The following is a 288,358-nucleotide window of genomic DNA, read 5'->3' as shown; positions in this document are numbered from 1 at the left end:
GAGATAAGTTTCTGTCTTCTGTAAATCAAACATTTCTGGGAAATCAGTCTCTCAGTTCCTAAGCTTCATTTTCCTGAAGGCGAATGTATAAAATTTTCTATCTCATACACTCTGGTTCCATTTTAGATTCAATTTCTTTCACAGGAGATACATACTGAAATACTGAAATCCACAGTTTCAGTTATCTGTAGTCAACCACAATCAGAAAATATTAAATGAAAAATAAACAATTCATAAGTTTTAAATTTCACACAGTTCTGAGTAGCATGATGAAATCTTGCTCCTTCCACTCCGTCCTGCCTAGGACATGAAACATGTCTTTGTCTATCATATCCAAGCTATATATGCTACTGGCCCATTTCTCCCTTAGTAGCTGTGTAGATTATCAGATCAACTGTCCAAGTGTTGCAGTGCCTATGTTCAAGTAACCTTTATTTTACTTAATAAGGCCCCAAAGCTCAAAAGTAGTGATGCTGGCAATTCGGATATGCCAAAGAGAAGCTATAAAGTGCTTGTTATGTATCATCATAAGGAACAGAGCAGATCTTACAAAAACTGTGACTAAATACTTTTGGATCTCATCTGGCTTAAAAAAAAGAGTCACATAAAAGCCTCCTGTGTGTGTGTGTGTGTGTGTGTGTGTGTGTGTGTGTAGTGTACACACACTTTATAGTTTACTAACACTTCATGGAAATATTGACTGTGAAGGGCTGTAATTGGACATTTTTCCATTAGATGGAGCTATGTCTTTGTTACAGGACAATTCTATGAATTTTATAAAAGGAATGTTTTATAAATGATGAATTTTAAGGTGGAACAGGAAAGAACTAAAAATTAAAATTGTTTTTAAAGTAGCCATGTTATTTCTAACTTTTGAAATATCTTGAATTGTTAATATGGGTGCCTTTTCACAACTCATACACACTCGATTGATACAAAACATATTTAATAAAACTTTGTGGGGGGTTGTGCGTGTGTGTGTGTGTGTGTGTGTGTGTGAGATTCTCTTTAAAAGGGCCCAAACCAAGCTCTATTCCTAAAAGAATAGCTGTTAATAGTATTTCAATTAGAATATTTCTAGATAGAAGTCCACAACTACTTGTTTGTAATTCTGAAATCCAAAAGGCCAGATTTTGAAAAAAAACAAGAAACTCAGTTAAATTTGAATTCTAGATAGACACTGAATAACTTTTCTAGTATATATGCGTTCCATATAACATTTGAGAGACATAATAAAAAATCATTTGTTGTTTATCTGAAATTCAAACTTAGGCATTCTATTTTATTTTGCAATGCATTCTGAAAACCAAAGTTTTTGTAATTTATTTGATGGGAAAATATAACTTAAATTAATGTGAGGTTATTTGTAGTCTTTACCCCACTTACTGTGAGTATTTGTATGTATCACCGCAGAAATATTAATGTATTTGATTGAGGATACTGCCCTGACTCCACTGGGGTGTTGCATAGTATGTGACATTTGTACCATATTATCTTATATAGTCAGAAAGGTATTACATTCCAAAGTACAGTTGTCTCTGAGGCTTTTAGAAAAGAGATTATGACCCTCTGATAAGTTTTTTTTAGTAAGCAAGAAAAATAAGTAAGCAAAGTTAAAGGTACTGTATGAAAATTTTTTAAATTCAAAATAGTTATTATAGGTAATATCACTGGAAATAAACCCTCTAATTTTCTTTTGAAAAGAGTGTTTGTGTTTACTTCTGTCCTTAAAAAAGTCAGAAAAATAATGTAGAGGACAGGGCACCAACTGTTCAAACTGAGAAAACAATGGAGAAATCATTTAGTCATTCCCAGCCCAAACCAAGTCACCTCAGACTCTGAAAGAGAGGCAGCATCTTCCCTTTGCCTCAAACAAAACAAACCCTGTGGGGGTACACTAACTCCCTCGGCATTATATTCCAGAGTGTTGTGACTTTGCTACATAGAAAGTGCTTTCTGATTCCTCTGAAATCTGTCTGCTTTCAGTGGATACTTCATAGAGTCGATGTTAATAACCATGAAAATAACTACTCATCAACATTTTCACAAATATGCCTTTACCCTATTAAATATCGATTGATTTTTCTTCTCAGATTTCTATTTCCAGCTTAAATAACGATTCCCTTTGGAAGTTTTCCATAGTATTATTCTTTTAAATCAGCTGGCCTTAATCTTGTATGCATTGGTGAATTAAAGGCATAATCTATAGGAGGATTACCTTTCTGCAGGCATATTTAAGTATATATGCACATGCAAGAATTATGCTCCAGAACAGTTTCAGTGTTTATAATGTGTCTGCTGGATCTTTTCCTACTAACTCTTTTTATGCCTAACCAATTTATTCTAATTACTTTGAAAATGGGTTTTTGCCAAAAGAATTACCTAGTGTTCCCTTTGTCACATGTGTGTGTGTATACATATGTATATATATATATACACACATATACATTTTACAGCTATCTTCTAACTTTCTAAAATCAACTTAAAATCTCATTGAGGGCTTGGGGTGGACTGTATTTATGGGCAAGGAATGCAAAGTGGGGCAAGTCCAGGCAGACAGAGTCCAAGCAGTACATTCATCAGCTTGAGAGTAGGGAGAGATTCTTGGTGGATATTCAATTAGTCAAGAGATACCCACATATTGCCAGCAAGTTAGTGGTGGTCTGTGTCATTAATTAAGAAACAACACTCATCCTTTGGTTGTGCATTTATAACATGAATCATATCCAAAAGGAAACAGGTCTTTAGGGGATTGTGTGAGTAGTCTGCTCACAATGGATGTCGAAATATGTATAAAAATTTATATTATGTGACATAGATACAGTCAACATAGTTTTGATTTGCTACATAAATAATTGTGTATCCTTAACTTTTTTTAGTTAATATTATGCTATCACTTTCCCAACAAACATAATTTTTTTTTGCATTCTATTTTTTTTATTAAGTTTATTGGGGTAACAATGGTTAATACAACTATATAATTTTCAGGTATACAATATAATTTGACATCTATATATTCCATTGTGTGATTACCACCCAAAGTCCAGTTTCCTTCAGTTACCATCTATTTGATCCTCTTTACCCACTTCACCCTCCCCCTACCCTGCCATATTTGACCCCATTTACCCCAAACAAATATAATTTTAATTTTATTTGGGACAAAAACTCAATCTTAATTTTATTTCATATAGATTTACAATCATTTGTTTAAATCATCTCTCTATTATTGGACATTTTGGTGATTTTAAATTATTTACTACTATAAACAATTGGCAATGAACATAACGTTTTGTTTCTAAACATTTCAGATCCTTTAGGATAGATTTCCAACGGTTGAATTGCTGAGTAAAAAAATGAGGGATAATTTAAGGCTCTTGAGACATATTGCCACATTTCCTTTCAAAAAGATTGTGTCAATTTATATTTTAACCAGCAATATATGAAAGTAGGTACTAAGGATCTTGAATGCAATCGTCAGGTACCCAAGTAGGATAATCTCTTTCTTAACACTTTTTGATATGACTTGTTACTCAAGATTTTTATTTAAAAATGATTAAAAATATTACCTGGAAATGACTAAATCCATGCTTGTAATGAATGATACGTAGTTTACTAAACTCAACATTGATATATGGGTTTTAAACACAGAGTTAGAAGTACAGAATTTCTGATGTTAATTCTCATCCTTCCTCATAAAAGAATAGTGAAACTAATCCAACATGGTTGATGCATTGCATGGGGGCACATGGACAGATTTAGTGCTCTTCTTTGGAGGCAGAGAAATTGAGGGAGGACAACCTGTCACCGATCCCTTACTAAGTTAGCATCACGATTCCTCGTGGTAGTAATCAGGCATGTTCCCAGACATCCCATTTCTCTTTCTGAGCACATGATGAGATCATGCGTTCCCAACTCCCTTTAAAGTTAACGTGGCATATGACTTGCGCAGGCCAATGAAATGTGAGAGGAAAGTGACACACGTCCCTTCTGGGCAGAAGCTTTAAGAGTCAGTGCATACTTTGCCCTTCTCCTTTTCCTGCCTTGGTGATTGTGGAAGCACATGTTGAGATGGCATCTTCGTCAGTCTGGATTGCTAGTGAGCCGGATATCCGGTGAGCCAATCTGTGATGGTTACATAAATGTGAGCGAGAAATAAATATAGTTATTTTAAGCTCCTGATATTTTCAAAGTTTGTTTCTGCAACAAAATCTAGCCTATTTGGACAGATACACCCCTTACAGTCCAGGGGTACACTAGAGAGTGGCCCCTTTCTCCACCTACAGTGCATCAGAGAATATGGGTAGTCTCATTCTTCTGTGGAGCTCCTTTCTCCTCCAAAGTGCATAAACCATGTTACCACATCACAAACAGCTTTTGCATTATCGATTTTATTTTTCCTCTGTTCAAAGGCTAGAAAATGGAAGCTCTTTTTGTTTGTGTGCAAGGACGTAGTACAAAGCTGGGAGTGTGGTGCCTGGGAAGACACTGAGAGTTTGCATCAGGACTCACTTTTACTAGCATTTCCCCATAGATGGGCCTAATCCTCTATTTTTTTCCTTCACTCAGGTTCATTCTTTGTTATCCTTCTATATCCCATGGTTGCTCACATCTTAGGCATTTCTACTTCTAGTGCCCCACCACACGATTTAGTTACCACAGCATGCATCTTTATAAATGCCAGATGTTAAGAACATGTAGCTTAATGTTACTCTGCATACGTGCTTGATGCCTGGCAATGATTTTTCCTCTTTTTATGTGACTGAGAGGTAGGGTATATAGGCTGTCCTAGCATTTTTTTTTTTTTTAAGAGAGACAGCTTCAAAGATGGACTTGACCTTGAGCTGTTTTCCTTCCTTGTTGAAACAGACAAACGAAGACATAATTCTGTGGCTATTTCCTGATTTGCATTATAAAAGCCATCCCTGTATCTGTAGCTGCCTGGATTTTGATGTTTGGGTATTTCACATTCATTTATGTGAGGGTTATACAGACATCTTATGATTATACAAGGAAACAGACATAGCATAGTAGTTTACAATGAAGCTCTGCGGAGAGAGAACCTCTGTTTGTACCCTGTACTTCCCTCAGTGTAAACTAGGAATGATGAAACCTGTTGTGAACGTTTGTTGTGAGCACTTAATGTGAATGTAGCAGGAGAAATATAAAATCGTTATCCATAATCTCCATTTTACAAAGAAGACTTAATTTGCTGACAACTGGGTATATAAATACGAGTGTTGGGGGTGAGAGAGAGCAGGGAAGACAGGGAGCCTGTGGGGCTGGGGGATCTCTGGGGGATGAAGGGTGACAAGGAAAACCCCCGTAGGCTGGGTCTGGTAGGCCGCAAAGCGGAAGAGGGGGAGGAGTCAGCTCTGATTTGGATGCTTGTGGCAGTTTGCTGGGGATGTGTAATGTAAGATCTCTCTTCTGTTTCCCCTTTGAAATCTGTAGTAAAGTCAGTTTTTTAAAATCTCAAAATGCTGGGAATGATAGTGTTTCTTGTGTAAAACACGGCAGGGTCTTAAGCTCTTACTGGTGTTGGGCAAAGAGAGTCTGCCTGTAAAGATGAGTGACATCCTATAATTTCATTGTAAAGGAAAACACTCCTTGGCTGGTCCAGAAGTCTAAAAACCCCTCTGCACCCATTGTCTGGGAGAGAGAAAGGTGTTTTGTAAGAGGGAACAACAATGGACATTTAGAGCATTTGAATAGAGTTGTATCTGCAAAGGTCTGAGATACAGCAATAAGAAACTGAAGTAGCTGGCAATTAGCAGTATAATTAAAGAAGACATTGTTTCTGAAAGTCTGAGACTGGAATAATTGGAGAAAGACTAAGAATTCAAGCAAATATGATGAAATGGAATGTTTGAGTGAGGATTCAGACTAGCATGTGATATGGTCCAGTGAGGAGCACAAGAAGTAGCAGTGGATGATAATTGATTTATGCTCAGGATACATGAATCTAGATAGAATCAAGGCTTCTCTAATAATTTCTCTCATCATTTCTGATTAATAGTTCCTTCTGTACTCTAGAGAGAATAGTTCGGGAATATACAGTTTTTTATTTGTATACTATTTATATGGTAATATTTCTGTTTTGCTTTTGGGCTTTGTTTAAATGTTTATTATCACAAATCATGTCTCAGTGTGGGATTAGATCTTCTGAATTAAACTTTTAACAAAATTCTTAGAAAAGACACTTAGGTACCTAACCTAGATGGATACAAGATAACAAGATACAAAAGTAAGTAGTCATCCTTATGAAAAACTGTCTCAACAAAACTAGTTCCTTCATCATTGTTCCATGCACTTGTGAAGTGCATGCTGTGTGGGTGTCTGGCAACCAAGGATTTTTTTCAATAGCATTCCCTGAAATTATGAAAGTACAAACACTATAAAAATAAACTCTATAAAAACAGTTAACAAATAGGAAAGTATAAAGAGGAAAATGAAAATAATACTTAAACCCACCACCCTGAAATAAACGTTTTGCGCCCTACGATGTTTAGCTTCGAGTTTCGGAAATTAAGTTGGTGAGCTCTATAAAAAACAACCCTGGAAATCAAAGATTTGCTCTTAGTCAAGAATGATGTGTATATGTCCTTTAAACATTCTTGAAGTTTATAGAAGAAATATTTAGTAGTTGTTTTTTTTTTTTTTCCAACTAGTTCCTTAAGCACCCTGGGATTCAAGAATTTGGAAATGCAGAAGAGAACATTTGATTTATTAATTACTTCCTTGCTTAATTTGTTTAACTACCAAATTAGAGATGTATTTATTGCTCTAGGCATTCTATCACTGCTGATAACTTGTGCGTGAAGAAGTGGGGGAAAATATCCATTCTCTCCTTTATTACCATGAGAACAGGGGACTTCTTTTCTTTTACTATTATATACCTTTTAATGTACCTGCACTGTTTATTATAGTGTTCCTTAACCTCTTTACATGTTTCCTGCATTCTGTGTGTTGCTTTTCTGATTTTACTCTGAGAAGTAAAGTGGATATGCACGAAAAATCTAATATTAAATAATTAGGACCTGACATATTGAGCCATTTCACCCTGTAGTCACTTACAAATTATTCCATGGGCAAGGTCACAAAACACTAAGCCTACTAAGAAATCTGTATATATGTCTAGGGTGTTTGCTATAATACTTTGGCAATATAGAGGCCTTGCCTAGAAAGATAAGGTTCAGTGAGAGCAATGATTTCTGGAGATGTGTTTGATCACCTCTAGTGGATAGGAAGAAGTATAAAGAAATTTCTCTAATATTTTGATTAGCCTACAAAATCTATTTAGTTAGATGATTTTCTCCAAGCACATTAGACTTGCTAATTGGTTTTCATTTATTTAAGTGAGAGAAAGCTGGTCACCATTAAAGAACTCTCATTTCCTACACACTTATAAACTAGAGCAACTTTATGGAGTTGTTTAGATTTAACTGAAATGTCTCTAGCATATTTCATTTCTTAGTCAAACCAACAAGACAGATCCCTGAAATAGAAAAGATGCCACTCAACCTTGAGCTAAACTCAAACAAACAAAAAAACAAACAAAACCTATCTTTGACCAGATTTCTCCTCAAATCACTTTTTTTTAGGACCAAGTCTTATCATTTCTAACAACAGTCATCCACCAAAGAGAGAAATATAACTGCAATTTTGAAAACATCCCTGTAACTGTTGTGTTTAAGAAGAAAAATGCGTCCTATTAAAGTATCTTCAGCTGACATTTTTCATGAATTGATGGACATCTGTTCCGCCTGGGTGATGTGCAGTTCAAAACACATTTATTCCCTCGGCATTCTTAAGGGGCTCTGTGTACTTGCTAGATGCCAGAGATAACATCCAGATCAGCAATTTCTCATAAATCGCTGGAACATGGAACATGAAACAAGAAGAAGAAATCAGGAATTCAATAATAAATATGGCAAGGTGCACAAACAAGAGAATTGAAACCAGATGAAAAGGAACCTTTCGGTACAGAAGGTCAGAAAACGCGTTTCCCCAGCTCCCTCAAAGCCGGAGCATAATCCCTCTGTGCTTTGGATACAGCCGTCAGCTAACTGCCCTGAGTTGGTTTTGGATTATTTATGTGGTGGATTTAAGGCTTTATCATACAACTGAAAAATTAGTGTAGTTTATTTTAGTTTGCTTAAGGCCCCAAGCCATTATGCAATGAAGAGGAAAATAGTGTTCATTGTACTTTAAGGAATACAGTGTCCACATGCCTTGAAATAAATTCTAGATGTGGGTATGTAACTATAACTCAATTTGTACAACATATTTTTAAATTCAAATTTACATATATGTTAATAGAGTAATGTGACTAATATTGTTTTTAATCGAAATGTCAGAATTTCTCAGGAGCCTTCTTAGGAAGATACATTTATCTCAACACTGTTGACATTACTTAATATGTCATGGGGATACCTCTTTGAGTCTTGAAAAGCTGCAATTCATTTTTAAAAGGAGCCTCTGGTGGCAGATTATCATAATTTGTCAGTGGGTTTGAACTTCTGGAAACACAGTCATTTTGTGACAAGTACGGTAAATGATAGAGATAAAACAATTTTTGTTGTTGTTAAAAACAATGTAGAATAATAAATTGAAAATAAAAATAGTTTTGAAAACATCTCCAAAGAAAAGTTAGAAAATATGACCAACCTCTCCACACAACAAATATTGAGATTTTTCTGGGCTTCGTTTTATATTATAACGAAGAGCTTTTAGTTTTCATTTTACTTTTGTTTTGAATGTTTTAATAAGTACAGGATGAGAGCTCATTTTTAAAAAGCACCCTAAACAGTCATTAAAGACTAAATAAATTATTTATTATGTAAATAAATACATGGTTGATCACTTCACAAAATCAGATTTATAAACAGTTGTATGTTTGTTTTTCTAATGGATGCTTTCATGGCACATTTTTTGATTAAATTAAATTATTTTAAAGATACTAAGTTGATCATTTTGCTCCCTTCCGAGTCTCCTTAGATTGATCTGTATCTCCTTGATTTCAGTTTTTCATAGCAGTCTTATCTGAGCCCTTGCAACCCAGGCAGACCAGCCTTGGACCCGCCTCCTTCAGCCCCCCACAGAGCTGCTTTCAAAGGATGACCTGTCCATGTAGAGGTGCATTTCCCCTGTCATGGCCAGCATTCAGAAACAGCCTAATTTTGTTTTATCTCCAAGGTTTCTTGATACATAAATTATACGTGGCTAAGTGTGTGAGTTTAGCCAGAATACCAGGTTCTGAGGCCTAATCTTCCACCTGCCAGTTGCAGTCTCATTCAAGTTGCTTATCTGCTCTGCATCTCGGTTTTCTTGTGGGCAAATTAGAAATAGTCATAGCTCCTAATTTATGGTGTTGTGGTGAAGTTTAAATGAGTTAAGACACTCAAAATGCAGCAAAGAGCATCTGGTACACAGTGAGTCACAATCAACATTTGCTATTATATTACATTATAATAAATATACACAGTGAGCCTTTTTTCTGTTATAAACTTTTTTTATAATTTAGAAATTTATGAAGAACATTTTCTCAAACCTGTAAACACATTTAATAGCTGATAGTATTTTGGTTTATGGATGTACCATAATTTACTACATTAATCTCTTATGTTTGATATTTAAATGGTTTCTAATTTTTCCTTTTTTAAATAATATGAGAACTTTGTTCATCCCATTTTTAAAAAAATAGCAGGAGTTTCTGAATAATTCCATAGGGTATGTGTATTTTTAACTCTTTTGATTTTTTTTTTCTAAATTGGCCATCAGAAGTATATCAACTTACACTCATATTTTAAAGATAATGTTGCTTTCTATAGCTTCCTGTGTGAGTTTTCAGCCTTCCGTCCAGCACAATCCTTTCTCTGCTACTTTAACACATTAGCCACCTCTTCACATTAACCAGACCCCTCATATAGAAAATCAGCTTTTCTAGTTTGGTCATCCAAATCATCATCAATGATCAATATATTTGGGATATATTATTTCAAATATTTGGTTACTTCACAATGTCTTTGTCTTTATTTTATCTTATTTTATAATTTAAGTATACTTGGCATATAATATTATGTTAGTTTTGGGTGAACAATATAGTGATTTGACATTTATATACCTCACAATGTTCACCACATTGGGTCTAGTAACTATCTGTCACCATGTAAAGCTTTCACACTATTATTGATTATATTTCCCATCACCTTTTTCACCCATCCCCCCAACCCCCTCCCCTCTGACAATCATTAATTTTAACTCATGAATGTTGTTTTGTTTTGTTTTATTTGTTCATTTGTTTTGTTTTAGATTTAACACGTAAGTAAAATCATTTGGTACTTGTCTTTCTCAGTCTGACTTATTTCACTTAGCATAATATCTTCTAGGTCTATCCATGTTGTCACAAATGGCAAGATTTTTTTCTTTTTTATGGCTGAGTAATATTCCATTGTATATAAGTGCCACATTATCTTTATCCAGTTATCTATCCATGGACACCTAGTTGCTTAGATCTTGCCTGTCATAAATAACACTTCGCTAAACACAAGGGTGCATAAACCTCTTTGAATTACTGTTGTCATTTTCTTTGGATAATACCCAGAAGTGCAATTGCTGAGTCATATGGGGGTTCTATTTTTAATTTTTTGAGGAATCTTCATTCTGTTTTCTGTAGCAGCTCCACTAATTTACAATCACACTGATGGTACACAAGGTCACTTTTCTCCATATCCTCGCCAACACTTACTTGTTGACTCGTTCATAACAGCCATTCTGATAGGTGTAAGGTAGTATCTTGATGCATTTCCTTGATGATTAATAATCTTGGTTCCATTTCCCATTGTTCCTACTCCTTGATCCTTACATCCTATTTCATATCTGTCTCTTCAGAAAGGTACAAGGAATTTTCTTCAGAGGTCTTAGATACTTAGAGCACAAAGATCTAATCATCTTACTTTCAGCCAAATGAAATGTAACAGGAATAGAAAAGAAGGCTTACAATGAAAGCAGAGAGAAAAAAACTGGAAAATAAAGGAAAAAAGCAAGCACAAACAAAGGCAATTAGAAGGAACCTCTATTATGGATCATAATTTTAAGGTAGGGATCATGGAGGAGTTCCTTATATACTGTTAAGTGTAAAAACAAGATATGAAACTGTGTGTCGAACAGTGTGTTCCAATTTGCATTAGAAAATAAGGTCTAAGAATATAAGTGTATTACCTGTTTATGCATAATATCCATCTGACAGAACACAAAAGTCTGGTGGTTCTAATTACCCCTGGAGAGGAAAACTAGGCAGTGGGGAACAGGGATGTGAAAAGACTCACTCTCTATTCTTTTATGCTGTCTGAATTTTGAATGCTATGAATGTATTTTCTATTCAAAAGTAGATAAGTCAAATATGTTAAAACTTTTCTCCCATAAGGGAATATCTCGTATCACTCCTTAACTTACATAATGGTGCTTTTCTTTTTAGAACCCACTTCCTGCCTTTATCCTAAATTGTCCTTTTAGCATACATAATAAAGGACCCCTGAGACCAAAAGGCATTCATCTGACAAAATTGTTAATTGTAAATTTTAATTATCCACAGGCTAAGTATGACAAATCTCTGTCATATAAAATCCTTGCAGGTTATCTTCATTTTCGTTTCGGAGTAGGTGAATACTAAGGTCTTGAGGGGTAGCCAGGAAGTGATTGCTCCCAGGTGTCATAGAATTAGTAGCAGGATTGGAGGAAAAAAACTAACCTTTCCCTTCTTTTTCTTTTCTTTGTATCTTTTCTTCAGGAATGACGGAAGGAAGGCCGGAGGAAGACGGGAGGAAGACGGAAGGAATGGCAGGAAGTCTGAGGGGGGGATGGGGTGTGAGGGGGTTTGCTTATGGAGGGCTTGCTTTAGTTTCTTTATTCTTTTCCTTTCTGTCTTCTATCTCTCTATCCTCTCTATCTCTCTCTCTCTTTCTTTCTTTCTTTCTTTCTTTCTTTCTTCTTTCTTTCCTTCTTTCTTCTTTCTTTCCTTCTTTCTTCTTTCTTTCTCTTTCTTTTCAAAAGAGGAAGCTCATTATGTTTGGGTTCCCACAACTATATAGTCTAAACACATTTTGGCTTTTTTTTTTTTTTTGAAGTATTTTAATAAAATGCATCTCAAAATGATTCACTTGGACAAGTGATCTTAACAGCAAGGAAAACAAATACTTTATGAAAACAACATCTATAAGCCTAAGCCTCCTGTCTTTTATCTTTACTATTTTCTCTGAGTCTGGCATGAAATAGACACACAGCAGCCTCCACAGGGGTTTAAACAGAGAACCATCCAAACATCACAAAGAGCTGTCCAGAATGTTGATGACTTCCATTCCCTGACTCTGGTGCACAATGCCTGGTTCATGGCGCAGAGACCATGATGTCCTGCCCGAGACAGAGACTTGCAGTGTGTGCCAGAAACAGCAGTCTCTTCGGTCCCCAGCACAAGTGCACGTGTCTCAGAACAAGCCTCCCTCCTTTTTCTAAGGAAGTGAGTATCAACAGCTTGTTCTAAATCTGACTCCAAGTTCATTTCAGCTCAATCTTAGAGTAGGGTCTTAGCTCCCATTTCATTTTTGGTCAGCTTTCCGCATTTACTTTAGCTCACTTGTTTAACTCACAAAGTTCTTACTTCTATATAGCATCGCTTGTAGGTATGGAGGGAGAATCAAAGGACCCAGACATTGGCTTTTAGAGGATGATCAGGACAAAACTGGGGACCATGGCTGTAGTTCCTGTGTCCTTAAATCTCAGAGAAAGGAATCCTCTCTGGAGCTGGAACTCTGATGGGGAGCACCAAGCAACCTTTGAACCCAGAGGGGGTTTTTACACATGGAAAAAAAAATACTCCATTGAGGTATATTAAATGTTAATAGTGATTATTTTGAATAGGGTCATGGGGAATTCCTATATTCTTTGTACTTTTCCAGTTTTGAACTGTGAACCCACTACTCAGTAGGTCTGTAGGCTCTAATAGCTAGCTACCTTATCTCTTAGAATCTCTCTCTTTAAAAAAAAAATCTTTAAAATGGAGACAAGAATAAACATTCTCGGGGCTCATGGAAGGGTGAGATGGGATCACAAGCATGCGGCACCCGACTTGGAGCTGTGGCTCAGTGAACACCAGCCTCCTCAGCACCGTGGTGTTCTTCACTATGCTCCCCCTTCATCAGGGTCAGCAGTCCAACTTAGGACCAGCTGGGAGGGCCAATCCTGCCAGAGAAGATCTGTCCATAATGTGTTTTGGTGTGTGCATCCGAATCACCTCGAGGGCTTACTATAAGCAGACTGCTGTGTCTCAGCTCTAAAGCTGATTCTGTTCAGCCTGAAGTGCGGGTCTGAGAATTTGCATCTTTTACACATTCCCAGTGGTGGTGCTGCTGCTAATCCAGAGACCACACTTTGAGAACTATGGATCTACAAGATGTACTAAGAGAGTTCATTTCAAATTATTCTAAGTAGAAATATCTGATCTCTTCTGTCTTTCCTTTCTCTCTTTCTCCTTCCCTTTCCACTCCCGAGAGAGAGAGAGAGAGAGAGAGAGAGAGAGAGAGAGAGAGAGAGAGAGAGAGAGAGAGATTATAGAAACCACTACCAAACTTTGTATTTCTCACCTCTGGATTTTTTTGTCAACAGCTCAAATCTCTTATGTCCAAAAACCAGGAGGGAACAATAAAGTCATTTTGCTTAAATATCTTGTTTCATTCAGACACTAAGAGAAAGAGAAACCAGCGTTCTCTGAAAGCTTCCTAATCTGAAGTGTGATACTGTCTACTAACAAAAATAAATACTCTCTTTGATGATTGATGCTTAAAAATATTGTAAACTCTATGGGCACCCTATTGCCAGGGGATATTTTTGGCATTTAGGGAGTGTTTAATCTTTTATCAATATATATATTTGAAAAATAAAAAAGTCAGGAAAATGGCTAAGGAAAACATTTGAGAACAGTACTTGGTCCTATTTAGTTGGAAACCTTCGAAAGCCTTATTTGTCTTCCTAAACTCTGTAGGATAGAAGTTCTTTGCTTGGGGCCCATGAACCTCCTAAAGTTGAATGCAAGATGGTATGTTTGCTTATGTGTGTTTTTCTGGGAAGAGGATCTATGTCCTTCAATGGATGATTAAAGGGACTTTGTCTCAGAAAAGAGTAATACTGTCATGGAGACTTGCTTGGTCAAAAGCCACATGTTAATTTCCTGAGAAAGAAAGCAAATTTCTGGCAAAGGAGAAGAAGCTGGGAGCATGGGCTAGTGAGCGGCCCCTTGAAAGATGTGTGAGGAGTGAACCATTGTCATCTTTAGTTCCCTCATCTGTAACATAAGAGATAATAAACATGCTTATCTAGCTGGGTTGTTGTATGTGGTAGATGCTTAATAAATGGTGGCCAGTAGCAGTGGAAGTCTTGATTGCCATGCGGTGTGCTTCATGGTGATCACTACATAACCACCGAAAACAAAGACCTTCTTATGTCTTCCTTTCCATCTGAAGGCTCAGTGGTCTCCATCTGTCAGGTAGGATTATTACTCTCATTTACCAATAACAAAACTGGGCTCAGTTCCAAAAGGATTTAAAGCAGGTTGTTATTTTTTGTTGCATCTGTTTATTAGAGCCATATTATCTGCCGGTAAAATTGTAACTTGTCATTACATAAACTATGTAAATATTCCATCCATTGTGCCTTGTAGGGAGAACCATGATTTCTAAGCATTTGACTTCTTAAATAAGTCTGAGAAAACCTAGCCAACGTGGTGTTTTGGAAAGCAGCCTGGCAGAGGCTAGGAAGCTCAATCACCTGCTTCTAAACTCTGTGCTCTCCCCACTGAACCACTGTCCCAGCTTGATATAGCACCTGTCCCCCTACATCACACTCCCTGAAATTAGTTTTATATTTAGACAAAAACTAAGCTAAGAAAATGGAAATATAATACATACTGACACATACAAAATAACAGCACATACATACTACTTAAAATATTTCTTTTCTGAAAAAAGATAAGATAAACAGACTCCAAGCAAGATAATATTTGAACTTAACTTATACTGTTGAAGTTGATGAGAACACTCAGCAGAAATGCTTACTCTTACTCCCAGCTAATGACTCTCTTGTGTTTTCATAGTTCCTTCTCTTGGCCAAGGACCTCATAAATGGAGGAGTTAGGTTCTTGGCTCTTCACAGTGTGGTCCATGCACCAAGAGGATCAGCATCGCCAAAGAGTTTGTTAGAGATGCAGAATCTCAGGCCTACCCCAGAGCTGCTGAATCAAAATGTATGTTTTTATAAGACCCTACGGTGATTTATATACACATTAACATTTGAGAAGCATTTGTTTAGATAGCAAAACATTTCTTCCAGAGAGTGTGAGCACATTTCCAGGCATGGAGATGACTTTCTATGTCCTGTCTGTCTTCCTTCTGGCATGTGTGCAAGTCAGTACCAGGTGCACCTCTTAGGACCCTGCAACAGCACACTTGTTCTCCTTTGTTGCTTCTGGATCATTGTGCATTTGAAGATGTGTCCCATTTTGATCCGAGTCAATTGCTATCTTCTCCTGAAAAGCCCAAAGCCCAGAGAATCAGAAGCCAAGCAAAGATAATGCTTCCATTCACCAACATCCTCCTGGTTGGGCACTGATCGGCAAAGTGTTAAAGCTGCACTCCCTCCCCAAGGACAGAATTTCTAGAGCAAGTTTTAAATGATTTAAAATGAAAGATATTGTTGCCAAAGACTCTAACCCATAATAATAATTGGGAGCTTGCTGGAGAAAAGGAGAGGTTAGAAAGTAATGAGTAGAGAGAGCTGTATTTGAAGTCAAACATTGTTTCAATTTCTTGTTTTAACCCCTTGCTGAGATCTTGTTCTTGTGATAGGTGAGCTGTTTACCTGAAAGGACTTCTGTGTTTGGGCAAAATGCTTTACCTCATTTCCAAGGGTGTTGGTGTTCAGGGAACATACATGCCTCAGGGAAGGCATGTATGCTCCCTGAACTGATCCCATTATTGGCCAAGAATAAGCTGACCATGTGGATTCTGGGGCTGTCATTTCAGTGTCACTATCGCAAAGGGGTTGGGAATTATTATTATTGCAATTATTATTGGGAAAGAGGCACCCCAAGGGGCAGAGGAGATGATGGCAGCTCCTCAAAGAAGGCACATTGAGGCCCTGTGGGTGGGAGCCAAGAAAGAGACTCCTTCCGGGACCTTGCTTTGACATAAGCAGGAGCCCTGAGATGCTATGGCAGAGAGTTTGACGTGGTCTTCCCCTAGGCTTGGGGAGGTTACATGATTTGGTGGAGGTCATAGAGCTAGAAAGAGGCAGAGCTGGAGCCAGAATCAAGTTGAACAAGTTTCTTGGCCTGGAGAAGTTCAGGCCAGGAAGAAAAGTTTGCTTCTCAAACCTTAGCTCCTCCAGAAACACCTACAGGGCTCATTGGAACACACAGAGTGCTGAGCTCCACCCCAGAGGGTCTGATTCAGGAGGTTTATGTTGTATTTTTAACAAGTTCTCAGGCAATTCTGATGCTACTGGTCTAGAGACCACACTTTGAGAACTACCGCTCTGTAGGCTCCCCTGCTACTAGATAGACAGACCCAACATTGCTCTCCTAACAACAAGTCATTACAACATCCCTAACTTTCAAAGGTGGCCTGTCTACTGAACTATAGCTAAGAAATATAGTAATGCATAACAAGGACGAGAACAATCACTGTACTCATCTTCAGACTTCTCCCTCTACCACCCCTGCTCCTCTTCCCCTTCCCGGCTTCTCAGTGAAGGGAGATTTGTGCTTGATGGTCAACTCCCAGCTTCTTCTCTATAGTGCTGAATCCTGGAACTGCGCAGAGAAACTAGAGGAAGCCTGAGAGGCTGAACTGATGTACACAATAAAGTGTTAGAAGAAAAGGAGACAGATTTAAATGTCCACTTTGGCTGGGCATTGGGAAGAGTCATGGACGGGGGATTGGGAGTAAGGAGTTTGACAGAGTGAGGGGTTCCAGAAAGACTATAGGAGGTGAGAGAGCAGGAGAGGAGAGGAGAGGAGAGGAGAGGAGAGGAGAGGAGAGGAGAGGAGAGGAGAGGAGAGGAGAAAGCTCCCGTGGACTATGGACCAAATAAATGTCTTTTATATCCTTCAGCTGATGCAATTAGAGATTGAAGCATCTTTTGGCTCCTGAACTATTTTTTTTTAATGTAATGTCATATGAGTCTGAGCTCTGTGGGTCAGGGAATTCATTTGGAATATGGAATTGGTCTTGTAGTAGTGATGATGGCTTTATTTTGATTCTTCCACAGCTTATGCTCCTGTCTTGTTACAACAGATGGTGAAAAAACAAGCTGAGAAAGCAATATCAGGATGCCCTAGGAAATTCATGAGCATTAATGTTAATGTATTAGCAACATTAATCTACACTGTGATTCTTCTTTGTTACCTCCAAATATCCATTACTAAGCACTGCTTGGAGGATGAGGAAAAGGGTAGAGTGTCCACACTGGAGACAAAGAAAAGCAGCTGATGAGAGCAATAATGAGGAAAGTAGAGGGCATGAAAATGAGACCAGAAGTGAAAGTCTGGAGTGGGAGGTGACAGGTGAGCCCCAACATGATGGGAGTCCTCCCAGAAAGTTTGTGGAGAGCACTGATTTCCCGGTTATTTCATTTGGCCATTAAAAGCTAAGGTGGTCCCAAAGGCTGGAGAATAAGGGTGCCTCTTTACATTGGAGAACAGAGTTGGATCCTTTGCGCAATTTTTGAAACTCTTATAACTAATTAAAATGTACATATGATCTTCCTTGAAACAAGAGGGCCATTATGCTATGAGAGAAACAAGTCATGGGGAGGGGAGGGGGGCGGGGGACGGGGCTCTGACTTAATAGGAACCAGGATGTGATGAAGAAAAAGAAACACCTCATAGGAAAGAAGCATTTTGATATATTCCCAGGTGGACTGACCCTGATCAAAAGGATTTGGACAAGGAGTTAAACATCTGGATTACAAGAAATCTTTAAAGCACATCGATATTCTCAAAGGGCCTCAAAACCTGACTTAATTTAACTAGTTAGTTTTTAGAATAAAAAAAAATCACCCACCTGGCTCTGAAATACTTGGAGAGCAATTTTACATGCAAACAAACAGTAACCTGACAGAAGATCGAATTTCTGCCTTTTTTGAGGTTGAGCTTTCCATAATTCCAGTTTTGCTGCCCTCATAGAATTCTACTTTTCCAGACTGTAGAACTAAAAGAACTATTCTATTTTAATGATATATTGTAATTGTATTCTTTATTATATAGTTATCATATATATCATTATTCTATGATATATTGTATAGATCATTAAAACAGTCTGGGTCAGCAGCCCAGGGCACCTGAAGTGACCAGGCCCTGAAGACAGATGCCCAAAACTGTGATGTGATTTCCAAAATAGTTCTGCTAAGGCATCCAAATTTCCCTTCAGTATAAAGACCATTTTACCCAGGAGGGTAATACATTTGACAATTCTAACAGGTTGCAAGGTAAACAGGCTCTGGAGTCACAAAATCCCAGTTCCACAATTTCTTCGGTTAACCTCTCTACCCTCAGTTTTTCCATCGGTAAAATGGAGACAATAAGAGTGACTCTTTCACACCACAGTGCCTGCAACTCAGCACAGGCTCAATACATATCAGTGTCCTTCTCTGGTGAAAAGGGCAGTAACCTGGGAGGGTTACTAATTAGCTTCCTAAGAGGGACTGGATGGGAGCACAAGGATTAAGCTCATCTTTAGGCCTTGAGAGAATAGGATATAGAGGCAAAGGTACTAGGCAGATGGAGTCCTGAACTGACTTCGAAATCTTTTAAGTGTCCAGCATTGTCTGCAGGCCACGTAAACAAAATGCCTCATTTTTCAAAAGGATGTGGATGCTATTATGGTTCTTAAAAATGCAACTTCCTTAAATATCAGTTTTGAATTTATGGTAGCTTTGGTCATTCTATGCATCCTCTATCAATGGACGATAAAGCACAACTCCTCTCATGGAGGCGGGACTTTCACTCTACTACTCACTTCCTTTTTAAAAAATAAAAATAAAAGAACAGTCTCAAGTTGAAAAAGGCTTGGATGTTCAATTTGAGAGTCTTGTCCTGAAATGGGGAGGCAGGAAGGGTGTGGGTAGCCCATGGGCTGCAGACGACTGGGTCTGGGGACTGAGGAGGCAAAAAGGAAGCTTGCAGCTGGAGAATGTGGCCTTGAAAAATGTGGTGGGGTCAGTTTTGCTCAAGCTGTCCCCAGAGCAGATGCACGACGTCAGAAAATGGCAACATTCTCAAAGCGAACCAAGACGTGGGAAGAAAGACCAGATTCTGCAGTGGTCTGGGAGATTTGAAAGTCCTTCCTAAGGCGAAATGTAACTCTGTTTGCTCCCCCCTCCCATTCTCCACTTCCTTTTGTTTTCTCCTCTCAAAATCGTCCCTTCTTTCTCAGTTCCTCTTTTTTTTTTTTTTTTTCACACCCACAGAGAACCTGATTCCAGCAGTGCAGAAAAACTTGTGAAACAAATATTTTGGTTGTATTACAAATCAGTTGTCATTTGTTTTCCATTTCCTCTGACAATTTACATCTGCCTCCCTGCCTGGCTTTATTTGGAGAGGGGACGCACACTCAAGCCTTTCTGCACAAACCAAAACAAGATGACTCAGCACACCATAACATACTCAATCAAAGTATTTGCTGTTAAAATATTTTCGTTTTGGCAATATACTTTTTAATTATTTGAAGCTTGCTCTCCGAAGGAGATATATGGGTACAAAGGGAGTCCTGCCAACAGCAACCAGCTTTGTAATGTAACAGGTTTTATAGTTATTCGCCATTCTTTGAACTTTGAATCACACTGTAGATACTGTTTTAAATCTTACTTTGTTTTAATTGATATTGTATAGTATAAAAATTTGACCTCATCAGAAAATTATTTATAGAGGAAAACATCTCTAATGGTTATATTACATTCCAGTACAGTTAGCAGCATTTATGTCATCAGCATTCGTTTGTTAGGTATTAGATTATTCTCACTTTCTTACGAGTATAAACTATGCTGCAATGATCATCTTTGTGAACAAAAGCACCGTTTGCATTTGTGACCCTTTCCATAGGACAGTCACCCTGAAATGGAATTCTTTGGACAAAGAATGTGAACGTTTGGAGCGCTCGCGGCACATATTGCCAAACTGTTTTCAAGAAAAGCTGCACTATCTTCCTACTCCACATCTTCCACCCCTAGCCCTGTCCCTAGCCTCCATACGAGTAAGAATAAAATGTGAAATGCTTGGCATATGGTACTTGGCACCTAGTGATTCAATGAAAGGTAATTAATGATGTTGAGGATGAACAAATTTATTATCACATTGCCTCTCCTCTCCTGGGTCTGGTGCTCTAGGCTTTTCTCTTTTGTACACCATCTGGACGTCCAGAATCACCTGTTCATGTCCTTTCCTGCACTGCACTGCCGAGGGACTTACTGGCTAATGTGATAAATTACTTGACGCTGGTATTATTGGAAGAAAAATGACTTACAGTTTCAGCTGCCCTGAATTTTCAGTAGTTGTCTTAAGACTGTAACTGTGAGCTCAGGCTGTATGATAGAATCGTTTGAGATCTCTGTTAACAATACCAGACCCTAGCCTTAGTTGGTCAAGGGTGGGGCCTGGACACTGGCATCTAAAAAATCCTTCCCAGGCAATTTTACCATGAGCAAGGGATGAGAATCCTAACCCAAAAGATGAATTATTTGTAAAGTTCAGGAACCGTGCGGCACCTACCAAGGGACTTATTTCTGGTGTTTCTCAAAGATTAGACCCAGCATACAAGAGGAAACCCTGTGAGGTCCCAATCTTCAACATGATGGCAAGTGTTTCTCACATTCTGCCTGGTTGTAATGCCAGATATGTCAACTAACTCCTTCTAGAAAAGTTGTATTTTTCTCTGTGTTTATAACAACTTCTATAGTACCTTTTGAGGAAGAAATTGGAGTTCAAAGTAACTCCAAGAGTCTCTGCTAGCAAGAGGCCAATCTGAGAATCAAAAGCCAGGATCCTGAATCCCATAATTTTTTTTTAACCACATCTCATTCTTTTTTTTTTTAAATTGCATTCATCTTTTTGTGCTCATATAATCGATTTTTATTTCATTTTTTCCTACGTGGGGCCAACTTGGTTTTTCATTTTCAGAGAAGCTTGCCTATAAACGTGTCCACCTCCCCCCAACAAACAACAACCGTGTTTCGATCAGGTATTATGGGTGTGTTATAGACATAGCCCAAAAGGAATGTAGCTATATCTAGTCATCACTTTATAAATATTGATGAAGAATGGTACAAATGTTTTAAAGGAAACTTTATCTGAAGGAGTGTCTTGGAATTCAGCTGTTTCTTTTCATGTTTTTCAGACCTCCTACCCTTGGCACTGAAATCCAAGCAGTCAAGGAAGGGCAGGCCAAACCCCAGTATTTGTTTATTATTGTGGCACCAGCGATTCTGTACCTGGTAGGCTTTGGGGTAGGGCGACCACAGGGATTGCAGTTGGCACACCCAGTCATTGTCCATGAGCTGTGACAAATATTTCATAATGCGACGGTTCCACAGAAGAAAGTACTGAGTTGCAGATCTCTTTATGAATTCCTTTTATTCTAAGAAAGTGAGGGAGAAAAATGTCCATTCTATAAAAGAGAAAATGAGGCAAAGAAAGCATTGCTCAGCCTGTCTGAGGACATCTAGTGCTCAGTGGCCACACTGGGAGGGAGCTGTGCGCCTGGGACGGGTGAGCCGCGCTGGGCCGGCTTCGCCACCTTCAGCACATTTCTCCACGAGCTACTCATTTAAAAGTTAGGAACAAAGACGCATGCGCAGAGAAGTTTCTCTCTGCAATGGGTATAATAACAAAATTGAGAACAATTTAAATGACCAACAATAGGGCAATGGCTGAAAATATATGGCCTAGTACTTCTATGAATATATAAATATTAAAAATAGTAGTTTAAAAGTTTTTAATAACTTAAAAAATGCTTAAAATATAAATTATTTTTCTGGTTCATCTTTCTGAACTCTAAGCTCGTGGTACTCAGTATGGCCCACCGACCAGTGGATCATCTGTTAGCTTGTGAGAAATGCAGAGTCTCAGGCCCTGGCCCGGCTCTGCTGAACCAGAATCTGAATTTTAACAACATCACAGGTGATTCACACCACATTCACGGTTGAAAAACGCTGATCAAAGTAAGGAGCTTTTGAACATTCAGTCCTCAGATATCTCAAGTTTCAATACAGTTGTGCCTTGAGTTGGTGATTCTGGGACCTGGTGACTTATATTTATGATTCCATTGCTCTGGGATATGGCCTTGGAGACTGACATTTGTGCAAGCACCTTAGTGGTCTCAAAAATGCAGACAAGGTTGAGATCCACTGTTTATATGATTTCCCCTGTGACACAATTTAGGCAGAAAATGCTTGATACCAAAGAGTATATTCCTTGTGATATTAATTATAGAAAACTATATAGAGAAATACTGGATGAAAACATGCCAAAATATTAACTGTGATACAAATAAAGGCACATTTTTATGAAGGAGTAGGTTTCTTTATGTTTTCTCTACATGGCAATCATGAACATCAGGCCATGGATTCAGATGTGTGAGAAATGTAGTTTTATTTTTATATGCTACAAATTAATTTTTACCGTGAGCCCTAATCTGCTTGTGGTGAAAACTTTTCAGTCAGTTCAGAGGGATCTCTGTCAAATTAAGTTTTGCTCAATCTGCCCCTAGCCCAAGGCATCATTGTGAAAATTGGAAAAAGTACCACTCAGACTGATGCAGCCAGGTGCCAGCTCACACGGTGTGATGGTAAAGCATGAACTGGATTTCGGTCTCTGCCTCCTCCTTGGGCTGGGAGTCTGTGCGCTGAACAATCTGCACCCTAATGTTGGGCGATCCTGGGCTCAGCTAATTTAGGACCCCACTTCTTTGTCCAATGTTTTGGATAAATCTCAGGAAGTTTTTTTGGTGGCACTAGATTAGGACAGGGGCATGAAAGGCATGAGGTCCCCACAGTTTCATCACTGACAATGGCCTCTCTAAGATACCCTGATTCCCATCTGGCCTCCAAGGAAGTCGTTTGACCAGACAGATGCTGGAGCCTCCTTCCTGGCTTAGTGGTCTCAGGCTGGGTTCTCTCTCAGGACTTCTGTGCCTTCCTGGGAAATATCCAGCTGCTCCGCGAGCTTCATAGGAAACAGGGAACTGAGCCCGAGCTGCCTGGCTACTCCTGCAGCCATCTCCCACCGCGTTTAAGGTTGCTGCATAACATTTGCTGCCTTCCTGAGCTCCAAGCACATGCTACCCCCCACACCCCCTGCGGGTTCTGTCATCTCCTGCTCCCTAGGACTGGCTGGGGGCTGGGGCAGGACTGGCAGAACACAGAACACCTCAGTGTTGTTCATTGCATTTCTACTCAATTTATTTTGCTCCCCTGGGACAGGCAAACTGCCTCTTATATCACCTTGCATTCTCCCAAATCTAATGTTTATTCATGGACTTCCTGTCCTGGTCTAGGATTTACAAATCAAAACTTTGACTTTAGTCCTCAAAGGCATTCTTCTTTTCTCCAGTTTCACCCTTACCTGACTCAGTGAGAGCCTCCAACTGCATGGGGCAAGGGAGGGGTTCTTTTAAGGAAACATGGAAAAAATGTTGACTAACATTTACAAATACTATCTTGGCACATGTACTTTCCACATTTTTTACAATGAACCAATAATAAAAAACTGCAGAAAAAAATCTCGTAAGATTTTTTTTTTTTTTTTGTGGAGAAGGTAACACTTTTTTAATAACCGCTTTCCCTCCTCTTATTTCCTGTTGGAAAGGCAGCTACTAATGCTTATTGAATACTTTTGTTCTTTGGCATATACCACTGAAAGTGTACTGCATTATTACTACCATTTTTAATCCTCATTATGATATTATCATCTCCAATTCTGAGACGAGAAAACTGAGACACGAGGCAGTTAAGTAAATTGCTCGAGGTCTCACATTTTGGAGACTGGTGAACCGCGCCCAGGATGCACAGCTGGGAGCTTTGAAGAGCCGGGTGTAGCGATTAGGCCGCACTGCTCTCCACTCTTACCTCACCGCCATGATCGACAACGAAAAGATTCTCGGTGGCCCACTTGAAGTTCAGGAGCAATAGCCTTTCTTCCCTCACAAACTTGTAGTGAATACTTGTTTTTTAAAAAGCCCTTGGTGATTGTGGCTATGTTTTTGCAGGTGGTCTGATGTCTGTTGTTGAAGAGAAAGACAAGGTTCACGATGAAAACCTGACACTGGTTTTGGCTCATTCCTCACAGGAAGTCGGGTTTTCTCACTCAATGTTGTTGATCAAAATGAAACGGAGGCCGTAAAACCCAGCACAGTGTGTGAGAGAGACACAGTGTTCACTCCTGGGTGCTTGCAGACATTCATGGGGACATTTAGGAGCAACATGCAGGGCGATAAGAGAGCTGTGTGCTGCCCGATTTCATTTCACGTAGTGAAAAGTTGATTTTACGTTCACATACCCATAAATCACTGATAGCCAGCAGCTAGGACAGTTCTAGTGGGGAAAAACAATGAGGGGAAAATGCTTCAGCCACGGGCATGGATACATACAAGTACTTATCAGATAAGAAACAATTGGCGAATGTCTTTGAGAACCATTTGGCACAACACTGTCACATTCATCAGCTCTCAATACGTACTAGTTTCTGTCTTATCTCCTTCATTGGCATTTAGAACCATGTTATGATCTGGTTGTGGAAATTTCATTAAAGAACTCTCTTTTCTGTATTAGTCCTCTCAGGCTGCCATAACAAAATACCACAGACTGAGAGGCTTAAACATCAGAACTTCGTTTTCTCACCGTTCTGGAAGTTGAAAGTCCAAGATGAACACACAAGCAAGCTTGGTTTCTGGCGAGGTTTCTCCTCCTGCCTTGTGGAAAGCCACCTTTACTCTGGGTTCATGCATGCCTCTTCTCTGTGTCCATAGGAGGGAGAGAGAGAGAGAGAGAGAGAGAGAGAGAGAGAGAGAGAGAGGTCTCTGGTGTCTCTTCCTCTTCCTGTAAGAAACCAGTTCTATTGGATCATGGTCTCACCTTTATAATCTCATTTAAACTTAATTACCTCCATAAAGGCCCTCTCTCCAATAGTCACAATGGGGCTTAGGGCTCCAACATATGGATTTGGGGAGGGACAAAAATTCAGCCTATAACATGCACTGGACCCTGTGCTAGTTTCTGGGAATAATTTATGAAGAAATTTCAGACTTTCCCTTAAGGAGCTCCTAGTCTATGGATTGCCTTCATAGCCATTAGAGTAGCAGGATATACAGCAAGCTGTGGGGGGCACTGGAAACGAAATGGTAACTCCTGTGCGGCCTTTGCTATGGTGTGTCTCAGGCATGCAAATTTCACAAACACTCTGGGTGAGTGGTGGGGGGCTATTTTCTGGGTGTGGCGAAGTGGTACATTAAGGCCCTGATGGGGTGATGAGGTGAATTTTGGGGAAATCCAAAGCCAGAGCTGAGGATGAACTTTGACAGTTGAACCAAAACTTAACTATGGGATTTTCCTGGGGTCTCAAGTTTTGACCATCTGGGGTAACATCTCTCACAAGCATGACACTATTTCCTTGATCGTAGCTCCAGGTTAAAGTAGAGAGGAAGCTTGGGAGAGAGGATGGGGTAAGGTCTTTGCAGTGGGAAAATTTAGGGTTGTCACAAGAGGAGGAGACTACCCCCCCTTCTCACATTACCAGCTGTGTGAGAAAGGGGACATTCCAAAGAAGATACACCAAACACAGAAAGCTATGTTTCATAGACCCATAGGTTTTTAACTCTTCACTAGGTGCAAACGCACTTCCACACCGCAGTCCAAAAATATCCTTGAATCTGACACTTGAGATCGGCCACATATCTGCTGGCGAAACTGTTAATAAAAAGACCAAAAAAACATGAGGGCTGCGAGTGCAATTACTTCACTGAAACACTAGGGGGCAAACGCGATTCCCTCTACTCCGAAGAGAATGCCTGAAAGGAGCGGCATCATGAGCATATGGCATTAGGGTGGAGAATTCAGTGTGGTAGTAGGGTTGGGGTTAGAAATTGTGGGATTTTACCAGGGGAGTATGTAAAAGACTTAGTTATTTAAGGAGTAGTATAGTGTGTATAGACCTTGACCTCTACAAACCTAGCAGGTCCAATAGACTAGCTGGTGGAGAGTTCTGGGTACGATATCTCAAATGAATAACTGTTCACTTTAAGATAGCTAGTTTACGTGTGTGAGCGTGTTGTGCATCATGCGACAGAGTACACATACACACACACACACACAAGCTTACTGACAAATACATTAACCTGTGCAACTATTGCTTCAGGTTGAAAATAAGTTGGGTCCAAATCGTTTCATCTTCTCAAAGTAAACCTGAAGGGAAAAAGCTGCCTATATTTCAGAGAAACTTTAAACTTCACTGAATGGTAGTATATCAGCCTAGCCTGCCAAAAGCTAGGAGGATATGAGTCACCAAGTTGATGACCCTGACCACAGGTAACACCTGGTCCCAGTATCCCATTTATCTCCTGTCCTCTCCTGGCCCCCTACTCAAATTTGCAGCTCATGGTCCAATGTGCTGGTATTCCTCATTCTCCCAGGTCTTGCCTTCCCCAAGTTTTTTCAACCACTGTAACCTGACTTCTTCTCTCATATACTTAGTAGAGAACCTTGAGGGCCTTCTTCCTCATATTTGAGATTATAGGATAAAAAGATCAGAATCATGAAGCCTGGTTACCCCGGACCATCTTTGATTGGGGTTTGCCACTCTCACTTCATCTGTAGGAGGTGATAGTTAGAAACGGGGGTAGGACCAAGGGCAAAGGTCCTAAGACAGCTGTAGGGTAAGGGGAGGAATGTTTGCTTCCTGCGGGCCAGGTATTGGACTTGATCTTTTTAGTGTCATTATCTTATTGAATCTTCACACCAATCTGCAAATTTGCTATTATTATTTACAACTAAGAGAAGGGAAAAAACTGAGGTCCAGATAAGCTAAGTACTTTCTAATGGTCACACAGATCTGGGATTTGAACTTAGACATCCTGAGTTAAAAACTAGTATATTTTTTAGTCCTGCTTTACCAGAACTACCTGAAAGCTTTCTCTCTATTCTCTAGCTTCTCCATGTAATTGAAGATCATATATTGGCAATGACTCTGTGAATGATGATAATGATGATGATGATGCTAATGGTGGTGGTGGTAATGATAATGATCATGGATAACTTTTATTGAAATCACTTACTACAGGCCAAGCAAAGTGCTAGGCACCCAGCCTTCATTATCTTTAATTCTCACAACTCTACTGAAATTAATATTTCTATTATCATTTCAGATGAGGCACCTAATGCATAGGAATGTTAAGAAACTTGCATAAGGTCACTAGCAAGTGGTAGAGCTGGGATTTGAACCTAAGTCTAATTGCCTCTAAACTCAAGTGTTTAAACCTCTATGCTATCCTGTGCATCTTTGAAGGCTGTGCAGAAATACTCAGGGCTATAGGATTATTCATAAGATCCTTTAAACATTCAAAATAATAGTTAGCAAAAAGGAAATAGCTATATCTTAATGTGGCATGGTTTAATGATGGAGCTGAAAAAAAATGCTTACATGCTAAAATTGGATAATTTCTAACTCTCTGCTTAGAAAAATAATCTACTATGATTATTTACATTCATTCTGTTCTTGAGTTGGAAATTTCCTGAGCCTAATTTTAATTGCATAGGAAATCAACCTGGACTGTTACTGGTTGTTAGGACCCTCTTTCATCATTTCTATAATTAGGCAATGGACTTACTAGGATCTAGGAAAGCAGTCCCCAACATTTTTGACACCAGGAACTTGTGCTCCTATGAGAATATAGTGCCTGATGATCTGAGGTGGAGCTGAGGCGGTGATGCTAGCGCTGGGGAGCGGCTGCAAATATAGATGAAGTTTTGCTGGCTCATCAGCTACTCACCTCCTGCTGTGTGGCTGGGTTCCTAACAGACCATGGACCTGTACTTGTCCATGGCCTGGGGGTTGGGGACCCCTTGGGGATCTAGTTCATGGGTATTTCTGTTTCAGTGAAGCCCTGTAAGTATTCAAGGTTGAAGGAATGAATTGCTATTTTGTTGTCAACTACTAGCGTCTGGCCAAAAAACGGTGAAATGGGGAGTGACCAGGGAAGAGTAGAAGTATAATAGTTAAAGATGAGCTTGAGTTAAGAGATCTCTACACATTGAACCTAAGTCAGTTGGTCTGCTATTCTCCTACCTGCAATGTTGAGAATAAAGTAGACAAATCCCTCTTACCAGCACCTTGAAAATAATTAGATATTAAACCACATCTCAGTAATTAGTCTATACTAGCTGGAGTAATATTTTTAAGCACCAGAATTTGAATATTTCCCTAATGATATTTCAAAGAACAGACAAAAGAATGTGTTCAGCACAAGAGTCAGATGAGTATTTTCCTAATATCTAGGATATGAATAGCTCTGCTAGTTGGTGAGCTGAGCTTTAAGGATGGTTTCTTAAGGAGCTGGGCATTGAACAGGATGGAGCTGCACGGCCATGTCCCAAGGAGGAGAATTCACTTTAATTCCCTAGGTGGCAGCAGCCAACAAGAATGTAGAAGTGACATATCTGGGGAAGGAGTACCTTCCAGAGATGCAGACAGAAAGAAGCTGGGTTTGCTACCTGAGTTTAAGATTCTGAGGTCGGAGGAGAAGGGTGTGGGAATGGGAGGTCGAACAGTACAGTGAGAAGTTAGAATCAGGAAGCCTGCATCTGAGTCCAGCTCTGCCACTAGCGGGTTGTAGATCTGGGGCAGCTCTCTGTTAGCAATACCACCTCCCCTCCTCATTTTCTTCATCCTCGCCCTTATCTAACAAGCGGGTTTGGTTGAGGTCATCTCTAAGTTCCTTTAGATATTATATGACTCACAGTTTGACAGTGATCCTGGCATTTTCATCACATTCTTTACAGTGGAAAAACTTGATTACATTGTAGGGAGTTGTGGAGGGGAGTGTTCAAGAGAGATGCATTATGCCATTGTCTTTTTAATAGTGTTCTATGTCCAGATAATATATAGACCTTTACAAACTAAGACACTGTTGTTGTTCAGCCTCAGTGAAGGTGTTTTTTATGTGGTTAGTGACATAATGTGTCCCACCTATTGCTCCCTCTCAACCGGACATCCTTGCAGTCCAGCATCTGTGCACATAGGGACACAGCTTTTTGTACTGTCTTCCAGCCAACTGAGCTTGTGGCTACCATGATTTTATAATTTCTTTGTTCTTTTACTATGTGCCATGCACTTTGCAAAGCCCTTAGTATAGATCACATACATGTATCTCTTTCATTTTACCTTCAAGTAGCTTTAAATTATCCTTGTTGAAACAAACTAACCTTTTAAACAAGGTTCACCTTAATCATAGTTCATATGCACAGTGCTTATGTCCCAGGCACTATTCTAAGTGCTTTACATATATTATTTTAACTTTTAAAATAATTCTATGGATTAACACTAGTACTTAACATTATTTATAGATGGAAATTGAGGCACAGAGAGCTTAAATAACTTGTCCTACATCACATAACGTGATGATGCACAGCAGAACCAAGATATGAACCCAGGCAATGTGGTTCTAGGATTCCCAAGGACACTACACTTAAAGAAAGCTAGTGATCTATGCATGTTACTTCTATTTTACTTCCATCAGATAAAAAGCAAGGTTTTTTCCAACTTGAAAATTTACTGCAAAGACATTTTGATTGAACTTTGTTCTCTTCCCAGGATTTATAATTTAGGAATGTAGTCGAATAATAAATCCCCCCTCCACAAGAAAATGTGACTTTCCCTTGGTGTCTGTGTGTGTGTGTGCGCGCATGTGTGTGTGTGTGTGCGCGCGCGCCTTTCAGTTGCAGGATTGTCTAAAGGTGTAAGTTATAAGGATTCATGACTTGGATGAATCCTTTACGATAGGGCATAGAGATGAGCAACAGCGAAGACACTGTATCTGAAGTGACAGAAATGCCAGCTGTGGAGTCAAAGGTTGCCCTTGAAAGAATATAGCTGGAGTCCAAGTTTGACTGGAAGAGACTTAGTGAATTTTCTATATCAAGTAGGCTGAGGGCACTGATTATGCTTCTAACACTTTTAATATTGACTACAAAAAGATCAGTCCACTCTACAGATGCCTCTTTTTATTCTTTGGAGGATTTCTCTGTTGAATTAGGCTGTTATCACAAACTAGATAGTTATTAAATGATCCAGTTTTTGAAATGAAGACATGAGTTTTGGAATGGTTAAGCTGTTTGTCTGCAGCTCACCACCATCCCAGAAATATAGTTCAGCATTCTGTTCAGATTGCCTCTCCTCCCCCATCCCGTTTCCTTACTTAAGAGCAGACATGGGTGTTTATGTGTCTGGGGCCACTGTGATCACGGAATATGGCTTCTGCATATTTTGTTCAGTATTTATGCATTTCAGAGGTGCTCCAAATCCAACCTCAGAGCCAAGTTGGCCACTGGCCATTGACTTCAGTTTCCCCAGAGGGAGGACTTGTTGAGCAGCCAAAGGCTTTTCTTCCTGAGGAATTTAAATCACAATATATCTCTTTTCCGCTGGGAAGAAATAAGCATAGGTTAATCTCACAACTGTGAGAGTTTATTACTTAGATGATACCATTTGGAGCACACTGTCCCAGTGAATCTTGGCAAGTCAAAGCATTCCTCCAGCATCAAATTTTTGGTGTTTCAACTGTATTAAGACTGAAGGTTCATGCTATATGCTTCCTACATAGAGCTTCTCCCAGAGTTGTTCTTTGGAGGATGCTGGTAAAAACAAAACAAAACAAAATGAAACAAAACAAAACAAAACAAACAAACATACTAATCACAGGAGCACTCCTAGAGACAGAAAGAAATAGAATTGAGAATAAGTGCCATTTGAGATCTATCCATGACTTCCCCTACGTCTTGTCAATACCCTGAGCGTTTTGTTAGGAGGGAGATATCGTAAGATTCTGTGGATTACTCTCTCCTTTGTTTCTCAACCAGTGAAAACTCTGGGGATAACAGATTCAATTACTTCACTCTAGAGGATATTGCCCGTCTTTCACCCTACATAGGACATCTTGACTTACATGAGTATTTTGGGATACTTAGCAAAGTATCCCATCAATTTATCATTCATTATTCTGAAGTTATTGCACTATTCCCTTTTAGAAATTCACATCTCACTGGCATTATTTTAATAGCTAATAATAAGGAACACTGTTGATGTTTCTCCAATATTTCAGAGTACTACAAGGCTCCTCCAAACATATTTTCTTGGAATTTCATAAGAGCTCTGTCAGGTAAGTTATTAGAATTTCTATTTTGTTATCTGCAAAATAAATATTGAGAAGTTAAATGACTTGCCTAAAGCCACACAGATGATAAGCACCAGACACCAGACTTGAATGTAGGTGGCTTGACTCCAAGGCTAAATGCTTTATATACTGCTGCCAATCACAAAACTAGATTAAAAACACAGATTAAAGTTTTCTTTATGACCCTTCCATCACTTTCTTCTATTCAGGCAACTTTCACTCTCATATTTGTCTTCAACTCCATCTTGGTCTATTTATCCTACACACCACATCTGGTTTGAAGCCAGCTGGTTAGGTGGGACTATAACATTTTCCTTCATGACATGTTTGAGACCTCAGACAAATCATTTCTCTTGTTTCACCGGGAAAATGGAGAGGATAGCTCAGATGATTTCTTCCAGCTCCAAGTGTCAAATTTGCTGCAAGTATGGAGCTACATCTGTCCTCTCTCCCTTGGGTGGCTACTGTCATTGTCTTCTCTCTGGGCTCCATCAGTGTTTCGGTCCAGCCCTAGGGCTCCAGTTAAAGTTACCTCACCTGCCCACCACTTTGATAGTGCCAAGGTGAGCTGCAAGGTCTTCATCTTGAAAATCGAATCCTTCCTTTCCAGCTCATCTCCTTTCTATTTCAAACCCACCTACAGTTTCTTTATCTCTAGTCCACTGATTCTCAATGAAAACAGTGCTACCCCCACAGGGAATATGGGAAATTTGGGGAGTGATTTTTGTCTTCTAGTATGGTTTTTGTTCAGCAATACGTATTATTTTTATTATAAATCACTTACCTTTTATTTCTCCCTCACATAATAATTGGATCATTACATTGATTTTAAAAATATGAATGCAAGTAAGTTATTTCATCTATTAATTCACTTTGGGATGGTCAAGATGCTATGTAAAATATTGATTATAAAAGGGGTTTGGCTCCGGTAAGGTTGAAATCCACTGTCCCATTTTTCATTTCTCCCTCTAGCCAACTGTCCTATGTGCATATCAAAATTTTTTCCAAGATGTACCATGAACTTCGCACTGTGGGTCAAATATTCTAGCTTTATGAAAGTTTTCTATAATAATTGGAAGAATTTTGATGGCTTTGTGCAACCTTATGGTGATCACACAAGCATTTTGCTCTCCCATAAGAGAAAAAATAACAACCATACCTGCCATGCAGTATTATTATGAAGATTAAATGAGATGACGTGGCAAAGTGTGAGCAGAGGGGCCAATACTTAGTAGACATCCAGTACATTCAGTACTTTTATCCAGGCCTTACATCTTTTCCTTTCCAAAAACCATTTCTCTAGGATAAATTCCTAGAATCGTGATTACAAGGGCCTACATTTGGATCATTTTTATGTTTCCTTCTTATATATAGCTCGGGAGTTTTAAAAATGAAATGGTCAGGATGCCAGCAGTGTATAAACTTTTAAAGAATTGCTTCTCTAAAAGATAAATTGCTTCTCATATGATTTCACTTACATGTAGAATCTAAGGAGCAAAAGAAACAAACAAAACAGAAACAAACTCATAGATAAAGAGGACATTTTGATGGTTGCCAGATGGGAGGTTGCCAGAGGGGTTGGGAGGTGTGAAAAAAAGAAGGGAATAAGAAATACAAATTGGTAGTTACAAAATAGCCATGGAGATATAAAGTACAGCACAAGGAATATAGGTAATAATATGGTAATAACTGTGTCTGATGTCAGATAAGTGCTAGATTTATTGGGATGATCAGTTTATAAATTATATAAATGTCTAATCGCTATATTGTACACCTGAAACTAATACAATGTTGTATGTCAACTATAATTTTAAAAATTTTTTCAATTATTAAAAAATAAATAAACCACCATCTGAATGGGAGAAGATATTTGCAAACAACACCTCCGATAAGGGCCTAACATCCAAAAATATGCAAAGGATTCATACAACTCAACAATAAAAATAATAATAAAAAATAGAGACTTATGAACATGGACAATACACTAGAGGTTACCAGAGAGTAGGGGAGAGGGGGGAAGGGAGGAGGATATAAGATAAAAAGAGTCAAATACGTGGTGACAGAAAGAAATCTAACTATGGGCAGTGAACATACAATGCACAATATGTATAACTTACTGTTGAAAAAATATGGCTATCTTGAGGCAATCTAAAATAAGAGACTTAGAAAAAAAATAAACTCTTATCTTATTTTAGCTAAAAAAAATCCCTAAACGCAGTACAATTTTATTAAATTGTTATATTGCTTATTAAATTACAATTATACAAATAAAAAAATTAAGTGGGTGATTGTCATAACAACAACACATGGTTTAAAAATAAAGGTGGAAAAAGATGATTACTTGTGTGGATGCTACAGTTAGATTTTTGATTAAGAGGCTATTTTAGGTGCTTTTTGAAGAAGTAGAAAAATTATTCTGTGCATTAAGACTCAAAGCAAAAAAAAATTTTTTTAATGCACCATTTTATTTATTACCTTCAAGGTGATCAGAGGAAGCAAATAGAAACTGAAACTTTAACCGATGGAAAAAAAAAATTGCTCTGAAATTGAAACTTAATTTAAATTGACATTTTTGGTTACCAGGCAGGCTCTTAAGGGAAGGAAAAAAGTGTTTCCCATCCCATATTCTTATAGAAATGTTAGCAAGCTTTGAATTATGCATTTGAGAAATTTTTATTAATGCCATTAAAAGGCAAATCATGGAAATACAAAGATAAAAAGAAGAAAAAAAAGGCAAGTCAGTGATTAGAGTTTCAATTCATGTACTTTAATGAGTGGGTGATGGGCATACAGCTGTTTCATCAAAAAAAAGGAAACACGCAATTTACTTGTGAACAAAAGATTCTCGTTTTCTCATATTGGAATGGGAGGCAGAGACTTAAAGGGCAGAGACATCTGACTCCCAAGAAACCCCCGTAAACATCTTATACACCTTCAAAAAAACGACAGGTTCCCCAGTATGAATGTGAGTGCATTTGTGTGTGTTATCTGGAAAAAAAAGATCTTATCCAGAGTTTTCCTCAAGGAAACAGAATTAAACTGTATATAGATCATACAAATTAAGGGCAGTGATTATTCCTCTGAGTCATATACCCTCCCTTACTTCCTTAAGTTACATTCAGACCAGCCAGCCAGGGTGTCAGCAGGCTAACTTCTAATGTACGCAGGACCAGGCAACAGTGCTATTAAAGGCCCATATACCAGGAGTCTCAATATATCCAAGCAATAAATTAAGCTAAACTGTGTTGAACAAAATGTGTTCTATCTTCTTACCAAATACATTGTGTCTACTGCCTGGGGCAAGGCTGTTTCTGAAAGGGAGTTCATTGACTTTCACAAAGAGTCCAGAACACAAGTACTGGGACTGGTCTATTGTTACATTAATGTGTGGTAATTCTGATTTCAAATATTCTGTTGACTGACCACAGATCGGGCTATTATGTTGTCTGACTATGGACTGGGTGACAAATAGAGTTTTTAGTTTGGTCACCACATGTACACACGTGTGTGAAGGTCTAGTGGTTCTTAAAAATGGCAGTATTTGCATTTTTTGTCAGAATAATTCTTCGTTGTATGGGACTCTCATGAACATTACAGGAATTTCAGCATTCCTGACCTTTCCCATTAAACATTAACAGAAGACCTCAGTCACTGACAAGTCAAAACATCCCAGATGCCTCTGTCAGGTGTGGGTACTGCCCTTGGTTAATAACTTCTGGTAGATAGTATCCCCAATATTTCCTATTAACTGCAATGGAAAACATTTACTGAACATTCCCTATATGTAGAACTCTCTCTTGTGCTCTGGGTTGAACAGAGGCTTGATCTGGTTATATTGTATTGCCAGTGGCATCACTAGTATAGCTGAGGCAAAGGTCTAAAAATTATTACCTCTTAAGTGTGTATTGTCTGAAATCTGTATCGTCACAATGCCATTAAATCCTGTAATCATAAACCAAACTTTTAAGAACATTCATGTTTTCCTCATCTTGTGTTTGGTCTATAAAGAATATACTTGTGTTCTTTCATTACAACCATTGTGTTTGTATTTTTTGGTAGCAAGAAACAGGCATGCACTCAATTCACTCTGAATACTAGATTTATTGTGAGAACACTCTTGGGAATAAGTCAGATTGCAGCATCAGTCCCATGGCCAGGCCTCATGGGAACCTGGGAATATTGCTCAGTCAGGCTTCATAAGGAGAGGAGGGAGTATGGTTTGTGAACTGGAGGGTCGTCTGAGGTCCAGTGAGGTTCTGGTGGGTGGGTCACCCGGATATCCCCTTAGCAGCTGCAGATGTTCTGCAATGATAGGGGCTCAGCTCTTTAACTCTGCAATTTATCCTCCAACCAAACCAACCAACCACCTTTCTCTCTAATAGATATGTCCGTTAGCTTCTGCTTACTCAAGGCCTTTTTTGTTCTTTCTTCTTGTTCCCATCCCCTCTTCTCCTCCTCTTGCTTCTTAATGGCTTCTGCTGTCTAATATATTCTGATTCCTCCACGGCTTTTACTTACTCACGTTTTTTATCAACTCATGATCTCTTCTGCTTTATGGCCTGTGCTACCAGCTTCTCCCTGCGTGTCTTTCTGCTGCTGCTCCCCTTCCCATGCCCCAAGTTTCTAAGAAAAATTATTAGATTGGTTCAGATAGTCACTATCATATGTCAGGGACAGATCTCTCAGGTCGAAGTTTGAGCTGTTCTTTGGCTTAAGCAGTGACACACAGAATGGCCATCAGGAACCTCCTGGGGGCTACTGTGCTCTTCTGTAAGTGTGGTGTGTACCTAAGGCTGGCAGACAACACTCCAGCACGACTCTGTGACGTGGAATAGAACCAGCAGGGTCTTTTGCTACTTGGATGGAAGAAATTCTTATAACCAAAGTGTGGAATGATAGGAAATTCTTATTTATAGGATACTGAAATCCAGGTTTCATTTATTGTTCTATTTCTTCAGTTAAAAATAACAAAATTGTCTCTTTCCTCCTTTAAAGTCACTATGTATAAGGTTTTTACTTATCGAATTGTATTTTATCTGCCCCTGCCTTTTTCTTTCTAATGTATATAATACTGAGTCTGATACTATGAAAACTTTTTTTGGTGTTTTATTTATTTATTTATTTATTTATTTATTTATTTATTTATTTTGCTATGCATAATTTGATTACAGGAGACCTTGAGCAGTTGATTTAAGTGGTCTGAACTTTATCACCTGCAGAGCGGGGTTGCACTTCAAAGAGCACCAAATGACATTCCCTTGAGATTACAGCTGTGACAGGGCTTTGTGTGTGCTCATGCTGCAGATGAGTCTTAGTATTTTTCCACTTTAAAAATGTGCACAGAAATAGTACACATTATTCAGTAATATGTTCTGAGTCCTTTAGAATCTTCTCCACCTTCCCCCAATTTACTCTCTCTCCTATGCTTCAATTGGGCAGATTTACAGATAGCACATGTGACTTCTGGAGTGGCAGATAATGTGGGTGCTGGAACCTCACCAAAACTATCTTCTCTAGAAAGTGCGACTCAGTAGGAGGGTCTCTTGGACACTGTCCACGGGGCTTTTCCAGGAAGATTCCTATATGGTGGTTTCAATCCCTTCCAACCTAAGGCACAAGGCCTAAGCATTGCCTCTTGGAATGGCTTCAAAAGGATAGCAGTCATCCACACCTGGGGTGCTGCGGCCTGGCCTGAAACGGGAGGTAAACAAACCGTAAGCACAGAAGGACACCTCGCTCTCCTGACAGATGCTCCTCTGGAAAAAAAAAAAAAAAAAACAAGGCGAGAAAGAGACACTGCCAAAGGGTTTTTAGCACCAGTTCTGTTGCAAAATCCAATCTCATGTTTGTGATTTATAACCCTCCCAGTGTGAGGGACTCAGACTTCATGCCTGTAGGGGAAAATGAATCTTCAGCCTGAGACATTACTGAGCACAGTGATATAGGGAAGAGGAGGGAAACGGAAGAGCAAAGCTTATGGATGCCCTAGCTGTGTGCCAATGCTGGTTTTGCTGCTATGATTTCCTGTGTCCACTTCTAACTGATGATTCTCAAATTGAGAATAACAAGGTGTGGTTTGGGGTGGTTTATTTAAGGAATCTTTTGGTTGTAACCTGAATATATGCAGCGGACACATGCAGAAACCTCCACAAATTTGGTCATAAATTCTTTGACACTCCTCCTGGTGTCAGGTAGGGAGTATTTTCCTTCTCCTTGAATGCAGCTTGCCTGCGATGGCATTGAGCAATAGAATATGGCAAGAGTGCTGCTGTGACAGTTCCAGTCTTGGCCTTTAAAAGGACCGGCAGCTTCTATTTTGGTATCTTGGAGCCCTTGGCTATCGTGCAAAAAATATGACTAACCTGCTGGAGAGACCACCTGGAGAAGCCCTGAGACTACATGAAGTGAGGAGAGACCCACTGTGCCAGCCTTCCAGTTGTCTTGGACCCTCCAACCCAGTCCAGCTGCTGATTGAATATCACTGAGTGGTGGCCCCAGTTGATACCACGTGGAGCTGAAAATTCGCCTTGCCAAACACTTCCCAAATTCCTCATCTCCAAAAGCATGAGGTATAATAAAATGGTCGCTGTTTTAAGCCACTAAATTTGAGGTAGCTTTTAAACATAACGATAGATAGCCAAAATATTCAAAATAGCAGGAAAGGAAGCTGGAACGGGCTTGGACCTAAGGGAAGGGGATAAAAAAGGCAGACACTAATAGATGAACCATAAAGAGATTATCCCAACTGGAGGGTGAGTATCATGAGGCAGGGTCAAAATACCTAAAATTTCAATTAACTGTGCATCTAATGGAACTTTGAAAACTCAGGATCCATTTAGGCAGTGATAGTGTCAAGGGTGGGAGGGCAGGGGATTCTACAAAGGGCCAAATTCAAAGTCGGGTAGGGGAGTGGGACATTGGGGTTCCTTGTCTTCTGGCTGGTTTGTACAGGGACCAGCCCTAGAAGAGATGTTAAGTGATGGGAAGTGTTTCATTTCTTATAAGAACAGACTGGAAGTCAGGAACAGAATCCATCTCCAGGAGGGACCTAGAGGACAAATGGAGAGAAAAACTCAATCATGTGAGTGTGAAAGTGGGAGAGTACTCGCAGGGAAAGCTGAGGCGCAGGGGCCTGAGGCTGCCTTGGATCCTCCCATTTCCTGGTCAGTCTCAGACCTAGGAAATTCTGAAGTAAACCTGAAAAGAAAGGAAATAAGTTTGCATAAGCGATTGTCCATCAATTTATAAGTGTGTATGAACAGACACGGGTAAATAGGTAGATATAGATATTGTTTTGTATTTCTTAGGATCTCAAGAGGAAAATAGATGGTCCGCTTAAAAGGGTTTGACTAAAAAGTCTCCAATGAAGAAATTCTTTTCAGAAATGTAGCAGGTGTGCAGAAAAAAAGTTGACATCGTAAACTGCTCTCCTTAGAAAGGCCTGCTTGCCAACTTGGCCTTTGACCAGCGTCCGGGAACTTGGGTTTTGGAAGGGCTCCCACCATTCCCTGACAAGAATGGCTCGTTGTGCCTGAGCTGTGCAAACAATGAGGCTTATGCTGAACACATGCTTTCTTTCTAGGGGTCTGGGGTTTTGGCATGTGCCAGTCAGAGGGTGCCTACATGACTAGCCCCCGATTAAAAACCTTGGGCACTGAGTTTCTAATGAGCTCCTCTGGAAGATAACACCTCACACGTGCCATCACAATTCATTGTGGGAAGAATTAAGCATGATTTACCGACTGCACTGGGAGAGCACTAAGAGCTTGTGCCTGGTTTCTTCTAGACTTCACCCCATGTGACTTTTACCTTTGTTGATTTTCCTTTGTATCCTTTTAATGGAATAGATCTTAGCCATGAGTATGACTGTATATTGAGCCATGTGAATTCTCTTAGTGAGTAAGCTAAACTGGGAGTAGTTTTAGAGACCCTCCACCCCATACAGCAGGGTAAAGGGAATCGTGAGGCATCCGGCGACTAGCAACAGTGGCAGGCCATCACTACCCTTAGACCCGAAGGGGCAGGAAGCTTAGCAGGAGCTGTAGCTGTAGAAAGGATACACATTATAAAGGAGGACTTTGGAAAAATCCAGCCCCTGACCAAACACATAGCTGCCTCTCTCTCCTCCCAACCTCTAATAACCTGCTGGTGCCTCCCATTAGCTACGCTCTACTATAAGGCAGAGAACAAGGGAACCGAGTGAAGTCATCGTCTTGGGGCAGAGTGCAGGAGAGAAGAGGAGAAGAATGGATCTGAGAAGGTACAAGGAGAATAACTAGGACAAGTTAAAAAGCGGATCATTTTTAAATCTTACTGAGCTAAGCTGATATGTCAGCCTATTACTGAAAAGTAATATTTCACAACATTGCATTACTCAACAACTCCAGATGGATCCTCATTGCACAAACAAAATAAAGTTCAAATTACTTAGCACGGCATTTCAGAGTCTTTCTCAATCTGGTCCAAGATCCCAGCTTTATCTCCCTCACCATTGTCTCTTCAGCAGCTAAATACATTTCACACTCCTGGTCTACCACTACAGCCATTGCCTTACCAGAGCAGCATCCTACATCCTCATAGTTTGTTTTCCTCTTCCTTGTACTTTGTATGCCCCCTTCTTCTGATTGACAAAGTCCTACCAATCCTTTAGGGCTCAGCTTATCTGTCATGCTGCTTGCAAAGCCTTCTTGAACTCCATCAGATAAATTTAGAACTATTCTTCATCCGATAGATTTATTCCACCCCATGGTATTAACCAACCTACACCAGGTCAGAGTTGGGTCATATCTTCCTTTACCAGTCCCCACTTCTCAGTGTCTGGGGAAGAGGTCATAGGCACCACCTAGGAATGCCAACTGAACCCTGACCTATGAATTCTTTCACACATCAGCTTCCCTTATGTGGTAACCCACTTCGAGCTGTTACCTGGTGCTACTCTGGTACCCTAACAACACTGCCTATTTTAACTGACCTTTGGTTCACACCCAACCAACACAGGCTCCAGACCTGTGCTTCTGTACACCCCAAAGCAGGTGTTGGGTCTCTACCTGCAGGGCTCTGAGCGACTCTGAAATTCCTCTGACACTGTATATCGTGCACATGTCCATCTCTTCATGAGGGTACGACCACCTGGAAGACAGTGACTGTTGCATAGTCATCTTTTCACTCTCCACATTGGTTAGTATGTGGACTTGTGCATGGAGGATGGTCAACACACATTACTGCATTAAATTAATTGTAATAAAAATAAATAATACCAATATTTAAACGTACTAACATTCTGTCACTTTTAGAAGCCGGGAAAATAGATTGTTTCTCCTAGTTTTGAACCTAGGAGCACTAAGATATAAGGAGAAAATGAATCCTGTCTGAAGGAGAACTTTCTCTGTACCCTGGAGGTTTCATCTATAAGGGACAAAATGAGTCAGCCATTTTAGAGGAGAGGAAAGGTTTCTGTGATATGACCTCCCTTCCACTTATGAACAAACTAATACGCAAAGCTAAAACTTGAAATTTTATCGAGAGTTGGGTTTTCAATTTTTAAATAGGAAATATATTTAGAATTATTACCAGAAATTTTAAGTCATTCTGGAAGCTGTTTCATGTGTGCACAGACCTTGTTTTCTTCTTTTCCTAAGGCCAAGTGGAATACAAACTTGATTAGTAATAAAATTTTCATATTCCAATAGGTTAATATAACCCAAAAGTAGTATCCTAGCAACGAGAAGTGAGACAATAGGGTGAGTAGATGCAAACTGCGGATAGACTTTCCACCTGGGATTTTTAAAGGTAGTTGATAAGGTGACCAGCTCATAGACATGGCCAATCAGGCATTAAATTATGTTCTAAAATAAAAGATCCAGTGGGGAGAAAATTTTCACTGAATTCGGCTATGTTTTACGGCTTTATACTCAGTGAAGATTAAAGGGTTTTTAGGAAATAAACCCAAATTTTATTCTTCTGCAATCTTAGATCTAAGATCTGCCTAAAGAATCACATTGATAAGAAAAATATGATAAGCTTTGCCAAACGACAAATAAAATAATAACCTCTGTGGAATAGGTAAGAAACTGGGCTATAGACTTTTGAGTTGTTTTAAAACAAATCAAGCATTTACCTGATTTATTTAACTCAACTACACATATTCTTAGAAATGGTAAAGTATGTTTATAATCCTCTGAAATCTCTGTGGCAGTTTAATAAACTATTACCACACTCTAGCTGTTGATTCTTGCCAACCCAGCTTTATTGATATATAATTTATATGCCATAAAATTCACTTCTTAAAGTGTACGATTTAGTGGCATTTAGTATATGCAGAGTTGTGCAACCTTTAAAACTATCTAATTTTAGAAATTTTCATCTCCATACCAAAAAACTCCACCTACATCTGTAGTCATTCCCCTTCCTCCCCTCCAGATAGCCCCTTACAACCTTAATCTTTTATTTCTATGGGTTTGCCTATTCTGGATATTTTTTAGGAATGAAATCATACAATATGTGGCCTTTCATTCAGGCTCTTTTCACTTAGTATAGTGTTCTCAAGTTTCGTCCATGTAGCATGTATTAATATTTCATTTTTTTATTGCTGAATAATTTTCCATTGTATAGATATACCGTATTCTGTTTTTCCATTCATCAGTTGTTGGACATTTGAGTTGTTTCCACCTTTAGCTATTCTGAACTTTGTGAAAAAGTTTTTGTTTGAACACCTGTTTTCAATTATACTGGGTACATACCCAGGTGTGGAATTTCTAGGTCATATGGTAATTCTATGTTTAACATTGGGAAAGCCGCCAAACTATTTTCCAAAACAGCTGTACCATTTTACATTCTCAGAGCAATATATGAGGGTTCCAATTACTCTACATTCTCATAAACACTTGTTATCATCTGTCTTTTTTTAGTATAGCTATCCTAGTGGATGTGAAGTGATATCTCCTTGCAGTTTTGATTTGCACTTATGTAATGACTAATGATAAGCATTGTTTCACAACTTATGGCATTTGTAGCTCTTTTGTGGAAAAATGTCTATTCAAATATTTTTCCCATTTCTTAATTGAGTTATTTTTCTTTATTATTAAGTTTAAAAGTTCTTTATATATTCTGGAAACAAATCTCTTATCATACACATGATTTGCAAATATTTTCTCTCATTCAATCGGTTGACTTAAAAAACAGACTAGTTTTTAGAGATTTTAAGTTCACAGCAAAACCGAGCGGCAAGTCCAGTGAGTTCTCACATATCACCTGCCCCCATATAGAAACAGACTCCTCTACTATCAATATCCCCTTGCAGTTATAAATGTACCATATATTTTTCTTTCTTTTAATGGAAATCACTTGAAATGGACTCTATTGGAACTCTTGGGTGTGTATCCTATACTTGTGTTATTTTTAGAATTTATAATCAAAAAAACGTTTCTCTTTTCTTCACATAATACTTCCCATGTGCCAAGTATTCCTCTGGTCACTGGGGATATACAAGTAAACACAGCAAATTCTCATGGACCTTTATATAGGAAACTGTTAGATCATCACCATTAAAACGAGAAGAACTCTAGCAGACATCTCTGTGAACTTTTGGGCAAAAACAGTAGCTGTTATTTCATGATACACTTTGACCGATTGAAAAAAAAAAAAAATTACAAGTAGCCCAGTAACCCAGCTTTGGAAGACAGACAAAAACAAAAGAGAAGCATGTAAACATCTATTAACAAAACAGAACAAAATAAAACAATAAAAGCAAGATTGAAATAAGAGCAGAGACTAACTTTCTTTGATTACTTGAGGTTGGATCTTGAAATGGTTGTTATATCTAGCTCTTGAAATTTTATTTTGCCTATTTAACGAAGTCTATATAATATTGGCCAAGAAATGCATAAACTGCGTAATGCTGCTTTTCTGCACATAGGAGAGTATTCAGTGGGGCGAACCGGGAGGTAGCATAAAATTCAGGCACTATTATGCTGGGGAAACATTTCAAAGGGGGAAATCAGCCTGGAATTTGTCTCTCAGTTCAAAAGGCACAGGTTTATAAAACTCTCCCTACCACCATGTATAGCAGCACAGAACATAACAGAGTACAAAGCTCAAAAAGAGGGCAGGGAGATGTTGTGCCATTTAAACAGAGAGAAGACATCTCCTAGGTAATAAGCAACTTCAGCTGGCATTTTTTCAGAATGTATTAAAAAAGAATAAATCTTCTTAAATTCTAGCATATAATGAAGACTTAAAGAATGAACTTTAAAAATTGTTGCTGCCAAGAAATTTGTGAATTCTTTAAAACAGTATTAAAATCTCTTCTATAAGGAAGTAGCCATTTCAGATGCAGATGGTGGAGGTGGTGAATGGTTTTAGAAGAGAGAGAATCTAGAGATTGACGATAAATGAAAAAGAAACATTTCCCTTGGCCATATCTAGTTTAGGGTTTCAGCAATTCCTAGTTAAGAAGGATTGAAGGGTTGGAAATTATTACCAGGGCTATGCTATTAATTATTTGTTTTACATACACATACGTACAGATAGATATGGATATGAATATAGACACAGATATAGATATAGGTATAGATGTAGATATAGACACATACATTCATGCTTAAGTTATCTATATAAAGTATATCTAATTTTCATTCCATTGAATGAATTTAGTTAATTTTACTTAACATCTTTGATATTGTTATGAAATCCCAGGTTCAAGATCCCTTCTGGTAAACTGAAAAGACCTTGCAATCAGATCTGGATTTATACCCTGATTCTTCCACTTGCCAGACATGACACCTCAAAAACATTGCTTAGTCTCCAAGCTGATAAAATGAGAAAAAAGCTGATGCCCAAGACCGCTGGCTGTGAGACCTAAATTACATACAATATGTAAAGCTTCTGTACCAGATATTCACCACACTCACAACTCAAAGGGAAAGTTTCTCTCCAAATTTCCTGCCGACAGGGATGAGTCTACCATGGCGAGAATAGCACAGCTTCCTGCTTTAGTAGTGAGCCTGGGTGGCGGACTGCACTCCTAAGCCACAGAGGAGACAGGCCAGGGCATGGCCATCGGCCAGCCTCAGCACTCATGAGTTTGCTTTCAGAGTCATTCTTTCTTTATTTCTTCTCATCTCTGTTCTTTTCAACCTGGGTTGGCACTGTTTCTGCTATTAAAAAATTCTCAGAAAACTTGTTGGTCTTTCATGCAGTTCATGGGGATCCAAGCCATTGGACAAGATGGTTTCTCTCAGGTCTTTCCTGGCTAACCGCATCTTTCGCCAAGATGGTCAATTGAATCCATGAGTCACACATCTAACGTCTTTTGCAAATGGGTATCCAGCTAGACCCTTGGCTCTGTTTCCAAAGTGGGCTACCTGGATGGGCTGAAAATCCTCCAAATCACCAAGTGCTGGTTTCTTTTTGCTTAGCAGTTCTTCCTTCAATTTATTTTTGTCTTTTCTGCATTTTACTATAAATGGCGAGGGCAAACCAGGCTACACTTTCAGTATTCTGCTTAGAAATCTCTTCAGGTAAAAATCCAAGTTCGTTGCTAACAAATTCTACTTTCCATTCAACAGAATACTATTCAGCCAAGTCCTCTGTCGCTTTGAAACAGGGATCACCTTTCCTCCAGTTTCCAGAAACATTTTTGTCTGAGACCTCTTTTATGTCCCGAAAGTGTCCATCCACCTCAAAATCTATCTGTTGAAGCCCAAATCCCCAAAGTGATGAGAGGTAAATAGGTTTCGATGAGGTCATAAGGGTGGGGCCTTCGTGATGAGATTAGTGTCCTTGTATGAAGAAGAGAAATTAGAGCCCTCTCTTCACCTGTGACAACACAGAGAGAGGGCAGCCATCTGTAAGCCAGGATAAGGGCTCTCGCGGGGAACCTCATCTGTTGGCACCTTGATCTTGGACTTCCAGCTTCCAGAACTTTGGGGAATAAAAGTCTGTTGTTTAGGTACCTAGTCTATGATTTTTTTTTTTTTTTTGTAACAGCCCAAGCTGACGAAGGCAACCTCACAAAAAACACCTTTAGCACTCATATTTTTAGCAACATTTTGTTCATGATAATATATGTATTCTCTGAGACAATAAAACCTTTCTCTCTAGCTGTTTTCTTTTTGAGTCCTCACCAGAATCTCCTTTAGTATCCATATTCTTCCAACAGGGAAATCTAGGTTTTTTCTATCATGCACACCAAAACTCCAGCCTCCAGCCATTACCCAATTCCAAAGCAACTTCTACATTTTTAAGTATTTGTTATGGTAGCACCCCACTTCCTGGTACCAATATTTGGATAGTTTCCTGGGAGCCTTAAACAACAGAAATTTGTTATCTCACAGTTCTGGAGACCAGAGTCTGAAATCAAGGTGTTGGCAGGGTTAGTTCTTCTGAGGGCTATGAGAAAGGGATCTTTTTCAGTCTTCTCTCCTTGATTTGTAGATGGCTGTCTTCCTGTGTCTTTTCACATAACTTTCTCCCTGTGTTCATGTCTGTGTCCAAATTTCCCCTTCTGATAAAGATATCAGTCGTATTGGATTAGGCACTCACCCCACCCCAGTATGACTTCGTCCTGACTTAACTAATCATATCTGCAATCACCCTGTTTCCAAATAAGGTAATATTCTGAAGAACTTAGGGTTAGGAACTTTGAGGGCACATAATTTAAGCCATAATAACTACTTCACCTGGTGCCAGCTGATTGGGCCAGAGTTGGGCACTTGACCTATAGGTTACTGTATTTACAGTTGGCCTTTGGCCTACAACATTACCTAGACTAGAAAAGTCACTCTTGGGTATTTGGCTTGAGAAGTCTAGAGACAATCAGAAAGTTAGTGGGAAGAGCTGAAGCTGAAAGACAGAGAGAGAGAGTCCCTGAGATAAATGAGGTCCTGAGCAAGCCAGTATGTGAGAGCAGCAACTCTGAGCTTTGAATAAGCTGAGATCTGTGGTTAGGATAAGGAAAAAGGACAGAGGGAGAGAGAGCATACACACAAAAGAAGACTTAATGAGCCACATGAGAAGAAGAGCAGACAGAGAGCACGGGTGTCCTTTGAAGATGAAGCAGTGAAGGAAAATCGAGTGATATCTTTCTACTGAGGTCCCCAAGGATAACTAGATTAGTGTTTCTAAGCTCCATAGGCTACGTCCTGCTGTGGCTCCTGCTCTGGAGTCTTGTCTTATCTCTGTCTCTGTCTGAACTTCTGCCTGCCTTCCTACATACACGCACATACACACCAAACAAACAAACAACTGAACAGAAAACCTCCTGAGCCAGTCAAAGTCAAACGCCACAAACCTAATTAAACCAGCACTTAGTTAAAGCATGGCACAAAGTTGGTCCTCAGCAATGTTAGTTTTCATACCCCTCCATCAGCTAATAATCGGGGCAAGACTCTAGGGCACAACAATACTATTGCTAATTAAGCAACAGCCCCTTCAGAATTATTGGTCCTTAAACCTTTTTCATGAGTTTTAATGAGTCGAGGCGCCATTAGAATATAGCTTCTTATAGTAACAGATCTTTCAGACTGTGAAACCTTGGTATAAGCATTAGATACCATCACATTTAAACAATCCTCATATTTCTGTGTATGAACTGAGAGAGGAGGTCATTACAGAGCAGCAGCTTTCCTTCCCTTTAGTCTGCAATTGCAAAGGTAAGAGAGAAAATTAATGATAGAAAAGAGATGGCCGACTGTTGCTAAGCAACCTTTGTTGGCAAAAAATGTAAAAACAAGACTCAAAAAGCTCCTAATTGGGCAAATATCTTAGAGAATATTTATAATTCCTGAGAGATTTGTTTTCAGACCCTTTCTTTTTTTATTGAAGCACTTCATCACTCATTTAGAGATGATTGTCAAATTACATAAAATTTTATCACTTAAGCTAATTTTGGAATGTAACTGATAGAGTTCCAAGTATTTACAGAGAGACCTTATTATTTTTTTTTTTAATTTAAATAAGCATCAGAGTGTCTATAACTTACACATGAGTACCATGGCTCTCCACTTCTATAGACAAATAAAGTATCTCCCTGGAACTATAATAGCACTGGAAATGAAAGGGTGGCACCTAACTTACTACTTACATAATTATGGTCTCTCATAGGTGACCAATTCATCCTGATTTGTCCAGAACTTTCCCAATTTTGGTACTGAAAGTCTTGCTTCCTAGGAAACCCTTAAGTCCTAAGCACACCTGGATGGTTGTTCAGCCTAACTTTGATGTTTATTATTATGCTTGAAATAGTTGGATTAGATTTCAGATGGACTCTGGAATGAGTGTGGTCTTGGAGGATCTTTTCTGGGCACAGCTAAACTTCATATCTAAGTGTTACCCTGGGCAGCTGGCCGGTTTGGACTTGATGGAGCTCTAATCAGCTTGATGTAGTCCTAAGAGAGACCAGTTTGGTTGAACCCACTGGAAGTCCTTGGCAGCAAGAGTGAAACCAACCCATTGCTCCTCTATTTCAGTTTCCTTAATATATAGCATTGGCCCACCTAGTAAGTCTAAGATTTCAACTCTTTTTAGGCCCCCAGTGATTTTTATATGTAATAGGTTCCCATCAGTAGCATCTGTCATTATACAAAGCAATTCCAGCTGGCGTGGATATAGTGAGGGTACAGCATGGAAGAAGGGTAATAGTGGAACATGTGCCATGTGGACGCAAAAGCCACTGGGAGGTTCTTATATGTTTCCTAGGGAAGGGGCACCATTCCCTCCATGGGAGCAGTTACATCTCACACGAATATGGAAGAGTCCTTCCAAACTACCTTGGCTGTCAGAGGTCAGGCACAGAGCAACTATATGTTCACCCTGTCCCTAAGGTTCTTAGTGCACAGTCAAGTTGGCTATATGATCAATTGACCTGCATCCCACTGTCTAGATCTCAGAATTTTTAGATAGTAGTCAGCTGTGGATCACAGCAAACTGAGTGTCATGTGGAGGCCCAGGGAAGAGGCATCCAGGGTAGATAAATGATTGGGACAGCAGAGAACCAGAACAAGGGTAATTTAACCTAGTGACAACAAGCAAGACTGAAAGGTTATAATCAGTGTTCACGGAGATAAGGATTTTATCAGGTAGGGATACCCCTTCCACTGAAAGAGAACAAATAAGAGAGATTGTGTGCAATCCAAATATGCCAGATTTAGGTGTGATATCCTGACAGCCAACATGTAACGATTCTCTCTCACATAATCAGGCAATACGAGGATCACTATGTCCAAGGTTAACAAAGGATTGCTCAAGGTTTGGCTCAATATTTCTCTGTGTCATCAGTTTCTACACTGCAAGCAAGACCTTATCTGAATGACCACAGAGGTGTCCCTCAAGCTAATTCATGGTAACTCTCATTCCTTGAATGAATTCAAGGAGGCTTTACAGCGACACATGAGTGTATGAGATGAAGGCTAAGAGATGGGCAGATGAAATAAGGATGCAGATTTAGCAGCTTGATTTATTATCACTATAGTTAAGTTGTAAAGATGTGGAAAAAACTCAGTCAAATGTATAGAATTATTTTTTAGGCTGGTACTAAGGAGGGACGATGGTGTCTTATTTTAACCTAACAAATGCTGAGGAAGTTATAAATGCTTTTAAAAGAGGATATAGGATTTTTGCAGGTGGAAGAATGTAGGTAAAAGCTGAGAGGAAGCAAAATAACAAAAAAACATCAGCACACTCTATTCTGGGAAAACAAAGGTACCAGCTTCTAAGTAGTCTTGTTTTAAGAGTTCATCCTTAATGCTGAAGGAAGAATTGGTACCGTCAGTACCAAAAATAGTTATGGTCAGTAAGTCAAGCAAATTCACAGAATTCTAAAATTCTAAATGAGGTTCTTTGAGTTCAGGGGATAATCCTGCCCATTCGGAGTCAGCAAGGGATGAGTGTGGGGGTTGGTGTCCAGAGGGAGAACTTTGCAGAGGTTCAGAAATACCTTTTCTGTGCCATCCATCTTATCCCCATATCCATCCTTAGGCACACAGACTTCACCTTAGATTTCTGGGGACTAACTTGTGGTTAAGTACTCATTCACCAGAGCTCATCCTTCCTGTGCCTTCTTACTTGCATCAACACACAACCATGCACTTAGGTGCACACACACACACATACAGTCCTTTGGCCCATTTAAGCCCTTTGGTTACATGATCCCCACTCCCCAGGTACTGCTTCTCCTCTTATCTGATTTTTGTTATAACATACCAGCCATTCTCTGCTCCATGGAGGAGACTGAGAGGTGGGGGCATGTGTCTTCAGATACTGACCTGGGAGAGTCCCTGCAACAAAGTTTCTATTAAGGATATCCTGCTAAGAGAAGCTATAAACCATGTCTTCTTCTCTTCCAACCTTGAGATACAAGACTATTCCTTAGTCTCAAGAGCCACCAGGTTCCAAAAAAGGGAAACCTGCCCTGCCACAAAACCATTTGAAATTTATTATCAGTAATGCATTTATCCCAAGGGTTGGAGAGGCTTATTCAGTAAACAACGGTTTGGACTAGGGAGGAAAGGAGGAAGCCGAGGGTGGAGAAGGGAAACCAAGGAAAAGAAAAGTCAGCACCCTTTTCTGCTAGGTCTGTGGCATGAGCCTATGTCACACAGGCTGCCTATAGGATGGCAGGAGTTACATGAACTCTTCTCAGGACCATTGGTTTGCTGCTTCTTGTCCTCAGAAAGCTCTTCTATTAGACTCTGTGGGGCTTGCTGCCCTGCTTCCTTTAGCCACTGCTCAAACGTTACATTGTTCAGAGAGGCAGTTCCTGGCTGTCTCTGACCTCTTTATCCTGCTTTATTCTTCACATGTAGATTTATCACTACCTGGTGCATTATGTGGTTATCTGCTTATGTTTATTTCTCCTACACTAAAATGCAAGCTCTCTGTGAGCAGGGACTTGCCAGTTTTGGTTTTGTTCAGTGCTATACAAAGAACTGTTCCTGGCAATGTAACAGAAGCACCATAAATATTTGTTTAATGAAAATTAGGAATATATGTTTCCGTGGAGCTTTACCAATAGTATTGATTTAAAGCAAATAAGTTGAGGACTGAAATATTACAGGTATAACATGTGGTCTTCAGCTGAAATAACGAACACCAGAGCCAAGCCAGGCACTCCTTGGTTTGTAGACCACCAGATGCTTCCAAGCAGACAAATTATTGTCCTATTATAATAAATGAGGGAGAGCCCCTAATACCTGGGGTGTGAACGAGTAAGGGTGATTGTCTTTCAGACACAGCAAGCCTTTAGCTGGGTAGGAGTCCTTGGAGAATACCAGTTACATATAGGGCAAGGCAACTGGTGACCCTGCTCTTGGGACCCCAACCCTTACTATTTACCTCCAGGTAAGCAAATATCTTGATTTAACTGGCTTGCAACACACTTGAAGTTTCTGCAATAATTTAACCGGAAAAACATCTGCTCAAAAAGAGCTATGAGAGCCTAGAATAAAGAACAGATGACCCAAGATTAGACAAAGGGGACTATGTACATGGGAGAGCCAATTAATTTTAGTTGACATCCCACTTGACATTTGGGTTCATCTATAAAACGCCTTGCTGTTGCACCTATTATAATTCTCTCTGACTGCCACAGAGCACTTGCATTTTATCCAAAGTAAATATTCCAGTAGATGAAATCTAAGCAGACCATGTTAGTATTATAAAGTTGAGTTCTAATGGTTTTCTCCCACGCTGGGATTTGACACTTTGTGGTGGAGGAGGAGAAGTAGGGTGGGGGAGCTGTAGTTTTGAAATGAGCAGTGCCTTCTCTCTCCAAATCAATTTTCAATGGATGTACACCTCCAGCCCAATCAGTTGTGTCAGGCTGAAGAATAAAAATTTTCCTTGGACATGGTCGCCCCACTCCACTACCTGATGTAGTCCGTAGAGCCTTTTTCTAACTGTTCGGATCAGTTTCCACTTTACTTGCACACTTGGCTGTTGCACCTTTCCCCTCTCATCAGCCTGCAGTATTTTCGTGCTTTTTCCTTAAACCTGATGGACAACTAAGGAGATTTGGCATCTCTGATGTGTTTCCTCGCTAGAAAGTCATGTCTAAGATAGAGAGGTCACCCAAATCAAAAGTGAGCTGAAGACCTGGCAGAGAAACTCAATGTCATCGAAATGGCTTCATTTTTGTTATTATTTTTTAAATTTTACCCTTCCCATAGGGTCGAGGAGAGAAGATCATACTTGTATGAGAATCCAAAGCAACCTCTTTGTTTAAAACCAGGAGACCACTGGACTGAAACATTTCTGTCATTGCTTCTGCCTAAGGTTTGAGTCAGAACCCTTCCCTGAGCAACTGCTCTGTGTCCGGGCCTTTGCTGTGCAATCAGCGCAAGGGACCAGAGAAAGAAAAATAGGACACATCCCTTAGCATTCCTGAGTAGCTTCTGTACAGGGGCACTGCTCATGAATGTCCTAAAATACCTGTTCCCAACTTAGTTTTGCTTTCTTCAACCTTTTCTCCACACAGCAGCCCAGTAGCCTTCCAAAAATAATCAAATGAGGGGGGAGGAAGGGGTCATTCTTCTTCAGTGTCTTTCTCTGTGTCACCTGGGGTAAAGTCTAATATTTTTAATATGATTTACCCCTGCCCATCTCTCCAGCTCCATCTCTCACCTCTTACTTAGAGCTCCGGCTGTGAGCAACATTCAAGCTTCCTCAAACAAACGTGTCCCCTCACTCTCAGACTCTCCAGCCTTCATCTTTGGGCCTTTGCAAGTACTGTTTCCTTTCCTTCATAGTCCTAACCTGTTCCCTTCCTTGCCCTTCATCACCTCGGAGACCCTATTCATCTTTCGTTCTCCAGACCAGGTTAAGTCCTCTTCCATGTGCTTCTACATCAGAGTCTTCAATTCAGATGTGTTTGGGTGCAGGACAGGTAATGCAAATGGGTGAAACTGGCACTGTCTGAGATAATTAGGAGTAGTGGTGAACTGGAGAGTGATGGATAGTAACTGGAGAGTAAATGGATAGCCACTTCTCAGCTCCACAAGTGCTGCCAATGGAGGATTCATACCTACTATTGCCATTTTTTTTCCTGAGTTGTAAGGAGAAATTCGAAATCCAGATTTTTATGGGACATGCTCTGGTGCTTAATATGCTGTGTAGTCCCCATTGTGGTCTGTGGACCATAAGATAAAGCTCCTTTTGAGTTATCTTAGTTGTCTTTCCTGCTAGGCTTTAAGTGCTCTGAAGACAGGGGCAAGAGCCTGTTTTGTTAATTGTTCTGTAGTGTTTACAGTGCCTAGCATGAGATCTAGGACATAGTAGGTACTCAAAAAATGCTAGTTGAATGAACTAATGGCTAAATTGAAATGTCAAACTTGCCTATTTTGCAAGCTGCTGTCCCCCAAATCACTAAGATCTTATTATCCAGATCTGTCCTGAATGAACTGAAATGAGCTGACCCCTTCTACTACTACCCCTTCCAGATTTACTCTTGTTTTTATTTTCTGAAATTGGTTTTCACCCAGATGTGGCATTGGCTTATGTAAAATCATGAATGTTTAGGGGATTGTATCTTCTTCCCTGACTCGTTTAGATTCTCTCAGAATCAACTGCCAAGGAAAGAGGTGGGTAGAAGAGTAAAACTCATAAGAGAGACCGTTGGTAGGCTGGAGAAGGAATTCTTGGCTCCTCCTGAGCTTTCTTCTCCTGGGTCTGGACTTCAAAGCATCTCCGTATGCATGAAGACATGCCTACCCAGGTGGTAAAAAAAAAAAAAAAACAAAAAAACAAAAAACGACCTCTCATGTGGACAGACTAGAGTCCAGCCCAGCTGGGAGATAGCCATATAGGGGACTCCACACTGAAGATGAAAAAACTATGTCCAGATTATTTAGTTGCACGCTACTCTCTTTTTATTTACTTTTTCCATTTTAAGGCTTTTAGCACCTCTGGTTGAAATGATCCGGGCTTGTTTGGAAGGGGAAATGAGGTGCTTGAAAAAGAACAATGAATAAAGAGCAATGCTTCTTGGAGGTCACCTAGAGGCAGAAGCAGTAGTGGGAAGTACGCCTGGTCTGCTGGTTAAGAGTTCAGATGCTCAGGCACCCTGCTCTCCTCCACACCTCCTTTTCTCTAGGACTGAGGCCCTAGATGTATCTGCATTTTGAAGAAGTGCTCGTCACAGTTTGAGAAACACTGCCTGAGGAGAAGGGGTAGAGGAAGTAGAGCTTTCCTTCTTTCGTGGCTACTTTGCAAGCTTGGGTTTGATGTTGTTAAGAAAGATGGTAGTTGTTGTTGTTGTTGTTGTTGTTTTTCCCCCTCAAGGCAGAGGTAATGCTTATTTCCTGGCAGCGTGTCCTACATGGCATGATCTAATAAGGGCACATCTGGCTCAGTGTCCTAATGACTTGGTCCTTTGCCACTCGAGCTTTGCTATCCACTTATGCTTCCACCTGAGACTTTGGTGGGTTTATTTTTTCACTGAGGGTGTGGAGCAAGCCCCTTTTAAAGGGGCTGTTTCACAGTCATCCCTTTCACTTGTCTTCCTAGTAGCCGACTGCAGGAACGAACTGTTCAAGTGCATTAAAAGAGACATGTAGTGACACTCAGCAGGGAAGCAGGTCTTTTCTAAATAAGCAGTCTCATTGTTTCCCTATTCTGTGGTGTGTTTACAGCGTGGGAGGCTGACTAGCTCAGCTGACTCAGAAACAGAAAGAAAAATCAGAGATCGGGGAGCTGAGGAGTTGGCTCAGGCCCTGACTCACTGCACAGTCTATGGTGAAGTCATCGGTCCCTCCATAACCCCCCTTCTCCATAAAGAGAAGGAAACAACATGACCTAATCCTGTAAAATGAAGATGATAGAATCGCAGATTCTGGTTATTGAAAAGCAGTTTGCAAGTTTCAAATGACAAGTGTCTGCCATTTGGGAGTAGCAGCGTGGAAGGAGTCTGTGGACGGCTGTCAAGCCACAATGATATTGTGGGGAAAATATTATCCCAGAGTTAGACCAGGTTTTCCATCCTGGCTTTGATTCTAGCTTGACTGTGTGAACCTAAGCAAGTCACCTGGTCTCAGGCAAGCCACCTGACCTTGGACAAATCACTTCTTTTTGGGCAAGTTACCTGATCTTACCAACATGCACTTTCCTTCATGTAAAATTGGGGGTGGGGATCTGATGACCTTTAAGGTCCTCTTGTCTGTTCGAGCCATGTCTCTGAGTTTTGAGAGGAAAATCACCTTTGCTCAGGGGCACCCTTTCTTGTTCTTCCTTCTTTCGAGGACCTGTCAGAAGTGGGTTGCTCTCTGAACCGGCTGGACTAACACCTCTGGTTGTGCCTTCATATAGCAATTAAAATTAAAATACTATGGAGCTATAAAACAAATCTTGGGAAGTGCAGTAAAGTTCTCATTTTTCCTACAATGACCATTTTGACATCTTTTCTTGAGAATATTAACTAAATTTTTCAAAAACAATTTTTTTGGTGCCTCTGATTTGCAAAAACCAGAATCCATGTTTATCCTGCTTTCTGGTTAACTCAGCACTGGAAACATAGTCTGTCTCTGCAGGGATCCTGTTAGTAATTAAGACTCTTCCACAAAGAGGCAGCTCTGCTCAGAGAAAAGGAGTTGGGGTGTGAGGCATGGTATAGAAAAGCATCCTGAGAAAAAGCCAATAGCTATAAACACTCAATGATAAACTGAATCCCATGGTCAAACTCAGTTCAGATCTCTAGTCCTTGTTTTGATCCCAGCTGAGGACATGGCACCTGCTCTCTTTGCCCTACCCCAAACCCAAGCTGGATGACTAAAAAGATGCTTCTGGTGATTATAAGATCACTGAGATCAGTAAAATTTTTGTCTTCATTTATGAGCCTTTTGACCAGGTCCTTCAGGACACAGGACAGAGCATAAAAGGTAAGGGTCAGATGGCCTCTCCCAAGTGGCTGACACCTAAGATATTGACTACCCGTGAAGATTGGGATGGTGAGCTGGGGCCACGGAATGTCACAGGGGCCTAGTCATGGAGGACTTTTCTTCTTTAGCTTGGGATGGAGCCACACTGGTTTTAAACAGGAAAGTGAATGATCAAATTTGTGTTTTAGAAAAATATAGTGAAAACATTACAGGGCAACAAGGTGATCACGAGGAGATGAAGTGGTGGCTAGAGCAGGGATTAGAGGAGTGGGAATGGGGAGATGTGTGGAGAATCTGAGCTCCGGGAGGTAGCATTGGCTAGTCTTGGTGGTTTATTGAACATGGGAGTTTGGGGGTATGAAAGGATAAATGGTTGACACTGAAACCATTTACTAAAATTGGGAACACAGTGGAGGAACAGGTTTTTTTGAAGGGAGGGTTTGAAATGATGAGTTTAATTGTAAATATATGATTCTGAGATATCAATGAAACATTCAAATTCAGATGTTTATTAGATAGTAGCATACATTTGTCTGGAATTCAGAAAAGAAATTAAAGCTAGTTGGGGATAGTTGAGATTGTCCAACGAGGGGATGCAAGTGGCCACAACAGAGGTCCTAGGGACTTGTAGTCCAGGGAACACTTATGTTAAAGGCATATCGAGGAGGGGGTGTTTATAAGGGAGGCTCAGAAGACTGAGTCAGAGAGAGAAGAAGAGAATCAGAAGAGTTTAAAGAAGGAGTGCTCAACAGTTTCAAAGGTGGCTAAAAAGAAAGATAAAGGTGAAATGTTCATAGATAATAGCAAAAAAGGGAGTTGTTGGTGACCTTGCTTCAGAGGTGTGGCGGGGCCGAAACCAGAATGCAGTGGGTTGAGGAGTGAATGGGAGGAAAGCAAGTGAAGGGCTGATAGTTTCAAAAAGTTTGACTACAAAGAGGACAGAGATAGGGAAGGCTGAAGGGAGACTGTGGAAGCAAAGGTTTATTTATATATCTATTTTGTTTCATTGTATTTTGCATTGCAGATGAGAGATTAGTATCGTGGTTAAAAAGAAAAGAGAAGAATAGCTGTTCTATATATGTAACAATGTAAATGAATTTCAAAAGCATTATGCTAAATGAAAAGCCAGACACAATGGACTTGAAACTGATTCCATTTATATGAAATTTCAGAAGAGTCAAAACTGCAGTGACAGAAAATAGATCAGTGTTTGCCATGACCCAGAGGTCGGAGGTAGGAACCGACTGCAAATGGGCATTGGGGAGCTACTTGGGGTGTTGGAAATGTTCAGTACAGGCAGTCCTTGGTGCTTTTGATATGCCCAAATTTCAGTTATCACAGTTCAGTTAAATAACACCAGTGCCCCAACAACACAGTTCACATTTCAGTTACTATTGTATCTTCACTGTGAATAATTGCTTAAGGTACAAACTTAGCAGCTAGCTCTTCAGTCCACAAGTCACTATGTAAAGGAATGATGTGCATCATTATCAGTGACTGATCACATCACTTTTTTCAGTGTGTTGGTTATTGGTCCCTGGCCAACTGTTCTCCAGTTCACTCACAGACAGCAAAGCAAATCATTGTGTTATCTTTGTTTCCCAGCGATAGACCTATAATACAGTTTACAAAAATAGACAGTCGAAAGAAGGAACTGGCCTACAAAGATGAAAGTGCAGCAAAGAAATGAAAAGTGATAATTTTGGAAGTCAAATTCAAATCAAATGTAAGTAGATATAAGAAACAGCCGGTGGTGGGAAAGCTACCTTTTGACTCTAGATAAGCTGGTGACTTTTATTGTATGAAAATTATACCTCAATAAAACTGCTAAAATAGCTATTGTGTATTGAAACTGCTATTTGCCTAACATTTTACATACATCTCTAATCTTGCCACAGCCCTGCAGGGAAGTTATTTTTCTCCCAGTTCACAGATAAAAGAGGTAACGTGACTTACCCAGGCGATACAGCTAGCAACTGCCAGAGCTATGCTCCAAGCCCTACCTACACCAGTGGTTCTCAGACTTGGCTGCTAATTATTAGAATCACCAAAGAAGACTTTTAAAGTCCCGATGTCCAGGCCACTCCCTCACCAGGTAGCAGAACCAGTGCCTGTACCATGCTGGCTTCCATCTGGCCAGTATAAAACCACATGCGGTGACGTGTTACATGAAATAATATTTTTAAATCTGGATGGAGGGATAGAATGTCTAAAGAAGAATTAGTGAAGATTCATTATAGTTGCTTTTTTTTTTAATATAGAGTCCCAAACTGCAAAATAAATTTTATTTCTACAATTTATAAATTTCTCTGGACAGAACAAAAAATATAAGTAGAATTGAGATTTTTTTTTTTGCTTTTTTTTTCAAGTAGGAGATTTGAGTTCTGAAAGACTTTTTGTTGTTGTTAAGACTTTAATTTTTTGTAGATCTGTTTTAAGTCCACAGCAAAATTAAGCAGAAAGTACAGAGATTTCCTGCATATCTCCTGTCTCCACACATGCACAGCCTCCCCCATTATCAATGCCCCCACTAGAGCAGTACATTCATTACAACTGGTGAACCTACATGGACACATCCTTATTACCCAGAGTCTGTAGTTTACATTCCAGTTCACTCTTGGTGTTGTACTGAAAGACTTTTAAATCCCAGGCTTAACTGACTTTTCAAACCTCAGTTTTCGACAGTTACCGAGCACCTGCTGTGGGCTGGGTACTTGCTAAAGGATTTTTATACACTATCTCGTTCAGTCGTCAAACAACACCATCACCCTCATTTTACAGATGAGTCAGATTACCTTGCTCAAGGTCTTAAAGTAGCAATGCCGATATTTAAACTTACATCTGAAGCCTGTACTCTTTCGTGCATTATCTCATCATTATTACTATTAAATTGTTATTAAACGATATTACCTAAGTAAAATGTCCAGTAAAGTTCCTGACGCATAAACAACACTCAAGAACTGTGAATTTCCTTCCCTGAGGATCTTGTCATCAAGGTTGGAAGGGACTTGTTGGGGCCTATAAGGTGGCGATGAGAAGGTGAAGGAAACCTCGGGAGACCCAAGTGCAGCAGGCTGTGAGTGGAACTCTGGGAAGTCAGACATTAAAGCAGGTGAGGCCTGTGCCTTTAATGACCAAGGGACAGGTCTATACCAGTGAGAAATGATCACTTGATGTGACTCTACATGGTGGACTTGAAACTGGCTTTCTGAGGCTGACACCTAGGTAGGCAAGGGGCAGTATGCCTGCTGAACTGTTGGGATGCACAAGACATCTGCTTAGGTAAGGTTCATCTTCTTTTGGGAAGGTCTAGTTGGAGCAAGTTGATGTTGTGTTTGCTAATCATGAGACAAGATTTCACTGGCCATAAAGCACAGAAGTTAAAAGCCTGGTGGTTAAGTGCATGGGATTAGGTGTCAGGCTGAATCCTGGCCTGACCACTTATTAACTGTGTGACCTTGAGGAAATTTTTAACATAATGATCTCATTCATAAAAAGGAGATAAAAATGCCCAGGACCTAAGCCTATTGTGATTATTAAGTAAGTTCATGTGTATAAAGCAGTTAGCATGATGGAAACATATAAGAATTTCTCAATAAATAGTAGCTATTATTTTTTCCCAGTTTTATTGAGATATAATTGACATAAAGTATTGTATTAGTTTTAGATATACAACATGATGATTTGATGTATGTATATATTGCAAAATGGTTACCACAAGTTTAGTTAACATTCATCGCCTCACATTATTACAATTTTTTTTCTTGTGATGGAATGTTTAAGATTTAATCTGGCAGCCACTTTCAAATATATGACACGGTATTAGTAGCTACTATTATTACTGCTGAAACACCAAGCAGTTGAGAAGAAAATGCTCTCTTATTTCTTATTTCCTTTATGTATGATTATTCTTTTTTAGAGATATAGTATTACAATGTAATGGAATGATTAATCTAAAGATAGGGTTGTACCTTTCTCTGTATGTTCCTTAAGGCACAGTTCAATTTGTCTGTGATGCAAATCGTCTTTTCTTTATGTTCTCTTAGAATGCATTTTAAATTTTATTTTAGCTTTATTATGACCCTTCATAAGCTGGATATTTCATCCAAATATAATAACATTAGGATCTGTGTTAAGCTTCAAGGAGCATGTGAGTGTCCTTGGAGAAAGTCTTAATTCTACTATCTTTTTTTTTTTTTTTAAACAACTTATATTTAAATAACTGAATAGAAAGTGTACATCCTAAGTTTGTTGATGTCAGTATAGAACAACTAGGTACCTCAAAATTTGAGATGAGCAACCATCAAATAATCAGAAAAAAAATATCGCTTAAAACTGGAGGAAATGTCTAATGGTAAACTTAAGTCAGCTCCCCAGACTTCAAGCTGTGAAGTGAGAGAATAATAGAAAATAGTTGTCATTTGAACAGGGACAACCATGTGAAATTTGTAAGACCTAGAGTAGGACCGAAAATGAATAAATTAATAAGTATTAATCTTTTTAGTACATATGTTGAGCAATATCAATTTATTAAGGAGAGATTGTTCTAAACTTGGAGGAGTACAAAGATGTTGGGTATAGTCAAGAAAAGAACAGCAAAATTAAAGAAAAAATATGAAAAATGAGAGAAGGGACAAGGAGAATAAGAAACAAGAGAGAAAAGGAGAGAGTTGGCATTTTAGATGCTACATAAAGAATAATTTCTCAACAGTTAAAAGAGTAAAGATTGTGAAATAGATAGAACCACTCCTTGGATGTTTTGAAGGCCACCTTTGGAGTTAAGGATGGATGCAAAAGGACCTTATACAATCCCTTTGAGTGCTATAATTCCATGAGACTTGGCTTTCTGAACATACCATATGTTTCTAAATATCAGAATCTTAAACCTTGCAGCTTGAGAGGCCAGTGCATTCTTCAGAGGACTCAAATCGGATTTCTGGCTTTCTCCCTCTGTGGTCATCATTCAATTACATTTATCAAGCAGACAACCAGACCTTGTAAGAGTGAAAACAACAGGTCGGCTGATAGCTGCAAGGGCCTATCCAATCAATTTGGACTTTATGTCAGTGTTCAGATGGTTTTGAGTGCAATCTATACACTACTGGAAATTTCTGTTTGTTATTTTGTTGTTCATTTATAGAAGTCCAGAATGTACATTCACCTGAAAGTTTTGTATTGTATTATCATTCATTTCTGTCTATGTCCAGTGAATCGTCTCGCTTGGATACCATGACAATCTCCGTTCCCTGTGACAGAGCACTGGAACAGGGGCAAATGACCATGTGTGAGGGATGAGACATGATTCAGTTCTGAAATGTTAAGAGATCAATAATTCTCGATAAGAATGGTTCCTACTTCCTTGGAATGGAAAATATGGGCTTCCTGGGATAACTTGGGAGGAAATCTTACAGAAGGGAAATTATAGGATTGGATTCCAAGCCAGCTGCTTGTTCAATTAAGATGGATGGAGCCACAATGCAGGCCCAGGTACCAATGAGTTCAGAAAGAGATCTAGCTTGTTATTTTCAGCAATACCCCCTAGAGTGCAATAACACAACCAAAAGATCTGTGCTTTTGAAAGAATGTGGTTCCAGCTGTGACTAAAAAGTTGTTGCCACATGAAACCCTCTCTGATACTAACTGGGAAATAATCTGTAACCTTATTTTGTAAAATTGTATTTAAAAAAAAAAAAATCTCTGTGTTTAAGCATCTAGTGTAGTAAGTTCAGGAGTCATCCCTCCCTCTTGTTCTCTTCATAGCTCTACAGATACCATTTTCCTTTACCAGCAGCTCTGTGCTTTCACTGTGCCTCTGTTAATGGTTCTCATTTCCTCTGGTGGTCTCATTACTTCCCAAATTAAGCTCCCCATTGCACTAATATGCAAGCTTAAAATGATTCAGAAGCCAAACTTGTTTTTCAACAGGGGCAGGGTGCTTGTTGAAATAACCATGTAAAATTGGGTCTGTAGAGAATGCCTTTTATTAAGTGAGTAATGAAACTTAATTTCACTTCCTTCCCAGGGTCAAGGTCATAGCATCTCTTTTATGTTGCCTTACCATCTCTGTTTTTCTACCTAATCTGAAAAAAATAGCCCATCCCTCAACTGTTTCTCTCTCTGGTGTCTATTTGCAGATGGTCATCAATTCCTCCTTGCTTCCCAGCTCCCTGGGGACTTATTCAGCTTTGTGTGGTAGTGGTAAAGCTGTTTTCCTAAGGAGAAATGCATCAGCACAAAGCACAGTGGCAGAGCAGCAGCCTTATTTAGACTTTGTTTATTGAATCCACGACTTTATTTCTAGGAAGATCCTATGATCAGCATTCAGATCGTTCTCTGAAATGTCTCATCACTAGGTCAATGGCTTTATATACCAGAGAAATAAGAAGGCAAATTAGTTTCTTCTCTCTGAACTTATCAGTGTGAGATTGAGGCAAGATGCTTAACCCCATTGAGTCTCATTTTTCTCAGCTGTAAAATGGAGGTATTAATATACCTTATATCATGTGAAGATTAGATGACATGTATAAAGTGATCAGCACAGTACTTAAGAGGTCTGTATAATGCAGTGAGTAAGAACACAAACTGAAGCTGGACTATCTCCTTCAAATTCTTCCTCAGGCTTTTATTGTATGTGTAATTTAGGGCAAGGCAAATAACTTTGTGCCTCAGTTTTGCCACTATGTAAAATGGGTCAATAATTGAATCCACCTTAAGGGATTCAATTATTGTGAGGGTTAAATGAATTAATATAAACTATTCAGAACAGTGCCTGGCACATGACGAGTACCATAAAATTGTTTGCTATAGAAAATACAAGTATTATTCCAGCTATTGAAATAAGTTGTGGCTTTGAGAACATTGCCCTGAAAAACTGATAAAATAAATCAAAGTGGAGCAGTAAAGATTTAATCTTTTGTTATATGTAGACTAAGGTGCTTCACTTTTTTCTTTACTAGAGGAAATAGAAAATTCAGAGATGATGTTGTCTCGGGGAGACCACCAGAGAGAGAAAGAAGTCCTGGGAAACCTGGTTATCTTTGCATTCCTCAGGAAGCCCACCGGTCCCGGCAGACCTGTACAAAGGAGAAATCTGTCCTCATAATTAAGCAAAGCTGCTTTTTAAACCTGGAAAGACAGGGCTAAAAGGATGATTATAAGGCATATTATTTATCTTCAAGGAGAGAACTTAATATAGCTTGAGATCACAGGGGATAATCCTCGATACTCGTTTTTCATTTTTAAAAGGGCAGGGGTCAGTTCGAAGCACAGTGGGGAACTCCATGTTGAGGCCAGTACAGGACTTGCTGATAAGATTTGAAAGATTCTGCATGATAACTTTATGCCTCTTTAAGGCCTTCGCTAAAGCTTATCCGTGCCAATTATTTTGTTTTTCCTTATTTTTAAAACTCTTAAAAGAACCTGTAACTATTGGTAAGTGAGAGATGCTTGAGCCATGTAATAAATGTAAATAATGAAAAGCTATTTTCCTAACCTTGTGTGTATTTTGTGTTCCTTTTGAAAACAGGTGTCTAAAAGAACCATCATATAGAGTGATCTTTTCTAGACACTGACTGAAGGGCTTTTATGGGTTAAGCGGACTTGGGCAAATTCCTTCTCCGCCTTTTAGTGTCTACATCCCCTCCCTGTTCATACCAGACGGTTATTGTGGACACCAAATACGATGGACAATGTGAGAAAACTCTTTTCACGTGCAAAAGTAGTATTAATGAAAAGATGTTATAGATGTAAATTTATAAAGCTGAGATTGAGAGACACAAGATGAGGAGAGAGGGCGAGAAAGACAGACATTGGGGAGAAGAAGAGTGAGATGTTAGGGGAAAAAAAAATCAATGTTCAAAATATTAACTTCGGGCATAAGAAGAAAGTGGTTTGGAAGTTAAAAGATACACTGTAAATAAACAATAGGAGGAGGCGAACCATAAATCGCATACACACATAAGATGGACCGTTATCTGGTATTAAAATGAAACGTCTGAATGGCATGGAAAATACTTAGGATATCATGCTAACTAAAAAACAGGGCGCTACATTGTATATGTGGAGAGAATAAAGCCAGTCGTGTAACAAAAGCATCAAAAATATTGAAAAGAAATATGACAATTGGTTGTCTCTAAGAAGTGAGCAGTTACAGGAGTTCGTTTTTATGTTTCTATTTTTTTCTGAAAATTGTAATTTTCTTTAGTGGACATAAATCAATTTTTAATTAAAAGCTAGAGTGAATTCACAACAAAAGTTGTGAGAAGAGCTAGATCAAGGAATCCTATCAACTGGAGAATATCGGCAAATATCCTGAAGTTTCTTTGGGCCAAAATGTGGGATTGGTATCTGAAAGATCCAAAGGAAATGCTTGTTATTCCACTTACCAGCAGTCCAGTGTGTCAATAACAACAACAACAAAAACAACAATAATAGCAATAACTGCTTTCAATATGCAATCAGCTCATTAATTTCTCATCGTAATAGTTTGCTAGGGTTGCCATACAGAATGCCACAAAGCGACTTAGACAACAATTTTTTGTCTTGCATCCCGGATGCTAAAAGTCCTAAATCAAGGTGCCGGCGGGGTTTATTCCTTCTGAGGTCCGTGAGGGAAGGATTTGTTCCAGGCTCCTCTCCTTGGCTCGCAGATGGCTGTCTTCTCCTTGTATCTTTTCACATCATCTTTCCTCTATGTGTGTAGCTTTCTTTTAACATGGTGTTCTTTTCATAAGGACATTAGTCATATTGAATTAGGAGCCTCCTCTACTCCAAAATGACCTTACCTTAACTTAAATCTGCAATGACCCTTTTTCCAAATAAGATCTTATTCTGAGGTCCTGGGTGTTAGGATTAAAACATGTGAATTTTAGGGGGCCACAATTCAACCTATAACACCCATTACAAAGAAAGCACTTTTATGCTCCATTTTACAGGTGTAGAAACTGAGGCCCAGAGAAGTTAAGGTCCTGGAGCTAGTAAGTGGTAGAGCTGGGGTTCTAAGACAGGTAGTCTAAAGCTAGAGCTCTCGTGATTATGTCCTCGCTGAAAATCTGGAGGAGAAATATTGTGGTGGCTGAAAAATGACTGCTAGAAATTTATTACTTGCAGGAAATTACTCCTCGGCTATTGCCCACGGGAACATGGCTATCGCCATGGGAACATAGGCTATCGCCCATAGGAACATAACATTCTAACAATAAGCTTTCTGCTTCTGTACCCTTGCTTGCACACCCAACCTGTGGGTCGACAGGTAATGAATAGAAGAAAAATAGACCTTTGTGTTTAGACAAAATGAAGAAGGGGATTTTCGGCTTAAAAACCCTGTACCTTTACACTTCAGGGCTGCTTAATTTGGGGTCTGCGTACCCCTGGCAGATCCAGCTGGCTGAATAAAGAGTGTGTTCCCTATAACTCACTGAGTTCTGGTGGTCCGTGTATCTTTCGGGGACTGGCGGCTACAACAATACCATTGAAATAGATCACAGTTTTCTTACATAGCCAGTCAGGGAAACAGGGTAGGCTCAGACAACTAAGCTTGAGACTTTACTCCTGCAGAGTGTCTTAAAAATTGCCTTTTAAACCAGATAATGCTGGATTCCGTAAGCAGGTTTTGTCTCGGTAGTCTACCTGCCTGTGTCTAGTTGATATTCCAAGATGCCTCTTAACAACCGGTTTCACCCCCTTTAAAACTCCAGTTTTGTGTTTTCTACCTTTGTACAGGGTCAGGGTACAAAGTAGATGGCGTTAGGGCTTCTGAAGCTTCTGCAAGGTTTATCTGCTGGTGAGTGAATGAGAGGAAGCATTCACAGCAGCAGATCCCAGAGGAATGGCCCAGCATTGCAGCAGAGCCTGTGGTGATGAATTCGAGGTGTATTTTTTACATTTGAGGACTGATTACCTGTCTAGCACTGTAGTTTGTCTGTGAGATTAAATGGGCATTACCAGGAGGTGTGGCCTTGACTGGCCAGAACTTCATCTGTCAGGAGTTAGTGGATCTACAGAGATGTTGTAGCACAGGTTAGAAATAAAAGAAGAGGTTGAACAGCCATTGTTTTTAAAAGAAGTCATCCCCCAACTAGGCTTTCTGTGCTTGCTGCCCCCCTGAGAAAAATCTCTGCCCCCTGAGGTCACCTAGCCTCCCCCCAAGCAAGGTGAGAGAGAAGCTGCTTACCTAGGGCCATGCAGTGAAGGAGAGTGGACAATCTACACTGGCCAGTAAAGAGTGGTCAGTATCACAGGTTCCTGTTAACCTCTCAGGCCTGGAGGCCAGAGGACCAGAGCCATATCTGGGCACTTGCCCTTGGACTTGAGCAGAAAATCAGACTCTTGTGTCTTGAGAATTTATACAGTGTTCAACCCCAACTTCAGGGAACCTCTTAGGCCTTAACAAGTTAAAACTATTTGATCACTGAATCACAAGTTTTCAGTGGAATCTTAGAGTTTCCAGGCTGGGAGGCACCTCTAATATCATCCAATCTCCTTGGTTTTGCAGATAAGGAAGTGAATAGCCAAGAGGAACTGAAGGGTAGTTTATAGCAAAATCAAGGCCAGAGGCAATGTCTCCTGACACCCTGCCCCACACCCTGTCCAAGAGGCTTGTGCTGGAAAGAAGCCTACCCTTGAAGGTTGCTTAGATGGTTTGTTTTATTTACATGAAAAATTTCTTCATTGCACATTTCCACCAGGCTTTCGTTTGCTTTCCATGCCCACTTCCTCCTTTATAAAATGAGGAGTAATGAATAGTAACTACTGTAAGACCAGTGAGTTAATACATGTTAAGCACTTGGAATTATTACTGGAACATAGATAAAATAATATATGGAATATGCTATTGCTATTAATATTATGATAATAACCATTGTATTCATTTCCAAGAATTGCTATAAAAAGTCCAAAAACTGGGTGGCTTAAAACAACAAAAATGTGTTTGTCACAGTTCTGGAAGCTAAAGTCTGAAATCAAGGTGTTAAGAGGGCTGTGTTCCTTTCTCCTTTTTAAAAAAAATATTATTAATTCCAAGTATACAGTACATTGGTAAGACATTTATATAGTTTATGAAACAATCACCCTGATGACTTTATCTCTCCTCAGAGCCTCTAGGGGAAAACCATTCCTTCCCTGGCTTGTGTCAACATAACTCTAATATCTGCCTCTGTCTTCACATGGCCATCTTCCCTTTGTCCAGGTTTCTTGTCATATAAGGACACCAGTCATATGAGATTAAGGACCCAGGCTACTCCAGTATGTTCTCATTTTAATCCGTTACAACTGCAAAAACCTGATTTCCATATAAGATCTGGTTCATGGGTACTAGGGGTTAAGCTTCAACATATGATGGGTGAGCAGGGTGGGGGCGGGGAGGAGTATAGTTCAACCCATAGCAATCATTATCATTGTCAAACCATCAAATTTTAGAACCTGTATTTTCATGTAGGGTAAACGGCAATCACTTCTGTCTTCTCATAGCCCTAGACAGAGCTGTCTTAGACCTTGCCTGTATTTATTTCAATCAGCAAACTGATTTAGATACCAGGCATGCAGAAGTTTCAGATCTGCTAGGGAGAAAAGAAAGGAGTGTTTTTTATTTGTGAAGAAATTGCAAAGCCAACACATTAATGCCAACTCTCTTATTTTCATTTAGGACATCAGAGTTCATCTGAAAAGTGGTTTTCTTGTGGCTATTTGTTTCTGATCAGCAATTTCTTAGTGTTCTGGGCGTGCATATCTAATTCCTCCAGAAATTTCCCAGAGGGAGAAAAGAAAACAAAATTTGAATAGAATGATGACTGTGGTACACCATGTATATCTTATCTTAGTACTGAGGTTTGCTGGGACAAACTGTTCTCATAGTGTATTGGGAGGAGAGGACAATAAGAAAATGCATACATATATAGAAGTGTATATAAATGTAATATGTGTGTATATATACATTTATGTGAATAATCTACAAATACATACATAGATGTATACATTGCTTGTATATGCAAAAGGTGAGTTGTTATCATTGCTCTCCGAATTAATTTAATATTTGCCATTGATAATGTAAGTGCTGGCATATAAATGTTAACAAATAAATTCTGAGGGAAATGAGTAAATAAAAAAAATAATTCAGTATCACTTGATGATGTTTTGAAATCCCCACTTTTACTTGGCAACGTGTTGCAAGCTCTTGCCCCTTGAATCAAGAAGTGTGGGCCATTTCTTTACTCGTTCTTTATGTCACAAACATCTTAAATTAGTCACTATTACTATGGTTACTAACATGTTGTTACATCATCACATTGGAAGAATTATGAAGATCATATTTTTGTCCTAATTTATGAGCTTTGGGTTGTTCATTATTTTCCTAAGAGTCATTTTGACACACAGGATATTGCTCAGGACCTCAAATTACAGTAATTTTATATGCTATTGTTCCATTTCTTCCACATGAAGAACAGATTTTAATGTGAATCTAATTGAGTTAATATAATAAGTGCACTTTTCATGTGAGCAAATCTCTTGTGGGCTGCTGCTTTCTCTTTGAACATGAATCACAGGTTATGAAATCTATTAATACCCAAGCAAATTTGCTTGTGCATCTAAAGGAGAAAAGATAACTTGCTATATCTTATTTTATATTCAAAATCTCTTTTCAGCAAAGATGAGATATTTACTTCCTAAATCTTAAAATAATAGTATATTTCTCGGTACTTTGTAGAATTAGAAAATAAGTAAGCCAAAATGGCCAAGTGTTCCAAACCAGTAATGATAATGTGAACCAGTTTTGAGTTTTATCCAAACTATGTTTCAAAACATCATACAAGAGTTCCTGTCAGAACATTTCACGTTGATTTTTTTTTTACATTAATGTTTGCTTATTCCTGAATCTTGCCTGTTCAAGTTGAACAAGCAGCAGTGACAGACATGAATGACTCTATTCTCTCACATCTTCTAAAAATGACCTCAGGCAAAATATCAGTTTTTCGTCTGCTTTCCTGATAATATCAGGAAGTAGATGGCACTCACCGAAGAAGGCAGTGGCATGAGATCTCTGGTGGTGTCCAGTCGTTCTGATTTGACTCTGTATTTGTCAGACACCCTGTGGGGCATCAGACGTTCCTGGCAGTAGCTACAATACTTTCCTCACTCTCCTCCCCATCATGCGACCACCACACTCTTTTCGCCAAGCTCTGGAAGGCTCTTCTTCACCTACATTCATTCATTGATGAACACTTATTAAGCACTTGCTATGCGCCAGGCACTGATCTAAGTGATGGCAACCCAAACCTTGAGGACCCTATCCTCAAGGACAAAGTCTGTTGATCTCTTAATCCCTCAGGAGCCATAGAACACTTAGGTATTAAGTCCTTAACTCCTCATTTTGGGTGCCATAGGACTGCAAAATATAAAGGGAATGAATATTTTCATTAGATTTCTATCTTTCAGTGTGGCTTTGTGAATGCAAGGGAAAGATTCAGAAGAGGGGTGGGGAACATCGATGTACCTCTGCCTATTTCCTTTACATAATCTATAACCTGCCTTGTCTGTGGGCATAGACCTTTTGAGAGTGACTGGTGCCATTTTGAATCTGAGTTGTCTGTGTTGCTCTGTAAGCTTGAATCTTCTTTATGTCTCCTCGGCTGTTATCATCAATACCTAAAAAGAGGAGAGGGAACCATGCCTTCTATTTATTTGGAATCTACCTGTGGTATTGCACACCAAGTAGGTTCTAAACAGAAATACATGCCTTACTAGACAGATAGATGCATGTTACTGATTCATCGTCAAACTTGTTCGCAGTAGGAGTGTACAGATCTGTTAGTGTTAGTGTTTTGGAAAAGTCCCAAAAGCTCCAAAAATCAGACCAGTGAAAAACCAAGCAGTTCACTCAGAGAGAAAGAGAATTCAAAATTTATCATGTGCAGTCCCAGTCCAGCCAGTGCTCTGAAGATCTGGGCAGATCCTCAGTGGAAACATATCTTTATATAGGAAAAACTTTACACAAGTTGATTGGTTATTTCGAACATAAACTGTTACATACAGCAGGAGTTGCTATGCAGATTTCAAGCAGTAATATACAGAAAGGCTAGAGTTGCTATGGGTAACCAATAAACACAAATTATTACAGGAAGCAGGAGCTGCTGGAGTATAAACAGTTACATTTTTAAGTTGAGCAAAGTGCAAGGGAGCTCTTGCAGGAGCTCTTGCATGCTGCAAACATAGTTACAGAAAGCAAGCATATTTATAAAAGCAGAAAGCTGATTAGTTTTTAATGAAATTCCCCAAATTTCCTCATCATTAGTACCAGCTACTTGGGAGAGAGTGTCCTCCCTGCTCCCTACATGGCTTCTGTAAACTCCAGCCTACCAAACCCCAGGCCTCTCTTTTGTAAAGTCAGCATATCCTAATCATTGTGATACCATGCTCACATCATTGGATTTATAATCATCTCTAGGGTAGTCCAAAAATTCTGAATCAAACCACCACTAAGCACAAGGCTAGGCATGCAATATAAGCTTAAAAGACATTTGGCGTTGAAATGAAATATTCCCAGATGGAAGTTTCAGAGCATCCTTCTGAGATTCAGACCCTGTGAGCTCGACTTACTCAGATCCCTCTAAAATACATCTTTCCAATTCATAAGCATTGGAAACCAAATTGAAACTATACATACACCTGGAATAAATGGTTTTATTGTTAATGTATGTAGACTTTAAAGTTTTTATTTTGTAAAACTTGATGTTTTTATATTTTTCTTTATTCGTGAGCTTTGTAAATTAGAATGGTAATAATGGGGCTCATCACTGTGAATGCTAAAATGTATTTGTGACTTTAGCCAAATATAAGTATGCCACAGTACTGTGAAATCTATCTAGTTACTTAATCTTGATAAATAAATCATTTTGGATGATTTAAAATAAAACGAAATAAAATTAATAAACTGACTTGCAAGACTGGGTCAGAATTTAGAGCTGTGGAACCTGATATATTGCTGGTGAGAATGTAAATTAAGACAAACACTTTGGAGAATAGTTTGGCATCGCTTACTGAAGTGGTAGATACTTGCAATCGATGACTAATTTCACTGTTAAGTACATCCTCAAAAGAGGTGTGTGCCTACGCATCAAAAGACATATGAGAATGTTCATAGCAACGCTATTCATACTCTTCCATATGAAAACAACCCAAATGGCCATCGACAGTAGAATGGATAAACAAATTGTGGTGAATAGTGTGGAACCCTATAAGAACAATAAAAATGCATAAGCCACTCCTGAATACAAGAAAACAGATAAATCTCACAAATATAATGTTGAGTGAAAGAAGCCAAGTCCATAAAAGTATATACTGTATGGTTCCTTTTATAGGAAGTTTTAAAACAGGCAAAGCTAAGTGTTTAGGGATGCATACCAGTGGTAAAAGAATAAGAAAAAGCAAATAAATGATGGATATAAAGTCAGGGTAGTGGTTGTTTTTGGGAGGGTGGAATGGGGATTAGAAGGGTCATAGCCAACTCCTGGGATGTTGATACAGTTTAATTTCTTTTACTCAGAAGTGATTACATGGGCAGCAATCTATCAAGCTGCATATTAATGTGGTATGCACATTTTTAATGCATATCTTAGAGTAAAAAATTGTTTTTTAAAAGAGGAAGATTATAAAATACAGATCTTTCAATATGAGGTTTAGGTGGATAATCGCAGAAAGAGACTCAGCTTTGTGAGTTGCTCACTGTTAAAGAAATGTTTCAGTTAAACTATGGGAGCAGCAGTCACATTTTAAGGGATTAGGAAAGAAATAGGTTTTAAGAAAAGGAGGTTACTAGTAAAGATTTATAAAAAGTTTTATGATGAAAGGAAGGAGGACAATGAAGTAGCTTCATTGGACAGGAAGTTTAAATTTTTATTTTTAAGACTGATAGACCTCAAAAAGAAGCAATGTGAAGAGACTGAAATATGCATACGGTAGAAAAGATAATTGATGGATATAGCCAAGGATTATAAACCAGATACATTTGAAGATGCTGGCAAAGAGATAGCAGAATTGGCTTTCACAGGGAAGGGGTACTTTCTTAGTGATGGGCATAAATGAAGAGCTCTAGGGGAACAAAAAGGAGGGGATCAAAGAGGACACCTGAGAATCAGAGGACACCCTTTTGCTCAGAAGGTGAGAGGTGCTAACGTTCTGACACAGAAGGCATGAGGTACTGAAGTAGCCTTGAGGATCTGAGGGAGGTAGACATTCCCTAGGCACATCCCAGGGCTTGTGGATAACCTTCAGGTCTGGCTGAAGTTCATAGCAAGAATATGGTCAGACTCAGTAAGCAAAGCTTTGGGGATTCTCTGGCAAGCGCAATAGCTTGAGAATAACAGTTAACGGGGCAGTGCCATTTATCATGGCCTGCGTATTGATGGTGAGGGCAGGCATTGTTATAGACATGTTTGTAGTGAAAGTTCAGAAAGCTGAAGTAGGCAGAAAGATGCTATTTCCTTGTTTTTCTCAACAAAGTAACAGACAAGATTATTTGCTGAGGGAAGAAGAGTTAAAAAAAAAAAAAAGAGTCTTAAATGAAATGGAGAAAATTTGAGAGTTACTGAGAGACATAGAGAAAGGAACTGATCAAAGCCAAGTACAAGAAGTAACTATCAGCACTGAAAACCAGGCCTAGGGTCAAAGACCATGAGTCTGCTGTTGTATAAATCTATGTGGTTTAGGCTTTTCTCCAACATCACCTTGCTTCTCAGAGGAAAAAAACTGCAGCAGTAGTCCAGTACCATATTTTTCTGGATAGGTATAGCAAGGGACAGGAGAAATGGATTACCACACATCCCACCAAGGAATTTGAAGATGCTGGCAGAGTTGTTTAGGCTTTCACCATGGGATCCAGGGTTGGAAAAAAAGCCAGGGGAAGAACTTCCGGATAAAGTGGAGGTGCTATGGTAAAAGAACAAGGGAAAAAAGAAGTGGAGTCATGAGAGCATTAGAAAGTTCGAAGATAGCATTCACCTAGAAAGATATTAGACAAGTTTTCCAACTGCTGACAGTGGGAGTGGTGGCAGAAGTGAAGAGGCCATTCACATAAGGTCTAGGAATTGCAAGGCTAGGTCACGTCCACTGAATGAGTCTCTTAAATAGACATTAAAGCCTTCATAGGATGCTAAAGAGGTGTCAGATTTTATGCCAACTACAACTGGATATTCTGGCAGTCTGGACTGTTGTGTTGAGAAGGATTCTGAGGACATTTCAAGGGTCAGAGAGAAAGATTAGTAATATTTTCCCATAGAAAGAGGGAAGAGTGATAAATGTGTCATATATTTGTGATACCTGTCCAAAGATTATAGGAATTAGGATAGAAGAAATTGAGTGAAGTATGACCCTAGAATTCAGAGAATGAAAGGTAGTGAGTGACTAGTTCAAGATTAATTGCATGCAGTAAATGTTAACCAAGGTGATTTTCTTTTTTTTCTAACTAAGTTTTATATATTTTTGTTTTCACCTCTCCTCAACCAGTTACCACCATGAATCTAAGTTTCCATCTATTTTAAAGATCTTCCTTCACTAGCATTTTTGAGGTTTGTCCAAAGGTCATTCCATGGAAATCTATACAGCAATGTCCATGCACATATAAGGATTTCCAAACTGTTCTTATAGAACCCCACTGAGCCCTTAAAATGCTCTTAGGGTTTTATGGAAGAAAAAGAAAGCAAATTGTTTCTTTTCTGGAAGACATACTTTTACTATCAGTGAAATCCAACTGGCTTTTTAGAATATGATTGCTCTGTACTTGGAACAGTGGAAAGATGGGCTAACTATAACTCCACTTTAATGAGCATGCATATTATTTCAATTAGTACTCATGATAGCCCTGTGGATCAGATATTATCACCACCATTTATTGTGCATTCTGTTATTTAACATTATTTTTAAAATTATAAGAAAATGCATTCTTCTTGTATCAGAGTACAGAGGTATGTTTAGTATAAATTTAAAGTCTCTTTCTTAGCACATTTGATCTCTCAGTTTTTTCTGTTTTGCTGATAGAGACAGTGGTACAGGTAATAATGAAAGCCTGATTTATCTAACTGAAGACACTTTAATCTCTGTTTTACTATTTAAACACTACTATCTAACTCTGATCTTTTCAGGAGGGGTATCACATGAAAAGGAATGATAACCATCAGAGATCCTGTGAACTGCTTTATGTTCATTATTAAGTAAACAGAAAGATAAGGTGATGTCAAGAAAATAAACTCTGGTGTGAAAAAGACTTTTATCAAGAGAGGATGGCCTAAACTGGTTCTATGTGTAGTTCTGGACTTACCCATAAAAACAAGTGAACATATAGCTGACTTCCACTCCAGCCAAAGTTGAATAAATAAAGATAGGACCTACTTTCACACACACACACACACACAAAACCCTGGACAAAATATAAGAGACATCCTCTCACCACCCCTGCTCATTGCTCCAATTTTCGCCTAGTCAATGCTATTCTTCAAATTCTGCCCCCCAGAAAAGACATTTGATTAGATAGTCTAGGTTGATATTTGGCCCCCAAATTCATGTTGAAGTCTTAACCCTCAGTACCTCAGAATGCAACCTTATTTAAAGATAAGTTCTTTACAAAGGTAATGAGGTTAAAATTAGGGTGGGCCCTAATCCAATATGATTGGTGTCTTTTTTAAAAGGGAAAATTTGGACAGAGAGACACGCAGAAAGAAAACAACATAAAGAGGCATGAGGGGAAGATAGCCATCTGCAAGCCAAGGAGAGAGATTCTTACAGCCCTCTGAAGAAACCAAGTCCGCCAACACCTTGATCGCAGACTTCTAGCCCCCAGAACTGTGAGGCGATACACTTCCCTTGTTTAAATCATCCAGTCTGTGGTACTTTGTTACGGAAACCCTAGCACGCTATCACATTTGACTTCTCAGAGCCTCAGCTTCCTCATCTGTTATCTAGGAGTGTTAATTCCAGCTTCATGGATGGATATGAGGATTGAATGAAATAACAAGTGAAAATCCATAGGCGGATAGTGGTGTCATTCAGTGTGGTGGACAGGCGAGGCACGTCTCGTGCAGCAGGGAGAATACATTCAAAATTGGGGAGGAACTGATCATCAGGGCCTGTGGGCCGTCCAGTAGGCATTCTAATAGGCAATGGCACACACAGTGCTGGATAAGCATTAAATCAACATTAATAAGTACTTTTATTCTTCCCACCTCTAATTTTTCCTCTCCCTCGTTTCCCCGTATTTTATAATCCAACAAGTCTCCCTTTCTCCACCCACCTCTCCACCATCACTCTTCTCTCTTCCATTCTTTTTAACCTGTCAGCTAGAATAAAGCATCTTCTGCCTGGCTCAGGTAGCTTGGGAATCATTTGCTTTATGGAAAAATATAAATAATAGAAATGCATGGAGTGTATGGGAGATAAATAGAAGGCTTCAGAGTAGAGCAGAGCTCCCTTTGTATGACAAAAGCGAGCCTGGGAGGTGTGGAATGATTTATGAGGTTTTCGATAACACTGAAGAGAGAGCTGGGGAAGTAAACCAATTCGTTTATTAATATGAACTACTTCTTTCAAAACTTTTATGTGAAAATATGTAAATAGAAATGCCCCAGGCATGGATTCTTTGCACTTTAGTTGCTCCAAGGTTTTAAAGAAATAAATTGGAGTGCATTAAATGATTACACCTCATCTGAGAAACTATATCATATGGTTTATGCTTTGAAATAAGGGAAGTTCTGTCCTGAGCTCAGTGTGTATATGTGTGTGCGGGCATGTGCACACACATATATACTGTGTGTTTGTGTAAGAAAGTAAACTGAGGGAGAGGAAGAGGCCAAAGGTTTGTTCGTGTTTACTAATTCTTATCTCAAACAGAAATCTTTTTCTTCTGACTACTTCTGATCACAGTGTTAGTTGGGACTAATAAAATGACCAGAACAAAGAAAATATAAAGTAAATCAGAAAAAAGTCCAGACTCGACTTTCAAGTCTGGCCCACTCCCTGACTTAGTACCACAGCCTGTTATAACCAGAAAGGGGCACCAATGTCACCTGGTCCAGCTCCCTCATTTCAATGACAGGAACAGGAGAAAGAAAAGCTAAGTGACCTGACCAAACAGCTCCTGGAAGAGCCAGTGGAAAAACCCTATAAAGTCTGGGCAGGTTTTCATGCTGCGAGACCACTGACTGTATGATCTGCATGAGAGTTGAGGTCAGGGCTGACAGGTGTTTGAAAGGGTATTGCTTGCGTGTGGCTCTTTATTTATGACACTGAAGTCTATTTTGCAGTAAGCAGCTCATCTGCTACTGGGACAGGGCCCTTGGTGGCACATAGGTGCCTTTATGACAAATTAGAAAAAGACACCCCCTCTGCACTCACGACATGAGGAAAGAGACATACTTTTGGGTAAAACAGGAAACTCTCCCTTCCTCACCCTGAGTGGGCACAATCCGTCCACAGTGCAAGGTTGGAAAGTGGAATGCAGGCTGGATTGTGGCTCTCACTTGCCCCTCTGCTGGGTGCTCTTCTGCAGAACAACCTGCCCAAGCGTCTGGGGAAGCCCTATGCAGAGAGAGCTACATCCTCACTGTGGCTGAGGGGAAGGCAGAGTGCTTGAGTAGCTAGATTAAACCTGGGCTTCTCTAAGCTGCTCCGCCATCTCTTCCTGCCTCCTACCTGCCCTCTTCCTTTATTTCTTCTTCCTTTTCTCACTGTTACCTAAAGTGGTTGGCATGGCCCCAAACTGAGCATGAAGATGCTATTTCAGAATAACATTCTGAGATTCATACACTTGTACCTAACCTTGCAGGCCATTGGCTCAAGGGAAACCTTGCCCAGATCCACCCTTGAAATGTCTGCAATCATTCCTTTCATAAACGAAAACCACATCCACACTGCACAGTGATTAATAGCTTTCTTAGGGCTTTGCCTCTTGCCTTAACATATTCAATATAGCTTTGGTGAAGCCTAGAAGTCATAATTTAGGGTTATAAATATATGCTTCAGTCTGTCTCTTTAGACTGTTTTTCATAGCTCTTCAACCTTTCTCTAGCTGTTTCTCTTTTTATTTGTGGTTGCCGAAATAAATGTGGATGGAAGATAAAAGGAATCCCTCCCCCGTTCCCTTAGGGCTGGAACTAGTCAGTGAGGAGTAGTGGGACAAGCAGGAGATAAACAGCAGAAAGGCCTAATATGAGCTCTTGCTCTGTCACTTCCTAGATAAGTGATATTGGGCAAGTCACTTAATTCCAACATGCCAAGGCTTTCTTCCCATTTGGAAAAATACAAGTAAAAATAAAGTCTAACCTTTTTTAATGAAACAACTTTTTATAAAAATTTTATAACTCCAGAGCACTAAGCAAATGTTTGTCATTTATTTTTGTTGCATTTGTGTCTGATTAAAGATGGCTACAAATTCTTTGCAACTGCTTCCATCAAATGATGGGATCCACTTCCCTTCCCAGGTGGTCTCTGGAGTGGCTTTGTGACTTGTTTTGACCAATAGGATAGAGGTCAGGAAACAAGTGAGACAAACAGTCATGTCACAGGCTGATGCTGGGACCTGGGTTGGGCAGGGGATGGGGAGACCTTCATGTTAGCAGTAGGGCTAAACTTTGCCTCACACGGTCAATAACAGCTTGGGGATTTTCAAATCTAAAAATACAATGGTGAAACAGTGGAAAGAGTACTGAGGAAGGATGAAAAGTGGGGCAGCTGGTAATGTGGGAAAGAAAGAAAATGTTCACACCAAAACTCAGACTTAATTTGGGTGAAGAATGAGGAACGGCTTATTCTCCTTACCAAAAACCCTTTCCACTCTGGAGAATATGGTAAGATTAAAAGGTGAGCAAGCAATGCGGAGGTGAAGTGGGGTGGAGAAAGCTACAATAGGAGGCTGAAGATGTAGTGGACACACGTGAATTTTGGAGGCCGACAAACCTGGGCTTGGAGTTGGCTCTCTGCTCACTAAAACATTTTTATTGTGTTAAGCCATTAAAACTCTGGGGTCTGTTTCCACAGGCTAATTCACTTAGGAGATTGCTGCCCACCTCCCAAAAGAGATGATGAGGCTCTGGGCTAGAGTTGTGGATGAGAGGATAGACTAGCAAAGGTGAACTGCGACTCAACCCCCGGAAGCTTTTTCCACTTCCCTCATTGGAGAGGACAGTGAGGCGTTAAGGAGTCAGGCAACCTCTGGAGTCAGATGAAAGCTCTATTGTCTGGAAGCAATGAGTAGCAGGACCTTCAAGCAAGTAGTCAAATGGATAATAAAGTTCATGGTTGAGGCATTGTTAGGAAAAGTCATAGCCATGGCAACAGACATCCAACAAGACCATCAAGAAACTGGGAGCACAGAGTGACCTGGCAGGGCCAACACAACAGGCAAACTTTAATAGCAGAAACACTGTGGAAACAGTTCGGATCCCCTGGGCAAGGCGGAGGTGGCAGGTGCCGGGTTTAGCTTGGGGAGTGCACCTTGCACTCTCTTTGTTCCAACAACCATGTAAAGCTTTGGGGAATCCAGACTACAGAGGGAGCAGAGGAGGATGAAGAGATTTTGGAATGGAGATTTGGTTGAGTGCTTTTTCTTCCACCTTTCTGTCCTCTTCCTGAGAACGTCTCACCCAGATTCTTCTTGGTTGTTTCTTAGGAGGTGTAGGGCCCAGGTTTCTGTGCCTACTAAAACATCCCCAAGATAAATAGAGCCCAAAATGTTTGCTAATAACCCATTTGCAGAGCTTATGTGGAGTGTGTGGGTGGAGTAAAACAGCTCATTAGAGGGAGATTTGGGCGGGTCTCAGATGTAATTTCTCTGAACCATTACTTATCCTATTTTCTTCTATCCACCTTCGCTCATATAGCTTCTCAGATCTTTTACTAAGTGGTTAGGAAATCCATGAATCTCTTGCCCAACTATTTTTCTTTGCTGTCAGTGTCTCTATTTCCACTTCTGTTTTTCCTCATATTTTTATGCAGCAACTCCTGTGAAAACCTAACTGATTTTTTTTTTTTTAATGTGAGGATTTATAGCAGAATGGAGCTGAATGGATGCTGTGAAGAGAGGATCGATTTTACTTCAACAGAGCAACCTTTTTATGTGATGGAAAAGAGACGACATTCATTAAAAGATAATTTTCAAAAAAGACAAAATCATGACTGTCATTGAGCTACAAAATGAACATTTGTTAAAGAGGTTATTTGACTTATTAATTGACACAATTACACAGATGTTGTAACTGGAATAAAGCAGAAGTCAAAGCAGCACAAATTTATAGTCCAAATTTATACTGAGTAAAGGAATATCGAAATGAATGGGTAAATGGGGACGAAAGTGCCTTTACTTGGAGTGGGGGAAGGGTTGTCCTTTCTCTGGTGAGAATTCATTTGTATGTTTATAAATAAGAATTGGTTTGCATTGCTATCTGTTATCTACAATTTTCAGAGTGAATAGCTCCAGTGGAATCAGAATTAGACAACCTGGAAGGGTATGCTTAAGACAAGGCACAGCTTCCCATTGAAGCATACATTTTTTCTTGTACATTTAGACCAAGCATTTCCGGCCTGGGAACTCATTCACTGGCTTCTTCCATGGATAGCTTAGGCTACCTCAGATAAAGCAGATTACAATTAACATCTTAAATTTATAATAATCGAGGTTGAATTAATACTAATTTAGTTTTCATTGTAGACAAAAATTCTTTCTAATGAGCTCCTTCCCCCTTACGTTGTTATTGTCACAAAATACATTTTTTCACATTATGTTAAGAGGGAAACTTGGGTCAAATTACAATTTGCTTTGCAGTTGCCACACAAATGGCCCATATCTAAACTTGACCCTGTCTAATTTTCATGGAAAGGCATTAAATTGTATCTCATGCTAAATTAAACAGCCAAGAAGTTTCACAGTCATAAGAAGAGTCAGAGACCTGTGATCTAGTTCTGGCTAAAGTGGTGTGTAATCTCTGAACCTTGGTTTTCTTATTTGCAAGATGGAGAGAGGGAAGACTAGAAGTTCTCAAAGGTTCCTTTTAGTTCTCAGTTCTTACGATTCTACTTCGCAGTCAGTAGGTTGTTTTCTGTTTTACATTACTGTGATGGTTAATTTTATGCATCAATTTAGTGAGGCCATGGTGCCCAGATATTTGTTCAAACGTTCTCCTGTACGTTTCGGTGACGGTATTTTTGGCTGAGATAAACATTTAAATGGGCAGACTGAGTATAACAGATTGCTCTCCATAATGTGACTGGGCCTAATCTAATCAGTTGAGGACCTCAACAGAACAAAGACTGACCCCCGCCTCCCCCAAGCAAGAAGAAATTCTGTCAGCATACTGCCTTTGCACTTGAACCGCAACTGTTCCTTGAGTCTCCAGCCTGCCTACCTACCTCATCAGACTTGGGACTTGCCAGGTCTCCACACTCATGTGAGCCAAATCCTTAAAATAAATCCCTCTCCTCCTCTGTCTCTTTGTCTGTCTGTCTCTGTCTGTCTGTCTGTCTCTGTCTCTGTTTCTCTCTATCTCTCTGTGTCTCTTTCTCTCTCTATCTCTCACTTTCTATTGATAATACATATGTGTATATATGTATATATATATGTATATACATGTATATATATGTGTGTATCTATGTATATATATGTATATATCTATGTATATACATGTATATATATGTATATATATGTACATATATGAGTATATGTGTACACACACACATTCTGTCGGTTATATGTTTCTCTGGAAAAACCAAATACAATTACTATGAAGAATAAAAAAGAGAGTTGTAGATATCTCTAAACTCCTCTGAAATCTGAGTAAACCTACGAGCTTCTGCTTATACTTGGACAGAACAAAGTTTTGCATACATTGTCTACATATTCAAAGGACCTTTTACACTTCTTTTATAAAGCCCAGCACATTTATTGAGTAGGAAGAAGAAAAGAGCATGTTTTGGAGTCTGATTCATGGACGTTTCATATTTTGACCATCAACTAGAGTGCGCAGCTGTCATGTAATTGACCTGGAAGCTCAGAAGCTTTTCGATCCCTTCTCAGCTTCCCAGTAATGTCTGGGTTTCTTCCCAGGAATGAGAAAGGTAGGATTATTACACTTGATTTTTTCACTATCATATCTACATGAGACAGGATGACGATCACTGAGTTTGAAAACACCCATATGACTCATGTATTTATTAAGGCCCAAGGGTAAACAGATGGGCTGCGGCTGAGGAAGCTGGAAACCAAGGACCCATTCCACACTGGAGACACTATACCATTTGAGTAAGGACACCAAGTATGCCAATGATCCATTACAGAAGTTCTTACAGCATTGCTTTTTAAAACACGCCATGATGATATTGAGCTCCTACAATGTACTAGGTTCTGTTTACATCTTAATGCTAATACAACATCCTTATATTTTTTCTATCTTTTTTTGCTCTATTTTTTTTTTAAACAAATAAGAAAATTGAAAGGACATAGAGTTAAGTGATTCACCCAAGGCCACAAAGCTAGTAAAAAGCAGAGATCTAACCCAGATTCCCTGGCTATAAGCTTCTTCTCCTTCCACTGCATCACAGCACCTCTCCTGCCGAGTGGCCATCATGGACTGGTGCATCACACAGAATGCCAAATGTGAGAAGATGATACTGTAGTGAAAAAGAAGGAAAAGAAACATCACTTCACAATGCTACAACCACTGGCAATGGAAGCAATGTTGCTGTGAAAACATAGTTCCCCCCGCCCCCCACACACACACAACTGGTAGAGACTAGATTGTGGAACCTACAGAGTAATCTTCATGACTGTTTCTGACTGAGAAAAATTCCCCAAAGTTTCCTCTATATGGGTTCCCATATGTGTTCCTTATAGGAAAGACATATTTTCACATCATGGATAAGTTTGATAGTGAACATGTAAGTTTTTAGTCACTAAAAGGAATTTATTAAGCATTTATTATGGTCAAAACTCTGACCCCAAAGAGGCTGTGGAGATTCTCCAATACAACATAATTCCTGGGTTCTGTCTTCCAGGAGTTTTTTATCCAGACTTACCAAGAAAGATTAAAATTAGAGTTAGATAGTTATACAATCAGTCTGCCCTATTAGCACCAAAGAAGAACTATTTTAATTTCAACTGAGGAATAGAGAAAAGCTTTATAAAGTAAATGAAACTTGAGCTGGAACTTGCAGGCTGAGAGCAACTTCAGTTGGCAGAAGTAGAGGAAATTGCATTTCCAGCTAAGGAAACAGAACATGCAAGTGTGAAAGCATGTGATGCTTAGAGGAAAAGAGACCAGCTGATGTGGCCAGAGCACAGACAAGGTAAGGGATGTGGTGGGAGATGAGGCTGTCTCTACTACGAGTTTTGAATGTTAGGTTAAGAAATGTATCGTAGGTTTTATTATTGTTCCTGACTCTTCAATTTTCCTTTCTGCAAGAGGATTACACAACTCCAGTCATTTCCGTCGGACTTCCAGTGCCTTCTGTAGGAGGAGTGTGCATCTCTGCCCCAGTGACATGGGGCTTGGTCACGTAACTTTCTTTGGCCATGACATGTGGACAGGATATATGCCATGTTTGAATAAAAGTACTAAGAGCCTTTCTTTGTTTCCAGCAACTCTCTTGCTTTTTTCCCTCTCTGTCACTTGAATGACTTGTCCTATAGTGGAACCGCTCCCTCAGCTGAGTTCTGAAATGAAGGTGACCTATGAGCAGACCCACATTTGACCACTGCAAGATAAGCTATGAGCAGACCCACAATGACCCAAAACTAATAAAGAAATAAACTTTTGTTGTTGTAACTAAAATTTGGGTGTTGATTGTTGCCATAGAAAAACTGACCAATAATTTTTAAATCTTTATTCTGAAGACAATGGATTTTTGGGAAAGATAAAAAAATTTTCCTTCTCCTTTCCCTGACAGTTCCATGAATTTCAGTGGTGAACCAAACCTCATTTCAAATCCTCACTCTATTCAGATTCAGTTTCTTTTTCTATATCAGAGACATTTGAAGATGAGGGAATTAAATAACAATAAGTTTAATACTCACTCTTTGTAACCACTGGATCAGATTCACTTGGAATCCACGTAAATCTAATAAATAACACTGTGGGCATCCAACACTTTGTAGCTGATGGCAACAGAAACATCACTTCCTTCCAAATTGTTAAGGATATTGCAATTTGCCAGATAGAAATAAAGATTTCAAATTTAAACTTGAAGTTTATTTTCCAAGGATGGAATATTCCATTCAGGCTCAGTGAAGAAATAAATGGATAGACGTTTCATGTTGAAATAACCACCAAGGAAATAGCCTGATAATGCTCACCACAAGACTTAAAGTTTGTGCTGCCACCAATGTAAGTAGGCTCAGAAGCATTTAACATTCATTAGGTTAGCAAGAAGAATTTGCGAATGCATTTGTTATTACCTCTATTTATAATGTACACTTAATTTAGTACCAAAAAGGGTTATAATTCATCATGATAGTAGAGAGCGCATGAGCTTAAATAACACTAGTAATAGTGATAATGATAAAGAAATGAAAAGAGAAAGAGAATGGGCTCTGATTCTGTTAAGCAAGAATGGCTTGCAACTTACTAGTTATAAGTTCTGGGCAAAGTTGCTTTTTAAAAATCTCTGAAACAAAGTTTCTTCATTTATAAAATGGGTGTAATCATACCTCTCTCCTATAGCGATCATGAGGATCATAGGAGATAATGAATGTAAAGTACTTGGCGTGTAGTATGTGCTCAATAAATGTTGTTGGTGTTTTTTTTCTTCAACATTTATTTTTTAACCTGCTCCCTTACAGGAAGGCTTTTTCCTAACCCTATCAAAATTTTATTCAGCCCACAGTGCCTGGATTTATAATCTCAGTTTGACTTCAGTCTGTGATACTCGACCTTCTCTGAAATAGCAGTAAAGGCCATAAATGTTCATTTTTTGGATGTATTAAGTCATTCATTTGTTCAGTCAACAAGTATTTTTGAAATACCTACTCTGTACCAGGCACTGTTCTGGGTGCTGGAAATATATCTGTAAACAAAATCTCTGCTCTCCCCTAGCTACATTATAGTATGAAGGGAGGAATAATTAATAAACAAATTAAAAAATATGTAGTAAACCAAATAGTAAGTACTATAAAGAAAAATAAAATAAAGCAAGAAGTAAAGGAAGTGCTAGAATGGGAAGGATGATATTTTACATCAGGTGGCCAGGAAAAGCCTCACTGAGGTGATACTGGAGTAGAGGGATAAATTTTAGGGCAAATGATCTAGCCAGTACGAAGGCCCTAAGGCAGAAGAACATTGATGTGGCTGAGCACAGTGGGCTGAGAAGAAAGTGATGGAAGATGATGTCAGAATATATTAAGATCTCCTAACTGATGAGAAGGATTTTGATTTTTCCTCTGAGCGAGTTGGGAATTCATAGAAGAGTTTCGAGTGGAGAAATTACATTATTTTACTTAGATTTTTTTAAAGGCTCACTCCATATGCCGTGTTAGAAATAGATTTCAGAGGAATGAGGACAGAAGGAGAGACAAAGTTGAGCTTCTGAGCTTCTGCAGTAGAGGTGAGAGACAATGGTAGCTTAGACAAGATGGCAGTGATAGAAGTGGTAAAAAGTGGTTATAGTCTGATATTTTGAAGAAGGAATAAGAAAGATTTCTGATAGACTGAGAATGTAAAAGAAAGTAAAGAGTCAAGGATGACTCAAGTTCTTTGTTTTGTATTTTAAAAAGACGACAGAGGGAGGGATTGGAAGTACTGGATCTAGAAGGCTCATTCAAGGAAATTTGTTGTAATGGCAGTAGCTACAGAAGAAAGTGGGATCCAAGGTGGTTTTATTCTATTTTTGTAAGATAGGTGGCAATTCAGCACTTCGCTTGTTATTGGGAATGACTCAATAGGAAAAGAAATATTGTTGATCAGATAAAAAAAAAAAAAGAGGTGATTGCCGGAAATATGTTTGTGATAGGTAAGAAGGGATGAGCTGTGTGCAGTGGAAAGGTTTGGCTTTGAATAGGAGCCCAACTAGATCGCTCAGAGCAACAAGAGAGGAAGCAGGGCATTCCCATGCAGATACAGTTAGTTGGGAGAGGTAGGAGTTAGAAGAATAGGGAAGTTCTCTTCTGGGAGCATCTATTTTTTTTTCTCTCCAGTGAAATAAAAAGAGGTAAAAGGATGGAAGAGGTGCTGGAGGTTTGAAGAAAGATGAGAATGTGTACAATGGTGATCGAAGAAAGTAGAAGACTGAATGAATGTTAACAGTATAGAAGGAGAACCAGTGGCTCAAAGAGCCCACTGAGGTTGAGAGTGAGTTTAAAATTAGACTAGTTGGTGTGGTTGTTGTCTCCAGCCACAATCAGCTGCCAGGGTGCGGGAAAAGAGGAGGACAGGAGTTGGATTTAAGTAGGGTTTTACCAGGCCAGTGTGATGAAGGAAAAAGACACTTAAGGGAATGTGAATAAGGACAGTGAATGCAAATGAATGAGTATTAATAATGGGCCACAAAGGGTAAACTGAGTTGGGGGAAGTAAAGACCTTGGGGGTGGAGACAGTGAAAGGGATGGATTATAGGTCCTGATGGGATTTGAAAAATTGTTGGGGTTGAAGTATTAGAGGAAGTAGCCTGGAAAGATGTGGTCAGTAGGTATGAGTGGGATGCTCCCAAATGGCCAGATCTAGGGTGTGACTGTGGAGTGTGTGACTGAGGTGAGACAGAAGACAATCATTCATCGGTATTACCTGGGTCTTCTGTCTCCAGTGAGCACGTAGAGAAGAGGAGCTATATCTCTCTCGTAAGTCTTTGCCTTTCTCCCCAACCACCTAGTACAGTGACAGTTTTATAGCAGGGCTTTATTAATGTTTATGAATAAGTGTTGAATAAAAAGTTCAATTGTTAAGGAATACAGAAAAATCAGAGCAATGAGACTCAGATTTTCTACTATAAACTACTACTTTCTGCATTGCTCCCCCACCCCCTAGTTATTACCAAGCCATTGAAATTAACTAAAGGGATCCCTGGCCTTAGAGGGATTAAGGTAATCGTTTCAATTATGCAAAGCCAACCATAGAATTCCATGGCAGGAGGTCATTTGTAATCAATGAAAGCATGAATTTGGACTTAATTTTGAGCCTTAGCTACTGAATGAGACTAGCCAGCTACTTAAGGTCTACATTTCAGACTTGTCATGTCATTTTGTAGCTATATCAAATCTGTAGACATTCTACAAAAGGAAGAAAAATTATTTGTAAAAAATGCCTAAAAATGAAAGCAGTACTTTCAATGGAGAATCCATAGAGGTGTCTGCATACAAAACTCAAAAACATAAAAAAAAAAAAAAATTACATTCACTTTATTTAAATATGCTCACTGCTTTTATCTTTATTTCATCTATTGCTAAATACTCAGGCCAAAAAGTTGAGAGAAATTATCTTCAGCCAAAACTAGGATTAATGACAAGCTCAGGGAAACAACAGAAAAAGAATTTTGGGGTCATGAGCCAGGAGAATGAAAACAAACCAAGATTAAAAACAAACAACAAAAAAACTCGTTAGATAAAATGCACTGTCTTAGCCAGCAGTGGAGGGATAATTAAGAGACAGACTTATAGTAATCGATCAAATCTGATCACTCAGCAACTTTGGCAAGGAAGAGACTGAAGACTTAAATTAACATGGTTTTAGCACGAGACTACTTCACCACCTCTTGCCCTGCCCCGGTGACGAGGTCTTTCTAGAGAATGGGCAGAACAATAACCACTACCCTCACCCTCCACCCACTATGTAATCTTCAGTCCCTTTGCAATCTCAAATCTCAGACTGAATTTCCATGGCCACCCTATGCGATAGATAGTATCTCACTTTAAGAATATGAATTGGAGGCTCAGAGGCTTCAGGAGATCCAGCTCATACATAGCAGAGCAGTGATTCCAACCAATTTTCTGGATCAAACCTTTTTCACATTTCAGTCATATTCATGAGAATCCAACATGGGGGCATCCTGTCAGCTCAATGGCGGCATTTGTCCTAGCTTACTGATGGTACATTTCAATCAGGGTTACCATATGAGAGAAAAAGGACGTCGTGGAAGCAGGTTTTTAGCCTTGTCTTGAAGAGGATTGTGTCTTCCTTCATTATGTCTCATATCTGTTCCTTTCCCTTTCAGTCCCACTGTCTTATATTACGTCACACCAGAAAATTCTGCCACTGTACCTCTCTTACAAACCAGTTTTTGCATTGATGTAGATTAATTTTCTTAAGATACCAGCTTCATTGCTGATTTAAAAACATTCACTGGCAGTGGTTCTCAGGATCAAATACAGCCAAAAGTAGCATTAACGACAAGTATAGGATCAAGGACAAAGTCCTTGGCTTAACATTCAAGACCCTCACGATTTGGCCCCAAATTATTTTGTGATTATATATCCCACTTCTCCACTCCTTGCCACCCAGAGTTTACATATTCCCAAAACTCAATGTCCCGTGTTCACTCTAAGCAGTGCCCTCATTCCTCTTCTCACACTTATATATTCTGCTTCTATCCTTTCAAAGCTGAAGTTCATTTTCACCTCCTCACATCCTTTCCCAAGACATTGCGGCACTTGGCAATTCTTTCTGAGTTAGTGTCTTCTGTTTGTCCCTCCAGATCCACTTACCACCCTCTGCACCCTGCTCTGTGCTCCAGAAAGTGAGTGCCATGGACTAGCTCCCTTACTCCCAAACACTGAATTCTCTCTATGGTTTTCTTCCACCTAACATCTGCCTTTGTAAATAGCCTTTAAAAAAAAAATCAAAACCTCTTCAAATTCCCATTTTGAATCTAACATTTGCTTTCTGCCAGGACCCTAACTGATATCTTTCCATTCTTCTATGTACTTGTAGGCTTTATTTATTGCTTTTAGCCTTCATATAGCATATCAAAGCCTGCCTTAAAATAATAGCTATTTTCCTATGTGATTATATAGTGCCAACTTGAGTAAAGTTTCCTGAAGACAAGAAATATGTATTATACTCCTCTGTAGGCTTGACTGTCCCCCTGACCACCTCCTATCCCAACAAAACAATGAATCTTTTATTATTATGTGGCCTTGTGTGAAGTACACCCACATTGGTTAGAAAAAAGAGATCTACTTAAAGCCTAAACAAACGCACACTTGAAAGTATCCAATTATAGTGGAAATAGGTGACTGAATGATTCCAGGGGTTGATAATAACATAGGGCCTATCATCTATCGCACTGGAAGGTACAGTCTGCCAGTTATGTTATTCACTTCTTACTATCCCAACCAGCCTGCTGTAGATCTGACCATGGCCTACTGCTGAGTCTAAAGCTCTTTTTTTTTTTTTCTGGTTGTTGTTGGTGGAGATGATGGTGGCAGTTTGTTTATTTGGTCCTAAAATGCTAAAAAGATTCCATTTTATAAGGAGACATGATTTAAGTGATATTTTTTTTCATTTCATTCAATAGCTAGACAATCATGATTGGAAATTATCGAGTATAAAAAGAACTTGAAATGGGAGCACAGTTGTTTCAGAGTGTTGTGCCTGAGACAAAGCTTTCCACTGTGGGCAAAGGGGGTGGCTGGACCTAAGGTTTCATCACTGCAGATTACATTGCTGCACTGAGCTCCTCGAATTTTTGGTGGGCAGCCACGTGGCTGCGTGTCTAAAATGAAAAGGCAAAGGGCAAAAAGGTAGACCAAAATGGGCCCAGAGCTCTCCACGAGATGGAAGTGTTTGAGGAGGTTCACTTTGCAATTTCTGTTCCCCAGACGTTTCTGAGACCTAGCAGTGGGACGCACGGCCGTCTGACTCTGACGAAGCCATGGCAAACAGCTTAATTCCCAGCTCTATTAAATGCCCTTGGACAGAAGTAAGCTGTGTGGACATCATATTGCTTGCCCTGTCTTGGGCTCCCTTCCATACCCGGAAGAAGCAACCCATGGAGAGAGCCCTGTGGGACTGTAGATTTCAACAATAGTAAATAACAACCACACATTGAGAATATTCTACTTTTTAGATGTTTCACACATTTCATCTCATTTAAACCTCACGACCATCCTATAAATACCTATTATTACTGCCATTTGAAAATGAGGATACTGAGATTTAGAGTGGGTGAAACGACTTGCCAATGTTCACACAGCCAGCAAGTGACTGAGTTAACCCTGGAATCGAGGTGTGAGTGAGTGCCCAGATTACCCTCTGTCTGTTAGGCTACACTGCCTCATGGTTTTAACATCCAGGGCCTGGATGAGCGCAGAACATGTAGACAGAGGTAGCATAGACAGAACTAATCACAAGATTTTTGTGGTTTCCACCACGTGATTCAACATCCCCAAAATAGCAAGGAATCCTAAAAGACTGAACAGAGAAGCAGTCAGCAGACGGGCTCTCGTCTAACACTATGGAGACAGAATTGAGAGTCAAATATGTGCTAAAATATAAGGCTTAAAGCATGTACATTCAAAGGACATATATAGCAACCACATATCAGAAGTGATTGGGTGTGGTTTCCATAGCAATATAATGTATCTACAGTAGAATTTTTCAACTTAAAATAGTAGGCTTCCCCCCATTAAAAAAAATTAAATTAAATTCAAAGTTCATTGGTATTTGTTTTTCCATTCTACAAAGATTATAAAGTTTGGTTATGGCAAAGAGACAATAATTCTCACCACAGAGCAAAAGAGAAATAAGATCACACTGTTTGTCTGGAACAAAACGGATTCTTGTTGGTCTTCAGATACTGCAGCAAACAAAGCACACCAAATGCCAGACGTATCATGCCAAGGCTGGATGTCTGGCTCTTGCAAATCTGCATGTTAATGCAATGCCAGCAAGTGTATTATAATGAACAGAAGTTAAAATTGGCCTTCCTTAAGTCAAAAAAAAAAAAAAAATGTAAAGAGAAATGACTGCTTTTCTCCAGGAAGAAGAACTTAGCCTCGAATGGGGCAGGGATGCCTAGAACTAGAAGAAAGCAACAGTAATGAAAGCTGACATTTATCGTGTTCTTTCTCTGTCAGACATCTTTCTAAGATCTTGCAAATGATCACTCTGCCCAATAGCTTCGTCAGGTAGGTACTGTCCCTGATTTACGTGAAACCTGATGCACACACAGTTCCACAGCTTGTTCAAGGGCACGCATTTGGGGAATGGCAAAGTTTAGATTCACGTTCTGGAAGTCTAGCTCCAGAACCTGCATTTTAAACCACTTTTCTAAACAGGCCAAGGACACTGAAAAAGAAAGTTTCTTGCCCTAGTTCCCACAGTGTCTTAAGTGACTGAACTTAAGATTTTAGGCTGGAGGTTCACTGGGACTTCCATCATGCCAGGCTGGTTCTTCATACTCAGGGCAGGGTATTGGGAGAACAAAGAGACTCATGAGAAGCAGAGTGAGAAAGCACTAAAGGCACCTGTTTTCCTGTGCTTTTTAATCAACATACTTGTTCCTCTAATTTCAAACAACTCTCTCCAAAACTCCCTCAATGGTCAAACCCTGCTAAAGCTACTTTAAGAGCGTGTCCAAGTTTGGCTGGAGCTACAATTTGATTAGCTGATATTTATGAGCCTCAGATTTGAACTTGAAATTCCTATGCTATACGGCAGTTGTTGTGTTTGGAGAAATGGGGTTTGAGCTGCATTCCTTTCGGCCAAGGAGTGATGATGTTGTAAAATGACTGCATTTCACACACCAGGTATCTTTGCTCACCCTGTGGATAAAAATATCTTGATTAAAAACATGGACTTTGGCAGCTACTCAAGAGACATAAACCAAAAACGTTTGTCTATGTACTGGAATATGAAGATAAGCATGGAGGAGGCAGTTTTGTATAGTGATTAATAATGTCACTTTTATGGTGGGAGTTCAAACCACATCTCTAACATCTACCAGGTCAGTAACCTTGAACAAATAAACCTCAGTTTTCTCATCTATAAAATGGGACTAAAAGTATTATGCTCATAGTGTTATAGAAATTAGGTGAGATAACCAGCATAAAGCAGAAGAGTACCTGGCACACTATAAGCTTCGTCCTGTTTCGTTGCCCTTAGTAGTCCGATAAGACCAAACTTCTCTTAGTTCCCACTCTATCTGGAAGGCTCTTCCCCTAACTGTCTTTTTGAAAATCTCCTTTTCATTCTTCAAGTTTAGCTCACTTGCTTCATGGCCCGCCCAGGTAGTCTTATGTATCTCTTTAATTTTTCCACTGTTTCTAGTATGTCTTTTTCTCCATCCCGCTCTTTGAGTATACATTAATGCTTGGTGCACAGTGCAGAGCCTGGTATATGGTAGGCATTCAATAGCAGTTGTTGAATAATAGATTAACAGGCAAATATCGAGTTTCAGTATAAAGTTCAGGCTTCTGAATTTCTAGAGGTATTAACAATCAAATTCGATCAATTGAGAAAGCTCTAACTGTAAAATCTAAAGTGCAGTCTCATTATGGTTTTAATTGAACTCCAAAGCATTAGAAATTATAGTTCCAAAATAATTAGACTCAGAAGAGATTCAAAATCATATTGTGACAGAAGGAGACTTGTGAGGCCAGTGGAAGGAGTCAGAGATCATGACCTAACTTGCACCAGAGAAATTCCACAGGATTCAAATTCTTATTTTATATCCCAACCAGCAAATTATCATTGATTTTTTTGACACCTAGTAAGCATTCTGAATAATAATGCGCTAAGAGACATGGGTACATAAAAGCACATCAAAAATGAATATTGTGTTTCACATTACACTAAGGGTCTATGGAAATAGCTAAATCCCTTTAATTGTTCTGAAGAGATAGCCAGTTCTTGGGTAATTTCTCTATAATTACAATAGGGTGAAGAGCTAAGTCTACAAACCAGCCCATCCACGCAGTTCAAAGCTGCTCTGGCCTGGACAGCTTCGGCAGGCAGGAAACAAGCAGTTTGATGAGGGCAGCATACTTCCACCCTTTCTAAGTGAGAACCGGGGGAGTAGGCGCTAACGAAAAACTTTATAAAAACACACTAAAGAATGCCACCTCTTATGTAGCTTGCTGACGAACCAGTGTAAAGCTGCATCAACTCACAACGAATGGAGGGAGTGAAAGTCAGTAGTGTATGCATAAAAATACCACCATGTATTCCTCAAGATACAGGACAATCTGATACATTTTAAAACATTGATACTAGGAAGGTAGAAGTGTGGCCAGATCGAGACCCATAGAATCCAGTTCACAGAGATTCTTCAGGCCAAGGCGCAGCTGTGCACGTTGAAGCTCAGGCTGCAGAATGTGCATTTTGCAAGGCTAAAATTGTGGCAGGTCCAGAAACCGATGTTCAATTCCATTTCCTTGGTATTAAAAACATTTCAACTCTTTGACTGCCACAAGTAGAATAAATTTTGTACTGGCCACACATGGAAGCACTGCTTTGATGGTCTTATACTTCAAGTTAGGGTCTAAAAATTCTCCACCTGTGAAAGCAACATATGCATTCTAAACTGTCAATACTTCATCTGTTAAGTTCCCGTGCCTAATGTCGACTCATCACGTGAAAATCAATTTGTACAATAAATTATGAACCTGGAAAAAAAGACATTTTTCATCACCTTCCTATTTAGTTGTTTTTAGGTTTTCCTAGGACAACAGTGGTCATTCCCTACTCTGATATTTCTTTCCATGTAGTGGGCATTCTATGTGAGTAATGGTTCCACTGTTTATCTGCTCCCTTATTTATTCCTCCCAAGCATAGAGTGACTACTCTTACTGGTGACTTTCAGTGAGGAACCAGTCAAAGGGAGCTTGGTCCTCTCTTGTCTCATGCTCCTAGAAAGTCAGCTGCCCACAGAAGGCAAGCATTCTGTTCTGGGTCTCTATGCTGTAAGTTTTTCAGTTAGGACAGCTCCATATGAAGAGATTGGTGACTATCTAGATGAGCTTGTGATCAGGCGAGTAAGTCAGCCTGATACTGGGGTGCAGTGTTAGGAAACTCACTCTTGCTGCACCTAAACCACACTCACAAATGTAACCTTTACCAGCGAAAGAGCTGATAACAGTCATTTCCATCTGATGATTGTTCTGTATATCCTAATTGGTTCAAAAATGGGTCAGGAAAAAGGGGTACACTTATAGGCTCCCTAAAACCCCCATAGGTTTGCAGATGTAATTGATATTACCCACTGTGTTACGACCTTGTCTTTGCCACAGCAGGACAGACGGCAGTGTCTAACAGGTAGCCTCTGGTCCTTCAGAGCAGAGCTCAGCAAATCCATTTTCTTTCTGTTCTTTTTGTTTCCTCAGTGTGTGACGCTTGCATTCATTTTCCCCACACTGCCAAACTGTACCCTCGTTCTCCATTCAATTCCACCTTCCTCTGGGCCTCCCTCTCAGAAGTCTTCACTATTAAGGGGCTACAGGAACTGTAAGCAGTGGTGTGTGAAGCAGGGCCCTTGCTCCCGGCAGTGGATAAAGACGAAATGTCCCTAATGTGTTTACATTATTTGCACTTTTTCATGTTATAAATTATGAAATTTAAGTGTGTGCATAATATAAACATACCATATTCTGTAATAATTTACTTAACTAGATTCTTAACTAGGTTGTTTTAAATATCTCACTTATTATAAAAAAAAATTCTTCATTGAACACTTATGGGCCCACACTCAAATTATATCTTTAGATGTTACAATGTTTTTAAATATAGCAAGTGGGAAGTATATGCCTACAAGAAACATTTCTGAAGCCGTTCGGAGCCCTACCAAGGAAAGCTGGGCAGTCTTCTGCATAGTCAACCCAGAGTAACATTCTAGACTCATTCCCTCCTCTCTCAGTGCTTCTCCCATTATTTTTATATATAACTTGCTAAGATAATTCAGTAGACCCAGAGCAAAAGGTAGTTCAGGATCTTAATAAATCCGCTTCTTGGGGTGGGTTCCCCAAGAAGCACCATGAGACAGAGATTCAAGTGCAAGTAGTTTGTCTGGAGATGGAGGAGTAGGAAAAAGATGAGGAAGAGCAGAAAACCGAGAAAGAATGCCTACTGAGCCAGTTAAGACTGTAGGTGACTGGAACTTAATGCCCTGAGAGAATCACTCAAAACCAATGTAAACATATGCCGCAGAGATATCCCACTCCAGGGACTGGGCACCTTGGGTATTTATTCACCAAATCTTGTTAGTCACTGATCGAGAGCCCATACTGAAGGATGGCAATACCCTGGCACTTCCTGTGGCACAGGTGAGCAAGGTAGCTTCTGTGGTCAGGGAAACCCTCAAGCGAAAGAATGAGGGTTTTAGTAGTTGGAAGTCTGCCGGCATGCGCCTAAGTCATAGGGGTGAGGGCATACGAGTGAGACACCAACATTTGCTACAATCTACCCTTAGGGAACACACAACTGAATCCTTGGAATGCGGTTGTCACTTTAAATTGTGATGAGACAATCCTTAAAAGAGGCCATTTGTGATCTAAAATTCATTTTCTCTGCCCAGTTATATACCTACTGAATACTGGAAAAGTTATGAAAACAGATCATAACACAACACAAGAAAGAAGGTATGACTTTGCAGCCGGAAGATGACAATCATTAATCGAATAAGCATTTATATGTCTTTTAGTCTGCCAGCCATAATGATAAACACTAGAATACAAAGGTAAGTTCAACACAATCCCTACCTATAAGGGGCTTACTTTACAGTATGGTGTCAGGGACAGGACTCTCAGACCTAAAAGTGGGATCTGAGAGCAGAAGAGACTTGTGACTGCTATCCAAGTAGATGGCCTGAGGGCAGCAGTGCCCCCGAGAATAAACACATACTTGGTATGTCTAGGCAGACAGAGCCTCAGAGAACTTCAAAGAGTGTGCCAGAATGGTCCACAAGTGGAGAATGTTTGTAGACAATCCCCCAAAGGTGCTGTGGGATGAGTCTCATATGCCCAAGAGGGACACAAAAGCAATAGAGAAAATGATTAAGCATGGAGGGCATTTTCTTAAGAGACTAAAAATGTTGGACATGACCTGAGGAGCAGATGGATGCATTAGTGGGACCCAGTGCTAGCAGACAACAACCTAGAACCAGATACCTTCCTTCTCACTCCAGTTTCTTCTTCGAACTTGGGCAGAACCAGAGAAGTCAAAAGAGAGGCAGCCTGCATTGACTAAGAGTTCTATGTCTGGCAGAACGATGCCTTATTATACAAACACTATTGCGTTTTAGACAAATGAAGCAGGGCATTTCTCCCATGCTCAGGTTTATGGAGTGAAGCTATAGCCATTGCCCAGCGATTCCTTAATATCATGTTCTCATCAGTGAATCTTTCAGAGTGGTGAAGTAAAGAGAACACAGTTTTGGGAGTCAGACAAAGTTTCATTCAAGTCCTAACTCTCCTGATTTCACTCCTATTCTATGTGTGATTATGGACAAATTGACAGTATTTAAATTTTTTGGAGCATCAGTTGTCTCGCCTGTAAAATGGTGGTTAACATGAGGATTAGTAAGACAAGATAGAAGATTGTTTACTGGAGAGTCCGAGCAGAGGAGGCTTCCAGAGGGAAATGGTGTGATGCTGGGATCGCCCCACTTTCCACGCTACAGGGTGATGTTGGCATGGCTCGTTAACATAGGAGAAGGAACCTTGGTGGATGGTACGCGATAACTTTGTCCAGGCTGAGTGACATTGCGAAGAATTCACAGACTTCATGGACACATTCCAGATGCACAAGCTTAGAGGAGAGTTCGTAAGGAAAGGCCCTGCTAAAGGAAACATGTACCACCAAGAAATCTTCTCGGAAGAGCTATTGCCTCATTCTCTCCTTTGATTTTTCAGATGCAAGTATATCGACTCCCAAGGATGAGGGAATGTGCAACAGATCAATAAGCATTTCCAAAGAAGAAAAATTTACATGTGTGTGTGTGTGTGTGTGTGTGTGTGTGTGTGTGTATCACCAGTTTCAAGGGGATGAGTGTTTCAAATTCTGATTTTGTATTATAAGAAATACTAAATAGAATTAATTATTTTTATGTATGTACTTACATGTCTAAAAATTTAGGATTTTATACAACATGCTATTTTTTCCCTTTTTCAGATATATATAGATGTTTTTAATTTATGCAAAGTAATGATGGATACACTGATTTGCAAGATGTATTTATATAAAATAAAAGTTTGAATAACATAGGTCTTCCAAAATGTGTTTATTTTTATCACTTCTTTTGGCCTAGAATAAATTCTTTTTTTATTATTTTTCTTTTTGGAGCTAAGCTATCTAAACTTCAGAAATATTGTTAATTTGGGAAAAGTCAGGTCTCAGAAATTTTGGAAACAATTGCCTCTTGTAATATATGTAAAAATATTATATACAGTGTCTGACATACATTTAGTGCTCAACAAAAGTTATTTTTCTCCCTTCACTGTTGCCAGGGGCCATCTGGGAAAGAACCCCTCCTTTTCATCATTTCTGTGTATTCGCCTTTTCATATTTAGTCTGCCCCAAAACATGAAATACCTGCAACGTTTCTGCTTTAACTGCACCAGATGCTGAGAATGCAGAGAAAACTCTATTCCTGCCCTGAGAAGCTGACACACTAGGGAAGGAGAAAGGCATGCAAACCTTGGCCTAACTGTTTGTTTGACACTCACCTGTCTAGATTTAATTCCAGTTTCCTGTTACATTCTATGGTGATGTTCTCACATGGTGGGCTCTCCATTGGCTTCCTTCTCATACAAGCCCTTCAAACTCTAAACTGTAGGACACTGATAACTAATAATCTGTTTAGATCCTTTGAATAGACTTTCTATACGAAGGAAAATCTTCTCTTGATATACTTTAAAAGCGATGACTCTATCCTAGAAAAGAAAAAGGAAAAAAAGCAATGACTCTATATGTAGCAAAGAGATATGCCCCTCAAAATTTAGATTTTAGGAAACAAATTCTCTCACCTCCTTTTATTTTCACCCACCAAACCTTTCATTTTATAAACACGTAACAAGTCCCTGCCTTTGGCCAGGCACCGCATAAGCACTGGGTTAAGATAAATTAAACACTGTGTCTTCCTTCAAAGAGTTCATAGCCAAGTGGAGAAGAAAAGCAAGCAACAGATAGTTAGAGAAAGCGAAATGAGGGTTATGGCAGAGTCATGCACCAGGAACTTCAAGAATACAGAGACAGATAATCTTAGTCAATTCGGTAAAGCTTGCTCTCTCACGCGTGCCCTGGCCAAGTTAATCTCCATTACTGTGAGAGCAGTAATCCTGGCACAGAGAATAAGAAGTTACTTATCCTGATTCCAATTTGGCTTCCCAATAAAGTGTAAGTGGTATGTCTTAGTATTTGCATCCTTCCTGCTAAAGCCGCAAAGCCTGTTGAGATACTGGTTCCAACTCGACAGTCTCCTGGACTCTGTATGCTACGTTCCTGTATTCTATATCCTACATCTTAGGAATTGGCAACAACAGGATCATCTACGGCATTATCAAAACTTCTGATAATCTGGGTTTAGATCTTTTGTCCACATTGAAGAGAAGCTTATCCCCTCGTATTTCCAGTCTTGGTATTCCCTAACAGTTGCTGTTCATCACCACCTTCTTGCTCATCACTACCCTCAACCTGGATTAGATCAAGTAGAAAGTCTTCATTTCCCTCTAACTCTCTCTTTCAAAGATGTGTCCCGTGGACCTGTTAATTGTCATAATAGGAATAGTGAGCTAAGGGGCTGAGGAGACTCTCTCAACTGATTCCAACTCAGAGAACTAAGAGATATCGCATGTCCTCTCTTTTGGGTTCTACCATTGCCTTGTCTAAAGTAGGAAGCTGTCCCTTTGTGGTGCTGGGGATGGAAATGGATTTGGGAGAAAAGACCTAGAAGTGGCCCTGTAACCTGTGGCACGTGGAAAGTTGGCGGAGATCAGCAGCTGGCCGTGGCCCGGTGGGGCAGAGGGTGGGGGAACAGAGGCAGAAGCTAAAAAGACATCTCATCAACCAGGCAGAACTCGGCCTGCAGAGGAATTGCATAAGATGGTGAGATTAAAAGAGCTTTTAAAAAAAAATCTCCTAAAATTCTTAAAATAACATTTGAAAATAAGTATAAATCAAGCTCAAAATATTTTATGCTTTGAAAATGACAGTTTTATACATTTTTTGGTAATGATGAAAACTCATTTACCAGTTATGGGAGTTGCTGGAAACATCACCTCAGGTTCTAAAGAGGAGTTGTTTATGAATTTAAGGGAGAAGTGAGAACTTCTCAAGAAACTTTTTTTTTTCTGATTGAAAAAAAGGCGTTTACACGGCTATGTGACTATAGTGTGACCACAGTGTTACTTTTTCTGGTTTTGCTCTATGGGAGAAAGAGAGAGGCATTCCTCCAAGGAGGGAAAGAGACATGATGCTGTTTTTCTCATTCTACGCCCAGTTCTTCCTCAGTTTAATGAATGACAAGACTAAAATAACAGCGAACAACTATGGATTGCTCTAAGACAACTATGTTATTCCGTCATAGAGCAAGCTTCCTGTAAGATGAGAGAAAAAAAGGGGAGAGAAAAAAGCCAAGGTTTTGCCTACAGAAAGATGTAGGAAATTTTAGGAACCACGATTGATAAAGCTTAGTTAATATGATGCTAAAAATATACGTAAGTGTTTATTTCTTTCAATTTTGCTCTATGAAAATAGCATGTTTAAATATAGTGTTCTTTAATATTCTTATATGTATTTGAATATTATATTTTGTAAAACAGTGGCTGAGTAGAAAAGCAACGCTTCTTTCAATTAACTCGTGTGCTATGCAGACTCTCTGACCAAAACTAAGATACCTCAAGGGATTTCAAGTCAGGTTATCTGAATTGCAAGAACATCTGGAAGGGAGCTGGGATTAGCAGACTCTTAAGTGATAATTTGCAACCTAAATATAAAATGACAAATATGCAATGCCCCAACAAAGAGGACGATGCTGTGATTTTTGTTGTTGTTGTTGTTGTTGTTGTTGTTGTTGTTGTTGTTCTGAGATATGGGCAGATAATTCAAAACTGTAAGCTGGGTCCATTCTTTGGAATACCATATCTTGAAAGAGGCTAGATAGCAAGAAAACTATATACTCCTCTCTTGCTCCCATAGACACTTGCTTTAGGAATCCAGCCAGCATGTTATGAGGAAGCCCAAATAAGCCCAGGCAGAGAGACTGCACTGGGAGCCACAGATAGGTGTTCTAGCCAACTGAGCCCAGCTGAGACCCTAATCAACAGCATCAACAGCCAGACATGTTGAGTGGGGACACCTCCGGATGAATCCAGCACCTAACCATTGGGTCTTCAGAAGCCCCAGACATCGGAAGCAGAAATAAACTGTTCTTGCCATGTACTTTCTGAGTTAATGGAATTACAATCTATGAGCTTAATAAAATTGTTGTTCTATCCCACTAAGTTTTCTTTTGTGTTATGGGTGTGTGTGTGTGTGTGTGTGTGTGTGTGTAAATTATCTAGCAATAATAAATGCAATAGTCAGCATCTTTAAATCCCCCAGGCCAAAGGCTCTGTTACAGCACCAATCTTCATCCAGAATAAATCTCCAATCTTCATTCAGGATGGAGGAGAAGTAAATGCTAATCATTTGAGTTTGAGGAGAGGATCTCAGGATCCAACTGCTTCTCTAGGGCACTTTCAGTCAACCTTGATGTCCTAGATCATACATATACTCCCACTTATAGAGGTCTTAATGCCATTGAGCCCTAAGTCCTTTGAGGGGTCTACTAGGCTTTTTTTCCCCCTCACCTTTTCCTTCCGCCAACTCAGGAATAAGATTTCTCAGGTCTGCTAAGGTAAGTATCACTCATTCCTTTAGTTTCTCGGCTTCCAAAAATGTGCTGCTATAGTCTGCTCTTCCATTTCTTTTCATTATGAGTTTATGCTTTAAAAATATCTTATTGATGTTTTAGTGGGATTTTCAAGGACATAGAATTAAATGTATAGGCTCAATTTAGCATCTCAAATAAGAATTTTACCTAGACTTTTTGTTTTTATTGAATTATAGTTGACATGCAATATTATATTCATTTTGGGTATACAATATAGCGATCTAATATTGTATACATTATAAAATGATCGCCACGATGTCTTTGCCTAGACTTTTTATATAGTTTCTAGATATATTCCCTCCATCTCCTTTTATTTAGTTAATTAAAATAAATTACTTAAGAGTACTGGATATAAAGACTTGTGCTTTATTGGAAAACAGCGACAATATCAACGACAAAAACCTTTTCAGTTCCTATGTTGTTGTTGTTTTTTTTTTTCATTTCTCTGAGATTTGTCCAATTGCATTTATATAGTCTGAAGTCTCCCTTTTCTGAATCCCAATACTCATTAGGCTGATTCCCTAGAGGAGAAGACAACCTAAATATAGAAAACAAAATGAAGAAAATCCAATGACTGTCAAAGAGTATTCCATGCTTGTAAATAAATAGAAAGGATAAAATATTTACAGAATGAATGGGCTGAGAGTTGAGTACACCAGTAGGTGGTTTGGGCCATAAAGTCAAGAGAGTTTGAGGTTTTTGCTGTGGTCAGAGCTGTTACCACTTATTATGATAACTGACATGCCCCTCCTTGCCCCTGCAGAGATGGCCTCAGAGGCTATTTCTGCTCTTCTAAAAATGGGAGAGTCTCCTTCTCTTGTTCTTTCTGCTTTGGCGGAAATGAAAACTCCTCCCTGTAGGATGCTATTCTCTAAACTCTCAGCTCTGAGTCACAGGGTTTTCTGTTCTCTGCTGCAGGTTTCCCTCAGTATTTCTGGTGGCTTGCCTCAAAGGACACAGAGAAACCATCCTTCCCAAAGTGAGTTCACTGGCACCTCTGCTCCCTCACTTCCTGATCTGTCAGTATGGACAGTCTGCTACAGTGCTTCTACCACAGGCTGACCCATTCTAAACACCAGTTCTCTATGTGGAAGCCTCTCCCTCTCTCTCTCTCTCTCTCTCTCCTTCTCTCTCTCTCTCTCTCTCTCTCTCTCTCTCTCTCTCTCTTGCGTGTGCGCGCGCACACACACACACACACACGGAAACATGTACACACATACATTTTTTTTAAATCATATGTATATGATTTTTAATGTATATGAACTTGAATGCCCTGGAATGAAATAGAGGAGGAGGGAGTGTCAGAGGAGAGTACTGGCTGAACCCACCCTCTGGTCAACAGAAAGCAGGGGGCTGACAGAAGACCCTGCTGTAAAATGTATGCCTTTCTGATTATTTTTCCAAGATCCCACCTTGCCTGTATCATTCTGCTCTTCTTGTTTTCCCCATATTTCCTGTCTTCTTCACAAGATACACACTGAAAAGACATGTTAGGATGTCACTCTGTGTTTAAAATTATTTTCACTGTTTTGTCTAAGAAAACAATCTATTGGAGAGGAACACAAAGCTAATTGAGAAAAAAAATACACACACACACACACACACACACACACACACACTTGTTTTAAAAGAGTTAGGGCAGAGCCTGGTGTGGTTTTTCACATACTTGTTCCAGCCAATGTTTAAGCATCTTGTGATTATGTGAAACCACACCTGTTAATTTACAAGTGTTTACCTTAATAGATGTGAGCTAAGTAGTCCTTAGAAAAATTGTGTGTATTTAAGTTCTTAGTGTTTTAAAGTAAGCTCAGAATTTCTTTAAGTATAACTTAAAGCTAGTGTCACTTATTTTAAAAGTGCATAAAAGCATTTTTGATAATTATATGCATCTGCAAACATATATTTATGCAAATAATTTCATGTATTTTAGACTTTAATAAAAAGTCTAAATAACTTAGGGAGTATAAAATAGTTGAAAAAAAAGAAGTGCTTAAACATGTAGTAAATGGGATGAGGAAAAAAATGGAAGACTATGATGACAAAGAAGATTGAAGAAAGAGGTGTATCAGAAATTAAAAGGTGTGAAATTCCATAAGACTACTGAAACAGAAGCGTCTGATGAGATAACTAACAACCTGTAATCAGGTAGAAGAACATCATAGGAAATATGTCAGTTTTCTGTAAACTTCAATATTGATCTCACTCTTCACACACCTTTCACTCCATCTGACACAAATATACTTCCCAAAGGCCGATGAGAGAGTTCTTTATACACTGCATACTTCTATAGAGACTATTAACAAATCAAAGAGGCAGATATTAACATAATTTGTTTATGCCTATTTTTGACAGTTATACATTGTTTTCTCAATAATTAATTTTACCATTGAACTCATTCTTTGTATTGCTTACTACAAACTGAGATTTGACATTAAAACTGAGAGTACATTAAAACAAAACAATTTCCTCTACCTTTATGACATTTCTAACATCAAATGTATGGGTTTTTCCACACTACACAATTCTCAAATTTTCAACAGTGTCCTACATTTTAACTCAATTTTGACACTAACTACCTGGAGTTAGTGCAGATGCCACAAATTAAGGACTCAATACCACAAGAGTGCTCTTTCATTGTAGAAACCGTCACAAGTCCCAGCTTGTCATCTGTACTTCTGACCAACCACCAATAAATTGGGGGTTCCCATGACCCCCACCTCTCAGGTTCAATAATTTGCTAAAATGACTCAGCGAAACCAGGAAAACGGTTTAAGTCTCATTATCAGTTCTTACAAAGGGTATTTTTAAAGGTTGTAAATGAACAGCCAGTTACATAAGGAAAGGTCTGAAAAAGTTCTGAGCACAAGAACTTCTGTTTCTATGGAGTTCGAGGCCCACCATCCTCTCAGCATGTGGGCACATTCTTTGTCACCAACCCAGAAGCTCTCCAAACCCTGTTGTTTAGGGTTTTTATGGGGCTTCATTACATAGACATGATTGATTAAATCATTGGCCATTGGTAATTAACTGAATCTCCAGCCGCTCTCCATGCCCTGAGTTTTAGGAGTGGAGCGGAAAGTTCTAACCCTCTAATCACACGGTTGGTTCCTGTGGCAACCAGCCCCCATCCTTAGGGGCTTTCCAGCAGTCGCCTCATAAACTTAAACTCAGATGTGGTTGAAAGGGGCTTGTTATGAATAACAAAGGATGTTTCTTTCACCTTTGTCCATCTGAAGCTATTTCAGAACTGGGGACAAAAACCAAATATTATAACAAAAGCTATTCCTATTGTTCTTATTACTTAGGAAATTACAAGGGTTTTAGAAATGCTGACCAGGAGCCAGGGATGGATACCAAAAAATATACTTCATATTATATCACAATATCACATACATAATGTTCAAATGAGAAATATAAATAATAAAAATTTAATAATATTTTGTTAATATATTTACAAATCTATAAGTCCAGGTTTGTTACTACAAAGTAAATGTGGCAATCATCAAGTAAAATATGACAGTTTCCCCTTATTTTTCTCCCAGTTTTCATTTCTCTCTTCAGAGGAAACCACTATTATTAATTTGCAATATAGTTAGGTATATATCTTTCTAGTCTTTTTCTATACACTTACACACATATGAACATACATACACTTGTGACCAACACAATAAAGCTTTCCCAATAATATCTAAGTTCTAATCCCAGCAATCTGTGAATGCGTTAAGTTATGTCGCAAAGGGAAATTAAGGTTGCTAGTCAGCTGACTTTAAAATAGAGAGATTATCCCAGCTTATATGAGTGGAGCCAAGATAGTCACAAGATTCTTTAAATATGGAAGAGGAAGACAGAAGAGGTCAGAGTAATGAGATGTGAGAAAGACTAACAGCCATATCTGGCTTTGGAAATAGAAGGGAGCCAAGAGCAAGGAAGGCAGACAGCCAGCCTATAGAAGCTGGAGATGATAGGAAAACAAATTCTCCTCTAGAGCCTTCAGAATGGAAAACAACCCTGTCGACATCTTCGTTTTAGCCCATTAAGACTTATTGAAAACTTCTGGCCTCTAGAATTCTAAGATAATAGATACATGTTATGTTAAGCCATTAAATGTGTACTAACTTGTTACAGCAGCAGTAGGAAACTAATATACAGACGCTGGGAATTCCTCAGTAAATGACCCACCCAGTTCACCCAATAGAGAAGTTCAGAGTCAATAAACCCTGTGCACACACTCAATTTCAATCAGCATTTTCCTCTATTCATAATCTCGAGGAGATAGACAAGGGTTCCCAGACATCTGACGAAAGCCTCATGATGAAAGATAAAAGAATGAAACAACTTAAAAAAAAGTCTTGATGTTGTCAAATCTGTTCATTTTCTCCTGTAAGACCTCTGGATTTTGTGAATCGATAAGCAAAACCTGCCGTCTTTTCTGATAAAGATGCTAAAATTAGTTTTCTATTATTTTTTCCAATTCATATTGTTACCAGAGAGTGGAGTTCCCTTCTCGACACGTTGTCCAGATTCTTGATGTCTGGAACAAAAAATTGAGCAAGACACCAAAAATACAGCAGAATAAAATGGCTTTATTAGAAGGGAAAGTAAAGCAACAGTACACGTCCAGAAATGGAAGAGGCCTGAGCAAGAGAAGAGTGGTTCAAAAGGCTTAAGAAAACAAGGGCCCAGTACAAAGCCTTTGGGATTTTCATCTCTGTTTGATGTGGGCAGTCACCTTTTCTTAGATGAGTGGGCTTCCTTGATGGACAACTAAGAGTGAGTGACAGGACCCAGTGTCTCATCGTTTGCTTTTTTTGCATGTTTGTTCCTAGAATTCAGTCAGTTATAATGATATTAATGAACTTCCCAGCATATGCATCACATTATAATGATGGTATAATGAGACACAGGCCAGTTGAAGGTCATTGGGGTCTTCATTGAGCAGGTGTGAGTAACTGGCTGAAACTAGTACCCAATTTTTTGCTTGCTTGTTTCCCCATATGAGTTACTTTTAGCCCAAAAATGCTTTCTGGCTTGCTTAATTGTAGGCAGACTACGGTGGACCCCTTCTAGAATAGGACGATCTCAGTGTCTTTGTAGGAAGACCCGAAACCCCCTAAATAACTTTCCTGCCTAACTCTTTTCTAAGAGCCATGGACCCCCTAGTTAGTATGTATGTTGAGGGACAGGAGGTGTCTTTTGTATCTGCTTCCTGTTGAGAAAGGCCTAGTTCCAGCCTATTGGGGTTTCGTGGAGCTCTTTCCCTTTCTGCCTTAGTCAGGACCGGGTCTTGGGTTTCCTGCCAAAGTGCTGCCTCAGTCTCTAGACAACGAAGAACAAAGATACAAACTCATTAGTTGAATCATATGTCTAGTTATGTTTCTGTCATTAATTTGCTCATCAAGTGGGTAAAGGAAAATAGACTTGGTTAACGTATTTCATAAAAGAAAGAAAAAACTTGGGTTAAAGTTCCCCTCCCTTCTTGGACTCTAAAAGCCCTGTTATGGCCTGAAGCCATTCCTGCCTTGTAACCGGCCAGGGAGAATGCAGAGTTTCAATGATGCTTATCAATAGCCAGAGGACTGGAATCACCAGTTTCAAGGCAATTATGTAAGTTTGAGGGAGAGGGTCTTTCTCCAAAGAAAGGAGAAAAGAAAAGACTTAACTAGGTTTACTAAAAAGATTAAAAATTTTGCAAATGATGGCTTGCATCAATATGATGTTTGGTTTTTAAATTTTAGCTCTTAGATTCTCCCTTTCTCCCTGAAATGAGCTTGGGTGATGGTCTCAGCTTTCTCAGGCATATACAGATTGCCAGTGCCGTTATATCATGGTGCCTCCTTCTCTGAGAAGTTCTAACCCTCAAGGTTTTGTAAGCACGAAGTGGTTTAATGATTACAAAAGACTTTGTAAAAATAAATTTTTTAAATATAAAACGTCTGACTCAAATATAAAGTTTTAGGAGGATGACAATGATGATTATCAATATTTCCGAAAACCCTTCTCTTTACCAATGATTTGTAGGTGCTTCTTCCCATCCAGAGATGGGATCATCTGTGTATTCCTGACTTCCCTTTTGTTCCCTCATCTCTCTAAGTTCCCAGAACCCCAGTAAAGACTTCTGCATTGCCTGGGGAAGACCAATTTTGCATCATCATAAATAGCTCCAAGCAGTGCAGGAATCTTAAAACTCTAGTCCCAAATTCAGCTTGACCATTTGAAACAACTCAAGCCACAACTCAAGACACAAGCAGCTCATCCTCTGGCTCCACCCTGCTGGGGTTTATTTACCAGACTAGTATTCCAAACAGAAGCTCCATTCACTTCATCTCCCTTTTAGCTACAGAGGGTGGCAAAAACACACCCCAGGCCATCGTTGAACCTGGGTAGGCTTGTTAATCAAAGTTTCTTTAGCTTCATCTAACAACAGGGGTATGTTGAATAAAACTCCCAGAGTCAAGGATTGGCTCTGCCTCCTTGAAAGAAAAGCAGTGAAACAGGAAAGGCACCCAACCGAGATAAAAGCTAAGCTAACAAATGATAGCATTTCCAAAACAAATCATTGGGCTCGAATGCCCTGGAATGAAATAGAAGAGGAGGGAGTGTCAGAGGAGAGTACAGGCTGAACCCACCCTCTGGTCAACAGAAAGCAGGGGGCTGACAGGAGACCTTGAAGTAAAATGTATGTCTTTCTGATTATTTTTCCAAGATCCTACCTTGCCTGTATCATTCTTCTCTTCCTGTTTTCCCCATATTTCCTGTCTTCTTCACAAGATACACACTGAAAAGACATGTTAGGATGTCACTCTGTGTTTAAAATTATTTTCACTGTTTTGTCTAAGAAAACAATCTATTGGAGCGGAACACAGAGCTGATTGAGAAGAAAAACATCATTATTTTAGTATGGACAAGGAGCAGTGAGAAATGTGGACCAAATGTGACAATGGAAAGCTAAGAGTAGAGCCAAAATCAAGCCAAGGCCTCTTGAGTAATACACTTGCTCTTATATATTGGTCAAGCCTCCACTATAAATCATGAGTGATAAGACACACATAGGTGACCTCTGAATCAGAGTGCTGAAGAAACATAGATGAGTCACGGGTGTGCTGCAGGAAATCAACTCAACGCATAATTATTTGGTACCTTCTCTATGCCAAGTATTGAGGTATTCTGCTAGGCTGCAAGACGTATCGAGATAAGCAAGATACCATGTGCCCCCCAGAGACACATCATCCATCAGAGGAAATGGAAAAACAAAAACACGTGACCTAGTCATTAAAGAGTTTCAACAGAATTTCATGACTGTCTTCATTAAAACTCTTTGGTTCCAAAGATGAACTTGAACTAGCCTTCAAATGAGCATGGATTTTATTGGTAGTATATTACAAAACAAACAAGTATTAGAAAGGCCAGTGATATAGTGGAGTCTCAGAATAAACTGGAACCAGGGACTTGAATGCTTCTTAAGAACTTTTTTTCCATCTCAAACAAATTGCACCCTTCTTTTCTTCCTCCTCTGTTGACCATCCTCTGCCTCTCTGTTCAATAGCATTCAGCTATTGGGGAGAGACTATCGTGTTCTTTCTTGATTCCAAGACTGAAAGTGCTGGGAAGGGTGTCATTGATTCATCTTGATTTGTGTTTCCACATCTGACCAACACATTAATGTGAGAAAGCAGATCCTTACGAGAGCACAGAAGCTCCAGTGAAAACCTCACAGCTACCCTCTTCATCTTGGTAAATGTCTCCAAGTTTCATCCCCCACACTTATTTGGTCTCTCTGGGTTATCTGGTTTTTCTCATAGAGTCTTGTGTCCAGATTCTCCTTCTCTGCGCAGATCATTCAAAATTGTGAGCCATTTGAATGATCTGTATGGTTTGAATCAGCTTTTTTACAAGACATTGTCTCATGGATCTCCCACCTCAGCTCCATGAATACTGGTCATAAGCTCATGACATATATCCACCTGAGACTCCCAGAAGCCAAGCATCCTTGTCTACATAGAGAAATTTAGATGCTTACCAAATGACTACATGGAGCTATTGTATCAAGAAAGCTGGAAGAAATGTGAGTTTGGAACCCAAAGAAGCATAAGAATGGAAAGCACCAATTTTGGAGAATTATCTGCCTGGAGATGGCAGCTGAAGTGTGAGAGTGTATATGATTACCAAAGAAGAAAATGGTGTGTGAGAAGAGTAAAGGACCAAAAAGAACCTGGAGTAGCCTACATTAAGGGATAGGCTACTCCTATCCCTTCAAGAAGCCTTGAAGAAGCCTTCAAGGTAAGAGAAAGAAAAGGTGAAGAGAGGGGTGGGCATCTGATTGGCTTAGATGACCAATTTGTGTTATTCTGCAGGCAACTCTTACCTATCTAGTGGTCAGCAAGTGGTAGACTGTCCAGGTTCATGATTATTTCCTATTTTTCTATTTCTAGGCCTCTATTTCACTTCTTGATAACATTGCCCCTTTGGGACTAAGAAAGCAGCATTTTACTTCCTAGCACTAGGCCTGATCAAAAAGATTGACTGGATAGGAAAACAACTAACCTGAAAAGTAAAGATTTTTATTTTATGTATAGATTTATATTCACCCTTCTAATAATGCATTAACATTTTAGATAATTCTAAACTTGCTAGGATTCTAAGCAATAAAGTGACAGACTTCCAAATTCAGGAAACCAAAGCATGTAAGATTGCTTATTATTCTCTAGAAAGGTCTTTCAGTATAGTATGTCCCTTTTTATATCATCCTGTTGTCCTTTTATTTACACACTTGGCATTTAAGCCAGAGCAGGAAATGAATAACTCGACTGAGAAAAAAACATATATATGCCTGTGTTCATAATAGTACTCATTGACTAACTGCTTTGGCCAATTTCCAAGCTTCTGAGTGTATGTCTAAGTTGGTTGTGCCCAGCAACTGTGAAAGGATATAACCATAAATTAACCTAATTATTGGAGGTCATAAATGATTTAGATAAGTAGTTCTCTCACTAATGATATAAAATTTTCCCTAAGGTTTTGAAAATCAAATCCTATGGGTCAGGTTATGATCCTTTGCCAAGCAAGGTGTATGCCCCGTGATGTGTTTTTAATAAACAGCTTATATGAATTTGCTGCAAAAGCCAATTGTGGTCAGCTCCTGAAATTAGCGATAATGGAAGTTTTCCAGTGCCCTTCAAAAATTCTTTTCTTTTTATACTTTGGACAATGAGCCAACTGAATGAGATAAGAAGGATCCTTCCAAAGAAACAACAAAAACAATAAGTAGAAGTAGCAATAATAGTGGTAGTACCACCCTGGAGTATCAATATCAGTACCATACTCAGTTGAATCCTTAAAATATTTAATAGCAGCAATCATTGTAACTCCTATCATGTTTGTACTCTATTAACCTTCACATACCCTACCAGTCTTCTAAGTCTCATTCCTATTTAAACCACATTTCCTATACTCTTCTTTATCCTAGACATTCCTCTCCTAGTCTACTCAAGGGCCCTCTTTTAAATGTGGAGTTTGACTAGAAGAAAAGGCAACAGCAAAACTCATACTTTCTGAAGAATGAATACTGCATTTCTTTTCTGCACAAACTTTAATAGCAATTGTTTCATTACGGACCTACTTCTTGTTTATTAAAACACATTTTACAGAATGGTTTATGTAAATCATCATGCTGCATTGAGAAAAATCTGAAAGTTGAAGAACAGGAGTTTTGGGGGCTAAGATAAACTTGAAGAAATGTTTCTGCCTGAGGGTCCATGGCCAAAGAGAGAGAGAGAAAAAAATTGGGTAAAATAGCTTACAATTCATAAGGATTAAGGGAAGGTAAAAATGGGTTAAGAAGTAAGAACTACGATGAGATATGGGCACAGAAGACCAGAGCCAAACCCAAGCCACAAGCAGATGGAGTATTCCAGAGCAACCCCTTTTCATAATGTCCTTTAAGTGTTTTAAGAGTAGAAAACATGATTTATTAGAATAGGCTAGACAAGATCTCTTAATTAAATCTTTCAACAAAATCATGTGAAGCATTTATAAACTTCACTCTCATTGATGTTTGCTAAATGCTAAATAAAACATTTCATCCTAAGAGGGGTAGTCATTGCACTATTCACAAAATATTTCTAGCTTTCATTTTCTGAGCATTGCATTTCACTTCCCTTTTGAAGTCTAATGTGATCATGTGACTATCTTCAGCCAATGATTTGTGAATGGGAGCCTTACAAATCAATGTGTAGTTTGCCACATTCCCTCCCCACAGCTGAAATGATGAAAGCCTGTGCCAAGATGATGCCTCTAGTAGGCTGAGTCTCTGAGGGTTTCCAGTTATGCTAAGCCCTTCTTCTGACCTGCTTTGGACATGTAACATGGTTGAGAAATAGGATTACAAACTGGACAATTTTGAGAGTGAAAGTGACAATAGGCACAATTCAATATGTATGATAATCTTGGAGACATCTAAACTTGTTGTGTTAAGCCACTGAGACTTAGGGATTGTTTTTTACTACAGTTTAATTTGGCCTATTCTGATTGATAAATCAAGGCATATGTTAGCAACTTACAATAACCTGTGTCAAGAAGGCCAAAGATGAACTATGCAGTCCTTACTATAACTGTGCAAAGTTGGTAAGCATTTGAATTCCAAGACCTAAGGTGAAGTCAACTATATTGGCACTGACAAGTGAGTAAACTTCTGAGATCCAGCATTCTTGGTTTCCAAGTGAAGGCTTCTCCTCCTTCCGATCTTGCAAGGAAATACTTGAAGGGGAGGTGCTTTAAGGCAGAAGGCAGCTGACTTCAGAAAAGGTTTAGTGTTGCCCAGAACGGCAAGCCTCAGTCTTGCTTCTGTGACCCTGTGTGGCTCTGTTTAAAAGTATGGCATCAAATTTCCCTCACAGAGCACCTGAGAGCCAAATCAGCTAAAGGTATTTGATTTGGCCAGCAAAATATTGTAGAGAAAAAAAGATGAATTTGCATGCCTTTAGGTTAAGCAAGCACTCTCAGGTTTACCTCTGCTTTCTGTCCCTTTCTATTGTTATATCTTATTTTATCCACTTCTTCATTTCAATTACATAAGCTGTCTCCCAGAGGCAATTGAGTTCTCTGCAGAGAATCATTGTGTTAAGAAGAAAAAAGTACATAAGACCAATGTTCATGTGTTCAGTGTGACATAGGGAAAAGCAGACATGAATATTAGCTACTTCAGTGAAATTATCTCTCAGCACGCCTAAGTACCATCGACCTGACCTGTTTGTTTGCCATCCCCTGGGCCAAAGTGATGTCCAACCCCATGATCAAGGTAAGCCCAACTAGATGTACATGAATAATTTCTTACACACGATGTAGGTAGGAAAAGAGGAGGTAGTCACACACCTAGGAATAGCCAGTAACATCTTCTGCTCTTGCTATCTTATGCAGGATGACTTTGTTCCTTCTTTGGTGATTAAATAGGAGAATGCAAAAGGGGAAGTCCCAGGGGGAGTTCTGGAACCTCCCGGAGAAACGCAGTCCTGGTGCTGACGGGCTAGCATTATGTACCGGCTACTGGGCCTGTGTCCTCAGCCCTCTCCAAACTCTGATTCTATCTGGGGGAGAATATTGAGAAGTAACACAGAAGAGAATTTGAAAAAAAAAATGAATTGAATTGTCACCAATAACAGTCTCTGCCTCTACATGGGGAATAAGGAGAGTTAATCTAAAAGAATATTTTAAAAAAGGAGTTGGCATAGTGGTGACAAGGTAGAGCTCAGGAGTCAATGCAACCAGAATATATGACCATCCAAGAGCGTTTTTTCAGTTTACAACAGCATATGCTCTTTGATTAACTTGAGGCTGAGAAACAAGCCATTTTACACTCCACTGGTGATAAGTCAATATTTTTACCCCTAAGAATGATCACTTTCACCTTTTTCTTTTACCTAAATAAAATTCTTAATTGATTAGTGTTTAACAATGTAAAACATTCAAGCAGAGGTGTTAGAAGAACATCCCTCCTTTAGCTCAGAACAATATATTCTCAAGAATGTGTTGGTCACCATGGAAGTCATTCCGTGGTACTGACACCTTGCTACAGCAAGCAGAGCCTGGCCTTTTTTCTGTTACAGAAGACCGACCAAGATTTTCTCAGAACGCTTCTGAAAGAAGGTTGAAGCAGTGCTAAACACTTGAAATAAATCCTCAAAACAACTCTGGAAGTTGTCAACTATTTCTTTTTCACAGATTGGTATGGCAGGCAAATGGATAAAGGCAGGGAGAAAAACAAAGAGTCATGAATACTTAGCACATCTCTGTCATAGGAAAGAGATGGGTTAGGTTTTCAATAGAGCCTTAATAAATCTATTTTAATTTGAATTATCCTTCTGCGGAAGGAGATCTGCCACCTGCAAGATGTACTCGTGCATCCTATTCACTTCAGCAGTGTTAAAATACCCAAAACTTAGAAACGAACTAAATATTCATTGATAATAGACAATTAAATTGGTTTATGGCATGTGCATCAACAGAATATCGTGTACATTAAAAGTGAGGTCACTCTTTTTGATATGAAAGGATCATCAAGGTATGTTAAGTGAAAAAATGTTTTATACAACACTCACACTGTTGTATATGTAGCAGTGGGTAGGAAAGACTTTTCACTTTGTGCCTTTTGAATTTTGTATCATGTGCATGTATTACTCATGAAAACAATTGTTTTAGTGATTTAAAAGGAGTCTATAGCTTACAGTTAAAGCCATGAGCCCAAGGTCACACAAAGTCAAAAGTGACGAAAACATGTTTGACTCAGTTTTTCTCATTCTAAGTCCACTGGCTCTCCTGCTCTGTTTTTTGTCCTGTTCTCGCTTCCATCCCATCAGCTAATGAGATCTTAGGGCTGACCGGGAGCCGTCGCCATCTTCAGCAAGATTGTCTTTAACAGCATGTGAAAGAGAGCTGCCTATATTTAAACATCAAAAGAAATCCAAGGAGATTATCTTAGCTTTCTTGTTTCAACATCTCACAGATAATTTTATTCGGTGAAGCTTTTTAGTAATGTTTTGTAGCAAACCAAGATCCTGAATAATTTATGTGAGAAAATATTACAAACCTACACTGGTGACTTCAAGTTAGAACGTTGAAATGCTCATTCATTTATTTCAAGAACATTTAGTGAGTGCCTATACCGGAAGCTGTATAGGATCTCAGATGACAAAAATTGAGTGAGAAATCCCCAGCCCTCAGAGGATATAGATGGAGAACTATTGGGAGACAAGTCAAGCACTCAAGAATCTATGATATGAAGCAAAACGCAGTGCCAACTATAATTCAGATACAGAAAGGCGTGGAACTGAGGGGTAGGAGGCACTTGCCATGCTGTCCATCACGTGTCACAGGTTCACAGGACCCAAGGAGTACCATAAATGAGCAGTGGGGCCTGTGACATGGGGGAACTCAGGTCTATCTCAAGGGGCAGCCACTGCTCTCCTTCTTACTATTGATGCCTCACAGGAATGAGGATCCAGCATTCCCAGATCTTCCTATTTCATGTGAGATATCTTAACATTTATGTAGTAACAAATAGCTTTTAGGCCTCCAAGTTTTTCAAACAAAATGTGTGTATAGGCAAGTTCTGCCTATAGATCACCAATTTGAAACTCCTGTTTTTGCATTTTTAGGTGCTTCCTATAATGGACAAATAGATAGTTCATTCTCTGGGTCAAAAACGAAGGCCTTTAACTTCCTTTTCTCAGACCAGTGTAGAGGAAACTGTCAGTTCAGTAGCCTTCTCTCAGCCTGCTGCCCATTTACCAATAATTTTCCCCTTTACCTCATAATCACCCCTTTAGAATGTCCTTGAGGACAAATTTTAAATAAATTCTGAATCTCCAGAGCAAATCTTCCCAAAGGAGTTTCTGCAGCCTAACCCCACAGACATATCTTTGAGCCACCAGAAGAGTAACTGTGCCTAATTGCTCCCACCATTGCAGCAGTACAAGGAGTTGGGCAAAGTCTGGAGACTTTGATGCAGGATTGTCTCAGCTTTGGAAGGGTAGAGAGAAGGGACCAAGCTCTAGATTTTGGGGAAATTTTCCAAAGATTACTTGAATGTGAGGGCGCTCCTAGGCCTGGAGCCAAGAAACTTGGTTTTGGGTCCTGGTTCTGCCACTAATTTGCTGTGTGACCCTTAGCAAGTCATTGCCAGTTTAATATCCATTTGTTCACCTTTATAATGCAAAATCTGATGAGAATATTCTTAATGTCCTTTCTGGCCCTATCATCTAGATTCTCTCATCCTGATCTGAATGGACATAGAGAAAGTCACTCTCAACAAGAACGCTACACATTGCACATTTAAATGACAACCACAGGGCAAGGTGAGGTGAGGGAGCATCCTCCAAAGGCATCGTATTCATTGTTAAGCCATCAGAGGGATGGCACGCAGATTTTGTCAAAGTTAAGTACTTGTCATCAGATGCTTGAATCAGGGTGGCCACACCCCGGGACCAGTAAAAATGAACCACAGTGTTTTTTCTTTCCTCACCAAACCCAGATGACATTTCTAAGTGATAGGTGCTATGATATGGAAGGACAAGAGGCTATGGGAACACAGAGGCCAGGTATCTGATCCAGGGTCAAGGGAAGTCCAGGAAATCTTCCAGGATGAAAGAATCTTTACATAGAGGCCTAAAATGCGAGTAAGAGTTAGCCAGGCAAGCAAAAAAGAGAACAGGGAAGGTAAGGGCCCAGAGTAGCAAGAGAGCTCCACCTTAGAAGGACTGATTGAAATTCAGTATGGCTGGAGCATGGAATTGAGGCATGATGAGAGGGAATGTGTCTGGAGACTTGAGTAGATATATCATGACAACCATACTAAGCTGTGAACTTCTACGACAAGTTCCTTGGTTAATTCATTTATTTATCCATCCATGGATCTTATCTATCCATTCCCTTATCCATCTATTTAGCTATCCATTTGTCACCTGTCCAACAAGTAATAAATTCAGTGGTTCTCAACTTTGGCAGCTCCTTAGAATTACATGAAGAACTTATAATATTTCAATGCTCAGGCTGCATCTCAGATCAGCTAAATCAGAATCCCTTTGGGTAGGACCTGGGCATCAGCATTTTTAATCCCACCAAGAAATTTCAATGCATAGCTAAATTTAAGAACACACCGAAATATTTAAGAGCTGCCGGAATTCACACACCTTTCAGGTTAGCCGAGGTCCTGCACTCGACTTCGCCACTTTCCCTTTAGTGCTGCCTCCTGGTTTTTCCACCCAGGCCCATGATTTGTGTCGGACTGGACATTCAGTCTAGGCCACCAGTGGTCCATAGAACATCATTGCGCGAATTAAAACAGGTACCCCACCCTCAAGACACATTGCTTCATTCCGTTTGAAATTTTTTAATATTGTAAACTGATTATGCTAGAATAAAATCTGTCCATCTGTCATGAAATTGTTTTGATAAACATATGAATCATCAATGTCTGCAATGCGAATAGAGCATCCTTATATGTGGCAGCTTTGTACTGTATACAACCAGTACAATCATATATAATATCCTCATTTAGTTAAGGTAGATGTGTGATTCCAACTCCCTAACTCTCTGACCTGAGTGCAGCCAATTTTCTCTTTGACTCCTTTCCACTCAGGATGATCCATAAATAAGGAGAATATATTTCCAAAGTCTAAATACATACCCTTGGCACTGAGGAAGGCTTTTGTTTTTCTGATTAGTAGATTTATTTAAATGAAAATTATATAAAGGTATAGATATTAAGTCACATTTAGCTATTTAATGAGTCATCTTTATTAAAAATAATTATGTTGCATAAAATTGGAACTGTTCTGGAAAATTGGAGAAGGATGGCTGCCAAACACTAACTTTCAAGCTGAAATTCTGCATCTCTGCTCTCCAGTCCTTCATGATGGGACATTTGTTCCTCATTTTGCTCTCTGTGCCTAGTGGGTTCCTTGCAGTTTAGAGGCCCCTGGTGACTCGGATGATTCTGACTGGGAGATGAGAGGTGCATGGAGCACCATCCTTCCTGTGTGCTCCCTCCATGGCCTCTTATGCACATAGGTGGCTGCTTGAGAAGGAACAACTGATCCTTACAGCTCTCTCTTTATTAACCCTTAGCAGGCGTGCCGTAATGGAGATGCCATGGGGAACCTGGGCTCATTGATGGCCAAGGAAAAGAGAAACAAAAACTGATTACAGGTGATGATGGTCCCAGAGACCCACATAGAGCTTTTGTCCCACAGATGATCAGGAGGAAGGAAAATGCACCTTCAGACAAGGAGTAGCTGTGCTGTGCTGGAAGACACCATTTGTGAACTTGAGTAGAGAGCATCATCTACCCACCTGTGGAGGACAGAACAAGTAGACAATACAGAAAAAAAAATAGTAGCTAAAGTAATATTTGTCCTTAAATAACAAGGGGGAGGAAATAAGGATACAGCTAATCCCCATCCTTTACAGATTTCTTTGCCCAAATAATCCAAGGGTATAGTGAGAAGAGTCATGTTTTAAATGATAAGCTTTTAGTCTCAGTCCTGATATTAATCAGCTGTTTGATCTTGGCAAGTCACCTCACCACTTGGTACCTCCGAGTCCACATCTGTGGAATAAGGGGCTGAACCAACTGACCTCTGAGATCCTTTCCACATCTAGAGGCAACACAGCGTAGAGCAGAGACCCTGGAGCAGGGAAATCTGGATACACATCGTGGCTCTATGGCTAGCTATGCGACCATGGGCAAGTTACTCATCCTCTCTGTGCTAGAGAAAAATGGGATAAAAATGTTACCTGCTTCACAGAATTGCTGTGAGGATTAAATGAGATCACACATGTAAAGTACTTAGAACAGAGCCTGGCACATAAAACATGCTTAAGAAGTATTCTACCAGAATAGAACTCACATGAGGGCAGTGATCTAGATCTGTTTTAGTCACTGCTTTGATCTAAGGGCTGGTAACATTACCTGGCACATAGCAGACACTCAGCAATTATTTGTTGAAAGAATGAATGAGTCAGTACATACTTATTAGAATGACCAAAATCCAGAACGTGGACAACACCGAATGCTGGCAAGGAAGTGGAGCAACAGGAAATCTCACTCATTGCTGGTGAGAAAGCAAAATGGTATAACCACTTTGGAAGACAGTTTGGTAGTTGCTTATGAACCTAAAAATACTCATATGATCCAGCAATTTCATTCCTTGGTATTTAGCCAAAGAAGTTGAAAACTTAGTCCACACAAAAACCTGCGCACAGATACTTATTGCAGATTTATTCATAATTGTCAATACTTAGGAGCAACCAAAATGTCCTTCAGTGGGTGAATGGATAAATAAACTGTGGAATATCTAGACAATAGAATATTATTCAGCATTAGAAAGAAATAAACTATCAAGCCATGAAAAGACTTTATAACCTTAAATGTATTTTATTAAGTGAAGAAAACAATCTGAAAAGGCTACGTGCTATATGATTCCAACTACATGACATTCTGGAAAAAAGGCAAAACTAGTGAGACAGTGGTTGCTAGTGGTTAAAGGGAAGGGAGGGATGAATACGCAGACCACAGAGGATTTTTAGAGCAGTGAAATTATTCTGTACGATACTGTAATGGTGACTATATGTCACTATACATTTGTCCAAAGCCATGGGCTATACAACACCAAAAAGGAACCCTAATGTAAGTTATGGACTTTGGATGATAAAAATGTATCAGTATAGATTCATGGATTATAAGAAGTGAACCACTTTGATAAGGAATGTTGAAAGGGAAGACTATTCAGGTATAGGGGCAACGTGTATATGAAAACTCTCTGTACTTTCTGCTCAATTTTGCTATGAATCTAAAACTGCTCTAAAAATAAAATCAATTAATAAAAAAGGATGAATGAGTCCTCCACAGCCTCAGGACCAGGGTTTATAGCTGGGTCTTCGGGCCCCCTGGCCCCATTATTATCTCGTAGAGAATCTTAAAGAAGCAAAAGAGAAGAACAAAAATATGTAAATTACAAAAAAAAAGTATTTTGTTACTGTGACAGATTGAATTTTTCCAAAAATATCTGCAACAATATTTTCATCCTGCATGCTCTTCCAGACCTTGCCACTTCCCCTCCAAGAGATAGAGTCTAGGTCCCCTCCCCTCTGCTTAACATGAGCAGGTCTTTTGATGCCTTATCAAAGGTGGTGGATGTGATGCTATGTGACCTTCCAAGGCTAGATAATAAAATGCTGTGCAACATCCACCAGGCTCACTCTCTCTCTCTTTCTCTCTTTAATACTTAACCTGGGACACTGAGTTGTCATGTAAGAAATCCAAGGCTGCCATACCGTGGGGAAGCCCAAGCTAGTTTGTGGTGGAGAGACTGCATAGAAAAGTCCTGAACTACCAAAGAGATGCTGGCCAGCACTCAACTGTTCCAACACTGTCCCCCTCCCCCATTCCAGATGGACAGTGTTGGAACAGTTGAGTGCTGGCCAGCATCTCTCATAACTGCATGAGAGGTCCTAAATCTGAACCAACCAGCTGAGCGGTCTTCTAGTTCCTGACCTACAGAAACTATGAGAAATAAATAAATATTTTGTTTTAAGCCACTATTTAGCAATGATTTTTTTCTGCAGCAATAGATAAACTGGACAAACCTCTTGGCAAAGCATAACAACCAAGTCTGGCTTATTCAGGCCCACCTCTCTCAAATCCCAGATGGCTATTTGGTCCTCAAGAATGTTGGAGCTTTTCCCAGCACAACTTCACCCAATCCACCTGGAAATTTTCCTCTTGTAGTACCAAAACCCCAAGTTCCCACTCCCATGGTTTAAGACCAAAGCCTCTGGATTACCCTAGCATTGACCCCAAACTTTGCTGGCTCTCACCGGATAACAAGAAAATCTTTACTCTTGCAGGGACCGTGTTTTTTCTCTTGGTTTCCAGTAACTGCTAGGCATCTCAAAATCCTTTCCCATTGGCTCTTTCTTGAGAGGTTTCACATTTCCTTCCTTTTCCCATCATTCACCATCCTTTTCCTCAAGTCTCAAGATGACAGGAACTCCAGTGTCTTCTTTTGTCATTAATGTTGACTAATTATAAAAGTAAACACTATAAATCCCATATCCACACTGATAAGCATAATAAAAAGTTGATTCCAGGTGGATAAAATACATTTATCATGATGAAGGAGGAGCTATTTATTATAATGGCAATTCAGGATATATATTTACACATTTTTAGCAAATAAGTATACTGTGGGTAATCCTTTATAATAAAGTGTTCAAGTTACTGGATACACAAATCTCCTTGCTTGATAAGTTTAAGGCCTGTCTGCTCTTCTGGGACTGAGGCATCAAAGAGAGAATAAGCACATGTCAGACATAACATGTCTTGGATGTCTTGTAAAGGAGTGCTCCAAAGTTAAAAACAGAAAGTAAGAAAGCATGACTCCAAGCTTAGCACAAGGGACGGGTCAGGCTTGATTTCTCAGAAGCAGATCATAAATTAATGGAGAGAGCTTGGCATCTGGAAACAGAAATCAGAATTTATATTACAACTCTGTGACTTACTAACTATACAACTTGAACAAGTAAGACCTTCAAGGCCTAATTTCTACTTCTGTAAAATAAGATATAATTATATCAATTTTTAAAGTATATAAAAATAATTGGAAAAAAAAGTTGTTCAAAGAAAAACTTGAATATCAATCTTCAAGCAACACTATTTACAACAGCCAATATGTGGAAATAACCCAAATGTTCATCAGTAGATGAATGGATAAACAAAATGTAGTATAGCCATACAATGGAATACTATTCAATCATTAAAAAAGAAAGTATCGATACATCCTACAACATGAATGAATCTTCAAAACATTATGTTACGTGAAAGAAGCCAGACACAAAAGGGCACATATGGTATTATTTCATTGACATAAAATGACCAGAATAGGTAAATCCAAGAGACATAAGCAGATGAGAGGTTGCCAGGGCTGGAAGTAAGGAGGAACAGGGAGTGACTTCCCAATATGTACTTTTTTTCCTTTGGGGGCGATAAAAATGTTCTATAACTAGATATTGGTGATGGTTGCCTAACACTACGAATGTTCTAAATGCCGCTGAGTAGTACACTATAAAATGGTGAATTTTATGTTATGTGTGTTTTCACACGACAGCAAAATAAAGTATGTAAAGCACCTAATACAGTTTCTAGCACTTGATAGGCATTCAATAAACACTTCTTATTCTTCTTTGACATTTGTTAATTTGCTGCTCTCCCCCAAGGTCCATAAAATGGAGATGAACATGCAGTGCATCTCACCGGCAGAACCAAACTTGCACCTGCAAGGAAATCGAGGAAATGTCCTGCTAAGGCAAATGTCAGCAAAGGGCTAATAAATAATCCAGAGCACAGAAGAGCACCACGTTGTGCCTACAGGGACGGCATCCTTGAGGAGTCTGCTGCCTAGGATAGAGTTTTCACTGCTGATTGCCACACATCACTATGGTCCCGTCCCCAGGACACACAGTCCTGGGCCCCGCCATCAGAGATTCTTCTTCAGGAGGTCTGGAGTGGAGCTTAGCATCTGAACTTTTAAAATCTCCACCAGTAACTGCACGGCCATGGCTGAGAGCACAGGCCTACAAAGTAGGCCAGGACAATAATATGAGAGAAAGGAGAAGATAGGGAGAAAATGTTATACGAGCTCAAAGTAAGCCTGGGGTACTTCCAGCTTCCATCTAGGGAAAGAATGGGAAAGGAGCCAGGCAGGTTTTGTGGAGAAGACAGCCTCTGTGGTAAGGAGAACTGGAATATCAGTTAACTGGACAAAAGCCATTCCAGGTAGAGAAAATAGATGGAGCCAAGCTCTGGTGGCAGGAGAACCCAGGCCCTGTATGAGGATCAGCAGCTTGGTGTTAGGGCCTAATGTCTGTGACCTTCCCCAAATCATATGTTGAAATCCTACCTCCCAGTGTGGCTGGGATAAAGAAGTAATTACAGTTAAATGAGGTCATGATCGGGGGGCTGCTCTGATATGATTCTCTCTCTCTCTCTCTCTCTCTCTCTCTCTCTCTCTCTCTCTCTCTCTCTCTCTCTCTCTCTCTCTTTTCCTCCCTCCTCCCACCCCACCCCCATCACATACATGCACCAAAGAAAGGTCACGTGAGGACACACAGACACAGAGAGAAGGCAGCTACCTACAAACCAGGATGAGAGCTCTCACCAGAAATTGGCATGCCAGCATTTTGATCTTAGACTTCCAGTCTCCGGCCTATGAGAAAATACATTTCTACTGTTTAAGCCACCCAGTCTATGGAACATCGTTATAGCAGCCTGAGCTAACTATCACAAATTGGCTAGAGCATATCATGATTCGATAGATAATTGAGTCTGAACAGTATGTTAGATCCTGGAAGGCTTTGAATGACAGTTCTTGGGTAGATGATATTTTATAATTACAGTTTTCATAATGATGCCTGAGGTATTGTTTGGACTCCCACCAAAGAAAGACCCACTGTAAAAATATGCTTGTTTCTTTCAGGAAAACTCTTATTGGAAAATGAGCTGCTACCCTCAAAACACCCCTAGAAAATCTGTCCTACAAAATTCTAGCCCTGAGATAGACAAGCTTTGGGTGATTTGCTGTGAAGTGTGGGCTAGGCCTGCAGGTGAGCAGAGGCTTCAGCTTACAAGGAAGAACTGAGTTTGCCCCAGAGCCTCCCAGTGCCCCCTTCTCAATATGCATTGTTTGGGCAGGACACAGAAGTTTCATTAAATAGCTTTTCCTCTTGAGGAGCAATGATCGCTGAAGAACAAATATAAAATCAATAACCTTTTCTAGAAAGAGATGAGAAGTCCAAGTGGTTAGGGCTTCTCTTCACGAGCTCTGGGGAGAGGAGGCAGAGTTGTTCATTTCTTGTTCTCTTCCACTATCAGAGTGATCATCACCAGACATCTCCAGGACCCTAATGGTTCCCAGGACATACGACACCGCCTTTCATACACTACTCTCTTCTTCTGTATGTGCCACATGCTTTGTTCAGTGTTTTATGTATGTTTCTTTTAATCTTGATGACAACTCTGTGAGTTAAGTATGCTTACTCCATTTTCTAGATGAGTACATTATGTTCCAGAGAAGGACAAATGTGTCCTTCTTTGGAAAGGAGCCAGGAAACCACACCCAGATAGAAACTCAAGGCCATATTGACTCTGACAGACCATGTGTCCCCTTCTCTCCCCCCCCCCCCATGTCATTACACTGAAAAGAAACCAGCGGCGGGATGGAACAGGTTGTCCCAACCACTCATCACAAAAGGAGATTCCCATTAAAAAGTCATTACAAAAGAAAGGACAGTAAATGTCAGAGATCCTGCTTCGTTTGCTTTGGGAACGACTGGGGCATGCGTATTTTACAAAATCTCCCCCTGATGATTCCCATGCATGTCTCTAGATAGAAACTTCTTTACTAGATCAGGCAGCCTCCCACCAACAGGGGCTGGCCAAAACTCTGCTTTATACTGAAAGTCCTGTTTGTCACCGGAGTTCACCTGCAGTAATGTCCTCCCCATCAAAGACACACAGCTCACGAGACGTTCTATTCAGGAACCCTTTCAGGAGGACGAATAAACCCGTTGGTGGCTCAATTAAATGGAGCTACCTATCTCAAGTGGGCTGAATTGCAATCAAAAATCTACTCTTGGCTTTTATCGCTGTAAGAAACGGCCATTAAGGAGTACTTCCAATTATTTTGCAGAATTGTTATTAAATGCCTTGTGTGGTGCATTGAATAGTGGGCCCCAAAATTATGTCCAAAGCTTAACCCCTAAAACCTATGAATGTGACTTACTGGAAATAGGATCTTTGCAGAGGTAATTAAGATAAGGAACTTAGGATGAGATCATCCTGGGTTTAGGCTGGGCTCTAGATCCAATGGCCAGTATCCTTACAAGAGAAAGGAGAGTTTTGAGACACAGAGAGCAAGGTCATGTGAAGATACAGGTATATAGAGTCACACGCGGAGATGGAGGTAGAGATTGGAGTAATGCATCTGCAAGCCAAGGAATGCCAAGAAGCTAGGAGAGAGGCACGGATTCTCCCTCAGGCCCTCCAGAAGGAACTAACTCTGCAGACACCTTGATTCTGGATTTCTAGCTTCCAGAACTGTGAGAAAATAAATTTCTGTTGTTTTAAGTCACAAATTCGCATTTACTTGTTACAGTAGCCCTAGAAACTAATGCACTTAGTATCTTATAACACACTTAACCCAGGGATTAGACAACAAATTTCCTTCTAGGATTCAGTACAAAGGAAGCGGTGTCTCTCCAGATAAACCTGTGTGCTCGCAGTTACTGAGTAAGGAGTAAGAGGGTGTATCCTGACACAGTCTGCACTTTTCTTGTAGAAAACGCCACTGGAGATTAGGGCTTAAATTCTGTGATTATCTCTCCTGGGTCCTTGCTTTAAACATGTCCGTGCTTTTCTATGTTTCTGAGCCCTCCTTCATTTTGAATTTTATTTTTAATTTACTCGCCCTGTATATATATGATTTTATAATAAAATCACCTAAAATCCCTTTTGAAAAGGAATGGCTATAAAATTATGCATAATAGTAGGGTGGCTAAGAGAGTAGGCTCAGGAACCAAACTTCCTAGTTTCAAATCCCAGCTCCCTAGTTTAGGAGCTATGTGACCAGAGGGGCACTCCACGCCTCAGTCTTCTCAGCTCTGAAGTGGCGATAATATTAGTAGATGCCCTATAGGACTGTTGTAAGGATTAAATAAGTTAGTACATACATGCAAAGCACCTAGAACAATGCCTGACATATAAAAGTATTCGTTCAATAAATGTTGCCATTACTATTATTTGTCCACATTACTGCCTTAGTTAAAACTCTCTCCTGGAAGAAGTTCACTGTCTGCAGGATGAAGTCCAAGCTCCCTGTCACAGCACACAAGGCTTTCCCTGACCAGCTTCTTCTCCCTGGGGCTGTCGTTCATCCCCTGCTACGTGTGTCCTGCCTGACCCTCCAGGGCCACTGAGCACATCCACGCGCTTGGCTGTCTGCCCTGCTGGGGATGTCCCAGCTGGCTCCTGCTCACCTTTCCAGACTCAGCTCTGGGTTACCTTCCCCAGAAACCCAGTCCAGGTCTCCCCCGGGCTGTGACAGGTCACTCTGCCCCTGGTTTTCTTGGCGCCGTGGGCCTGCCTCCAGCGCTGTCTCTTTCATTCAGGTTGTGCCCGTGTCCCCAGATTTCATTGTCTCTGTGGGAAAAGAATGAACACACTAAAGTCCTATGGACAACTGCACTGTCAGGCTGTGGTGAGGGAGGGACCTATCTGAAGTCTATGGCCTGATGGACCAGTATGTCCTGGAAGGGACAGATAGCACTTGACAACTTAAAGCTCCAAAGGTCCCACAAACCACGTCCAGTCTGCTCATGTTTGAGATAATAGCTGGCTTTTCCATGAAAGCTTTTAACTCTCAGAGCTGGTGTTACTCAGTTGGCCAAATGTCATTCTGCATTTAGCAGCACTGACCCCTGCTTTTGAGGGAATTAAAGAATAACAGCCCTTGGGAGAAGGAGATTTTCCAGATGGCTTTGTTGAATCAAGTTTGGAAGTGTGACATAAAATCCTCAGAGAAGTTTGTTCTCAGGACCATTTTTTCCATAGCTTTTTTGAGATATAATTAAGAAATAAAATTGTCAGATTTTAAAGTGTATATTGTGGTGGTTTAATATACAAATACATTGTGAAAAGATTCCCACATCTAGTTCATTAATTCATCCATCACCTCACATATTTATCTTTTTGTAATAATGTTTAAGTTCTACTCCCTTAGCAAATTTTAATTATATAACAGCATTATCAACTATCATCACCATGTTATACATTAGACTCTCAGACCTTATTCGTCTTATAGCAGAAAGTTTGTACGCGTTCACCAACCTCACCCTATATCCCCATCGCGCCCGCAGCCCCTAGCAACCACTTTTACTTTGTTTCTATGTCTTTCACTTTTTTTTTTTTTAAGATCCCACATGTAAATAATACCATGCAGTATTTGCCTTTCTCTATCTGGCTTATTTTATTTAGCATAATGTCCTGAGGTTAATCCATGGTTTTGAAAATGGCAGGATTTCATTCTTTCTTGAGGCTGATTAATATTCCTCATGCTCTTTTCGAGGACCTTGGATCTAGGGCTTGATTTGTATGTGTGCGTGTGCGTGTGCATGTGCATGTGTGTGTGTGTGTGCGTGTGTGCGCGCATGAAGAGAATGGAGTGGAGGTGGGGAGTGGAGAGAGAGAGAGAGAAGCATTTAGTCAGACATTGTCCTGTGGTATCGTGGAAACATCATTGTTTGAGAATTAAAGGATATCAAATTCAAGGGAAAAACCTGCACATGGACCCGCATTTAGCTGGCCCTGCATCCTACCCCACTCATGGCCTGGCCCTCCAACCTCTCTCCACAAAGTTAAGGCCTCTTCTCCCAGGACCACTTATTCCTTCCAAGCTCAGGGTACATGAGCTTGAAGGCCCCAGACCTGGCATGTGGGCACCTGCACACCTCCTGGGACTGGGCTCTGAGCGTGCACAGGGAGAGGTGGAGTAACCAGGCTGCAGTTTCTCAACAACAAGGATGTCCTATTTCCCGTGTCCCTCCCAAGGCTTCACCTTTTGACATGCTCCACCACTAAGGAAGCCTTTGGTGGTCTCCGTACCTAGTATTCAGATGCAGGAAACTGAGGGGCTATTTCAATGTAGAAAATAACTGTTGGTGGGTGAGCGGAAAGGGAGTACAGCGTGACTTCTCAGGTCCGGCCTGCCGCCATCAGCCAGTGTGAAAATGAATGGAGCCTGGAATTAGGCAGACCTGGTTCAGGCCCTGGGGTGGAAAGAGAATGGAAAATGGGAACCTGCCACATCCAAGCTAGATTTGAAAGGCCAGTAATGGGTAGCCAGTCCCAGGCTCTCCTCCCTGCACTCCCATGAAGGCTGGTACAGTGCACACTTTCTTGCACATACACATCCTGGCACATTACCTTTACCTTACCCCTACCTCCCAATTTCTCCACCCTCCAGCCCCAGCCTACCAGAAATAAAAGGGCAAGAAGCTTGGTGCTTCTTCAGGTTCATCTGGCCGAGTCTCCTCATTCAGCAGGTGGGAAAATGGAATTCGATGGTGCTCATGCCAAGATCAGGCCTGTCTCAGTCTGAGTTGCCAATGAACTGCAAAGGGCTCAGCTCCTTTGCAGAAAGGCCACAGACGAAAGTGAAGTACAATCCAGAAGGCAAGGAGTTAGTAAAAATCAATTCAAGTTCAGGACAAAAGGTACCAAGTGGAGCAACCCTCAGCTTGCACTGTGGTCTGGAGCCAGGATTGGACATCACCAGCAGCAAACAGGTGACACTGTGGTGCAGTCAAGAGCTCGGGCTCTGTCTGATGGTGACTCCTCTTTGTCTCTTATCTGTGTGACTTTAGGCAAGCCATGTAACCCTATGTGCCTCAGTGTCCTCATCTGTAAAGTGGGGATGATAAGACTAACAGTCTCAGAGAGTGCTATAAAGATTAAGTCAGTTAAGTAAAATGCTAGATATGGTGAGAATTTAGTCATTATCATCCTGGGCACCATTCTCATAAAAATGCTAGGAACGTTCAAAGCTTGCACTGCAGAGAATTTTAAAAAGGCCACCCAAGGCCTAACAGCTTGTGTTCCATCAGTGTTAACAAATTGCTGCCTGGCCTCAGACAGGTCACTAATTGTTCTCAGCCTCAATTCCATTCCCCAGTCCAGGGATGGCAGAGAAAAGATGATGCCAGATTACTCAAGAGGCATTGGAAAGCGATATGAGGTCACCTCCAGCAGAGCCAGGGCAAGCAGCTCTGTATTTGCCATGGAAAGAGATGGCAAGGAATCCTGATCACTTGAGGCTTCCTCTGGGTGGGAACCAGGGGCTTTTGGAAGTTCTGTGTGCACTCATGAGCTGCTTGAAGGGTAGTGTTTGGAGCTGTCATGTCATGATTTATTGAAAGCTATACTCAAGTTAAATTGAAAATGAAAAGGTCGATGACTGGATTTCTTGTTGTGGTTAAAATATCTGTACTGTCCAATATGGTAGCCACAAGCTACATATGGCTATGAAGCACTTGAAATGTAGTTAGTCCAAATTAGATGTGTCGTATGTATACATCGTAAATTTAAATACCCACTATATGTCAGGCACTTGCCAGAGCTAGGGATATAGGAGGATTCAAATTTCTGAAAGGCAGAGGCTCTAGCCCTCAAGGATTTGACCATCTCGTAGGGGACTCAGAGTCACAATAAAGAGACTATCAAATAACATGGCAAATGATGAACATTGAAGTCCTCACCAGCTCTGTACAGGAGCACCACTCAGAAGCTTTGTAAAAAGACAGACGGCCAAGCTGGTCTGGACAGAACTAATCCTTTTTTTCTTTTTTTAAAATTTTTTATTTAAAAATTTCTTAGAAAAGGTAGAATAACAATATAATAAACATTTATATATATATATTAACATTTAGAAAGATGATAGAGGACAGAGTAGATAGATAGATGATAGATAGATAGATAGATTAGATAGATAGATAGATAGATAGATAGATAGATAGATAGATAGATAGATAATTGATAATAGATGATAGATTAGATAGATAGATGATTGATCATGGATGGATAGATAGATGATAGATAGATGGTTGATGATAGACGATAGATAGATGATTGATGATAGCTAGCTAGCTAGCTAGATAGATAGATAGATAGATGATAGACAGACAGCTAGACAGATAGATATAAACGCGTGCGCGCACGCATACACACACACACACATTTTTTTCTGAACCATTTGGAAATAAGATTGAGACATTGAGACCTCAGCATACATAGCACAGACCTACTGATTTAATAGGTATGAAGTAGGGCCTTGGCATCAGTAGTTTTAAAAATTCTCCATCTGGACACATAGCCAACCTTGAGAGATTATGGGGATCAGGCCACTCTTGGGAAAAAGAGAAGGCTTTCTGGAGGAGACAAAGCCAAACCGAGTTTTGAAAATAAAAATCACCCAAGCAAATAAGATAGAGAGGGAAGTTCTAAGCAAAGGTAATAATGTAAGCAGAGATCCGGAGGCTAGAAATGCCATGGTGGTTTATTCAGTATTCCTGAAGCACAAAAGTGGAAGAGGTGAGGCTGAAAAGGAAGGAGAGACTAGTCACTGAAGCTTGACATGGCACTTGGAGGAGACATAAGGGGCCACTGAGTATTACGGGCAGAGGAGGGGCAGGCTCAGATCTGGCTGCCAGGCAGAGAACGGGTAGAGGAAGGAAGTTATGGAGAAGGTTACACCGGTTAAGCTATTGCACTCGTCCTAGAGAGGGACATGGGAGTCTGAACAAGGACAGTGGTGGGTCTTCAAAGGGAGGAAGGAAGGATTTGACGGGCATTTGTCTAGAAGGTCATCTGAACCACCTGGTTCGCTTCTCCCCAATCTGGGATGGCGTGGCCCTATCTGCAAGCTGACTTCTCTAAGTCTCTAGAACTAATCACACACAAAGACAGGGTGATACAAGAAGCTGCTGCCTCAAATCAAATTACTCTTGCCAAGGTCCCAATTCTGACAGCTGCACTTCTACCCTGTCCTCATGGCGTGTCTCACTTCTGGAATCTTGTCCTTGTCTTGTTCCTGCCCTTGTGCCCATATCTTGTCTGTGACTCCACAACCTGCCCAGAGACACACGGGTCTTCTAAGATTGGCACTCTCGCTGATCCTCCTCCCTCTACCAGAGGCTTCTGAAGCCTTTCGCCTGGATCTCTGAGTTCTGCCTGCCCCACAACTATCGACTCCACTTTCTATGCACAGTAGGGCCCCTCGTGTGTGCCAGCTGTGCTACTGGTAAGTGAAGACCTGCGGCAGGGCCTTCTGGATACTTTGCTCTACCTGCCATAATGGGTATTCTACTGTCCCACCCACTCTCCACCCCAGGGGACAGGTCTGCTTTCAGGGCCCTTTCCCTCTCATACCACGCTCTGGTGCTCTTCCTCATTTCTTGTTTTCATTTTCTGCTCTGCATACAAGCTAGGAGGTTTGTCTGAGAGACCCTAGGGTGTCTTGCAGGTCCAACAATGTCTGATGCTCAGATCTGACCGATGAGAACAGCGAGATTCAGAGCACATGCAAGAAGCCCTTACCTGGGCTGTGGCTATCCTGAGACAGCCTAGCAGCCACACGATTCAATATGCAGTGAGGGCAAAGCCATCAGACAGGCTTGTTTTTAGTCAACATACTAACAAACATGCATTGGTTGATTGATTGTATTGTTGACTGATAAGCTTAGTATCTCATTACTGCCCTCAAACCCCCAGTATTCTGACTAATGTTTCACTCCATTCATCCTAAGGACACTTAGCCCTTTCATTTCCCTCAACTTTGTAAATTGAAGCGAAATGCCTCCATGCCCCCTCTGACTTCCAGAGAGCCTACCAAATAAATCAGCTTCCTGTAAAGAGGTCAGAACAGAAGAGAGATGCCAATTGAGGACAAATGAAGTCATACCTGACTCTTGGACGTGTGTCTTCAAGTTCTGCTCTGCTGGCTGTGCACAGAATGAAATTTGGCTCCAGCTGGCTGTGGTGGCCTAGACCCAGGGACACTGTGTCTGTGGGCAGATCACAAGGACCAGCAGCATCTTTGTTGCCAACCTCATCCCAGGTGGAGGTTCTGAACTCCCAAGGTGGAAAGGACCTTCAGGTCACCTAGGTCAACCTCTTATTTTATAAATAAGAAAATAAGAGCCAGAGATACCAAGTACCTTTTCCAAGGTCTTACATTCAATTAGTATGTGCTGGTCCGTGCTGCCTCTGTGTTCCTGTCTGACCCAGAAATTCCACTTCATGGACTTCATACCACAGGTCTGCTCACACATAGACACGATGACGTAAAGCAAGGTTATTCATCGCAGCACTGGAACAGCCTCAGTGTTCACTGCCCCTACAGGACTGACTGTTCAAAGGAATACTAAACACCTGGAAAAAAGAGAGAGGCAGCTCTTTATGTGCTGATGTGGAAAGGTCCCTGAAATACTTTAAATGGAAAATGCAAGGTGTGTATGGTGCGTATGGTGTGTTATCATCTGCATAAAAATGGAGGAAAAGAGCATTAATCCCCATGTGTTTGAGAGAGTGTGTGTGTGTATGTGTGTGTGCACGTGTGTGCGCGTGTGTGCACGTGTCTGTGTTTATCTTTCTGCGAGATAACTCTATGACTTTATTTGCCTACAGAGAGAGGAACTACATAGCTAGAGATGAGAGGCAGAATTTTCGCTGTAAAATTTTTTAAGTTTTAGATATTATGTATTATGTATTAGAAAATTTAAATAATCATATAGGCCACACGGCAGTCTGGAGGCCAGGTAACTCGTCCAAGGTGATACAGCGGGCTAAAGGGCAGAGCTGCTCCAAGGACTCGGACCTCCTTATTCTTGACCCACACATATCAAAAGTTTCCCAAATACATCTTAAAGTCTAGAAAGACAAAAAGTGTTTAAATTAGAGGAGAAGGAAAAAGATTTGAAAATGGAGGAAAGGGGTAAAATGGGATTAGGTGGAGGGAGAAAACGAGGGAGAGAGGGAAGGGAGGCGGGCAGGGATGGAAAGTGGGGTGTGGAGGACACGTGAGCGGGAGTCCTGCGAGAGCTGACCGTGGGCTTGGCCCCGGCGGTGCTCACGGACTGGAGGTGGCCGGAGTTCAACAGCAGCTGTGACCGAGGCTTGTTTGCTAAGTGGAAACGGCAAGCGTGTCAACAAGGGGCGGGAGGCCGCGAGGAAGCCGCCCTTCTGGAGAAGGGTCATCAAACCCACCAGGCCGAATTCAGACCAAGAAACCAGCCCCACGTGCCCCACCCATGCTCCTCAGGCATCAACAGGCCTCGACCCACACCCCGCAGCATAAACCCTCTCAGAGCGACTGCACCACGCAGTGCTGCGTGAGTTCCAACAACACTCCAGCCTCACCGAAGGAAGGTCTTCAGCCTCCAGAGAGAGTGACGTCCTCCCAGTGGCCCTCATTTCTCCAACACAAGTCTGACAGAACTTTCTGAAGGCGTTGACCGGGCCAGCCTGGAGTTGCTGCCAGCTGGGCCCTGGGCAGGGGTTATAGCTGAGTCAGCGGTTCGCTCGTGCCATTTTGTAAATGCGCCTTACAGTGAAGAGAACTCTGTCAGAACACCATGTAAGTACTCTCCCTCCTCAGCTCTGACCTTCTCAGGGCAAAGGAGAAAAGGTGTGGGTGGGTCAGGCCCTGTGCCATCTCTAGTGTTGCGCAATGAACAATGAAGTTACAGTTCCCTAAAAGCTTAAGTGCAGGCCCGACGCCTTTACCCAACAGAGCTGGGGGGGCTAGGATGGGGCGGGGGAGGCAGGGCACCTTTGTTCAGTCTTCCTTCTTGTTTGTATAGCACAGAAGCAACTTTCTGATGCCATTCAGACAAGTTAACACAAACACGGTGAGAAACTTAGAAAAACCTCTGCCTTCTCCTAACCCAGCTCCTATTTTGCATTCAAAGCCTCTATATTCCAGTGGCCAGCCTATTGATAGTTATTTCTTCAGACACCACGCCAAGACCTAAGTTCTTTAGGAAGAGAAGGCCCAGATCTAATTTAGTGGGGGGATGAGATGTCAGCTTATCACCACTGCATCTCCAAGTCCCTTATTTCTCTCTGCAGACACTTGCTCCTTTTGGCTTCAGTGCTATAATGGTGTCCATCAGTAACAGCAATGAACTTACTCCTGAGGCTCTAACATCAGGCAGACTTGTGTTTATTCATTTCATTTTCCTTCATTACAAATAGATTTCATTGTCATTAGTGCGCTCCACAGAATGTTATTAGGTGTCAGAATCTTTATATAACTGCAGTAAAAACATTTCCTTTTCATACCAAGATACTTGATAAATTAGTGTTCAGTTTAAGCGCATATTCAGCCTCATAAACAAATACGGTTTGCACACTGATGGCTGGCCAAGTCCTGTACATCTTTGCAGAGCGGAGGCCTGGGACTGGAGGGTAGAGAATGAGAAGTGCCCTGGCCTCGTCCCTTATTGCTGTTGGCTTGAGCGGTTATGGCTTAGTAAAGCACCTTGGACTCATGTTCTCCCAGTGTAAGTGGGAAAGTATCACCAGTCATCAGTTGAGAGCTTTCCTCTAGACTTTTGGCCATGTGCACAGTTCATCAACAGGCCAGACAAATTAGATGGTAATTAATTCCTGGTAGCAAGGACATTTCCATTTACACTACTGCTCTAGCTGTATATGCTGTGTGGTGACAGGGAAGCTCTGGGTCCTTCTCCCAATATTTGTGGCTGTTGGACATGTGTAAAGAAGTGAGGGTTCAGATCCTTTGAGAATATCAACCTGCACTCAGTTCCACAACTTACCTGGTCCAAGGCAGTCTGAGACCATATAGTCTCGAGCCCCTCCAAGTCTGTGCAACTCCTACCTGTCTAAAGTGTTCCTTCTCCTATCACCCCTATTCATCCTACATGTAGTTGCAAGATTATTCTTCCTAAAGAACAGCTCTAATCATGTCACTTACCTGCCAAAAACCTGTGATGGCTTACTATTTGAACCATAGAATGATGTCTGAACTCTTAGTGATGAACTTACTTGAGACTCTTTGTGGTAAGAGAAATTTCCCATTTTCTTATGATTGTGAAACTGAGTTCTGCCCTTAGACTATGGCTGGGAAGTTTCTCCACTCCTGGTAGACCACTGTTCCAGCATGCGTTCACCATGTCAGGACAGGCTGGGAATTCCCACATGGAGGGTATTCCAGGCCCCAGAATTCAAAGGATCAGAGCACAAGCAGGAACAGAGAATCAAAACCAGCCCCCTGTCCAGAGGCCAAAGTCAAGAAAAATCAGAGACAGGGTAGGAGGTAAGTGCAAGCTGAGCAATTAAGGGAACAGAGGCAGACAGAGTGAACTTTGAAAGTGAAGAAAGCCCAGAAATAAACTCCTTCCAGCCTCCTGCAGCGCAGGCCCTCTTTCCCGGGGTGAGCCCTGCTCCCGGGAGCTGCAACGTTGCTGTGCCGTGGTCCCCACACCTGGCCTGGGAGGTCAGCTCTATCCCTTATCAGTGCAACCTGCCGCCCTCTACCATGCCCAGTTCTTTATGGCCAAATCCTCCCCACTCAGCTTGGATGCCACTACTTTCTCCTTACAGAAGAAACCACTGTATTTCTCCTAAACTCATTTCTCCAAAGACTTTAGTCTTTGCCACCGAGCTCACCTAAACCAGAGGCTCTCAGTTCTGGCAATGCATTAGCAGACTTGGTGAGCTTTTATGAGATACTGATGACTTCCTCTCCCCCCCTCCACCCCCTCCCAAAGATTCTGATCTTAATTGGTCTTGGATGGAGCCTGTGCTTGGATACTTTGCAGAAGCAGCCCAGTTGACTTCAATGTGCAGCCAGGACTGAGAATGACCAACTTCAACTGTTCCTCAATCAGCAGAATCTCAGTCATAAGAGGTACTCCTCTAACCCATGTGTTTTACTCAAAACTTCCCAAAGTTCCCCTCTCACACTTAGAACAAAATGCAGAGTCCTTGCCATCCCCTCTCCCAGCCGTTCTGAGGATGCCAAGTACCTCCCTGCCTTAGGGCCTTTGCCCAAACTGTTGCTTCTGCCTGGAAAGCCCTTCCTCCATGTGTCCATGTTTTCTTCCTTCACTTCATTCAAGACTGCTGAAATGTCACCTCCTCAGAGAAGCCCTCCCTAATGCTCTTGGCTAAAGGAACAGTTCCTGTGAATCTCCATCTTTTATCTTGCTTATTGCTATTCATAGTACTCTTCTCTGCCTAAGAATATATTGAGTTTCTATTTAATATGTCTTTATTGTTTATCTTCCAGCAGAATGTAAGTTAACTGTGAGTAGGGACATTGTCTTGTTCACTGTGGTATCCCCAAAGCCTGGGACAGCTTGTAAAAATAGTAGAATTTCAATAGATATCTGTTGTCTGAATAATGCACTAATTTGAAAGATGAGGGAACTGGGCCTCAAAAAGAGAGAGTGGCTTACAGAGGTTGGAAAAGCTGTTAAACATGCTACAACACACAGGACGCCTCATCCACAACAAAGCCATAGTGTCAATGGTGTCAAACTGGGAAACACTGGGGAAGTTAAAAGTGAGGAGCAGGAATTGGTATTGGACCTAGAATGATGGCGTCATTTGCACCTAGGGAGTCAGGCAAGACCTGACGAGGGAGGGAATTAAATACCTGGCTCCATCACTTCCTAGTGTGTGACCTCTGTAACTTAACACCTTCTTTCAGGTCTAGCCTCACCACCCACAGTCGTGCCAACCAAAAACATTTCCAAATATTGGCAAATATCCCCATGGGGACAAAATTGCCTGGTTGAGAACACCCGAGAGTCTACCCTCTCCTTCCTTAGAACTTCAACCCCACTTTGCAGGAACCCTGCTTAAATGCCCCGGGCTCCATCTTGATGTCAAGAGCATGTCTTTAACGTGCAGATTTCCTCTCCTGCTGGATTGTGAGCTCTTCACTCTCCATTTTCCTGAGTTCCCTGTGCACACTCTTTCCTGTACACCATGCCCCCTTTCTTCACATACAGGAGCAAAGGGGCATCCAAAGGAATCAGTTTCTAAAGTACTTGGTGACCTTTGAAGGAGAAATGACCTAACACAGGGCCGAACAGAAATAAGTCAAAGTCTAGAGATTCCTGATATCACTTGCTGCCATGTAGGTATAACAACATTAAGCCATTATGCTAGACTAATTGTAAATAACTCATATGGCTCGTATATGAAAATATTATAGAGAAGGCTTTTGAAATAAAAGGCAGATAGCTCTCTCTTAATCACTGCAGATATCTGAATGGAAGCTAGGAAAGAAAGGAAGCATGGAGGACAGAAAACCAAGTGGCTTGATTGGCAGTTCAGACAACAGTCCCTAAGGGGCACCCAAGAGGGCTCAGGACTGCATGATTTAGCATCTAAAGTTGTTGCTATCTGTTCGTTCAAAAGGAAAAACAACCTATTTTTGTTTGTTTTGTTTTTTCTTGTTCAAGATTCAGCACATCACCAAGGTTGGTGGATTTCATTGAAATATTTTTCCCCAAAAGACCTAAGGTTCTAACTTCTAAAATGCTGCCACCCACAGTTACTAGCTAAAGCTCTCCTGTGCACTTCATGAAATAATACTGCTGCTGCTCATTGCAGGTAAAAATAAGTGATAATTAAGCTGGTGGAAAACTCAGGTGCAGCTCAAAGACGATATAATTCTAAACTGCAGTGGAATTAGGAATCTATGGCTGGATTGAGCAAGTACGGGTCAGCAGTTTCATCTTAAATTGCTTATTGCAAGGTAGGGTGGGAAGATAATGCAAAAGCAAATTCAATTTACCTTGAAAATAATTAGTGAGATGCAAAGAGCTGGAGATGGAAATTTTCTTTGAAATTAATTATTGCTGCTCAAACCAAGCCAGTCTCTTTTAGCAGCAAGGACAGTCTGCAGCTAAAGATTTCATCTCTTTGAGTGCTGCTGAAAGGATCTGTTGGCTTCTGATCTAAAATCAATTTAACGTTATAGGGGGAAGCCTATTCTGTACAAGGTGCTGAACAGTCAGAGGGGCAGATGAGCTTCAAAACACACAGGGAAGAGAAAAATAGGAAGTGCTATCTGAACTGAATGATCAAATTGGATTTAGACGTCATAGCGTAGTCTAGCAGCCTAGGTAACTGTCAAGTTCTTTGAGTGGGTGAGGAGAGATGACCTTCACTCACCATACCAGCACATCCTCAGTCACTAAAGACATAGAAAGTGAATGCAGTGACACATTCCATTTCTCACGTGCAATTCACAGCACCCTTACTTGGGAGCATTCCAGGTACTGAGGCAGAATTGTGAAGTCAATTAAAATTATCAGTGAAGATTGGCAAAGAAACTTGAACAATAAAAGAGCTGAAAGTCAAAAGTACCCCCACAAGACTGGGCTTCATCCCCATAAGGGCAAGAGCATGAGATAAGACAGATCATTTCATTGCACGGGAGGCAGCCTTTGTCCTTTAGATCTGTTTCCATCATCCACACTAAAGATGGGAGTGATAAAAACAAGTTTTGTGACTGTGATGCTGGCTGTACATCACAGGCTTCTTATGAGTTAGGGGAGGGTGAGTCTGCATGAAAACACACACAACTGAAAGAACAGGTAAAAACAGCCACAAAACACCAAATGACCAGAAGAACTGTTATCATTGGTTTGTTCCAGCTTCTGTAGGAACAGCCAAAGCAGTCAGCATTTGGAGAGCCTTGTTGCTGCTTTTGTGGTAGAGATGATTCACTCAGGCTGCAGGCAAAGCTGCAACCCACAGGATAAGGGGGGCAGGAGGGACAACAGAGAAGATGCATCAATCAGCAGACTGTCTTTTTTAATATAGAAGCCCATATACATAGGTTCAGCCCAAGGTGGCATCAGCTCATACGCTCCAGTGTGCACATTGGGAAAAGGTGCCTCTTCTTCTGGAGCGCACAGCATGGGGAGCAGACTGAAAGCTGAAGGTTAGGGTGCAGCCACCAAACCCACATGACAACTCCATGACCAACTAAGTCAGCAGTGTTCCAGCAGGAAATAAATGGCACATTCAAATTAGAATAATTCCAGGAGAGTTTAATAAAGGGACATTTACTAAGGTATGGGCAGGGAGCAGGGAAGGGACCAGAAGGGGTAGCACAGAACTCCTCGGCCAAAGGGATGAGGGCCAGGGTGCCACCAGAATTTAGAAAGAGAGGATGGGGCAAAGGGGGTCACTTGACAGGTGCTATGACCTCTGGAAAGCAGCCAGCTTTAGGCAATCTCACAGGGAGGAAGTCAAGGAAATAGATACCCCAGCCTCATTCCGCTCCATTCCTCTAAACTCCTTCTGGGTTCTCATGGGCTAAACTGTCCTGGAAAGCCTGAGGTGAAAGGAGCCCTCTGATGCAGACTGTGTGGGTTAGCCTCCTGGGCAGAGAAGCAGGTAGAGAGTGGAGAGTGGGTCTGGGGCACCCACAGGAGGTATCCACCATCCAAGGCAAGGCTGCCCCAGTTACTTTTTATATTTCAAACATGTGTTCAGAGATGATTCCCCGGTGCTGCACCAGGTTCTGAGGATTTGCCAACATGTCTATGATGGATCTCCAACCTCAGGAAGCTTTTTCTAGTGGAGGAGATGGGTTTTGGGAGGGGTGTGTGTGTGTGTGTGTGTGTGTGTGTGTGTGTGTGTGTGTTTCCTGTGAATCCTGAGAGTACTTGGAAATATTCTCTTCCAAAGAAGAGATCTAAAAATCTTAAGATGTTAGAATATTTTTCTTTCCAGCCATGTGGCTTAAGCTTCTACTTTGGCCAGAGGAGGCTGCTGTTATTTATATCCTGAAGGCTCCTGACAGCTTGCGTTTTACAGGTTTATCTGCTTTATAAAATATTAACCAGAAAAATATTAAAGTTTACAAATGTAGCAACAGACCCAGAGGGACAATATGAAGATATAATTCTGATGTTTTTTTAAAACATGGAAACCATACCTGATAACAGAGGGGGGAAAAAAACACAGGTGAGTGAGATTTTATTTTTTTCTCCTTTCAATGTAAACAGGGTGGTGTATGTTTGTTTTCTATGGGCAGTGCTGATTCACCAATGGTTTAACTATTAGCAATGAGTGTTTTCACTTCTCATTTACAAATAGGGTATATTAAGAAATTACTCAGCTACTCTGTGTGGCTTTTAATTAAACCGGTATGCAAGAGAGGAATTTGTTTTTGACTGCATACAGGGGCTTCGGAGGGCCTGAAACATGCTCGCCACATTTCCTCTTTTCACATGAAGAACGTATGTGATCTCTCTGTTCACCCTCCCCTGCTTCCCTGCCTTCTGAGCACATTTTAAGTGGAGAAAATACAGCAGGAGATGACACATTTATTAGCCCAACTTCCACTCTCTATTTTCATATATGAAGCAAATGATAAACTGAAAGAAGTTATTAGCCCATATGTGATAGGCAAAGAGTTAATATCTTCTCATATTCAACACTAGTAAAAATTAAGAAAAATCTGACACTGGTAAGTAAATGGACAAAGAATGCAACCAGACAATGTATTCAGAAATCATAGCTACTGAACAAACATGGGGGGAAGTTGAACCTCATTTACTCATTCATTCATTCATTCATTCATTCATTCATTTGTTAAATAAATATTTATTGAGTACTATTATGTGCCAGGCACTATACAAGATCCTAGGAACCTACGGATGAATAAAATATAGACCTCATTTTCAAGGAGTTCTTATTTTGTCTAGAGAGACCTACAAACAACATCTATAGAACAGGTTATTGTGCACAGGAAACTATAAGCAATTAAGGAAGCTAAAATGCCGAGGGTGGGAAGTGTGAAGATGTCCAGAGGACTCAGCAGCCATAAAAGAACTGAGAACTCAAACAAGTGCCACTTTCTATATGGAAATTAGCAAATATTTTTAATGATAATAACTTAATATTGTAAAGCAATAGTGAAGCAGGCTGATCTTATGACTATGTAAATAGTAATAACCATGGCTATCTAATTCTATTTCTACAGTTCTTATCTTAAAGGTATAATCTATCAAAAAAACTATATGCCATAAGATGTTTAAATATCATATAATATTGTTACATATCATAACAAAAAGTGGAATTATCCTAAATGCTCAACAACCGCAGAAACATTCAGGGAATTATAATATACCCATTGGCCTGAATATTCTGCATCCATTAAAAATGCTTACAATACATTAACTGAAAAAATTAAAAATTATGTATATGCTAAATTTAAAAAATTAAATCTATTCTTTAACAATTATTTTTTAATATGCACAGAAAAAAACTCTGAAAAGCAATATATTAAAGTGCTAACAGTAATCACATACATGGTAATTTTTTTGTTTACATCCCCAAAATTTTTTAATGGAAAAAAAATCAAACTTGTATAAAATGAACTGTTAACAGAGAAAATAAAATATTACTCATGTCAAACATATCAGCGTCTAATTTTTGCCAAGCCTCTTGCCTCTTTAGTTTCATTTTCAGAAAGCAAGAGAGACTCACTGCATTATCTCTAATGCTCTTGCTGGCCCCAAAATCTGTGAATTTTGACATCCTAGAAGGAAAAGTATGTGCCTCAATTCACTGAAATCTCACGCAGGCAGAGAGACTTCTTCATATAAATCAGGCGCAAAATGTCAGGCAGAGAAGAGACAGAATCAGAAAATAACATGTGTTTGTCTCATCAGACATTTCCCAGAAAAGATTAAACAGTGTCTTTGTCCACTAAATTTATTACATCTTCTGGTTCTTATTTTTAAAAACAGTCTTTACGTAATAGCAAGCTTTATCAATTAATTATTTAACACTGATCATCAGTATTTGTTATTTGGCTATGTAAAGACAATGACTTTTAGGTAAGTAAGGTTTGTATTTTCTTATGCCAATACAAAACTCATCTCTAATTTATAGGTCCTACTGCCCATTTTTTATGGTCATTCACAATATAGCATACTCTGAGCCTCCACAGATGCAGTGTCTCAAAAGGTGATCCTGGGTCATAGAAGCTACCTCATTTCTTCAGGTTGGGAAAAGTGCAGCATTAATAGGCTATTTCTTAGCATATCCACACTTTAGACCTAGAAATACTCTCAGTTTTGTTTTCCAATTAGAGAGGTTTTAATCACTTGGATTGGTCTTTCCTTAGGGACCACAATAAACAAGTCATATCTTGGATTGAATGAAGGCTAACGGACTTCCCTCGATCAAAGAGGTTGATCAGTGGTTGGTGAAATGAAGCATGAAATGCCTTTCATTTCATGAGTGGCTGTGAGTGAGTCAGTTCCCTCATTTGTAAACTAACAGGCTTGGGCTTTATGCTTTCAAAGGTCCCTTCTTGCTCCTTGCTATACGATTTTGTTATATTGCTGTTAAGTGCAACCCACAAGCTACTGGACAATGCAGATGTAAGAGCTTGTGGGTTCCTGGCTCTTAGGGAAGACCCACGATAGTTACTTACAGCCATGAAAACAGAGAAAAAATTGGCAAAGTACTCTGGCAGCTGTGCTGAACTTCCAACATGCAACTACTTGAGGTCACAGCCTACGCGGTCACCGAGCATAAAAAATCTCACTCACACTTGCCATCTCTTTTCCTCCTAGGAGGGTTCTTAGGGTTCAGGGGGATACAGAATTAAGGAATATAGGCAGGGGGAAAAATGAAAGATCTAAAGAAATAATATTCCCTGGATAATCTCCCTGACTATTGATGGGTTAGTTAATAATAATACATTATGAGTCCTCAAATAGCTTGAGGTTCCACCAGGTGGGGATTTGCTTCTGGTCACGACTGGGTATCCCAGGGAAGATTACAGGTTCAGTCCAGGGCCCCTTTTCTGCCTCAGTTACACAGTCTCCTTCAGAGTCTCAGCTAGTGTTTAGAGTCTAAATATCATCAGGCTGCTAACAAGTCCCAAATGGATCTCAGATTTGTATGTCTAACTGCCCAGCCTACAGTTCCACTTGGATGTCTCATAAGGCACCTCCAACTTAAACATCCAAAGAGAGCTCTTGATTTCTCACCTTCCACTTCCAAATATGGTGCTCCCTCAGCAATCCCAGTCATTACTGGCACCTTCCTTTTCCCTCATTCTCCATAGCCATTTTAGCTAGCAGCTCTCCCTGATTGAGATCTATCTTGTCTATTTGTCTCTATCTCCACTACCACCACTGAGATCGCAGCCATTGTTACTTCTCATGGAGTTGCCAACAATCTCCTAATTATTCTCTCTACTTCCATTCTTGCATTCCCTCCAAACAATTTTCCACGCAGCAGCCAAAAGTTACTTTTTCAACATGACTGCAATTATACTTTTCATCTGCTTAAAACTTGTATCTGGCTTCCTATTGTGCTTGTAATGAAATCTAGATTCCTACATGGGGTCCTGGGCCGGGCATGATGGGGCTCCTGCCCTCTTCTCCATCTTACCCAGGGCCACATTTTCTTTTGCCCCACGTATTGCAGTCCCTCTGGCCGTGGTCTCTATGCCAAGTTCGATCATGCCTGAGAGCCTTTGCCTCTGCTGTTCCTTCTTTCCCCTATTCTTTCTGCAGACGACTCATTCTTCTTCCTCAAGTTTCACTGTCAGTGTGGCTTACTCAGAGAGACCTTCTCTGACCCCCCATCTAAAGGATGCCCCGCCTTCGTTTCCATGGTAGGTGCCCTGTTTATTTTTTCTTAGCACTTACTAAAACTTGTAATCATCTTATTATTTATTTGATTACTGATCTATAGCTGGTCTAGATTGTAAACTCTAAGGGAGCAGAGTTATCTTCTTCCCTATATATTTCACATTCAGCACATAATAGGTGCTCGGTATCGATTTGTTGATTAATTTAATCGATTAAAGAAGGCCATTAGTTATTCATACTTTATGGCCAGTTGTTAGGAAATCAATCTGATTAATCTGAACTGCTCAAGGCATATTATTTTGCTTCCTCCACCTCGGTGCAAGTAGAGGTCCAGCTGCAGGAAAGGGAAAATGGAATTCGCAGACTTATTTCCTGAAACCAACTCTTAAAGGAATAAAAAGGACTGTTCCTTTTTCAGGAGGATATCTGCACAGATTCCTTTTCTACAGTTTCTCCCCTAGAAAGTTTTGCTTTCATAGGGTATAGAGAATATTAATTATAATTTATGTGAGCTGTTCTCTATTTTATAGTCAATTACTTTGCAGCTCAATAACAATTATGTGTATCATTAATATCTGTCAGATTGATATTCTTATAATTTTTATTTAATTTTGCTCAGATGATACAGTTGTCCTTTTTAATAATTAGAAATAATATATCAACTGGATAGACTATTATGCAATAATAATAATATAAAGTTATTATTCTGCAAACATAGTAACAAATAACAATATTTATAATTCACTTTAGAAGAAAACCAGAATATATAATTGCTCTGATTTATAATTAAAACTATCAAAGTATGTATAAAAGTACTAATAGGGAACAGGAAAAAACAGCTTGATTTTCTAGTTTGGGGGATTTATGTGTGATTCTTTTTAAAATTATTATTATTTCTTGGTACAATATTGTACAATAAAGTCAGAGGGGAAATAGGCTATAAACCTGATTGCTGGTGGGTACTTACAGTTATTGTACTAGAAACACATAGGGTTAGTTAGAGAAACTCTCACTGTTACTATTTCTCCTTCTTTAGATTGCCTAAAAAATGTGCCCTTCTGTTTAATGCCTATCAGGAAATGGCAGCAAGAATGAGCCTCTTTAAAAGTTATATTTTATGTTTGTGCTCCATGTGGATGTCGGTGTGAAAGTGTGAATTAGAGTAGAGAAAGCAGGGGAACAGTACATTAAAATAAATATTACAAAAAATAAATAAGTTACAAAAGATAGAGATTTGTATGTCTTGTATGAAACAATTTCCAAGATGTATTGTTGAGTTAATTCTCTTTAAAAAGTAAAAATATTAATTTATGCTACCATTTGTTAGAAACAAAATAAAACAGAAAAGAAAATCAGACAGGAGCATGTGTGTGTGTGTGTGTGTGTGTACACATATATAGAGAGATTTTCATAAAGCATATATTTACATAAATGCATATATTTCTCTAAGATAAATGTGTATATTCTACACATACACACATATGTTTTTAAGCAAAGATATATCTGGAAAGATAGGCAACATACTGGCAACAATGTCTGTCTCTAGGGAAGAGAACTGAGGGACTGAAGTGCAAGCGAGACTTACCTTTGTCCGTATAACCTTTCATCCTGTTTAAAATATTTCCCATAGGCCTACGTTATCTATTCAAACAAATGATTAAGTCTTCATTAATGAAGATAGGGAGCTGTTTGGCAACAAATCAAAATAACTGCATATGAAGTGAATTATGTTGAATTTCATGAATACAATTTTTTAAGTGCATAAAAGATAAAAATAAAGTAAGTGAAATTGATATTAGGTGCTGTCTAAATTGTGTACTGAGCACTTTGTGAGGCACATGAGGTTCCAGCAGATGGGAATTTGCTTCTGGCCATGACTGGGCATCGCAGGGAAGATTACAGTCAGTCAGTGGTATTGTATTATGGGAGCCCCAGCAAACTAAAACAGACATTGACACCTTATACCTCCATGAAGTCTCAACAGTATCATGCCACCAAAAGGGAACAGAGGCAACAATAAGCAAAAGCAAGGAGTCCAGGTGTGTGGTTACCAGTCTGGGGCTTCTGGCTTCCTTAAGGCTTTGTGATGACAATTCTGAGTGGAGTATTTACTATTTCTTTAGAATTGGTGACCAGGTATCTTTATTTTGTAATAAAGCCATCAGTAGTTGAGCCACACGCTGGCCCCAAAGCAAACTAAGAGCCAACAAAACACACCTTCCTACTCTCAACCTGCACTCCAGCCTGCAGTTATATATAAAGACTGGAAGTTGTGAGAATGATTGTCCCATGTGGAGTTCAGGTTCATTGTGAGAGGCTTCTTTCTTCCTTTACCAGGGAAAAGGATAGGTGCTTACTTGTCACATATAATAGTTAATGTAACACTGGTTGCCAGTACCAATGAACACAAACTCTAAAATAACTCAAACACAGTAGTTTATTTCTCACACGACAGTTCAAAGCAGATGTTCCTGTTCAACAGAGAGTTTTCATTTGTAAGTGATGCAGGGATTCTCCCTTCTCCCATCCAGTGATTTTGCCATCAATTCCTAGGTTCTCATTATCTGCAACCAGTCATCGGAAGTGCAAATAGTGCCTGGAGGAGGCACATCAGCTTCTTAAATGCTTTCCTATGAAAGTGTCCCATATCGCTTCTGCTCACTTTCCATTGGCGAGAACCAGTCATGTGGGCAGAACTAGAACCAAAGGGAGCTGAAAATGTAGTCCTTGTTTGGGAAGCTCTTTCTCTGAGATTTTTTCTATCATGAAAGGGAAAACAAATTTTAGTGGACACTACCCATAGCTGCCACATCACCTAGTGCCGCAAGATGGAGAGATGGCTCCAAAGGAATCATTCGTAGATATCTGAGGTACCCACAAGAAGGGATGCCTATCATCTAAACCTTAGATGGATGCTACTGAGCAGCAGAATCTAAATCCTGGTCTGATATTGCCTTCAGATAGGGAAAGAGTGTGTGAACAGAATTCCTAGGACATCTAGACAGATGTCTACAAGTGGGAATCTAGAGACGGTGCTTGCTTTTTATCTGGATATTTCTAAACGAGGGTTATCAGAATTAGAAGGAACTATAATGTATCATGCCATGTAAGAAAATGATAGTTGGGACAACTTCAGAGCAGTCCTTCAGTGCTCTCAAGGGGTGTAGAACAAACCTCAATGGTTTTGATGCCAAAGGAGCATAGAAGCTGTAGCAGGAAGGAGGAGTTACAGGGTTGCCAGGGCAGCCACCAGGACAGGGTAAACATATGGACCACTGGCTAGGCCAAAAAGAGACTCAATTGTCTCTGAGGGCTCTTCAGTACCAAGGGTGGAAATCAGACAAAATTTGACACCGTCCTCAAAGAAACCTTGGATATTATCTATGCAAAACCAACCCATCCACAGAGGCCATCAGCATCAAGCAGGATTCATACTTACAGATGGTGAAGAGGGAAAGAAATGGTTCCAAGATTTCCTAAGAAAACGAGGTCTGCTTCCTCCAGTCAGTGGAAAGGACAACATGGTAGCAGCTCATGAAAGATGCACTGTGGAAGCCTGGATTCATGTGTCCCATTACTTAAGATTATTTTTGAGAGACTGGGCATAGCCCTGAATCTTAACTAGAGTGGCAAGGCCATTTCTTCACTACGTAAGCAGATAATTCATTCAGCAGATACGTACTGAGCACCACAGTATGTCAGGCCTTCTTCTGCTTTACTCTTGGGATACGGCAGGAAACAAAAACAGAAAAATCCTCATCCTTTTAGGTTCTGGATTTCAGTGAGGGGAGAGAGATAATTTAAAAAATATTTTTGAATCAAGTGAGGAAGTAAGCTGTCCAGTTATCTGAGGGAAGAGCATTCCAGACAGAGGTTCTGAGGCAAATACTTGCCTGTAGTTTTGTTTGCTTTGTTTTTGAAGAATAATGAATGGATCGGTGTAACCAGAGTAGACTTTGAGGGGAGGGGAATTAGTGGGAGATGTGGGCGAGGCCCATCATAAGGACTCTGGCTTATACTCAATGAAACTGAGAGCCATCAGAGGAGTAACATGATCTGATCCTTTGAAAAAGATCACCTGGCTAGTTGAAGAAGTTGACGATAGGCTCTAGGGAGGGCAAGGTAGGTGGGAGGAAACCCATTAGGAGACTATGGCAACAATTTAGTTAGGAAATAATGAGGATTCAGACTAGAATCATGAAAAATTACCAGATTTGTGTATTTTTAATGCACAGCTAACATGATTTTCTAATGGATTGGATATAGGGTATGAGAGAAAGACAGAAGTCATGAGTAACTATAAGACTTTAGCCTGAGCAACTTCCTCATCAGCTGAGATGAGGAAGACTGCCAGTGTAGTAGGCTTAAGGGAGAAGATCAGGAGGTCAGTTTTAATCCTGTTAAATTTGAGACATCTATTAGACATTAAGGAGGAGATGTTGAGTTGACAACTGGATATGTGAGTCTAGTGTTTAGCGAAATGGTCCAGGCTGGAGATATAAGTTTGGGATTCATGGGAATATAGGTTGTTTTTAAAACCCTGACACTAGACAAGATCACCACAAGCAGTCAGTATAGACAAAGAGGAGACCAAGGACTCTGAAATGGGACATTGGAATTTTAAGAGTCAAGGAAAAGAGGAGAAATCAATAAAGAAGGTGGAGAAGGAAGGACCAGTGAAGTATAAGAATAACCAGTGGTGTACTGGTAATTATAACAAGTTCACTGGGAAAAAAGTTATAATATGTAGTGTTTGTCAATTTCCATGGTGTAAATACTCCCACTATAGCCAACTACCAGTTGTGAACAGTTGCCCATATAAGATCAACCACTTGTAAAGTTCCTAAAGATTTAACAATCATCAGCTCTCATGAACTAGTATGAGCCAGCTCCACCACACTGCTTATATGACTATTACGAACAACTGTAAACCAACATATTTGAAATCCTAGTTAAAATAAATAACCTTCTTGCAATATATAAAATATGGCAAAATTGACACAAGAAGAAATAGAAAACTTGTACAAACCAATTACCATTAAAGAAATGACAACTGCAACAAAAATCCCCTCTTTTCTCCCAAAAAAAGCATCAGACCCAGATGATTCTGTTCATGTTTTATGAAACTTTGAAGAATAGGTAATCACTTTTTAATATAAGTTCTTTAATAAGAGAAAAAGAAAAGCTATATTAGGAGTGTATAATCTTGGTAATAAAATTGGAAATGGTAACATAAGATTAAAATTTTTCAGGGCAAATGTACTTTTGAACATAGATACAAATTCAAAAGAAAATGTTAGCTTCCTTATTCAGGAACCCTAGAAGAAAACCCTAAAATAAAAATTCATGGGCAATGATTTATTTGGAAGATGATTATAGGAAACACCACCAAGTGAGTGACATAGAGAATTAAAGAAGAAAGCAAGTATATTTTCAAGCGAGTTACCATTATGAGCAAATTGTATTGAATACATTAATTTAGTCTGGGAGCCAGAACAGAACACATGCCTCAGTTTTTGTCCCTTCCAAGGAACATAGAAACTGGGTCCCTTATTCTCCAAATTCCATCAGTTATCAATTGAGGGCTGCTTCTGAGATGGGACAAGTGTTAATTCTCTGGTAGTTGGAGCCTGACCTACCCACAGGCAGAGGAGACTCCAGTGACGAGAGAAAACTTTCAGGCCAAGAATCTCAGATACTGGTAGTCAGCTCAGCATATACAGAAATAGTTCATCCCAAGTGGATGTGAGCAGTGCACAAATAGCATCTACCATTTTAGCTAACTGATCTAAATAGTATATTAAATATCGTATCATTTTGACCAAGAATGGTTTAACACAGGAATGAAATGAACATTATAAAATCTATCAATGTGATTTATACTACATTATAACACTATGTGTGAAAACCCACACGAATATCTCAATAGATAAAGAAAAAGTATTTAATGAAGTCCAACACCTATTTATGATTTTTAGAAAAAGAAGAGAACTTACTTAACTTAGTTTTGGAGGAGGCTTCATCCATAGATTTACATTTTCTCTGCTCTCCTTTGCCAACAGGCCAGACGCCACATGAGTAACTTCATATGATAGTGTCAAGAGGTTATCCATCATTGATTTGACCCTTGGTGTCAAGAAGGCTTAAAGTGAACTGCTGCTCTTCCTTATAAAGATTATCTATGATAAAAATGATATACTCTTAGGTCAAGCAAAACAATTAGAGACTTTTATCATCTCCTGCCACACTCAGAGTATGTGTACTCTTTTCTGTATCCATGATTCGTAGTAGCATTTAAATTAGAAAAGGGCCTTGCAAAAAATACCCAGAATCTGGCCATTTCTCATTAAATCTATTATTCCCACATGATATAAGTGACCATAATTTCTTATCTGATATAAAATCAGAATGACAAGTCAAATCAAAAGAATGTGTTATTTGCAAAATGCTATTGGAGAAAAAAAATATCAATATGTAGAAAAAATTGAGTGGAATATTTACCTCTTACTATATTTAAAAAAAAAAAAACCCTTCCCTTCTGATAAACATTGTACTGTAACTGCAATGCAAAAAAAAAAAAAAAAAGTGAGGGCATAAACTTGGAAAAGAAAAATTGAAACTGCCATTATTTGCATGTGACATTATTGGGTAGACAATCCAAAGGCTTTAAAAATAAACTTTTAGAATTAATCATTTAACTTAGCAAAGTTACTATATACCAAGTCAATATAAAAAAATCAGTATTTCTATCTACAAATAAAAAATTAGAAAATAACATTTTTATAATATTAAAATATCAATTGCCTAGGAATAATTTTAACAAAGGATGCACAAGACCACTACTAAAAAACTCTAAAAAAATTGTTGAAATAAATAAAAGGATCCCTAAACAAATGGAAGTCTCCAGCATGTTGTAAATTAGAATACTCCATATTGTAAATGTATCAATCCTCCTCAAAATTGATCTAAATATTTAATGCAATCCAAGTTGAAATCCCAAGTAGGTTTTTTTTTTTGTGGAACTGAACAAGATAATTTCAAAATTAATAAAGAAATGCAAAGGGAAAAGAATAGGCAAAAATCTTAAATAATGAAGAAAAATGGAAGTACTTAAATAAATTCAAGACATATAAAAATATAGTTTTTAATAGAGAGTAGTGTTGATGTAGAGATAGCTAAATAGATCAATGTAGAGATATATAATAGAGAGTCCAGATACAACCCACACACATATGGACTCTTCAGGTATAGCAAAGGTGACACTGCAGAGTAGTAGGAAAGGACAGTCTTTTCCATGATGCTGAGTCAATTGGTTATTTGATGTTTTAAAAGATAAAATAATTCCTATTTCGCCTTACACAAAAATCAATGGCAAATGAATTGATGATTTATCTGTAGAAGGTAAAACATTAAAGTTTAATGAAGATTATATAGACTAATATCTTCATATTAGATTTAGAGATAGAGATAAATATTAATTAAACATATAAAAGCGATAATAACAAAAGAAAAGAGGGATAAATTGTATGAAAGTCAAAAACTTCTAAAGATGTTGTTGTTAAAAGAATAAAAAAAAGGGAGCCATGGAGTGGGAAAAGATATTTGTAATTCATGTAATGAAAATTTATAAAGAATTCCCATAAATTAATAAAGATAATTCAATAAAAAAAGTCAGCAAGAGACTTGAACAATTTACAAGAGAAGTTATTCAAATTGTAAAAGAAATGAAAAGGAGCTCAATCTCATTATTAAGCAGGAAAATAGAAATTAAAATGAGATGCTGCTATACATTTACTAGAATGACTAAAATTAAAGAGATTAACAATTCCTAGTACTAACAACAATGTGGAGTAACTGGAACTCCATACACTGCTGGTAGGAATGTAAATTGATACAACCACTTTAGAAAACTCTCTAGTATTGATCAATTACTAAAATTGGCTATAGGCATACTCTATGACCCAGCAAATCACTCCAAAGTACATATTTACCATAAATGCATACACACATGCACCAAAAGTCATGGCTAAGAATGTTCATGTAATATTATTTGTGATAGCTCCAAACTAGAATCAACCCTGGTTCATGAATAAATCAACTGTGATATATTCATATATTGAAATACTATTCAGAAATTTAAATCAACAGGAAAGTGCTATGTTCAAAAAATGAATCCCACAAACATAATTCTGAGTGAAAGAAGCCAGAGACAAAGCAATATATATTGTATGATTAAAGAAGAAAATCTAAAAGATGTTAGAAGTAAAGGTAGTTGTAGTGATGGTTTTAAAAATATGTCCACAAATACTTTGATATTCCTCTTTTTAAGAGGTGGAGTCTAATTCTGAACTTAAGGACTAGCTTCTAACAAATAGACTAAAGTGAAAATGACAGTGTGTGACCTTAGACTCTAGGTCAGAAAAAGGCGCTATAGCTCCTCCCTCTCTTCTTCCCTTCCTCCCTCTCTATCCCTCTCTCTCTCTTCATCCTGGAAAAGCTACCACGTGGTGAGCAGTCCTATGGAGAGAACCCAGGTGACAAGAGACAGAGGCCTCCTGCAACAACTAGAGAGGAACCTAGGACTCCAGCCAACAACCACATAAGTGAGCCTTTTTGGATGCAGATCTCAGGAAAGCCTGAAGATGACTACAGCCCTAGCTGACATCTTTGAATGCAGTCTTGAGAGGGCTTGACTCCAAAACACCCCAGTAAGCTGCTCTTGGATTCCCTCATTCAGAAACTGTGTGAGATAATAAATGTTTATTGTCTTAAGTCACTAAGTTTGTCATAATCTGTGTTGCAGAGATAACTAAGACAGTTGTTACCTTTAGGGAAGAAAGAGAGGTTATAAAGAAAAGGGAGCAAAGGGAAACATATATCCATACTGTTCATTTCTCATCTTGAAAGATGAAATAGGAGTGTTCGCTCTGTGATAATCACTAAGCTGTATGTACACTTATGATTTTTTTTGCAAAATTTTATATCTATTATATTTCTATTATAACATAGCCTAAAAATTTTGCTAAATTTAACTATGCCACACAAAATATTTTTATTTATTAAAAAGACATTACAGACAAAATTAATAGATGATCGTCTGGGAGAAAATGTTTATAATATCCACAACTGACAATAGATTAATATTTAAACTATACAAATAATTCTGTAATACAAAGAAAGACAAGCAAGTAAGAAAGTGGTCAAGTGAGAATAGCAATTCACATAAAAGGAAGCACAATTAATAACTAAATAAAAAAATGGTCAACCTTAGCAGTAATTAGATAAATTTAAATAAAACGAGAGAAAGAAACCACTTTATACACATCCGAACTGGCAAAAATTAGAAAAGCAGATAATATCAAGTGCTGATGATGATGTGTGAAAACAGAAACCCTCTTGCATTACTAGTGAAAATGCAAAATAAAGCAGCCATTTTGTAAAATAATTGGTCCCACAAAACATACTTGTACTTAACAATTTTGTAATTCTACTCCTGGGAGGCAAGGATTGTATCTTCTGTTTATTCCTAGTAACTACCATGGTGTTGGGTACATAGAGATTCTACAAGCAGTTGCTTAAATAAGCGAAATATAGCACCTGATGATGAGTCTAAATTAAAACTTAGCAGATGCACAAAGTTTTAAAACTAAAATCAAGGACTAAATTCTACTGTCGCTACCTCAGCCTCTCCTTGGCTTCCTCCTCAACCCCAAGTCTTTCCCATGCCATTTATTCAGGCCACCATCCTAAACTGAAAGAAGAATCACAAGACATTTCTTTATCTATTTAAAAATATGGCCTAGGAATTGAATATGGATAGGAAAATAGTATAAAGGAAAACTCAATGGGCCAGAAATGAAAGGGAGATGATTTTACTCAAGTGATATCAACTCTCAAAATCAAAAGAGAAATCATAGAAACAAAAAGAAGCATACCAGAATGCTCAGTGAAAAACGCCAGGAGATTGCCCACAGCCAAAGGAGCTACAGGCAGGTGCTGATGTCAGAGCACAGATTCAGTTAGTAAGATAGAAGCAAGAGTAAGCCTAAGTGAATGTCATTATCTCCCAACATGGAGTCATGAAGGAAAGTACGAATCATTCTCCAGTTGTGAATTCCATCTGTCTAGATAGTTTCAGAGAAATTGAATACAAATAGCTCTTGACGTAATTTTTCCAGGAAACTATTTCACAAATAACCCCTGTCATAAACACAGACGATTTCTAATCAAAGAACTTTGTCATTTCTGCTATCACTGAGTGGCTCCAGATGTACTTTAACAGCAGTTCAAATTTAATATGACAAGATATTTTAAGAACTGTTCACTTAGTTTTACAACCACACAGAAGTTCCCCCTCCAAAATGATGTACTTTTCTATGAAAAATTGGTGCTGAGGTATTAAATAAATCATGAATTTGATGCAGGTTGTTGCAGAGTGAAACAATATGGAGAATTCTACTCATTTTTTCCTATAAATTCAATCGTTCATGCACACTCTTATTTTCAATTGTTCATCTGTGAAATGAATAAAAAACATGATAATTTAATTTGTTTATAATTTTTTTTCCCACTAAAAGTCTCCATTGGAAGAGACCAATTTTTTGCATAGGCATATAAAGCTTTGACAGGTCATCCACCCGAGTGGCCATGACATCCCATAGTGATGCCATCTTTATTAAAAAATTATTATGCACCAACGATTGGAGTTGATCATTTGAGTAATGTGTTCTAATACCAGTAACAAGTATTTTAAATAAGAGTGGCTTGAAATATTTTTAAGTGCATTTTTCTCTCACACAAAAGAACGCCCTAGATAAGAAGTCCAGGGCTAAACTGGCAATTCTATAGTCATAAAGGACACGGGGTCTCTTATCATTCTGCTCTGCCATCCCCAACACATGGTCTCCATTCTCAAGATGACTTCTTGGTCCAAAATGGCTGCCTCCTGATTATCTCCTGATTCAAGGTAGGGAGCAAGTAAGATAAAGCAGAGAAACATAAGAAAGTCACCTATCAACTGTCAGTTCACCTTTTAAGGAGATTCCCCAAAAGCTTGAGAGGTAGAGTAGACTAGAAGTATAGACTTTAGCTGAGAATTTTTCAGCAAGAAAAAAAAAGTATTGTTACTAAGGAAAGAGAAAATGGATATCCAGTATGTGAGTAGTCCCATTTTTTAGATAAGGAAAATAAAGCTCAAAGTGGCTAGCTGGCTTGCCCAATTTCATACAGCTGGTAAGAACAGTTTCTAGACTAGTGTCTGGGCACCCAAGCTTCCCTCTCTTCTGCTCTCCCCCTAACAGACCCTGATTTTTTCCAGGTATCCGCTTCTCCTTCACACAGTACCCTCATATTGACGTAAGCTGCTTGCACTATCTAGCCCCAGAGGTGAGATTCATTTAAGGGCCATCCCATCTCCCTTCTATAACTGGCTCCAGACTAGTTACATAATGTTAGCTGGGTCAATCAGATGCAAAAAATTAGTTTTCTCATAGCTTTTGGAAAAGTTATCCTTTGATTGTCTGGGAGGAAGGAAGTCTCCCTTTGTATTCTCTCCTTAGTAAGTATGACACCCTAATTCTAGGGCAACCCTTCAATACCAGCATGAACTTACCATGATGGAAGGAGAGAAGAACCAAGAAAGCGGAAGGAAAACAAAGATGGAATAAATGTATTAACATAGTGGTCTGCCCTAACTCTGGATTCTAAGTAAATTTCATTATTCTTTATGATGATTTGGGTGTGGTGGTTCTTTTTATTTTTGTTGATTTGTTAGCCGTACCTGGTTTGACACTGGCACCTATTTATTTGTCTGCATCATCCTGAAAGATTCCTTTTTTTCTATAGTGAGAGTCATGTTAACATCCTAGGGCCTGACAGTGCTTTGAAAATAATGTACAAAAGGCCTTATGAGTAATAATAAGTGCTTTCTTGAATACAGGCTAACCCTAAGGATACAGGCATACCTTGTTTTATTGTACTTCGCTTTATTGTGCTTCACAGGTGTTACCTTTTGTACAAACTCAAGGCATGGTCCTCCACCAGTAAAAAGATTATGATTCACTCTATTACAATAGTTTGGAACTGAACCTGCAATATCTCCCAATTGTGCCTGTTTCCACATTTAGCTATTTTCCACAGTAACTATAATTAAAGCTTCCTTTTATTGTTTTCATAAATCCTTCTCCACCAAAAGCCCCGTGTCTTAGTGAAGGTCACAGCATGTCTTCTCTACCTCAGCAACCATGTCAGCTTTGCAGCTTGACACGCATCGGGAATGTCTTGACTTCCCATTACTCAAGTCTGAAATACATTCCTCCTTGTATCTGATCTCCAGCTCCTGTAGCATGTCAGCTGTCTCCTTAAATTGTTACTTGCAGGCACATATTTAAGGCAGTAATCTAATCAGCTGAAATTGACGCTGCTACATTTGCTCCTGGAGGAGTTCCCATCACAAACACTCTTGCAGCTTGAGTGAACGTGCCATACCAAAGTCCACTAACAGGTTAACATCTATCAATGACTGGCTTTTAGAACTGTACACAAACCATCTTTACTGATGGCTGTTTACACATCCAACAATATTTGTTGATCCCAGTGTTTATTATACTTGGACGTTTTAAAGCTTTCTAGGTGTGTTGAGTATTTTTATAATTAACAGTTAAATAAGGAACAGGCCATTAGAAGACAAGCAGATGTGTCAACAAATGCACAAATATTGACTAGAAGTTTATGAACAAATTTTAGCTAGTTGATGGACATTTGCTATAAGAGAAATGCATATATAGAGAACAGTTTCTATAAATGAAGTTATTCATTTATATCAAGGTTGAAGAAAGCATTTGATGTGTTATTTATTAATAAGGAATAAATATTAGCAAATATGCTCAAAACAGATGTTTACATTTTAATTATCAATGTGGTTTGCTATAGTCGTAATTGCTGATATAAAATAATGTACTTCTATCTCAGAAATAATAACAAATTATATTTTTGGAATTTGCTCCCTGAGGTCTGTCCTTAATAGTTTTAAACAGTGATTATTTTTTTAAAGTTACACTTAGTTAAGACTAAAAATAGTAACATTTAGGCAGTAACTGTTAATGCATTTGCTACAAGCTATTCTGTTTTCCAACTGTAGCCTAATTTGGTTCTTTAGAAAAACACACTGCATATCGTACATGATGATAGAACCATAAGATGTGAAAATCTAAAGACAGCTCAGCAATCATCTAGTGCAACTCCCTTATTTAACAGATTAAGAAATTGAAGCCATCAGAAAGTTAAGTAATTTACCCAAGGTTGTGAAGATACTAGGGTTAGGGTTTAGAACTGGTATCTACTAATTCTTATCCTGTGATCTTTCTACTAACCCACAGTTTTGGGTAATTATCATTGTTTATAAATGTTTACAGTCATCTTTAAACATAAACTTCCATTTATTTGCATAATAACTACAGCTTTTATTAAAGTACAAAGTCTACTTGGAATTACCAATTGGATTGAGATTTCTGTACTATCTCCAGATCCAGAAACAAATTTCTCAAGTTCAACCTATGAAAATGTCTAGTAATAAGACACAATTTGTACCACAAATACAGATTTCAAAGAATTTAAACAGTACAAAATGCATTTAACACTAAAGCTATTTTGAATGTTCCTCAGCCTATGTCTGATGATTCAGAGGTACCAGCTATGTCTTGAGAACCATCATCACAAATATTAACCAACACTAAACTATTAATTCATAAATGTACTGGCCAGCAGAAGTTGATTTTCCAAATTCCTAAAAACTATTAAATTTTCTTGAATTTTGAAAATGAAGGATAGCTATATTTCTAAAAAGAAGCCCTATAAACTTTTTAAAAGTTAAGAACTAAATCTATAAATTGATATATTGATAACTAAATGGATAGTGACCTGTTAATTTTTATATACAAACCACTTTGGTAATAAAATCAATTTAGAAACAGAGCAAGCGCGCTAAGACACTTAAGAGGTTCAGAAATCACTCTCTGGCTTTAAATATCTTAGTGTCATCTCCAAATCATTTCTAGGATCAAAAATATAAAGAATTTTATTCAAAATGAAACTTAGGGAAGGAAGCTTTCAGAGATATAATCCTCCCATTATTATCTACTTTACTACAGGCAACCAGAGGATTTACTGTTCAGTAAGCAGCTACTATGGTCCAGGCACCCTTTGGCACTGTATAGTCACCAACTTATAGCATAACCATCTCCCAAATATTATGAGATTAGCGTTATCATCTTCTTTGTCAAAGGATCAAAGAGGTTAATGATTGGCTCAAGGTTACACAACAATTTGGTGTCTGCCTGTTCTAAAATCCATGTTTTTTACCTCTGGACATTCCCGGAGGAATAACTAGTACACTACTTTATACTGCAGAGCATAACTTCTCCCCACATGTCACCGTCTTATGATACTGAACATGTTTCTAAAAATAACCTTTTTAATCATAGAGGCATCCATCTGTCTTTCTCCAGCTATTCCAAAGTCATTATTTCCTGTGCTCAGCTCCATATACCTAAAACCCACTGTGCTTTTTTCTGCAACTGGAGATTTGGGATAGAATATTTTTCAGAGCAAGTCCACTCCTCCGAGTGATTGTTCTGAAATCTTTATTTCCCATAAATGATGCCAGCCATGAAACATAATAGTAACTTATATTTGCTAAATTCATGATTTTTCTTTGATCATAACCTTGTTGGATAGGGTAAATATTGTTCTCATTATCTAATGAAAGACACTGAATTTCAGATATGAGATATTGGACTTGCCCAAGGTCGTGGAGATGAAATATGACATCACTGAATTCCAACTCCAACTCTTTTTGTTATCTCCAACCCCCCCCCCCCCATAGATGGCTTATACCCACCTGAAATCCTTTGTACAATGAGAATAAGTAGATAATATTCAAAGGAAATGACAGAGAGAGAATACAGTAATACAATCCTACAGTAATAGCTTTGTTTGAAGTTGCCTCCCCCATATCTAATTCTCATTCCTTTGTAACCACCCAGTTCATTCAGCCCCCATATGACTGAGGGAAAACTATTCCCAAGTCTGGTTTCAGAGGTAAAATATTAACTGGCATAATCCAAACATCTGAAAGGGGCACATAACCTAATTCAGGGCAATGTGACTGGAGATATGTTCTGGGGGCTCATGAGAAAGAAAGGCATGCTCTCTTCTTTTGGATGGTATATGGTACAGATGTGAAGCCTGGAACCGTTGCAGCCATTTTGAGGCCATGAAAAGAAGTTCCTTTTTTTAACTTTTAAATTATTACATATATTACACAGCACTAAACCTCTCCCCTCAAGTCATATATAAAGTTTCTTCCATAAACTTATTTCTGTCTGAGTGTGCCTCAGGTTACCACCACTAGAGCACTACTAAGACAGATTTGAAGGTTCCTAGAGACAGATATAAATTCCAGATTAAAAACATATTTCTTGGGGAAAATTCTATGGCCTAACATCGTCTACCAAAAAAACAAAACAAAATAACACAAACTTCTGTGTGTTCGTGCACATATACTTATATACTTATACACATATATATACATATTTAAAGTTATTTTTAAAGTTTTTTTAGTTGTTTATTACTTGATTGATTTAAAAAGAAAGTGGACTCCATATTACCTTTATACTCTGAAAATTCTGTAAGAAATAATCAATTTAAAAGCACATTCATGATGCCATAGTTATAACATGTTAATAATAGAAGCTCTTTTTAATGACAGTGTTCAATCACTGAATCGAACAAATCTTGAACTCTACCCTACATATGATCGATCTATTTATCATCTATCATCTATCATCTATCTATCTATCATCTATCTATCTATCTATCTATCTATCTATCTATCTATCTATCTATTCATCCTTGCCCTAAAAAAGATCTAAGGCAGTTATAAGAGACAATAAATTCCCTTTATTTTCAAGTCAGTTGAGTTGGGCTTTCCTTTATTTGCAACCAAATGCAGCTTCACCAATACATGGATACATATATTTATACATTTTTGGGTAAAAATAAATTACCCAGGGCTCAATGGCAGCTCTGACAAAGCCATTGCAATGCCACTGCCCTTGAACATAAATAACCTGGGGCCTGGACCATTGCCTTCTGTCACTTTTCAGATTGACAGCTGGGGGCAATTTGCCAGTCTTCTGCCTTCATGCAGCCCCTTTCTCTGCTAATTTTTTATGGCATTAAAATAAAAGATATTTTCACCATGGCAAAGTTAATTAGCACACTTAACATCTTCATTAAGAGTTTTTGAGTCCAGCAAGATGACAGGTAGAGCTAAAGGGAGCTGAGAATCAGGTATTACGTTTTGACAACAAATGACAAGAAGACTGATGTCTGGTAGCTGAGGTCATGGAGTAATTATAGTTGGTAGTATCGAAGAACTAATGAGATGGTATGTGGGGGAAAACACTTGATAAAACATATGGTACTGAACAAATGTAGAGTGATGTTTTTAAGATGAAATTTAATCATTTTATCATTGTCAATATGGTAGTTCCTAGGGGTGTAAATTATCAGGCAAAGCATCTTTTCATCTTGACTTACAAAAAACTTCAATAGGGTCAGATAAAAGTATCTAGGCACAAGACCATGATCATTATGCAACATTATTTAGGGATCAAATCATTTAAGACTACATTTCCCCCAAGCGTGTTCTACTAAATAGTAATCTCAAGAAAAAAGATTATATATGGGCAATAACATTTGGGAGGTGATCCATTGTTTTCACCTGCATAGAATGTATTTCTTTCTTTTGATAACAGTGTCCTATCCCCACCCCACCTCCCACTTCCAGTCTATGTGGTTTATGCAGTACTAACCCTACCTTCCGGAACTATGGTGAGAAGAGGGCATAAACCAGCCCATTATCACATTCCACTTCCCTGAATTTTGTGAGTAATTAAGGAATGAGCAAATGACCTCGGCCAGTTCGATGAGAGTCAGCCCTGGGACTCATGCTGGAACTACCGGAAAAGAGAGACTCTCTTTCCACTGGTGTTGTTTACCTCATAAACAGTGAACCTGGGGCCACTTGTTGTCATTTACCACCCTTGAAGAGAGTTTGGCTGAGGATAAAGCTAATTCGGAAACAAACAGAACTGAGAGGTGATGACAGACACCTTGTGATGGTTTTCAGCACCTGGACCCAGCTATGCCTGAACTCTCTGACTTTTTAGTTGCATGAGCCTTTCATTTAGGCTATTTTCTTTTATCATTAAGGCCCAGCTTGGTCACTGTGCACATATGAGGCTCTTGGGAAATATCTATTTAATGTTCACTGATTGGATTTTTCACAGGGCAGCTGCTATGAAATCCTTTTTGAAAACTCATACATAAGAGTCTACCTCTAATTGGATCATTCAAAGTTTATGTTGACTAACTTAGTCTTTTATTTTAGTGCCATAACAAATGACTAACATCTATGACGCTCTTGTCAGCACCCAATAAATGTTAACCATTTTAATTTTTTCAGGCTTCCAGTCTTCTTGACCAGGCTAAAATCACCCCTAAAAAGATGCTTTCTCACTTGCATCATTCCAATTTTGTTCAAATAAATATCTCCTTCAATAACTGTCCTAAACCAGCCCAAGTTTCATCAGGGGAGGCCTCAGGGTACAGCAATTGTTTCCACATCTCACATCACTGAAGGTTATTTTCCCTCCCACATAAACACATTATGTCCACTTTGGGATTTCTTTATCTTGTACTTTACTTACCCAACATGGGAAAAATACTTAATTCTCAAAATTTTGAGTGCTATTTCCCTGACTAGACATACACACCTCTCAAAGCCAGAGGTCACTCTACCTTCTTAAATAAGGCAAATATTCTATTGTTACTCTATTTCATGTTAACCCTTTTTCTCTTGTTTTATGAGGACCCCTAAAGAACCAAAAGCATTGGCATGTGTGAAATTGACAAAGTTTTCTGGAGAGTTCTTTTAGTAAAGGATCAGGGATATTAAAGCTACTTATAGAATTCAAAGGAGATGGGCACTTGCTTGTTAAACCAGCCAATGTCAGCATCTGTTCTGGACGAAACAATTACAGTCTTTCAGATATTGTGAGATTGGATTAAGTTTCCCTCATTTCCCATTATAGATTAAAGTACTTCTGATGATACATTAATTGGTACAAATGTTCCTAAGACTAAACATAGCACAAAGAGCAACCGCTGATTCAGCTAGAGCAGGGGGCTTGAGGTGCAGAGAATGGGAGAGAAGGCATAGATGTTATTATTGCACCGTCACTGTCATCTTCATCATCACATCTTCACATCAGAAGATCGATATCCAAGAGAACAGTCAAAGAAGCTCAAGACTGGAAACAGACCTCGTGGATGAAGTAAAACTTTGCAATTACTTATCAAGGCAGGGTAAGGATTAAAGGAGTCATCCTTATTTCTCATAACAGTGTTTTATAGATTAGATAGGTACCTTTTGTTTGATAACCATTTTATAGAGGCTCAATCCTCTACTGATCATAGATATATAAACATAGGTAAAAACAAGAAAAAAAATCAGTGTATATCTTGTACAATAGTACGGGGCTTGACTAGATAATTAAAAGTGGGGCCTGCAGGATCAGAACCTTGAGAGCAGTGAGCTGGTGTCTGATTCAAGACTTGGTCCAAGAGGCCAAGTCATGTTTTGAGATCTGGAAGTTCACTAGTAATTGCCCCAAGCCACATGGAGAAAGTGTTCCAGACCGAGCTTAACACACAGCCTGGGGCCAGTGCCCAGAGTAATCGGCCTGTCTGAAGACGGAGGGCTTCTGGGGGTAGGATGACTAAATCTCCCAAGCAGGACATACTGATTCTTGCCTTGAATCTTCTTAGAGGTACTCCTGGTACCAGACGCAATGAGACATAGGAAACCTCAGTGCAAGGCTAATTAAACTCTATAACATTTTGTGGAAGGAAGGGGAGTGGGGCGACAGGCTGTGAATGATCTCACCTTGGGGATTCTGAAAACAGATATCTATTGTCAATGATTTAGTCCTTCCCAAGCTGGGACCTGCAGGAGATAAAGACTGGAACTTCATTCCCTATCTAAATTGTCTCATCACTTTCATCTAATGTACTGGAATACTTTACAGAGTCTTTGGTCTTCTTAAGAGCTTTAAGACATGAGTAAATGGAATAAAGTATTCTCATTTTCTAAAAGTCATTGAATTAAACAGGAGAACGCTTACACACAGCAGGTGAATACATATCTCTAAAAGGCTGACAATAAAATAATCACTGTTTTACACAATGAATGCTTACTCAGAGGGTAGCGATTTCTTTGCCCATCTCATGAAGGAAATCGGCTGTGGACATAATTGACCCACTACCACTATAATTCATTCTCCACTTGGTGGCAAGATCATGGGCTGCCAAGACTGGAGCAAGCTAATAACCCCATTAGAATGAGCTCCATTCCTCTCCCTCCAATTCTCTCTGGTGCTTATTGACATTTTTGTTTTATATTCAATGCTGCTGCTGTCGCTGCTATCTGAGCACGCATTATTTCTGTTAGCAGCATGGCCTTTCTTACATGTAAAGGTGGCTAAACAGACCACCCCTTCACCCATAGTCATCCCTACATTGCCTATTATTGTAATGGGTCATAGGTTGATGGCAATGGCAACAAAATGAAGTTCACTACTATTTAGGGCTCAGGAATTCTGCCCGTGAGCCCAGGGACCCCTTCATGAGCTTTCCCCGTTATCATTGCTGCTCTGGGTGTAGCTGCTCTCCAGGACTATTCCCCAGCCTTTTCTAAAAGAAACACATGATTCCTGACTCATTGACTTGATCCAACAGAAGAGCTCTTAGAAGAAATCTACTCCAATTTCCTAATTTTCTGAAGGACAAATGGAGGCTCAGAACAGGAAACTGCCATGGCTGAACTCACTCAGGTAAGCAGAAGCTTGTCTCTCTAGTCTCTTTCACAGTATCTTTTTATCGCTGATAACACTAAAAGTAGTCATTGATATTGAGCAACTATATGTACTGAGCACTCAAAGTATATTATTTCCAATCTTCACTATAATTCTGCAGTTAGGCATTATTATCCCCTTTCACAGGTTGGAATACTGAGTGTGAGAGAACTTGAATGATTTGCCAAATAACACATCACTAATAAGTATTGAGTTTGCATACAAACCCAGGTCTGTCTGATTCCAGAGTCTCTACTCCATCCCACCATGACCTCGGCAGCACATAGAGCAATTCTAGCCCCCATCACTCTGGCTTAATTATTACATCCTTCCCACAGTGGCTTCAGAAGAAGCCTGGTCTCCCCAAAAGACTATAGAATCCTATGTAGTAGCCACTATGGAATCAGTATGTTTCAGCCACTCGTCTGCGCATCCCTACTACAACAAAGCCAAGTCAGTGTGAAGAAGTAGTCTGTTCTTCAGGACCAATTCTGCTTTGCTCTGCAAGAGTGACTTTCTTAGACTTTCTGGGAGAAACTCTAAATTTACAAGTTTACAGTCTGGCATTGATCCTGATTTACTCTCATGTTGACCATGACAAGTTATATAAGCCCTCTAAGCCTCTGGGTTTTGTTTCTTTGTTTGGTTTTGTGTATTTGTTTGTTTTTGAGTGTAAAGTAGGCTACTAACAACCTGACAGGAATGTTATAAAAACAAAACGATGTAAATGTCCTAATACAAGGCCTAATATTTAGTAGGTTCTCAAAAATGATTGCTTTCTTTTCTTTCCCTTATTTATCTTTTCCCTCGCCCCCACCTCTCATAGTCACTGCGGCCACTTTCACTATGGCCTATTATTTTTCATGCCTCTGCTATCACCAAAGTTTCCCGGCACTCTTTATTCCCTCTGCCACTATGATGCCTTTTCCTTTTGTCGCATACAGAAGGACCCAGAGGAAAATGGACTAATGGTGGCCCTATTGGCCTAGGAAACTTAGATAAGAGAAATCATGAGAAGAGGGGAAAGACTGCAATGACAGAATCAAGAATTGTTAGTGAAAGAAAGACTGGATATTCGGTAAAGACTTTTAAAGTTCACTGAATCTGATTCAACTCTCATTCCAGGCAGATGGAGGTTTATTCTTCTCCATCTCCCTTGTAATTGCAGTTGAGTGGGGCCATGTTCTTGCCAGTGACATGTGGGCAATATTTATGTGCATCACTTCCAAGCCAGAGCATTTAGTTGCTGGTGCAAGTTCCTCCAGCCTTGGTCCTGCCTGCCAAGGTGACCTCTGAAGTATCATGTTGGGATGGAGCATCATAAAATGGTTTAGAGTGACTACATGGAGCAGAGCCCATAGTAATCCACAGTGGAGACATAATGTGAACCATAAAGTGTATTATTTTAAGCTACTGAGAGATTGGGCATTTTCATTACCACAGCATAGCTAATAGAATACAGCAGTGCAAACCTTGGCTTTTATGTCATAGCCTCTTGAAAAGGTGCTTTTGTTGTTGTCGTTGTTGTTGTTGTTTGGCCTTAGTAGCAAAGCGGTGCCCTTACAGCTTTTTGGGGAAAGAGTACCAAATTGAGGGACAGGAAGGAAACCTATCAAGTGAGTTTTAGCCCTGGCTCATCTACCAACTAACTACAGGGCCTTAGGTTATTCACAACCTCCAAGTCCTCACTTTTCTCATCTATAAAATAAGAGTTAGCATATCCCCAAATGTGGGAAACATAGCATCCTTTTAGATCCTTGCTGCTCAAAGAGTGGTCCAAAAACCAGCAGCAGCAGCAGCATCACTGTGATTATGTCAGATATGCAAGTCCTTGGATCCCACCCAGACCTACTGACTCCACTTCTACATTTTTAACAAGATCCGCAGATGATTTCCACACACATGAAAGTTAGGGGAAATGCTAATTTAAAAGCTACTAAGACTCAGCACCAAATGGCCTATAATCACAGAGTAAGGAAGTTATCCCATTTTGACTTGTCTTTCAATCTTTCTGATTACTTCATGGAAAAAGTCTCAGTTTGATGCCAATATGTCTTTAGTACCTCTCTAACAGTTGTTAATTTCTTTTTTTAATAAGGAGAAAGCAAGCCTCAGGGCCCTGAGTGAATAAATAATAGTATTTAGCTTGACTATAATAACATTGTTTTATTTTCATTGTGCTTATTTAAATGGTTATCTTGTATTTATGCCTGTGGACACCAGTTTTCTATTTAAAGTAGTGTTAGAAACTTCTTTAAAACAAATTAATTTAAATAGAAAAGGGAATGGATTTAAAGAAAACACATAATAAATGCAAAGAAGTGTTTGCTTTAATGTTTTCTTCCATGTCAGGGAAGTTGATTGGTCTGACACTCCTAACTTCTCTCCACAGCTTCATAGTTAAGCAACTTTATTTGCTCCCCAGGGTGTGTAGGGAGGAGGAGGGACTTGGATGGGGGAAGTGCTATATCTCATTGTAAACTTGGGAGGAATTAAATGAACATGCTCAGGCCAGCATCTCCCTTCTTCCTCTTGAAATGTAAATACCCAGAAGATAATTGATTCCGCATCTTCTCTTCTCCTGCTGCCCAGAAGCATCTCAGGTCCTTTTGGAGGGCTATGGACCAGCCTCTGGCCAGGCTGTTGCAATGTCTTTGGTTTCTTAACATCTGAATCTGCTCAGAGGTAAAAGTCAGGTGCATTGATGAGCTTGGGATCCTTCTAGAAGAAAGCATCAAGTACTCGTCATCATGAATCATGAGACAAAAACAGGCCATTGTTTTTAAGGCATCTGTCCAATGCCCTCATGGCGTAACCCTAAACCACCCAAAGATTTCAATCATGAAGGATTTCAGTGATTACCTTGCTAATAACACAGACTTTCAGCAAAAGGCCTTGGGCATTACCCCTTCCTTGGAGAGTAATAACTTTTGTGTCTGGGCCCCTGCATTTGCTTTTGTCAACTGAACTGGTGCCCCTTCACCCCTTATTATATCACTTTTTGTTTTCATCGTGGTACTTCTTGCCAGTTCTTTGTTTGCTTGTTTACAGTCTACTCATTCCACTAGTCTATAAGCTCAAAGAGACCAAGAACCATTTCTGTATTGTTCAGAACATGGTGAATAAAGGAATCAAAACTTCCATATTCCAATTGTTGGAGCAAGAAAACTGAGGTGTGCACTTTCACGATCTAATTAGCAGTCATTCTGTAGTATCATTGCTTAACCCTAGAACTGAGATATGCTTCATCAGTTGTTGCTCCTGTGTGTGGCTGTAAATACTCAACTACATTTTTATCTATTGCATTTCTATTCATTGGTTCATTAATACTACCAATAGCTGGAAAGTGTCTGCACTGGCTTATAATGGTAACAGTCAACAGGCAAAAGGTAAGAGCTTATAAGTAAAGGAGTAGGACCCAGAGGAAATCTTATCAAGAAATCGTTGTTAAGGTGTAACTTTTCTGTTGTAATCTATTCAAGATCTGTTCTCCAAGCTTCTTTTTCTGCCCTTTACTGAGAAAAGTTGACTTAGGCATTTGAATAATTCATTCTCTGATGAAATTAAACATGCCTGGGTTGGTATCACCTATTCCTCATCTTTTTAAGAAAAAACATAGCTTTAGGATATTCATCTTAACAGAAACAATGGAAAATATAAGCCTTATGTTTCTTCTGTCCCCACTTGTACTGGTTATCTGTCTAGCCTGACCTCACAGATGCCCCTTTCCAAGTTTACAAAAGATACCTCCGTTCCACAGGCACAAATCACGACCTTCTTATTTCTGAAATTGATTTTAACATAGGCAGTGGAAGAACTCTCATTTATTGAGTTCCCAAAGTATACACAGCTCTGGGCTAGGCAATGTCATGAGCATTATCATTTCTAATTCTCACAACAGTCCTGTGAGTTGGTCATTTTCCAAATGAAAGAAGAAGGGCTAAGAGAAGTAAAATAACCCAAGCTCACACAGACTGCAATTCCTTGTGGGTCTTCGTATCTCAAATCCAGTCTTTCCACCTATAAGGTGTTGAGAATACAAAGAAAAACTTAGCCTACTTGAGCTTTGAAGGAGTGGGGTCTTGTCTTTTTTAGGAGGAAACAGGAAATCAGTCTCTGCCACCCTTTCTTTTCAATAATGCTGAAGGAGCTGGAAGAAATATAAGAGCAGCAATGGCTCTTTGGAGGAAGGGTAAGTGTTCAGAAGGCAGGAAGCAGGTCTGAATGGCCAGCTTTCTTCAGTGTCAAGTCCAATAGAGGCGGGGCTGCCGGCAGATGCCTTATCAACACAGGGACACTGCAGAATCCTTCCTATTCTTGCTTTCTCAGGGCAGAGAACTGCTCCCATCTTTGGCCCTCTCAGCCTCCAGACAGCCTGGGATACTGGAAGCAGCACCCGGAGGCTCAGTAGGCCAGAGAGGGGTTGAGAGTGGCAGATAGCGTGTGTGTGTGTGTGTGTGTGTGTGTGTGTGTGTGTGTGTGTGTGTGTTGGGGTGAGGGCTTCTGGTGAGAGGCTTCGGCTCAGTAATGTAAGGGGTTGGGCTGCACACGTGACTCCAGGAAGGCGGAGACTGGCTAGCTGGAGAGAGGACTGACAGGTCGCGGGGAGGGGTATAGGGTGGGGGAGCGATCTGAATAATTGAGGAGCTGTTCAGCAGCAGCGGCTGCCTTCTGCTTTCCTTTGCCACCAGCACCCCGCATCATAGTGGGAGAGACAGAGCCCGGCGCTTTAAGTGAGGACGGCCAGCCACCAACCTCAGCAGCCAGTTCATCTCCGCCAGCCCTCAGGTGAGTGTAAGTCTCCTTCAGCTCAGTCTACCTTCCTCCGCGCCGCCTGCGTTTCAGCTAGACCCCTGCAAATGGGACGGTCGCTTCTGGTTTAATGATCTAGGGAGCCGGAGCCACCGGGAGGGAGGAAGCGGGAACATGGCGCGGAGCTGAGAGCGCTCTCCGGGAAGGGGCCCCTGGAAGAAAGAAGGAGCTGGGTAGGGGTCTCGTAGCGTTGGCCGGTAATGGGGCCCGAACAGCGTCTAGAGTCTGGGGGCGCTGAGCTGTGACTCTCGAGAGCTTCCAGGCGGGGCTGGGGCAAATGCAGCCTCTGCGCCGCTGGGGTGAGAGGCGGAAGAGGGAGCCAACCTAGAGCAGCGTCCGGGCCGCCCAGGTCTCCACAGACGTCGGCCCCCTCCGCCTGTCCTCCCAGCCTTGGCACACACTCGGGTCTCACAACGCAGTTCTCGGCCTCAGGATAAGCCCATGGAAAGGAAGAGATGCTTTTCCGGCCGCAGCCCGAGGGGAGGGCGGGGACAATGTCTGCCCTTTTACCTGAGAGCAAACTCTTCAAAGGAACTCCAGCTGAGCCCGCTGCCTTGACCAGGCCGGTGCGCTCTGAGGGGCATCTGTCCCCAGAGAGCGGCGACACGCCGGCGGAGGCGAGGAGGACGTCATGGGAGAAGAGTCCAGAGAAGCTCTCTGGCCAGAGGAGCCAACCCCGCGAAAGGATTTTGCCTACAATTATTCACCTTATCCGAGCCTCCATCCCAAAGCACAGCAGTTTCCTATGAATCCAAAGGGGCAGAGTAGGACAGTACAGCCCCACCGGACAAAGCCCCGAACCTCTTTCTCTCAACTGACCCCCCCCCGATACACACACACACACACACACACGCACGCACAATGTGTATTTTACATTGTGATGGAAAAGTAAGATAGAAGTCGTCAAATGGCTAGAAGCGATAGGAAGGCAGAGGAAAGGTGGTGAGTGGGAGAGGTTGGAATATCAGGGCTTTCGCCTGCTCCTGGAGGCACTCCAGACTCCACTATCTTTGCGAAGCTGGGTTCATTGAGGTATTGAACTGAGAATTGCAAAGGAACAGGCTCTGAAGAAGGAATTCTCCCTGAACTGTGGAACCAGTCACTGGCTGGAGTTGGCCAAGGACTACAAAGTGATAACCCATCTCCGCCCTCACCCCGCATCCCCACCCCGAAGTAAGGGGTCCCGGAGAACACCCGGGTAGGATAGTCCCAGGTAGGAAGGAACCTGGGCCGCAGAATGAATAGCAGCGAGTGACGCTGTCCGCGGTGCTGAAAGTTCTCCGAGGCGGGGAGCTAACATTGCCGGGGACCGCTTGTCAGCGTTTCCCGCAAGCAGAAACTGCGTTAGAACCAAGTAAAGGGGGTGAGGTGGAGCAAGCTACCTAGAAAGACGGGTAAAGATGCTCTTCTTTCCCTGGACTCCACTTGGAAGAAGGTCCCCCATACTCCTGGGAGCAAGGAGCGGTGTCATTCCGGGATCCAGATTAGCTAACTTCGGGGGGGGGGGGGAAGGGGGGGACAAGGAGACTTTTGGGGTCTCGTTCTGTTTCCTCTGCCGGAGCAGTGAATCTTCCTGTTGGTAAAATGTTGGAAAAGCAGTTAGGATTGCTATTCTAATAAACACCTCTGTGGCTTTCAGGAACCAGAGATTTATGAGGGTACATAAAGGAAGAGGTTTCATTAACGGAGAGACGGCTTTTTCTATTCATGGCTAGGGCTTTTTCTCTCATCAGCATCCTTTCCCCCACCGCACCTTGTTTACATCCTCTAGATAAAGATCTCTAAGCAGCCCTGGATGTTTGTTTCTTTGACTAGTCTTTCATGCCTAAGAAGGGAAAAGAACTAAGCCTATTTGGAGAGGTCAAGTTAAGAGAATATTTACTGAACACTTACTATCTGCTGGGTAATATTATACCATTTAAACTTCACAATACTTGTTAACCATAAGTACTCCAGAAATAAGAAAACTGAGGTTTGGTATGTCAAATCCAGAGCTTGGATTCAAGTTCAGATCTGTTTAACTCCAAAGTCCAAGCTATTTTCATGCCCTCATTTTGGCATTTGGCTTTGGATAGCTGTTATAGAGGACTATAGCAAAAGAATGTCAAAGGAAGAAAGACTGCTTTCTTTTTCACACATACTACTCTCTCTTCCAACCTTTTCCTCTTTAATCTGTTCACCCACCCACTGTCACTCACTCCCACCATACCAACTGCTTTCATGCATGCTACTTGAGATACCATTGTTCACACAACTTGAGCTTCAAGATTGCAAAAACAAGTTAGAGGACTAAATAGCAAGCTTTCCTGAAAGACCAGCAGAGCTTCAGGAAATCTGGAGGACTAGAGCCCACAAGTGTTTTTATATTCAGAGTTATAGTCTTGATTTTTAGGGCAGGAATAACTTTAAGGTCATTCAGCACTGTGTGTGTGGTTTTTTTTTACAAGAAGGAGTATTTGAGGACCAAAAGATGATCATTAGTCTAAGTCATGTGGTTGAAATGTGGGGATTGAAACCCAGTTGACTTGATTCAAGGACCAGTGCTCTTTCCCCTACACTTCTCATGCCTCACATACTCTTCCATGCTGCCTTCTTTGATGATCCTTGACAAGAACATCACCATCAGTGATGTATATTTAGTAATATACCACAAATACAAACATCTAAAATACAAGCAGTCCTCTTAGCTACTTTTCCTTCCTATTCTTTCTCTTCTGGTCTCACTGTTCCAGTGTTGTCTGACTCAACATACCTGAGACATCTGACCTACTTTCCTCAGTAACGGTTCTCCCTATGGCAGCAATTTGTAAATGATGATGGAAGTGTGGCATTTCTCTACTTGCCTCTATGTTGTCTATCTTTCCTATCTATGATCTATTTCCAACTAAATAGTTTTCCAATTAATTACCCTAAGCACCTTCTTATGTTCTTGTAGGGGCTTGGAAGAGGCCTTTAAAAAGATGTAGGCAGAAATAAATGATCATTGTAAGTGCTAATATCTATTGAATGCTTACCACATGCTAGGCATTGTGCTGGTTCATTTATAAATCATGTTAGTGAATCTTCACAATTCTGTCAAGTAGACCATTTCATTGGAGATGGTCCTAGAGTTTTAGCCCACTCTAACATACACTAGAGCATGATGTCCTATTCATTTTTTTTTTTTGCTTCTATTTGAGCCCGTTGTAAAATCTCACCATCGTTAATTGAATTTTTACCTTTAGTAATTGCATTGGCAAAGAGGAAATTTTATATTAAATTGGATAGTTCTATCCTATTTCGATATGTAGAGTTTAGAAATTCAAGTTAAATTCAAATGACACTGTTCTGCTCTTTTCTCTCTTAATATTTATCACAACATACTCCCCCCATTTGTTGTCCTTTACTTAAAGATCCCTATATGTTTGTTTCATGCTTACCAACATTCTGCTTCAAACCCTCTTGAGAACCAATTAAGATATAACTCATAATTAAATACATAACTTCTGTTGTACCCTCACTGGGTAATCCTGCAAGGGATGCCGTTGCTAGTATGCTGAGTCCTGTGAACCAGAATCTTAAACTATCTACATGGTGTTCACTAGCCACATGTAGCTACAAATTCAATTCCTTAATCACATTGATCATATTGCAAGTACTCAAAAACCATATGGGGCTAATGGCTACCTTATTGGACATTGAAGAATTGCAGAAAGTTCTGTTGAACGATGTTGCTTTGGAAAGTGCTAAAAACATCCTCACAGCAACTGAGAACTTGGAATTGGGAAAAAGGACTTGGACTGTGCTTTGAAACTTCTGCCAAGAAAAGAGAAAAAACCCTTGTGCCTAGGACATCCCCAGAAGCCCAAAGATGCTCAAGACAATAAGGCTAATGAAGAGAGTACATGTCTCACTGAAGGAGCTGGTAACCTCTGGGGTTTGCTTTATTTGGATTTCATTTTACCATAGAGTAAAACATTCCATAGATGGGTCTTGAATTTCAACTTAGAAATAACCCGAAAATTCTAATATACATATGGTATACACACACACACACACACACACACACACACACACACACACATATATATATTTTACATCTATATATAATAACATATGTATGTGTACATATATGCATATGTATGTGAATCTTGTCTTAGTAAGTATAGTATGATAAATATGAAAAAATACAGTACTTAGAGTTAGTAGTAAGTGTGCCACTTATTACTTGGTGACATTTTAAGGCCCTTTAGAACTCTATTTCTTCATTAGTAAATGTTGATGAAAATTACCATATCTATTTCAAAGGGCTACTGTGAAACACAAAGGTTAAGTATATGAAAGTATTTTGTAAGGCACATGATTGAATCTGTAATGGTTGGTAATTTCAAATACTATAGTACAGTATAGTATACTACAGTAATAAACGAACAAGGTAGTTTAAGCTGAATGCATTTCTGAATGTTTTTAATCCCTGTTATAAATGCACTTTGCCTTTGTTTTCATTTGTTCACCACAAATTGGAATGCTGAAGAAAAAAGTTTTAGTTGTTGAGACTTTTGGTTGGTTAGGTTCTATGAGCAGAAATATTGTTTGTGGTTTAGTTTATTTGTGCCTGGATATTTGCTTCAAGATAAAAAAAAAATAGCAAGTAAGTCTCACTGGTACTGAGACTTATTAACTAATAGTTTTAAATCAATTGCCAATAATTATCCTGCCATAATAATAGACGTTCAAATATAACATAAAAAGTATTATGGATATTCCTCAGTATGAGTTGGTAAGGGAGATCATTTCAAAGGAGTATTTTTACTAATTATTGATTGAAATGAGCTTCTGTACATCTTCTGAATCAATGGGAACAAAATAATTCTATTTAATACATTGATTAATCCAAAATAAAAGGAGTTAATTCAAAGATAATAAATTCTTGAAGATGTATTAAGGATTCTGACCTTAGATAGGAGGTTTTTTGTACCATTCATTCTCTAAGGTAAAATCTGTTGGAGTCATGAGTAGAACTTTAAGCACCTACTTAACATTTACTCCCAAACTTGGTATCTATTGCTTACCCCTGCACTTTGTTCTATGGTGTTTGTACCCCAAGTAGGAGTGCTTTTTTATATGCCTGACTGGGTTGGTAGACAACACAAATGCAGCCATACCTTCTTTGATGGTTTACCATTTTGATTCTTAAATATTTTTCTCTTACAACACAAAAGTTAATATGATGTTTAGGCATTAAAGAAAATTAATCTGTAAAGGAAGCCATACCATAAGATATTCTTTAGTTGTATTTATTATAGTTGTTATTCACCTTGAAATCCTGATGAAGCTGTTTGTCTGTTTGTTTGTTTGTTTGTTTGTTTGCGAAGCACCTGAGAAATCAAGCTGAGTATAGCCAAGGCTTTAGATTCTATCTCTAGTTACAGGAGCTCTGGTGGGTTATTTTCTTTTTTGAGGACCTAGTTTGTTTTTGTTAAGACTTTGCTAAGTCTTAACAAAGAGAGGAATGGTACGTTGTAAGATGCTCTGCCAGAGAATTAGCTGAGACATACTCTCACCTCCTGATGATTGTGAAGCATGTCATTCTCGGGCCTTTGTTGCATATGGAAGTATATTACTACAGAGAATATCAGTTAGATTGTCAATTCTGGCCTCTAGTAGGTCATGCTAGCTTTAATAACAAACGCTCTTTTGTTTGGAATCACGGTTTATTTTTTTCATGCAACTAGTTTATCTTTTGGAAGGGCCTGGATTTTAGAAGGAGAAAAATATATTACCTCAAGCTGAAAAGAGTTTAATTTTCACTGTCTTTAGCTTAAAGGATTTCATCGATTTTATATCCCAGGAAATAAAGAGAACTAAGAATGTAGTTTTGAAACTGATTCTTATAGCATGCAGTCATTCACTTAATCAATGAAATGACTGAGGAATGTCCTATATTGGCACAGAAATGTTGTGGTCATTTGGTGTTTGGAATTTCTATAGTCTGGCACTTGGTTGTTCAATAAATATGTGCTGAATTCAGGCCGTTGTTCCAGGTCAAATCATGCCATACACTCTTCTAGCCAAATGAGTATTCCCTGTAAATAAAACAGGAGACAAACAAAACAACAAATATTACCCTGACAACCACTCTTAGCCTCTCTGGGGGCATCTCTGGGGGTATAGACAGTGATGGCTAAGACAGACTGCTTGTGAGAATTTTATCTTGCTTCCCTCCTCCAGAAAACAAGAGACATGTCAGCCCAAGGATCTTTCATTTCACTGTGACGAGACAACTTTATAAACATAATGCTTAAATAGAGTTTTTGTGTTATTTTCCCCCTTTACCTTAAAGAAGTACTTGTTATTTCCTTGAGAAAGTATTTGATTCGCGTTCATGATTGTTGCAGGTAATTACTATTTTTTCTAATACAGAAGGAGCTTAGCTTAGAGTGAAAGCACATTTATTAATTAGAGCAGAGTTGGTGACATCCCAGTCTGGCAGGTCACAGAATATTATCCTTTTCCAGGGGTAATTGGGCCTCCCTTTAAGAGTTTTAAGTGGTGATTACTGACAGAAATGAAAGAAAAATAGATCATTCTATCCTAGCAAGTCAATAAGCAAATGCCTGGAATTAAGTGATTCTCATTTGCCAAAGGCAAAATATTCCAACCCAATAAACTGTCCTACAAATGAGCAAGCTGGTTTCCAAGGCCTGTTCATTTTTTAAGTTGTTTTTCTCTTTGTTTTTTTTTTTTAAATAATCAACAAATTAAAAAACAATTGCAACCAGGTGCTCAAACATGCTAATGACAAGATGGTCTTCATAATTATAAAGATTTAACTGTTAGTTAGAAATTATATTTATGCAATAAATTATTGTGCCAATATTTTGTAACAGTTGCATAATCCAACTCTCTCATTTTACAAATAGAGAAATTGAGACTGAGAACAGTCTTCCAAATTAGTAACAGAGGCAGAAGTAAGACTTGAGCCTCCTCTCTGTCAATCCACTGCTCTTTTCATCTTTTAATATCATACATCTTTTTATTAGTCATAAAAACTTATTTAGTCAGCAAGTTTAATCTCTTTTACCAAACTTTTACCAGAGCTGCTCAGAATAGGAAAGCAGATGTTTTTGAATTTCAGATTATTTCCCTTTGCACATCCAGGTAAAAAACTCCTGGTTAAGTATAGTCAATAGGTAAAAATTTCATGGGCAGAACTATGAGTCAAAACCCCAGAGTCCTTGTTGAAAAATATGGGCAAGAAATTAACTTCTTTTACCTTCATCACCTTCATTTCTAAAACAAGAAATTTGGCTTAAATAGAGTTTCAGGTCCTGCAAGCTTTAACATTCTATGGTTTTGTGAAATGGACTTGAATAATCCATATTCAGCCTTGCTTAGCCTAAATAATCAAAAATAAATCAAGTTTCTTAGTTTTACATCATTACTTATTGGAAGCTCTGACATTTCATGCTAATATTTCACCCAGTAACAATAATGACAATGATGATGATAGTTAATATTTATTTACATTTACGATGACCCTATAATGTTAGTAGTGTTATTATCTTCACTTTACAGGTGAAAAACCTGGATACCAAAGTAGTAAATCTTCTCAGATTCATACAGCTAACAAGTTTGTGCTTATGACCATCATGCTACACTGCCCCTTTGAAAACATGAGTCTCTCTGAGAACTGAAATGTGCTATATATAGGCCATTTAGCATGCAAACTTCTTCTCTGGGAAATTTCTATTTTATCTATCTTTTCTGGCTAAAAAAGCAATCAAGAGGGTGGCTAGAACTTTGGGTCTGTGATTCTCATGAAGCTATATAGGTATCTGTATTGTCTTCCCATAAGATAACTCTCATCTTTTTGTAAGTGATATCGTTGATCCATTGCTTCAATGGTTCAGTATTGAATGTTGGTGCTTTACAGGATGCTACATGCAATGAGGACCACTCTGCTGTGTTTTCCAGAGTATGTGAATGGCCAGAAATGGGTGGATGCTGGTTCAAGATCAAGCACCTATTAAGGCTACAAAAGTCAGTCCTCTACATCAGTATTATTCAGTGGAATCTTCTATCTTCTGCTCTAGGTTTTTGACTCAAAATGACAATCTAGACAGCTTTTAAGGAAGTGAAGGAGACCTTCCACAGTGTCATTTCTCAGTACTAGGCTTGGGTCAAGAGTAAAACTAAAACTCTCAAAATCATGTGTGAAATTCATGAGTAATGTTAGATTTAATTACATTAAAATAGAAATTCTTCTACTTAAACTTACCTTTTCAAATTAGTCATACATACAATACACCACAGTACTCTTCTGTTTCACTGTGGATTTTAATGTGTGCTAACTTGTTGATGGGCATCTAGCACTTAATATGTCTAATAACCTGGGGACACTATGATAGCAGCCAGATATGTGCGTGTGTGTTCTTTAGTTTGAGTTTCCAGCTTAGTAAACTAGCTGCATATTCTACCAACACAAAAGGGATGATCTAGGACTCAGCATCAGCTGAGACCTGGTTTCCAGTCATGGCTTTGAAATGGCGGCAAGACTTGAGCCGGCGCCACTCAACTTCTTCAAAACTCAGTTTTCTTACGTTTAAAATGTGGGAAATGTAATCTGTTCCTCATATTACAAGAAGGGCTAAAGAGATAGCATTTATTAACGTTTTTTGTAAACCATAAATTCTGTACAAGAGAAAGAAGTTGTTTTTCCATCTTTTCAGTCCCTTCTCAGTCAAAAGTGCCTCTCAAATTGTTGATACTCAGTCTTGAACCAAAGTTAACAGCTAAGTCAAAGTTTTAGGGTTAGAAAATCTTGGTCCTAAACTTGCAGGTTTCAAAAATTATGTTTACAATATGGGAGGCTTTGCAATTTCTTCTAAAATTAATGGTTCTCGAATTAATGGTTCTGAGTCAGTGCCATCTCACTAAATGGTATTTTTTATTGTCACAGACATTAAAAGGGTGGATATTTCTACTGTTTTTTGGTGGACCAGGATTAGGAATGCTAAATATCCTGCATTATGCAGAACAATTCTACGTAATAAAAAAAATAATAACCCACCCAAAATACCAATAGCACTCCACCACTGAGAAATGTTGCTTGAAGTAACATGCTGTTCATGGTCCTTGATTTCTCCATTGATGCAGACAGAGAGAATTTACTTTTGGTCTTCTCCTCCAGGTGAAATCTAGCATTACTCATATGAGGTCTACAGCAGCTCAAAAATATTACTGGACTTCTAATAATTTTATTGAGAAGTAAAATATGGGATCACAGATCAAAAGTTTTCAAAATGGCCCTAGGAAGCTTCTACGAGAAGCCCCCTCCTACTTCAGCAGAGCTAAGGAGACTAAAGGTTGGCACTAGGGACCCAAAATCAGTGAATCATGATGCTGAAAACCACCACATTCACAGTTCATTGAAGAAATATTAGGTTTCTTTGTGAGCCTTACTTTGTGACAAGCATGGGTCTAGCTCAGCACTGGACACAGTTCCTGCCCTCAAGTCACCCACAATCTGACAGTCAGATGTAAACACCTTAATTATGTACGCAATGTGACATATGCTAAAACGTGTTATGTGGGAGCCTCCAAAGAGAAATCAGGGAACGATTGATCTCTACAGGGAAATTACAATGGACTGTATTTTGAATGGTATGAAATTTTTTCTCATGTGGCTATTATAGAAATGAGAACAACAAAAGTAAATACTAGAAGTATAGATGAAAACATATGTGCAGGCCGATGTGATTAGTGGCCAGCAACGATAGGAAGTTATAATGGTAGGACTCTGAATAGACTTGAATGCAACTGGGTGGATGCATATACTTAGCTGGAGTTTACTTTGTAAACAGTGTTTTTATAAATATTTTAGGAATATCATTGTATTCAGGGCTAATTCATTGCAGACATAAGAATCATGAAGTCTAAACTCACAGCTAGAAGGAACTTCAGAAATCATCCCAGGCTTCTCCTTTCCCTATGTTTTACAGTTGAAGTAATTAAAATCCAAAGATGTTAAGTGACTTGCCCAAGGTCAGGAAATTAGTGGCAGGACAAGTCCATCCTCTTAGTTCATAGCATTTTGCCCTGCTCTGTTGCTGCCTTTGGGAATTTTTGTTCATCATTTGAGCATAATCCAATGTAACACACAAAATGATGATTAAGTAATTATGAAGCTCTGTTTTCCATTGCTCACTATGAAGATATAGTTTCTTTATTACAACCAGATGATATATCAAATCCTGGGCTATTTCTACATGAGAATATTCCCTTCAGAAACAAAGACAAGCAACATACCCAACATATGGACATGACCCTCTTCCCCCCTCACGCACTCTCCCCTGCCTACACATTTCGAACTGCCAGAGATTACACAGGCACAGCCTGAACAAAAGGCATCTTAATCTCTGGTGGTTCTGTAAATAATTTGCTGTTCATGCTTGCGTACAAATGATAACCGCCTCTCTATTTTCTAGATGAAGAAGCCTTCAGAAAGATAAAGTTGGCTGTAAACAGAGCACATCAGAGATAGGGTTTTAGACTCCAGAATGCCAGCCCTCTTTGTAAACAGGGTTGAATTTTTCACCCTTCTGCACACTCCTAATAATTTATCCAAGATTTTGGTCTTAAATTTCACCTCAAAATCAAAGTAGTCTGTGCATATTTATATTTCTGAGATTAGTTATTTCCCACTTTCTATTTTCTGGCCACCTTTCCTCCACCTCTCATCTAATGCACATCTAATAGAAATTATCTAAACTAATCCACTCATTTTACATGATTTGAAACTGAGACCCAGAGAGACAAAGCTACTTGTTCAAGTTTGCACAGCTAAAAGTAGCTCTATGACTAGATGCCTTGACTCCCAGTCCAGTGCTTTTCCCTTCACACCAAGCTGCTGCTTCCCAAGGATACATCACAGCATTTTCCCACTCTCTACCACCTCCATCCCACCTTTTATTGCATAACCTCGTAAGGATGGATGGAAATGACTAATTGCACTGTGCTCAGAAGTTCATTCCAGGGCCTAGTTTAGAATACACAGGAATTTTTATCCACTGTTCTGTATTGGTCTATCTATAATATTAAGAAGCTGGTTATGGATGAATTTAACATACTTTCTAACCTAGAGAACATACATGATCAATGTCATCACTCACCTGGAGATCACTGCAGAAAACAGTGTGCCCAAGAAGAAAGAGAGTAATGTCCATGGCTCCTATTATTTGATAATGGAGCAAAGTTTATCCAAAGTTCACTGTAACTGGCATGTTATTAGATTCATAATCCCAGAGACCAGATAATTGGGTAATTGGATGAATTTAAGCAAGTTTGAGAGTAGCCAAGAAAGTGAAAAAAGACAACTCCCAAACCATTTCTGCTTCAGATGCAAGGTGTTTTGCCTGAATTGATCAGCATCATACATTTAATTTAGTGTACATAAAGTTTATACTAGACATTTTCTTTTCTTTTCTTTTTTCTTTTTTTTTTTTTTTGGAAATCAGTGTAACTCACATTTTCTATTTAAATTCCTTCTGAGGAATCATTTTAAGCCCAAAACAGGTGGTGTTTCAGTAAAGATTATGTTGAAAAGAGAAATAAGGAAAAGGGAGACAAATCCAAGAACTGGCTTCTCAGGCAGGACGTTGTAGGGTCATGATTGTTTCACAGTCTGACTAAGCTTAAGAGGTACAGAAATTCTATTTTATCAATTCTATCAAAAGTCATCTATCTCTGCAGAATCAAGCCATGCTCCCCAAATCCTGAGGGACTGCTTTGTTAACTAAATGCCAATATAGTCACATGCAATGGGGGGGTGTTTGTGAGTGTTGCCCAGGTCACCCCCTTCCTGGTATTAGGATAGCAAGAAAACCAAATGAGGAAACCTGTGAGCACATTAGTATTAATGGAGTTGGACAGTCTCACCCAAGAATACTTCCAGGTTACTGGAATAGTTATGCCCTTCCACAGAGAGTCTTGTTTCCCCTTTCCCTAGGGTTGGAGAAACTGTGGCAAATTCTTTCGGTAGAAGATAGAGACTTTATCTAGTCTCTGTGCAGTCCCTATCTCCTGTTAGGATACAACTTCTTAATTCATTGCCTTTCTCATATTAGTTACAGGCTAGTCTCCTCTAGGGAGTTCTGGTAGATAAACCACCCCAGTGGTTGAGTTATTTTTGTAAGGGGCAACTTTCTTGTCCTTTGTGCTGATCCTGTTTATTCCACCTTAGAGGGTACCATGATTTGACCTTGTCTGAGAGCACCCGGGTCTGGTTTAACCTTGCAAGGAATCTCCATGTGCGGACACAGACATATGAAACTGAATCCATTAGTCACTCTCAATACCGAAAACATTCGTGGAGTGACTATGACTCATCCACAAAATGTAGAAGGAATCAAGTCTCAAAAGGTTTTTCAAAAATCAGACAACACCATTGTTCTGAAGGAGGTCAAACAACCGTTTTGACTATTTTTATTTTTCCCTTGAGCTGATGGGTTATGCTGGTTATAAGCAGGCACAAACTACACAGACAGTTTGGGGTTCATTTTAAATTCTTTCCTAGTCATACAGACTTCTGACACACTTTCTACTCCAGCATCAGAACACAGAGGAAGAAAATATCTGAATGAGTATAGACTGTTGTGCCAGAAATAAATTCCTAATTTAGACAACTAAAATATGCCACTATAGAACTTAAGTGTCAAAATAGAAACAAGACTCCTCTGTTTCAGCACTATCTTAGTGACTAGCCTGTATTCTTTCTTTCTGCCCAAGTCTATTACAAATGACAGTTATAAATAAATCCTATGATGCCATTACGGTACCTTAAGAACATGGAGAGAACTGTCAACTTAGCATTATGATGTTATCTCTTTATATATGCAATTCCAATATAAGTTATTGAGTGTTTTTCTTAAAGTCGGGGATAATTATATAGCTACATCATATTTCTGGTAATAGTACCAATAACTTACATTTACTCATTTAATCTTATGAAGTAGGTATTATCATCTCAATTCTACATGTGAGTATTATTGAATTTAAATGACTTGCCATGGTCCCATGGTCAGAAAGAGTTATGGCCAAGATTCAAATGCTGTGCCATCCAATGTCAAAATCTTCCCCATCAATACTGCTCACCCACAATTTAAAAAATCTCTCTGAATCGGCCTGGTCTTAATGTATCTTATCTGAGTACATGAATAAGAATAATTTTGTAGCTCTATCTTAATGGCCATATCAGAGGATTAGACCCAGATGTCCAAAGATTTCGTGTGGGACTCTGGGCAAGTTAGACCTTTTCTAGGCCTCTGTCACTTCATCTAAGAAAGAAAAAAAAGAGTGGTTATTTTTTTACTTAGTTACTCATTTATTCAACAAATATGCTAAAAACTAAAGCTACAATGGGAGGGGAAAAAAAACAGACTAAGAGCTCTTCATTAAAAAAAAAAAAAACAACCAATGTATGTACTATATACTGGAAACTAAAAATAAAATTAAAAAAAAATAAAAAGAACCACCATTCAGAATATTGCTGTTAAAATAAAAACAATGCAAAGTCCCAATTACCTAGAGTATGTGCAGGATTACATTCAAGACTGGTCGTTTTGATTTAGTCTTCTTAATCGGCGAAGTGATTTAAATTCTCATTTAACTATCAAATAAACAAAATTGCAGGCCCAACAGACAATGCAATGCAAGTTACTACTTACAAAAGCAATGGCCTAGTCCCTCAAGGTTGCTGTGAATAGTTTCTGGGAGAAAAATTTGCCCTAAACTCTCAGCGATGCACACTACATCTTTAGACTTAAATTAATACTCTAGAATGTTAAAATACATTTTCATTTGCCTCGTTTCTTTCAGCAAAGGCTGAGCTTATTTGATTACTCCATAGTAGGACATTTTACAGGAAGACTAATAAACTCTACTGGGAGAACTGATAGTTGAAGGGATAGTTATTAAGCAAAACAGAATAGGAGGTTTGAAAAGAAGGGAAATAATTTGAAAAGTCATTTTGTTCAAGTTAAGGGAATTTTAAAGTTTAATCTTGCTGATGGACTAGAGCATATTATGGAATTGATAAATGAGAAAGTAAAAAAAAAAAAACAAAAAAGTAGTCAAGAAAAAAAGAAAGAGGAAGAGATTACATTCTTTTTAATGTGCAGTGAGAAACAAGATGCATTTTTTTCCCCCTTAATCAAAGCCTTTACCAGTGTCCTGGGCTTGAGAGTAAGAGGTACATCTCGCACAAAAATGAACAGTTGGCTCTTTCTTAGCTCTGAATCATTCTATTTGTCTCCAATTTTCAGAAGTCACTTGAAAGAGGCATCATCACAAAGCCATTAACTAATGATCTTAACTTCACCAAACCTATAGGCCTAATTTATATACAGGAAATTACTGGATATTTAAGGTGACTTTCTCCTCTTAACACAAGGGACATCAAGTCCTTCTTAGCCTAAGACCAAGAAAAAAAATCAAGGGGGAATCATTGTCATTAGAAAACTAAATAAATTTGCTAACCTAATCTCACAGTTCAGCTTGTATGCAGGGCCAATTTCTAGTTGAAAAGTAGAATAATATCAGTTGTAAATGGAATTTTTAAGGTGTAACTGAGGGTATGACTGAGTCCTATCACTCAGGATCCTCCATTTTAACTTTGCTTTAAATGTTAAAGCAAAGGCCTAGGGGTTGGCTTTTTGGTTTTCTTGAGGAACCCTAAGGTGATCCTCACCAGGGCTTGTCTGGGGCTTGGCTGCTTGGAGTTATTTTAGAAAAGAGTTTCATTACAAGCTTAGTGTTATAAAACCAATGGAACTCATCTCTCCTGGACCTTGACTGCCAAGCAGTGGGAGCCACGAAAGGTTTTAATGTCGTGGAATTGTGACCAGAAGAGTGACATGGAAGTTTCCAACAACAGTGAGTGCAATAGATGAGGGAGAAAGAGAGGGAGGATGGAAATAAAAAAGCCAAGTCAGGAGATTAACCTATGAAAAATGTGTAAGAAAATTAGCATTTAATAGCTATAGAATCAGGGGCCATTGTTGCTATTTCTCGACTGGTATTGAACCAAGTGATACAAATCTTGTTGGAAATGAACACAACTCTGAGGACTGGGGAGACATTGCACCACTCTCTCCTTGGCTTCAGTGGCCTCCTTTCTTCTCGGCTGACAGGAGCCACTCTCCACTTGTAGCGAATGGGTTTGTGGGGACAGGCAGAAGTGGAGAGAGAGGGGAGACAAGATAAGCGTTGCATGCCTAGAACCAAAACAATATCGAGGAAGCACCATAGAGAAGTGGAGCCAGGATGGTAGATTCAGGTCGACCCCTCTTCAGCCATGTGTGCCTCACCTCACTCAGGTCTTGTTGCTTTTCTGGGCCTGAGATACCTCAGCTGTAAGAGAGAAAGGCTACCATGGCTGATTGACATGGTTCTTTCCAGCTGGAAAATTTATAACATCAGCAGTATATTAATAATTTAAAGATGCATTTCATGGGTCACGTTGAATTCAATTCTAGGATGGATCACGGTACAAAATGCCAAAGCTGCTAAGGGTTTGATTGCCTCAATTTATTTTTCTGCTCTCCATTTCTTATTTTTTCCCATTACTTTTCTGATGCAGTATTTCCCCCCACTTTCATTTTTTCTTCATTTTCTTATGACAGCAGGGAATGGGCTGCTTCAATAGGACAAGAAGCTGAGGTCATCTGTTTATCGACAGGACAAGGGAGAGCCAGGGCCTAGCCAGGCAGCTCTTTCCAAGCCATTCTGCTCATGACCTTTAGCCCTGTACCTGTAAGAAGAGGAAGTTGAACCCAGTCGCCTTTCTGACTTATTGTCCTATCACTGCTTTTTCTGTCAAGCTTCAGGCTCCCAAATATTCTAGACAACTCTCTCCCTCACTGCCTGCAGGCCAAGCAAGGTGACTGTTGTCACTCCTTTTTTCCTAGGAAAAGTAACAAAGAGGGACATCTTTTACACAAGTCTTACTATAGTTTAGCCTGACAATAATCCCATGTACACACACAGCCCCAGACTCCTATCTGCCACTGCCTCTATTTACCCTGGGCCTTCTCAAACCCAGCAGATCAGCAGAGCCATGGAGGTTTCAATTCCAAGGAAAGGACCAGACCCTGAATTAATTACTTATCTTCTAGTCTGTTGAGCAACTATTTTATTTGAGGAATATCAGCTCTTTGCCTTGCTCATCTCAGCTGAAGCTGAGCTCATATAGGGTCTCCCTTACCTTCCTCTCCAACCCCACCTCTACCCCTAACCCAGGGCTTTCAACTCACTACTTGGAAGTCTTACTTTCTATTCCAGCCTGGTTAATATTTCAAGGACAATTTCAGTTGTCTCAAAAGAGAGAGAACCAGACTGGTATAGGAAGTGAGAATCTATTTCTCTTGGTCCTTAGAGCTTAAGGAGACTAGAAATTTCTTTTTAACAATCCAGGATTTTACAATGGGACTAGATTATTAGGTGGCTAGAAATAAAATATAAAACCCTCGATTCCCAAGAGAGGCCTTTGTGAGCCCTGAATCGACATAAAGCCCAAAGCTGGAGCGATGAGGACAGACTTAGTTACCAAAAAAGTGCTATAACAAGTGCAAGTTACTATTAAAATTGGAGGTAGCAGTTTGCCCACCCCATCTCCTAAAATAATAACACTAATATTTGTATTTTAATCTAGGATTTAACAGACATTTCATATACATTAACACAAATTAGGACAATAATCCTATAAGGTATACATTATTATACCCATTTTTTAGGTGAAGAAACCCAGACTCAGCAAGACTATAAACTTGTAACAGGTGGGGCAGTGACTCTAACACAGATCTGACTTCAGAGACTATAGCCTATCACTTCCGCAAAGGGATACACTGCTAAAACTTAAACTTAACAAAATAAAACCAAAGCCAGTGACCTGGAGACAGACATCCTAGGTCCTGGGACTACGGCCTCTAACGAACAGTGTAATGCTGGGCACAGTCTTTAGATTTTCCATGAAATGAGGGTGTCAGATCCAATTATTTCTAACAGCTCCAACACCTTGTGCTTCCTAGTCCCTGTAGGTCTCCTCCACAGGGGCCAACAGCTAAAATCTTATTTCAGCTCAATAGATCTCTAACCACAGGAAGTGCCACTTCAGAGTCTCTGGAAATGACTCAGGAAATAATTCTTGTCTCCAGAGAGAACCTATAATTTATATGACTGTGATTACCTACTGGTCAGGGCTGGCTTAGGTAACATTTACCACTGTTTATTCTGCCAGCATTCTGCTCCATGGCACTACATTCCAACACTGGAGTGAGGATCTGTGCTCAATTTTTTTGTTACTCACATGTTTAAAGGGACAGTGATTCAAAAGTGAAATTAAAAGATAAATACTATACACCCACACAAACCTCTTATGTAAAAACCCATTATAAGAACATGTTAACAGTAGATAGAGCCGGAAATATTTATTGGCAAGCATTCTTTATTTAACAAAAGAAATCACCAGGATTCCTAAATAGTGGATGCTTAGAGTCTATCAGAGACTGGAACTTGATAGAGAGATAGATACTAAATCCAATGCTGACTGAATGCAAATCAAAACCAAAGGGGGGAACATATGTTATTTGATGTGAATATACGACTTTCCAGTTGCAAAAGTTTGCTTTACATACAACCTTTAGGAACCAGTGTTTGTTAAACTGAAGTGAGTGTATCTTTTGTGTGGTGGGACGCTCACCAATATGAATAGATTCAGAAGGCCTGGGTAAACACTGGTGAGGAAAGGAGAAAGAGAAGTGGAAGCAAGATGTGAATGAGCCCCATTTCTGTTTAGAAAGGCACCAAGATGGTTAATATTGTATTGACTTTTAAAACAACTGGAAGAATGTTGCTAGAAGAGAGAATGACATTTGATGGATATCTTTGAGTTAAATAATCAAAAGTGAAGCTTCTTCTAAGCCATCTAGAATATCAATAGGACTCCTTTGGTCAGCATGTAAACCATTAGAGAGAGTTTAACAAACTAGAACAATATTTCTTATAACAAAAGGCCAGCAACCAACAGTGCCAGTGTAAGCAATATTTCCCAGAAGGAACTGGGAAATCTTATTACTGCATCTGTGGTTCACCATGTCCTTACTCACAAATAACAACACATTATTAAAAATCACCCCATGGATCACCTTTTAAAACATATACAACTTTTTCATATGGCATTTCTTATTTAATCCTCGTCACAACCCTGTAAGTTAAACAGAGCAGATATACTATCCTCATTTCCTAAACAAAGAAACCGAGGCTCAGAAAGGTAGAATGATTTGTCTAAAGACAATTTTTCAACAGCAGATTAGTCTAAACCCTAGACTTCTGACTCTTAGTCTAGTGTTCTCTCTACCATACTCCAATAGGATCTGAGGCTTACTGTATCCCCAACTATAACAATTCCAATGGAAAACAGTTTATATATTTTTTATGAAGACACACACAGCAATTGCCCACACTGGACAGTTTGTGGATTAATTAACCAATATTTGTTGCAAGAAGATTTCCAGGTTCTATGTTAACCCCAAAAAGACTAAAATCAATAATATATCACGAGATGTATTACCAGAAATCGTATTAGAACTAATTAAGGCTCAGAGAATGAGGAGATAAAAGAGTCAAAAGAAAGAAATGGGGGCATATTTTTGCAGGCAAGAGTGGGAGAAGTAGGGTTATAATACCCAGGAAAGGGTGGTAAATGCTTAAAGACTTGGATTTAAAGAGGGACAGTAGATTTAGGCCCATTGGAGGAAGGGAGTTGGACTGAGATTCCAACATATGTCCAAAACCCTCAAAGAGCCTCAGTCTCAGTGAAATGGGGAACTAGAATAATCCTACCCATTGCATCAGTGATCATCAAGGAGGCTTGTCCCCCGCTCCCCTGCCCAGAATTCTGATTAGAGACAAAAAAAGTCTTGCATAAGGAATCAAAATCTCAAGATTTTCCATGCAAGAGTTCAGAGTCCAGATTCACACTACCCAAGTGGTATAAAAATCCCAAGGCTGAAAAATTAACATAAAAATTGAGCCACAGATACCTATGAGGCATCTGGCAGAAAAAAAAAAAAAAAAAAACTACAAAACAACTCTGGAAGGATGCTTCCACAACCCAGTCTACATGGATAGCCAAGAGAGGACAAACTTCACTGAAGTTAGCTCATAATCAAAAATTATAAAACATATAAAGAAATAGTCCCCACGATTCAAAATGAGTAAGCACAAAGAACTGGAGGTTAGCATCCCAAACTTCAGATAACAGAAAATCTGAAGGAGATTGTGAAATAAATGAATTTAAAATAATAAAAGAGCGAAAATAGTGGAGAGGACCATAAAAAAAAAAAACCAACAAGGATAAACTGGTCTGAAAAAGAACCAATTACATGGACAGTAGATTAGTGGTTACCAGAGGGAAGTGGCGGGGGGAGGGTGTAGATGGGGTAAAAGGGGTCAAATATTTGGTAATGGAAGGAAATCTAAATTTGGGTGGTGAACACACAATGACAAACTGTTAAATTATACACTTGAAACATACTTAATTCTATTAATGTCACTCCAATAATTTTTAGTTTAAAAAAGGAAAGAAAACCAATCGAATTTTTAGAAATGTTTATGGTCAATGAAATTTAAAGCATGGCAGAAGATTACATATAACTAAAGAGAGAATATGTGAACTAAAAGATATATTCGAGGCATTTGCACAGGATCCAGCAGAGAAAGATAAAAGGAATGTACGTTTGAAAACATTAAGAGACAGGAGAATGATATGAGAAGCCAAGGCATTTATCAAATACACATTTCAGAAAGAGTGATCAGAGAAAATGTGGAGACAACAATGCTTGAAAATATGATTTTTAAGGATTTTCCAAGATTTTTAAAGAATTTTTAAGGATTTTATAATACATAAATTATCAGGTATAAGGATAACTCCAGTTTTAAGCAGGATATATAAAAATAAATCCATATCTAGATATACGTAATAAACTTTGGGATCTCAAAGACAAGATAAGAAAACGTTTTTAATATATGCAATGTGTATTAAAAAATAACCTAGAAAGGAGCAACAGTTGAATATCAGCACAGTTCCCAAAAGCAATAGAGACCAGACAACAAGAGAATAGTATGTTCAAAATGCTGAGGGAAAATAACTGTCAGTTAGTATGCTATACACTCTAAGAGTAAAGCTCAAATAAAGACATTTTCCAGCAAATACTAAGATAGTTAATCACTCAGAGACCTTTAATGAAAGAATAAAGCATATTCTTATGGAAGAATGATACTGAACCCAGAAGAATAATGGACAAAAAAAAGAAGTTGAGAAACTCGTGAGTAAACCTAAAAAAGCACCTACCTGTTATAAATAAATAAATAAAATTTAAATAAATGAATGAATGAATGAATGAGATTGTAACCATGGCAGTGGGGACTTAAAAACAAGGTGGGAATAAAATAGTAGACAACGATGGCATTGAGGAGCAAGGGAAATTGATAAGAACAAAAAGAGTTAAAGGACTTGCTTCCTGAAGATGGTAGATGAATATATTTACCAGCTTCATATTTTAGGTCAACATTTAAGAGTAACTAACAAAAATAATAGATTGTATAATAATCCACTGAGTAGGAAGGAAAACTTATTCAATTCTATAAAAAAAAAATTAAAAAGAGGTGGGGGAAAGTAAGGAACAAAGAAAAGACATGGTAAATACACAACACAAAATAAGATAGTAAAAATAAATCTAAATATTCCAATATTCCAATAAGCATAAACAGATTAAATGAGTAATTTAAAGATTCTAATGGTGGATTTTTAGTGTTGTATTTAAGGTATGTGATTGAAAAAAATAAAGACCCAGAAAGATTTACTGTAAAGGAGTAGAAAAAAATATAATTAACATTTTTCAAATACTAATCAAAAGAGGCTGTTATAGTTCTATTGATATCAGATAAAATAATTTTAGTATAAAAGATGATTCATATTAAAAAATGATAACATTATGATAAAAGAAAAAACTTACCAAGAATATATAATAATTCTGAATTTGTATACCCCTAACAACATAGCCTTAAAATATACAAAGCAAAAAATTGCCAAATACATAAAATTTCCAAATGTGAAAAGCTAAATTTTAAAACTTTTAGATAAATTTATAAGATAAAATTTTTATAACATCAGAACAAGGAAGGATTTCTTAAACAAATAGCACACATGCAAAACAGTAAATTATGTAGGGAAATATTGATAAATTTGACTACATTAAAATTGTGGATTTCTGTACAATAAAAGATACTATTTTAAAAAGGCAAACCATAGACTCATTATAGCAGTGTGTTATAAGCCCCATATAAAATGTTAGAATGCAGGGTACCTGTTAAAACAGAAAACAAGACTAGATCCCATAACTCATTCATTTTTATATATGTAAAAATAAAACAATTTAGGGAACTGGCTGGTACTGTTTTCCACAAGTCAACACTGCAGTTGTGTGTGTGTGTGTGTGTGTGTGTGTGTGTGTGTGTTCTCTTATGTGTCATTCCAAACACATGATGAAAGTGGTTATACTATATGTTTCTGAGACAATTTCTATGCATAGGCATGGTAAGTACACAACACAAAATATACGTATAGGCTAAAATAAAATAAGCCAAACAGATTAACTGAATATAACTTTTCATTGGAAATTTAAAACACTGTCCAACTATGCTCAGAATTTTGAGAAGAACTACCAATGCTGGGCCACTTTCTGCTCTCGCTATTGTTTTCCATGAACCAAAACGTTGGTCCATTAAGTGTGGATTACGAGGGACTCTGCAGAGAGGCAGAACTTGAGGCAGTACTTCTTCTCTGGAGGAAAAAGCTCATCTCCCAGTTAGGTAATTTCTTTTGGTTTTAGAACATGTGTTGTTTTAAACATTTTTTTTGAAGGGTGCAGACTGCACTTGCTAAAGGAAATCTGATACCATAGCCACTTTTTTTTTTGGTAAAATTTCTCTCTTCTGTGTTTTTATGAGAAAGGGTGACTTAAAGCATTATCCCAACTAACTTGCCCTTCGAAACAAATTTTACATTAGCTATGAGAAGTAGTGGAGAGAAACAGCACTGGAAGTCTACATTTGCCATGTAATTTTAGTAACTTCCATTTTAGGTTCTGAAAACCAAGCTTCATCAGAAAGAAAAATTCCTTTTTAATTTTAGGATTCTGTCAGCAAAATAAGTGCACTAGTAAGTCTCCTAAACACCATAATAAAATCAACCTAAAAATAGAAAAAGAAAAGCCACAAAGTTAGGGAAGATATACAGACCTATAGAAGATATATCTAATGCATACAACTAACAAAGGATTAGTATATATCATATGTGTTATTAAATTCCTATAGATGTATAAGAAAAGAACGAACAACACAGTAGAAATCAAGCAATGATTGGGAATAAACAATCCACAGAAAAGGAAACCCATATGGTCAAAAAACAAATGAAAAAAACTTACTTAACTAAATGAATAATTAGAATTGCAAATTAACCCCATTGAAGCCATTTCAAACCTATCATATAAGCAACAGTTTTAAAGTCTGATAACACTAGGTGTTGGTGAGGTTCTGCAGAAACAAGAAGTCTTACGTGGTTGCGGGTGGTAGTCACTGTAACATTGTTTGTATTCTTAGTGAAAAGGGAAACAATCAAATTGCCAGCAGTAGGAGAATGGGTAAATAAATTAGTATATTTATACAACGAGATGTTATATCTGAGTAAAAATATATTGTCTATACCTAGAGACAGATAAATTTTTTAAAAATCGAGTGAAAAATCTAGTTGATACTACTTTTAAACATTTTGAACACATACAAAACAAGTACCTACATGAATACAATTTACGAGGTTAAAAAAGTTTTAAATATCCATGGAAATGATGCAGACTATTTCCAGGATAGTGGTTACCTCTGTGGAGAAAGACGAAAGAGATGAACTAGGAGAACCTGAGCTATTAACTGGTACCTTTTATTTCTTTTCAGAAAGAGAGATCTAAGTCAAAAATATTAAATAGGAGTGGCTACGATATTGCTTTCTCTATTTCGGTATACGTCTGAAATATTTCATAATTTAATTTTTTTATAATATTTTGTTTTTGTGGCTGCCTAATAATTAAGCCTTCCTAATAGTTGATGAGAGAGAGTAGAGTTCTGGAGATCACAGTTTTATGGAGAGAGATGGGAAATAAGACCCTCTGCACCCCAGGCAGAGTTCTCTGCACACCCTGACCAGCCCAATCCTAATCCAGCTTGTTTCTTTGGGACAGATCTTGGCCACAGGAGCTTTGCAATGGAAGGAAGTTATTCCCAGTTACTCTTGATCCTAATGGATGATAGAGCCAGGCCAGAGAAGTGGCAAAGATGAGCCGGTCTTTCTCACCTCTGAAATGCAAGTGGACTGAGACTTTCGTTCAATTTGGTGGTTAGTTATGTATTGTGTGAGAATGAAGGCTTACTTAACAAAGCCAATCTCAGTGTGGCCTCCCAAATAGAGAGGAAAAAAGAGAAAGTCTGTACATTGTCAGTTTAAACTATTTGCTTGTTTTTTAATCTGGCTATTATCATTAGTAATTTTTTTAAATATCTATGCCATGTAATTGGAACACAGATAAATTGATATCCCTTTCCTAAATAATGCAAACTAATGAGTATTCAGGGATTTAAAATAAAAGATTTGCCAGAGAAAATCAAAGGAACAAAAAATGTCTCTGTGAATGTTTTATGCCCTACGTAAAAATAATTTAAAAACTAGTGTAACCATAGGCATATTAAGGTAATAGGTCTTTTTCCTACTTTCTAAATTCTTATAATGATAGATAATTATAACTTTTATAGTAATAAAATTTTTAAGGAAAAGGGTAGCATCGCTTTTCTGAAAGCAATTTTTTTCTACTGATTAAGAAAAATATATCTTTTCTGGCACTCAGAAGACAATTTTAAAATTGCCTAAGAAATTACTTTTAATTTAATAACAATCCATCTCTCAACAAAGGAAAAGAATTATATTCTATATTCTCCCTGAACAAATTTAAAAGTTGAAACAATCCATTCACACCACTAATATGCAGTTTAAGTAAGTCCTTTATCAGTATCAATACTGGAAACTGGTAAGAACGTATTAATAATTTTGTGAGGTATAAGTTTAGAAAAGAGTGTCTGTTACTTGTAGCTTTTATGAAGCTGACTTTCCTGCAGTCAGACTCCTATGTAAACATCCTAAGATAGTTATTTGGCCAGGCAGCTACTAGCATGAAAATCAACAGTTCACATCCTTCATCTGAGCAGGGCCACACGCAGAGAGAACTATTTATACCAGGACCAAGCACTATTATAACAGGAAGTAATTGCCACTCCTTCTGTTTAAGGTGTACGAAAAAGCTTAAACAAGCCATTCTTATACTATAACCTTATATTTACAGCCAGCGAAAAAGCCCAGTTGTTGAAATCCAACTTTGTAATTCTCCATTCAGAATGACATCGTAGGCAAAACATCATGTTTAACTCTGTCATTTGACATTTTTTATACAAAGTGGGTGTGTATTCTATTTGATTTCCAGCCACACGGTCTTATTACTGAGCTACTCACATCTACCATGGTGATCTGAAAATAAAACTGGCTATTTGCCCAGATACTTCGGTGTACAAAACACAGCAAGCTAGAATTAGAACGGGGATTTAGAATTTGAAAATTGTAAAGCTGAGAGGAAATTTAAGTAGTTAATCCCTCCCACCCGACCCTTTTATGTTCTAAATTTTATTTTCTAAATACCAAGGCTCTGGGCAATCCTGCCTCAATTGGACTGTTGCAGTTAGTCATTGGTTTTAACCACAGGACAGGGTAGTACTGAGATGCCCCAGGGCAGCTACTGTTTTCCAGACATATGCTTGCTTGCCCCCAGTGGGCAGATTGACCCAATTTCTCTCTGATAGTCAGGACCCAGGAGCCCAGCCAATATAGTCACCCCCTTCCTTCCCTTTTGATTCAGAGGCATGAGTCTTGCCCAAGATTACAAAACTATTCAGTGGAAAAGAGAGGAGTAGAATTCAGAGCTCTTGCCTCTCAATAAATACAAATAAACATGTACTGATATTTAGTATAAACTCTGCATTTTCTAAGTTCTATGGAACATCTCGCTTAATCCTTATAGTAATGCTTTTAGAGAAGATGCTATTATTACCCATTTTACAAAAGCAAATATCAAACAGATGTGGAGAACTCAAGTGACAAGGTCACATAGCTGGTCAGTGACACAACTGGGATTTGGACAGAGATAGTCGGAGGCCAGATCGCCCCTCTTATCCACTAGGTCATACTACTTTCTTCTGGTCCACATCTCCCAGTACAATGACATTTCCACTACGTGAGCTTGAAGAGGTACAATATGAGATCCCGAGGACAGGGGCCTCCCTTCATCTCCTGCCCCAGCACCCAGAAGAGCTCCTGACACAGAATCAGAGCTGGTTAAGAATTTGATAAGTGAGGCTGAACTTCTCTAGGTAACAAAATTAGGCAACTCTACATGCGCTGTTCCTAAAATCAATATGGAATCACGTAACTCAGGGACAGTTACAAATGAATGCTGATTGAAAAGTTCTTGGCCTAAAGCCATGATATTTTAAATAATAAAAAGGTTGGTTTGTGGGTTTGTGTGGGTTTGTTTCTTTCCCACTTCCAATGTGCCTGGACTGCAAAAAGCACTTACATTTGTTATTTTACATAATTGCTCACAGTAGGTTATTATTACCCTCGGCCACACTTTTCTCCTTTACTGGGCCCACCTCAGCCTCTCTGCCTCTGCTGACAGGGTGCCTATGTCTCCCTACTTCTCTCCCTTTGGACTCAGGCTCAACTGAGCAGTAGAACAGCCCATTAGCATGTGGTTTCTGGGAAAGTGGATTCCACATTCCAAAGGATAAGCTTACCAGTGAACTCTCATAACATGTCCCATGAGACAGTCCTGGAGGGCCTACGCCCAGTAAGGCGACCAACCAGTTCATCCCCCAAAAGGCAGGGAGTTAGCACAAAAACACACTTGACAGATCTGTGCTCCATCAACCACCTGGAAACCAATGGAAAAAGCAGGCAGCGAGACCCCACGGGAAGCCTGGTCCACCACTCTGACTGACGAGAACTGAGAGATGGCTGACGAAAAAGGAATTCCTTGAGGGACCAGAAAGGCCCTGTAAATACTCTTTCTTGAATGAGGCTTCCATTATTAGTGGAGAATGGCTCTACTAGGGCCCTTCTCTTGTTTTTTTGTTTTTTTCTTAGTACCTTAGTGGTTTCGATTTTACTTTTGTTATATGAAGTTTGTGATGGGAGTGGGGAAAGCCTGGTAGGCTGTATTTCAATGAGTATAATATAGACTTGAAATAATGTACCTGAAAAATCAGAGTACTGGCTTCCTTCGGTATGTCTGTGTCTGTCTATGATGGGGCAAAATCAATACCTAGTTTCTTTAGATTTTCTGAGGAATGCCTGAATAGGCCTTGTATGCAGATTCTACTATTAAAAATTGTCATGCAGAAAATAGGCTTAAATGGTAATTCACCATTCACTGTGCTGGTGTTGAAACAGAGTTAATGCGTTCCTCATAGAATAACCATGGTATTTCAAACTTTTGTGTCACCATCCAGGATACATAGTGCCTAAGCGGTTCATTGAAAAGTGTATTACGATAATAGCTATGACAATTAGAACACACTAGTACATGGAGCCCTACATATACTATCCCATTAGTCCTTCCATCAACCCTGCAAAGTAGGTATGATTAACAGTGTTTACAGAAGACCCGAAGTCCAGAGAGGCTAAGGTCCTTTGCCCGGGGTCACACAGAGGAGAAACTGAAGCCAGGGCTAGGGAATATAAACCCCATGGACTTCCCAACTTGCCATATTGCCTCCCAACAGCTAGACCCCAGTCCTTCCGCAGGCAGTAGGCCATCCTGAGCCTCACGGGAAGTTAGTAAATAAAGAAATGGGCTCTGCGATCACAACTATTTACGCATATCATATCTTAGGTATAAGTTATTAGCTAAAGTCTGAAGGTGCAAGAAACGTAAAATGTCATGTCTAAAATGTACTATCATTCAAAGCTTTCATTTTACAAATGAAGAAAACTGCTGAAGGAAACTGGCGCCCCGGGAGGGACACCGCCTTTCACTTCGACCAGCGTTGGCGGCGTCCCCGCTGCAGTGCCCGCTTTCTGTCAGTTCACACCGGATGGGCACACATTTAGCGAGGTAGACAGGACAAATACTCCAGTCACTAAAATAACACGCAGATGAGCTGTGAAGTGCCACCTTCTAGGAAGCTCTTCTAAGTAAACATCAAAATTGTGGTCTAAGCCTAACATGCAAGCAAGTTCATTGTAGCGTTATTTATAATAGTGAAAATTTCACGGAAACCTAAATGTCTAACAATACCAACAATAGATGGAGGGTTATGTCAATTATGGTGTAACTATATAATGGAGCACTGAGTGGCCATAAAATCATATTTTATAAGGCTATTTTATTGATCTGAGCAAGTGTCCACAACATAAGTGAAAACAGCAGAATACAATATTACATGTACAGTATGAGCATAATGTTAGAACTTTTTTGCATCAAAATGTTAATAAATTAGCTAAACTAACAAAATATTTTTCAAGTCTTTAGAGATTGCTTTTCACTGGAGCCATCTGAGAGTTAGACTGGGGCAAATAAACGGCTAAGGTTTTGAACTTTATTCTTTTCGCATCAGGGAACTATTGAAGCTTCCTGAGCAAGGAGGTAATTAATAACCAGGGCGGTGCTTTAGGAGAAGTGGCGCCAAGGATTGGGGGTTGCAGGCGGTAGGGAGGACCTGAAAGCAGAGGCCCATTGAGCAGTCCATGGTCAGGGCAGCCGTAGTCCATGAAGGCTGAAGTGGGTGAGAGCTGTGGGAAAAAAAAAAGGGGAGCTGCCCAGGCTTTGCCCAGGCCTGGTGCTGGCCATTTGTAGAGCTGAAGGAGAAGCCCCCAGTCAGGAGAAGAAAATGTTGACCATCAGTTAAAATGAGGTTTCAGCATGGCCCCTTGGACTTCGTACTGAATAAATGAAAAACAGACATAGAGGAGGAAATGTCAAATTAATAAACCCTGACAAAATCCATTTCCCCTTAGTTTACAAAGCCAGAAGCTGCCATCTAACTCACGGTTAATTTCGTTCTGGTCATGCTGAATTGCATTACTGACGTCAGGGCTGTGCAGTGCAAGATGCAATGAAGTCAATACTCGAATCACTCCTAGCCATGCCCAGCACAGTCCCTGGACAGGGGAGACCTGGCAAACTCCTCAACATTTCTTGTTTACCCTCTTCTGGCACTAGTCTTTTTTTCTTTTTAACCTCTGAAATGTACAGTTTTCCCCAGTGACTATCAGAGTCATGCTGAGGAGGAGTTAAAAATACTGGAAAGAAACAGTTACTGGAAACACATACACCAGAATATTCACAATGCCATCTGTAGGGAGTGAATCCATGGTGATGGATGTTGCTTGTTTTTATTTAGTCATACTTCTTAAGATTTAAAATGAATTGTATACTAATTCTGGAAAGAAAAAAGGTAATTTTAAAATGTCAAATCATGCAAAAAAAATTTAGCAATGGTTTGGTTATCAGAGGTATAACCAGAAGATTGGTGTCCGAGGCTGACTCAGTGCCAATGTTTGCAAACAAGTCACTTCAGACAAATGTATTCTTTCGACTGTTCTCTTTTTAGGTCCCTCGGCACTGCGGCTCCTTTTAAGTCCCCAGGGCGTCCTCATCTCTCCACAGCCTCTGCTTATCTTCCATCAGACATTTCCATTGTCTTTGAATACCTCACATGAGGCACTTGGGTTTTAAACTGCCTCTTTCTTTATGGAACAAAAAGTCTTTGCTCTGTTAGAGAATTTTTAGTATTTGGAAGACTCTCTACTGCCACTGATGATGATGTTGATGTTTTGAACCAAGAGCTTCCACCCCTACTCCCTGAAATTACATATACAGAACCCTGTCTATGTTTTCAAATTAAAGCATATGCATTATATAAATAAATGGTAATAATTTTTTATGAGCCGCAAGGCTAATCAATGTCTCCAGAGAACTGAAGCAGTTTTCTCAGGGGTAAAAAATTATGGCAGTACTGAGGATCCATTCTTTCAACCAAACTCACCTACCCTATCAGTGTGGCAGGCAGTGCACTTGGCACTGAGGTGGAGCAGAGGATGCCAAGATAAACAGGGCAGGGCACTTACAGCCAGTGACAGAAAGAACTCAGCTCTTGCATTTCAAAATGGTAAATGCCAGAACGAAAGGCTTCTGAAGACACTTTGGAGGCTCAAGGCAGGGTACCACCAGCTGGAAAGGAGACCCATAAGGCTTCCAGAGGAGCTGATGGAGCTGGTCCAGAAAAATGAATGTGATTTCCAAAGAGCCATCAGTGTGCCCGATGGAAGGGCAGCACCTCCTGGCAGGGCTGGTTCCACAGTTTGAATTTATCTCACAGGATATAAGGAGCCATTGAAAGCTTTCAAACAAGAAATAACCTGGAAAGACATGTATTTTAGCCACATAGGAGATGGGCTGGAGAAGGCAGAGAAAGAAGTAGTCTGAAGAATACAGAAGGCAACTTTAGAGAAGTAGCTGTCAATAGGGCCATTGGCTCCTAAGGGGCATTCTAGACATTTATGAAGTGTTTTCACTGGGAGGCACACTGGCAGTCAGTTGACAGGGGCTGATAATGCTAGGTTTGCTGCAATGGGTAGCATGAGGAAGAGCCGAGAGTCCATAAATAAACCCTTACATTTATGGGCAATTGATTTTGACAAGGGTGCCAAGACAATTAATTGGGGAAGTCATTGTCTTTCAAACAAATGGTGCTGAGGCAACTGGATACCAAATGCAAGAGAATGAAGTTGAACTCGTGTCATATATAAAAATTAACTCAGAATGGATCAATGACCTAAACATAAGCATTAAAACTATAAAACTCTTTGAGGGAACTATAAACATGGTCTTCATGACCTAGGATTAGGCAATAGTTTCTTAACTATAATACCAAAAGCATAAACAACAACAAAAAAATTAGATAAATTAGACTACACCAAATCTAAAAACTTTTGCATTGCAAATGATAACATTAAAAAAGTAAAAAGACAGCCCACATAATGGGAGAAAATATTTGCAAATCATATATCTCATTATTTTGTTCATATAAACAATGCAACAGTGAACATATATTTTGCAGACATTTTCATAGAATCCTTTACCCTAAATTCCTGGAAGTGGAGTTACCAAGTTTACACGCACACACACACACACACACACACACACACACACACACACGGGTTAAATATATATATGCTTCTATAAAATATTCTAGAAAGTTTCTATCTCTAGTGGAAGGTAATGAGTGGTTTTGACTTTCCTTCTTAGAGCTCTCTAAATTGTCTGAATTTACAATAGGTATATATTGCTTTATTTATAAGGGATAAGAAACATGTTCATGTTCATAAAAGAAAATAAAACCATCCACTTCAGAAAGTGGAGTCTACTCTGTTAACCTCATTGAGTCACTGCAGGAGACAGGCAGGAATCGGGGTGGGGGGTCCTGCCCACCTGAGGTTGGTAGCTGTTCCATCCAGGTGATCTCAGCCCCAGCTGCACTTCAGAATCACCTGGGGATCCCTTCAGCATCACTGATGCCAGGTCCCCACCTCAGACCCATTAAATGTAAATCTCTTGGGAGTGAAACTAGACATTATTTTTAGAAGCTCCACAGGTGACTCAAATGGTTCTAAATGATTTTCAAGGGCTGAGGATCCCTGGGAGTCTCACTTCAAAGACCAAAGAGATCTGTGCATCAGCCACCTGCATGTGATATTATTCGTGGTGCTATGTCCCTCACCAACGATAATAGTTCAAGTCTAGCCTTTAGGGAGAAAAAACTGGTTGGCTGACTGAAGCCCGATCCAAACCACTTTCTAGAGCTGGCTGTACATCAGTGAGGAGCCTCCCCTCTGACTGCGTTATAGGTGGGCACGCCAGGGACCAGAATGGTTTGACAGTGGGATTACTCCGGGAGGTGGGTTGGCAGTCCGATTGCTTGGGAGTAGGAAGAGCTTCTGTTTAAAAGTACAATTCTAGAATTTATATCTTGAGAAATTCTAAAATGCCTTTTTATGTCTTTTGCCTTCTCTGTTCATACCACCATGTGAACTTATTCTCTCTAAATGAGAACACTAATTTACATCAATGTGCTGGATTTTTCAGTACAGTTAGGTTAGCCATACTGGTATAGATCAATCATCATTTGAGATCCAAGAAGTTCGGGGTATGTCATAGGAGAATAGGAAGCAAAAAGGACACCCATACACAAATACCCTTTCCCCCCATTTTTTCAGTGTTCTAAAAGAACACTTTCCAGGTCACTGGAAATACTGACATGCTGCTCTCCACCAGGAAACATTAGATTCTGTCTCCTTCTGTCTGGGAGCTGGATGAGTCTTTGTCTTCAGATTAACACAGTGATAGTATTTTGTGATTAGATGGACCGGCTGCTATCTGATGAAGTAACATAATTTCTTCTCTTCTAATCCCAAAAAGGATTGCCTGGATGTGTTAAGCCTTGATGCACCACTACTTAAATTTGACTTTTCTTTGTCGAATAGAGTTCTTCTCTCTCTGTTCATGCCAATTGTTAAAGTGAGATTTCCCATTTACATAAGTCCTAAGTCACTAAAAGAAGATAGAAGAAAGTAAATTAATTAAATGCTAATATTTGTTGAGAGGTTAGTGGGATTCAAGACACTGCATTCAGCTCATTATGGGCTAATATAATGTTGATTTATTCAAAACCATGCTTAAGAAAAAGCGATAGTCTCTCAAACCATAATTGAGTGTTCATTTTTTCTTTAATAATAATATTGGCTAATGTAAACTTAATTGAAATAAGTTTATTGTGTGTGGGGGGTCAGGGGAATTTCTAATTAAATAGCAAGGCTTGAGGTAAATATAACTGTAGTACTTTTAAGCAAAGGCTGTTTTGATTATGCAGTATATATCTTATTACCAGTGATGAAAGAATTGTGGTAGATTGGAAAGGAGAATAACCAAGAGAGAGACAATAAAAGAGTAGATTGGTATAACCATTAAGAATGTTAAGAAAGTATACCACTTACTACCAAGTTAAGCTGTTCCAATTTGATAGTTAAACTCTACAGGGCCATGCCACATCCCCCACACATGTAGCATGATGTTCTGTCACAAAATGCTATTGTTCTACTGTTACTGCGTTAATAATAGAGGAAGGGAAAAAGAGACTTTGATAAGGATGAAGAAAGAAAGATATGCTTTCCAATCCTGTTTGGAAAAAAACGATGAGCCAGGAGACTAAATTGGTGGGGGGCAGAGAAGGCGGCATCTCTGATGATCAGAGCGTGTGCCTTCAAGCGTGGTATGGTGGCTAGTCCACATTCCAGTTTCAGGCGTTGGACACATTCCTCAACTTCTCCGATACCCAGTGTCCTCTTCTGTAAAGGATACCACTACCATTCTCATGTTGTTAGTAAGCACACACTCTAGAGCTGTGTTGTGCAGTATGAGAGCCACTGGCCACATGCGGCTATCTAAATTTAAATTGATCAAAATAAAATAAAATTTAAAGTTCAGTTCTTCATTTGCACTAGCCACATTTCAAGTGCTCAATAGCCATGTGTGGTTATGGCTATTGTACTGGACAGCAGAAGAACATTTCATAATCATAAAAAGCTCTGCTGGACAGGGCTGCTCTAGATGGCCCACTGCTCTGCAGCCACAGAGCCTGGGTTCAAATCCCAGCCCTGCCACTGAGTAGCTATGTCACTTTGAACAAAGGCTTTAACTACTCTGTGCTCCGGTGTCCTCATCTTTAATTTGAAGATGGTTAAAAATGATATCTCCCTCATAGGGTTGTTGTAAGAATAACATACGTAAATCTGTTTAAATCATGACTGGCACATAGTAAGCATCATATAAGTGGTGCAATTTTTAGGTGAGGGTTACCCAAGATAAGATATGGGCAGCATCTGGTTCATAGGAGAGGACGTGCAAACATAGAAGGCAAAGAGAAAAGACCCTCTTTGTTTAAGCATATAACCATTTAACTTCTCAATTTCTAGGCTCACAATAAGAGATTCTATTTTTTATCTATTTTACCCCTTATCTACTTATAACAAAATGAAACCCAGAGTTCAAAATAACAATGGGACTGTTCCAATCCTGTGATGTGCCCCAAAAGGAGTTCTTCCCTTCTTATTAGTGATTTCAGACTCAAACCACAAGCAAGAAGGACTGACGCTATCGGCACTTGCCTATGATTGGTGGAACCAGTTAAGCAGGCTATGAACGCAGACGCTCATTTGTTGGGATACCCTTCAGTTGTCAAAATATGAAATGCAATCTGTCCCATCCCTTTCCCATTCTGCTTAGTCCTAGAGGGGTTGTGCTTCTTGAGGATACAGGTCCGTGAGCTCAAGGACCTTGCTGATGCAGAACATCCTGGGCTGATTCGAAACATCAGGCATCTGGGCCAGCATCTTCTGGGAGAAAGGAGGAGGTAAAAGGCACCAGAGAAGCAGGTTTACCAGCCTAGCTTGGCAAGGGGACTTTACACTTTCAATCTGAGCTTCAGCTCTCATAGAGAGCAACAGTCTCAGTCAGGTCAACTCCAAGCATGGGTCAAGGGGCAAAAATGACCAAACAATCCAGATGGACCTGAAAGTTTATAAACCATCTGACCCTCTACCTCAAGGAATATTTATTTTCTTGTTCATATTTGACAAGCAAATTTTCCTTTTTTTATTTTCATGTCGAACTTAAGGGCACTCAGATAGAACCTTTCCCTCTACCCCACTCTTTCAGCAAAGACATTCCAGGCATTAAAACATAATGCATTCTTGATGTTGACTCACACTGTCCAATACATGGTCACATCTAAATCTCATTCCATGATTCCATCCTGTGATTAATAGTGGTCACCATATTAAGGGCTAAAAATGTACCAGCAGTAAGCATTTTCTGGAGGATGTGTTATTCCTTTTAAAATTCCATTATACTGAAAAAGAAAAAAAAATCACAATAGCTTATTCCTAAAAGAAGGATAGGAGAGCACTGTCAAGTTTGCACATGACAGACACATACAAAACCCATGGCTCTCACTGTTATAAGAGGAAATGAGAGCATTTTAAGAAGGAGGATGTGACAAATGTGTTGAAGGCACTGGCAGATCACGTGAGAGAGATGAGGGCTGAAATATAGTCGTTGGGTTTGGCAACATGGAAACTATTGATGACCCCAGCAAAAGACATTTTGGTGACTAGGAAGGTGTGGGGGACAGAATGGAGAGTGCTGATGACTGACAAGATAGGAAGAAGTGGAGATGACCTGGAGGACAATAGCTACAGCAAGGGAGTCCTAAAGAGGGCATGGGGATTGTGAGAGGAGGGGCATTTTTACTTGTTTTGGCAGATGAACCCGTTGAGAATAATTAGAATTCTTAGAACAGTCCATGAAATTTTCAGAATTTGTTGCTTCAGGGGCATGGTCAACAAAGAAAGAAAGTAAACTAAGCTAAGAGGAAACAAGGTCATAAAAGTGAGGTGTTTGCTTTAAGGGCAGATCTTATCTTCCCAACAGGGATGTGGCAACTGAGAGAATCCCACCTCCAGGCTCCTGGTGAGTCAAATCTGCTAAGGAAGGTTGATTCTGTAACCAAGTTAAAGCTTTCTCTGTGCCTGAAAATTCAATCTCCAAAGTGAAAAAGAATGATAATGATAATGATAATATTGGCTGTTCTAATTTTATGAGGGGAACAGATCCTAAAACAGTTCCCATAATGGAGGTGCATAGAAGCATAAATATGAAAACTGTGGATTTATCTTCCTGGCTGGAAACAGAAGCATGCTCATTATTCTGGGATCTTCTGTGTTTTGTTTTTTAATTTTTTGCTAATTTTAAAGGAATAGATGCTGGTCACAAAAAAAGATAACAATAAAAATCTACTAATCCCACCATATATAGATCTATACTTTTAACATTTTAGTGCACAAATGAAATTAGATTATACCCTATATACAATTCTATATCCTTTATTGTTATAGTTGCTTTAATTTAATATATCTTCAGTAGTTCTTATGTCCATAAATTATTGTTTTAGAACAATACTTTAATGCTTGATTACTATTTTATTCTTTGAATGCCTCATAATTCATGTTACTCTGTCCTTATTTTTGAACATTAGGTTGTCTCATACTTTTACCTCTATAAATAATACTGAATGGATGCCCTTGAGAAAAAACTTTTTGCACCTGATTATTTCCACATGATAGATTTACTTTCCGAAAACATTTATGTCGGTTCACACTCCCGCCATCAGTGTACAGAAGTGTCATTTCTTTGGCTCTTCATCAGCAGTAAGTATTTTTATTTTTTTAATGTTTGCCATGTTAATAAGAGAAAATGTCTCTTTTTATTTGGCATTTCTTCAAATACTTGTGATAATGGACATATTGTTCCATCTTATTGAATATTAGACTTGCATTAACAATTGCTCCTTACAAAGCTCTATGAGGAATAATTTGAATTTAAGAACTTGAAATCTGGAAAATTTTTAACTCAACAGCTTAGAAGGCAAGCACTTTTCAGTCAAATGGCTTGGAGGTTGAGAATTCATTTAAACGTCCCCATATGAAGTCTGGCATTCCTCTACAACTTAGGGCTGTTGGCATTGAAATATGCTTTCCTAACTGTCAGGTTTCCTAATGAAAAGATGTGAGGATAGTCATGGAAGGAACCTGCCTCCAGAGAGGAATTCTCTGGGCTGTGGATCCAGAAGGCCTGCAGACTCACAGATCCTGTATAGGTGCCATCCTCAAAGTAAACTCTCAAGCTAGAAATGAAGAATGTGCCCACAGGGCAAAGCAGATCTCCATTTTTCAAAAATGTGTTAAATCTGTAGGCTGTCAAAACTCTGTGATTTAGGAGGATTTTACTACTGTGGTTGGATAAAAGACTGAGGTCTCCAAGGAACTACATGGACCGTCTGCAACAAAAAGTACAACTCTAACTTTAACTGAAAGTTACTATAAAGATTTAATATTATAATACTGTAAATTTTTAATTATCTTCCTTGCCTTAATGAATATAAAAGAATCAAAATATAGAGAGATAATTTATTTATAATTACATACACTATTTACAGACAATTTAGTTTCCCAAAGGGATCTGTGAAGACATTCAATGAAAAGTGTTTGTACATTTGTGAAATCTGAGACTTGGATCAAATGACTTCTAAGGGTTTGTCTTCTTTGATTTTATGCACAAAAAGTAATTAGCAAAGAAAGTCATCTTACATTGCAATAGATGTCTCAACATAGCAAGAATTATTATAAACTGCTATTGTAAGTGATATTTTTTATTAAAAAAAATATTTATGCCCAGTATTCTTTTTAGCACTATAGAGGAATCTTTATTCTACAAATATTTGTTGATTACCTACAGTGTGCCAGTCCCTGCTGTGGTCACTGGGAATTCAGCAAAAAACAAAACAGGCAAAATCCCAACCTCAAGGAATTTACAGTCTAGAGGGAGAATACAGATAACGAAAATATAAGTAAATGTCAAATAAGGATAAATTACAAATAAATAAAATAAATAAATAGATAGATGATAGATAGATAGATAGATAGATAGATAGATAGATAGATAGATGGATAAGTAGATAGGTAAATGGATGGATGGATGGATGGATGGATGGATGGATGGATGGATGGATGGATAGAAAATCAGAGAGGTAAGATGAAAGAATAAGGCTACTTTTAGCTCAGGTGGTTCGGGATAGCCTCACTTTACAGAGGTGACATTTCTGCTGAGACTAGAATCATGAGAAGGAGAGAGCCATAAAAATACCTGGGGCAAGAGATTCCAAATAGAGGAAATAAGTGCAAAGTCCTTGAAATAACAGAGAGTTCAGTGCGTTTCAAGAACAGAATGAAGGTCGGTGTGGCTGAAGCAAGACAGGGTGGCAGGAGATGAACTGGATGAAGTAGACACTAGACTGCATAGGGCCATGGTAATGAATCAAAATTGCGTTTTCTTTGCAATACAAAAACCACTGGAGAGTTAAGGAGATCCTAACCCTCAAGTGTGTAACAATCTGTACAGGCAATTTGATAAATGCTGAGTTGGGGGTCATATAGGAAATCAGACAAGAGAAGGCCCAAGTGGTTAACACACATATAATAGCAGATAGACTGTGAGCTGAGTCTCAAAATAGCATGAAAACGTGAATAGCTTTGAGGGAGAAAGGTGAGAAAAACAGCGAAAAGTAAGGCTAAGAAGTAAAATCATTGTAGTGAGTGGAGATACCGGCTGTTTGTGTCAGACTGGATGGTCGCTTCATTGTCAGATTTATCTTCCCAGTCAGCCTGGGAGCTCCTAGTGGGCAGGGGTCCTCTTCTTCCTTTTTCTGTCTCTGCATCTTGCACACACAGTGCCAAACATTTATTAGGTGCTCTGAACCCGTTAAAGCAGAAGGCATGTGTTGAGAACAGTACAAACCAAGAGTAGAAAGGGGCTGGTTGTGTGGAGTCAGGCTTTGCTGAGAACTGAAAGTTAATGGAGTATATATAATAAACTACATAAAATTAAGATTCTGTCCACTTATCTGTTTATTGCTGTATCATATAAAAATGGCCATTATCAAAACTTGAAGGGTCTACTTGAAATTATTTGACTTAAAAAGCAGACAATTTAGAATAGTAGAAATTTCCTTTGGGGGCAATGGAAGGAATCTCAAAGAGACAGGTGGCAAGTGTCCAGAATAACTTAATCCAAAATTCAAAAGAAGCCTGGGTATATAGATTAAGACACAGTGAATAGAAAAGACAAAAGTAGTTTCAAATATGAGCTCTGAATACAAAATCACAAAGTCAGTTATCCAAATTGCTGTTATTGATCTGTGAGGAGGCTTTTCACATGGGCAACAGTAGTTAGCATATCCAGGAAGAGTAGCTTCAGGGATCCACCTATTAAAGAATTTGCCTGTGCAATGCTGAGGAAGCCAGATGTTAATAATGTGAATAAAAGCATTTAGAAGACTCTTGCAAGAGTCATGCTGCTCCAAATTGAGACAAAGGAATTCCTATCAAGGTAAAGTCACTACAAAGAGCTTTGAAGAACATTAAATGCTCTCGTCCTTCCCTCAGCTCCCAGGAGGAAAATATATTTTAAAGGAGAATTACCACATAGAAAACTGGGCAAACACCTAATTTTCCTTTGGGAATCATCCCAAGCTTGACACGAGAGTGATATTATACAAAAAAATTAGGTTTCATTCCTCTTCTTAAATACAGAACAGCAGGAGAACACTGGTGTGGAAGTTAGGAGGACTGCTATTACCTGGTGTGGCCCTGGATAAGTCATTTCAGTGCTCAGGCTCCAGAGCTGCTCATCTGAAAGTAGCTGGCTGAATTATTCTACCAAGGGCATTCTCGAGGAACAGTAAGCAGATGTAGTTTTAATTAAATTTTTCTCTTAATTAGGGACAGAATTTTGGAGATAGGGTATAAAGAAATGTTGAGTCAAGTTTTTCAGGCAAAGTGAGAAGTTTGCTATAGAGTGTGGAAATATGAAGAGAGATATTTCTAAAGAGTGGTTCTCAGAAGGTGTATAGGCTGAATAATGACTTCCAAAGATGTCCACATCCTAATCTCTAGAACCTGTGACTATATAACTTTACATGATATAGGGGCTTTGCAGAGGTAATTAAATTAAGGTTCTTGAGATGGAAAAATTAACCTGTATTAAATGGATGGGCTTGATGTGATCACAAGGATTATTATAAGAGGGGGGCAAGAGATCAGACAGGAGAGAAGGTGCTATGATGCTATCTTTAAAGATGGAGGAAGGGACCATGAGTCAAGGAATATGGGTGGCTTCTAATTTCCAGAACCTGGAAAAGGCAAGGAAACACGTTGTCTCTTAGAGCCTCCAGAAGGAATTCAACTCTACAGTCTCAGAACTGTAAGATAATAAATTTGCACTGTTTTATACCACTAAGTTTGTGGTCAATTATTATAGCAGACTCAGGCAACTAATACATGAGGGGTTCTTTGTGACATAGAAAAGCATTTCTCTATTTCATCAGGAAGGCATCAGTAAAGTCTCCTTAACCTTCAGAACCTTAGGAGTCCAGTTGGAGTTTCTGTCTGGGGTGTGATGACTTGCTGAGATAGGCTTCCAGCCCAAGTGGGTGCAGGTTGTCTTCTGGAGGCTTAGCAGCATCAGATTAATTAAATGTGGCCTGAAGGTTTTGCACTGGGTGATCTCCAGCACAAACATTCCATGATTTCATTATTTCAGAAAGGTCTCTCTAATCACATATAGGGTGGAGAGATAAGACTTTTGTGCAAAATTTTACCTTAAGCATCACCTAAGAATGTGCTTTGCAACCTGTAGTGTTGCATTAAAAAGTAACTCGTCATCTTTTTTAAATGAGAAAATAGAATCCTCGGCAAGCTGTGGCTTACTCAAGGTTTCACTGATAGCTTCTGACAAGGCTAAGTACAATACCTGAGGTCTCCTGACTCACAATGTAGGCTCATCGTTTAATGATGTACTCCCACCTTTCACAGTGTTAAGTTTTAAAATCTGCATGCATCTTAGAAAGGGCCTATGGGCTTGCCATATTTCCCAATTGTTTTTGCAGGCAGTTGAACTCTCAGTAACTGGAACACTTGCAAAATACGTTCTAGTTAACTTTTCTGGCTAACCAAATGTAAATCAGAAAAAATATTGTTGTACTACTCTTTTGTCCAGAGGTTTCACAAATTTTAGTGGTTCACTATCCTACGTTGGTATGACCAGCATGGCGAAGAGTTTTTAGTCTATTTTTTTTCCTGGTGCAAAATATCTTTTTTTTTTTAATTTTTATTTTCATTATGATGACATTGGTTAATGAAATCCAGTAAGTTTCAGGGTACAATTCAACAATAAGGCATATATACACATTATATTGTGTATTCACTGCCCACAGTTAGATTTCTTTCTGTCACCACATATTTGACCCCTTTTACCCCATATACGTCCCCCCTCTCCCCACTCTCTGGTAACCACTAATCCACTGTCCTTTTCCTGAGTGTCTGTTTGTTTGTCCTGCTCATTTGTTTCTTTTAGGTTTATATCCCACATATAAGTGATATCATGTGATTTTCAACTTTTTCTGTCTGGCTGATTTCACTTAGCATGATTATCTCAAGGTCCATTTTTGTTGTCACAAATGGCAGTATTTCATCTCTTCTTATGGCTGAGTAATATTCCACCATGTATATGCGGCACAGAGTCTTTGTCCAACATCTATTGTAGGACACTTTGGTTGCCTCCATGTCTTGGCCACCATGAATAATGCTGCTGTGAACATTGGTGTGCATATATCTTTTCAGATGTGGGTTTTTAAGTCTTTGAGGTAAATATCAAGTCTCTCACTGTGTCTCAGCCATCATTTGGGGCCTTGGTCACTGTTTCAGTACCTACATTCATAGGCTGCTTTGCAGTTTCTGACTTTCATTCATAAGCATCAGTTCATTAAATCCTCATGACAATTCTACAAGGTAACTATTATAACTCCCATATTTCAGCTGACAAAACTACAGCTCAGAGATTTCGAAACTCACCCAAGGTCACACGGCAGACGTAAAGTTCGGGCCACAGTGTTCTATTTCAAACCCAATGCCTCTGTAGACATAGGCAGTGCGGTTAATTGTACTGGATCCCTCCCGGCCCCAGGAGGTTCCCAGGTATCAGTCAGGGTCCCAACAGGAAGCAGATGGTGCATGTGAATCTTGTATTTTGAGGAAAGTGTAATGAAAATAACTACATACAAAGATGTGGGTAGAGCAATCATGAGATACAGTGCATTTCTGGGGGTGCCACACTCTTCCTGAAAGGACAAAAGAAGAAAAGAGTTATCAAGACAGAGAGAAAGAGCTGTGTGGAGAGGACCACCTGGCAGGAGCCATGCATTCTAGCAGATGGACACAGCCAACCCACAGACACCCAGAAGAGAGAAGCTAAAGATAAATGCCTAGCCTCCCTCTCCTCCACTCTCCCAATTATCTGCTGCTGCCTCCCATTGACCAATCCAGCATAGGGCCAAGGAGTCTTGGATGTGTTCCACACCAGTCAACATCCCAGGGCACAGCTTTTAGGTGAGGGAGAGAGGTTTTGAAAAGACAAACAGAGGCTGCTTGCACTCCCTGAGGCTGCCTTGTGTCTATGTCTGATAGTAATTTCTGGTATGACTATAACAGCTGCCATTGAGTGAAACACATAGTAGGAACTCATTAAATACTTTTAATAATTAAATTAATACAATTTCTTAGATCTTTTACAGTGGCATGGAAAGATTAACTGACTTTCTTGTGTAGTTTTCCCCCTTCTAAAAAAGGGGTTTCCCATTGAAATCTGGTTAATGGAGAGTTTTTCATTTCCCTGGGCTCTGGTTTTGTTAATACTACTAAATTCAAAATGAGTTACACATACTACCATGCAGAGACCTGAGATCTTTGACCTGTGATTAGTGGGAGAAAAGAGTGGAAGGTAATGTCAGGCTGCGATTTTTCTCCCTGACCAGAGTGCTAGAAGAGAAAGGTGGTATCTCAGTTCTAAATAACCAGATGTCTGAACAAGCTTCCCTCACTTCTTCTGCTAAGTAGATGCCAGACATTCTCTTGAGAGTGTTTGCACAATACTTTCTGCCAAATAAATACACGGATAATATTCTTGACCTCTGGAGTGCTGACAAAGAGAGAAGCAGAATGGGACATTTTTTAAGCAGAAATATTGTCTCGGGCTAGGTAAAGATCAATCTTTGTAAGGTTTTTAAAAAATGATTTGTTTATTTTGAGCGAATAAATTTTGAATGACTTCTTATTGTTTTGTTCTTCTCGGTGTTAGAAACAGATGAATTTTGGATTTATGCTGATTGTTAAAGGAAATAAATATTTATACGGTTACAGAATTAATTGTAGAAGTACAGGAATGAACAAAACAGAATCTCTTTTAGTTTATACCTCAGATATACAGACTTAAGCCCATTCCAGGAAAAAATAATCCTCAAAAACAAAACACAATTCCTTTGCCTAGTACATAGCAGGGGTTCGGTGAGATAAGCTATATAATCATCATAGCAATTCACATCCTTCTGTATAAGAAAATTTACAATCTCACCCTTTGCCACATGACTCGCCTGCTTTTTGTGAGAGGGGTATACGACCTACCCCATTAACTTTGGACTCAGTTATTTAACTTACTTTAGCCAATAGAAAGTCCATGCAAATGCTACTTCCAGCCAGAAGCAGAAGAGGCATTGAATGTGTCTGCCAGTCCCTTGTGCCTGGCCTGTGCCAATAAAGAACATCATGGTCAGGTAGAGAGCTGCTCCTCCAGCCTGACTTCCAGAAGGAGAAGACGTGTGGAGACTCACAGTCCAGACTGGGAAAAGACCCAAAGCCAATCCACAGCCTGGAGTAGAGTCACAGCAAGAGATAAATGTCATTGTTGTGACATATTGAAATTCAAGGTTGTTACTGCAGCAAAAGCTGCTTAATGCACTCAATAACTTATTAGAAATAGAAAAAGAAACAGTAAGACTTGAAAAGGAAGCTGAATTTGTCTGACCTCTTTTGCATGCCTCGTTAGTTGTCAGAGTTTAAAACTCCCCTTCAAAAGCATTTCCAGCAAAACAAAGCCATCCCTGTCTGACATTCCACATATAATATCAATGGGCTAGCATGGTGTTAGGTAATATGGTGAATGATCAAAAAATACTTGATGGATTTGATCTATCAAACACTTAGCAAAGATTAGTTACCTGAGAATCAGAAACCCGGTTCTAAAGTTAATTGTATATCTGAGTGAATTTTCAGGCACCAACATTGTATGATTTAGGAGGCGCGCACACACACACACACACACACACACACATGGCAAGACATCTCCCTTACCACTCTGTCATGATCCAAAAATGTCAACCATGATAAACTGCAGTCTGCTCAAGAAGTACAAATCAAAATGTGATTGATTTAGAAGCTGTAACATGGGAGACACTGCTGAAGAAACTGGGGAAGATAAGATTCCAAGAGATATGTTAGTTGCCTTTAAACTTTTGTAGATTTTTCTCATAAGTAGATTAACCTTAATCTATATAGATATAGACAGCAAAACTGGGAACAATAGAAGAATTTACCAGGACACAGATTGACTAGGATGTTCTGTTGGGTTTGGGCAGACCCTGAGACTCAGACACATCTGACTTGTATCTGGCCACCAGTGTAAAGTCATGGAGACTGACAGACAAGCACATCCACAGTCAAGGTACAAACACCGCCCTATCTGGCAAACTTTGAAGGACTAGAAGAGAACAACAGCAGCAAAGGCCTCAGCAGAGACTCTACTGACAAAGACTGGCTGAGTGAGCCACAGGCATAAAGGTCAGAAGGTGTCATGCTTTGGGGCATAATGTGGTAGCTGTAGGTGAACCTTCCATGCCCTAGCCACCTGATGGTGTGTGTGTGTCTTAGGCAGAAAAGTCAAAGGTATAAAAAAGGTATAAGCCCCGAATAGCCAAGCAAATCTTCTGAGATGCCCTTTTAGATCATGAAACACAAGAAAGGAGAAATCCATTCTCTACAAACATGAGAAAGATAAGCATGAGCCTCTCACAGTGAAAGTACCAGGACATTCAGTCTTCAGCCAGAAGAAACTCAGGGGAGTTTAAGCAGAGAAAAGCCAAGGGGCAGCAGGCCTACGGCCTTCTGAGAGCTGCCTAGGGTATTGGAGGTAGTGGGAGAGGGTGTCGGATTAGGGTACAAAAAGATTTGGTAAGGAGCCTGAGCTAACGCTCCTATGGCACTCATGCATGCTGTGCCAGGCACTGTGCTAAAGCTTCACACGTATTAACTTCTTCCCTTCTTACCACAACCTTGTGAGCTAAGAACCCTTATCTCATTTTATAGACGGCAAAACTGAACCATACAAAGGCTTTGCCCAAAGTCACTTAGCTAATAAGGGCAGAGCCAGAATTTGAACCTCAGGAAACTGGCTGAAGAGTTATATGTTTAGCCAGGAGCCAGGAGCTCAGTTCAAAGGAGGAAAAGCAGTGAGACTGGTGAGGAGAATGGTTAGTGCAGGAGCCCAGGGTACGGGAGTGGGAAGGGGCCTCGGGAGCCTCCTTCGGACCCCATAGTCACCAGTGGGGCTCATCAAACCAGGTACCTCTCACTCCAACTGTAACCTTCATTTGCCAGAGAACATTGATTAAAGAATTTTGTAGCAATCTTAACTCTCCAATCATGTGAAGGGGCTGCTTTTGTCAATCAATGTTCCCTGCTACTCCAGATGTTCCAGCAAAGGCTAGACAATTACTCATAAGGAATGTCATAAAGGGATTTCTGTAATCCCTTAGTGTGTTTGCAAAATCAGGCAGGAGTGACTTTTGGCTGTTTACTGTTTGGTTATCCTTCATTTCCTTCCTTTCCTCTTCCAAAGGCAGGCTCCAATCAAATTCGATAATCCTACCTCTTCTGTGAACTTCTAAGCCATAATCATTTTCATCCTTATCCAAACCTGCTTTTACCGTCATTATACTTGGAGTCCATTGAACCCCGGCAAACACCACAATGATGACTCTCTTCTCCCAGAGGCCTTGTAAGCCTTCTTTAGTTAAAGCTGTGAAGTATTTTGAGAAACTTGAATTAAAGCACTAGAGAAAGCACAACACACATTTATTGCTCATCTTGGAAAGACAACAACAATGAGCTTCCAAAACTGTCTTTGATTAACATAATCTGGGGGTAATGAATATGGATATTGTCAATAGTCACTTAGAAGCATGTTTTCTTTTGTACATTTTGTTCTTCCCAGTAAATTTCCAACCAAGACAGGAAATGTCCTAAGCCACTGCTTGCATTAAGCACTCAGAAGAATTACACGGAGGGAATAGAACCAGGAAGAAATTCTTACCCTTACCACCCTCAACTTTTGCTTTAGTTGATTCTCTGTTTTCATCACGGTTTCTAGCTGTCTATTAAATAGAAGCCATCACCTATCTAACAAGCCTTGTTCACTTCTCAAAGTCCTTGTGACAGTTTCCGATGAAGGGCTCATCAGACAAATATCCCAGAGGGTGTCTCCAGACAGCACAGCATCCACAGTCACTGACAGCAGAAGACAGCTGCTGAGAGGCCCCGCTACCTGCCTAGGAGGATAAACAGGAAGGACCTGCAGACTTCTGACCCCCTAGGGAAAATGACAATGTATTAGTCAGGGTTTCTCCAGAGAAATAGAATCAATAGGATATATACAGATATATATGAGGGGATTTATTATAGGAATTGGCCCACATGTTGTGGAGGCCAAGAAGTCTCACAATTAGCTGTCTGCATGCCGGAGAACCAAGAAAACCGGTCCAAAACCAAAGGCCTGAGAATCAGGAGGGGACCGATGGTATATGTTCCAGTCTGACTCCAAAAGCTCAGGAACCAAAAACACCAATGTCCAAAGATGGGAGATGCACGTCTCAGCTCAAACAGAATCAGTGAATTCACCCTTCCTCCGTGTTTTTGTTCTATTCAAACCCTCGATGGATCAGGTAATGCCCACCCACACTCTTTACTCAGTCTACCAGAGACATTCTCTCACACATTCCCAAAAATGTTTCACCAGCTGTCTGGCAACCCTTAGCCCAGCCAGGTTGACACATAAAATTAAACAACACAGGTAATATTTGGTTTTCCATACCCAGCACTTCAGTCATTACTGGTGGTGTAGGGCAGTGGGCCCCAGCCCTGCCTTGCTAGACTCACCTGAGGACCTTTAACGAATCCTAAATCTAGGCCACACCTCAGACCAATTAAATCGGGATTTCTGGGGTAGGGGCCAAGCACCCGTGTTTCTGAAATATCCCTCGGTAATTCCACTATGCAGCCAAGGTGCAGAGCTCCTGCCTCCCTTGGCAGCAGGTGCACTCACTCACCTTTTTACATCCATCCTGGGACCAACCTATCATTGGGCATGATTCCTCAGTTAACTGCACAGCGACTACAATGAGCTTTTAAAAATATAAATCATAATGCATTGCTCATCTGAATAAAACCCTCCAATAGCTTTAAACTGCATTCAAGAGTAAACTCAAGGCCCTCGTCTTGGCTTGAGACACCCCAGTAGTCTGACCCTGCACACCTGAGGCAGGAGAGCCAGGAGTAGGGACATGAGCTCTGCAAGCGGACACCCCAAGGCCAAGTGCTGGCTCTGCCTTAATGGGCTCCATGACTCCTGAGAAGGTACTGGACCTCTCCCACCTCCATTGTCTCATCTTTAAAGGTAGATTTGTTGTAAGAATTAAATTAGTCAGCACATGTCCAGCTTTAACACGCACTCAGATCCTCCTCCTCGCCCCATCCCTGTCTCACGTAGTTCCCAGAACAGGCCCCCTCTGTTCTCTCCTCTGGACCTGCTCCGCAGGAAAACTCTTCCCTGACACCTGCCGCAACTGCTCCTTGTCATCACTCAGGAGCCAATGCCATAACCACAGAGACCCTCTCGCCCCTTCATCACTCTGTTTGATTTTCCTTATAGCCTGTATTCGTTTGCTAGGGCCACAATAACAAAGGGCCTTGAACTGGGTGACTTATATAACAGAATTTTATTTTCTCACAGTTCTGGAGGCTGGAAGTCTGAGATCAAGGTGTCATCGGGGTTGGTTCCTTCAGAGGGCCATGAGGAAGGATCTGGTCCATGGCTCTCCCCTAGCTTCTGGTGGTTTGCCAACAATCCCTGGTGTTCCTTGGCTTGTAGATGCATCACACGAACCTTTGCCTTCATCTTCACATCTTGTTCTTTGTGTGTATGTGGCTCTGTGTCTAAATTTCTTTTTTTTTATAATTTTTTATTTTTCAATTACAGTTGCTGTACAATATTATATTATTTTCAGGTGTACAACATAATTAGACATTTATAGAATTTATAAAGTGATCACCTTGATAATTCTACTATCTATCTGACACCATACACAGTTATTATAAGATTATCAACTATTTTCCCTCTAATAACTGGTAAGTTGTACATCTTAATCTTTCCTCTTTTTATCCCATCACCCAACCCCGTCCCTTCGGGCAACCATCAGTTTATTCTTTATATCTATGAGTTTGTTCCTGTTTTGCCAAATCTCTTTTTATAAGGACACCAGTCATATTAGATTAGGTGCCCAGCCTATTTCAGTATGACCTCATCATAAGTAATTACATCTGCAACAATTCTATTTCTAAATCAGGTCACATTCTCAGGTACTGGGGAGTGGAGCTTTAATACATAACTGTAGGGGCACACAATTCAACCTATAACATAGCCCTATTGCTCTCTTGAACCAGCTGGTTCTATCTGTCGACCTGTGCATTGTACTTTCTTGTCTCTCCTCACTGAATGTCATTGTTTATATTGTCTGATTTTTCTACAATAGCCATGCTATGCTTTTGTACGAGGAAAAAAAGATTTCCAGAAAAAAAACCAAACCTCCTCCTTTGCATTGTGACTTGTTTGTCCATCATCTCCCATTCTAGACTTGGAGCTCCGTGAGAGCAGGTACCACATCTAATACCATGCATGGTATATCATCAATGCTCCATACATGCTGGCTGTGTTGAAATTAAATAGAAACGTAAAGTAATTTCCCCACAAGAGCTCAGGCAAAGCGGTTGTTCTTGCAGCCTTTCTGATATACATGTGACACATTTTCTCACAAATCCGAAAATCTTAAAAAAAAAAAAAAAAAAGAGTGCTAACACTCTAGGTTTTAAATGCCTTTGGCATAGATAGTGACACTATCCTACCATACTGATATTTAAGGTGTTACCAAGAGTTAAAATACAGCTAAAATACAGCATGAAGCATCACTGTCAAATCCAGGAGGAAATTTAACCAGCAGGGCCATCACCCAACCCCTGTGAACCAAACTGCCACATTTCACATGATTCTTCTAATTAGTTAGTGTTCGCAAAAGCTTTAGAAGCATACAAGTGTTACATTAGGTGCTAAGTGGTATTAATTAATAATATTGGTAGATTACATGAACTGGTACTTACTATAAATGCAAATGTCCTAGGCTTAGCAGCACATTTAGCCATACCTTAAAATTTTCTTTATAGAATTTTATAAAGCTTCTGGCTTCCAAAGAAAATAGCTTTATATAATCTTTGCATTTTTAATAACTGGACAAAACTTTTGAAATCATCTAATACAATAGTTCTCCAGTCTATCAGACCCAACACCTCTTTCTTGGTAATAACTGTCTTTGTTACACCCCTCTTTAATGTTTGAAGCAAAATTCATGTGTGATCTACTTGTATATAGCATATTTTACTATGTAAACACTCAGGTATGTCCAAAGGAAGTTGTCAGACACATGCACTATATGCAGAAATACTGCAAAAGGGCCCGTTCCAAACAGCAGGCTGCTACGGTGTGCTGAGTGGGAGATGCGGCAGCAGGGGAGCATTGCCGTGGGGGCCTTGGTTTTCTGAAAGTGTGACGAACTCCTCTTAAGTTCCAAACTAATGAATTTGCAGTCTTCCTTTGATTTATTCTATAGTGGTATATCTGGAAATTTCAATGCACTTGGATATAAAAACCCTCCCTAAAAATTCCCATGTGTTTATATGATAAACAGAGTGAGGATTTAGGTTCAGATCATCACAACCAGAATTTTCATCTACGAGGATATCTGTTGAGATACATTCCCACACATTCAGCATCTCCGGAGCCTGCACACCAAACACCAGGCACTCTCCGTGCACTCCTTGATCTTTGAGACTCCCTCCACCCCCCCCCCAAAAATGCTCAAAACATTTTCATTTCATTGAAAGCAAGGCTCCAAAACCTTCCAAAGCACTGCCCCTCTTGAGAGTCATAGATCTAATTTTACATCCTCGTGCAAAACAATGAGGCTATTGTGTCCCCAAAGAATATGCCCAAGAATCACAGACAAAGTCTTGGCCAAGCCAAGTGAAAAATATATAGAGTTTGGACAGATTAGCATGTTCGATGTGCCACACATTTTCTTAAGCTTGGTTCAGATATACTCTAATTTTTACTAGTTAGATTTTATTATCCCCATTATACAGTTGAAATCGAAGTACAGAGAAGCGAAGTGACTTACAAGGTCCCAGGGAAGTAAGTGGCAGTGTCCTGACTCAGACCATTCTCTTCAGAACAACTATGCAACGCAGTGCAAACTACAGACTGTCATTTAGCCCTGGAGAGGACACCAAGGGAAAAGCAAGCTTCCTGCGCATGAGGACACAGGATAGACCAGTTCTCCCAGTGCAGAGCGCGGACCTTCAATCCTGTCCCCAGGTCATGGTTTGTTTCCCACTTGGTCTCATCTTCTCTTTTCTTGTGTTTTTCCTGCAGACATTCATGCCCAGGAGAAGGCCACTTTGGGTCCCTCTGGACCTTTCCTAAAAGGGAGATCCCAGTGCACTAGATGAGTTCCAGAAGCATCCATTAAGGCTTCCATAGCCCTCTTCCGTCAACTGACCTTCACGTTAACTCCTACCACTCAGGATGAGTGGCTTCCTCGCCTCCCTGGACCCCCGGCGGGTGCAGTGGGGAGCCGCCTGGTATGCTATGCACTCCAGAATCCTGCGTACCAAACCGGTAGAGTCCATGCTGGAGGGAACAGGGGCTACCACGGCACACGGCACCAAGCTGGCCCAGGTGCTCACCACTGTGGACCTCATCTCCCTTGGTGTTGGCAGCTGCGTGGGCACTGGGATGTACGTGGTATCTGGCTTGGTGGCCAAGGAAATGGCAGGACCTGGTGTCATCGTGTCCTTCATCATTGCAGCTGTTGCATCCATATTATCAGGTAAGTGTCTCGGAGTGGCAGAGGACTGTGGAAAGCATGCTTGCCGGGCTGTTCATCCCACAATTCCAGAGTATCTAGTGGTGAGATGTATGAAGTGGCAGAAGATGGGTCATCCTGCTTCCTGTGTGCTTTGACTGCCAGGGAGCTCAGGGTTACGTTTTGGCTCAACTGTAGTAGCTTCCCTTTTCGCTGTTTTTTTGATACAAATAATTGTTCTGGTGCCCAGCCATCTCCCAACTTCTCATTCCCCCATCAGGTCCTAATGGCTCTATTTTTACTATAATTCTCCCTTTTATTGGAAGACAAGTCAATCTTTTTGTGTGGTGAGAGGAAGGATATAGCCAGGATATAAATAACGAATAAAGACCAGGCAGAGTAGCAAAATGAGAAGTCAGTAAATCTAATATGATTGGTATTTGACGAGCCTCAAATTGGCACTGTGACTCTCAAAAGGAGGAAACCAAAATGAGAAATATAAAGCCACTGTGAGACTCACATAGCAACATCTGTCACAGCACTTCAGCAGACTGATAGTCTACAGAGGTAGCTAAACTAGCACCTTCTCTTTTCTTGAGAAAGAATCCTTAAAAAACTCATTGTGTGTGTGTGTGTGTGTGCGCGCGCGCGCGCACGCACACGCACACGCGTTTTAATTAAGTACCAGGACTTAAACGTTTATCATCTGTGAAACGGCTATCCTATTTCCTTTGCCTTTCCTGCCTCCTCAGTCGTGATCTATGGTACCGTCCCAGAATGCCAGAGATAGATCAATGAACAATTTGAAAAAAAAAAGGAAAAAGAAAACTTTCTGGTTGTTGCTGGTTATAATGCAAAAGCATCAGGCAGATCATGTGGTTCAATCCATGAGTGGGAGAATGTCATGGTCTTTTCAAATGTTTCATAAGAAGTAAGAATGCTAACTTATATGGGAAGGTCTGTGTACATGCCATCATAAGAAATGTTCTGCGCTAATACTGTACATCTAGACTAAATAGTCTTTACTCATGTGGGATGCACAGACTAGGAACATGCAACCAGAAAGTACATTTGTTTAACATTTGACGTCTTTGCAATTTGATGAGAAAAATATTTCCAGACTTATTTTATTTATCTCCTGTCATGGCTTATTTCCTTGTTGGTTTTAACATCTTCTTTTTATATTCTCTATTATGCACGAACATCCTAATAATTGAAGTTGCTACAGAACAGAGGATATTTTTTCCTTATGGATAAAAATAAGTTATTCACCTGGATGAATTTCATGGATACTTGAAATTCTATTAATCTGATTGTAATTATTTTCAAACTTATTCAGCAAAGAAATTATTTGGGAGAAGGTGACAGATTTTTACCATAAATTTGTAGATCTGAAAGTGTTATCACATAGACTCGCCCAAAAGAAAAGGCAGACATGTAACCGGGAAGTCCCTACAGGGGTCACAGAGCCGATGGCTAAGAGTCCTCCTCAATTAACACAGATTGCTCAGTTTCCCCCAGATCAGTCCTGTTATGGTCCATTCCCCAAACCACAATGATTCCTGAGGACAAATCACCCAAATGTTACCCATCATGATGTTATAGTACATTTAGAAACCAGAACAAGACCCAGTCTCATTCTGCAAGACTGTCCCCTGTCACACTGCCCATGAGTGCTGTATAACCTAGGCTTTTCTGCTGCTCAGACGGACCTGAGCTTGGACCAGCCAGCGTTGGACAGGAGCCTGTTCCCACCAGCTGCCAAGAGCCCCAATTGTGCACACTTCTCAACTTTGCATTCAATGAGGTCATGTTGTTAACTTGAAATTGGTTATGATGGGAGTATTTATACCACAGAAATTGGCAAATGCTACAAACCAGAGTTGGTTTGTTTTCAGAGAGTTGGTTGTTTACTCCACTGAAAGCCACTGTACTGCCCAGTAACTGATGACTTCACCACTGCACCAGGCATCAAAAGAAAAGACTGCTTCTTCCCCAATCAGGGACGCCCCCTCCACGTATGGCTACATCCATAACATACTCTATTATGACTGATTCATCTCCCTGCTGAGGCCAGCCAGAATCCTCCTAGAGCCCCAGCCAAGGTCAAGACCAAACTAGCTTATGCCCAAGTTAGCACATTTATAGCCAGTTTCTTCAACCAGATCTCTAACTCAATGTCACTAAACTAGGGAAAGTCCCCTCCACTGTCTTCTTTCCACTCCTATGTCATCATCTCCATATTGCCTCTTCCTTGACAACTTCTTCATGTCACAATAATCCAACTCTCTTCAACCCTCAGACTTTTTAATACATGGTCTTTTTCTCCTTCTGGCCTTAACTGAAACTTGGATCAAACTTAAAAACAGTCCCCCTTTCCAATTGTATCTTCAGCCTCTTCTCAACAGTCTTATTCCCCTGGTCAAGTCTCTCCTATTGTAAAATATAATTCTTCATAGGCCCACATTCTCTTCTATCAACTTCCAGTCTTTCTCCTCTCCTCATCCAAACTCATCAAGAATGCTCATTGATGGCTCTTAACCTCTGTTTCATTCTTCGACCTGCTACTTTCTGGCATCTGCCCCCATTACCTCATGAAACTAACCTAAATGAGGTCACCAATGGCATCCTCTTTGCCAAATCTTATAGATATTTTTTAGCACTTATGTCACTGGATCTCTTGAAACATTTTATATTCTCTACTTTATTCTCTTCATAACTCTAATCGTTTCTTCTCTGTCTCCTTCATGTCTTCCCTTTCTCTACTTTTTCCTTAAATGTTGGTGTTTCTCACTCTGCATTCTCTCTAAGGTAATTATTTTCTCTCTCATGTTTTCAACTGCCATCGTCATCCCCATGCTTATATCAATTCATACCTCAGCCATATACATGTGCTCCAAGCTTCACACTGCCTACCAAACATCTCCATCTGGATGTTCCAACCACAACTTCATTCAACATATTCCAAATGTATCCTCTTCCTCCACACCAGTTCCTCTTTCTATTTATTCTCTCTCTCTCTCTCTCTTTCTCTCTCTCTCTCTCCACCCCCCACCCCCCAGTATCCACACATTAAAGATCAGTGAAAGACTCTGACTGGTTTTTCTTAGGTCAGGTGTTCACCTTTATATGGCTAGAATAATAGGATAAACACAGCTAACACCTTTGCTGATAGATGCCTAGTAAAGTGTACTAAATCAACTGCCCATTTAAGATTCATGATTAAATTTGAAGGTGAGTCCAGTCTCCAGAGTCTGCATTTATCTTCAGGATAAATGGCTTCTTGGTTGCAAGAGTGGAGTAAATAAAAAGTTAATATTAACAAGGTAATATCTGCCTTTTTCAAGGCAGAGAGAAAAAAACAAGTTGGAAATGAGAACATAAGAATAGTAAAGATTTATGAGAAGTGGTAAGGCCAATGGAGATAGGTGCTCTCAATGAGTCCAGGAACTTAAAATATTGAAAAAGTGTGCTAGAAAAGTATAAGTGAAGTCAAAGAGTGGGATGTTTGAAATTAAGATTTCAGAAGTGATACAGTAATGAGTAATGTTAATTTTAGATTTGAAAACTGGCTCAGCCACTGACATGTGACATCTTAGCAAGTTCCATAACTTCTCTGAGCCTCACCTTCTCCACTTTGAAAATGGTCATAGTTGTGAAGACTAAATGAGATGTGTGTAAAGTGCCTAGTACAATGCCTGATATATAGCACTAAATAAGTAGTTATTACTATTTTGTGCCAAACCCCATATTGGGAATTTGCCATATATTATCCTATTTAAAACTCATAATATCTCTTCAAAGTAGGTTTTATTATCTGCAGTTTTACATGTGAAGAAATTGAAATTTAAATAACAGAACCTAGATTCAAATTTGTTATGCCAACAATATCTTTCCACCTTGACTATGAATTTAAATCACTTAGGCAACATTTTTTTAAAATAATGAATTGGGGAAGGTGGGGTTAGCTTTATTGAGTTATAATTACATACAATAAAATTTACCCTTTTAAATATACAAATCTATGACTTTGACCAACACAGACAATTGTGAAACCCCTACCATAATCAAGATACGGAAAGTCCCATCACTCTCCAAATAATTCTTTCATGTTACATCTTTGTAGTTTTTCTCTCCTCCCTCCCTCAACCCCTAGCAACCACTTGTCATATAAATGAAATTATTCAATATGTAACCTTCTGAGTTTGGTTTCTTTCACTTAGTATGATGCAACATAAATTTATATTGCTCTTATCAGTGGGTTGTGCCATTTTATTTCTGAATAGAATTCTCTTGTATGGATATACCACAGCTTGCTTATCCGTTTACTAGTTGAATGACAATTGGGTTATTTCCAATCTGGAGTCATTATGAATAAAGCCATTAATAAATATTTGTGAACAAGTTTTTATGTGAACGCAGGTTGTCGTTTCTCTTAAATACCTAGAAGTGGCATTTTTGGTTTTGTGGCAAACTTTATAAGACACTGACCAACATTTTTCCAAAGTAGCTGTATTATTTTTCATTCTCTATACATGAGAGTTCCAGTTGCTCTGTACCTTGCCAGCACTCACAATTGTCATGTGTTGTTTTTTTGTAATTGTTTTGTTTGTTTGTTATTTTAAAAGTTATGCAGTGATATTTCAATGTGGTTTTAATTTTCATTTTCTTAATTACTAATATTGTGAACATCTTTTATGTGTTTATTTGCCATTCATCTGTCTTCTCTGATGAAGTGTCTGTTCAAATGTTTTGCCCATTTTTTATTTGGGTCTTCATCTTATTGTTGACTTTTAAGAGTTCTTTATGCATTCTGGATACAATACCTTTATTAGATATGTGTTTTTGCAAATATTTTCTCCCCATTTATGGCTCATCTTTGAATTGTCTTTCAATTTCTTCCTATTTCTTTTTTAAAATACTGATGCCCGGGCTCCACCGAGATATTCTAATTCGATGGGACTGGGATAGAACCCAGGGGTTGGTATTTTTTTAAGTTCTCCAAAGGATTCAAATGTACAGCCAGAGTTAAGAACTACTCTGTTATGGGAACCAAAACCTACCTTCTCTGCAGCCATGACCTATAGGAAGAGGAAACATATGTTAGGATAGAAACTACCTGGCCAACAGGTTTTCCTGGGATTTTCTTAGCCTTGTGGCATCATTCCCTATGCCATTTAAACCAGCTTATAACATGAAACAAATCTGATGAGGACAGAGAACCACTTTCTCTACAATTTGACAAGACCCAAAGTTACAATAACTTTCTAAGTTCCTCCTAGCAGTCCTGCATCTACACCAGAACTACCCACAGCTTTATCACAGTGGAAGGAAACTTCAGATGCAGCAGCTTGTGCTATAACCTTTACCCTTTGTCCAAAATGTCTTATCTACACTTTAATAGCTCCATGGACCATAACCAGACCCCAAGCTCATTACCAAACCTGAAAAAGCCCTTTTGTATATATACCAGATGAAGTAAACTAGGTAGGAGAAATTGTTTTTCTTCCTGGTTCCTACCTATAGCCTTGTTGAGGGACTGAGGGATGGAGGCAAGATGGTTTACAGAAATTCTCTAATTCACTTGGCTGGGATAAAACACAAAGCAAAACTCTCATGTTAGTGATGTCTGATGGTTAAAAGCAACCTTCCCCAGGAGGCTCCTATAAACTTGAGTTTGTATGAAGGATTGCCAGTTTAACTTTTTTTTCTAAGTTTATTTCCAGTTCTCTTTTAATGTTATTAAAAATGAACCTCAGAGAGAATATAAATCCAAATGACTCTTAAATTTAAGCACTTTCTATAATAACCCTCTAAGCCCATATCCCAAATGGTTTTGGTAAGGATTAAATGACAGTATATATACACATCAGTCCCCTGCCTGGTTCACAATGCCAGTAATTTTTATCACCTACTCATAAAAAATAGTTGGCAAAAATCTAATAATATATAGCCCAATAAAGATTTCGTGGGTACCCACCATACACCAGTCCTGGGACAGTACCAAAAATAAATAAGAAATTATCTCTGCTCTAAAAGACTCATTGCTTATTAATGGGTCCTTTATGAATACCAAACGTGGCAAATAACTATGAATAATAGTAGTAATAATAGTAATAGTAGCAGAAGCAGCTACCATTTATTGAGCTCTTACTATGTACTAAAAGAGTTCTAAGTGCTTAGTCACATTGTTTTCCTTAAACCTCACAAAAGCCTTACGGGATAAGTGGTATTATCATCCTCGTATTAAAGATGAGAAAGCAAAGGCTTCTGAAAAGTTTGGCAACTCTCTTAAGACTACTGCTTAAGAGGTGACAGAGCAAGGAATAGAGTGAAAGCGGGGAACAGAGTGACTCCAGAGCCCACTCTTTAATCACTTTCTTATTCTGCTACTATATTAGCAGATAAGAATTAGGTTCGATTGCATACAATAGAAAAATTTAAAATGAGAGATAACTTCACTTGTCTTTAATGTAAAAGAAACCTGAAGGGAGGCTGCTATTGTGCTCCCATAGTCACAGGAACTAAGGCTATTTGATCTTTCTGCCCTGCCATCCAGATGCTTGGCTTCTGTCCTCAAGATGACTTCAAGATCCAAAATGGCTACTGGAGCTCCAGTCAGTATGTCTCAGTTCCGGGTGGCAGGAGAAAGAACAGAAAGTTGAGGCAGGTCATTTCTCACATCTTTGTCCCCTTTATAAAAAGCTTATTCATAAGTTTGTCCCTACAACTTCTACTAACATTGGCTAAAACCTGGATACTCAGCCACAACAATCAAGGCTGATAAATGCAGTCTTCCGACTGGTTATATTTCCAATCTCAGTATTACAGAGATTCTGTTGATGGGAAAGAAAGGGGAAACTGGCTGTCACTTCCAGATCTACAATGGATGAACAATCCTTAAGCTCTCCAGTTCGCTGAGGTCAATTTGTTCTGAAATATTTAAGTAAAATTGGTGTTGATTCTCGGTAACGCACAAATAGAAAATCTAGAGCCCCTAGGGAGTTGTGAGGCTTCCCTTTCTCCCAGCTCTTCCAATTCTGAATGTCTATTTCTACAGAGTCTCTGTTTCCAGCTTGCATTCCGCTTCCAGATTGTCCCTTTTCTTCACCTCAGCATCCAGCTAGATGACACCCAGATCCTTCCTCCTCAAAACATCAGGAAGGCAAGACTGTATGTACAGTAATCTTTATAGAAAGTTTGGACCAGAGATGGAAAATACAGTGCAGTCCATTCCAACAGACATCCAGCTTACAATTAAATATAGGACATTCTAATTCTCCCTGATTTTAGAGAATGGCCACCAACCCCTTCTTCTCCTTGGCCCTAGCCTCCAGCCCCACTGATGGCCAGCCATCCCCTTTCAAACTCCCTAGCCTGTCCATTGTCAAGCTCAAAGATTCTTGTCCATATCTTATCCAGAGCAATTCGTGTATGGCTATCTCCCTCCAAGTTCATCCTGGCCATTCTCCAAAGTCTATCATCTTCCAAACAAAATGGTCCATCAAGATATTTCACTAAATGGAACAGGTTCTTAGAGAAGAGATTTGGAGACTAAGACAAGAAGGTCAGATACTATTCCATAGGCACTGAAAAGTTCAGTGGCATGACCAGATCTGTATTTTAGTAATAGTGGAGAGAGAAGATGGGTGGAGAAGCTGGTTATGTGCATACGGTATAGAACAGGCAAGAGATTATGAGGTTCCAGGCTCTGACTGTGGACATCAAAAAGAAGCTTAGGATGGAGAGCATTCAGGCATGGGTGGATGAGGGAGGCTGAGGGGAAAAGATAAGTGCTTTCTCTAGTTCATAATAAATGAGAATGTTTTTGAAATAATGTCATTAGAATGATGGATTTGCAACACCATTCTGGTGACAGACAGTGAAAGTAGAAACAGAAAACACTAGTATAGAGGATCCCCACAGAATACCAAGAGGGGGAGTAAACTAACCCTGTGTGCAGGACACTGCGTATGGTGCTGTCAGGTAGCACCTCCTTTCCACCCTCACCAACCCAGTGGAGGGAGAGGCGACTTTAGTTCCGTCCTCAGATGAGGAGCCAGACAGTCAGAGGTCAAAGTAGCTTCCTGAGAAGCAGACAGATATTTAGTGGCAGAGCCAGAACTAAAATCTAAAACTGGTGGACTCCAAAACACATTGTCTTCTATTCCAGCAAGCCTCCTCTGAGATCTTCGAAGTCAGTATATCTCACTAGATGTAGATTAATAAATTACAATCAATGAGAAGGATCTAAAAGACAATAAAGAACCATCGCACTGAGCAGCATTCTGCTTGACACTCTTAGTTTATGGTTTAGCACTAGTGTTTGTAATTCATATTTCCTACCATCCTCATTTGTTCATCATCAGGTAACTGAATCCCTGGGGAGGTGGTAAGGGAAGCAGAGCTCTGTCAAACAGATGCTTTTCCCCCGGGCAAGGCTCCCAAACTCATCCCTGGGCTGGTTCTGCGAAGGTTCGCAAAGCTTAAGCAGAGTCTCCCCTTTCCTGTATTCATCTCGTGTTGGATTTTCATGACTGAGGAAGATTTCTAAAGATTCAGAGTCTATCTAGTTAGTCTAGGTAGTTTATTTGTTTTGTTTTTCAGAACAAAACAATTTCCCTTCCTCAAACTGAAGCCAGACTTGAGAGGTGAACACCAGGGAGATCGGTCCTTTTGCAACCTATTCTCAGTGATCTAGATCACTCCTTCATTCTACAAATTTGCATTTATTTGTTCCCCCAACTATATCCAAGAACTGCTTAGAACCACCGTACTGTGGGGTAGGACAGGCAGAAACATTGAGAGGGTGGGAAGGAAGTGCGCACCGGTCTTCAAGCCTCTGAAGACAAGCTTCCCAAAATAGCGTCCAAATATACAGCTACATGTTGAAATTTTAATAATGATAGCAGCTATCCCTGATGTCTTTAAAGCCTCTAAGCCATAACTTAGTAAACACTCCCTAAATGTTAGGCATTGTTATTATTACTATTGTTTTTATGATTATTAGACAAAAACTATGTCCTAGGCACTGCGCATACATCAACTCATTTAATCCTCTCAAACTCTCTGCTTGGTAGACATCAGTGTTCCTTCCCATTTCGTGGTGAATCATAATAGCTAAATCACTGAGGACTTATAGTGTGCCTGGCACTAGCCGAACACCAATGGCATAATCCTTCCAACAAATCCTACAAAATAAGTGCCATTATTACACTCATTTTGCAGACAACAAAACCGGGGCTCACAGAGGTTAGGTGACTTGCCCAGGACCACACGGCGGTCAGTGGCAAAGGCCGAGTCTAACTTGAATTCTGCTTAGCTCCAGAGACTATTATTCCCAAGGTGCTTCATGCAGACACACCTACCCCAAAATTTAAAAACTTGCTAAAAAGAATCAAATGAATCAAGGAAACCTTCGCTCTTTGGGGGGTTTCAAAAGAGCCTGCCGCTCACTCTGTTGTACTAATTAGGAGAGCACTTTTCTAGCTCAAAACTTCTGTAACCCGGGTCACAAAAATGACTTCTAAGCTCAGCACCCTTCTGTCACCTGTCAGCAGTAAGAAGGGTGTTGTGAAGTGCATGTAGCTCTTCTATACAGGGCTGATTGACAGCCCTGTAGGAAGGATGTCAGTTACCAGTTCAGAGAAGGCGAATATATTTTTATAGAAACTTGCAAGTTTCTCAAATTGCTAATTGTGAAAATGAGTTTCCTCCAGCAAACGTAGGAGAACCTGGGCTTCTTTCACATTTTCTACAGCACCTGGTAGAGTGACTAGTACATCCCAAGAGTGCCTAGCATGGCTATGGGAGGGACTGGCCACCTGCCCTGGGCTCAGCATAGCAGAGGTGCTTCAGAAGGCAGGAAAGAATTCCCAGACAAAGAGCTTGGCATCGATGTGAAGAAACAAGACAGGCACACGTGAAATGCTTATTTTGCAAGAGACAGTAGGGTCTGGGTCAGAGGTCAGGACACCTGAGATTTAGTTCAGTTCCAGCTCTGTCCTTCAGCAACTTGGGACCCTAGGGCAAGTAATTCACATTTCTTGACCTCAATTTTCCCTCTGTAAAATGAAGAGTTTCAATTACATTGCCTGTATGAGTTAGGGTAGATAAAGAACCCAAGGGGGGGGGAAATTTATACAGAAATATCCAATGTCTCAACTCCCCATGACCACCACACACACGCATGCACTTCCCAACCCTACGTAGCAATGAGTCCCTGTAGCTGATCTCCCTCACACCAAGCCTTGCTCTGCCATTTATTACTTGCATGACACGAAATGTACCTAACCTAGAGCTTTCCAAAAATTACAAGTGTGCTAATATGTCGATACCTCAGCCTTCAGGGCAGCTGGGAAGTGACCAAGGCCCCTGGCTAGTCCTCTCTACCTGTAAGCATCCTTGCCCCTTTACACATGACATCCTTCCCATATCCATACAAATAGCATTATTATCTAAGTCCGTTATGTCAGATGAAAAAGATTGGGAAGTCCTGATAACCTGTTCAGATCTTGGATTCATCATCAGTAAATGGAAATAACATTACCCTTTTCATCATAACCATCCTGTGATGGTTAGATCATGGATGTAAAGTGCTCAGTATAACTGGTGTGCATAGTTAATGCTCAGTAATGTTTGTTCTTGCTATTATCACAGCTGCATGACTATTAGCTAGGTCTCCAACTTAACAAGGCTAGGTGTGTCCTTAAAGCAAACAAGCAGCCCCTGGCTCAGGTTCTGAAGCCCCTCAGTACATACCTAGCAAAAGACCCAGAAGGTCTGCCTCCTACTCACCCTTTTTCCAGATGAAACTTGTGCAAAGATCATACTTTTACTTTTGAAGGTATTTGCCCAAGAAGATTACCATCCCTACCAGGACAGCCCACTTCAAAAAAGCTGTGCTTCGAAACATAAATAGGCTGTGGGGCAGAAAACAAGCAAATAAATACATATAATAATTACAACTTGTGATCAGTGGTGTAAGAAAATGAAATGAAATACCATCACAAAGTACTCTCTCTGAGCAAGTGATATTTAAGCAGCCTCAACTCTGTACACTTAAATAAGTGCTAGAGATGTGTAAGGCACAATGAACACGGAACAACCACTAGAGACAAGAGTGCTGATGGAAACCCATGAGGAGAAGTTATGCCAAGCACCAGCCCTCACCCTTAGAGACCTGGTACAAGGCAGACTTTGTGCCCAGAGTCTAAATGGCTGACCACAGCTGCTCGGGAGCTTTGCACGTGTCGGCCCACCTGCTCTGAACATTCATGGCCCTCCTCACGTTGCTAGGTCACAGAGGCTGGTACTAAGAAACGATGGCCATCAAGGGAATCAGAGAGGTCCTGGAAAATTCCACTCGGCCCTGGCCAGGGGCTGATATCACCAAAGCAAAGTGTGTGAGTAGAGAAAAGAGCTAAGGGGAGAACTTTGTTAAATGGCTATCGACAGAGGTGAGAAATAAGAAGCAACAAAGAAGAAAGAAAAAATGTGGGCAGAGGAGGAGGAGCAGGATTGAAGGAACAGCGAGCAGCTCTTTATACAAGGAAACGAAGGTGTAAGCCCTGGTGTCACACGCTGAAGAAATACTCATAAAAGGCCATTCAAGTTGATAGCCTATGGGTTGGAAGTGGCCGTATCTGGGATGTAGTGTAAGCAGACATTACAATGCAAAGGGTAATTGGCATGGAGAAGAGGGAACAGCAAGCAACAGAACAAATCTTTGATTTAACAACCCAAGAAATGCATTCATCCTGGACCCGGTATGTGCTGTGCTTTACTGAGTGCCAGCGAGTGGCTGTATGTGTGTGAAAAGCAATGATTTGCTAATATGCATTACAAACGTTTCATACTATACTTTACCATTGTCCATTTTCATGGATCTAGACCAAAAAAAAAATTCCTTTGCAAAGTAGTCGAAAACATATATACATATATGGGTACATTTACATGTATATGTACATATGTATATATACACAAGCATGTCTTTAGATCCTATCAATTCTTCAGGGACTTTCTATCTTGCAATAAACTTAATAGCCCTTGGCTACCTTTATTTATCTTGAAACTTATTTATAAATACCCCAGCTTATAATTTATCAGGCTTTTTAAGAAGATACCCAAACTAATGAATTTCTCTTAAATGTGAAACATAGATACAAATGCTGTTCCTTTGCAAACATTTCTAAGAATGTTTCCTTATGAGAGCACTTGATACTATAAACCCACCTAGAGTACTTGATGTTTGCCTTGGAGGAATTCCTCTTTCAAGAAGCCCCCAACATATCAAAGGGAGTCACTATTCACTGTACAAGACTTGTCTTGCAGCAAAGTCAGCTCATATCCCACCGTCGCCATTGCATTTCGTAGGCACCACCACTTGGAAACAATCCATGGGGATCATCTAGTTGAGAATCTTAGAACAGTAACCAGCACATCCTTGTCAGCTGCGCACCCTGTGCACAGTATCGTTTACTGAGCACGCAGCATCCTTCCATCCTCATAGACCAGTAGATGGCAACACTTACTCCTTAAAATACAAATTTCATATTTCTGCCCACAGAAGGCCAAATTTTACTAGTGTATCGAGGGCCTGGGAGTAGAAAGCAAGAGGGGAGAAGGACAGAGGTAAAAGTGGTAGGTGTTTGCATGGGACGAGGGAGCAGAACTAGAAGTAGGAGCAGTAGCCGAATCCCCAAACCCAAAAGATTCTCTCCAACAATCTCCTAAATCCCTGGTTTCTGGCTCTGCACCACCCTCCCTATGTGTTGGTTCAGTTTGGAAAGAAGTCAAGATGGCACTTCTTATGAGGGGTGTCTAATGTCTCTGAGAAGGTCCTCAGAGAGCAATCCAGGCCCACGAAAGATTCTCTGTGGCGCACCCTCCTGGCACCTACTGGGAGTGCATTCCATCCCGGTGGAATCTTGGTTCCCCTTGTGCCTCAGATGGGCGGAGGAGACCACAAGAGGGCTCAGGTGTGCTCTCCGGACGCCGCCTTTACCTCTGTTCATTATATTCTCAGGGCAAGGGAGTCATGGCCTGGGCCGCTCACAGAAGCTTCTTAGGTCTATCACCTTTGTCGGTGCCACTTTCATCTGCTTTAGAAATGGGGGCACCGCCTACTGCTGGAGAGTGATGAGCTGCAAAATATTTGGGTGAGAGAATTGCTAGTTGTCACTTCAACGTCCACTCTCCTTTCCTTTCTGCACAAAGCTTTTTTACCCCAGTTAAGCGTGAGCTAGAAAACAGGAAATTTCTCTTCACCTCACAATTTCTAACTAGATTTGTGGAATAGACAAGATGTTTCTAGATTAAAGATTTAAAACCTAGGAAGAAACTTTTCTGTGTTCTGTTTTAGAAGTGAATTGAGCACACATAGGGTTTGGTCCAGACTTCAGATAATTTCTGACATCCCTGCCAATGCTGAGTCCGTGAAAACATCAGCCAACAGCACTTGCTTCCAATCTCTTTTATCCCACCTCTGAAGCAAAGGTTCTTGTATAAACATTCCAGAGGCTACTGCTAAGTAAAGCTCTCTGAGATTCCTTTTCCTTGCATGTAATAATATCCATAGCTCCCAATGGAGGAGGAGCTACTGTGTGCCAGGAACCATACACATATTCCTGAAGACCTGTAGCAGCCTGCACAGTAGATATCACCATCACCATTTTGCATTGGGGAAACTAAAACTCAGTGAATTAGTTGACTTGCTCAAGGCTACAGTCGGTAATAATTTTAGTTATCATTTATTTAGTTATCAATTATTACAGTCGGTAATAATTTTAGTTATCATTTATCATTTATTGTTGTGTTCCAGGCACTAGGCAACATGGTCTATGTGCATTATCTCTTAATTGTCATAACCGCTCTCTGAGTCTCTCCTCAGAGGCTGTGTGACTCATATGACACCTCACTGCCTGTCCTAGAGCAAAGAGGGGCTGCTTATAGAGGCCTCAGTATTCCCTCACAGCTCATCTGAACATCAGGTAGGAACCATATGTAATAGGCTTGGCACAGGTAGATGACAAAATCATGCCTTTGCCCTTCGCTTTTGTAAAGTCTTCTCCCCTCCAAGGTTGCTTTTGGCAGTAACTGAGGTCTTCTCCATATAAATGTTAAGAGCAGAAAAAAGGCGGTGCCAGCCCCTCTGCCCGCTGGGCAATGAAGAGGCCCAGGTCTGAATGGGAAGATGGCCTCAGGGAACAGCTACCCCTATAAATGCTTCCGTTGGAAGCAACCACATGCTCATTATTATTATTACCATCTTCATCATCATGTGATAAAGCAATGTGGTAGAACAATGTGCATTTATGAAAGTTAACAATAGCGAGACCACACAAAATGATACTCAAATTCATCATGTTATGGAAACTGTTATGGATCGAACATCGGGCCTCCAATAGCCTCTACATATTTTCATAGAGGGAAATGTAGAGAAGGGAGTAAATAGATAGTCTGGTCACATTTAATCAGCAAATTATTAAACTTCCTTGACTTGTTTCAGGGGTCACTTCTCTGACCACACGGACAGCTTCTTTCCTTCCTGTTTATATGTTGATATATTGGTCCTGCGGTTTGGAGAACTTTCGAGTTCTCTATTCCCTACCCAACTGTAATTGGAGCCCTGTCAGGTTTAGTAATTAATGGTATCACACACACCCTGATTAAAGATGCCGTCCATCCCCTAAACACAGGCTCCTTCTGTCCACCCGAGGCCTGCTTTGGCAGAAAAATTATAAGTCTCTTCCTAGACGCAAAGAAACATAGGCATCCCCAGACAAATTGCTTTGCTTCCAGACGCATTTGTAAAAATCACCTGGGCTTCACTGACAGGTGAGTGGCCAAGGTTGCTCAGGGAGAAGAGACAGCAACAGTGAGGTGAGAGGAAGAGAGAGCTTGACAGATTAATCCCTGAAAAAGAAACCTTCAATTTTCTTGGCTAATAAAGAGCATTGGGAAGAGGACATCAGTGTGGATAACAGGGTCCCGCAGCATATGATGGGGACCTAAATAGATGATTCTCAGAATTCAACAACCTGCTTCTCAAGGAGGACAGCAATGGTGGGGATACTTTATCATTCACTACCTTGAATTCAATGTCAAAGAGAAAGGAAATATTTCCAAGAGAATTCACACTTTATTTCTCTCTGAGGTCCTGTGATTTCTCCTTATGACCCACTCTCAATCTACATTTGAGCAGTACTAGCAACCATAGCAATAATATATGACATTTCTTAGTCCTGTTGTGAATTTACAAATGGAAGAAAGATGCTTTAAGAAGACTAAGAAAATTAGAAGGAAATGAGTATTAACCACGTCAGCAAAATGCTATATTTGGTGAGGACTTTCTTAAAGACATGTTTGGGCCTAAGTGGTGAATTGCACTGGTGTAATCCAACCACTGATTCCACTATCTGTCTGGGAGATGACAGATAATTGACACTCAGGAGGCACTGCCTTCACGGATGAGGAATCGGTGACCTCATCCATTTGCCAAATCAGCTCACCTGAACCTTCCTTCCTCCCTAGTATGAAGTATTATAGATACAGTATGTTCAAAATAACTCATCAGGCCTGATGTCTGCAACTCCTCCCCATCACACAAAGCAAGACCCTCTGATAGTGACCCTCTTAACACTTAAGACATTACTGATCCCAAAGGCCTGAATGAAACCTCAGAGCTGGCAAATCGTTTTCTTGGACACCTCCCTCCACTTCCTCTCATGTCTCCTGATATCCTCTTTCCCTTTGAACAGTCCTGGCTGTCCAAAGACCTTACTTCAAAACTCAATTCTGCAGCTTTAAACCAGCTCATGCATTTCCCTCCCACCCCCTGCAACCAAATCTATCTTCCTGTTTTATCTTAATTGTTGGTTTTCTGGTCTGTCTTCTCTAGTAGACTGTAAGACCCACAAAAAAGGGATAATATTCTTTCTGTTCATCTTTTAATCATTAAAAATTAACATAGAATCATAGAGATGGTACCTTATGAATGTTTTGGATGAATGAATTAATTTAAAGCTCCTTGAACTGGATATTCAGAGACCTCTGGTCTAGCCTAAGCTCTGTCATTAATTGAATATGCACCTTCAAGTCTGGGGCTCAGCTTCATCATCTATGAGGTAAGAGAACAAACCCAGTGAACAGTTGACACCCTTTCCCATGCCATGTGAGTCCACAGAGGAGGGTCAGGGGCCTTGGGGACATGTGGAATGAGGAAAACTCTGGACAGGCCAGCCTCAAATCTCCTGCCCCTCTTCAAAAGGGCTGCCCTGCTCTTACTTATTTATGTATTAGGCTCTCAAATAAGACTGCAAAGGGTTGTACAACCAAGACAAAGCTTTAAAACTATAGACATAGATAAACTGTTCAGTCCTTTTCAGTTAGATTCCCCCAACCTATTTAAAAGATCCCACCCCCTCAATCACTTAATTCCAGTCCACCTCTGTGGGCTCAACTTCCTCGGTCTCCAAATTAGCCTTCATATGTCATTCCAGCTATGCCTTTTCATTTGCCTGAAACCATCCTTTCCCATGGTTTTCTGCCTGGCATCACCCAGCTCACCATTAAGATGCAGTTCAAAAGCTCCCTACCCCCTTCCTTTCCACTCCTCCAGCAACCGAAGACCCATGCTAAGAACCACGCTCACCCACAATGCTCCAAGAGCACCCTGTAAACAGTCTACAATATTAAGACTGGCCATGTGGAATCACCTGTATATTAAACTCTTTCCTGACTGAAACGTAAATGCTTCACAGACAGGAGATCTGCCTTACTTAGCATTTGTGTCTCTGGTATTCACTAAAGGATCAGTTTAGTAGGCACTTAACAATGTGTTTCACGTAAAGGAAGGAAACTAGGAAGTCAGAAGTTATTTAGGAAATTGGCGAGTTAGTTGATAAGTAGGTTAGGGAATTAACCTACTTGTTAATGAGGAAATCTCTCTTTATCTGAGTAATTAGCATTTGAATGTGAATAACCACTAGATTTAATATTTCCAAGTGAAAGTACACTTGTAAAGAGTACTTATTTATCTAATGGCTTTCTTTGGTGCAATGTGGAAGGAAATACATTTCTTAAGGGAGAAACTCTTCTTTGTCTTTTCCCTACTCTCAGCTGGGTCTTTCTCCTTTACACCGTCTTAGGCTGGAGAATATTGGCCTCCTGGTTCTAAGAAAACAATCAAGAACCAGGGCAGGCTGTGAGTGACAGGTTGAAAGTAGAGAAGAAGAAACATGAAGTGATTATCTTTACTATTGGGTAGCACTGTCTAAGGCACAATTGAAAAATGTGGGAGGATTTAACTGAAGGCTGGCCCATCATTCCAATATATGATTAAACCACAGACTCTCTAAGTTGGAAAGAATTAACATTGAAAGGCACTAAATTTTTCTGAACCCCGAATCATACATTATTTGGGGTACACAAGAGAAGATCGATAGAGAATATTTGGAATATGGAATCTCCTGGTATCCTGTCCCACCCTTTTTTCAATGTGTAAGTTCTATTTGGTTGCTTTTCTGGCTGGCGATGTGTCACTTTAAAAATAGTTCAGGGAATAAAAATGAAACAAAACACTAGGGATATGGCAAAATAAAAACAGAAGTACATTTATAATATACTTAAAGAGTAGGTAATTGAAAAGAATATTAGATTTGCAAGCTATGAGAAGTCATTCTTATTCCCTCTAGTCCTACAGAAATAAATCGTCCATATTTCTCAAGGACCTAGACTTGTTATCTCTGAACAACTCTAATAGGAAAGCTTCAATCATGTGGTCTCCAGCATGTGGTCAGTCACTCATTGACGGCTATCTGGACCTCAACATTGTATTCTATATTGATTTTCTATAGCTACGCAGTTACACTTTTAGAATCAATATACCTTTCTATTTCTAATCACTGGATAGTTAGAGAAGGAATGCAAAATCACTTTGACGATACCACAGGCAAACACGGTTATGAAGGTAACTCTGGAGCAAGAATTTTTTTAAATACATTACTAAATTGAGTAAAAATTATTTATACATTTATCTCTCATTTAGTATAGTGATTCTCCACCTAATGCACCAAACAAACTTCAGGTAATAAATACTTTCCAATCCCTTCTTTACTATTATGAAATACAAACAACATAATGTTATCTTTCTACACACTTAGTATTTTTAATTAATATACCCTAAATATGAAAATAAATTTTAAAAGTAATTTCTAATAAAAAAATATTATTTCAATGTGTGAATGCTGGAGCATAAGTACATTAGGAGGCATAATTAAGTCATCAGATGTTTGCTATCATTTGTAGTGTAGACCACTACAAATACAACTGCTACGAATGCACACTCATGTCAGTGTGCTGTTTGATGTTCAAAGAGTATGGGTTACATTGCTGTGGATAATGTGGTTTTTCAAAAAAAAATGATCAACTCTTGATATATTCCAAACAAAACAAATTACAGCTATCCCTCAATTTACCCAGTTGTTGCACTCTTGGAAAATTTACCGTGTATAAAACCATGAAAAAAAAATTATTTGTGTTAATATACAAAATGGAGATAGAATCAGGATCAGAAATTATAAGCAGGTTTTCACTTGCATGAATCTCGATTGAGATTTTCAGAAGTCATGTAGGACACAGGACAATGCTTCATTCTGTGGGATGGTCTCACACGTCGCAGAATGTCTAACTGCCCAGACCTCTGCCATTTAATGCAGCTTGTGCCCACAGTTGTCATGCATCCATAGGCACCCCCAAAGATTTCCAGAATTCAAAGCCAAGGAGGCAGTACCACCTCTGCTGAGAACCACTGGTTCACAGTATTTTCTACAAAGCTACCCTCATTGACTCAGATGATTAAGAGTTGGCTCTAGCTGTGAAACCAAGGAATGATAGCACTAGAAAGGCCTGAATCTTATCTAGCCAGCCTCTCGTTTTACCCATGTAAAATAAATTGTTCATGGACACTCGGTTACTACATAATCTAGGATAAAAACCAAGACTTTCCTTTCAGTGATTTTTATTTCTTATTGAAATTAGAAAGACCCTCTCTGTGTTTACACACCAGCTATTTGAAGATAGTTGAATGATTTGCAATATTTTCCAGGATATTTGGGGCTGAAATCACTTCTCACCACTGAGCCTCAATGCCAGGTACAATATGCTCTACTGTCCACCGAAAGCCTGGATTCCCACATACAAATAAAAAAGAAGGATTTTTTAAATGTTATGAAATCTCTTACAATGTATCCAAAAGAATGATTCTTGAGAGCAGAAATTGTCTTACATGGTTAGTACCTAATTGATTTTCTCACTGTTCTCCCCAAACCCCAATCATCAGCATCTAAGCGAGACCCTGGGAAGTGAATGACTAAGACCCCACGTGCTCCTGCTCTGTGCATAGCACAGGGCCTTTCCCTGCGACTCAGTACAGCAAGATACTGGCCTCTTCACAAGACCTACTGAAGTACTGGCTACTGAGTTCTGACGGTGAATTGGGCATTTTTGAATTTGATTGACAGATCAAATATTAAGCAGAAAATGTTGTATTGCACAAACCACAATACTAGCTTTCCAAATTAAATTTGCAAATTCATGCCTATTCCAAAATCATTGCTTGGAAAAGTTCTATTTATAAGTCTTGTGTATTATCAGGCCTAAGGAAGGGTGAAGAGAAGCTCATAGCATATAAGAATTATTGGATAAAGCTGTGGATTCTAAACCAGAGAAATTAGTTGCCTCCTAATCCCTTCCTCACTCTGCTCTAGAAGAGCAACCTGTTCTGTATGTAGGAACTCAGCTCTCTTCAGGAGGAGAGAACACAAAAAGTCCTCCAAGCGAGAAAACACCAAGGTCCTCGTATTTAGTGCTTACACACTTCTATAATTTCCTCACTGAGAAGTTCCTTAGGCCTTCCTTCGAAGACCACTTCCTCTTAATTTTAGATTCACTCTAACCATTTAAACATCAGATGTTGGAAGCAGCAATTTAGAAAAGGAAGAAGTCTGACAGCAACAAAGAGAAGCGACTGACAGTCTGACCTCCAGGAAGGAGACGGAAAACTGTTTTGGGCTGACGTAGGAACTTAAAATAATACCAGCCCAGGCCATTTAATGTAGGAACAGATGGCTTTGATGTCCCTGAGAGCACCTCTATAATACCGAGCAACATAGTAATTGATGTAAAGTTAGATTATGCTCAATATATTTTGTAGCACAATTCCATACAGCAGGTAGAACCCTGCCATGACAGAGTAGAAAGACCCTAAACAGAGGATCCTAGCCTAATTCCTTTATTTTACAAAGGAGGAAACCAAATGTAAAAGGGTAGAACAGGTTCACGGTAGAGTTGATACGACTGCGGCCCAGTTGTCCCGGCGCTTCTTCCATACGGACACGCCAGCAACCCACGCCACTGAGAGGGAGGACGAGAGATGTTGTATCACGTTTACTCATTCATTGTCATTACTTTTGACATCTCTGTTTTTGCTTCTTTGCATTGATTTCTCCCCCCTTCAAAAGGAAAAAGAAACCTGCTCTCTTTTTTCACAAAAGAGTGAACTACTGTTCCCTGATTTGTGATGAGAGAACCTCAGGGTTAGCCCCTAACAAAATTGGGACTGAAAGTGAAGTTTACTTTGAGTTCCCGCCTACGTCCTCCTACATCCCATTCCTACTTGTTCCCTCCAAGCTGTCCCATGTTTGTCCTCCAACTTGCTACCCCACCCACTAGCCCCACACCCAGAGTTCCTGGCACAAAGTAGGAAACTCAACTCTCAGAAGTTTTGGTATATTCTTTGTCTCTTTCTAATTTGATCTCTAATTCCACCAAACAAAGAATGAGGCAATGTATCAGTGTTTTTCAAATGCAAGCAGGGAGCTCATTAAAATGCAGATTCCTGATCTCCATCTCCTGAAATTATAATTCAATACATGCTTCTGATGGAAGTGGCCATGGCCCATGTTGAAAAACACATGACTTCTGCTTGCTTCTTCAGCCTTGTCTCCTCTCAGTCCCTCAGGCATACTCCGCTTCACCCAAATACTTCATACCATCTTCCTCTACTTTCTTTGTCTAGTCAATTCCTCCATATTCCTCAAACCGGCTGATGCACATGTCTCGCATCTCTGTTCTCACTGTTCCTGTATATCTCTACATCACTGAACTTATACAGCCTGCCATGTATGCTGACTTTCTGATATATATCTTGCCTTGATAAAAATTTGCATTTTTATCAACCCCTCCCACCCCAGACATAGCACAGATCACTCATAGTATCACTCTCAAATGAGAGCACCTTCTGCAATACGTAAAAATTAAAGAAAAGAATGTTACCCATAATCTAACCCTGGTAACAGCAATTATGAGGATCACAATGAATTCGGCCCTGTTTGCTTAGGATATCTGATACCTCAGGAACAATGAGAGAGACACACACAACAAATGGGAATTTTTCTAAATAAAGATTAGTTTAGAATTAGTTCCGATTATCTCCCATAGATTCAGGTTAACAAGTTTTTCCAATGTGAGATTGGAAGATATTAGTACGGATTTGAATTGATTCATATCCAATGAACTTCGTGTGTTTGTTCTAAAATCTCAGAGATTCCCAATATTTTCTACCCAAAATGGTTAGCCACCAAGAGGTTAGCTCATCTCTTAAAATCCACCATCCATGTGTGTTTGTCCCATATAGGTGTTTGCTATGCAGAATTCGGAGTCCGCGTCCCCAAGACCACGGGGTCGGCTTACACCTACAGCTATGTCACTGTTGGGGAGTTTGTGGCATTTTTCATCGGCTGGAACCTGATCCTGGAGTATCTGATTGGCACTGCGGCCGGTGCCAGTGCTCTGAGCAGCATGTTTGACTCGCTGGCCAACCACACCATCAGCCGCTGGATGGTGGACAGCGTGGGAACCCTCAATGGCCTCGGTGAGACAGCCACATCCTCTTACCCCAATATGCAAACGTACTGAGCCAAATAAAAGGGTTCCCCTTTCAGGATGCAGTTTGAAAAAGTGTACCAAGAGCTTTAAATATGTTTTTTTCCCCATGAGTAATTTATCTTCTGTGATTCTATCCAGAGGAAGTCAGTCTAATTTCCAAAAAGCTTTCAACAAAAAATATGATCATGAGAGCCTTATTTATAATAACAAAAACTTAGAAAAAGCTTCAATATTCTACAGTGGAACAAAGGATTGCTTAAATTGTGGAAGTATTATGTAGTTAATTAAAAGAGAGGCTAGGAAGACTGTTGTAATAACATGGAATATATTTTTAATGTAACGGCATGTGAGGAAGGATGCAAATTGTACATGTGTTACATTTGTAACTATATAAAAATAAAACTAATGCCAAAAAAAAAAAAAAAAGAACTGTAAGGAACATCTCCAAGGGTATTATCAGAACATTTTTTTTAATTTTCATAGATAGACATGAATTATTTTTAATGAGAAATATATTTTTAAATATATTTTTTTAAATGAAACAAAATGGATTCCGGTCTAGCAGTGGTCGAGGATAAGTAATGGAACTGAGCAAATAATAAACAATCAGAAGTTCACATAACAATTACCTTGAGACTTCAGGCTCTGTGCATCACTTGCTACCCACTTTTCACTCTAACGTCTGATTTTTATCGTTTTACATGCATGGAAAGCTAAACATTAGTTGAGGAAGCTTTAGAGTCTTGCCTTAAAACTTCCAGGGACTAATTCAAGGTTGGTTGTGTGCAAGTCATTTGACTTCTTTGTCCCTATCTCAGAAGAATTGACATAATGCTGAACATTCACATACCGTGAGAAGATAAAAAGTATGAAGACCAAATGTTCTCAGTATACTAATTTCACAAAATTTTAGTTCCACAAAGGTCTTCCAAAATCAGATAGTCTAACCCCTTCGTTTCACAGATGAGGCCCAGAGAAATGAGTCACTTGCCCAGAGAGTCAGACAGTTTTGGCTTTGGGTCTGTGCACATATTTACATTGTGTGCTTAACAGCAATTTAATTTAATTTGACCTCTCTGGATATGGGCAAAAGCACAGCTGAAATTCAGGAGCCCGACTGCTGAGGCAGTGCCTTTTCTGCTCTACAGAGGGCAGAAGTCCACTGGCCAGCAGACAAGACCCAGCAGGCAGGGCGAGTTCAATGGTCCATTTTCTCTGCAATCACATACACATAAAGGGAAAGAACGCCCTTCTTCCAATAGTTTTCAAAAACACACATTTTCAAATTTTCTAATAAAGAAAAGATTACTGAAAGAGAAAGAAAAATTCATGGACTATAAACGGAACAACAATGAAGATAAAACGGTTTTCAAATAATATGTTGGACCCATATACACATCCCAAATGTCCCAGGATGGTTCTGACCTCAGATGTTCTGTGTCATGGTTCCAGAGGCACTGTTGTAATTGTCATATCATGTATCCCAATTTTTAGTCTAGGACATCAGGTCATCTTATCTATATACTAATACCTTCCCGTTTGCAAATAGACACTTGTGAACCACAGTGTAGGCACATGCACACAAACGCACACATACAAACACGCACACACATAGCTCCTTCTCCTCCCGCGGTGGCAAAGTGACCGCGCTTCCCAGGGCTTAGCGCAGATGCCCTGCGGCGGCTGGGGCTGGCAGTTTGCATGGCTCTTTTTTCCCTCTGGACAGTATTAACTCATGTCTTTCCCTTCCAGGGAAAGGTGAAGAATCATACCCGGACCTTCTAGCTCTGGTGATCGCAGTTGTCGTCACCATCATCGTTGCGCTGGGGGTGAAGAACTCTGTGGGCTTCAACAACGTCCTCAATGTGCTGAACCTGGCCGTGTGGGTGTTCGTCATGATTGCAGGCCTCTTCTTCATCAATGGGAAATACTGGGCTGAGGGCCAATTCTTGCCCCATGGCTGGTCAGGGGTGAGTTTATTCCTAAATCTTGGTGTACCTGTGGCTGGCTGGGCCTTCCACCCTGTGAATGGTCTGAGACGTATTTTCAGGAAAATGCTTCTCTGTCTCATAATCTTCACAGAACTCTCTTCATCACCTTTTATTGGAAAGTTCTAAAGAAGTAGGTTGTTTTATTTGTTTTGCAAGTATTTAATAACATTCTAATAGGTAACTAATAGATTCAGTGTTTTTGGTCCCCTGCAATACCTAATACCATACTAAGTGCTTTACATGTTATATCTCATTTAATCTTTCTAATAACCTTGCAAGGAAAATATTTACATTCTCGTCTTACACATGAAAAAGCTCACATTCAGGGCAGTTAAATGACTGTGGAGCACACGGTGTAAGTAGACCACAGGACCCAAAGCCAGGACTGTGTGAGTCTAAAACCTGTCCGTGAGCAGCTCAATCCAATAGAATCTCTCTACAGTCTATTCAGGATACAGACAATCTGTAAATAGACAAGACCGTAAAGGAGGCCAGGACAGTGGACAATTGGGGAAGGAATGTGTGTTGCCTAGGTATGGAACTAGAGAAAGAACTGTTTTTAAATCTAATCCCAGCATTTGACCCAAGGTGGAGAGTCCATCTGGGGCCTGAGGGCAGTTGAGCAGGCCCAGTGGATGCTGGTTATAAACTCTATTCCGGTGGCATTGTTCACGCAGAGAAATTCACCTGGCACGGTCTGGGAGTTGAGAGTGGCCTGGACCAAAAGGGCATTTTTAGACCTCACTCCTGTCATCAGAGTGATGTGGCTCATGCTAAAGAAAAATGGGAAGGTCCTAATGGCAAATTCTTTATACTGACAAGTAGTTCTAAGTCGCACCTGGATTCTTCCTCTAGGATGATTAAAAATGCTTACTTTATGAATTGATTGGTAAAATTCACCAGCCCATTCTTTTTTTTTTTTTAATAGTAGGACATAAATCAGAGAATTTTGAGCTAGAAAGAATCTTAGAGGTCAGCTGGTCCTATCCCTTCTCTTAAGAGGTAGAGACACGAGGCCCAGAGAAGCAAACCTGCCTAGGATGGTGCAGAAGGAAGTCTAGGATTCCACCAGTTTTGTTTTTGCAGCTTTTGCATAGGCTGGTTTTCCTCCAAGATGTCCAAGGACCAGAAACATCTCTTGGACAACACTCAAAATAGTGTCTGTTATTCCGAACCATGCCACACTGTTCGATGCAGAGAAATAAGCAAGGAAGCAATTTCAGCCAAGATTTCTAGTCTTCCACTTATCTGTACGAATTCCAAAGAATCACAAAATTCATGCCGCCTCCTTGAAATAAATAAATCTTGAAACTGGTTAAAACCAGAAGAGACAAAGAAACACTGTTGACCCCATTCTGGATCCCCAAATCTATATTTTCTTATGATACAAATTGTTCCTTTCCTATCAAATAAAAGAAACAGCAGATATAAGAGTGACAGAGAAAAAATGTTTTTCTGGAACTCCTTTGCATTTTCATCATAGTGCACAAAAATGTTCTCACCATTTTCTTAACAATGTAAGAAATTATTGGGTCATGGGCTTACTGTAAGACTTTGGCCAACAGCTAACTTGTACTTTCAGGTTTTCTTACCTATGAAGTTAGAAAACTAATTATACCAAATGTTAGCAAAAGAATAGAAATTTGGATTTTTTTGCATATGCACATTATGTGGTTAACAATAGTTATAATGACAGAAAAATGGAGCTAGAATTTATTCGCTATCTGCTATGTGCCCACTTTGTGCTCTATGAATATTATCTCACTCTTATAACAAAACTTTAAAGCCAGTGCTGCCATCCCCACCTTACAAGTGGAGAATCCAAGGCTCAGAGAAGCTGGGTAACTCACCTGAGGTCACTTAGCTAGTTGGTGTCAAGCATGTAATTCTTGCCCAGGTCTTCATGGCTCTAAAACTTTTTCTACTACATCAATGTCTTGTGTATGATGACTTTCCCTTTTGAGCATTGTTTAAAAAAAGAAGAAAAGAAAACAAGAAAAGGAATAAGTTAATTCATCTAACATGTTATATTTTCATTTCCTTTAAACTTTCCCAAAATCATAGAGTCTTGGAACTGGAAAGGACATTAAGAGATGGCCTATCTTTTTTCTTATCTTCAAAGGGGAGTATGGTTAAACCAGTCCAGGCCAAATGTGCATTGCTTACCAAGACATCATGTCAGAGCAATTCAAAAACTTTTCTTAATTACTAGAGTCATGTTTAATTTTCAAAATCTTCCTAATAGCTTACCTAAATGGCCCGCGCTGTAGTCTATGCCCCATGTGAAAACTGGAAAGAGTTAACATCCTCCGAGTAAATACTCTTTGTCCATGCTGAAGAAGATGAATCTTTTAGCCTTTCCCTCTGTGTTTTTTCTGGGGTCTTTATTCTCTTTGGGTGGGGGGGGGGAGGGGGCAAGGGGAGTCTCCTCTTCCCTTCCTAGGGCCTCCACATCTTTCCTCAGTCAGGAGCCTCCTTCATCAAGGAAGGAGCTAATCAAGCTTAGCCTTAAAGGCTCTCCGCTTACACATCCCAGGTTCTCATTAGCTTTTGCAGCAAGAAACAAAAATCAAAAATCAGGCATAAAAAAGAAAGACGCCATTTCTAACACTTAACATTTTCTTTATGACAAACCTTTCCATATACACTTCTTTAATTTTCACAATAGCCCTGCAAAATAAGTACAATGATCTCCACTTTTACATCAAAATAACCGAAGCTTAGAAAAGTTAAGGCCACGGATCTTGATCATAAAAGAGTTGAAATTCAATCCCAATCCTACATGAGCCAAAGTCCTGATTGATGAACTCTGCTACCCTATGGTAGTAGACACATGGGATCAATTGGCTTTTTTGTACCTTTGGCCACTGACTTCACTCCAACCCAAACCTACTACCTTGAGTAGGCTTGTCATTGGCCACCAAAAAATCTTGGCTGAGAGTTTGGATTTTTTACTGCAAACCCACTTTTCTCTGCAGGAAATTCAAAATGTGTGCCCTACTGGCTGTGACTAAAAGCATCACCTGAACACAAAAGGACATCCCAGTGTGAAGATGTCGCTGACTCATTCTCTTTGCTATCTGACTGGCCTTGGATTTCTGCATAGTAAATTTCCTCCCTGGAGAACTGGCCTGGACCTGTTCTTTCTCAACTTTGGTTTCAGGTCACTTTTCCAGTCAAGCAAAGCCACTTTGAATGTAGATCCTACTTTTTAAGGTCTGACGCCTTCTCATGAGCACGTCACCCACCACGTTGATAAACACACTCTCTACTCTGTTATCTAACAATCGTCAGTAAAAGTGAGTTGCCTACTTTACAACCACATGAACTTTTTCACTCTTTAGGGAAAAACTGACTCCTACCCTTGACAAGGGACTAGTTCAGAGTTCCAATTCACTTTATTCTTCAATCACTTTAGGTAGGATGGGATGGAGGAAACCATTGTGTAGGAGATGGTTTATAAAGTTACCATTGCATGACTTGAAACACAGTTCCCAAAGTACTTTGAAAGGGTTAATGAGCAATCTGGCGAGCCATAGACCCCGTATAAGCCTACTCTTTCCCTGCTCCAGCCACTTCCTTCCAAAGAAAATAGCTTAAGGAATGGTTTACTCACTTACAGGTTTTGGGTCAAATGCTTCTTTGGTCTTGAAGAGCTTAAGAACAACAAACATTTTTTTCCTATATCAAATAACTGCTGGCCCTCAGCTGAACCCCTGCTTCCATCTGCAATCCCTCAGCCCCCAAAAATTGTTGGATGTGTATTCCCTGTATGTTATTTGTTCTTGATGCTATCTTATGGTTTTTTCTTTAACCAAATAGACACTACCAGAACAAATAGCTCCTAGGAAAATGGTCAGTAGCGAATATTTGTGGGGAATGCTGATAGCCTCCAAACAAAGGAAAAGTTCTTTTCCATGTTGTCTACATTTGAATCCATTTGTTGGAACCTATTAGCACATTCCACCATCACTGTAAATAGGCTGCTGACAGATCTGGAGTATGAGCGAGGTAGGAAATGAAATTAAAGTTGTAATTTTGTTACCTTGGGAGTAAATTATATAAAGGTGCCTAATTATCTCCTAAGCATCTGGCAAATTGGCTAAGGCAGCATATGAAGGCCACCTCATCCCAATGCCTCTCAAATATCAGCAAGGCACAGGGGCCAGCTTTCAGGGACCCCACACACTGAGTAGCAGGCCACTAATGACACTGCTTGTGACAAATAATTAAGCAGCCGTCTTCCAGCAGCGGCTTTCCTGCAAAGCTCTATAGAGGCACAGACTGATCTGGATTCCCTAGCTGAACAGCTAGCTATATGGGGTTTACTTTGGAAAGCAATTCCTGCTTATGACAGCAAATTAAAAGTCGATGCTATTTTTTATTTATGTAAAACATTAAAGGCAAGTTAGTGTAAAGTACCAAGCCAGTAACACACAAACACATGTGCACGCACACACACACACACACACACACACACACACACATCACCCACCAGTTTTGTTCACAGATGCTCATTGCCAGGTACCTCACATTCTTTCATACATGGAAAGGCATCCTAATCATAAATTCCAGTGGCCAGATCTGAGATTTGGATAGAGTAAAGTGCAAAACGGTTTTAGTGGTTACTTGAGTTGAGACACACCCATACACTTTATTTCATGGCTCTTTTGTATTCACCAATCAGGGATCAATTGCTTGCAAGAAAGAAACTCATTCAAACTAACTCAAGTAAAAAGGTGACCTTATTTGCTAATCTTATTAGCTTCTCTTTGATAATCTGTTTATTTAATCTATATCTTGTTAAGCCAGGGCCTGTTTGATCTTGGCAGGTGGGCTGGTTTTTCTCCCTTTGCCTTCAGTCCCCAGATCCATGCTCCACCCTTCATGGTCTGTTCTGTGCTCCAGAAGACTCCTGCTGTTGCTTCCTGTTAGGTTTAGCCAATGGAAGATACTATCAGAAGATCAGAAGGGGAGAAGAGAGCAAGGCCATGGGTATTTCCTCTTCACTCCCTCCCAGACTTAGCTCCCTTAATCCCTTCGTTGAAATCATTTCCTTTGAATGATCTAAGTTAAATTTTGTTTCCTGCCTCATGCAGTAGAACCTCCAAATGTCCTACCTTTGACCTATCCAGTCTTTCTTCCACTATAATTGCTTTCTAGTTCTACACACATGCAAATTCAGCCTAACAGACATTCTCTTTGCAAACTTATTCTCTCTCTTCCCAACTTGATTATAGTTAACTTTCTGGTATCTAATTATTATCAGTAACTGCCATCTATTCTTTCACTCACTTGGAAAATAGTAGAATTCGTGTTTTTAAAAATAATATAAATATGTATTAACCTTATTCAGTTTGTTATCACAGTCAAGGTTGCATTTCGGATTATGCCGTATCCCTTAGACTCCAAGCCAAGCCCCACAAGGTCAAGCTCAGAGAACTTCTTGCTCATGACTTATCTCCACATCACCAGGCATAGTGCCTGGCACATAGGAACAGTTAATAAAGATGGGTTGAGGAGAAGGAATTTGTTTTGCCCTTGGTTTCATCTGTTCTAGAAAAACTTACAACAGTTATAAAAATACTACTGGTAAGAGTTAATATTTATTGAGCACCTTCTGTATTCTAAGACTACACATTATTATATTATCTCATTTAATCCTTGTAACAACCCCATGAGCTAAGGACTATTATTCTCTCTATTTAATTGATGAAAAAACTGGGCTCTTCGAGGTTAGATACTTGTTCTAGGTCACCAAGCTACTATGCAACAGAACCAACCTAGATCTGACAGTCCACAAAGTCTACACTCCTAACCTAATCCTATCCTGCCCACATGTACAGTCTTGGGATTCCCTCTGGAGCCTACAGTATCCCTCTCCTCCAACTGCTACACGGTCTCTGCTTCAAACTGAAAGCCATGCTCCATGACTTTCACTGAGTTTTCTCTTCTCCAAGTTAGACATCCCCAGGTCCCCACCTGTTCCTCACATGGTGTGGTATACAAACTTCTCACCTTTTTCTAGGGTAAATTTGCCCCAAAATTCTTGTTTAGGACTCTCCCATCCTCTTTTCCTCATGAGCTCTTCTAGTATCTGTGACCTTTCAGTTCAGATAGGCATGACACCACAGCACTGGGACACGCTAATTGGGAGTGATTCATCTTCATACTTATTGTCATAGCAGGTCACTGTATGATTTACAAGAGAGGGTGTGTGTGTGTGTGTGTGTGTGTGTGTGTGTGTGTGTGTGTAGAACAGTGTTAAAGGTATAGAAAGCAGAACCTATTTTCTGGAAGCTTTCTTAAAGCAAGGCTTCTCTTGATTTGGAGCACTTAGTGAGCCTGCAATCCCAGCATTGTTCATCTTTGCAGGCCAGAAACATTTTCTAGACAAGTGAAAATAAGCTTATTTCTAAGCCTGTGAGCCTCCACATACAACACAGTGAGATATGTTTTCTCTCCTTGTCTGAAGGCCAAAGACATTTTCCATACCCTGAAATAAAGGACTTCACTGAATTGAAATCAGGAGTTCTCTCCTCTCCCAAAAAGTAGCTCTCTGGCAATGGAACTGCTTGTTTGAGAAATTCTTTCTACCTGAGTTATTAGACTAGACCAGGACTCCTTAGATTTCTTTTGTGTGTATATCATTTCCCCCATTGGCAGTCTGGCAAAGCCTATAAACCCCTTCTGAGAATTGTGTTTATAAATGAATAACCTAATTACATAGAAAATCAAAAGGAATCAATTATATTGAAATATAGTTATAAAAACATTTTTAAATTCTGATAAAATAATGTGCTTCTTTATTAGTACATTAAATATTAACATTTAATATTTAGTGTACTAATTTCAAACTAGCAATAAGAATAATTGCTATTCTGAGTTCTGTAACAACTCTAATAAGGTAGGAAAATGTCTGATTGCTACTGATAACAAAATTATAGGTACAGTTAGTTTACCATCTACTTTCACAATTAAAAGAAATACTAACATTCGGTCAGAGGTTAGTGAAAATAGAGATGTCATTTCTTTCTCAGCAAAATTCACAGGCTCCCCTGAGTTGCATGGACCCAAGGATAAAAATCCTGAGTAGGGAACTGAAACATTAGAATCCTAATGAGAGAGACTGTAGAAGAGACCAGCTCATTCTGCAGATGAGCAAAGATTCTTTTTGAAGGTTTGAGAGATCTTCAATATTGTGATGTACGTTGTAAGTTCTGGTACTTAGTATTTTGTTTTTTACTTATTAATAAATCAATGGGAAAGGTAAGACTGAAAATTTAGAAACAGGTATCTGCTTCGCATATGTTTGGAATTTCATCATTTATAAACTAAATGTGCAGAAAAGAGGGAAAAAGATCTAGTCTGCAAAGAACTTCACTCCTGGATCCCCACTAAAGCTTATGTGCATCCCATACACATAAGTCCAGAAAAATCTCTCTCACCTTCTGCTAAACAGATATCCTCAAGCATTCAAAGAGGCATAGTTTTTATTTTCAGCTGATAATGAAGACACCAAGGTGGGGAAATTTCATTTATACTTTAGTAGATTCTTTGGAAGAAAGTAACACACTCCTCAATGGAAGATTTTCACTGACATCTTGACTTTATAAAGTCCCAACCATCCTTGGAGCCAAGTACTCTCCTGTCAGACATCCAGCAGATGTCACTGGATACCACCTCCCGGCTTTACACTGCCTCATACCTCATCTGTTCTCCTGCCTGAAAGCCCGCGTAGGTCAGTCACTGAAGGCCCCAAAAGAAAAAGAAAAATGAAATTGTCTTCACCTGTCTTCCATGGAAGACAGAAGAGTATCTGAAGATCTGAAAATATTTTATATCATTTTAGATCTGGAAAGTTACCATAGAGATGCTCTATTAGGGGCACTAACAGTAATTTGGACAAGATACTTCTTTGTGCAGAAGCATCTGAGCCCCTTAAACTAAAGCCAGAAGTGCCCACCCCATGTCTCTGTGACAGTCACAAGTACCTCCTCACATTTACAGACACCTCCTAGAAGTAGTCATACAGCCCCCGGTTGTGGTTGAGAACCAATGGATAAAAAGCACAGAGAGGTACGTGAGTTCCCCCCAACACAAAGGGATTGCCAACAGAGTGATCTTTTTTTTTTATAGCCCAACTTATTTCCAAAAACAGTTTGCATGTTGAATGACCTAGTTTTATTTGGGCATAAGTCTTCTTATCTCCATTTCACACTTGGGGGAATTGCAGTGTCACAGTTAGAAAATAGAGGAGATCAGAACTCAAGTGTGTAGTACAAGTTCGACAGTGTTACCCCCTCTGCCACTCAGTAATGTCTGCAAGGCATTGGCCAATTGTGGGTAACACATGTAAGACCCTGGTGCTATCCCGACACTCTGAGTCTGACAAATATCATCATCCTTACAGGTGCTGCAAGGAGCGGCCACGTGTTTCTACGCTTTCATTGGTTTTGACATCATCGCCACCACTGGAGAAGAAGCCAAGAATCCCAACACATCCATCCCTTACGCTATCACCGCCTCCCTGGTCATCTGCCTGACGGCATATGTATCCGTAAGTACCAAATGTTTGCAGAACCTTCTCGTGACCTTTTCATATTTGACCTTAAAATGTGGCTCTGGGATTGGGTTCCTTTCTGACAAGAAGTGGTCCTTTCTTTGTGCCTTCTTGGTGTTTTTATGCATGTGTCCATGCTTCCTGTATCCCCACCCACCCATGACAAGAGGAAAATCAGGACTCCAAACTGGAGATGGAAAAAGCCCCAGGCCCTCACTTCAGCCATGGCCTTCAAGCCTCCATCCCTGCCCATTCTGCACACAGGCTCTTGGTGTCCGCTGCTGCCCAGGGATGGAGTGCTGGGAGTGGGCTGCCGTCCAAGGAGCTCAGATCATAGGCTGGCAGTAACGGGTGGGTGTGCGAGCATTGTGGGCCTCTGTGCACCCTCCTCAATGCTCTTCTGTCTTCTGGGAGCTTCCCGGCAGCAAAGAGGCGAGGCTCCCCCTGGGTGGGAAGAGAGTACACCACCTAGAGATGCTCCTCCTCTTAAATTCCAGGGGAAATGCAGTTTCTTCCTGCTGTTGCTCCCTTTTTCACTGGCTCAAGCTCGCCCCTGCCCCTTCGGGCTTCCCTGCCAAGGGCAGTCCTCAGAATAAAGCCTTTTGTGCCCAGGATCAATCACATTCTCAGATGCTCCTCACACTTTTGATGTGTCATCTCTCAGCTCCTATCCTAGAATTTCTATCATCACATGAACATGCCCTGCAGCTCCCGGCAATGGAGAGAACCAGCTGATAAGCCAACAGGTGTGGCTACACAAATGCCCCCAGGCTCTGAGAGTTTCACCACTCAGTCACCACCAGTTAGGAAAGAGCCAGGCAGCAAAGGTGTCCTAGGTGTCCTAGAGCCCTGCCCACCCTGTCGTTTCTGTTGCCACAGCCTGTGAAAAAACGCCATCTTCCCTTCTCCCTTTCCTCCTCCCCAGGGGAGGGGGACAGGGAGAACATCTTTAGCAACTACTTAAAGAAGCCAGGTCAACTGATCATTAAGACAAGCTGCAGAACAAGATTGTCCCAGAAACCAAAGGAAAACACAAGAGCAGTTTTAGATGTGGTCTATAGAAATTCAGTTGCCCACCCAGACATGTATGGATAGGACAATTATTGCCTCCCACTGTCACACACATACAAGTGGCTTCATCTTACCCACATCCTGATCATCCCTGCAGACGGAGTGTTCAGAGAGTGATGGTGATGTGAGAGGAGCATCAGAGACACACTGCTCTGCATTTCTCGTCCTCTTCCTCCCTCATACCTCCCCCTCCTCTGGGGGTCGACCCTTGCAGCACCCACAGTAAAGTTAATAATCACAGTTTCTCCCTTAGAGTAGCACTGTATAGACTGCAAAGTACTCCCGTGCATCTACCAGCTCTTCACCTATCCTGATGGAGCGTGGGTAGGAGATTCAACAGAAATGGCTGTAAGATCAGCCCCACTCTCCTCCAGGGCACATGCGAGTGATGATGCTGCTGGGAAATATTCTTTGAGAATGCGTAGGCAGTGCCCCAGGAGCCGTTTGGCCCTGTGCCGATCAGCGGTCTGCCATTCCACCGCCAGAAGAACCAACTTGCCAGGCTGTGGCGGTTCATCCTGCTGGCCTCCCTACTGGCCCATGGCTTCACTGGAGGATCCTGGCTCCTGACGAATTGGCAAAGAAGTAATCTAGAAATGCACCGCCCTCTCCCTTTTAGGCTCTGAACTCCCTTCTTGATGCCAGCATTAGCTTTTGCAAGCCAGGGGGCTTTCTTGCCTGGGGCTGATTCTGAAGAGAGGGATGGCAGATCCGTGAGATAAGAAGGGAGATAGTTCCTGGTTAAGTTATTCCTGGTTATGCAAAGCCATAGTGGTATTATAGCCCAGAGCGGGACTGGACTCCCTCCCGATGCCTTAATTAGTTCGTCGGCCTGCCTGGCTGCCTTGACTGGGCTACAGAGAGGAGATGGAAATAGGAATCCTCATCTGGGTCCCAGCAGTTCATTGGCTGTGGATCTCCTCTGCACTTCCCTTTGGAGTTTTGATCTCTGGTTCAGGGTAAGAGGGAGTCCAGTTAAGACCATGTAGGACTCTGAAAGTATAAAAGAAAAGAGATTCTTGTCATGTGGCCTGAGTCTTATGGTCACTGCCAGGCCCTGGCTCCCGTGCCTGTGACTGCAGGTCCTTGAACCTGGAAGTATCCGCCCTTCACTGAACTGTCAGTGTAGCTCTGCTTTCATGGGGCTGAAATACCTGCAGACTTATTCCTCATGAAAGGGCCACAGAGCGATATTAGAGATTTTCTGGTATAGTCTACTACATATGGGGAGAAAATACTGAGACCAAGAGCTCCAAAGGCCAAATGACATCTAAAGTAGAGGCACATGCCGAGAAGCGGCAGATCCAAACCACCACGCAGGCCTCTGACACCAGAGCAGGGCCCTTCCCCTCCTGTGAGGCATTCATCCCCGCTGTCAGTCCCCTCTACCTCCAGCCATGTTTTCTCTTGTTTCAACAGGTGAGCATGATTCTAACTCTGATGGTGCCGTATTATGCCATTGACACGGAATCCCCACTCATGGAGATGTTCGTGGCTCATGGGTTCTATGCTGCAAAGTTCATAGTGGCCATTGGGTCGGTTGCAGGACTGACAGTCAGCTTGTTGGGCTCCCTCTTCCCAATGCCAAGGGTCATTTACGCCATGGCTGGTGATGGGCTCCTTTTCAGGTAAGGGCTATTCTCTGTGGAATGTATTCTGTTCTGCCATGCCTATCTAGGGAGAATGTCACCCGCTGTCAGCCTGACTGTAATCTTGATTCAAGTGCTGTGGAACTTGTCACATATCCTGGCAAAGAGTTGGAGTGGGAAGAGCTTAGGCCCTGAAACAGCCCCTCAGTTTGACTCTGGGTCCCTCGATCTAGCGCAAACTGCTCTGTTCCCCTAACTGCCCCTCTCCTCCTATTTGACACTCTGTGCTCCTCTGTAAAGATGGCAGGACCCAAACTGCTTCACTGGGTGGCCTCCAGAAGGAAGAACTCATATCAGGGACACGTCAGGCCTGCCCACATGCTGAGGCCTGACAACTGCCCCTCTCTCCTCAGCCCCTCTGAAGCTGAAAAAGTTCAAAGTTACAGTCAAAGAAAGAATATGGCCCTATGAACAGAACTTAGTAATCATAGCAACAATAGCTGCCATTTATCAAATATTTGTGTATTCCAGGTGCTTTATACACAGTATCCCATTTAGTCGTCACAATAACTCTAGTTTACAGATGAGTATACTAAATGGGTATATTCAGAGGAAGGAAAAAAACTTGCCCCGAATCCCCCAGCTGTTGAGTTGGGGGGTGTAACTGGGGGGCAAAGCAAGATTTGAACTCAGGACTGTCTGGATCCATAGACTAGATTTTTAACCACACAGGTATATTGACACTTCCACCACTCTACGTTGGCCATAAAGTAGCCTATCTTCTCATGGTACAAAAAGGATGTAGTCCCATCACTTGGTTCCCAGTGCCCATCATGTGAGGGGCCGGTAAGGAAGACATTCTTCCAGTGCACAAAGCAAGGAGCAAACCATGGAAGCCAAGGAGCTCTCATGGGTACAAAGAGATCCAGCTTAGGGACTTTATTTCTGCCATAGGCTGTCATCTGTTTCTCTGGTTCCTCAACCCACCTTTTGAAGTCATCACCAGGTCAGAGCTGCTGTGTTTATAAAGCTAGACAGATTAAAACCTGCCCATGGGGGAGGTGTGGCAACTTCACGCATCCCAAAGGCTTTTCCACTGTGAAAGAGGAAATTAAGAGGAAAGATACTGGGCATCCAAGCGCAATTTATAGTCTTGTGTGAAACCTGAAAATAAGGGAGGAATGGAAGAGGAGGGAGGAGGGAGGATCAGGAGGAGAGAGAGGAGGAGAGCGGGAGCCGACTTAAGGCCCACAGGGAACTGCTGAGGCCGCAGCTGCCGTTCGACCACCATTGTTGGGCTTCTCCACTTGGTAACTGGCTGGGTTTAGCCTGTACCTATGAGCTGAGCACAGGTTCTTAATTACTGTGTTATTTTATCAACTAAATCCCTGTATTTCGGTTGTAGAATAATGCTTCTCAAGCTTTGGCATAAATCAAACTCTAGAGGTTTTTTTAAAAGCATGATTTCAGAAAAACTATCAGCCCCGCTCCCAAAGATTCTGACATAGTAAAGTAGGTTGCAGGTGAAACCTAAAAATACGTATTTCTCACAAGCTCCAAGATGATGCCGGTGCTACGGATCCATGGACCATGCTTTGAGTGACACAGGTCTAGAGGACCCCCGAGCAGGTGTATGGTTTCTCCAACTCTCACTTCTTCCTGGAAAAACCTAGACTTCAATATACGTTTCTGAAATACCTCCTAGATTCAATTCAACCTTCACATACATAACAAATTAGAAACTTTAATTTAAAAGTGTGTCTCAAAACTAAGGAATGAAGCAAAATCATCTTGAATTATATTCCAGAGATAGGAACCAAATCCCGGGGTAGGGACCACAGCTGTGTTTAAAGCAAGACAAGGGGGCATTAAGCCACGTTGCAGCTGATCACCAGCTATAGCTCAGCTTACTCTGTGCTTTTATTAACCCTCCAGGTTTCTGGCTCATGTGAGCTCCTACACAGAGACACCAGTGGTGGCCTGCATCGTGTCAGGGTTCCTGGCGGCTCTCCTCTCACTATTAGTCAGCCTGAGAGACCTGATAGAGATGATGTCCATCGGCACACTCCTCGCCTACACCTTGGTCTCCGTCTGTGTCTTGCTTCTTCGATACCAGCCAGAGAGCGACATTGATGGTTTTGTCAAGTTCTTGTCTGAGGAGCACACAAAGAAGAAGGAGGGCATTCTGGCTGACTGTGAGAAGGATGTGTGTTCTCCTGTGAGTGAAGGGGAAGAGTTTTCTGGCCCTGCCACGAACACGTGTGGGGCCAAGAACTTACCATCCCTGGGAGACAATGAGATGCTCATAGGGAAATCAGACAAATCAACCTACAATGTCAACCACCCCAACTACGGCACTGTGGACATGACCACAGGCATAGAAGCTGACGAATCTGAAAACATTTATCTCATCAAGTTAAAAAAGCTGATCGGGCCCCGTTACTATACCCTGAGGATCCGGCTGGGCCTTCCAGGCAAAATGGACCGACCCACAGCAGCTACAGGGCACACGGTGACCATCTGCGTGCTCCTGCTCTTCATCCTCATTTTCATCTTCTGCTCCTTCATCATCTTTGGCTCTGACTACATCTCAGAGCAGAGCTGGTGGGCCATCCTTCTGGTCGTTCTGATGGTGCTGCTGATCAGTGCCCTGGTGTTTGTGATCCTGCAGCAGCCAGAGAACCCCAAGAAGCTTCCCTACATGGCCCCCTGCCTCCCCTTCGTGCCCGCTTTTGCCATGCTGGTGAACATCTATCTCATGCTAAAGCTCTCCACCATCACATGGATCCGGTTTGCTGTCTGGTGCTTTGTGGGTAAGCAACTTCCTTTGGAGACTTGAGAGTTCCCTTTTAGGGCCTCAAATAGGCTTATCCCAGAATTACTCCCTGGTTCTAGGGACCCCCGCTTTCTGCTTTAGAGTCAATAAGGCCAGTCATACCCTTTCTACCTGTAGGTTCTTCATTGTTGGTTCTGAAGAAGGATGTTGATCAATCCATCTCTTCATTGATTCTCATTACTGGGCATTCTTCTCATGGATAAATAAAACCATAAAAAGTCTACTTTAAATGAATTTACATTTAAAAAGGAAAAATAACATTGTAAAAGTGAGAGCGGGAAAGGTCAATTAAAATTGTCTTAGAAACTAAAAATTATGAGACTAAAAATCATGAAACTAAAAATTGTGAAAAAAGTATTTGTCTTATATATGACAAAACTGAGTTAAAATAGCGGCCATGTCCTAATTTTTTAAACGAGCTAAGTATGAACTAAGTGTGGATTTTTTGGCAAAATTTTTTGGACAAAATTGCATCATGGCACCATTTAAATCTCTTACTTCACATCAACTTTTATAAAATATTCAAGAGTCTTTTATTTTCTCCCAAAGTCCTTTCTTCATCCTTTGATATTTTAATCATCCACGATCATCCTTATTGATTTTCTCCCCTTCTGATGATAACTGATATGATTCTGTCAGGTCCTCAGTTGTTCATAGCTATGAGCGTGGATGAGAGTTGCTCTCTTTACACTCAATTTTACTGCCTTAAAAAAGTTCTGTACCTTTCCGAAGACTTCTAATTTTCCTTTGTGATCAATTTATATTTCACTCTCATTATGTGTTTATCATATCTAACAATCACTGATGTTTATGAGATGCCTGGGAATTGGTGCTTATGATAACTTGAAAGGGATGTTTAAGTGAAGTTTCTTAGTCACTATTTTTATGTTTCTTATAGAACTTGGTAACCCTAGGTAGAGTCTCTGGTAATAAATACTTAGCTGAAGAGGATCCTTAGGTGCTCTATGGAATAGGAAAGTAACAGAATAAGTAACCTCTGCCTTAAAAAGAAGCAAGACAAATACATATGAATCAACTAGCCTGGACAAGGCTGCATGGAGACTCATGAATTAGTAGTCCATCTACTCCCTGAGATCAGGGATATGGGTGTTCAACATTTTTTCCTCTGAACCTCTAATATGATAATTGCATGCTCAAGGTCAACAGGAGTAACAGGAAGTAATTCACAGAGCTATTACTACAATATCCAGGATTCCAGTGCTAAGATCCAGGCCTCTTACTTCCTTTCCAGAGTACCTCAGAGCGGACCTTTTTATTTGACCAGAATGGTTGATATGTAGTTTGAGCAGATTAACACATAACATCAGGGCTGGTTTCATGGGCATATGCCCTGTGCAGTTACATAGGGCCCTGGTTTAATGCTCAGCTGCTGCATTCTTGAATTCTTAATAATTTTTAATAAGAGTCTCCAGGATTTCATTTTGCACTAGGATCTACAAATTAAGTAGCTGGTCCTGCATAATATCTATGGTTTCTGGAATACCAAAGGCATTTTGCAAAAGTGGTGAGGTGGCAGGGGCCTTTGTCTTTGGAGTCAAATCACAGCTCTGCTACCTCTGTGTCTCGTGACCTTGGGAAATTCACTTAACTACTTCAGGCCTCAATTTACAGTTTACTATCTGTAAAAATGCAGATAATTTACTAGCCTTGATCTGGTGGCCATTTGGGGCTTAAATAAAGATATATTGGTGAAAGTGATAAGAATTATTTCTTTCCTGCCTTTCTTTTAAAAATCTAAAATGATTCATTGTCCCCCAGACTAGCTATCACATGCCAAAGCACAGCATGAACCTGTTCTGACTCAGATTGCCCTCCCAGTTATCAGGCAGAAGAAAACTCCCAGAGAGCCTTTTGCAATCTTGCTGATAGCACAGACTTCAAACTTGCTCCAGAAACCGATACTCCCTGACATGGAAGGATGCCACCCTGCAGCCTGGGGCTGGCCACACAGAGGGCACAGGAGCCCACAGCTCAACAAGCACCTAGTTACAAGCTGCTTGCTAACTGCTTTAGTGTCACGATCTTTGAAAGCTGGTGTTCAGTTTCACCTAGAAAAAGATCCTCAACCCTGACTCCACACACATCAGGATCACCTGAGTTGTTTCTAAAATATTTTATGCTCAGGATCCCCCCACCCCACTCCACCTCCACCCAGAGTTTTTCTGATTCAGTTGGTCTTTTTTGGCCAATTTGGGGTATTTTTTTAAAGCTCTTCCAGGTGATTTTAATGTGCATCCAGGTGTAAAATTATCTAGAACAATGGTCTCAAAGTGTGCTCCCAGACTAGCAGCATCAACGTTATGTGAAAACTAGTTAGAAGTGAAGTTTTGGGCCCCATCCTACACCTACCAAATAAGAATCTCAAGGGCAATTTAGGTATTAACAAGCCTTCAAGGTGATTCTGGTGCATGCTCAAATTTGTGAGCCAGTCATCTAGAGAGAAGAATAAGAAGACATTAGCAAGCAAGGCAGATAATTTAATTACAACAACTCCCTATTTTTCAAAACAAATTTGTTCATGTATAAAATATACCCATCCTGCAACCCCTCAAATTGGCTTATAAAATCTTTAATGACCTTATAGAATAAATACCCCACCTCTAAACTTCTGAGTCTCCAAAATGTCAGATTTTGCTTCTTAATCTCTCTATTCATAGTATAGCTTTCCTGGGGAGAACAGTAGAGATATTTTTAAATGAAGCTTCTTATGAAACATCGGCTACTTTTTAAAAAGATTTACATGGTTAGGCTGAGTCATCACTTGATAATCTGCTTGGATACATTTTTTTACCCAACCTTCTCTAAGTGAATCTTAATTACAGCATTTTTGTCACAATGTTTTGCTAAGCATTGACCTTCAGAAGACACGACTCATAATGTTAAACAAGGCACAAGTCTCAGCAAGATTTCCTTCGGGGAAAGAGAAATAATACAATAGCAAATGTTTAATAATTGCAACGAAATAAGCACAAAGCGACCTTTGTTTTCCTTTTCTCTTAGCTGATGTAGTTTTGTAAAGAACACCTCAAAGAGTTGGGCAGAGTCTCAGGGGACATAAGAATAGCAAGGACCAGTGAGAGAACACTGTACAGTGGTATTTTCACGGGCATCTTTCATATCTGCTGTTCTCTGTGGGCTGTTATTATGAATTAATCATCTGTTAGACCAGTGTGAGGGGCTGGGGACTGCCAACTTTTTATCTGGAATATTTTCAATCCCCCTGAGGAAAACAAATTCTTATCTATAGATTTAGAGAACAGTTAACTCACAATTTGGGCAATGGACCCCCATAAATAGTGCAAAGAGAAGACACCTCTTATGGTCTTTATCTGAGCTGTCATCTGAAATCTTATTGGAAATTGACAAAAGCAACCATTTTGATGAAGGGAAGAGGAGAAAAAGAAGAAGGCTATGAATTGGGACTTGAGCGGGCACTGAGAGCTTAAAAATTCTTGTTACTATGTCCCATAAATAAGTTTGAAATTCTCCTTGTAGGCAGAGGAGAAAACTATTGGCAACTTCAACATTGAAATCATGCTCAGAAGAGCAAGAAAAATCATGAAGGCCAGGCTGAGGGTGGCAACAGGGTCAGTGGGATTCCAAGAAGGAGGTGAATATCCCTCAACGGTCAAGGCTGCCTGCTGGCAGAGGTGCTGTGCTGAAAAGGGAGACCCATAGGGAGGCAGAGGTGGGTGATCCCACAGCTCTGCACCTGCAGGCAGCCGAGAATGAAGGGAGGATCATCACAGAGGTGGAAGGCCCTGCAGAGCGTGTGAGCAGTGTGCCTGGAACAGTCTTGAAGCCATGAAAGAAGGGGCGATGGGCTTCTTTCCATCAACATTACATTTGAGAGATTCATCTACAATGTTGCCTATAGTTTTAGTTTATTCATTCTCCTTCTCATTTAGCCTTCCACTGTGGTCATATACCACAAGGTATTTATCCATTCTAGTGTCCCTGAGGCTATAAGAATAGAGCTGCTATGAGCATTCGTGTACATGTGTTTGGTGGTCAAATGGACACATTTCCCTTGAGGACTATTGAGTTAGAAGTATGCTAGCTTGGATTATTACATCTTTTAATATTCTTTAACAAGATTGAATTCAATCTCATGGCCATTATACCCCTCAAATGATATAAGGATCCCCAGTTCCATTTGCAGATAGGAAACTGAGGCATAAGGCAATGTGACTTTATGTTAGTTAGATCAGTTGCAGGATCAAAGAGAGAATCTCCTCACCTCCCCTAATTCCATCCTAAACCCACTCTTCCTGGCTACACCTCATTAAACAAACCCTGTTGTTATTACAATGTGGCGGTATTTTAAAAAATAATCAGCAAAGTTGATAGGGATTGCATTGGATGGGAGGATACCTTATTACCATCTGAGTCTTCATTTCTACATTGGCAAATGCCTGTTTTGGAAAGTTAATCCCAGACTGGTAAAAATAAAAAAGACTGGGCATAACAAAGCACCTCAGTTATCTGCAGCGGGCAGGGCTTCCTGCTGGAAAGTGCACCCCAGGAAGAGGCAGCTCCACCCAGCCTGAGGTCAGGTGGCCCACCTCTTTTCACCCTGAGCATGGAGCTACATGCAGAGGATAGGAAGCTCCAAGGGGACTCCAGAGATCAAGGACCTGCTCCATAATCCAAGTTTCACCCATGCAGTTTGAAATCTGCTGCTTTGTCTATCCCCAGATCACGCAGTCTCTTTTCAGAGCTGAGTTTTTGTTCTAGGTTTTCTCCTATATGATCCAAAAGACCCCCTCCTCCCGCCCCTCTCACTTGTAGGTTTGGGGTCATTTGCTTAACTATTGCAGGATGGATCAAAACAAGTGAAGTAAGTAGGTGTTTTGCCTGCTGGTGCTGGTGCCGAGGTGCCCAGTGTCTGAATGCAGGCTTGGAATTCCTAAACCCCCCTGGAGGCAGCTGGGTGGGATGGGAACCGCCCTCCATTTAGATTCACAAGATGAGAGTCCCAGTACTATTTCAATCACTGATTCATTGTGCAGTTAACTTCTCTGGGATGATGGATAAAGAAGCACTTTTTTATAAAGATATCATAATCCACAGTGTTCTATTACATAAAGACAAAGCCCATTCAAATGTTGAAGATATGATTTTTCATCTTGTCTAGCCCAAACCTCTCATGAGCACATTCTCCACTAGAGAACTCTAACTGGAAAAGAAGCCAAAGCTTCCCTTTGAATATTTGCCTTTGCTGCAAACAGCCTTTTACAGGACTCATTGCCATTACCTTTGATCCGGGCTGGCATTCAGCAAGTTCCCCCTCGTACAGCCATGTCTATCATTAAAACATTGAAACACTTCTGTGCCTGCTGCTAACTAGTTGCTGCCTTGAGTGCCCCTTCCCACTAGGATCCAACAACTAAAAAAAAATAACTCCAGCCCACCAAGCGGGGCCTCCGGGGCCCCCCTTTTCACGCTGTAGCACAAAAATTGATTCCCTTCTGATTTTCATCATCGCACCTGCCTTTCACTTATTATAGGTATAAGATATATAACCACAAAGCAATGGATCAAAGTTTTTAAAGCAACAGCAGAATTAAATATGCAAATAGAATAAATATATTATTTATCAATTAGCCATCTTATTCTCAAGGCTTGGTTCCAGATGGTTTGGCATACGCTAAAACCAAATCCACTCTCAAAAATAAAACTCTGCTGTCTGTAAGGGTTTGCAAAAGAATATGAAACTAGTCCCATTGAGAACCTAAATAACAGTGCCCAAAAACTATTTCAGGCAATGAAAGCACCATTGAAATAAATGTATATTATCATAAGGTGAAGATTTTTTTTCCTCACATGTATAATATTTAGGGAAATTTTAATATTGATAGATAGCAGACGATAGGAATTATTATTGGTTTTTAGATGTGATTACAATACTAAGTTTTTTAAAGGAGTCTATTTTAAAAATATATACTAAACTAAAGATGAAATAGTATGGAAGGGGTTTATTTCAAAATAATCGAAAGAGAAGTGATAGGGATGTAGGTTGGCGTCGGAGGAAGCTTAGTGATGAGTACGTAGGGTTCTTCATACTGGCACGTGGGGTTCTCCCTTTTTGTATCTGTTTGAAATTCTACAAAACGAACACTTAAGCAAAGTTGTTTTCGGTCTATGCCTCATAGCCACCCCTGGTAGATGGAAAGAAAACCGGATTCGGACGTGAAAAGACCCAGAAGCTTCACAGTCCTGCCGCCAACTGTGTCGCCATGGGCAATCCTTGATTTCGTCCTGTGTCCAGTTTTCTGTCTATGAAATGCACATGATCCAAACCTTACGCACCACACACACACACACACACACACACACACACACACACACACACACACGCACATCCTCCCAAACAGGTTAGGAGGAGTCTAACCGAGATATCATTTGTATAACATTCGGGCTCCGTGGGAGAAAGGTGCAACATAAATGATGCCTCATTATGGGACCGCAGCACTCAGTGCTGTTGTGTGAAGTCTAGTTTAGACAGTTCAGGATTCCCAGAATCCCCACAGATTTTTCAGAAACTACCTCATGCTTAGTTCTCTAAGCCAAGTGAAAGAAGGAACAGAAACAAAACACCCTGCTCTACACAGGAGGCTTTTAGCAGCTCTGTTTACTCCTCCTGACACAAAGCCCTTGTCTATGTGTGGCAGATGGTAATACATGTTTCTCTTCTCTCTCTCCCCCTCTCTCTCACTCATTCTCTCTCTCGCTCTCTCTCTCTCTCTCTCATTCTCCCCACCTTTGTTTCTTTGTACTCCTCCATTTTTCCTTTTCTCTGATCCTTCTTTGCCTCACGCGGCTTTTCCTGAATTGACTCAAGGGCCGGCAAGAAGAATAAAGGCAGACAGAACGCCAGAACCTAGGAAAACGCCCTTGCCCAAGCAACTACTTACTCTGTCAGGCTGCACACACAGTCACCTCTTGGTTCATAGCACTCATATTTGAAATGTGTTTTTGAAAACAGAGTGACATACCTTTGAAACTGTAGGGGGCTCAGAGCAAACATTTAAAGGCCCATAAATATCTATGTGGCAGGTTTCCATGGGCTGATTTCCCAAAGTAATCATAGTTGATGCATTTACACAAGCACATGTGCACACATGCATGCGTGCACACACACTCACACACACACACACACACAATGTTCCTTCCAGGCCAAGCCACTCCCAAAGAACAAACATAGACCTAACCTCTTACTGAGTATTTACTGCAATAAGCATAGTCTATAAACCAGCCAGGGGAAGGAAGGTGTGAAGGATTAGATATGCAAAAGATTTTCCTAGATCCATATGGAATGCTGGTTCTGCCCCTCTCAGACTCAGGCAAGTGGCTTAGTCTTTCCTAGACTCTATTTCTTCTTCTGTATAACGAAGGTATTCAAATAGCTAGATAATCCATAGACTCATTTCCGGTCCTAAATATCCATGATTCTACGAGCAATCATACCGAGAATTCCCATAAATATCAATCTACCTGACACCCCAATACCTAGTGGGGGCAGGGAAAGGTCTGTCAGAATAGATGCCAAACCAGTGCTTGAATGAGTTGAGGAGTGGCAGAGAAGTTAGGGGCAAAGGGAAAAGGAAAAAATGGCATTGAGTTCAGCAGGGAAATGAATAAGGTCAAAGAGAGGGATCAGAGAAGAAAGAACTGGTACCTGCCTTGATGTCTAGGAAAAAAGATAGCAATAGATATAGAAAACTGAGCAAAAGGTGTGTGTCTGCTAATTCTACTTAGTTTCCTGAAATTTATTCTCAGGTCTCAGACATGCTTCCAGCAGAGGCATTCTCCAAGAAATGGTATAGGCCCTTTAGAAGAGGTTTTCATTTGATGCCTCATTCTACACAAGGATAGTAAATATCCCCTCTGGCCAACCTGCACCCTCAGACAAGAAAGAATAAAGATCCGTGCTCAGAAAAAATGAAGTCGCTATTTGAGAAGCAATAGCTGCATCTGCAAGTGATTAACTCTAGGATTTATTACCAATTAGGACTATAAATCTCTGCTTACTTTGGCTCCTGAAAAGTTGATTTCATGAGGCGGTGGTGGAAGGGGAGTGTGGGAAGTGACTTGAGACAAGAGAGGAGAAATCCAAGCTTAAGAAGACGCACTTCAAATTGAAAAGGGAGCAGGGTTTCTCAAGTACCAGAGCAGAAAACAGGCTTGACCTTGCTGTTCTAAGCAAACAGCCCAGCAGATGCCTGCAGGGTTAGCGAAGTCAAAGGGATTTGTACCACTCAGAAGACAGTGTTGGGGCGTCCTGAAAGAAGGTTTTATAACTGAGTGGCCCCCAGTGGCCAGGTCATAACATAACCTGAGTTGGCAGTAGAGTATGTGCAGCAGGAGCTTTACGTTCCTGACCTCAGCAGTTTTCAGGAACTATTAGAATGACTATTGGAATCGCCCTGGAACTTTAAAACCATACCTATGCTTGGGTCTCAATTAAGTCAGTATTTCCAAGGGCAGAATTTGAGTATCACAGTGGTTCAAAAACTCCCCAGATGACCCTCAGGTACAGCCAGGGTTGAAAACTATTGCTTAACTGGTATCATTCTCACAGCAACCACATGTTACAGATATGGTGACTCTCATTGTTTTACAGAAGAAAAAACTGAGGCACAAAGAGGCTTAGTAACTGATCCAGGGTTATACAGCTAATAGTGGTGGAGGCAAAATTTGAACCCACAGCTCACTCTTAATCACCATGTCCTATGACCTCCCAAGGATATGGTTCTCAGCTTTCCAGGCTGTGAGCCTTCATGGGCTTTTCCAGGTAGAAAATGGGGCTCTCAAACTATTTTTATATATTATTTCAAAAAAATTCTAACAGAAATGAAACAGTAGGCCATATTAATGGTACGTATTAACTAAGGAGGCAAATTTCTTTCCTTTGCTTGGAGCGACATCAAAACAGGGAGTTGCAATGGATATTTCATGCTTATTAGGAGTTCTCATTCATTCATTCAACAAACATTAAGTGCCAGTTTTCTGCAGTCTATAAAATAGAACCACACACAACAGATGTTCTAAGGCTCATAACAGTGGCATGCACTAGACATTCTGAGAGGCAACAGAAGAAAATAGACAGCTCTGAGTGCCAGTAACGTATCATGCTTTCAGTGAATGAAAAATCGCAAGAGAAATTGTAGGATAATATATGCATGTTGCTAAGTAGAAAAATAAAAGATGGAGACATAGGATAATAAAATGTCATGAGAATGTTGGGAATACACTGTTGCCGATCCATAAATATTTAACCCAGGGCAAAAAAAAAAAAAAAAAGTAAATTCCTGGCACTTACCCGAATGTACTGAGCTGGATGTCAACAGAGGAAGAGGGGACTGAGGTGACCTAGAGAACCCATATCCTGTCTAAACAGTCAGCTAGTTCTTACCCCCAGCCTAAGGACTGCCATATAGGAATGTGAGTGCAGTGTTGTCAGACTTTCTGATTTTTTTAGGAGAAACTGTATACATAGGTTGCTTAATGCAAGATCTTCCAATTTTAAATGGCCTCTAATTCTAGTCTTTTTCAAAACACTGTATTTTGAAAGAGAACATATCCATCGCAAGCTCTGCTTACACCATTGAGGGTGATCTCCCATGGATCCCAAAGCAACTGCTCGTTCACCTGTGCCTTTCCCCTCCTGCAGGTATGCTCATTTATTTTGGGTATGGCATCTGGAACAGCACCCTGGAAATCAGTGCCCGAGAAGAGGCCCTGCACCAAAGCACCTACCAACGCTACGATGTGGATGACCCTTTCTCAGTGGAGGAAGGTTTCTCCTATGCCACAGAGGGCGAGAGCCAGGAGAACTGGGGCGGGCCCGCTGAAGACAAAGGCTTCTATTATCAACAGATGTCAGATGCGAAAGCAAACACCCGGACAAGTAGCAAAGCAAAGAGCAAAAGCAAACACAAACAGAACTCAGAGGCTCTGATCGCAAACGATGAGTTAGATTACTCTCCAGAATAGGAGTAACACATAAGAAATGTGTAGAAATGGTGGTGATTTATTTCCAATAACTTAACCTGTGGGCTAGAGGGTGAAAACATCTTTGCCTCTCATTTCAAAAATCTAGCCTTCCCCAAAGTCAGTCCCCAGTCATAGCCTATATCATTTGCTACTTTTGCTCTTTGGGATAATTCTGTCTAAGGGTTTAACCTGGCTCTCCTAACTGGTCCTCTTGTTAAAAAAAGAAAAAAGAAAAAAAAAACTAAACAAGCGACTACAAGAAATTCTAACTTGGGTGCAACCATCAAAGGTGATGGCAGCAAATGTTTCCTGGGCTCTTGTTTTGCTGGTTGAATCATTTTGCTTTTTACTGAGACCCCAAGAAGCAAGGAGCAAACTTCTTGGACCATACCGAGGCTGCGGCTTATCCTGGAGGTGTGCCAAAGCAGGTGAGTGTGGGCACAAGGCAGCATTTCCACCACCTGATAGCACAAGGGCAAAGCTCTGTGCTCAGCATGAGCTGCTCCCTAAGTGTGGGCAAGTGGCATTGGCACTTCCTCAACAAGCAACATTTTACCCTGAAATCTCACAGAAACAAATTCATGGAAAAGATACATGCTTTTTTTATTTGCCAAGGTTCTCACGGTCTCCAAACTATAACTTTAGAATCCATCAAAGGTCAAGGACTCTGAGACCATTTCCCCTCAGGTATCAGATTCACCATAAAGCAGTTATGCAGACCCAGTAACAAGGTGAGACGCACCATCAAAACTCTACTTAAATGCCCAGAAAAAAAATTAAATAATCATCTCTTGCAGTGAAGGCCAGAAGGGCATTGGCAGAAATTAACTCTCTGTCATGCCTTCTCCTATGCCAGATTCTAAGCTCCTGCTGATATAATGAAAAAGGGCAAAGTTGGAGCATGATTTCATGGCACTAATATGCCTTGAAGAAGGAGGCTGTTTGTTTTATAATCAGATAAAAATCTTTACAAGAAGTGACCCAGCCACTGAGATCACATTGCAAATTCTATTTCAGATCTCTAAAATTATAAATTCTGTACTTGTTTGAGCTACACCACCACTTGATTGGTGGGCGCTACTCTGAAAACAAAAATGTTGAAGCACAGCTTCTTAGGTAATTGCATTCCATGAGATCACATTTCACTTCTGAATCTTATTCTTTTGGAGTAGCTCACTTTTAGACATGTATTTTTCCTGCTGTTTTCCAGAGCAGCTTCCCTGAAGCCCAGAGAAATACCTACCTGCTAATGTCTCAGTCTGGCTATAAGAGGAGTACTTTCTCTGAAACAAGGTAGATGAGAGAATCTGCAACAGAAAAAAAAGTAAATGGTCTATAAATTCTACTTTTGGGTTACAGGGAACCCAGCGCTGCACTGAGATATTGAAGCATGTATGTGAAGGCACAATTTGAGTTAAGCTAAAATCTTTGTGAAAATGTCCTGAAACAGGGGCAAAATGGCAAGTTTCTTGTTCTATCTCTCCTGCATCTAGCTAGCATTATGCCAAAAGTTTTCCAGAATACATGGACTAATATTTAAGTCTATTCTTTCTTACAAGTTGAGGCTAATGCCATTTTGGCATCCTTCAGGATTATGGAGAGGAGGCAGAACTTCATTTTTTCACTCAGCTAACATTGATTGAGAATGTTCCGAGTGCTAAGTGAGGGAATGAAAAGAAGTGGGCTATCTGCTCTTAGAGGCTTACAGTCCAGGGAACAAGCAGCACTGGAGCCTGATAACTGTAGATAAAAGAGCAGAACCTGACAAGTCTCTCAGCTGATGCACTGGGCTTTAACATTGTGTTAAAAAAAAAAAAAAAAGTTAATTCAAACTATATTTTAATACACTCTTAAATAAATTGCATATCATACCCATAGCCAATGTATGCCATTTAAATTCAGATAACTGCTGTTTTCTAGTTTTACTCCTCTGTATTAATTGTTTTTAACTCTGGTTTCCTGAGATTATTTTAATGTAATACTTGGCAATGCCGTGTTTTCTCTCTCCTAAACTTAACCAGAAACATACAGGACCTGGTCTGTGGAATATATCCTTGGGGAATAATTGTAAACTAATTTTCAATAATTTTTGTGAAAATGAAGTTTTGAACTGGTTTTAGAACTCAACGAATCTGCCTAATTTAAATATAATCTGTTAAGCTTAAGGCATATCCAGATGGAGTGAGCCTATATTCATTAAAAGTGTTCAAAGTGAAGTATAAATGCAAAATAACGAAATCTTAATGTGGGTGAAAGAGCTTCTTCTTACTAATGAGGGTTAGGTATTACGTTAATAATCATCTGGTGGCAGATGTATATGATTTCTGTAGCATAAAAAGAGAGAACGAGCTTTGGTAAATGCTGTGGATATTGATTGCCTGAAGATGCTATGAACCACTCTCATTTCAGAAGTCACGTCTCCCAAATAGTAATTATTTTTATTTTTTTCAGCTTTGCTCTCTTTATTCTCTAAAGTTGATTAGTCATCTCCCTAACAACCTTGGCTTTTTAAAAATTAGTTAATATGATAGAAAAAAGTTCTCTTTTAAGGTAAATAGACATATTTTCCTCATGTTTCCCAGCCTCTGTGAAACAGTCCTAGATTTTACAATGTGTTTTTAAATAACATCAATCATTAGAATAATTTTATTAGTGTTTCCTAACAATTTTCTTAAGACCACATTTGTGAAACTACATTAAATGTAACATCACCTTATAAATAATCACCATAGAAACTTAGCCCCCTTGAAAGGAGTCCAAGGAAGACCTATGTTTTATTCAATTCAAAGAAGTTTCATCATGTGGATTTGTGATTTGGAGCCAATTATTTGAATTTTTTTAAATTGTATTCTACTTATTAGTAGTACTCTGCTTTGTTTCAAAAGGATTTGAAGTGGCTATCAATATACATTTAATACTAAAAATTCAGTGAGGAATTTTGGGGGAAAATAGAAATAGAAAAGATAAGACAAACTAGGAGTGTGTTTAGAGTACAATGCAGAAACTCAATATGCATTACTAATTGCTAATGAGCAGGCAACTTGAAAAATAATGGAATTGTTGGTAATGGCAGGAAGAAGTACTCCTGTATGATAAGAACAAATCTTTCCCCATAAAGGCAGAGAACCGCAATAGCATATATCATTGAAACTCACATTGCTTCGGATCTGGATTTTACCAAGTACATGCGCTTGGCATATAGTGGATGTTTAAAAACTATCTGATGATTGGATGGATGGATGGATGGATGGAAAATGAAATATAATTTATTCAACAATTCTTTGTAGAGTGCTTCTTATGTGCTGTGGCAGAAGAAATAGGTGAAGTAGGATACATAAATAAAGAACAATAGTGAAGGTGACAGGTGAGATGAGGGAGTTGTAATGTGCAGTGGGGGTTCGAATACGGAAAAGACCTCCTTCCATTGGAAAGATCATAGAGAATGCAGCCTTTGTGTTGAACCTTGTGGAATGGGCAGAATTTTTCCAGGGAGAAATGAGGGAAAGGCTTCATAAGTGCGAGATCAGCATGAGTAGGGTATAGACCGTGGCTGATAGCTCTTCTGACTAATAATCTGTACTGTGCCACCTACAAGGGAAAGCAAAAAGCCAGTCTAACAAGAGCTTGTGATTTATGCATGATTTATATATGAAACAGTAAGAAATCATGCTGAGAAGGCAGGTTAGGGCTCACCCACAGATGGATGGGCAGGAAAGTAGAACTGAGCTGGCTGGCTCTCCTTGGGCGGGGAGCACTGGGCCAATGATGAAAGTGTGAATCAGGGAAGGCTGAACTTGAAGAAGCTGGAGCAGCGGCTTCATCTGCCTATGCAAGGAGTCAACAAATCGTATACACACTTGAAGCTGGTTTAACATATTAAAGGAGAAAAAAAAGATCCGTGCTGAAAACAATAGTAATTCTCCCTTTGCGTTTCATGTCTGGTTTGATTATTAACCTAGGAAGAGCTTAAGCACTTAACATGTTGACAGACAGCATAATGTTATTTGTGGCCACCTTAAATTTTTCAACAATAAGTTTAAACAACCAAACCTAACATGAAAATTTTTCATATCTCTCTAATCTAAACAGTAAAACCTCAGATCAAGATTTTGCTCAGCTTCAGCACAAGGCTGCTTAGAACTAGTAAAAGGAATGAAATGATAGAATTAGGTTAAGGATCCAGTTCTACTTCTTAATACAAACTAATATCTAATCAAATGTCTATGTAATGATCATGAAGAGCCCATTTAAATAAACAGGAAAGAAAGTTATTGGTTTTAATTATCCCTCCTTCTCTAGAACCTGTGGGCCAGTCAGTATGTAAACCTAGTAATTATTGGGAAACAAAACACAAATTCCTTCAAAGAAATATCTTTTCCCTATTCTTCTGAAAAGGATTGATAAACTTGACCTCCTCTACATCACACTTGTTGGAAGTCTACCTTACAAGAGGCTGCCTCTTCTCTACATTATAAAGAGAAGCTACAGGGGTTTGCAGATGAGCCTAAAAGACTAGCAGAAATTGCTGTCACCTTTCCCACCAGGTTTTACCAGGTCCCCAGATGTCAGTGGAAGCCCACTGAGGGTCAATCACACATTTACCTATTTTGCATCTCAGATTAGAATATCTTGCTGAGTGGAGTCCCCAAGAGAGAGTCTCCAACTGGCAAGCAGTGGTGGCCCGGCCATGAAACAACCAATATTTGAAATTAAACAGTGCGCAAGCACAAAAACAGCATCCCAAACCACAGGCCCCACCGCAAACAGGAACCAGGATGCTGGTTCACCAAGGAGTGTATTTCATATTTTTCAGTTGGAATGGTAATGGGTCGCGAAAAGCCCCTCTCATGTACATAATTGTTAGTCTTGTGTCTACTTTTATTTTCTCTACTTTAGAGGAGAGGCTGTTGTGACTTATTTTTCCTCTCTCTCTCTCTTTTTTTTAAGGGCTTAAAGCCCAAAAGGGATTAGTGGAAGTTTTAAGCCTATCAAAAATGAACATATACTCTGCATTATCAACTAAAATAGCGTTAGAAATCATTAAACAATATTCTACATGCATGGAATTACAAAATACATATAGGACCTTCACAACATCAGCTTTGGATCTGAGGTCTTCTGAAAGCAGGTAGCTCTAATTTCTTACTCTTTGGGAACATTTAGTCCATTTTGGTACAATAAGGAAAGAAAATGGCTTTGTGTTCAAACTAGGAAACAGGAGCAATGTGGATTTTTTCATTAGGAACCCCCTCTGTGCTTTTTTTTTTTTTCTATTATACTTTCCTGACATTGAACTGGTAACATTGGCTAAAGGGAATTGTGGGTTATGTGAATTTCCCAGAAAGTGCAGACTATGAGGGATTGTGTTCATTCCAATATTGGGATGAGGAGACTGTTCCTTGCACATCTCCTCTTGATTGGTCTTAGCAGTTTGCCGATACACTCGTCTCACTCGCACTCCCAAAGATGAGAATTTACACTGGAAACCATAAACCCCACTTTCCAAAGGAAAGACACTGTTACTGCAACGATGGCGCATAAATACCTCAACTATCTGAGCTAACGGAAGGGACTACAGGTTTTAAGAGAGCAGCTATTGTTACCCCGTGTAGTGACACCATCAAATGATGGGAGTTGACACCCAAGCTTTTTCTCACTGTGGAAAAGAAAAGTTACTGTTTAATTCATATCCAAAGTTATAAGTACAGCTTGCAGATTTTACTAACTTGTTTCATTTTTGTTTGGTCCTTGAGAAGTACAACTTGCTTTTTGCAGCTGGTAATTTCTGGTGTCGTTCTCTGATACATATATATATATATATTTTGATATGAAATTGCTGTATTTGTAAAGTTCGTTCGCTTTGTGGTTTTTAATTCCCATTGGTGCACTGTACAATGGGGTGTCGTAGTGTATCATGAAGAAAGAAATAATATGCAGATATGTTATGAAGTATGTTTTATTTTCAAATGACTGTGGTGTAACAATATATTGATTTATCAAGATAGTAAGGGAAAATTCTAAATTTACCAGAATGTGTATATTTTAATAAATGCATAAAGCTTTATTGTGTGCCTTTAAGTTTAAAAATGAATTTATAAAGAAAGTCAGAAACAAAGTGTCTTATATATAAAATGTCCATAGTAATATAAAGCTTTTACATAGGAGACTACCAAAAGAACAAAAGAAAAGAAAAAGAAGCTTTCCCATATTTTGTTAATCCTAACCAGTATCTGAAGTCTGGTACTTTTGTTCCATTCTAAAATGGAGATAAATAAGTAAATCCTGCCTTAAATGTTTCAATTGTCCTTTGTAGAAAAGCCAGATAAATGAGCTCTTTTTTTTTTTTTTTTTTTTTTTTGGAACTAATTGCATTCTTGTGGAAAATTTGTTTTCAGAATAAAAATATTTTAAAAATTACAGCTAATCGACTATTAAAATTTAAATTTTAAGAAAGTTAATGCTATCCTACATTTTTAAATTGTTTACATCCATGAAGAGAACATAAAAGTTCAGCTTTACTGAACTCTTAGGAGAACACGAAGCGATTCAATCTGCCTCTCACCATTTTCTTTCAACAAGGTGCAGGGCTCCATCCAGGACCCAACTCAACTACGCTGCATCCTGAGTTTCCCCCACTCCCAGTGCTGCTCTAATCACAGCCACGCACTCCCTCCAGCCTCAGCACCACAGGGCATTCCGTTCCATTGCCCCCATTCATTTTGAGGATGAATTGGAGGAACATTATTACCTGCCTACAGTCCCAAACCCAATTATAATAGCCTTAGTGGTGGTTTAATTATTTTACTTTTTGATAGTACAGGCAGTGACACCTGGAGAAAAAATAGAGTTGTGGAGCAGGGTCACATATTTACATACCACATGAGATGCAAAGAACTGCCATGTTTTATTTCCTACAACTTATGATCGATCACCCTTGCAAAAGTCCACCTGCCTGAGGAGCAAGAGAAAGAAAAGCAAACTTTAAACGTATTAACTTATGAATCACAGTCGTCTTCCCATTTAGTCTCTTGAAATGATTGTGTTTCTCTGAAATAAATGCTCAGTCTTTGGATTTCCTCCCCTCCCCCTTGCTTCTCTCCAAAATGGCACCTGGGAACAGAGCCTATATTATCTCATAAGCTGGGGTACAGATGAGAACTAGGATGTTGCTGCAGAATGGCTACTGGGACTGCTCTCTGAACTGGTGAGCACTGAAGAAGGACTGGCCCATTTAGCCAAGCAGGTTCCATGATGGCTTTCACTTCTAAAATCCACAGGCTTGGCATTTAATCCACAGCAGTCCAGCACTTCACTGCTTATAGCCTTTCCAGCTAAGTATACCACTAACCCAGCCAACGTTTTCAGGCGTTCTCACTCCAGAAGGGAAGTTTCTGCACATTGACACCTCTTCCTGTGGACTCCAGGCCTTCGTGGGTCCACTGAGCCCTCAGCTCTTCCCCCTTTAGAATCCACCGCATCCCCGCCCCCAACCCCCACCGCCCCCGGAGACCTAGGGAACCAGGAGCTCGACTTCGGGCTCAAGTATCCAGCCACTTCCTTCGCTAATGATACGCTATAATTTCTGGGCGCTGCTCATAGAAGCTTATAGCCAGTGGTGTGCTACAGCCTGCTTATGAGAATTATTGTTAAATTTTTATGATTTTTATAAGTCAGTTGCTAAATACAACCTTTATTAAAACTCAACTTCTATAAATTTACAATTAGTTATGTTGAAAACAATAGTAATAAATAATCAAAACTAATTATTTTACTACATTTAACTGTTATCTATGCTCTGGAGGTTATTTGTAACTATTATATCTGTATGAGAGAAATGCTACAAAATGACATAGTATTCACATGTTTTTCTCAACTCTGTGTTCAGTGAGTTTGCACAGGTAGCTTGAAATCGGCCATGGTGGGAGAACTTACACCTTGTAAATTGGTGAATGATACAAAAATCAGGGTTTTATCGTTATTGTTTTTGTTTTTGTTTCTTCAGAGAGCTAGCTGTTTGTCACACATTTAACAGCACACCACTGCTTACATTCTTTCCAGCTAAGTAGACCACTAACCTAGCCAATGTCTTTGGGCTTTCTCACCCCCACCTACAGAAGGAGAAAGCCTGGACAAGCGTGTTTCCCTCTATCCTACCTCTATTTCTTTTCCTCTCCCCACCATCCAGCAGGGCCTTCAGGGGCTGGCTTCCCGCTTTTCTTTCAGTCTGACAAGGATTTCCCCTACATATTATCCTCCTCCCCACGTACAATAAGCCTTGTAGTATAGTCTTACTGGCAGAAGTGTTGCCCATTTGCTTACTTAAAAATAGTACCCAAGAAGGGTCACAGAACAACCTGGAAGTAGAGATTGCCAGGATAAAAAGCGAATTGGATTAATATTCCAAAATATGACCTCATTACATGTGTCTTAATATTAAAAGGTTATTTAACAGCAAGTGTTGACGAGGATGTGGAGTCCAGTCCTCGTGCACTGTTGGTGGGAATGTAAAGTGGTACAGCCACTGTGAGAAACGTTATAGCAATTCCTCAAAAAATTAAAAATAGAATTACCATATGATCCAGCAATTCCTCTACTGGGTATATATCCACAAGAATTGAAAGCAGAGTCTTGAAGATATATGTTTATAGCAGCATTATGCACAGTGGCTAAAAGACAGCTGCGACTCAGATGTCCATCAATAAATGGATAAAGAAATGTGGTGTATGAAAACAACATAATATTATTCAGCTTTGAAAAGGAAGGAATTCTGACACATGTTACCATACGGATAAATTTTCAGGACACTCTGCTGAGTGAAATAAGCCAGTCACAGAAAGGCAAATGCTATATGACTCCAATTACGAGGCACCTAGAGTAGTCAAAATCATAGTCAGCAAGAACTGCGGCTTGCAGGGGCTACAGGAGGGGAAGAGTGAGGAATTATTGTTTAATAGGTATTAAGTTTCAGTTTTGCAAGATGAAAGAGTTAGGAAGAGGATGGTGGTGATCACTGCACAACAATATGAACGTAGTTAATATCACTGAACTGTACACTTAAAATGGTTCAAATAGTACATTTGAATTATGTATATTTTACCACAGTTTTTAAAATAGAAAAAAATTAAAAGTTTATTAATAGTATCAAAGCTTCTCCTTAGGCCATAACTGAAAATGATTTTAAAAATTACACACCCCATTAGAAATTTAAGAGACCCTCATATTATAAGCACTAAATTGACAGCTCTTCCACATTTTATTTTCAAGTATCAGTAGTTAACTGACTGGCAGTCCTTTCTGTATCAAGATCTCTTCCTTTCCTTTGCTCGCATGCATCTCTTTCCCTGTCTAAGGACAGGTTTCTTCCATTCTCACCTTTGTCTTAATCAAATGAAGGAAAACTCTAAAACTTTGAGACTCAGAGGGAAAAAAAACACATTTCTATAAACCAAAAATTTTGAATTTTCAAGCTTTTACAACATACATGGGTAAGCCCAGTACTTACCCATCAGAGCCATTTAGAGTGTTTTCAGGAAGGGATGAGCCCTCTTTAAGTCAGTTAACTGGATGAGATAAGTACTATGGCAGGCTTTCCTTCAAAAAAGGGAAATATAAATGATTTGTGACTCTAATTAACTTCGAACACAGAAACAGGAATACAGTTTGGAACAGAATCCGAAGAGGAAATAGTCCATCCAAATTCAATTCTGGTGGCTGGAAAACTGATTGAATTTCCTTCCTAGCAGAGACACCCCTCACAGGGTAGGCTGGGGAAGAGAAAGTGTTTCCTAGCAATGGGGTTTCCCTATTCTATGAAGCACTATGTCCAAAGCGGCCCCTTTAATGTACTGGAAATAAGTTCCAAGTGTGGATACAATGTCCTCAACTTTCTAGTCAGCTTTACCAATTTTGTATGAGAAGATAAAGATTGGGCTAAGCAACGATGGTAAAAAGGGCATACGAAGATGTGCTATGAGCCCAGAAGACAAGTAGAGGAAGGGCATCTCTGCCCTATCTCCTCCCTGATGCCCAAAATGCCACCATTGAAAACAAAGTGGCATTCTTCAATGAGAAAGAGATCTTTAAATGCCTTCACAGTTAACTCCTCCTGGAAAAAGGAACACAGTGTCTTAACTCACCCACATTGGGGTATGATTGACTGATACCAGTTTCTTCATGGAAATCAGGTTTTCCAAGTCATGAGAAAATATTATGAGGTCTCTGGGTGCCTGAGAGAAGGTTGGGGCACTTCAGAAGGATAAATGTCCCAGAAAGGAGAGGTCAGGATCCTGTAGATACAGTCGGCCTGGTTCACTTCACAACTCTGCCTAGAGCTAGATCTAAAAACAGTGAGGGTGGAAGACACCATAAAACCTGCCCTGAATTGATGCCCCCTAACTCTTTCTGAATGCACAGATGGCTGGTGGGGTGCAAAGAGATTTGGACTGCAAGAGAAAGGAACCCATATTTCATTCCTGGCTCTTCACATCTGGCTATGTAAACTCGGGCAAGCCACTTCCCCCGTTTCCTCGTCAGTAAACAAGGAGTTGACCCATGCTTTTTAACTGTTCAGATCACTAAGAGGAGGGCAGAGAGCATATCTCCCTTGCTTCCTGCTGCACTTTGGCAACTAGTGCAGAGCCCAGGAGCAGGAGGCATTCAATAAATCTCTGTTGAAGGAATGAATGAATGAATAGGAGTTAAGTTTTCTCTCATTATTCAGAGGCCCACACTTTTGCAAAGTGGAGAACAATTTCAATCACTCTATTTAAATATTTGACAGTTCACCTGACAGATTTCAGATCCTTTGAATCACTTTTAGAAACTGATCTTAAAAAAATAAATGATCAGAAATATGGTAAAAGGTTTATGCCAAAGAATATATCTGTAATTACAGAGGAAAAATACCCCCCAAATTGAAATCAACCTAACATCCCAAACTAGAGGTTTATGTAAATTATAGTGTAACCATAGAACTCAATACTGTACATCCATCTAAAAATGCCTTTAAAGAATGTTTCATAACATGTGGTCTTTATTATGTTAAATTTGAAAAGTAGAATGCAAAGATTACATATAGTATGTCTTTAGTGAATAGAAAAAGATTTAGAAGATTATATAAAGTGTTAACCACTGTTACCTTGAGGAGTCTTATTTGGGAAAGTTTTGCTTTTTTTTCTTTATACTTTTCTGTTTTTTCTGAATGTTCTTCAAAACATATTTTACTTTTATTTTCAAAACTAAGACATTGTTAATCTTTATTTCCTATGACATAAAGGCCTTTTCAAATATCCGCCATGTCCTAAAAGGCAAACCAAGAAGGTACCGTGGCACCTCTCCCCAAGCAATGACACAAATAACAGAAGCTGCCCTCCACAGCCATACCATAGACATATTTCTCTCAGTACACTGACACACATAAATTTAGAATGTCTATATTCCTTCAGCAGAAGGAATCTGTACTAGAATTCATTCTCAAGTAGAGTTCATTAGCTTGGATACTTGGCTCAAATATATGTTGTTAAGTATCAAATACTAGTGTTAATTTGTTCCAGATGTCAAGGATATCAAAAAAAATCAAAAATTTAAAGGGCAAATGCAAATATTTGTGTATTTAGTAATAACTACTTAGCTTAATCTCTTATTCTGCCAGGTAAAATGCGTGCCAATACACCTTCGCAATGCCTTGGGGATACTGCCTGTCACATAGAATACAGTCGATACTTATTTGCTAAATTAGATTGAACAGAATTTTATCCACACATGCCAAAAACATGATTATTTTCAAAAGTATATTTTGGTTATGATTTATACATGAAATACATCCTTCAGTAAGGTCATTTCTGTACTGAAGATCTCCAGTGGCTACCATCTGCCAACGGAACAAGGCCTTTCACGACCTGGGGCCCATCCATCTCTCCGTCCTCGTGTCTAACCCTCCCCCTAAGTATCCTATATTCTGACCCCAACAGACTCCTCAGTGTTTCCTAGGTGCACTTTCTTGTCTTTTCATGTCTGTCTTCTTAAGTGTCCTCCAGCCCCAAGTCCAACAGCAAACTCCCATTCAGCCTTCGGGTTCCTTTCAAACGCATCTCCCCTCTGAATTTCCAGAATCTGACCTCTGCCCTACTCTCTCCTCTCCCTAACCACGTGTTCCCACAGTATTCTTTTTTAAATGTATATAGTTATTTGTTTATATGTCCCTCCTGCTGTATAGATCAGAAACCTCCAAAAACATACAGAAAACATTAGAACTATTTTTCTAAAATATTTTCATCTAAAACTTAACAATAAAAGTAAGCCATATATTAAGTATAATTAAATCTAATATATACTTATATTAAATATAATAGTAATATAATATTATCTAATAATATATTAATATTTTCATTTTACTATAGTAAGATAGTATTATAATTATTCAATATGTTGAACGTATTATATATTATATAATATATATGTATTACATATTTATTTATATTATCTACCATATTATGTTATATATAATATAGAGAATATATATTATTATATACAAACAAAATTAAGCCTTATATTCAGTATAACATATATTAAGTTATTATTAAAATAATTTATTCAGTATGTCAAATATAAGGCTTAATTTAAGTTTATTGTATTGTATCGTGTTCTGGAGTTTATTGTGAATTATATTGGCCACACATTCATCAGACCATCTTTCTAAAGGTCTGATGGTTATCTGGGATTTTATGAGCTCCTGAGGACAGCAGACCCTCTTCAATGAGGAGAGGGAGACAGTATCACCCTCGCCACCCTCACTGTTTCATTCAAGTTATGATATTTCATATATTACAAATACCTACTTAAGTGGACTTACAGATCATATTATCTGTTTTTACTAAACTAACCCTACAAAAAAAAGCTAGTCATTTAAAAAGATTCCTCCAAAGAAACCATAAAATAGCAATTACAGCAAAAACAGTGAAGCCAAATGTACAAAAGTTTGCTATGTAACAAGAATTTAAAAACGAAATAAACATTGTTTATCTATGATCTTATAACAATTTTTAAAAAAGCAATTGCTGTTAAAAGGAAATTAGTGCAATGGCAAGATCGTCTTGAAAAGATATATTTTATCATGTATGTAATTTTATTACTGGAAGTAATTTGTATCAACTATAAAAATAGTCCTACTGCACATATAGAAAAACCTAAATTTTAAAAATCTGATTAAGAAATCCTACAAATAAAGAGTCTCTATGGGTTTTCAAACAAATTTTTAGAAGTCTAAGAATCTTATTAGTTTGAAAAAACAAATGAAAAGTATCAAGGAAGATGGAAAAGCGCCAAATTTTAATAAAAATCTTTGCAAAAATTGGTGGAAAGTGTTGACACAAGAGTATGATTGAGAAAGACAGTCATTGATGTCCTTCTCCTATACAGTTCTATGTATTCATATGAGGTATCTTTTTTCAGCCAAAGCAGCTATTAAAACCAAGTAGTAAAATTAACTGAAACCAAGAATCTGACTTTTGAATGTTTTTGTCTCCATATCAAATAATGAAGTAGGCTCAAACTCATCACTCTATTTAAAATATTATTACTAATGTTAAGAGAAGGAAAAGAGCTTGCATTGTTAATACATAATGTGAAATAAAATTAGAATGTTATCTCGTTTTTTTCCCATTCTTTTAATATTTTATTTACATTTTATACTGAACATAATACATTAATACAGTTGTTCATCTACAGAGATAAGTAAATAAACATACATATGTGAATGAAGAAACAGAGGAGATAGTTAAACTTTGCAGTATGAAAATCTTCTAATAAGATTTAATAGCAGAGATATAAAAAGAGCCCATGAATCCTGCGCATAAATTCTGAAGGAAGACACAAATAGGGCAAGAAAAAAACAAAAAGCAAAAACAAAAACCTTTTAGGTAGGCCATGGTCTCTTTATTTTATAATTAATCAAAGGGAAAGATATCATCTCTAAAAATTTTGGTGTCCTAGAATTCAAACTATAACTCTGAGTAAAAGATAATAATATGGAATTATATATCAAGCTAAGGAAATGTATTAGAGAGAAATTAAACAGAAGTTTAGTGGTATTTTCTTATAAACTCTCGTGATCTAATCATTAAATAAAATTATTTTCCTGATTTGAACTTATGAATATGATAAAATCCTACTGTTTCCAGAAAACGCCCAGCCAGATAAAGAAAAGAACATAGAGAGAAATTAAAAGCATTTTTATCACCTATCATTATATAACAATACAGTTCTTTGAAAATGAGATTGAAACATTTTATTCTCTTAAATTCTGTGGAATTTTTGAGCAATAGAAAGGTCATCTTGAAAATTCTTTTGTTTCCATTTAACAGATTAGAAAATGGATGCATTTGAAACAAATATACTTGTTGTGCCCAGATCTTCAATCCCTGCAGAAAGCTTACCCAGTCTTCTTCAGCAAAACTTGAGCCTCAAGCTGCTCCTTCTCAAGTGTTGAGATCAGTTTATTGACCCTTGAAATAAGATGAGTGAATGTGGCAACCAAATGAACTATTGATAGGACAAAGCATCCAGCTTACAGGAGACATTTCAAGGACAAATAAATAGAATAACTACTTTCACCATGGGTGGTAAACATATGGAACTTGTTAACTCCAAGTGACAGTACTGGCTGAAGCATAAATGGGTTCAGGGAGGGTTCAGATGCATTCACGGAGAATAACTCTCTAAAAGGTTATTAAATAAAATTAGACTTGTTCATGGAAAACTTCAGACTTTGGAGTTGGACCTCAAGGACACGAATTTCATGCCTCTCTCCATCAGGAGCATTGCAGCTACCCAGGCTGACTTTTGTTCTTATCTTGACATCAGAAATAAATTCCAAATCCTAAAACACAGAAGGAGTCTGTGATAGCCTCCCAGGTCTTGGCACTGCCCACCCTCCTTGGGGCAGGAGGGAAAGTTCATGACCATGAAATCAGAACTCTGGCTTTGTCTTTTCCATCCTGAAGCCAAATATATTTTTTTAACCAAATCAAGCCCCTACTTCCCTTCTAGAAATCTTACAGTATTGAAAGTAGCTCAGAAAGACCTCCTAACCTAGAGTGCTCTCTTATTTTCAAATTCTAAGTTAAAACTGGGTAACTTCAAAAGGGCTCTCTGCAAAATCATACTATCGTTTTCCTAAAGAGGTCTTACTGAATGATTAACATATTGAGGGTTTTCAGGCCCAATGATTTCTTTACTGAAAACAGAGTTACACATTTATTTTGGTATTGGTTTGCAAACCATACCCATAGTCTGAACTCTGTACCCCGCTTCATAACGATGGGAGTTGCTAGCAAGCAGTGACCACAGTGGCTGAGATCTAGCAAAAAGTGCCACCATGTGACGTTTTACATGCAGATTATAATCTCCATCATTCATTAGGACTTCAAAGCCTACCAGAGTTTATTCATTTCGGTAGCTAATTCCCCTCATTTCCTGAATATTGTTTGCGTAGTGATGGAGAATATGAGTCTACATTGCCTCTTTTCAGAGATAAAATATTCAATAGACCTCATACTATAGAGAAGCTCAAGTTCCCTTTATTTTCCAATTGACCTCACATAAAGGATCCCTTTCTAAGAATATTTGTTTTGAAGACTAACAGGTCCAGAATTTAACCCAACCTCTAAACTAACACTTTTAATTGAGAGAGTATTGGTGTTAAAGAATTTTATGTTAATTTTGAATCTGTCCTTTCAATAAATTGCTTTTCATAGTAATTCATACCACTTTCTTAGGGAATGAATTACACTCGAAGGTTTAGTAATAGTTGATACTTCAGGCTTTACAGTCAGACTGCAGGGGTAATAATCCTGGCTATGGAAGCTTAGGCAATTTGTTTAACCCTCCTGTGTCTGTTTTCTCATCTGTAAAATAGGTATATGATAGCTCCTAACTCATAAAATTGTTTTTAAAATTAAATGGACAAATACATACGTGCTGCACCCTGTTTTTCTATTTTAAGTAAAATGTATGCTTCTCTTTAATATACTTTGAGAAGACATATTTTTGACATTTTCATTCCACTGTATTTTGTTAAACATAATTTAGTTTCATTTCATAACTTCCAAATGTCCTGCAGCAATATGAGAACCGGTCTTCATATTAGAAAACATGGGTTTGAATCTTGACTTTGACACTTACCAGCTCTGTGCCCTTGCCTCACTTCTTATCTCCTTGAGCCCAGTTTCCTCACATGGAAAAAAGGGCTAATGCTGATAGCCGAATGAACTGAAATGTGTGTGCTTTCCAAAACTCTGCATGTTGAAGCTCTAATCTCCAATGCGATGGCATTTGGAGGTGGGGCCTTGGAATGTAATTAGGTTTACATGAGGTCATGAGGGTGGAGCCCCAATGATGGAATTTGTGTCCTTAAAAGAAGAAGAAGAAATACTAGAGCATGTTCTCTCTCTCTCTCTCTCTCTCTCTCTCTCTCTCTCTCTCTCTCTGTCTCTGTCTCGTGCATGCACTCGCTCTCCCTCTCCCTCTCCCTCTCCCTCTCCCTCTCTCCTTTCCATCTTGTGAGGGCACAGCAAGAAGACAGCCGTCTACAAAGAGGAAGAAAGTTCTCACCCGATATCAGATCTGCCAGCACCTAATTTGATCTTGGACTTCTCACCCTCCGGAACTGTGAGAAATAAATTTTTATTGTTTAAACCACCCAGTCTATGGTATTTTATTATAGCAGTCCAAATTGACTAAGACAGATGCATTCCTCATAGAATTGTTAGAAAGTATGACATAGGTTATAAGTTTCCCTGGAAATCCATTCTCTTCTTCTTACACACTTAATCAAAATGTTAGCTAGGCACACAGCCGACTAGAATAAAGGCCAGGGCCAGCTTCCTGAACACACAACCTGTGTAATCTCACAGACCCTGCTAACAGAAGGACTCCACATTTATTTTAATTCTATATTGTCGCCATCTTGAAATTTTTAATAATTTTATCACTAAACTTGTGTTTTGTAAGTGAAGTCTAATGGGACAAAGAAGCATGTGTGTGAGCAGAGAAAATACGTACACTACACATGCCCACCATTTCTAGGCACCCTATTTGCATGTAGCCTTCACGTTGCCCCGTGAACACAAATTCTAGTGAACCCATGATGTGTGGGAGTTGAGCAAGATTTAAAGCAAGTTGAGAGGTAAGTGTATGTTCTGTCTATGACCGAGTGCCATGGTCTGAATGTTTCTGTGCCCCTAACATTCGTATGCTAAAATCTTAATCCCCAAAAGAGATGGTATTAGGAGGTGGGACATTTGGGCGGTACTTAGGTCATGAGGGCGGGTTGAAGGTGATTAACGCTTTTATAAAGGAGGCTCCACAGAGTGCCAGTACCCATTCCACCACGCAAGGAGAGAGTTAAAGGGGGCCAACTACACACCGAGAAGGCCTTCACCAGAACGCCACCATGCCGCACCTTGATCTTAGACTTCCAACCTCTAGAATGGTGAAAAATCAATTTTTGTTGTTTATAAGCTGCCTAGTCTGTGGTGCTTTGTTATAACAGCCCAAACAGATTAAGACACTGAGTAAGCAGAGGCACTGACAGTCCCCAAGGCCACACTTAACCATTCAAACCACAACTTGCTTTAAATACAAAAAGGCAACGTAATGCTAAGACACACAAATGACAGAGGAGCCCTATCATATTCTGTGTTCATTCCCCATATTAACCAATCACTTTACATTGAAAATTATAACATAGAAAGAAAAGGAAAGATAGGGAAACTTACAGTTCCTTTTCATTGTAGTTCTTCCTTACTCCTCCATGAGCTGAAGGTAGAAAGTGTTGGCAGAATATGTACATATCAAGAAGTAATTTATTTTTAAAAATTGATTTATTTTTGTGCAACGTTCCCACTGTTCTAATAAGAATTAAACGCTAATACATGTATAAGCTACCAAACACAAATCGTGGAGTTTTGGTTGTCTCTGCATAAAAGCGAAACACTGTCATATTTACATTTAGAATAGACATTGCACAATATAAAGAACAATAGTAAAATCACTGCTGGTAATTGAAATTTTTGATTTTTCTTTACTTAGAACAACATGAAAGACGTGGTTCCATAGTGTAGCAGTTAGCACGGCTGCTCTACATGCAGAAGGTCCTGGGTTCACCCCCCAGTGGAGCCACAGTCCATGGTATGCAGCCATGGCACCCTGAGCAAGCCCAATGTCTGATCTTGGAAACTAAGCAGGGTCAGGCCTGATTAGTACTTGGACAGGAGACCACCTAGGAAGACTAGGTGCTGTAGGTGTAAATAATAATAAATAGTAATAAAAGAAGAACATTAAGTAGCAAAAACAGACAGATAGCAAAAATGAACTACCAAGACAAGTCAAAAGAGAGACCTAGAAAAAAAGAAAAAGCTTTATGATTTAGGATTTTTAACATTTTCCCTCTTCTTGTAAAAGGAGCACCACATTTTTATACTACTCTGGTACCACAAGTTATGTAGCCATCCCTGATAATGACTAAATTTCTCAGCATCTCTTGCAACTAGGTGTGGCCTTGTGACTTACTGCTAGTAGATTCCTTGGCAGTTTTAGGGATCCATCCCAAGAGATAGTGGAGATGGGCCTTTGATCTTTTCTCCACCTGCAATGTAGATGCTACCACTCTAGACCTTGAGTTCAAGAGCCACCTCCTATGGATGGTGAAGGAGAGAGTTAAAGAAGCAGCCCTCAGGGCTTTGTGAGGCAGAACCACCACACCAGGTTAGGACTATGGATTGCCAAACTGTTACAGTTTGTGAAATGGATTTCATGAAATGACTCACGTGATACCTATATTAGTAATTCAATAAAGCCTAGATTTTTGTTTTTATTGTTTGCTTGTTTTTAAATCAACGATGAAAAGAAATATCATTTTTCGTATTTTTCTTTGGAACAGTTCAGCACACTCAGACTCTCTACAGTCCCCAGCATGGGTGTCATTGTTTTCAGCCTCCACTTTACTCTGCTAACTGTATGTGGCCATGCTTTTTATGTACATGTCAGTGCCAGCCGATTCAGCTATGTCCCTTTTGTACATATCACGATAAAAACTAACCTCTGACACCTGGAGAGGAAGTTTTTAAATCATTCAGACAAGCAAAAGATTGGCACCTTCAAGTAAATTCCAGCTGTAAGAAAAAAACAATACACTCTTCTGCAGAAAGTCTCAGCAGGACATCATGGAGAAGCCTGGAGAAAGCACTTCTCTGCCAATTACTCACTGTTTTGCTCATAATTAAATCAATAGACTTTAGGGAGCTTAGAGATTGGCTGACTTTCAATGCCCATAAAAAAAAGATGCAAGGTTAGGAGAAGACTTAGCCAATATGTCTTTATACATCAAATATTCTGTAAACTCTTATCTCGAATCTGTGCAATAATGTGCTTTCTGTTGGTATTTTATTTTCCCCCTCAGTCAGGGTGTAACTTTCCAAAGTAGGTTAAAGATGACAATGATAAGAAGCTAACAGCGTCATTATTCATGACATACCTGACCACACCATTAGACACTGAGTTATCTGAGGGCTAGGGCTGTCTTTGTGCTTCTTTGTTACCTCTGCACCTCTGCTGGCAACTGGCTGGCACCTAGCAAGTGCTCATTAAATGTTTGCTTAACTAATTAACAAATGGATCAATGAATAAATAAATAGTTTTAGCAGATACTCGTAAAACGCATTTGAAGCTGGCCAAACTTTTAAGGACTTATAAATTTTTAAATCATAAGCAAGATTTCAAGTCTTAATAAAATACCCCATAAGCTCTAAGATAGCCCAGATCTAAAAACATAACACAGTCATGAATTATGTAGCTGACATCCTACCCCAAAGGCCTACTTATTTAGAATTCTGCTCCATTCTGAGAAGACAGAATGAGGGAGATAGTTTAATTAATAATAGCTTGTTAGATTTACTGAAGATATAAATAGCCTCAGAGAAGGAGTTCAGAATTTATAATAATTCTCCAGGTAGTTGCTCCTATAAAGGGTTCATTGTTTAGTGATAATTAACTCCCTCCAAAAAGTTCTCTAGATGAGGTCATGGGGCAATGTAAAAGAAATTAAATGTTTAGATATTGATGTAAAGGATATGTGTTATTTTGCTTCCTTTCAGCAGCAATGTCCCCTTTTCTTGGTAAAAGCACCTTAACTTCCTTTAGAAAAATCATTCCTTTTCTCACTCCCCAGGAAAAGAAATATACCCAGAGCACATGTCCCAGGCCTTGCCCTATTTCCCTAGCTGCAGTGATTGATCCAGGGACAGGCCCATGACCTTTGTAGGCCAATCATGCTCCCTTCCTGGTATTTGAATTTTAAACTAAGTAATAAAAAGAATAAACATGATTGGAGTTCCTTCATCTTACAGAGTCCTTGCAAAACTGTCCTTGTGTTCGCCCTTCTCTGAGTTTTGATTTATTCCCCAAAAAGGTCCTGTTTTCCTTCTGGCCTCATCAAAAAAAAAAAAATCTCATTTTTATTTCCTCTAACCAGAGTATGCTTCTCTTACTCATAACCAAAGACCCTTATATAAATATTTTTCATAAAGTCCAGGTAGCATGGCATGAAGCCTTGTGTGCCAAGCTAAGATATTTGCACTTCAGCCCGTGAGCAAAGGAGGCATATCAAAAGATGTCAAGCCAGGAAACCTTATGGCGAGATTTGTGCATTGATGAAGCAGAAGGTGAACTGGGAAGAAGAAAGGGAAGAGTCATCCAAGAAAGAGAAAATGCAGACTTGAGGCAATAAAGAGACCATGAGAATGGAGAGGAGAAAGGGCCCCTGGGTGTACAACCAAGGTAGCATCATGGGCAAAGGAAGTGGTCCAGACACCAGGCTCTGGTGTGGGTACCAGATAGCACAGGAAGAGAAGCAGGTTCATCTCAGAACTTGAGCAATACAACTGTAGGACATCCAGAGTGCTGTCAAAAGCATAACTGGTTCCAGTGAAGAAGATAGATTCAGAAATCAGGGGGTTTTTTTGTTTTTGTTTTTGGTTTGGTTTTGGTTTGGGGTTTTTTTTGTTTTTTTGGTCCTTTTTTGGTTTTATTTTCATAAAATTATTTTAATGATTATAATTTTTTAAAGAATCAATATAAAATAGCAACTGATTTCTCCATATTTATCATAATTATTTATACTTGAGGTCTTGGCTAAGTGGTATTGAAATCAACAAAAGGTCTTGGATGATTCAGAAATCATCCTAGAAAGTCTGCTTTGTTGATGTCTGTCATGCGTGGCTCTTATGAGATGACCTGGTCTGTAAAAACAAAGAAGAAAGAAAGAGAAGGAAGGAAGGAAGGAAGGAAGGAAGGAAGGAAGGAAGGAAGGAAGGAAGGAAGGAAGGAAGGGAGGAAGGTGAAGGAAGGAAGGAAGGTGAAGGAAAGAAGGAAGGAGAAGGAAAGAAGGAAGGAGAAGGAAAGAAGGAAGGAGAAGGAAAGAAGGAAAAGAAGAGGGAAGTAGACAGACAGATAGACAGACCAAACGAACGAACCTCTATTCATTCTTTGGAGGTTCGAAGTGACTTCAGCAGCATTCATTAAACACATTCCAGCTCCTGTCATTTACCACTTCTGCAAAATTCAGTTCTGACTGCATTAATTTTGTCTGTTCTTTTCTAAGTTGCTTTAATAATGGTAAATTTTCTACATTTTTGCCTATCTCTACTCAGAGGTTTTTTAATGCTGATGAGATCTGAGCTATACAATTTTTTATGACTGTTCCTACTTTCATGAGCTGCCATCGAAGACTCATAAAGTTGTTTACAGGTTTGGCTGGCATCAATTTCTCTGCAAAGGAAGCCGTTGGAACTCTAGTGTTTAAATGATGTACTATTCTGTCTTCAATCCTCCCCATCGCCTTGCATAATTCCTGGAACTCCATAAACTCTTCACATCTTACACCACCACTAGACACTGCCATATTAGACTGGGAATCAGTTTTGAATCAATGTCCTAAACAAGTCTAGAGGACTTATTTGCGAGGCAGTTAACAGCAGACTCTTGGAGACCCGCTACCCCATCTCTATCCTTTTTGAGGCCTCAACAGCTACCAGATTTTAAGGCTCCCTAATCCTTGGATCTGCTGTGCCATCTTCAGACTTAACTTCCTGTGTGCTCTGAGAACAGTTTCCTGCCCTTCTCTTACCCTTCTATGTACATTTCCCAGGCTTCCTTGACCTCTGGCTGTTTCTGGCTGCTTCTGGAGACTAGGAGGAGGGAAGAAACCAGGGTATTTCTCCTTCTTTTACTCTGCTTTGGGTGGCTCCGTCAGCAGGGACTGAATTTTCTCCATGGTCCCAGATCCCACAGGACAACCCTTCCCCCTGTGGTCTCAGGCCTGAGCTGGCATCTCCACCATATTTCCAGCTCCCACTAGGTGGCCACTCCCCATTGCCTCTCCATCACTTGGTAGTGACTTTCTGCTATTGCAAAACTGGTGTATTTCATCATCGCCTATGGCTTTTTAGCTATTCCATTATCTGCAATCAATTCCCTATATTAAATTCTCTTCATTTGCAATCTTAAAGTGGTTTCTGTTTTCCTGAACTCTGACTTAGCAGCTAGTATATGGGGCAGTGCGGGGGTGGAGTGACGGTGGTGGAGATGAGGAGGGTATCTGTGAGTTTTAGTGATGAAACCTTGGTCTTCTTCCCTGCATAAATTTACCACAAGTAGCAACCCAAATACGAGACTGTCTCAGGCTTGAGGTCTAAACCAAATGGTTTAAGTGGCCCTCTGTTGGAGACAACTTTTCTTTTTAAACTTACCCTAACTCAGACTAGCTTTGACCAAAAATGACGGAGCTGGCTCTAGAGTCACGTGGAACTAGAGACCTGAATATTGTTGGGCTCCCTGCTCTCCATTTCTCATTTCTGCTCTTCCTCTCGCTTCCTACAGATAAGGCTCTTCACAAGGTTGGCAGACACAATAGATACTGGAAGCTCTCTTAACTGGAAAAGAAAAGTCTCCTCCCTTCATTTCAGTTTGAAAAATGCCAGGAGAGAACTTTATTGAGTCACTTCATAGGAACTGACTTGAATCACACATCCATCTTCTGGACCTTTCATTGTCACAAAGGAGAAGGGTTATGGTCCCATTAGGTCCATGCGGCTAATGGAAGAGAAGGTGCAAAGCCTCCAAAAAGCGGACACTGTGGGCCTGTATCTATAACTAGAGTCTCTGTCTAATCAGAATTGTTTTGGTTATAACTGACAGAATTTGATTATGAAAAGTAAAAGGATGAGTGGGGGTATCGTTTTGTGTAAGCAAATTACTTTTGTGAAGCTGACCTCGGAAATGATGGAGCCAGGCCCTCATATACCATAAAGCCCTTTCTGTCATGTTCCCTCTACTTCCCTCTGCATTTAGCCTCATTTTCCCAGATGCACATTATCCACAACCACTAAGAGCTTTCAAGCTCACATCCTCCCAGTTTTGCTTTCAAAGAGGAATGTGCTCTGACTCTCAGTTCTAATAAAGGATGAGCTCTGGCTGGTTCAGTATGGGTGAACTACTGGCCACCTGGGCCAGTCCCCATCCTCTCAGAGTAGTGAAGTACTGTGATTGGCCCAGTTGGAGTCAGGTGCTCACCCCAAGACCAGGGTGGAAGGATCATGTAAGACAAAGGAAGCTCTCATGCTGTGGAACGGCTGGTTTGAAGACCAAGCAGTTCTCCCAACCATATCTCAACATTTAATAGTCCTAGGAAATGCAAAATGACTCTAGCAATATGGCCTTGTGCAAATCACTTAACCTTTCTGGTTTCTGGTCAGATATGTCTTCTTCAATGATCTCTTCCTGTACCCACATTCACTGAAACTTTGTTTATGGTTCTCAAACTTTAGGGTGCACCAGAATCATCTGAGGAGTCATTTAAAGTGCAGACTCCTAGGCTCCACTCCCAGACACTGTCTCTGTAGGTCTGGGGTAGGAGGGCTCATGAATCTCCGTCATACTGAATGAGTCCTATGCTGATGGCCCTCATATCATACTTTAGAAGTAATGAATGAAATGGCTTGAGGTCCTTGCTTAGACACTCTGTAACTGAGGCAAATCTGAGTTGTGCTCTGGTTTGGGGAAGGCCAGGTAAGGGAAGAAGGCTTTGGAAAAATCTAAAATTGAAGGGAAGAGCAGCACCCCCTGGTCCTGGGAAGGTTCTGCTCTGCTCATGAAAGCCAAAGCTGACCAAATGCCCCTGGCTGCCCTGTGGTACAGATGCCCTCATCTCATATGGTCCTGGGCCTTCTCATGCCTCTGAAAGATCTCCTTTATGTGCATTTTTTCTGGCCCTTAGCTGAAACATAAACAAACAAAACCAGGCAGCAAGAGAACCCAGGTAAACTTTCTTTCTAGCTTAAGCACAGAATTAATGTCTAGAAGGCTTGGGAAAAGAGCAACTGATTCATTTTTTACTCTGCTTTGTTTTTGTCTCAATATATTATGCTCAATATATTTTGTCTCAATATATTATACAGAGCAAATAAAATAAAGAACAATGACTTCACTAACAAGACTCCCAGAGCTGCCCGCTCATAACCAGGGGCTATTGATATGAGAGTGTCCCCCAACACGAAGTCTCTTGAGATAAATACTCCTGTTCGGCCCCCTTTTGACCAGAGTCAACTGAGGCACAATTGTAATGTAGAGAGCAGGCTGAGCTTCAGATCCTCAGCCTTCCCTCCTCACATCTTTCCTCTATCTTAAATACTTTGGAAATTTTTTCATTAGCCATTTATTACAAGTATTTTCTTATATAATTCCATATCAACATAATTGAAATTTTAAAATATTTATTTTATCAGGATAACCAAGATATTCTTGGGAACCTCTTGAGTGAATCATGTGTGGATGGGGAAAAAAGCGACATACAGATGAGTTCGGAGGAGGCCAGCATGGCAGGCCCTGCAAACTCAGAGACCAAAATTAACCACATAGAATGTTCTAAACATAAAAATTATTAACTAAAAGTGGTTCATGGCAGGATAGCAACATCCTGGGCCTATAGCTTTCTTGGCAAAGGTCAATCTTTACTTCAAGTAAACCTGTCTATTGTCTTTTGCATCTAAAATAACATCCCCTTGGAATGTCAGAGTAA

The 288,358-nt window shown here is 39.8% G+C and overlaps 1 protein-coding gene and 2 pseudogenes across 1 annotated transcript; 2 read left to right on the top strand and 1 right to left on the bottom strand.

Moving 5' to 3' along the window:
- The first annotated feature begins 86,330 nt into the window (after positions 1-86,330).
- LOC118601629 lies at positions 86,331-91,815 on the top strand (annotated as a pseudogene).
- A 72,976-nt stretch (positions 91,816-164,791) lies between these two features.
- SLC7A14 (solute carrier family 7 member 14) lies at positions 164,792-269,555 on the top strand. The gene is made up of 9 exons (XM_016127540.2): positions 164,792-164,808; positions 165,093-165,189; positions 214,779-215,235; positions 236,909-237,145; positions 238,912-239,129; positions 247,564-247,710; positions 250,204-250,412; positions 252,309-253,186; positions 262,907-269,555. Exons 3-9 carry the CDS (start codon positions 214,932-214,934, stop codon positions 263,227-263,229), a joined length of 2,316 nt encoding a protein of 771 aa, XP_015983026.1. The 5' UTR covers positions 164,792-164,808; positions 165,093-165,189; positions 214,779-214,931; the 3' UTR covers positions 263,230-269,555.
- A 15,203-nt stretch (positions 269,556-284,758) lies between these two features.
- On the bottom strand, positions 284,759-285,184 carry LOC107501401 (annotated as a pseudogene).
- Positions 285,185-288,358: the final 3,174 nt, after the last annotated feature.

This window comes from Rousettus aegyptiacus, unplaced genomic scaffold (assembly GCF_014176215.1).
Source record: "Rousettus aegyptiacus isolate mRouAeg1 unplaced genomic scaffold, mRouAeg1.p scaffold_m13_p_4, whole genome shotgun sequence".
Lineage (NCBI taxonomy): Eukaryota > Metazoa > Chordata > Mammalia > Chiroptera > Pteropodidae > Rousettus > Rousettus aegyptiacus.
This window is presented reverse-complemented; position numbering and strand designations above follow the sequence as displayed.

What these genes read in the sequence shown, in the direction of transcription:
- SLC7A14 (XM_016127540.2), top strand. Translation starts at nt 214,932, where the DNA reads ATGAGTGGCTTCCTCGCCTCCCTGGACCCCCGGCGGGTGCAGTGGGGA. An exon ending in TGTTGCATCCATATTATCAG is followed by an intron (nt 215,236 to 236,908) that starts GTAAGTGTCTCG and finishes TGTCCCATATAG; the next exon opens with GTGTTTGCTATGCAGAATTC. An exon ending in GCCTGACGGCATATGTATCC is followed by an intron (nt 247,711 to 250,203) that starts GTAAGTACCAAA and finishes TTGTTTCAACAG; the next exon opens with GTGAGCATGATTCTAACTCT.